Genomic DNA, 219,238 nt, shown 5'->3' with positions numbered 1-219,238 from the left:
CAATAAAATGGACACACTATGTGAAGTTTTAATTTCACCATGTGAAAAACACCTACAGAAATTCACATTGCATAAACATACCTGCAATTTGAATCAGAAAAAGCAGCATATCTTGATACAAAATATAAAATTTAATTATAAAAATAATATTACTTGTCCTCCACTAGTGTTCATTGCACTTTTCTCTGTTTCACAGAAATCTTGCCTTGATTTCAGAAAAAAATACATTTTTCATATCAACCATGTCAGCTTTGATCTTGGTATATCTTGATCTTGGTATCTGCACAGCAAGCTGTCAGTATGGGATTGACTATTGTTGTAAAACTGCTTTTGCAACAAAGCAATTATATATGCCAAGAAGCTGTGTTTTTAAAAGGTCTAAATAAGGCTGTAGAACATTTCTGAGTTCTGAAGCAAGCCTTTCTGATGGGAAACATGTTGAGACATAATTATACTTTCTTCTGAAAGGTGGTTTTAAGAAGCAGTTAACACCCTACCCTGAAGTATGCACATTTTGCTATCATTTTGAGTAGTGAATTAATATTTATAATGACGTATCAGCAGTAAAGGGATTTTTACTGGTACTAAAGAATGCTTTCATATGTGCATCGAGATAGTCTATAAATTTTTTTTACTTCTTTAAATCATCCTTAATTACATTTGGTGGTATATGCTCTTTCCTCTGTAAAATTATAGTTCATACCTGCTTCAGGACCTCTCCAGAAAGACCAAAAGACCCCTACCAAAACCTAGAAAAGGAGGCAAATATCACAAAGATTCATTCTTTGGACTTTTGCAGGCCTGTGTAGAGAGTCCTACATAGAGAAGGCTCTGGCTATTTTTAAGCATTGGGTTAGTCAGTTAATTTATCTAATAGAGTAATGAAAGGCCCTGGAAGATACGGGGATTTTTTACAACTAGGACCTGCTACAGTTCCACAGGGACTGCTCTGGTGATGTACTATCTGTGGGGAAGGATTCCTAGCATCATATAGACTAAATAATTTTTTTTGATGGCTATGGTAAAAGAGTATATTTTTCTTTTGGGGGGAATGCAGAGGTTTCAGATCTGCCATATTTCTGTTGATATTGATTTAAATGGGAGCCAGAGCAATGCTGGATGATGTAATGAGAACTGCTAGTCACTTCCTTTGTAAAACCCAATCCTGAATTCTTTACCTATGCCAGTCTCATTCAGCTCTATCTTGAAATGCTGATTTGCCAGCTTTGTTTCAGAAATGTTAGCTACAGTACACAACACTCAAAGTTTCCTCTGAAAATCTAAAAAAAAATCAGGTAATATGGTGTTAGCTAGATCAAAACAGCAAATGACATTTCAGAGATGGGAACAAGGAAACTGGTGTGTTCACAGATGTGAATGAGATGGCTGATGTTCTCACCAAAAATGCATGATCTGCTAAATGAAACCATCTTTATGAACATTTTCGGCAGTGTGATTGATTTTATACTTTTGCATGAGACTGTGAAGGTACAGAGAGCCAATAATGAGTTAAAAGAAATTGATCAGAGATGATCTCTAGCAATATGATGTGCTTCTGCTGCCATGTAATTATTTTGGGTCCTCATTGGTATTGGTACTCAAATGCAATTGGATTTTTGCAAAAAAAAAAAGGTGTAAAAGAGTGAGTACCAGGCCATTTCTTAGACTGGCAGCAGAACGAGACAAGAAGTGATATTTTTGTAATTCTGGGAGACTCAAGATTACTTACAAAATAATTGAGAAATACACATGTCAAGGAGCAAACAACATCATTAGAGTTAACTCCACACTCCGAGACAGTAAGTAGACCAAAGTCACCCAGTCTTCCTTTAAGAAATGCCAGATTTTTTATTTGTCACTTGATTCTTTCACCCTGTGCATATACATTTCAGTATTACTACATGCTGAAATTCATTATTCTTGTGTGATCTCCTGCCTTCCTTGGGCTGCAGTGTGGTTGGTTGCCCATGGGGGTAGGAAGAAACATACTGGTACAGTCACAGATCTTGGGAGGTTATGCTTTGTAATACAGACCCCATTTAAAAAGTATTTTTTTACATAACAGATACAATCCAGCCTTTTTTTTACTAATACTCCCAAGGATGTGTTAGCAACGCATCCTCAGTATGTGAGAATTCATGAGAATAGGCTCAGTGGTAATGGGAAACAGCTGCTGGAACACGGACCCCAGGCCCTGGGTGACTTCTCTCGAGATTTATGTCAAAAAATCCTCCACTTGCAGTACAAAGGGAAGAAACATTTCCTGTAAGGGTGAACTAGGTGAACCAGCAGATATTCTAAAATAGCAACCTCTGTGCTGTTCAGTGGTGCATAAAGCACTGTAATGTGAAAAATATTACTGTTTCATTGAAGAGAGTATTTTTTGTGTCGAATAAGGTTGGGGTTCATCAAGCTTCTTTCTGCCAGAGAAGAGGGGTGGATTAAGGTGAGCTTTGTCCTCTGCTAAGATAGCTGCTTTGTTGAAACTTGTAGGAAGGTAGTATCTCATAGATCCTTTCTGTTTTGTTATCTTTTGGTTGAAATTATTAATGGATTCAAATATTGTTGGGAGACTCCCAGGTAGGCACACAAATATACATGCTCAGTAACAGTAGAAACGCAGTGCCTTGGGAAACTGAGCCAAAAATGACTTCCAGTAGAAATTGCATGAGAGCTGCACAAACTGTATGGGAGTTTAGCCAAAACCTCATTAGCAATAGGATCTTATCTATGCTGATCTTGAAGTCTGGTTCCTAAGGGTAGGGAAACTACAGAAGAACAACAGTGAGGGAACTTAACATTACAGCATTATTCACCTTTATTGAGTAAAGTCAGCCAAATTACTCCAACCTATTGGTGGGAAGAGATTGTGTTTCTTTTCTACTCCCTAATTTCTAGCTCCAGATGGCAACATACCTGGCTAACCCATAAACAGACTCATTTTGCCATCCTATGCCACTAATAACCAGTGGCTTGCCCTTGCTGCCAAGCTATTGCTCTCAGGTGAGAAATGTTTTCTTCTGCTTTTTACTCTAGAAGTAGTTGTACCTACAGTTAGTGGCTCTTGCCTCTGTATGTGGTGGGGTTATTAGTCCCCACTGCCAAACTTTGCACCTAGAGCTGGCAGCTGTTTCCTGACTCAAGGTGGTGGCTTCCAGCTCTTGATGCAGATAGGCCTTGGTGTATGCTGCTCAAAATGGGCTGCAGGGCTGGGATTTGGATTGGCGGCATCTATTCAACACCTCCTGGGGCAGAAGGGTAGACACTCCTATTTTGGAACGTGCTGTTCTTAAGGACTTTTGCATTTGCATCTTGTTTTGTTAATGGCTTTTACTCTGCTCCATTCTTTTGTCTTTTTTTTTTGCTTGGAGCTGCACAATATAACTGCTTTTACTCCATGTGCCTATCATCTGTGCCAGAAGTATCTGGCTGAACCAGAAATTAGAAAAATATGTGTATGCAGATGTTAGGGGCCTACAAGAAAAAAATGCTGAAGACCAATAAAGGTGATCTTTGCCCTTGTAATCAAAAAGAAAGGATCCTTTTTTTTTTTAATCTAAAGTCTTCTTTTCATGTCGTGTTGGATGTTGGGTCTTCCAAAATGTTCAGTGCAGCTGTAAGGAGAGAGGTTGTATCGTCTCTTCACCACTGGATCAGCTGGGCTTAATTACTAACCTGTGGTCTGTCCGTGAATATCTTTGGCAAATCAGGTAATGCAAAAACATGAGTCACTGACAGTTGTCATGTTTTACACTGCAAATCTGCAGGATGTATTACTTTCTTTGAATTAATTTTTGTGTATAACCACAAAGCAGGCAAATTCAATGACTCATGGACTTACTCTGTAAAGTCTCGTGCCAGTTCAAAGAATTCAAAACCATTTAATGGGATAGGTGTTCGGAATGGAGAGCACATATAGTCCTACTGCTGTCTCCCTCCTGGGGCTATTTCTTGCAGTTAAAGTTCAGTTTGCAAGGCTTCCTTGTGTTCTCTGTATTCTTTATTTTACAATACCAAAATAATATTGTTAGTTTCCACTGAAATATTCTTGATATAAACACTACTTAACTATGACTAAAGACTTAATCAAACTGTCCCATGTGGAACTCTTGTTTAAAAATTATTTGGAGTTTTTTCAGGGAGGGGATAGGCATACATAGCCTTTTCAAAAGAGCCATTTGCCTGAATTAATATTTGTCCTGAGTCACCTCAAGTTGTACTCAGTGGCTGATTATCTTGTAAAGCTGTGCAACTCCTTAGTAGACTGGAGGCTAAAGATTGTAGCAGCAGAGAGAAGACACCTGAGGAGACCACCATTGTGCTCCGTTGAACCCGGGATGAGACTGGGACTTTGGAGCCCACATAAAACCTGATAGTTTCAAAGACCCCCTTATATCAGCAATGACAAATGCCTGGTTTGCAGCCTTACAACTTTTGTAGTGAGTAAATTAAACCTATTCCCTTTCTTGTTTGGTGATTCTATGATTCCAGACTCTTTCTGGAGAAGCCTGCTGCACAAAGGGAAGGGGCAGCAGGCCCTGGTCTGTGAGAAGGTTCAGGTCTTTCACAACATGACAAACCATAACATGTAGGAGGGTTTCATTTATTATTATGTTCTGATTGAAGAGATTTCAGTGTCAGTTGGCAATAAAGTCATCAGCTGACGTTACTGCCAGGCAGTGAGGAACTACTGAAGGAGATTTCCACATCACTTTGTTTGCATCCTGATGAGTGTTTCTTTCTGTACCAGCTTCCATTGATAGTATCACCTCTGTACCTACATAGACTCTGTTGGCTTGTATATCTTGACTCTCCTAAAAGTATGAAACACTTGCAATATGAAAAAACCCAACTGATAATAGTTTCAATAAAATGCTGTTAGGCAGCATAGCGTCAGCGCTCTTAAGAAACTATTGGCAACAGAGAAGGGAAATGGATTTAACATCGATAGGAGATGACTGACCTATTGCTTCTCAGTTGCATGGATGTTGCTAGCCCTTTGCCTGTGGCTCCTTGGCTGGAGTTGTATCAGGCAATAGGCAGCCAGGTAAGAAGAGGCAACTCCTCAGGAGTGCACCCAGTGTTGCCGGTGTGCCGTAAGACTCAGCTGCGTCTCCTGGTCCTCAGCGGAATAAAGAAATCTGAAGGAAACTCTGTGCAGAAATTTCCTCAGATCTGTTCCCAGAATTCTACCAACTTTTGGGAGAAAGTTGCAATTACCAGCCACAGGAAACCTGGGAATTAAGAAAAATCTTGGCCTGGGATATCCCTCAGAGTTGCTTCAAAGAATGAACACGCGTTTGTTTTCTCCTTTTTAATAAAAAAATACGTATGGCACAATTGTTCTCATAAGTATCAACTTTGCTACTTTGTGGAAATAACAAAATTCCATTGAGATCAAATCAGCTGATTCCTTGCTTGGAAACTCAGTGGGACTTCTATCTGCTATCCTTTCTTTCTTTTGAAGATCTCTGCCTCTGAAAATGTGATTCGACTTCTCTTTGAGTGACACTTCTCAAACACGCTATGGAAATACTTCCCAGTATAACTATTAAGTTTGAAGTGAAGCACGGTGCAATAGTTATAATCCTTTACACTGTAATTTCTTCAAATTTCTCTACACTCTAAATGGTGAAAGATAGTGACATAGATACTACTAGTAGTTTGACTGTGTTGTTTGGAAGCATGCTGCTGTGAGCTGCCAATATGTGATAAGAAATACAGTGAAACAAATTTTTACTCCACTAACAAAAGTTATGTTTGGTACAGAAAGGTCATGGGTGATGCATAAACTTTGTAAAAAACAAGGTAGAGCAATTTTTCTCAAGATGCTCCTTAAGAGCTGATCTGTACTATTCTGATCTAAATGTTGTGAGCCTGGATTTGTGTTGGGTTGTTGTTTTTTTTTAAAAGCTTAAATCTAGAAGTGTTCCACAGCTGAGTATCTTACATTGAACATGGAACATTATAGCTACTGCAGTTCTTCAGAGTTAATGAAATTGAGAAGGAAAAGAAACAAGTCTATGTGAGTCTGTGGTAACATTGTTGCATAAATTAGTGGACATAATACAGCCAGTAAACAACATTGAAAAGAATAAACATGATGGGAAAGACCATTCTGGACCACTTGTCTATCAGGTTAACATCTGTCAAATCAGGGATTTTGACTTTGATCTGGGATGCCCTCCTTCGTAAATGTCCTTTTTTATGGAGCCTGTGCCTGTCCAGAGCACTCCTGTTGTAGAGGTCTCTGCTGGAAGTGGCTCTTCTGTACTGCAGGTTGGCACTGTCGTACGTGTACGTGGTGGCTCGGGGGTCACGGAGGCTCATGGACACATCTGTACTGCCAACGTCATTTCGTATTTCAAGTGGTCTGAGAAGCATGTTTCCATGGGCATCAACCTGTGTCAAGGAAGGAATGTGGATTAGACAAGTTCCTCAGCCAGCCCAAGGTGTTTCCCAGATGGACCTTGTAGCTCTAGTGTCGAGGTGCTCCTGGGGCTGCAATGACAGTCATGGCTGCTACAGCATTCACAAAAGTGAAAAGATACTGATTACATTTTCCTGACTCGTGTGAAATTAGCTATTAAATATCTGAGCACCTTCCATCCTCACTCAGCTTCTTGGTCTTGTAGTTCAGTTAGTTGTTGCATCCTCTGTGAAGTAAGACTTTTGTAATTTTCTTTTACTTGGATCATGGCCTTTATGAAATACTGTTTTTTAAAGTCTGTAGACTGGGCACCTGAAGCTTTCACATACTTGAGGTGAAAAGAAAATGTTGCTGTCTCTGCCCATTTTAAACAGTTTTTGACTGTTTTAGTGCTGCAGATTAGTTTCTAAAAGTTTTGTAACAATGGGTTCATCATATGAAGAGCATGTAGATACATGCATATTTTATCAGTTATTGTAAAATACTCATGATGAGAATTGCTTTTGGGCAATTACTGTATTACAGGGATGTAAATCATAGCATACTTAACTTGTTCATGTGCATATAGAATAACCCATTTTATTCAATGAAACCTTACATTCAGTTGCATTTTTATGTATTGGTATCAGAAGCAGTTGTTTCAAATATGTTTGTCACTTTATTTGTGCTATTAGTCAGAGCACTGTTTTAAGTACCTAAGCAAAGAACTGAAAACTGCAACCAGTATGGACATGTCTGGCACAAACAACTATGTGTATATATAAAATATTTTTCGTATCATTTTCTTTCTTATGTATGAATGTAATTAACCATGAATTGCTGCGTTGCTACAAAGTGTTTTCCTTTTCACAAATCTTTAGTTTTCTACATGTTTGTAGTAAAACCCCTTTTGAAAAGTTTTTGTAGTGTTTCCAGGCTGACTTCTGACTTCTCCATAAAGACTTACTATATGTTTCAAATTCACAGATATTTAAACATTCACTGTAGCTCATATGAGGGAAATATACATCAGAACAGAGGCCTCGTAAATGAAACTTCAAGGTCTTCACCTCGAGGCTTGAATATTAATGTTGTTTTTGATAAACTGTGGTATTTGACCTATCTCAAATTTATAACAAACTAGACCATGTCTGTGGATACCTTTATATCAGGGAATAAGATATTAATTATAGACAATACCTAGTCTTGTGAAGCACTATTGATATGCAATGCTTTGTTTACATTCTGAGCTTTACATTTTTAGTATGACATAGCAGAGCTAGGAAAGGATATTATAATCTACAGCAGATTTGAAGTATGTGCAAGAAAAGATTCCAAGCAAAACACACAGGGAAAACCAGGCTCTGTGGGTTGCTGCAAAGGAAAGCTGGGACCACAGAAAGTTTCAGTTCCACCTGGCAATGCAGAAGATGTTCCTTCCCATCACCAGGAGAAATCTTTACACCATAACTGCTGGCATATTTGCACTGTGCCAGACTAAGCACTTAATAACTGATAGCAAAGCAGTGAAGGGACTATTCATGCAAAAACCACACAAGAGAACTGAGGGGTAAAAAAAGTCTTCTAAGTGAAGTAATAAGTCATCACAGATACAAAATGCACTAGTCAGGTTAGGAAATGGATTCTGTATGTGCTGAAACAAGCATTTCAGTGGAACAACCCCAGTTTCTACCGTAGTTTTGGTGGGAAAAGTTCACATATTCTAGGTTAGAAAGGCCAGCTTGTCACAAATCAGCATGGCATTTCAAAAGTTTCCTTGAGATATGGGCTACCCAGTTCACACTTTTTAGGTCAATTCCTCAAATCTAAGAAGGAGGATTTAAGCTAGGGTTTCCTACTCTCCAGAGGACTGCCATAACTATAGGACTATTCCTTTACTCTGAAGATTCTGACATTATTTTTGTGGAAAAAACCAGTGATCTCAGAGTTTGTCTCTGTGAAAAGAATTTGGTTTTAATTCTCAGAAGATAGGTCAATCTTTTCTTTCCAGTTTTATGAAACAGCTCTTTCAGCTGTCTTTGATTACATAATCTAATATGTAAGATAATTGAGTTTAGTGTTATAATAATAGTAACAGTAATGCAAGCATCATTAAGCAGTTATTAAGACTTTTCTTTTGGGACGACAACTCATAACTGCCTGCACTCTGAAGTGATTCACAGGGATCTTTCTTAAACTAATATGCTCTGACAATTTATTTTGAGCCAAGCAGTGTCTGAATTCCTGCTCTAAGTGTTCTGAATGAACCTGTTATTTTAAAAACAAATTTAATTTAAACCATTTTAGGCAAGATTATTTGCATGTCATGAAGCAAGTTGGTCTTGGAATTGCAGGCTTTGCAATTCAGAACAAAGAGCCTTACACTGATCTTGACTAAATTAGCTCATGGAAGTATAAAAGATGTTCTTATGTACCTGGTAAAATTGCTCTGTGCAATTTCCCACATCATTACAACCCTTTCAGTATATTTTGAAGTTCACTCCAAAGAATTAAAACTTGTGCAGCTGATCTGCTGCTGAGCCAACAACTGTGGTGAAATTGTTCTCCTCAGATGCACTTGGTTCATTACAATCTAATTGTAATACTAACCCACACCTCCATCCATGGTATGACCACCCCGCCTGGGCATGTGCTCCGTATTTTATTGCCTCTATCTTTAAGAGTGAAGCAAGACAATTTTACACCAATCAGTAACAAAGGTACATATGACTAGAGTCACTGAAGTTCCACCTAAATGTAAAGAAATAGGATACAAATAAGTTGAGAATGGGGAAATGTTAGGGAAGACTTCATTGTAACTACTGGCATTGATCGGTGGGTTGAATCTGTCTTCTACCCCATAGGGAAGCCTATTGGGTAAGAATCACTCTATGTGTGCTGAATCCTTTCATTGGGGATTAGCATTTTTCTGTGTATTGCTTTAAATATGTTTTTGCAGTCAGATACTATCACTGCCAATCCTTGAACCTTAACCTGTCACCATTTTTTATTAATGAACAGTGATATTCCATAAGCTGTTAGTGTGAGTCCTTCACAGGTGGTGGCAGTTGCCGGCAGTGGGTGACATACTCAAATAAAGAGGAAGACCCACTAAAGGGTCATAAACTGGGAAGACCTGCTGAGGGGTCTCCCTTAGGCTGTCCCTGACTAAGTCAGTCAAACCACCCTCTGATCCAGCAGGACAGTTCAGTGAAGGGTCCCCCTAACAGGACACTGACAGACTGGTCTTGGCTTTCCTGGGGCGTTGACAAACAAGTCGAACACTAAGGGTTGAGTAAATGTCCCCACGCTAAGGGTCAATGAAACCTCCTTTTTTCATGTGACACTTAGAAAATTAGTTGCCTGCTCAGGATCATCGAATGATATTGTATGTGTAAAATAGTTAAAGTAACAAAAAGAAAACAACCCACAACAACAGTCCTGTATTGACCACATAAAGAGTAGTCAGACAGCTCTAGGGGAAGTGCATGTTAGCATTCCTTGACAGAGAATGGGTCTCAAATGCTTAGTGCTGTCTGGAATGAATTTTTACCTATTTTTTTTTTTTTTTACCTTAACTGTTGGGAGATAAAAGGTAAGAACTTCTGTTTTCTCTCAATACAAACCCATTGTTTCTTCCTCTTAAGATGAAAGACTCAGGGCCATGTTATTCATACAAGCTATCTTATTGGAACAAATGCTGTAGTGTTAGCACAATCTGATCTGCAAAGAAACAGCTTATGCTCAGCAGGGCTGTTCTAATTCACAAGGAGGTTTACTTGAAGGTTAAGATAGTTGCGTGGTTATGTGCTTCCCTTCTTTTTCTCCTTCCAGTAGCCACTGTATTGGAAAATTGTATGTTTTCCTTGGAGCCTGTGGCTGGTCTCTGGCTTTCTATCCCAAGTGTTTAGTGTTTCACAGAACAGTTGAAAGGAACGTGTGATGCTGTGCAGAACTGGGGAGACAATCTATCACTTGCCTTGTGTTGTCATTTATTTACCTTTTGATGGCTCAGCTCCTTTCCAACTCACATTATGATTGCATTCTAACTTTTTCTCATACTTAAGAGGTATCTTCTGTGTAATTACTATTCACACTGTAATTGTCTGAGGGAACAAGCAATTGTATGCATGGACAATCTCAATATTTTTTTGCTGGGTGGTTTGTCCTATATATCCATAATTATGCCGGTGTCAGTGACATTTAGCTTTGACAAATGAACAAGGAGATATAAACAGTCTTTATGCTTTATTCAGAGAAACAGAAAGATTGTTTACTACAAATTAATATTTTTAATATTAAAAATAAAAATGGCCTAAATTGTGCAACTGGAGAGACTTCACTTCCACCTTCTTCAGTCTGTAGAGCAAGGAACAGCCACCTAAGAAACAGCAGTTCAGTTTCATTTTTCATCTGGTCTTCTCTATACTGTTAATATCATATCGTGGTCAATTGCTGAGTGTTGCTCACACATCTAAAGCTTGTGTAATCTGGTGAAGGAATTTGAACTCTTTTAGTCTTTGGAGTTGTATGTCACATAGGAACAATCGATATCTTCACCTGGCACAAAGAGATGAAGCACTGTTACATATTTTCTAATAGTTACTAGTCCCTGTATGGATAAGTGGTGTGGGTCAAGAGTAAAAGGGAAAAAATATCCTATAGCTATACATACTTACAGCTGTACTTCTTTTATGCTAAAAAGACCCCTTTCCCCTGCTCTGGTGCAGGCACCATAATACCAGTGAAAACTCTCAAAACATGATGGAGGGGGGCTGGGAGTGTTTTCACTGGAGGGCACATAACCTCACTGTGTCCCACTGCTCCGGTCATTGCACTCTTCCTGCCAAAGACAGAAATACAACTGTTTGGCATCAGCATTTCTCTGATGAGTAAAATTAATGTTCACAATGTACCACATCAATATATGGGATACAAAATTCACTGATACCCATTCACATGTGTGTGTTTATGTATATGTGTATATGTATGTATTTAAGATCTCAAACCTGTACTGTACAAGCAGAAAGCAGTCTATTCACTGAAAGTACTCTCAGTTTCAGAATGAGATTGCTGTCTGAAGCGTGAGTACTTACAAATCCTGGTACAAAGCATGTATGACTTCCTTTTTCTATCGGAAAAATGCTGGTGTATGCATGTGGTGCTTTAAAAACTTTCCATCCCATTCTGAGTACCATTCTCAGTGTAATCTTTGCTGCACAACATTTAGACAAAAGCTTTTAGGTATGAGTTATGGCATTTTTTTAGTTAAACAAACTCTCCAAATATGTAGGAAAATAACTTACCTGCACTCTTATCCTTTACTCAGTTCAGTGCATGGGGGCACATGTAGCCAAGGCTGACCTCTGAAGAAGTCTTGATTTCCTCTTTGTCATGAATCCTTGCTGTGCTGCTTCTCACCTAGGCTGGGTTATCTCAGGAGCTGTTGAGATAGCTGGTCAGAGTGTGGGTTGTGTTGTTTTTTTCCCTTCCTTATTTTCCATAGAAATGGATAGACAGTGTCTGTGCACAACAATCCATACTAGGGTGGCTTATCTCCTCTGCTCTGTGGAAGACAGTACTTTTTGGGGTCTTGGAGACTGCTGATTGCCTGAACTGAATTTGTGCCCTCACTGTAATAAAGCATCGCCTACACAATGGGACAGAAGGCAAATGTAAGTAAGAACTTTTAATGGACTCGTGAGTTCACTGATACTGAGAATCTGATGGCTTTGTTAATGATGCATAGCTGTAGTGGTGGGACACCAGACACACAGCTCTAGAATCAGCTATCACAGAGTTTCTGAAATGCACTTCCTGATGTGTATGTGACACTAACCATCTATCAAGATAAAGTCTTACTTGTTAGGGTTTTATGTGTCAGTCTCATTCTTCAAACTGAACAGAGGGCTCGAATACAATTTTGTCCAAACGTTATCACCTCAGGCTGTAACAGTACAGAAGTTTACAGGACAGCATAGGCAAGTCCTCATTAATACTTGGATGTAATATATTATAAGTAAAGCAGAGGAAAGAAGAAAATTTTTGGCTCATTACAATATGTATTTCCCCCTGAGTCAGACTGGGCCAAATATACCTGAGGCTTCAAAGGGTTTATTTCCAAAAAACTGGGAAAAAGTGAAATTGGTTTATAGACGTTTACAAGCGCTCAGTGATGTATTGCAAAATTAAACTTGTCCTCATTAAAAATACGTCCATAGTATTACTTCCTGAAGTTTTTCTGGCTTGTTGTTTTTAAGAGGGGATAGTTGTGTTGTGCTTGAATTTAGCTGAGGGAAAAATCCTGACATCTGTGAAAGCTGTTAAAACCTAGCAGCAGCATTCTTGTGTTCCTCAAAGCTCAGTGCTACAGGCTTCATTCAGGGCTCACTGAAGCAACAGAGCCTATCTTTGCTTTTCATTTTTGGTGAAGTTTCTGTGTGTAAAGAGGAACTTTATTATAAACATTTCTTCTATACCACCTTCTAAAGCAAAAAACCATACAGTTGAAGTGATAAATATTTAACTTCCTTGTACCCCTTGTATTTCTTCTCTGCTGCAAAAAAATGTGTCCTGAATATTAATTTGCATTTTCTGTATTTTCTTACTCTTCTTCTCTGCTGCAAAAAATGTGCCCTGAATATTAATTTGCATTTTCTGTATTTTCTTACTCTGTTTTCAGTTGAAGATGGAACAGACCATATGTTGCTGTAATCTCCTTAAAAAACAATTTTTCTCTAGGCAATCTTAAATGCTTTTGCATGCTTTCCACCTGTATTTATCTCTACCATCATATACATGAACCTTGTCACAGTAAAAATAATGTCTGAAAAGACAGCTTGAACATTTTACCTGGACTCTATTTGTTTCCAGTTTGCTCTTCTTGCCTGTAGCATGTCCTGCCCTGCCTGCTGTCTTTTTCTGATGTTGAGGTCCTTTCCCAAAGAAGATGTAGTTTACAAAGGCATATTCCAGCAAGGCCAGGAACACAAACACAAAGCATCCCATCAGGTAAATATCTATTGCCTTGACATAGGGAATCTTCGGCAAGGTCTCCCTGAGGTGGGTGCTGATGGTGGTCATGGTCAGCACAGTCGTGATTCCTGCGAAAGGAAGAAATAGACATTGACTAATAAGACAAGGAAGGAGATTTGAGCACAAAAGGCATAATGGCAGCATTGCAGTTCTCATGCAGATGGATTAATTATGTGATCAGATTCTTAGCAGCCTAGGGAACGCGTTTTGCAGAACTGGAAAGGAAGATATCCTTGCAAGGCTGCTGAGAGCACCTTCCTTGGCTTTTCCTGCAATGGAGGGTGAATGAAATATTACCTTCAGTAACCCAAGCTGTGTTGGAACATCTTGCTTTAATTTTTGCAAAAACTGTGCTAGGGAATGTGGTATTAGCTCACCTGGATAGCAAAGAGTTGATTGCTGTTCTTTCTATGTGAGAAAATGCTTCTCACTTTATTTACAGCAGTAGCTCTTCTTGACCCCATAGGGTGATTTGCATTGCTGTGGGGATCTGGAATAAGAATCTAGCTTTTGATTGAAAATGGAGGGTTGAAAGGAGAAAGGGAAGCCTTTTGATAAAGTGATGGTCTTTGATGAAGTGATACGTATGCTTTTGCCAAAACAACTTTTCCTATTAACTAGGTGCTTGCAAGTAAAGCATTTCCATCTCATTGTGTTATCCACTGCTGGATGTTTTTTTTCTCATATGTGTTTTTCTTTTAGCTGGATGAAATTACTTTTTAGTCTGGTTTAATCACAGGTCATTAATGCACGTAGATAATAGCTCTAAGCACAGATGTAACAACTTTAATTTGCAGAGTGGTGAGACAAAATAGAAGTGGGACAAACTGGCTTTCTGGAAATAGAGTTGAAAAACATATATGCCTTAAAGCACAGGTAGTGGCAGAAGATCTTCATTCTTATGGAAAGTTGTAGGAAGGAACATGGTACGGGAAAGAACCAACTCTGTAGGTAAAACAGACTGATTTGGTGTAAGCTGGCATATTTCCACTGATGTCAGTAGGATCTTGTGTATTTATTCCAGTCACAGATCTGGCCTGAGAGGACACTTTCTAACATCAACAGGGATTGTTCATGAAGCACAGTGTAGATACCCTTAGATGTCTGAATTAGACTTTTACGCTCCACTTTGGAAGCAAAATACTTTTGGTCTGATCCAAAGACCATTATGACAACTGGAAGTCAGTCAGGATCCCAACCTATGTGCGGAGCAAGGGCTTCAGATGTAGGCAAGGTCACACCTGCCCGCCTTCCTGACAACCAAGGCCCCATGCTGCCTGTGTAAGATCCCAATTAATGATGCTTCAACCATCAGTATGGATTTAGTGCCACTGTTTTCAAAGGCAGCAAGTGTCTATGTAGTTCAGTCATTTTGAGAAGAAGTTACCTAGAGCAACTCTGGCTGCAGAGGCATCGTAATTGATCCAAAAAGATACCCACGACAGAATTGTAATCAGTGTGGAAGGCATATAGGTTTGCAAAATGAAGTATCCAATATTTCTTTTAAGCCGGAAGCTAAGTGATAATCGAGGATATGCTCCTGAAAGAAAGAAATCATATAATGACTAATGCCAAACAAAAGGAAGGCACTGATATTTCTGGGCTGCAGGAAGGGGGGACAATTTTTTTTTAACTTGCCAGTGCTTACCTGTTGTAAATTCCACTCTCTTTGATACCATCTTGTAATCCACAATAGAAAATTGTGGGAGCTCGATGTTATTAACTCCTGTTACTGCTGACTCTCCTCCATTCCAGTAAAATTCAATATCATCAGTAGTGTATCCATCTGAAACAGAGGCACAATTTGATTATTGACTTTTCTTTTTGTTTTATTACTTTGCTTAAATAGTTGCAGTTCAAGTGGAAGGAGCTGTGGTTAATCAGGAATTCAGCCTTCTGTTGTGTGACATTCCTGTTATACAGAAGCCTCCTCTATACCCTGAGGAAGCTTCTAGATGTAGAGGAAGAGAAGACAGAAAACAAGGGCAGAATTCATGATTAAAATTTGTTTTTTAGCTAGCTCTAATACAACTACTTTTCATTCAGGCTTGAGTTGCTCAGCTGCCAGCAGACAGATACATCATCAGCAAAACTTTTAAACTCTCTTTGGAGGAGCTCTGACAGTAAAACCAGTTCAGTTCCCAGCTTTTCATTTGATTTCCTATGCAGGATGTGCCAAAATAGAGGGTTGGGAGCCAGTGGAGGCAAAGATGATTCCAGAAGAATTAAGGTGCCTGTAGTATTACCTGACAATGTCTGTCAGAGCTGTAGGTAATCCTTTGATATTCATGAAGCATTTTATATTTTAATTAGACCATGCCATCTTTGATCTTCTGTTATCACAGAAATATTTCTTTTTTACTCCAAACTAGCACCTTTCTTCTGTTTCCTTTTAACAGTGAGTTGATTATTTATAAGTTAATTAAAAATTAATTTGCCATCCTATCACGGGAAATGTTAACATTATTGTTACAATTTTCAGAAATATTTTGATTGAACTCAGAAGTGACTGAGTTAAAAAAAAAAATCTTGCAATTGACAACATTTTTGAACTAATATTTAAACTGGTTTCACTTTATTGCATTTTTCTACTTTCCCCAGATATCTACCAAAGGAGAGAACATCTCATCTATTTTTAAATGTTTCCTTCAGGTGTTAGATTTAATCAGGCTTAAATCATATAACACAGATCAAATAAAACATGTGAATTCAGAGCTTTAGAAAACTTGACAGTACTTTTGCCAGTTGAACCACCCGTAGCATCAGAAGCCTCCACAGAGATAGGAACCTATCCTTTCAAATGCACAAGTAATGCAATATCTAGCTAAGGAAATGAGTCTTGAGATGTCTTTTCCTATGATGGTGCCTAGTAATAGCCTCATCCCTGGAAGGCTGACCACATGCAGAATAGATCCGTGTTTCCCTGGTGAAAAGCAGAGAATGACTTGCCGCCAGGCTCCAGAGATTGCTTGGAAAGTCTGCAGCTATTGAACAGCTATCTTTTGATGCAAACACAGTGATGGGCTGAACAGTGTTAAATGTTCACGTTTTATTTCTGAACTGCTCAGTGCCATGGTGTTCTATCTGAATTGCTCTGAAAACCACACTAACCTATGTAATATGGATTGCTGCTTTAAGCTTAAAACTGTGTCTTCCATTATTCATGCTATTTTTATTTTTTTCAAATGAACCACCCCAGGGCTGTGACACAGAGCTCTGCATGGCTGGTTTTCATTCCTTTACACTGCAAAAGGTCAAGGTAGCTGCTTGGTAGTAGGACTTCAGTAGCTTCTTTAAAGGCTTTGCACACAAACCACAGGGCTGACAGGAGCCACATGCAGGGTGTGATATAGAATGATTGAAAGTGAATGAAGACTGCTAAGACTGTTTAAAAGACCAAGACTGAGATTGGCAGGGGAGTGTTAACTACATTTTCTTGCAAATCTGTATTATAAAAACTTTCTCTTGAATGATTTCTCTTCTCAGAAAAGGTGGTGCAAAACAGACGGCATTGGAACTGTCATCTCATAATGAAAGGGTATTGATTATGAGTAGACTTGGTACCACACAGGCATCCTCTACATGAGGTGATACTCATCCTTCGTCTTTAGGGGACAGAATAGAAAACAAAAGGGTTATCACTACCTAGATGTTGAGCAGGTACTTGCTGCAAAGTCACAGGTGAAAGTTTAGATGTGAGAATCCTGAATTCTCCTTCAGGGTTTGGAGGAAAACCATGAAAATGATTCTTCTGTTCTGCGCTGTCATCACCTGTTGACCTTTTCATATCCTGACCTCCAATTCTGCTCTGATTGTGCTGCTTCCTTGGACAGTGAAGGCTGGGACCCAGGGCAGAGAGAGGAGTTACCTCCAGCCCTCAGGAGCTCCTGACTTTTCTTGCAGCCTCTTAAGGCAGCTGCAAACAGCCTCTCTGCAGTTTCTCTGATGTTTTGACGAAAGAGGGAATAGCTTGGCACCTTATTGTGGCTGAAATTCTCTTCCCTGAAGGTGAATTATTAGTGATTTAGTTGTTAAAACCCACAATGGTGCCAAATAAACACCTAGGATATCAAAAGGCAGATTTCAAAATGAAAACAGGCACAACCTCCTACAAAAAGATTGCACCACGTTATTGATACACTGTGTGGTGATGTTGGATCTTTGCTGTCAGAGACTGAAATATTACAGTCTATGACTTAAACATTTTCTTAAAGGACTTTTAAAACTGTATTACAAAAGCTGTAAAGAAGACCACTGCACCCTGAATGGAGCCCTGACTGAGACCTTACACTGCTTGCTGATGAAGATAAACCAACAACTCAGGGCTGGGGACATTCACGGAGCACAGGCTTAACACTTCCAAGGTCCCAGGGCTATCAGCTGCCAGGCTTGAATAGACCCCCTACACCAAGGGGTGGAGGGAGGAGAGGCTTTGGGTATCTGGGAAAAGCCTCTGGTCAGAGGGGCAGTGACTGCCCATCCTCCACTGTGCAGAGGAGCCCAGCTGAGGGGTCCTCACCGGGGAGATGTGGGGGAAGCTTATCCACAGCAGAAGGGGTGACATGGCCCATCACAGGGGCCCTCCAAAGGGGTCCCCAGACCCTGCCCCAGAGCACCAGAGATGATGCAAAAGACCCTCAGTGTTGCAAGGGACAGTGTGAAGCCAGCCCCTGCAAGGGAGACACGTGGGCGTTCCCACCTGGCCCACAGCATGTATTAATCCACGGGATTCTGCACTTTTGGGCATGTGGTGGCGTGGTGTGGCAGCGGGGTGTGGCGGCGGGGTGTGGCAGCGGGGTGTGGCAGCGTGGCCACGGCGGCGATGGGGGACCCTCACCACCAGCAGAGCAGATGGAGGGGAGCAACGAGCTGTTGTTGGGACCCTTGGATGGGTGATGTGCTTCCACCTAACCCCTGTCACCCCTCCCTGCTCCCCCAAGGCACCCCCTCCCCCCCCCCCCCCCCCCCCCCCCCACTTCTTTCTTCCATTTCTTTCTCTCTTTCTTTTCTCTTCCCTTCTTTTTGCCTCTTTTACTATTAAATAAAATACAGCAATTTTTTGGCATCAACATCTAACCTTGTTTGGTTTTAATCTTGTTTCTGGGAATATTTTGAACCTTCTAAGTTCTTTCCAGTTTGTGCTCAGAGACTTAGCTTGCTTTGCTTTCCTGGGTTTAAACTGGATCGTAACATTTGCAAAAGGAAATTACGTGAGTTTTGTAATGTAAACAAACGTGCTTTTCCCTAGTCTTGTTTTCTATGACTTTGGCTACTAAATGAAAAGTAGAACTAGTTTGTTATAAAGTCAACTGACCAAAAGCAAGAACCATGCATGTAAGGTATCAGCTGGTGACAAGCTGCCACTGCTGACAGGCCATGTTTTTAATCTCTACAGATTTAAAAGAGACTTCCAAATACAGAAAAAAATGGGTCTGATGTGAGCTACTACTTTTTCAAAATATAATGATTTCTTTCTTGAGTTTAAAGCTTCCTTAAAGCTGACGGAAATGATGAGAAAGGGATAGTGATGTTTTTCACTCAGGAGCATTCACATGTTTTAGCTCTCTTTTAGAAAAGTAATTGAGCATCTTGCTGTGGTTTTAGGTAAGGTGAACTTCAATACATTCATTTTTTCCTTGGCAGTCATTGTAATATCTCTGCTAGACACTTACAAGGTGTAAATTCTCCCTGGGCAGTCCATTCCCTGATGCAATAGGATTGTTGCTGTGTGAAGCCCTTTCCTTATGTGCTTTGCACACTGTTCTAGGTGTGTGAGAGGCATTGCTTGCTTTCATGGCTGACAATGGCCCACAGGTGCAGGAATTGGAGGCCCTCATGTTTCATAGGCCTTGACATGGCTTTTTCTAGCAAACTTGGGAGGAAGACAGTTGCCTGCAGGTTAAAGACAGGAATAGGTCTGAAGTTAGCAGAAGACAGATTGCTCCTTCTCCTTTTTTCAAGGGGACAGTGGCTTTAAGTGAGGAGCTGTAGTGATGTAAATTAAGAAACCTTCAAGTGTGGAGCAGTACTGACTTCTGGCTAGCAGGCAATGAAAAACCCTTATTTTGGGCAGGAAATGCCTTAGCCTTCAAAATGGAAGAAAAGCTATTTCAGTGATAGGAAAAGTGGGTCTTGCCAGTACAGTGGCAAGTGTTAATGCTAGTTTGTTCACTGAACTTACCTGTACTGCCCAGGTATTCCCTCGGCAGCTCTTTTCCCATGTAATCCTTTTCCCTCTGCGTACATATCCATGTCACCAATTCAAATGCATACCTCTGCTTTTGTGACAGAGAGCGCAGCACTCGCAACTGGACCCGGATGTCCGAACACAAATTTCATAAAAGTCAGATATCGCGGGCCTGCAGTATTTCAGTGATGTTGACATGGCTGTCACAGGGTGGGCGCGACGTGAACGGGGGAACCCGGGGCTGCTCCGGCAGCGCGTCCCAGGGCCGCGTGGGGACGCCCGCGCTCCGCGGCGGGGCCGGCGCGGGGGATGCGCGGGGGATGCGCGGGGAGCCGAGCGCGTCTGCTCCGTGCTTCTGGAGGGAGCATGGCCTCGTTTCTGGGCTGACATTCCTAGCAGTCTAGCTCGCTTAATCAAACAGTTTTCCCAGGAATTCTGAGTGTGGTTCTGTTGACCTAAATAATAAGTGACCGCTAAAATTTTACTTATTTATTTGTTGTATAATTAATAATGGTCCCTGAAAAATATTTGCTCTATTTAAGCCGTTTTTTGCTTGCTAGATTCTTTTCCATCTTCAAAACCACTACAAAACACATTTAATTGCCCAGCTCGAGATATAAAACTTCCTAGAAGATATTGTCTAGAAATGAAAATACAGCGCTTAATGTGCCAACACTTATTTCTTTTTACTTCTAGAGCAGCAAGCTGAGAGTTCAAATGAGAACACTTGGTCAGAAGCACGACAGATCTAAAAAGTAACTATATACACACACGGCAAGAAATAAGTTATGTATAAATCTTGCTGTTCACAGAAAAAATATTTTAGAAATGTTGCTGACATTGTGATATAGCCAAGTTTAACAGTGTATGGGATGTCACCCGGCTGTTTTATTTTACATTGCAGCACTTATCAAATTCCTCTGGGATAAATGAGGATCTGTGTTACATTCACAAATACAAGTCATGGTTCCACTATCATTAGCAATTCAACAGAGATGTCCAAACAGAATCCCTTTTTCCTTCTGATTCTCCAGGGCAGGTAGCTCTGAAGCACCCAGCAGCCGGGTCTCTTCCTTTGGATCTAAATAGGGCTTTTCAAAAGACTACATTAATTCCATGTGCACAAATTAGTTGGCCTTGGGTAAGGACATGAGGCTGGACCCCAACCCTCTTCCATTACTCCCAGATTGTGCCTTTTGTAACAACTTAGTCTTTGTTGCTAAAAATGCTGTATTTTTTTTGTTATTATTCCTATGATTATATTCAAACAGGAAGATAATGCATTTCTTCCACACACCACCAAGGCAGTCTGTACAGTGGTAAATGTATTGTACTATTCCAACTTAAATCTGACATGAATGGTGCACCACACATTTGAAGACGTGTTTTGGAAATCAATGTAACTACTTAACATTAAGGTGCTAGAACTGCTTGAAAAGTCTCCCTGCCACCTGTGTTTGAGTGTGTGTTTGCATCTGTACTGAGAAATGTTTTCTGTTTTCACTGGGGATATGTGTTAGAATTTAGCCTTAGCAACAATGGTCCAAATGAAAACTTGGTTAGACTGCTGGAGTACTAAACATTGTCAGTTATTTAAGAAGGCTTCTCAAATAAAAATAAATTTTATGTATGGGGCAATGTCCCAGTTGGAGACATAACTTCCTATTCATTAGAAGCAGAAAATAAATGTTATTACAGCATAGTCACTCTTGCAAGATCCTAATGTAGTTCAAAGAGTGAATTATGACCTTGCCTTCATTTGCAAGTACCTTTAATACTGGATCATTGTTACTTGTTATCATTTTTTGCCAATGAGACTGATACAAACCTGAAAGTCCTTTGGGAGAGAAATTGTTTGGTTTTGCTTAATATCTGTTTAATGGCTAACACAGCAGGACTTCTCTGTATCACTGTGCCCCAACAGAGGAAATGAAGGATTCTGCATAAGTAGTCAAACTTGTATTGAAAATACCTTACTAGTGAATTTGGCTCCTTCTACTGGATTATGCCAGTGATGGCAAAGGACCTAAAAGCCTAAAATAAATATAATGCAACGCACAATCAGAAATACACATTAGTATGTTTTAGCTAGTACAGCTTTCATGTGCAAGAGCTCCTCCTGTAAGGCATGCTGGAATTTTATTTTGTGTCCTGTTCACTAGTAAGAATTTAATTCTCATTAGCGATTAAAAAAAAAAAAACAAACCAAACTAAGGGATTATTAGGAAAAGGAAGCAAATGCAAAATTCTTTGTTTATGTTTCCATATACATTCCAATTCATGTTGTGCTATTTTGTGCAGTTTCCTTTCTTTGCCTGAAATAGCAATCTTAAGTTGGCTAGAAAGAAGGGCCATGAACATGATGAAGGACACACTTGATTCCAGTGAAGAAAGGACCTACCTGAGTCACGATTCTTTAGCCTGGAGGTAAGGTGGCTGATGAAAAAAAAACTCTGTAAGATCCTAAGTTAGCACGGTGAGCTTGAAGGGCACATGATTATTTACAGACCGTCAGACTTTCAGATGAAGAAAGCAGCAAATCATATGCCTAGTGGCTAGTTTGAAAGAAATAAAGGGAAATACAGCATGCAGATAAACTGCAGAACTCACTGTTTTCACTCAGGACACAAGCGTCCTGAGTTTATGCTTGTTCAAAACCTGCCAGAGAAGGACAATAAAAATCTATTTGGGTTGTTAAATACAATGATACTATTTCTGACTGGATGTAGCAAACTTCAGAGCGCTTACTGCAGGTGTTTACTGAGGAAATATCAGCACGTGTCCTATGCTCTGTTCTAGCTTCATTGATATGTTCTGCTGGCCACTCTCAGAGACAAGATGGGCAAGATGGACATTTATCTAAGACAGTACAACAGTTAGGGGTCTGACATGTTCCAATGCAGCCTGATTTACCCATCTCATTTCTTTCACCTTTACAACACTTTTCTTTCATCACTGGAGTGATGCTTTTTATCCTGGTGTTAAGAACCTCTGACTCTACACATCTCCGTGTAATTCCTGTAAATCAAACTGTGATTAAAAAGCATTGCTCATGCCCACACATTTTGTGTAGTAATAAGAAACCTGCCCATAGTAGCTCAGAGGCTAAAATGTCGTTGAAAACTCTGAAGTTCATTATATGCAAATGTTTAGTGCGCAGTGCCAGTGATTCAAATTTGGACTTGAATAATTTTGATGGCCTATTGTCTAAAATTTTCCACCAATAATGTATTGGTTTTTAAAATTTTTTTTAGAAAGCAGATGAGAAGTATGTGTTTGTGACTGGTGTCCTCTTGTGCAGCTCAGATACTTGTGTAATTGTACATGTAATATGTACAGGTGCACAACTGCTGTCAACAGGTCAGCCCTGATACACACATCATATGTCAGTTTCCACAGACTTTTAGCAAGTTTCTTGTAAGCTAGTTTGAGTGGCTCTGAAGCATGAAGGTTTAAAATGGCACTTTAGTTACTTTGGTAGTTACATCTGCTGAGGATCATTTTGTTTAATCGCTTCCACACTTCTCAGTCCTTTGCCTGGATCCTCTTCTTTTGTGGGGTTGAAACTACCGAAGTTCTGAAGTCACACTGTTGTGTTCTTGTCTAAAAACTAGTCAACAGTGATTAGAGCAGAAGCTATGCATGAAGAGGTTAGCCTAAACAGTCTCCTTGCCTTGTGTGCCATTTCACTTGCTGGTAGTACCAGACTGTCCTTGAGAGCTTGGAGTTAGGAAGAGAGGGTTTCTTTCTTTCCAGTAGCAAGTGTCAGAAATCCCAGCCATCTTATCTTTCTTTCATTCTGAGATGCCTTTTTCCTGAATCTGTTTTGATCTTTCTCCTTCTCCCTTTCCTATTCTTCTTCTGAATGGACACTCTACTGGTTCCCAGCTGTATCTCAACTTCCAGAAAGGTGAATCAAAACTCCTGACCTCTTCTGGAGAGGTTTGCTTGCTTTTTTTCCCTCTTTCATTTTTTTCTTCTAACCTTTATTCCCCTCTGGTTTGATAAGGAGGAAGAAGAAATCCATTTTCTGGAGAAGGAAAATGCAGACCACACATTGTTTCTACTCTAGTCCTGGCAGCACAGGCTGGGAGTGCTAGACTCAGGATGAAAGACCTCAACATGTTGATGGAGACCTGCTCTCTCCGGAAAGTCCCATGTTGCAGTCCTTCCCCTTGTTTGCTAACTCAAAGGACTTCCACACCTCCACATGAACCTGACTAAGGTAACTTGCTTGCAGTGCTGTTAGGAGCACATTTTATGTAGAATTTATAAATCCAATGCAAATCTCTTTTCACCCCCACCAGTTTCTTCCTTCCTCTTTCTTTCTCATTTGAGCTGCTGTACAATAGATGACTCTCATAGTCTGAGCCATAATCCTGGAAGGTTTTTTTTGACTTGAGTTGCTTTACAAAGTTAAAAAGGGAACAAAACTATTTATAAGCACATTATGTAAACATTAGCAACAGAGGTCCAGCTGCTTAGCATTCAATTAATTTAGTTCAGTCAATATTGCATGGTACACAGTTTTGTCTGCTCATATTGTAAACACATCTTGCCCTTGAGCACTTATTTCATTTGACTAATTAAGATCTACTTCTAAGTGCTCTCATTTTGTTGCCAGGCAGACTCGCCCAATTTTAGATACAGCTGTTGTACTTGGTGAAAAAGGCATTTGAAATCCACGTCCATCTGGTTGGTTCTCCAGTTTGTCAGGCCAAAACCTGCTCTTCTTTAAGGCAGCAGGGTCTCTGCTTTCCACAGGACTCAGACTGGAGATGAATCACGACACTGTATTTTTATTGCTTATGCCAGCGTGTCTTATACAAGTATACATATTTCTGTGCAATATTATGCTCCCATCTGAGACAATGAAAACTCTTTTAAAATTTTAATTACTTAATTCAGGTGCATACAGTTTTTCAGAGAGGTAAATGTGGAGGTAAGTACAAGTCCACTGTACTCTGGCTTTTTATATAAATAGTGAGAATGAAGTTTTCATGGTGGTCTGCCCTTTCTTTTCTGATTTTCCTCCCCAGTGGGGAAAGAGGGGAGTGAGTGAGTGGCTGTTTCTACTTAGTTGTCAGCATGGTCTCACTTACTATTCTGACTGTATAAGTAGCTGAATTTTCAATTCATGAACAGTTGTAGAAAGATTTAAAGTTACACTGAGCTACATTAAAATTTTCATTCTGACAAAATTAAGAGTAATTCAGAGGAATTTGGCAATGCACATGCATTGTACATGTACTCTACATTTTCTGTGTGCATATTTTGCCAAAAAAATTACACATTACTGAATTCATGTATTGTGCTGAGAAAAATTTCTTGCCTGAAAAATACCATGTTCCCTTGGGCAAAAACAGGCTGAGTTCAGAGAGGAGTGCAGTCCTGCACCAAGGAGATAACAAGGCGTCTGAGGTACTGCTATGATTGCCATTTTTTCTTAAGAGTAGGGGGTTTCTGTGGCTAAAAGCATAGGCTAAAGTCAAGGAACAGGCTTTTTGGGTGGTTAATGTACAACCTCTGCTTAGTATCTGCAGTTTTGTGTGGAGGGAAGCAGACATGCAGCACACACTGATTAATGGACTAATGTAAGGTCTAATGGAGGGGCAGGTGCTCCATGGAGGCAGAAGGTCCCAGGTCTTAAAATCAAGAGATTCTGAATGGTTTCCTGTCTGCCTAATCTTGTTGACACATATTCCTGGCCAGAGTAAGTGTGCGAAATATTTAAATTACAGGTTCTGTTGCTTTGACCCTAAATATGAATACAAGTAAGGCAGTCATGGTCTGTGTGTTTTTGATTAGAAATGGTAGAAGTTTAAATAGCAGGGTTTTTTCCCTCAGGAAGAACTCTCCATAGGTAATTTAGTGGTCACAGAGAAACAGAATCACAGAAGCATAGAAAGGTTTGAGTTGGAAGGAACTCAGTTCTAACCCTCCTGTCATGGGCAGGGAAACCTTTCACTAGACCAGGTTGCTCAGAGCCCCATCCAGCCTGGCCTTGAATGCTTCCAGGGATGGGGCATCCACAACATCTCTGGGCAACCTGTTCCAGTGCCTCACCACTCTCCCAGTAAAGAATTTGTTCCTAATATCTAATCTAAACCTGCTCTCTTTCAATTTGAAGCCATTACCACTTGTTCTGTCACTACATGCCCATGTAAAGAGTTCATCTCCAGCTCTCTTGCTGGCCCCCTTTAGGAGATTTGAGGCATTGTGTTTTGTTATTTGTATTACTGCAGTGTCAAGAAGCCATAGATATAGATCATGGCAGAGACAGGATGGGCACTCAGAAGATAATTTCTCAAGATTTATAATACCTGTAAATATAGATGCATTGGGGGCAAGGCTTCATTTTCACAAATTGAAGCAAATCCATGAGTACCAGAATCTTCCAGTTTGTTCTGGGTTTTTTTGCTTTTATACAACAATTTACACCTTGGCAGAAGACAACAAAATATATAAACTATACTTATGGCTGTAATATTCTAGGACAACTGTATTGTCTCAAATCACAGTATACCAGCTCTTCCAAGATTGTTATATTACCAGGTGGAAAGATTATTTTTCCTTCAGCTCTGACTGCAGAAATACAGACTCATCTAAGAGCACAGCTGCTTCTGGACAAGTCAGCCCCTCCTCTACATGAATCCTAATTTTTTTTTAAAGCAACCTAAGCTTTTTCTTTTGCTGCTCCCCTGGCCTGAGGGGTCTCAGTGGCTGAAGACTGAGACTTGATGAGGCTGTGCTGGGAAGTGACTCAGCTCCAGCTTTCCAGTCCTCTGTGGTCACCAGGGGATACCCTGGGTCACCTATTGGTACCTCTCAGGTTACTGAGATGACACTAAATGAGAAGAGCAGTTGGTGAAAATAACTCTGCATTCCTCTGTGTGCAATAGAAAAGTGCTTAAGATATACCAGGCTTTGCTAATTTCATGTGCTCATATACTGGAATTGTTGAATGTCAAATATTTGCTATTAAAATCTCTGCATCCATATAAAGACAAGCTATACATCTTTTTGAAAATAAAAAGGGAAGCTCATATAGACTAAACTATCAGCATCTGAGTAACTTGTAAATTTGTGTGCAGTGTAAAAATACATTGTGAAAGTAACATAACTGATTTATAGTCTGCTGGGGAAAGAAATATTTCCAAAGTGTGGAAACAGAGCAGTCACTGTGGCTTAACACCAGTGTGCTGTGAAGAATGAATTATTTTAGCTCAGTGGCTGACTTAAAAGATGAGTGGTAAGGAATGACACAAACTGAGCCAAAAATACATTTTAAATTTTGATGTGAAAAAAAGGAAACATGCAGTCCTACTTGGCTAATTTCTCAGTTTCAATATCAACAAGCTACTTGTGAATCTGCCTCTCAGAGTATCTAAAAAACAACTTGCTCAGCTTCACAGCTCTGTGCTAGTCTTTCTGTTCCTGTGATGTTTAAATCTGCTGCTATGGATGTTCATGCTGTAACTTTAAAACCTCTCTTGTTTTGCTGCCAGCATGTTCTTTGCAGCTCGGAAGAATGGCATGTCAGAAGTTAATGTGGATCTACAGATTGCTGTGTGTGTGCAGAGTCTCCATGGGCGATCCTTCTGAGAGTGTATTTGCAATGATACGAGCTCAGTGTGTGTATTCTGCATAGGGTATATGGAATAACCTAGGATCTGTTATCTGTGTGCCTCAAGAAATCATAAAGTGACTTTCAAATTGCAAAATGTCTTGGCCCAGAGAGCAGTCACTCTGCTATCCCAGTGGGCAGTATATGGGATAACCTTGGCAGCCTTTTGTGCTGATCTCCATTCCTGCTCTTGCTGGGGTGTTTCGTATGGTACCGTCTTGTTTGTTTTATGAGTGTGCTATGATAAAGTGTGCTATTCTGTGTCCTGCTGTTGCCTATTCTTTTGTTAGGCTTTGTGGGAGCTTGAATATGGCATTTGATCCAGGGGCAGAGTCTGTGTGAAGCAAGGTGTTTTGTGCATGTCATAGTGCAGGCAGCAATGGGAGTACAGCAGGCATGGATGGAGAACCACCTGCACACTGGTGAATTGTGAATGCTGTGAATGGGATGACATGCTAAGAACATCCTATCACTTATACCTGGCATATTAAGTGAAGATGGGCAGGCAGGAACCCTTCTGACTTTTCATTCAGATAGTATGCAGAAAGATGCACTGTTTGAATGATCTGAGTTTTTGAACCTCTCTCTCTCTCTTATTTGTCCACCAAGTTTGAAAGGAATTTAAAGCTGAGTATGTATTTTAGAACAGTTAAAGGAATTGGCCAGAAGCAGAAGAGAGTTTTTATTCCCAGTGCTATGCTGTAACAACCAGAGACAAGTCAAAGTGGAGAAAATGAGGGCTTTTTTACCCAGGGTTTACAGGGCCCATGGGAAGCAACACATTCCAGAGAACAGGTTAATGGCTGACAGGTCTCATGTGAGAGCAGGGGCAGTCTGGCAGGAGGGTGAGTGAGAGAAGCTCTTCATTTACAGATATGGCAAAACCTAAGCAACTGGTATGGAGGGCTGCACTCTTTAAGAACATCGGACGTGGAAGCTCTTAAAAAGGCACTGGGTTCATCATCCTTCCAGACTTTTTTTTATTGGGAAGGAGCCTTGCAACCAGCTTTTAGAATACTCTGAGCAACAAGCTCCTTTGAGAAGGGAGAACTTACGCTTTCTGTAGAAGTAATTTGATATGCTTGGTGAGAAGCAGGATGAGACCAGATGCCCTTTTAGTGGTTTTGGATACTTTAGGGAAAATACATAAGTGGATCCAGCTCAAAGCTCTTGCTGCCTCAGGTACCAGAACAGCAATATTCATTAGTGAATTTTTATTGCCAGGCATGAATAAATTGCTAGATATCTTGTGCCTGCAGACAGGCAAAGGAAAAGCTGTATGGGAAAGCTTGGATTTAAGACAGGTTTTTCATCTCTAAAAAAATATCCCTATTTGTTTGAGATGTAGGTTCTTACATCCTTGGTAGCTCAAATGCAGTCATACCCTGGATCAATGCAATCTTGTCTCAAGCAGAGAGCTGTGTTAAATCTGTTCAAATCTCATTCTGTCAGATAGCTCTGTGCCAACAAAGGTGATAAGGAATGTTTAGGTATGAACTCAGTTGTTTTTTTTCTGGTGACAAACTATGTAGAGGTTCAAGTGGAGTATTTTATTGATTTATTGTAATATCACTCTAAGTTGGCTGCACTTTCATAGAAGCATTACAGATATTTAGTGTTAGATCTATTTCTATATGAAGAAGGGACAGCCATAAAAACTGGAATCGAAACAGAATTGCCATTTTTTGTACTGTATCCAGCTGAATAAATCTTCCTCTTTTCCCTAAGAATCTCTGTTCAGGTTTCTGAGGGCTTGTTCAGTTCACCCATACAACTGGTTTCTAAGGGTGCTGCTGACAAGGCTAATGCATGGTTCAGTGTTGCTGTGTTGATCCCTGAATCATGCTGCAGCATTAACTGTTGTCATAGAGACACAGATTTTTGAGTCCAAAGGGACAGTTTTGATAATCAGCTCAGACCTGTTGTAAAACATATAGTAGCTTGCCAATAAGTAAATAATTTTGCCAAACTGGAGCACGGCTGGGAACTCCCGCTCCTGTGACAGTGAAACACATTTCACTGAAGTTTGTGAGATGCTGTAAGTAAAACCCCAAATGGGGATTTAATTTATTGTCAGAGTGATGCTGTCGGCACAAATTTTTTTCAGATGAGTGAAAGCCAGGTGCAAACTTAGTCCACAAGATCCTGCTGTTACTGTGAAACTGGCAGCCTCAGAGGGACAAAGAGTATTAGAGTAATAACAGTATTCTGTCTTACCCTCCAGGCAGTGCAGTGAGGTCAGCTCTTGTACTTGTAAAGAAGAGTGCTAGAGTGGGGCAGCTTTATGCAGTCAGAAGTCTCTGACAGACAATTTATGGGTGATATAATTGTAGCATTTTGATGCTACTGTCCCTGGTTGTTTGCATCCTCCTTCTGCTTTCTCCTTTATCAGTGTGTCTGCACCCATGCCACTCCACAGCCTGTTGTGGCTGCTGCCAGGGACAGTGGACTTGTGCCAAGGCACCGGGTTCAGAACCGCCGTAGCAGTTGTAGCCCTTGCCAAAGGCTACCTGATACAGCAGAACTAGCAGCTGGGGGATTTAACATCTTAAATTGCCAAGCTGACATCCATCAGAGCCCATGTGAGAGTGCCAAGCAGTCTGTGTAACCTCCAGCCAAGTATTAAGTCTCCTCTTTCCCAGTATATGCTAATCTGTGAGAAATGGATTGTTACAGATCCCAGCTCCGCTGATGAAGCAGTTCCAGTTATAAAATCCCTTGATTCTGTACACAGAAGTTTCCAGTGGCCATCATGGTATTAGACACTGGAACAGGTGTAAAATGTCTGATATGGTCTCCCCATCTTCCACTGCAGAATTTGGAATAAGGTGAACGGGTTGGGTAAAGCTGTGAAAAATGCATGTGAAGGAACATGTGCAGCCAAAATGCTCTCCTCCTAAATGTATACATTTCTCTCATTGTCAGCCATGCATACACAGCTTCTGCAGGCCTGTAAGATAGCTTCAGGAAAGCTGGAAATGCAATTTTTTAAATGAAAATAATCTGCTGGCTCAATATAGGCATGCATTATCCATGCCTTTGCTGTGCTGCTGGAGAGGTTTGATAATAGTGCAGTGTTTGATTCCTTGTGCTCTTTTCCATTCCTGTGTCACACAGCTGTTAAGCTGCTATTTGCAATGCCTGAAATTACTCACTGTTAAGTGTTATTAAGGAACAATTCTTATCACTTTAGATTTTCAGGGATGGTCTTTGGCTAATTACCACAGCATCCCTATGAGGTGAAATGGCTTCCTGCTCACAAGAAGTGTGATGTTCATCTATTCTTTGATAAATTAATCTGTGGGACTTCCTGTTCCTCTGGAACATGCTCCTTCTGCAGCAGGAGTAAGTCACCCTTGAAAACACATGGGAACTCAAAAGACATCCAGGTTGTGTGTGCTTCAGCATTGGTGCTCTGTGGCACTGCTGCACAGCTGTTGTGGATGCACTGGGAAGCACTCAGCTTTTGGAGGGGAAAATGTGTCTCTAGCTTGCTTATTTTAGAAATTGGGAAGCACCCTGGGACTTGCTGGGAAGCCACCTGCCTGCCAACGTTTAGGAATGAAGGAAATCCTGCAGCTCTCACATACAACAGTACTGCTCTGGAAGCTGATGCCACATGGGTTAAACCATATAACAGTGCACAGTAAAAAAAATAAACAAAACCACTTCCCAGTGCTTTGAAAATTGTTTGACAGTGCACATACTCACAGTATCTGTCTAGTGGTGAGAAATGCTGCTTGCTATTGCACAGACTTGCTTAGTGATTTACAGACTAGCTTAGTGATTACAGCACCACCTTCCCTTTTATTTAGGCAACAGTTCTGTCCTGGGATTTATTTAATTCCTGTCTGTCCCAAAATTGATGTGGATAAGGCTTTCTATCAAAGGGATATTTTTTTAACCAAAAAAATGCTAGCAGTTTTATTTTCATCCTAGCTTTGTGAACATTTGTATACTGGCACAATAAAAACAGAAGAGAAGCACAATAGCTGATGGGTGATGCAGGAGCTGGAAGGAGATCTTGAGGGTGGGAGTCTTATAAATTGGTTCTGTCATGGAAGCAAATGCCACATGCCTAATATACATGGCATGAGCAGAGAAGCCGTGGTCATGGTTATCACCTCTGTATTCACCCTTTTCCATTTTTCCCCCTCATTATTTCAAGGGGGTTAGTGGGTACTACTAAATGCAGAGTACTCTTCAGAACTCTGTTCTTCCAAGTATGATCAGTAATTTTCAAGAGTTTTAGACATGCAGATGAGAAGAACTGTGGTAGAATAGAAGGTACATTTTAGGTGGAGAATTGTCAGACACCACTGACACATCAGCTCCCTGTGGGCTTCCAGTTGCAGGTAAGCACATCTGTGCTTTTGGAAAATAATTCAGTTGTTAGTAGAACTGACCTAAATACTCATGAGAAGTAATTCACTCTCCAATTTTGACCTGTTGCAAATTGTGATCAGCTCAACAAGTCTTAATGTATCAACATATGTATCTCTGGAGATATGAATTATTTATACAAGTGTTCAAAAGGTCTGAAAAGCAATTTTCTTTTGGGCACGTGTGACTGGCCACATAAGTGTCATGGTATTCTCTCATCCCTGATTGTGTTAGCATTTTAATTACTTATTCCATCTGATGCTAATTTTGATTCTTGGTGAGGTCTCAGTAGTAGTACTAACTCCATTCTCACTGATCATTTATCCCTACAAAGCTTCATTTATGTGAAAGCTTGTGAAAAAGAGGTATAAACCAGTAAAATGTTCCATTAAGCCAGTAAATAGTTTCATTATTTGGGCTGCTAGCTGATAAATGCTAATGTACTTTCATCATCTTCAGTCATGACTGAGCTGGGGACTACAAATCAACTACCTCCCAACAAATAGACTAAGGTATGAGTTCAATATGAAGGCAATGTCAGTATCGTCAACCATTTCAGATGCAGTGGTATTGTATTTATATCCATTTCCTCTGCTAATCAGGTAGCAAAGTGACTGAAGAGAAGCATTATGCACTTTATTTTGAAAATCAAGATATGACTCATTCTCCAAAAGCATCCATTACATGCCTTAGTAAGTTCAAGCCAGAAGATGAGCCAAGCAGCAGCAAGCAACATCAAGAAAACTGTGTTGTGCCAAAAAAAGGCAGGGGACTGCAAAGCCCAAGTATGGGATGACAACCATGCATCTTAACAAGCAACTTCTTAGGTCCTGTAAAGTGGTGGACTATGATGTTGCAGCGGGGATTACTGGTACATGTATAAGACAGCGAGGCCTGTGGAAAAGAATAGGGACTGATTCCTGATAGAAGTTTCAGAGATGTTTATTCTCCAGCCACATGGCCGGGGGACTGCCGAAGAACTGTTGCAATCACGGGAACACCAAACAACCAATGGGGAACGGGATTTACCAGGGAGCAGGGAAACCCCATGTCTCCCCCCCAGGGTCCCCCTCCCCCTGGACCCCATGCCAGGGGGGAGGAACCCCAGCACTATGACACTTGGACCAAGTTTTGAACTAGCAGAAAGTGACTGGGGAGATCAGCAGCATGATGGGAAACACTGGAAAGGGAAGCTACACGGCCAGCATAATAAAGATTCTTTCCAAAAACCTTCACAGGCACTTCTCTAAAAGCCACCATCATAAAATATATAGAGATGGTGTTAATAACAAAAATTTGTAAGTGCACACCTTGTACCCATGCTCATGGAAGATGATAACAAAACTCTCATTAACCTTGGTGCTGAAGGATCAAGTTGTTTCTTTTTATAACTTCCAAAAGATTTGGTAACAGCAATTGATCAGTCCCGCCCCCGCCACGTGGGATGGATGTCAATCCTCATGTTAGAGATGAATGTGCTGAGATGAAGTAATTAATCCAGGTTCAGCAGTGATTAGGCACTGAAGATGGACAGTGCTTGATTGCTGTCCTCTGAATTAATCTTCAAAAAATGCTCTCCTCCCTTCCTTGACAAGAGATTTTGAAAGACATCTTATAAGCTTGGATCAACCAATATTGTGAATGAAACACATTTTGGCTTAAGTATTACAGAAATACATTTAGTCTGTTCAGTGTGCAAGCTCACAGAATACACAGTATTTGAACAACTTGTTCCTGTTTTGCCTAACCTGAGAATATAATTCAATTCTCAGCTGTCATTTGGCCAACCCCTTCCCTCCAGTAACTTACAACTTTCAATTTCTAGTGTGCAGTTTTGTTCATCCAGAGGATATCTGCGTAGATCCATCATGCAGGCAGCTGTTGTTGTGATCCTGTAAGAGGAGGGTGAAAAGAATAATGAGACTTGAAACCACATTTTACTTGTCTGAGACGGCAAGATTTTCTATAATGGGCTTTCTGTTTGTTTAAATACAGAATGGTATGCACATGGATTCCTGGCACGCAGTCTTCATACAGCTTTTAAACATGATTAATTTATGCCGCACAGTATAATGGTTACACCATAAAGCGTAAGACCATATGCTGAATATTGTGGAGAAGGATTTTGACTCAAAAGTTTATGTGTAAAAGTGTACAGTGTTTTGAAGAACATTCAGTGAGATTTCTACTTGGACATCTTATTTTTAATGTTGTTAATTCAGACATCTTCAAATGGTTTAGCCAATTGTTTTATTTATAACTCATACTGCTGATATCTTTCTTTTTCCACTTCGTTGTCAGTTACTGCTGTTTTAATTTTGTCTGATAGGTGTGTGCATTTTCATCCATGCTGTGGAATACCTGGTAATACCTTATCCATTATTTTTATGGTTTCATAATCAGTTTATCATTAGCTATGATAATTGCACATCACCTCTTAAAAATGGCATGAGGCAATCAAACACTAGTGAAATATAACATCGTACGGTGGCTACTTCATGAACATTGAGAGTAACTAAGATTGCCGGCTGGGTGTTTCAGATCCTTACTTCTCCTAGAGGGCACATGAGTTGATATTTGGTCCCTAAAAGTATTCTCCATAGCCTAACACCTTTTACAAGGCAGTTCCTCTCCTTTTGTTAGACCATAAATCACAAGAGCATCTGAGAAAATACTTGCTGATAAGCCTGTGACTGTGTGGGAGGAAGGTTAAATGACTTCATGAGGATAGGGGTCAAATTTTAGCTTCTTTTAAAGGTCCCTTTGAGAAAGACAATTAGATCAGTCTTTTCAAACTCACAAAAGTGAGTTATCACCTTCATTTGCTTTATTTATTTATTGGTGATAGATGGGTTCTTAAATGCTTATAAAACTTTTGAAGTTGAAGTTGTTGAAGCAAACTTAGCTTGTAATTTTACTGGTGTCTCTCTCCTTCTCTCTCCAATGACTTCTACCAGAGAAAGGCAGATGACCTCTTTTCTTGATCTGGATTTGGTCTTGTTGTTCCAGTTCCATGTTAATGAATACCAGAGGAACACATCTGGAGATTTTACTTTTGATGTGCTGAAAGTCAAGCACACTTACATGCTCTATTGGGGGGATAATCCTTGCTGTCACTGAACTGACAGAATTTAAAAGGGGAAAAAATGCCACATGCTTCATTACTGTGACATGCTTCAAAATTTCCTAAGTCTACAAAATCCATCTGTCATATCTAGTATAAGGAACTTCTAGCAAGGGCTGTAATGAGAACCAGTCCATGAAACTACTCTGGAAAACTGTGTAAAATACCATGAAAGTGATACATTTATACTTTTCTTCAGGCTGATTTTGTCACATTAAACAGAAATGCATGTGTCTGAACAGGCATTTCTGATAAAAATTCGTTTGCCGTAGAGAAGGTCTTCATCAGTGGTAGGACCTCCTTTAGATTAGCCATGTACCCACTATACCTTACTGAGAGGCATTGAGAAGACATGCAGTACTCCTTTGTCAGACACCTGCTTAATAATGCTTAAGATCACACATAATGATACACTAACATTAGTCACAGTTAAATGCTTTTTAATGAAGGTTTCATAGGGAAATGTTTTGTTCCCAATTAATAAACTGGCCTTTATGGTAATACAGCTCACCCCTATCAACCGGAGCGTTTTCTAAACCACTGTGGTAACACTCCCCCTGCCACCTACTCAGGCTGCTCTGTGATCTCAGGAACTCCCACTAGCCTTGGCTTTTGAGCAATGAGTTGAGTGGCGAAGCTTACCTTGACCGTGCCAGAAATTCTTGCATGGCTAAGGTGGGCATGGCACTGTCTGTACCAGGGACTTCTGTTGCCTCCCCAAGGAGGGGAACAAGAGATAATCAGTCATCCTCTGACAGTCTTGGAACATTATTTACCTGAATTGTAGCCTGAATGGAACAGTACCATTGTTACTGACCCTTTTAAGAACTCCAGTAATTACCAGCTTGGATTACAGCCGGGATAGAAATTCATGACTAAAGCCACGCATTTTGTGACCCTCTAAGCATCTGTTCTAAGAGAGGCCCTTTGAGCTCTTCTGGACTGCAGTGGATGCACTCCTCTCTTACAGGGACACCTCTCAGAGCTTTCCTATATTTGCGGAACCATCACTGAAAACTCAAGGTGGGACCTGCATTGACACCCCCACTCCCTCCTCAAGGCTCTAGCCTCACCCACAGAGAAATAACAAGGCATCTAACATTAGTATTTCATTGGATTTGAGGGTAATTTTTAACAGGTATATCTTTGCAAATTTATATAGACACAGCCATTGTGTCTGTACATGTTTGAGTGTGTGAAGTGACTGAAATACACTATAGCAAGTATAGCATGAATGTTGACATCTTGGATCTACAATTAAGGCGCTGTTGTAGCTGTAATAAATTCTACTGAATCCTTTTATAGATAGAAAATTAGTTATGTTAAATTAGTTATTAAATGCTGCTAAATCCTTTAGACTAAACTGTATGGGACTGACATTGTAGTCCTAGACTCTCAGAAGTTTAGCAAGCAAGAAGGCTCTCTCTGAACCTCATGGCTCAACAGGAATCATGCACCCTCTTCTGCACCCTTACACTTTTGTCTGCCTGGTCTCTGTGTATATCATTCTAAACTGATTCTAATCTGATTTTCATTAGTATGCTTCATCTATGTAGAAAGTAACAGAGTAAACCTTTCCAGAGCACTTTGTGAAGCTGTACTTCCACAAATTTATATTAAACCTGCTTTTGCTAATATATTTGACAGCGATTTTTTGAGTAATCTTAACCACCCATTTGTGATAATCAGTTTGAGTGGCCAATTATTCCTTATGGCAGGGTATCTGTACTACTGACTTCTGCAGTTTTGCATATTTTATGTAAGTTACATTAGCAACAGCAATTAGCTATTCTTTATATCATCAATGCAAATTGATAGTGCAGTAGTAAATAATGTGATTGTTTATATCTGAAATTAAATATTCTATGTAATTTTTTTTCCTGACATGGTAATTCTGACAACTGTATTGTCTTCTCCACCAGCCTGCCAACACAATATGGTCCCTCCTAAAGCTGGAGGTGCTTAAAATTTATTGGGAATCTTAGGCTTCCTTGAAAATAGCTACTTGTAATTGCAGGAGTGCTTCAGGATTTAGCAACCCTCATTACCTGTAGTTCATAAATCTGCCTTTCAAGCATGTTTCTCACTCTTGATAGAGCTCAGCTGTGTAAAATTGCTAATGGCATTATGCTCTGGATAACCACAAAACTTATTTAAGCAGATAAATTAAACCCAGATGTAATCATAGTAATTGCTGTCTTAATGAAAAAAAAAAACCAAATATTTTATTATAAATAGAATAAAATCCCAGACCTGCTAGTGATTGCACTCTCTCTGGGTGGAGAGAGTAACTGATGGCTTGCACATGCACCAGAAGCTTAAAAATAAAGACATTCAAATGCAGAATACATGGGTGTAATGGCAGGAAGGGAAATGCAATACTCTGAAGATAGGGCAAAGCTGCAATAAATCTGTGTTCAAGAGGATTAGACCTGTAAGTTCCTTGGCACAAGCAGTTTGTGGCAGTGGCAGAATATCAGGAGGCTCTGTAAATGTTTAAGTGGAGGATTAATCCTATACTTGAAGCAGAACTATTTATATCTCAAAGTAGGATATGTTTCTACCAGACTTTCCATTCTTAAAATACATTTTAAGTTCAGGTGTTGGGGTTAACTTCTTTTGTTTGTACAGTGTATTTTATTCTACTCTCCTTACATTCTTTAGGTTCATTTGGATAAAAATGCTAAAAATGGCATTATGCAAAGAAGACAAGCAGTTAGGTGGAGGTATATCATTATGCTACTTAATTTCACTCATGTCAGTACTCAGACATTCTGAGATGGAATGAAGTCTGAACTGCCAACAAGCAAGCTAAATAGTATTTGCATAAAAGCAAAATTAACTGATTTATTTTTTTAAAATTTTGGCTTGGGGTTCAAGTTATTTGATCCATGGCTTAGCTTTTACTTTGATGCCTTACTCTCCGAATATCATATTCTTACTGTATAGTCAAGATATTTTTTGCTAAAAATAAAATTCTATGAAAAAAAACCCACTGATGCCCATTATTTGCAAAACTGACTTCCTTAAGTAGTACTGTCAGAGATTTCCCTGCAGAGCAGCAGGTTTTGTAGGAACAAATAGGAAAGCTTAATATTTTGAGTTAAATCATCAATGAGCAGTTAAAGTAAGTTCAGAAGGAATACAGGAATTGGATTTATAGTTCCGTACTTAGATAATTTCCTCAACATGCTCAAAAAGCGGATCCTTAATTCTTGGACAAGAAATAAACACAATATTTAAGTCACCAATAACAACTAGATGTGAAGATGATCAGAGCTAAACAATGCAAATTCTATTGTGCAATGTTTCCTTCATTTGGAGGGCAGGTATCAAATTTTAATATGTTTGTTCTTTTTCTGTCAGTCAACAGAGCATAAATTATAAATGTACATGAAGATATGAACCGGGATGGACTAATTTTTTTTCCTTAAAAGCTAAATAAAAACTTCAAATCAAATAAAGAATAACCATGCTTCTCTTAACCACTGTAGTGCTAGGGCTCTAGTACATGCTGGAAGTAGACTTTCATATTCCAGGTATAAAATTGCTTTTATTAAATCAGTGTTAATTTAACTTCAGTGGTATCAGGGAGCCTAGTCCCCTAGCAACATCAGAACCCAGATCCGTATCCCTGGTGTAATTGTTCTAATTTTTCTGAAACCTGGAAGAATCTTGATGTTGAAGATTTAGTGGGATGTTTTGTAAGGAGAGTTATTCAAGGAATAAAGGAAGGCAGAAAAAAATGTACATTTATTCTTCAAATTTCTTCTCTGTCCAGGCCATTAGTAAAAGGTTTACAGTTAAGATACCTGCTGATACCATAAATTTCCAAGCACAGCCTGAGTGTTTGACCCTGGGAGAAATGTCATCTCTGCACCTGAAAACATGCCCAACTTCTAGTGCCTGGAACAGCCTACTTGCAGGGTGTACATTGAGCATCAGCATTACTGGTTTGGTATTGGGTATTTTATATAATGTAGTGTGCTCTTGGGAGATCTGTGTTCAGCAGTCTGTGTGTTGCTTGTGTGGTCAAGTTCCATTAAAGTCTATTAAATTCTTTAAAAAAAGAAGTTATGAGTACTAGTAAAATTGGCAAGGGCCAAAAGGTGATTAAATAATAATGCTTTCACAGATCTCATTAGAAGCGTAGAGAAAATTTGCAATATTGGGTCCTGAGCAATATTGGGTCCTAAGCCAAAATTTGCAATATTGGGTCATGAGTTTTAGATATGAGTACATGATCATGTGGAATTTTTGTTTTTTTTTAATTAGAAAACTATTATAGTTTAGCTAATTTTACCAGTAGGACATATATTTGTGACTCCAGGGTGACGAGTTGTCAACTGCTAGGTCACTGCTGTAGACTGCATACTTTGAGATAACACTCAAGTTTATAAGGAAAGCTTTTGTATGGATTTAGGTTAGCAAGTACAACACACACTTCCTTTTAATCTTGCTCAGAGAAATCATAGAGTTGAATAATCATGACAAAATAAAAAGGACCTTGAGGAAGATGTGTAAAGAGAAATACACAGCTCAAAGAGGTAAAGCTGTACACAGCTGAGAACAAGGTCTAGTAGGGGGGGGGCCCAACAACCTTTATAATATTGGGTAAAGCAACCTGTTCTACTTAAGTTGCACAAAGATGGGGCAAGGAAAAATGGGTCAGACTATGGACTGTCTGTTGTATTTTATCAATACCCTGAACTTGTCAGTGTTTGCTTGATTTGCCTCTCCATCTTTGTTTTTTGTTGAGAAAAAAAAATTGATTAAAATTCAAAAAGAGGTGAAAATGCTTTTAAAATATGGAAATCCTGTGGTGTGCCTTTCTGAAAACAATGTATATATATCTATATATATATGTATGCATATGTTTATGTATGTGTGTAAATAAAGATGCTATGTATATTTTGGATTAAGCAGAGGGATGTGGATATAACACACTGCAGATAAATATTAGGTCAATTATTTCTCACAAGACTTTATTAGAACTTTATTGTGATTATTTTAGGCAGAAGTGCCCAGCCAGCCAGTGGTACTACAGTGACTGGTCACCATAACCTACTGTGCCTCTGGTCATGCACTGGCCGACCTTCCTTCAATGCAATAACCAAGTGTGTCTCCAGAAGCCATCTCTTCCACTGCTTGAGGACAGTGGCAGTGGGGAAAGGTGTCTCAGGGATAGCCTGCATGTTCTGGCTACAGTTCCCACTGGCCTGCAATGCTATATAGCCTCCTCCACCCCTGACATCAAGTTTCTTTCCTCCCAGTCTGTCCTTTTAGTTGCCAACATCAAACCTTGAATGAAATGCGAGCAGCTCAGCAATAATGTTGGTTGCCTCGGGTATCAAGGTCTTGAGCTAGTATGCTGCAGCCAGAAAAGGACACATGGTGAAATTTTGCAATGTCTTTCAAGGGCTGAAACATTGCTTTTAAGATAAAAAGAGCTGCAGTGGTCAGCAACAACCCCCCACACTCCGCCGCAAAAAAACCAAACAAACAAACCCACAGCAAACTATTGAAAAAAACTAGAAGAAGAAATAATTAATAGTAGCACTGACTAGTGCTGTAGCCCAGTAATGGTCATGGACCTGTGCTGAGACCTGGAGGAGTCATTCTGAGTTTGTCTATCCTTGTGTAGCTAGTAACACTCCTGAGAGTGAATAGACTTGTCAAATGTAGAGGAGGAATATTTGGTTTTCTCTGAGGTGTAAATACAAATGTCTGTTTTCAAGCAAAAGACAGGCATGAAAAGTTAATCTGCAGGGTGTCAAATCAATCAACTGCATTGGCTTGAAATAAGAATGTTAAAAAAAAGAACAACTTGATGAAAACATGACTGTTCCTATTGCTCTTTCCACTCACATATGTTCTTCTCCCCAAAAGCTACTGAGTTGTCTGTCTGGGCTGCTGTGTTGTCCTGTAGGTCCCTTGAGACACTCCTTATCCCGTTCCTATTTCCCCCTGGTCATACCAATTTAACAGCTGTCAAGACAAATGAGGCAGAATTTGCCTGAATTGATTGTTCTTGAATCAGTTCACCAGCTGGGCTCACTGTTGGGCCCTAAAGATGGTTTAAATGGCACCATCTCTGAAGAGAGTAATGATGGTGAAGAACAGATGAAGGCAGTGCTCCCACACAGTGAATTTTGTCACGTTATTCCCATGTCAGTGGGAATATTCACCACCAGTGAATTGCCATGGTCAGCTCATTGCTGGTAAGCTGCCTGAGCTTTGTCTCAGACAGAAGTCCTGGAAGAGTCAAAACTCTATTCTTAAACAATGTTCCCTGTCTATCTCAGCAGCAGAGCCTAATCCTGTGGTATACATTCAGTCTCGGGCAGGGGCAAGCCACTGAGCACAGTGACTGTGTCTTTATATGCCCAAACAGTTACAGGGTCTGATGCAGGGTGTGTTGATTGGAATAAGCACGTGCCCAGTCTTGCTGTTGAGGTCACTTCAATTAGTATTGAGGTTGCTTCAATTAGTATTCTTTAACATAACCCAGGCATTACTTTATCACATCTGTTTTGTGCCTACAAAGCTATGCAATGGTCAAATGCTCTTCTGCTAGACTGAACTGACTGTGAATTTGAAATCTGTTATCCATTTGCTGTTTATTCTCTCCCCCCCCCCCCCCCCCCCCCCGTTGTATTTACTTCCTTTGCTGTTTTTTTGTTGTTGTTTTGTTCCTTTGTTTGTTTGAATGATGAAGGGTTATTTTCTGGAAAAGGTCACTGCTGATCTTCCTTTAAGTATTCCAGGTTCAGCAATCTCTTGTGGCACTTGAAGTTTGTGGGTTTTGTGATGAAGGCATTCAGATGCAGCACTTTGCAATAATGGTGTTGTGATCCATAGGACAATACAGCAGCCTAAGAACTGCCTGCAGCAAGTGATGTCCTCAGGCAGAATTCTCTGTCCCTTACTCTGATGGGATATAAGCTAATGGTATCATTCTCACCTTTAACCTCTCTTCTGAATGCAAATAGATGTTATCAGGTGTGTTAAACAGGTGTCGCTTAATGCTTATGGGAACACTATACTTTTGTATTTTATGTCCCGCCTGGCAGTTGTTTAAAAAGGTGTGCCCCTGGAGCCGTAGATCACTTTTCTTTTTTCTATATTTTTTTTTTTCACAGAAAACACTGACTTCTACAGTCAGTGCAAAGTAGGAGTGTCTCAAAGGTTATATAATTTTCAATTAGAGTGCGGTGTGCATGAAAATATTTTGAAGAAGGGGACATCACATTTCAGTCGCCTTGGCAGATTTACCTTGGTACTCATAGTAATTGTCAGTAAATTAATCATCATTATTTTGCTTAAACTCTTGATGAATAGTCTGACTTTCAGCTGCCAGGACTCTGCCTCAGAGAATAGCTACATAGTTACACAGTTAAATAGTTACATGGTACAATCACAAAGTAGGGATGGGGTGAGGAAATTACCCGGAATGCAGACAAACTGACTTGCTGGCTTCTGCTTTTCCCGAGGGGAGAGTCTGAAGCTCCAGCGTAGCGGTGGCCATAGGAGGCAATGGGAAAGGGAGAGCTCATACGTGGAGGAGATGACAAGAGAGGTGGCGAGAGAAAAGGTCTGGGAGAAAACATGTTGCTCTGACTGAATTAGAACCTTCTAAAATCAAAATCTTGAGGCAGATATGTACTTTTTAAAGATAAGGTAAGACCTTTATTCTGTTCTGATGTAGTGCATCAGAATTAATTCAGAGTAGAGTAAAGATGAACGGTGGAAGAATAAAGATGCTTGTAAATATCAAGAAATAATAATTTAAAAAATCACTAAAATTTTACAGAGTAACCTTATAAATATTAAAAAAACCCCTCTGTATTGATGCTTGTAAGCCAAATTTCAGTGCAATGAGAATTTTTACTGCACAGCTATAAACCCATGAAAATAAATTTTATAATATAAATCCCAAGAGGACTATAACCATAGCATGGCAAACAAGATACTTCAATAAAAAGTGCCTTAGAGTTGGAGCTGAAATTTACTGCAAATAGTAATTTAGTCTGACAGTGCAAGTATGTTGCAAGATAAAAAGAAAAAGAGTGAGCCAGAAGTGCTTAGCATAAAGGAAGGTCCAAGAGAAAAAAAAAGTCAGGTAAATGGTTTTCAATCTGGTTTGAATTAAAAAAAAAATAAAGGTGATAAATCTGTAACTCTTTCAATGTCTCTATGCAAACCTTCTAAAAGTGACAAAGTGAAAGACAGGTGCAGATAATATCCACTGACCGGAACACCCTGCTCAGCAGAGAACAGAGGTCCGCTAGATGGCAGCAGTGATGCTAGTGTCATTTGGTATCTTCACGTTTTGAGTTGTTGTTTTTTACTTCAAAATAAAACAAAATTAGACACCAACATACTTATTGTGTGTGAAAGAAAGACATGAATATGTTCAGTTGTCCCCCCTTCTTTGGCAGAAGCAGAAACTAGGCAACATCCTCAACACGCAGCCTAGTTTGGAAGGCTTCAAGATGTGCTTGGTCAAAACAGGGACCAGACATATTCCTGCGGTTTTTTTGGTTGGTTGGTTGGTTTTGGTTATCTTTTTTCTTTGTTTGGTTTTGGTTTTTTGGGGGTTTTTTGTTTGTTTGTTTGTTTTGTTTTGGGCTTTTTTTGTGGAAACAGATGCCTGATCAGGCTAAGCATCTGTTTGAGACGTGAACTGCTAGGACTTTTGCTGATGGTAGGTGAGCCCTGCTTCATTTTTTAGCTATACAGAAAAGAAAATTAGTAACTAATGAATTGCAGAAAATTTTGACTCAAGATTTTTAGGGCTTTATGTTGAATATCACTTGAAACTACACTCCTTGCTCCTAGGAGAGCACACCAGACAGGGAAGGGGAAGGCAGCATTTTCTATAGGGGTCCTGTAGAGAAGAGAAAGAAAAGTAAGAAGCAGAAAGAACCCTGAGGCAAAGGAAAAAGGGCTTCGACTTGAATCTGTAGTTATTTATATGGCTATGCTTTTTTACAATGAGCTCACCTATGAAATCTATAAATGACATGTATCAGCTAGGAAAGAGTGCATTAGAAGCAGTAAATGGCATTTTATGGTATGACACTGCTTTGTTTGTAACTGACTAAGACCTAATACTCATTAAAATATGCTTTTGTCACTTAGAGAGTTCCTAGATTATCAAGCCTTTGCAGACCCTCAGGCAATTCTTAATACAACGTGTGATTGATTTCTGAGGGTTTTCCTCAGGTCTTTGATATTCACTATTTACCCATGTTCTCCCATCCTGTCCAGACAGTAAGTACGCCTCAGTTGTTCCAGATAGGTAGCTGAATATGAAAACTAACAATTCCAGCCAACAAAGCAGGCAGTGCAATTATGTCTGGATACATATAACAGAGGAAACTTGTGTGCATCTGAAGGAGCTGAGCTGCTGCAGTTAATCCACCACGTGTGGTGACTTAATTCCTTTGGAGAACTGAAAGTGAAATGAAAATCTTGCACTAGGACTTCAGTTAGAGAATTTTAGGTCTTGCCAAAATATTGATTCTGCAGGCAGTATAAAGTGTGAACAAAGATATTAGATTGCTTTTTTTGCACACCTTTGACTTCAGAGGAATGATTATGTGATTTTTGTGTAGAAAACTGATTGATGACCATGCCCTGTCAATGGATTGTAATGAGTTTTCATTGTATTTGTCCCAAGCCTGATTGTGTGAATCAGTTTAAAGTATGTATTACTTCAAAGATATTTCTAGTTGTAACATATTATTAATCCTCAGAACTTTTTGAATGAGCATAAATTAACTATAACATTGAAATAAACCTGGGACAGTGGGGCATTTCTGTTACTTTAGTACAGCTTTTTTGTTGTTCTTATGCCATATCTTTCACTGTGAATTGTTCTATTGAGTCAGTTAAACAGTATAGAAATAAAAAATTGTACCCTGACATTCATTTTAATTAGAAAACAGGAGTTCAGATACAGTGGAAAGTGAAGGACCTTTGAGTCATCATTCATACTATTGCAAGTACTGCCTCATGAATTTCTTTCACAGCCTGATCAACGTTTGTCTTGGGAGTAGTAGGGCAAATCAATAAATAGGAATTTTTTGGGGAACCATGTTTTTCTGAGACGTCACACTCTAATTTGAAGCATGGATTGATTTATGGATGGTGTGTACTGCTTTGCCTTTGGAAAATACTGTCCAGTGGCTTACACAGCACTTTTCCCTATTGTTGTTTACTCCTTTCTGGACAACAAGTACATCTCCTTTTTATTTTCTCAGTACTTCTTTTGCTGGCTGAAAAAAATTCTCTGTCCTTGTTAAGCAGATATATTTCCTTTCCCAGATGCAGCAGCACTCACTACATGAAGAGACTCCCATCCTCTCATTTCCTCCTTCCATGGAAACTAAAATCCACTACTGTCTACCAGCAGAGTTACTGATGAGACAACACCTTGAATTGTCTTTGTGAATCTGTTTTTGTCGATTGCAAGTTAAAGTGGGTAAGGTGGTAGCTATTTCAAGTGACTGAAATAGATTAGGAAGTGTTCACCAAATCAACCTTCATTAGCATCCATTAGAGAGCTGTAATGTCTAGTAGGGAAATGGTCATGGTTAACTTGGAGGGGTCTGGGAGAGACCTTCTTAAACCAGCACAGCATCGCTTAGGAGCCACGTAAATATATACACACATATGTGGGCTTCTCTGTGTGAATTATTTAGATGAGCTTGTCCTTTTAACCCAGTTCTTCAGCTGGGCCTGCATAAGATAGAGAAGAGAGTGAGCCCCAGAAAGTGAGTTGCTCATTTGTACTTAGAGCATTCAGTTTCTCCTGACTGCCAACACTGATGAGTCATATGCAGATTTCATTTCATCTGAGTTGCTCACAACTTCGAAAAGAAAATCATTATTTGTGCCAATGAGATATTTTTACCCTAAAATGACTGTTAACTAAAGCAGTATTGGTAACTTTGAATGGGTAGGGGGTGAACATTTTCTAACTGGATGTTTTGAAGGGGGGAATATTTTCACTGTTTTTGTCTTTCAGTAGTGGTAGCTGTTTTACAAGGTGGATAGCAGCTCTGTATACCAAAAAGGTCTTACAGGGAAGAAAAAGATATAAAAATTGTAAGTGGTGCTAGAGTAGAACATGCTTATTTATTCATTTAACTTTATTTATATTTAGAGAGGCAAGAATAACTTACTCCAATGTTGATGCTTTATACTGGTTTATTTGATTTCGGATATTCTTTATATCAAAAATATAATTTCTTTTTTACACAATGATACTTGGTGCTCTTTTATATTCATTGAGTGCTGGGTGCACCAGCGATCCAGCAGACTGATACATAGTTGAGTAGCATGTTGAATGCAGAACATCTGTCACTAATCCTCTGCAACCTGAACATCCCTCAAAAACAGAGCACGCAGACTTGTTATAAACAGTGTGATTTCAGGAATTAAATACATATTGTTTGGGAATTAAAATATATATTTCACAATATAGAGAAATGTATATGTTCTATAGATAATATACATGTTTAAATGCTTTCCCCATGATATCTTGGAAGATGCTTATTTTGTCTGTCTGCTTTTTTCTGCTTTTCTTTTTTTTAAATTTCAATTTCAAAACATGTACATTGGTTTTAAAAGTTTCATGAAAGGATATCCTGGTTCTACTCAGAATCTACTAGGCATTCTAATTTCTTCTTGTGACAGAACATTTTTCAAATGGATGAATACAGGACAGCCAGAAAGGTGGGTCTGTTAAAGTAGGAGAGCAAGTGGTCCAGCTAAGTACTTAAATTAGTTCAGGTAGCCCACTCTGTGCCTTGTTACACAGTACAGTCATACCTTTTAATACTTAGCAACTTACACGGCTGGCAGGTTTTAATATGTGAAATCCAAGAAAAGGTATGAATGGAATCTCTTGGTACTTTTTCACACATTAATTTTTCACGCATTAATTAGAGCTGTTTTTAGAGTACTGTCAGAGAAAGGCTGGCTAAAGAACACTTGGATTTTTCACTAAAATCGTGAAGGTTAGCTGTGTTTGAATGCTGGTGCGAGCACATTGGGGAAGGTTGCACGGAATGGTGAGAAGTGAGAAATGTGGGGATGGCTCTTCTATTGGCTCTTGCAGCTGAGAGGATCAAAGCCTTGATTAAAGAAAGAGAGAAAATGAGCATGTTTTATGTACCAAAGCCATGAGTAGAATGAGGACAAGGCTTGTTTTCCTGAACTCCTTAAGTATCAGGACAGATAATAATGTATTTTTGAGAGTTTCCTGGCTCAGGCTTTGGTGTTAACCTGTATCAGACCTTCTTTTCATCTTTTTTGTCTTGTCTTGAGTAACCTCAGAGCACCAAGCCTGACAAGAGTTCAAGAAGCATTTGGACAGTGCTCTCAGGAACATGGTGTGACTCTTGGGGCTGTCCTGTGCAGGGCCAGGAGCTGGACTTCGGTGATCATTGTGGGTCCCTTCCAACTCTGAATATTCTGTGATTCTGTGATCTTTAATATTCTGCAGGCTCAGACTCTGCAGGCTTTTGTTCTCTCCTAGGAACATGTCTGCATTTGATTCTATAAGCAGTTGACGTGTAATTCCTCACCGTCAGTATCTGCTGTTGTGCTGGGTTTTTTTATCTTTAGCTTTAGGAGCACAGTACAGTAGACTCTTTCTAATGCTACCTTGCCTTTATTTATGCAATGTTCACGAGGACCGAACAAGTAAAAACCTCCTTAGATGACACAGATGCTTTTTACCATAATGTTAAAATACTGAATTTAGACTGAAGCTTATAAAACAAACTCTTCTGCTTATGTTTTCTGAATAGGAGGATTTTCAGATAAGAACAGGTTGTTTATGGTGTTTAATTCTCACTTTGTGTTGTTTCATCATAACTTTTCTGTGTTGCATGGCTTCTTGAGTCCCAAGAGGTAGTTGGGTAATTTTACTTGGGTTTTTTTTGGTTGTGGGTTTTGTTTATGTTTTTGTTTTTGTTTTTGGTTTTTTCCCTCACAGGACAAGAGGGAAATACAGTAAGGCATTGCTACTTGACTACTGTGTCACATTTTCTGTTGAATTTCATAGTTCAGAAGTTTGTCCCTGAACTGTTTTGATGATGTAAGTCATAATAAATTACATAGGCATTCTTTCATCAAGATAAACTAATAAAAATGTAGAAAAGTAGGAAAGACGTGTCAACCTGCAGGGTTTTGTAACTTTCAACCTTCTCCTTTCCATCCTGTATAAATTTTTGCTATCATTCTCATGTCTAGTAGCTAAACACCATATTATTGCTAAGGGTTAGTGTCCAGTGGTTTCACAGAATGATTTCTTTCCCTTCAATGTTTCCTTATGTTTGTATCGAAGGATGGATTTGAAACCTTTAGAGGAGAAGGGTTTAAAAACAGGTTTGGAAATGTTACATTTTCAAGTTCATACATTGCATTTTCTACTGGTTTCATACATGCTTCCTGCATTTAATTTAAAGTTGCTTTGGAAGGGAAAATATTTACATACACATTTTACTTCTTGTTACCTTTACACAAACTAAGTGCATACCTGGCATAGGGAAAAGAACTGCGATAAGTTTTTCCCTTTGATCTCTTGCTATGGCCAGGACTGTCTCTTTGAGTATGCTAACAGCTCTTCAATTTAGCAAATAATTTGCTTATACTGATAAAATTTCCTACAGGTGACTGAGTATAGCAGAAGATTGAGTTATTCCCCATGAAAGCAGAAAGTCTTGAATAGTGCTGTGCAGTGTTCAGGCAGATTTACTTATAATCTTGTGAGCATGCAGGCCTTTGATTTTTTTCAAGAAAATGCTTTGATATTTTCACTGGCATCTTAAACATAAGACTGACATTTTGCCATTAGGAAATAACAGAAAAAATGAATTAAAAATGGAATAAAAGATGACTAGTGAGTGAAAGCTCATACATATATATCAAACAGCCATCACCTCAATGCTCACAAAAACCAGAAACTTCCATCGCCATTGAGAAAACATTTCCAGCTTATAGGGAGACCTACAAAATATCCTCAAAGACTAATCTGGAAACTAAGCTTTATGTCTGTATCATTCACAACCAGAAGAGTGAAATTATATGGGTACAAAATACTTGTGGAAGAGGCTGCAGTTTATAACCCAGGCAGTTCAATCGCACAGAGCTCTGAATGGCCATACCTGACAGAACGGAGGAGGTAGTGACCACAGAATGGGTTGAAATATTTCAGATGAGTTTTTTAGGAAAGAAAATACTGATGATCTGTGAGTTACAAGAATCGTTCTAACATGTACTTAGCCTGAAACCTGTTGGTTTGGTTAGACCTAAAGAGGAGCTTGTGTGCCTGAAAACTTCTCTATATTTTTTCACTTAAATTAAGTGGTGCAATGAAAATAATATTCTTTCATGAAAGACAACAATTTTCTTTGGAACATGTGTCACCATGTGGTCTTGAAATGTCTGAGTTTTTGGGCTTGCCTTTTTTTTTTTTTGGTACATGTGTTAGTCAAAATGAATAAACCCAATTCTGTTTATGTCTTCTTTAATGATAACCACACAGATCATCCATCAGTTTGGATCCCTCCAGACAGCAGATAGGCTGTCCATTTGAATCATTGTCATGAATTCCCACAATAAGGAATATTTCAAAGTATTTTGAGTATTTAAAGTAATACTAAGCATGCATCTGCTATGCAGAGTTCTCCTTTCTAGTGATTTGCTTATGAGAAATTAAATAAGGTTGCATTAATATACCATATATAGCATAATTAAATATTACTGAAACATCTGTGACACAGCTTCAAAACAAAACCCTTGTTTTCTCACAACAGAATCCCAGCAGGGGGCTCCCAGGTAACACAAAAATCTGTAGCAGTCTTAAGATGCATTTGGTGCCCACACTTGGACACTTGGATGATAGCATGTATTTTAAAACTTTCCAGAATTTGAATTAAATTAATCCTTAGAGTAGTCTTTTTTTTTTTTTTTTTTTTTAGCCTTTTACTTAAAGCAGGTTTTAGCTGCTGAACTCTTTTGGCTCATCTTGAAGTGTTTCAGTGGGAATTGTTCTTCCTTGCATCCAAAGGTAGATGGTGAAAAGCTGAAATTTTTCCCTTAGGTCTTTCAAAAATCTGGCTGGTACAGGTCTTGTGCCACTTTAGGCTTAACTCTACCTAATATCCCAGAGAGGTACCTTGGAATCCTTATGTGCTTTAGTAACTCTCTGTAGGTGGGTTAATGTATACCCTGTGTTATCAAATTATATTAAGAGCAGAATTATTAGTCTCACGTAAAGAAATAATTTTAAAAAATGAACTATTTCTGTATCTTTCTAGAATCCTACCAAAAAAATAAAAGTGCTAGTTTTATAGCTTTTTCATTTACTTCTTTCACTGAAAGACTCAACAATTGGAGACCTTGTAACAAGACAAGTAAGCCAGTAGCAAATTGTATTTGAAATTAGGCCAGCTGGGGTCAATGCAATATTTCCTAGGAAATAAGCTGGCAATCTTTTCTCTCCCCTCTTTCTATATGAAAAAAGTCTGACTAGAAATTTGTCAGGAGTATTTCTTCAGAAACATTTATTCAGGTATGGAAATATTTCTTACAGAACAGTTCAGGACTAATAAAATGGAAATTGAGATTATTTTTTAATTGGACTCCAAAGGCGTTTTCTGATGGAAGAAAATAACAGGAAATGGGTTAGACATATTTGAACTAAATCCTTACCAATAAAATCTGTGCAACTTTTTCTTTCTGTCCCTTGACCAGGAGATATTAAAACTAACAAATACAGCATTGAAGATATATGGGTGATTTAACTGGATAACTGTTAGGCCTTTAAAAACCTGCTAAATATTAGCTCTCATTTTACTAAAAAATAGCTAGCCTTAAGCTATATGGTCTGTTGTTTGTAAAAAGGTTCATCAACAAACCTGAGAACAAGTTTGAAACACCTGGTATCTGCTAATAAACCTCAAAATACTAAGTTTACCACACCAGATTTACTTTCCAGGTTCTTGATTTACACAAATATAGTATGAACAAAACTGGAAGTAGATTTATGCTTCCAATATAGCCATTTGATCACACTGTCTCACATAGTTTACAAATCCATCTATCTAAAGACTATGAAAAATGCTGCATTTGCAGTCTCCTGTGACCATGCTCTCAGAGGTTGCTAGAGAGGCTCTCCTAAAAGAGACATCAGCAGCATGCATCAGAGCATCAGAGAGTTACACTACCCAGGCCTGAGAAGTTCCAAGAGCTGAAACTTGCCCAGGTTTCTTCTCCTTGTGCCTTGATACATGGGAGATGTCAGCTTACCCTTGGTGTGTAAGTTATCTTCTCAGACTATAAACTTCTCTGTCTGATGTATACAACTGATAGTAGTATAAGAGGGCATATATATTTCCTCTTGGATGACTGGTGTGTCTCATTGAACTGAGACTATTGGTATGCATGTGGCCTGGAAAAACTTGTCTTTGGCATTTTTTTAGGAATATGACGAACTGGACACTCTGCATATGTGGAAAACATACAGATTTGCAATAAGGAAGCACAAATAATTTGTATGTGTTTTGATTTGGTTTTAATTGTTTTTTTCTAAGAGAAACTAAGTATAATGAGTGTATACTCCTACTGACCTGACTCTAGAAAGCACATGTGTGTTTTTCATTTGTGTGCCTGTGTTTTATTTAGTAGTTTGGGTTTTATTTTGTGTATGTGTTTTCTGTTGCCATTGTATCTGGAACTTTGTTGTTTGCTTTTGTAATGGAATTTCAAGAATTGGAGCCAATGTTTTGTCAGTGGGACATGTTGCTGGTACTGAGGTTGGAGACTGACTGCCATGTTACTCTGACCTGTGGGCAGGTACCTCAGCTAAGGTGAAACCAGCCACTCTGGGGGTAGACAACCCAGGTTGGGGGAGCTGCAGCTGATGTTGCTGCCTGATGATTTACCCAGAGATTGAGGATGGTTCCCTGTCAGCTCAGACTCCTTCGTAGGTCACTCCCACGTACATTTACCTACTATATGTTTTAAGTGCTAAATGATTTTCAAGTTGCTTTGTCCCCACTTTCACTCTTGCTTTAGGCTCTGAGTAACTCCAGGACTTCTGATATTTCTAGATACTTCCTTGGAAGATCATGTCTAATTATATCTGTAATCCAAAACTACATGAATTGTATTTGAAGTACCTACCTCCGGTCTGCTCAGCTTGATTTCCCAGTCTAAGAAAATGAGGTCAGACTGGCAGTTTAAGACGAGGTTGTATTACCAATGCTGTAACAATACTTGGTAATCTTACCTTATTAATGGCTTTATAAATGAAAGCATTTTATTTGTCACATATTTTGCCTCTTAAAATGAGGTAATTTTGTCCTAACAGTTATAACACCATGTATGTTGATGCTACAGCAGAAGTGCCAAATACAGGAATGTACTACTGTATTTTATGGGGTAATTAATTTTATATTTTACATTTTATTATACTCAAGGGCTTGGCTATTATCTAGATCGTGAATTCTCCTGCAGCTACTTTTAAGCCACGCCAATGATATTCGAGAAGAAAGGCTAATCCTCTTTTTAAGTGGAGATATTTATAGAAGAGTAAGGGTTAAAGAGAAAATACCTTTCCTGAAAACATTTTTAATGCATTATTATTTGCATCTTTGCACTGTTCTCAAAATACGGATTTTAATTTATTGTAAAATTACTTATAAACACTGCATTTGATTGCTGTAGTGAATTAAATCAGTGCAGGGATGCTCTTCACACTAATATCCTTAAACACTTCATATGGTACCAGCCAACGTTCTGTGTGCTACAGCACAAAGCAGACATGGCCTGATGGCTCTGGGCTTTGTGAGCAAGGGGATGTCTCTAGGAAGAGCAGCCCCCACAACCTAGCATCATTTATTAATTTTTCCTTTTTCACTTTTACGTCACTAGTAAACAAGCTGCACCAGCATTTGTTCAGGATTTCAGCAGCTTTCCAGGTAGTGTTTATCAGGGAAGTGCTTGTCTCTTTGAGAGAACACTTAAATTAAGACCCCTCCCTCTTTTGTATCTAAGGGCATTCAGTTTGGAGCAGGTCTGGCAAAATATTTTCTATCTCCCCTAGGACTTTAATTAACCTGCCTGATATAATTATTGCACAGAAATGGTACAGATTGATCCCTCATCCCATGCCCCTCTGATTTTTGGCTGAACAACTGTTTCACTGATGTCATGAATCAACATCAATATAAATTAAGTAAGAGTGAGGTCGGTTTTAAGCAGCTAAAAACTTATATTTTGTCCTTCAGTATTAATTGTTCTTAGCATGCTTAAAATGAATAGTAAGTAAGCTAGAAATCTGCAGCAGAGTACAGATTTAATTACTGTCTCTCGAAATTTTTATCATTAGAGGGAACTGCTTTTTATTAAATGGCTTTTTAATGAACTTCAGGACCTGGAAAGCACACATAATGTGGTATGTACCTAATGTATGGTGATAGGAAATATACTAAAATATGTTAACATATTGGGACTCAGCATAGATCTATTTTATGTACCTGTGTATAGCCTTATATAAAAACATACGCTAAATAATCTGTACTGCTAACAATATATTTCAGCTATATAAGTTAAATTGCAGTGGTTTTTAAAATGTTTTTGCCTTTTTCTTTCAAAAATACATGTAAATCTTGTAACTGTATATGTCCATTTGATGTTCCTTGCAAAGTATAAGCAGCAAGAAATGTGTTAAAAATCGAGTATTTCAGGGAAAAGGCAAATATTATGACATTATGCAAACTTAAGCACTAACTTCCAGAGTATGCAGATTAAGTATGTGCAGCTTCAATGGTGTGTATCTAACTGGCCACACTGAAACAGCAGGAGTTACGTGGCTCAGTTGTGAAAAGCTTGTGAGGATTTTCTTTCTGGTTACTCAATTATAAGATATCTCTGCATCTGAGCTTTTGCGGTGTGCAGAGGAGAAAGCTGAGCTAGCAAATACACAAAAGTTCCTATCTCATTTAATGCCTACCCCTTAAAAGCAAGTAAAGAAGGAATTACTTGTAAAAACTTGCCTCTACTGCTATCGAATGAAGTGATTCTTAGACTGTGTATATAAATTTATTTGAAATTCCTCTTGATCAAAAGTATTTCAGTGCTATTCTCGGCCATTAAATTCTTTTTTCACTTGATTTTTGTCTCCCAATATGTTTGAGCCAACCGTAATAGTGTTATTTATACACACTAGAGATAAGCTTTGGTGTGACTGGAGTTCTTTTAAAAGTAAGACGTAGTAAAAAAAAATTGAAGACCACTTTATTTAGAAGTGGGATTTTGATGCAGATCAGGTTGACAGTGAAAGAGTAATAATTTCAAAGTATTGGAAGATATGTGCACTTCTGATATGGGAGAAAAGAAGGACTTGCTCAGATTTAGTAGGCAGAACATAGTCTGTAAAACAGAGGATAAGAAAATAATCCAAAACCTATTTATACCAAGATGGTAAGAGATTATGTGCTGCCTAGAAAATATGTAACCCATACTCTGCAGTGTCTTTCAGCTTTACAATTAAACATTTGTTAAATATTGTCTCATAATTTTTAATTGATATCTCTATAGTATTAATGAGGTTAAATAGTTATTAAAATATGAGTATACTTAAATAGTTGACATATCATTTCAGTAATCTGAATTTGATCTAGAATCCGCTTGAATTAGGTGGTCTTTGAAAAAAGCTTAGTGGGCTTTGCGCTACAAAATGGTTATTTAGTTCTTCAAAGTGCAGTACTTGATAGCTGCAATCAATTACAGCATCTAAAGCTTGTGTTGAAATTCAAGCCTGTGAAGCCAGTGGTGACTCCACCAGACTGCTTATGAACTTCAACTACTGATTACAAGAGCCAACGCTCATATATTTAAAGCTGAGTCCATGTTCAGTACTTGTGTTTCTACTGGGTTTTTTTTATACACTCTCTGTAGAGATCAATTCAACCTGAAGCGTTTCCTCATCTTCCCCAGGTATTAAAAATACTATGTTACAGGGAATAAAAACCAAGATGGGTGAAATTGGAGGAAAAGGTTCTAAATCAAATACAGGGAATTATTTGGTAACTCAGTATATGGAATTTATGAATAGTTGCTCCCCACAGAGTTGTGTGTTTCTGCCACGTCTGCTGTACACTGGGGGTACGAGGGGGGAAGTTTGCTACATGTGCCACTGGAGGGAATTCAGTCCGTGTTCGTCCTCTCCTCAGGGGTGAGGAGAGCACCTCTTAGGGGGATGGACAGCCATTGGATTCACCCTGGCTGTTTCTGAGGCTATTTGTGCTAAAGGAAGAGAGCAAAGCTGTCTCTGAGTTACACCTGGGACTTACCTGGCCTGGTGGCCAGAGAGGACCCTAGCTTTCTTCTTTTTTTTTGAGTTTTCAGCCTTCCTTTTCCATTTGTGCTATTTATTAACTACCAATTAGCCACTTAAATTTATTGAGCCTGCCATCTCCATTTTGTGTTTGATGCTGATTCAAACCTTGATGTTTTGGAAGAAGTACTTCTGGTTTGTACATGGAAGCCCATAAGCAGCTGGAAGTTTTCTATTTACCTGCAGTAGTAAAGGTCTACATAAATGATGCCACATAAGTTTTAGGTGTTGTACTCACTTTTGTCTGAAATTTCCTCAGTTTCATCTGTGTGCTTTCAGTTATATAGTACTACAATGATATCTGTCTCAGGTAATTTTAATCAAATGATGTTAAAGAATTATAAAATACTGTGTTGATTGTTATCTTTCATTTAGCATAATAAGTGTGAGTAAAGTAGTAATGAGATTGCATGGAGTTATTTAAAAGATGTGTAGATATGGCATTTAGGGACATGGTTTAGTGGTAGACATAGCAGTGTGAGGTTAATGGTTGGACTTTATGATCTTAAAGGACCTTTCCAACCTAAACTATTCTATGATTCTGTGATCATCTTGCACCAGCCATGCCATGGCCTTATAATTGGGTTACAGGCCAGGAACAGGAGATGACAATAGGATTGACAGTGACACAGACACTTCAAACAGTCTGCAAGTAGCTAAAAGGACAAAGAAGACAATCTTTCTGCCTCAGGATCAATTTGCCTTGTCCTTTTCCTCCTTTTTTTATCTTTTGAGTTAGAAGAATGCTCCTAGCAAAGCACTGCCTGTGATAAGTGTCTTGCTGACTGCCCAGCAGGCACATATGCTTGTTTAAGGTCTGTTGGGAAGAAAGTTTGCAGCAGGTACAGTGTGATCTGTTGCAGGCTGAACAGGCATCCAAAATGTGCATCTGAACTGCCCCTCCCCCATCCCTACCCCTTTCTAATAGCTGTACATTGAGGAATGTCTTCATTTGCCCATGAATCCTGAAAACTGACTCCCCAAGACTGAAATGTTTTGGGAAGTGGAAGAAATTATGAAAAACTGCTTGACTTATTTTTGCAAAGTTCTTGTATATTTCTAGAGTTTAAAAATATAAAAGGAGTCCCAAATTGCGTCTTGCGAGTCTTAAAATGCTCACTGCTAAATCTCTTTGCATTGATATGTGGAAGAAATACTTTGTAGCATTTTCAAAATGATCATCTAATAAAATACTCCTTTATAATTTGCTCTGTATTTTTTCTGTAGTGAAATAAAGTGTAGCTTTTTATTTCACTATACAGATGACATGGCTTTTTATTATTTAGAATAACTGCAGTCTTTTTTTTTGGTTGGAACTGTTTAGTAACACAAGTAGGACAATCTATTTAGTAGTAAATAGGCTCCTTGCTGCCATGATGGGTTGTCCTCAAAAGGACTCAAGAACTGACTCTTTAAGGAAATCCGTGAAGATGTTTGAAGGAAAGCCAAAACTCCATAGCTTCAAATCATGGCAATGCAAAAGCAATCCACAGACTATGAAAATTTCACTGCAATAAAAGATGTAAACAACTGTCTAGCAAATTTCTTTAGTAACACTCTCAGCTATATTGCCAAAATTGAGGTAGTAAAAAGGCAAGTTTCCACTAAAATTAACTTTCAAGATTATACTAAAAGCTAAACATTCTGCATTTAAATACAGCTTTTCTTGCATTCCACCTCTGGGATATGCTTCCATGGATATTACATGAATAAGGGGTTAGTAAATCCAATGTTAAATGGATCAATTCTCTGATCTTACTGAATTGGTTGGAGGTAGGTCAATTTGTCTGCCAGTGTTTGCATCACAGAAAACTTCATTTGTTTAAAAAATGGTGAAATAAATCCTTATTTTGAAGACAAAGATTATTCTTCCCCTTGTCCTCTTGCAGTTGTAGCAGTGCCTAACAAAGTGGCATCCTCTGCTGCAACAGTATAAAAATGTGTGGTCTCAGTGAAACCAGAAGTTTTAGATGGTCCAAACCAGCTCTTCACATCTTGTCATGATATGCTCAGTCCCCCTGTCTTGAAATTATGTGTCTGAATGTCAGAAGGGAGAGAAATCTGTGTACAGGTGTCGCTGAAGGTACGTTACGCTTCTTAACAACCCTTCTGAAGGATATGCTCCTTCCAATACACCACATGAAATTCTGCTGTTGCTTATTGTGGGGCAATGTCATGATAAAAGAACAGATGTCTCCAAAGCAACAAGGTGTCATTGTTCTGCTAGTCAAAATCTGCGAAGAATTAAGAGGTGGCATAAAATACTAGGAAAGGGTGATTTAAATCAGAGCTTCCATTCCTGACATCATGACGTAAGAATCTGAGTACAGAATTCAGTACAACAAATTATTAATGGTTCCTTAAATATCTCAAAGACACATTACATGTCTAGCATCTTACTTGGGAAAGAGTGGAGAAAGGAGAAGCAAAAGAAGCAATAGTATGTATTAGTTTAAGAATCTAGAGCTTTGGGAGGGATTTCTGGAGAATCTTGCCTGAACAGGCAATAACAGTAATGAGAGACACTGCTAGCACCAGAAGGGTTAGAGCTAATGGGATCCAACCACTTGTTAAAAATGGGGAAGAAAAAAAAATAATCCAGTATTTTACCAGCTGTACTGGTGCCAGGCTGGAACTGTCTCATACACCAGCCCCAGAGTGCTGCAGGTTTGCACATTGACCCAAAGGGATTTTTTTCTTCCTCTTAGGAAGCAGGCGGCTATGTCGCAGAGAATTGTAATAGCTGCTGGTGGGAGTACTTGATAGAAATTGAAGAAACACAGTCTTTAGGTACATATTACACAACAGTGACACTCAACTTCCCTGGCATATTTGAAATGAAATTCAGTGGAAATATTACCATGGAGTTAATTGTGTGTGTAGTTCTTGGGTGAAAGGATGAAAGAGTTACTTGGTTAGTAATGTTACACATTTTTTTACCACTGTGAACAATTAACAGAACTGGCTTTTGAAGCAAGAGACATAACAACAATGCACAATTTTAGATGTCAGAAGGCTTAGGAATATTCTGTGTCTGCACAAGTTTATAGCACACATTGTTCTTTAAACTGTGGGGACATAGCAGCTGAAAGTTACTAGAAAAAATAGCTAAAGGGATGTTGAGTTCATCATAGAAATAATACAATAATGGAGACATACTGTAGTGATAATGCTTTGGTACATGATCTAAAACCAGTCCAGTGTATCATGTGCATGTTTCCCTTGTTTATTCATCTGTAAAGCCAAATGGTTAACCTTGGTTTATTCTTCCCCAGCTCTGTTGAGGCTGAACATTGCATCAATGGCAAATTCCTGTGTATATGGGTGCAAGCAAACAGGTTATTTAGAGCTGTTATGATTGTTCCAATTTCTGTTAAAGAAGCCAGTAAAATTTCATAACTGAGCCTGAACGGAAACATTAACTCTGGACTGAAAATAGAAAAGCTGTTTGGGGAGCAGGAGGCATGAGGGAAAGGAAGCATTTAAATCATCCTTGAGATATGGTTTAAGGCCCTAATTTGTGGGGAATTCGGACTCTGGTTGCAGCATAATTGGTGTTGTCTTTCTTGTTCAAGTCATGCCAGGCGATGCTCTGTCTTCAGCAAGGAAAATGAAACTCGCAGGTCACAACCTGTGTGAGAGGTTTGGTGATACTGTCTCCATGCTCTCTACTACACAGAAGCCAAATCAAGGTAATATACTGCAATGTTTCTTTTCCACTTGTGAGACTAGATTGGAACTGTGCTCAAATTTCTGACAGGCAATGCTGAATTTTACCTAAAAACATTTTCCGCAGTGTTTTCTCATGTTTGTTTCTTAAGAGGCATATATGTCATCTGGAATATGAAAAAATGATGCTTACATGAGCTAAAGGTAACCTACAGGCTGACAGAAGCATATTTATTACCATGAGGAAAGTGACCACTCATAACCAGATGCAAGTTTAGTGCAATAATTGCCATCTGTTGTATGAAATTTTTTTTTTATGTATCTTAACTTCAATTTTTCTCCTGCTCATCTGTTATTTTTGTCTTTGGTTAGATCTTGTGGGATGGGGACACTACATGTGTTTTCACTGGCAACTACAGGCCAAAGTCTGTTCACCAGATGTGTCTAAACAGTTGCCTCGTCCTTGGAGAAAACATGGTGCATCAGCTTGAGCTGTGAAAAAGACTTGACAGCTCAGCATCTCTTTCTGCATGTTGTTGATGATGGCAACACTGTTAAGTGTATATGGGCCCTTCTGGCAATACTTGGCCGTACTGCAGCCTGAGACCCGGCTGCCTTCTCTGGGCTGAGAAGGTGGGGAAGCCCAGAAACCTGGGAGAGTTGGAGGTTGCTCCTGTGGCAGTGTGCATTGAGGGCATGAAGCAGGAGTGAGGGAGGAGAAGGGAATTGCACAGCACCAGACTGCGAGTGGAATATTGAGTGCCCTTCATATTAGTGTGGGATTTTCTGCCTCGTTTTGTTTTGTTGTTTGTTTTGTTTTCCTACACAAGCAGTGAGGTATTGAATGGGGTATTAACTCAAGGAGCTGCAGCTGTTGCAGAACTGCTGCTTAACTATTCAAATGTGAATGGCTATTCCATCATATAAACTAACAACCTTGTTATGCAAAGGTGACCATCTCTGCTGTTGCAATGAAGGTTTGCCTGAGCACCTCTGAGAGAAAGAGCATGGGCTTTATGCTCAGGCAAGGTCACAGCTTCTCAGCTGTGCTGCTGTTTTGTGAATGAAACACGTGGTAGGGCTTGCAGCAGGTTCACCAGATGTGTCACAGCTCCTTTTGCTACTTCTGCAGAAGGCTTTTATTGATACCTGACATATGGCATGTGTGGGGAAGCACATCCATGGCATCATTTCAAGGTGTAGTTTATAGTGTGTATACGACTGCTTGTGAGGGAGTGCTTGGCTCTAACACACATTCTTGCCACTGTGCAAATTCTGGAATATAAATATAGTTAGTTCCTGGCCTTAAAAAAGGAAAAAAGAAAAAAAAAAAGGAGAAATATTTTGAAAATTTGTCAGATCAGACCAAACAGTCCTCTCCTAAAAACTGTCCTGCAGGAGTCAGTTTAATTGAAAGGAATTTTAGGAGGTCTGAAGGCAATGAGGAAGATGTATTCTTCAAATGCTCAAGTTCAGCAGATGATAATGACAGCCTTTGGTCTAACAGCTAATTCCTCATGGGTCCCGCATTTTCTTTTTCACAACTGAAATCTAACTGTACCAGAACAGATCTGGTTGTATTAATATTAAAGTGCCTGTGTGGTTGTTGGTAGCAACTGATGCAATGCCTGGGAATCTGACAAGTTCAAAAGTAAACCCACAACTAGTCAAAATAATAGTTTTTAAAGCATTTTTTGTTTCTTGAGAAGCTTGAACTGATGGGTTGGAAGGCTTTCTTTGCATGGTTAGTGCTGTGTTTTAAAAGGTTATGTTTTTATAGGCTAAGAAGTAATTTTAAAATTCTATTTTCACTAAGCTCTAAGTTATACTTCGCCAAATATTGTTTTCATTTTGAATCACTGCAGCAGTTTGTTTTTTTTTTTAGTTCTATCTTAGGTACAATTTTGAGGTATTTCAGCTAGGTTTTGTGCTTTATGACTTCTTTTCTGATTAATTGAACTATGCTTCCAGGTTTATATTCTCCAAACATTATTTTCACTGTTGAATGATAACAATGATCAAGGGTTGTTTCAGGCAGGCAATATTATTTCCAAGCAAAGCTACGTTAACTTCAAAAATAATACAACAAAGGCCTACTCTGCAGAAATCTCAACATAACAAATAACTTGGCTTAGTTTTAATTTTACAGTTGTGTACCTTGTCATTAGATCGTGCCTGTTCAAACTTTAGGATATATTTTTATCTACAGGGGTGAATGTGGTTTGCACTGTATGAAGAAGCAGTTGTGGTGTGAAGAAGCAGTCATAAACCAAGGCAGGTTAAAGAAAACTTAGGCATACAGATAGTATTTAAATAATTTATATAAATTTACAAATATCTCCTTTGTATTCCCTACCAAATGTTGGTCACGTTTCTTCAAATGACTCCAAATTTTAATTTCCCATTGTCCTAAAGAGCTGCTGGAGAAATTTTAGAAGGAAGGAAGCGTTTGTCTAAGCTGTGATTGATTACCAGGTGAGAACCATAATAAAGATCTTTTTAATAGTTTTCACATACTCAGAAGAGCTGAAAGAAAGAGGCATTTGGCTTTGTTAGCTATGGCTCTAGCTATTAAAGGTAGTGTTGCTGCCATGTGGAAAATCCTTGGGTGTGTTGTGGTTGACTAAATGGAGTATGTGGTGACTCATACAGCGGCCCTGAGAAGGTAGGAAAAAAGGATAGGAAAGTGGCATTGGTTCTACCTGCACTTCTGCCAGCACAGACATAGAGCTGATCAAAACACCCAACATACCGTAGGCCATAGAGGACTGTCCCATCTGGATGGAGTCGAATCATTCGGTTTTTCACTGTCACCCCATGGACAAATGATTTCTTGTCATTTTGGAAATACGTGTCCGGCACCCAGAGCTGGTCAGCCGCTCTGTTGTCCAGAGTCAAGTTCAAAGGTATTCCAGAATAAGAGAGCCTTTTATCCCTCCAGGACTGCTGAAAGTACATGGTCAGTGTGTAGTCCTAGGGAAGAAACAAGAAGGGCTTTTTGTATTTTCATACTGATTAACTGACCAGAAGTTTATTTTTAGATGAGCCTCAGTAACTGAGTATCAGTAGCAATAGGAAATTTAAGGATCATTAAGGCATTGTTGCCATTAGGCATGATCATGGGTCTTGGCTTGTTCATGCTAGTGTCAAACTTGACACTACTCACCAGTGGCAGTGACTGCACCAGGCTTTCAAAATCTCTTGGCCCAGAGGGAATACACAGCACATTTGGGTCTCCAGTCTGTGGATCAAACTTGGTTTCTAATTTTTTTTTTTAATGTGAAATGAGCAGTGTTTAGCTGACCTCAGCCAAACAGCATTGCATAGCACTGAGGATATTCTTCTGATATTCCCTCCCTTCATCTTGAAAGATTCCCCCCACACTTCAGAAAGGCCCAGCCCTCCTCAGAAAGAACAAATACAACCTCAGAACATAAAGGATAACCTCCCATTCCACCTCTGCTGGAACTGCCAGATGTAATGACTTTAGATAGCCAGGCATATCTCGTCTCAGCCTGAGAAATGTGGTGCTTTCTGTCCTTGCCAATTTGCTTTTACCATGTAGAAAATCAACACCTTTTCTTAGCTAGCATGTTATAACTTCAGTGAAATACCATTTATGCAGCCTTGCAGCTTTCAATTTGTCTGAAAAGATATTGTTCTAAAGGCTTATGGTCTGATTTACTCTCTTGTATATGTCTTTCTGGGAAATTGGTGATTTTAAAGGTAATCAATTTTTTTCAAGCGGAAAACCCCATGTACTTTGTAGCTCATGGAGTTCTTAAAAGATGGTTAGAACAGCAGTATGTGGACTATTAGTTTGCTCTTCCTCATTGCCTCCCCCAGCCCTGTTTTCAAGTGACAGGTCACTTTGTCACACATTTTTCATGGTAGAAGGGCATCAAAATCATAGCTATTACTGAAAAAATTGGTCAGGAGTAAGATTTTCTTTTATGTGATAGAAAACCTTACCACTGTCATTGTCACAAATCCTAGCCTGGACTCTAATTTTTGAAGAAACAACATAAAAGCTGTCTGATACAATTTGTGCTCTTCATCTTTAGTGGCTTAAGACTGTATCATTGCCATGAAATCAAAGCAGAATTGTTACCTTTCAAAAAGACTTTCTACCTGAAATGTTGCATCCAACAGAGCTATAAACTACAGGCTTACCAGTGAAAGTTGTTAATAAAAATACTGTTCTTCCTTGCCCTGGGCCTGTAGCTTTGGGTTTTTTTTTTTTTTTTAATGGATGAAATACGATTGATGCTCGGTGGTTATATACAATAGGACAATTACATCCACTGTGAGCACAGACCCCAGATCTACAAGGATTTCATAGATATGCCCTTTTTCAGGCCTACAAGATGGTTGCTACCCACAACAGACACAAGAGATTGTATGCTGAAGGTTTGTTTGTTTTTTGCTGGCCTGAGTCCCTAGGAGGAGGTCAGGACATCTTTGCTTTTCAGACCATGCTGCTCAAGCCTGGATCTACAAAGTAATGCAGCGAGGTATTTGCTGTGCTTTCCTGAGTAGGTGATTTAATTTAAATAGTGGTACAGAGGAGCATGAACACCAAGGGGGCAAGTTTTTGAATGTACAACTTGAATACAGGTGGGTTAGAAGCATCATTGAAGAGAAGTTTGCCCTTAGTTCCTCTTACACATATACAAACACCAGTTGGAAATTGGATGAGAGAAAATGAAAATTAAAAAACAAACCAAAAATGAACCAAACAAGAAAAAACAAAACAACCCCCCTCACTCAACACCACAAATACCCCTAAAGCCCCCACCACTATTCTGGTGCAGCTTCATATGTTGTATCTATTTCCTAACCTGTCCTATTTCAAGCCTCTTTAGGTAAAAAAGCCTTCATAGATGACTGATAAAATTTGAATCCTCAGTGTTGCACCTGGTGTCCTCTACATCTTCTGCCTGATCCAGCAGAGCCTATCCAGTCTGCAGCATAGATGGAACAGAAATTCCAATTCTACATAATTATCTTTTTTTCTTCTTGGTTTTCTTTGTATTTTCACTAGGACTTAAGGCTGGTTTTGTGGAATTGTTATGCTGTCCTACAAAAAAGCAAACAATTGAGAGTGGTGTCTATGTGATGGTTCTCAAAGCTCAACCAAGAGAAAAATAGCCATGGTAAGCTACAAAAGATCCTAAAGGATGTGATCAAGTGAAAGAAAAAGAAATTGTCTCTTGGCTATGACTACTAGAAGTTGAGTTGCTATTTTTAGCATCATAGTCTGTTAAGAAATTTTGTTTCATCCAGCTGTGCTTTATATGAAATACTGCTGTTAGCAACACCACAGTAGAGACAGTGATCCTCTGGTCTGCAATCGTGCTATACTATGGAGAAGTACGTGGCAAGCCAGCAAGTGTTAATGAGGAAAAAAATCTGAGCTTCATCCTAAAGGAATCTCAGTGTGTCTTAACTGAGGAAATTATCTATTTTTTTTTCCATTCCTTAGTACGTGGGGGTATTAATCATTCAATGTTTTAATAAGAAAAATGGTCTGATGTCACAATTGTGAGAGTCCCTGTCATGGTAAGTTCGTATTTTAAAAAGCGTAGTTGAAGATTGTTTTAATGAAAAGCAAATTATATCTGCACTATAATAACCCAAATTTTATAAACTTCCTAATTGTTTTTTAATGGAAAACAGCCTTACCTTTCTTATCTCTCATCAGTGACGTATAAAATGCTGGCAAGTCACATCTTGGAGGTTTTTATATTATTTTTTATATTGTACAGTGGTGCGAGTGAAGTGGGGATTGAATGACTACTTGTCTTCTACCCTGTAAAATTTGCTGGGGATTTTGTGCTTTCAAGCTCTAGAGTATATGAATAATTTCTGAATCTGTCACATCTGTAGTGGTAATTGAATTTTTTAGCTTTTTATGAAAGCTTCCCAAGATCTCAAGCATCAGTCTAGATATGAAAATAAATCACACTGTGTTTAACTTTCATATTTAAGAATTTCTATTCATGAGTTAAAAAAGCAGGGCCCAATGTAAAATTAAAAAAAGAGAATCTGTTTCTGCAGCTAACTGTTCTTTTAAATGATTTGTTTTTAAAAATAATTCACTTTTTATAGAAACACACCGAACATTTTTTTTGCTGAACTGTATTTTCCATAATTAAAAAAATCTGTACTTCTGCTGAAAAATCATGATATTTCAGTAGATTTAATAGTGCCGTTCATGCTTTCCAAAAGTGCCTTCTTTCATTTTCAGAGCATAGTGAACCTTTAGAGTGGTAAATGTTTGAGCACCAATGATAAAGCTGTTTTGATGTGTATCTGGTCTATTTTCCATTTTTTATGTGACAAATTTTGATTTATTAGAATGAGATTTTTTTCTCTTTCTTAGTAATTGTGCAAATTTCTTATTTTTTTGTATCAAACCTGGAATTTGTAAATGTATTTATGCAGATGTGTACTATAACTTATAAGTAAATCTGTATCAGTGCTTTAATAAGGTGGGTTAGGTTGCTAAGACAAATACTTACATGCTAGTCCTAGGTAAGATATGTTCTGTGAAAATGTGAGTAAGAGAAGCTAGTCTATTTTACTCAAAATTGCAAGTTATTTTATAATCTGAATTTAAGCAGCCTCATAGATAAATACTGGCACCAAGCCTCACAGTTCATTTGAGGAATATAAATTTCTATGAAAATGAATGGACCACTGAAGCATATGGTACTTGAAGTTAGATGAACAATTTATACTTCCAGTAAGGAACAGACTGAACAGTTACCATACAATCATAATTCCTTTTTTATTTCTATTTTTTTTTTGTTCCCTATTCTTTTTTTTTTGAGCGATATGTATAGATAACGTAAGGGCAATAATGGTTTTTTTTTCTTTCCTGTTAAGCCTCTGAAGATCTCTGAAACCAGAAGAGATACATTAAAATAGCTGAAGAATTTGGACTTCCTGGTAATTTCTACTCTGTGATTTACCAGTTCAGCACAGTAGAATATAATGTAGAATACATTGCTATATTATAATCTACCCTTCCAGGAGACACAGAACTAGTACTTCACCATGTTTATCAGATGAGTTATGGATTCTGTTGGAATAAAAAAAGAGTTCGTGTGTCTGCTGTACTGGTAGTTGTTTTGTCTTTTACAAATTCCATATTTTAAGGAGAAAATAGGGAATCTTTTAGTGTGCAACGTTTAGCTTGGTGGTCTAGAAGACCTTGTTTTTTTCCTTTTTCCAAGGAGGCCTTAATCTAAGCTCTGTTATTATTTCATGTACTGAAAAGCAGTTTAGCATATTGTGATATATTTAAGTAATAACTGAATATCAAAGCACACTCTGAAAGTCTTAACAGCTAAAAATGAATATTGTGGATGCAGTTATTAGCAAAATTTAGCAAATGAAATAATATTCTGTGAATAGCTATTCTAGGTCAACAACTTGTTAGCTCTATACATGAGTTCGCACATGAAGGCACTGTGCAGCAAAATGAATACATGAAGTGCACCAATTTCATACTTCTAATAGACAGCAGTGTATATTGGTAATTGTGGGATGCACACTGTACACCCAAACAATCTTAAATTTAAATTTTATCCTTGGGAACCATCTACTAATCCAGTATCTGGCAGCCTCACAGAAAATGAGATGAAATTCAGATACATTATACATTATAACTTAATCAAGACAAACATAACTGAAATTGCAATTTAAAATTAAATATGGAGTGATAATCAGAATATTAATATTGACTGCAATAATGCTATAAATGTAGAAAGCAATAAATGTAAATCCTGCTGTGACCGAAAGCTCTTATTAATTGGGAAAGAGTATCTTCCATGTTTATCTGATACAAGAATAGGAAGGGCAGAGTTTTGAAAGAATGGTGAATGCTAGATTTGGAAATCGTAAAAAGTCATACTCATTCCTATGATGCAAGCATGCTAAAGCATCAGAAGCAGCTGTTAGCTGTTCAGCAAGTTAGCTGCCCCACCTTGGAACCCCAAGGCAAGATCTATATCCTCACCTGCAAAAGAGCTGTTTTATGGTAAGAGGATACAAGTGGTGATGTGGGGTTTTGGGTGTGGAATTTTGGGTTTATGTTTGGAATTTGTGCGTGTGCTTTGTGTTGGGGTTTTTTGCTTGTTTCTTTGAGGGGTGTTTTTGGTTCTCCCCCACCTCCTGCCTGACCCTGGTGCTCAATTCCCAATACATGCACAGAAATTAGGGGAAAAAATTTTAGCTGAAATTAAGGAGGAAGAATATACTGGCCCTACTCATGTTCTTTTCTAAGAATGTCAGGGGAGCTGCACCTCTTTATTAAGTCTGCAGTCCAGCTAAGCAAGGAAGCCAGGGAATTAGAGAGCACAGTACCGAACCAGTTGTGTTTGCCTTCCTTTCTAAGGACATAGTTTAGTGTTCCTGTTGTTGTTTTCAGTGAAGACTGATGAAGCATTTATTACCCAGTTCTTCTCTTCTATCCAAAGTAGTGAGAAGAGGGGAGAAGGAGCATGTACTCAAATTATTCAGTATTCACTGGCCTGGTTCACAGGAGGCCATGGTTCTTGCGAACTACACTTCTGACAGGGAAAATGGAACAGAAAGCTACACTGACTCCAGGACAATAGGATAAAAGCCTTCTATTTTCCATACAGAAGCTGTTTGGTGTTTTTTAATTTTCACACAGCAAACTTCAGTTTTGCAGAAATCATGTTTTCCATCAGAAAATTACAAAGCATTTGTAGATGTGAGACTTCCATAGGAGAAAAAGTTGCACGAGGTCTTGTTAGGCCAAGTGCCAGGTCCTATGCTTTGGCCAAACAGCCCCAGGCAGTGCTACAGGCTGGGGACAGAGTGGTTGGAAAGTGGCCCATCAGAAAAGGACTTGGGAGTGCTGGCTAGCAGCAGCTGAACACGAGCCAGCTGTGCCTAGGTGGCCAAGAAGGCCAATGGCATCCTGGCCTGTATCTGTAGATACAAAAATGCTGCTAGCAAGGATTTTCTTGCTATTTTCTAAGTCCGTGAGAGACTTTTCTCTCTCACAGAAGAGGTAGCAGAGCATGTAAACAACCAAGCCACCTGCAACCTTGGAAAGTCTTGTTTATGGTAGAAAAATATTTTGACAATGGATGCTTCAGGATTTTAGCCAATCACCCCAACGGTTGGCTGACCCTTTGTCCAATTAGACTATGAAGAAAAAGGCTATAAAAGAGTTTGTAAAATAATTAAATAAATCAATTTGCTGCACCATTCCTGCCTACTGGATCTTCTCTCCTCCTCCTCCCTATGGCTGCGGGACACAGTGATATACCCTAGTGCCCAGGCCTGCGGTAATATGTATCAGCAATAGTGTGGCCAGCAGGACCAGGGCAGTCATCATCCCCCCCTGTGCTCGGCACTGGTGAGGCTGCACCTAAAGTGCTGTGCTCAGTTTTAAGCCCCTCACTACAAGAAAGACATTGAGGTGCTGGAGTGAGTCCAGGGAAGGGCAATGGAGCTGGTGAAGGGTCTGGAGCGTAAGTCATATGAGGAGCAGCTGAGGGAGCTGGGGCTGTTTAATCTGGGGAAAAGGAGCCTTCGTGGGACCTTATCTCTCTCTACAACTACCAGAAAGGAAGTTGTCAGTCTTTTCCCCCAGGCAACCAGCAACATGGAAAGAAGAAAGGGCCTCAAGCTGTACCAGGGAGGTTCAAGTTGGACATCAGGAGGAATTTCTTTACAGAAAAGGTTGTTAAACATTGCACAGTGAGGTGGTGGGGTCACCATCCCTGGAGGTGTTCAAGAAGCAACCAGATATGGCACTTAGTGCTTTGATCTAGTTGACAAGGTGGTGATTAGTCAAAGGTTGGACTTGATGATCTCAGAGGTCTTTTCCAACCAAAATGATTCTGTGATTTTTAAATTTTGTTTGATCCAGTTGGTAGTTCCAGTTGCTAGTAAAGTGCCTTGCATTTCTGTTGTTCAAATGTGCTGATAATTCTTCAGGAAAGTATTTCATAAAACTTGTTGGCATTTATAACTTCACAATTATGTACGTGGCATCACAGTTGTGTCTTACAGAAAGAAGCAAAGATCTAGCAGGAATCCATACAGTTGATACATACATAATGATGATGCTCTTTATTGCTCAAAGCACAGCCAAGAACAAGATCAGAATCATAATAATGTTGGAAGTGGAGGCATTACTGTACTGGGATCCAGTATTACTCCTTGCAGTCAAAGCAGAAGTCCCATGAAATGCAATGGGATAAGAACTGCATCCAATGTCTTCAATCATTACTGGAAAAGCAAAGCAAAAAGCAAAACATTTCTCAGTTGCAACAATAAACTATATATTTTGTTGCACTTTCTTCAGTGTTTTAGTAATAATACTTAGCAGAAGCAGTAATAAATGCTTCTGACATTTAAATAGGTTTATATGACAGTTGTGTTCCATTGTTTTTGTATTATTTAACATAGAGGAGGGTAAAATCCCAATTTTATATTGTGTGTTCTGCTTTTCCTCTTGGAGACGAGTAAGGACTTCTATACTTTAAAACAATAACCCAGTGCCTTGCCCTTTGCTGCTTTTTTTCCCCTCTTATTTGAACATTGCTAACCTGAAAGGCTTGAATGTGCCATTCGCTCTTTTTATAGGAAGAAGAGCAATGATGTTACTAAATACTAATATGGAACATTTTGATTAGAAATGGATTTGCCAAAATTTAGCAGGACAGTAAGGTAGCAGGCAAGGTAGGCTTACAGCTGTGTTACTGTTACCCTCACTGCATGCTGGAAGCTCCTTTGAGAAAGGTGGAAAACTACTATACCATTCTCAGCTGCACTTCAAACTGCCAGCTGCATAACCTACTGTCTGCGATAGCAGTGAGATACACCACTGTAACACTTTTCACAGTTCACATTTAACACCATCTGCCTCAAGTGGCTATGTTAATTGCCAACAAAAGAATCAGATCATGTCCGTGGTAGGATTCCTATTCCTGGAAAGATCAATGAACTGCTTTTAGTACCTGTAGGAAACAAGCAATGGTATCTATTCTCACGATATTTGACTTTGCTTTTGAAGCTTCTAGTCTTTTTTTTGTATGGAGGGTTATGCTGTCATAAAGATGCATGAGGGGAGGGGTGGAGAACAGGAAAAATATGGCACAGGAGATATATACACTTACGTAAAGTGTCAATGTAATGAATGCTGGAGTAAAGAAATAAAAGTGTAGTGGCATATACAGTAACTATATTTAATGTGTTCATGTATTTTTACAGGCGGCAAATAACAGTGTCCTTCATACTTTGGCTCCAGTGAGGGCACCTGGCGTTTCAGAAAGAACAACTGAAGAGAAAGCAAAGGAAAAGAGAAGGTTCTTACTGCCAAGTAGCTCATAGACCAACATAAGTTAATAAAAGCCTACATACATCTTTTAAGACCAAATGTAGACAGCAGTAAGAGAAAAACATGTTTTCTCTCAAACATTTCTCTCTGTGACACAGCTAAAAACAAGTCTTTGCTAAAACCCCCCAAACAAACCCAAGTGGTCCAGGTGGCCTGTTGCAGTGGGGATCCTGCAACACGCATATATCAAACCAGGAGTCCCGTGGAAAGGAAATATATATGGACAGACAGATTCTTGCTAGATGTTTCAGAGAGATGTTTATTTCTCCAGCCGCATGGCCGGGGCTCAGCGGAGGAACTGTTCCAGTCACGGGACCAAGGGTCCTTCTGCCCGCGCAGGGAACACAAACCAACCAATGGGAACGAGGCTGAGCAGGGGCAGGGAAACCCCGTGTCTGTGCCTTCAGGGCCCCTCTCCCAGGGCTACACGGCAGGGGAGGGACCCCAACACCTCACCCGTTTTATTTTAATAAAAGGAGAATGAAAACAACTGGATAAACATAACAAGAACAGTTTCAAAACAAAACAAGCCACCCTCCTGAGTCTTTAAATGTCCAAACAGATTCTCTGGAACATCTTAGGGCTGACAGAAGGGAGACAGAACTCTCTGAGCATGCTTTGTGGGGAAACTGAGGCAGGAGAGGGTTTAACTTCTTCCCTCCCCCTTTTCATCCCCCACTCGGCATTGGAAAGGGATTTTTGGGGAAACAACTGGCAAAAGCATGGTTTTGTGAGGGAAACCATGGATGAAAAAACGGATTGGGAATACACTGGGGGTAATAGGACATAGGGTAAAAGGGAAAGGTGGGATTAGGAAAGGGAAACTGTAGGGGGGGCTTACAATGGAGATATTGTCTAACATGACTACGATTTTTTGCATATATACTGCCTTTTACAGAAACACCATCAGGCCCAGTGACCTGCGATGCTTGTAACCCTTTTCTCCCTAGTACAATATTAAATTCCACCACCTCTCCATCTCCCAAGCTTGGGATGCATTTTTCAGGGTTATTCTTTTTAATAGCAGTTCTATGCACGAATATGTCTTGCTGGTTGTCACACCTTGTTATAAAACCATAATTTTGCTTAACATTATACCATTTTACTATCCCTAAGGTCTTAGTTACTATGATCTTTTTCCGAGTGGCTGCTGTTTTTTGTCTCGCTGCGTCTTTGCTCTCTCCTTCGGTCGCTCCCGTGTTGGAATTGTCGGGGCTGCTGGTGCCTGCGCGCTCTTCCCGGGGTCGCGTTCGGGGCTGCGCGGGCCGGGCCGGGCCGCGCCGCTCAGTTCTCCGCGCGTCGCCTCCTCTGGTCGCAGCTTCGCTGCCGCTGCCTGGCGCTGCATCCACGTCTCGGCCGGGCCCCCGAGCGATGACCCCCCCGCGCCCTGCTCCAGCGTGCATCTCGGCTGGGCGCGGCTCCGTTCCACCGCCATCGCCGCCAGCCGCCGCCCGCGCAGCGCCCCTCTCGGTCGGGCGTTCACGGGGCTCGCTCCACCATGCGCTGCACAGGACCGGGCGGGCACTGCCGGGTCCCGCCGCGCCTCGCTCCGCCGCCGACACTGCGGCTCGCGTGGCTCCGCCCGCACGCGGGAACTGCCTCGCTGCTGCTCGCAGAGCGCTCGGTGCACGTGGCCTGGGCCGCACGGTCCCTGCGCCAGGCTTCCCTTCGCCAGGACACAGCTGACATTGCTCAACAGTCTCGGTAACTAAATAATATTCACGAAAATATTCTTCCATCGGCATATATTTTGACTCCAGTATTAACTGTGTCCAAACGGTTTTCCAAAAGCCCTTGGTATGAATTAAATCCCAAGAAACATAGAAAAAGTTCTTAAACAACCATGCCAGGAAGTGTTTCAGTTCTTTCTGAGCTTGAATCAAGCTAAAATTTACAAATCGTTGTTCAAGAATCATTTTAAGTTTAAGATAAATGTCCATATGCGGCTCTGAGAGCCAAGAGTCTTCCCACGGTTCCTCCATAGTTTAGATACGGAATAGCAAAGCAAAACCAAGAAGAGGAATCCAAAGTTTCCAGGGTTTACTCACACAAATCAGTCGCTTAGGGATCGGGGATCGTTCTGCTCTCAAATCTCCACCATTTGTTGCAGTGGGGATCCTGCAACACGCATATATCAAACCAGGAGTCCCGTGGAAAGGAAATATATATGGACAGACAGATTCTTGCTAGATGTTTCAGAGAGATGTTTATTTCTCCAGCCGCATGGCCGGGGCTCAGCGGAGGAACTGTTCCAGTCACGGGACCAAGGGTCCTTCTGCCCGCGCAGGGAACACAAACCAACCAATGGGAACGAGGCTGAGCAGGGACAGGGAAGCCCCGTGTCTGTGCCCTCAGGGCCCCTCTCCCAGGGCTACATGGCAGGGGAGGGACCCCAACAGTGGCCCATACCTGTCTGCCTGTGTCTGAGGACTCCAGTTAATGCTCAAGACCAAGTACTGACAACTAAAATGGAAAGTTATTCTAGGTATTATATGCTGCTTTATGCTGAAGTCCAGAATATTTCAGCATCCTTCTCCTCTGAGTTTTACAAAAACTTGTCTGTTCATGTGCAGGCATGAAAGGGAATGGTGGAATGACATTTGAGGACTGTGACCTTGTGCTCAGGAAGTGCTGTCCTCATCCTCTCTGCAAACAGGGGGAGAAAGCACTCCAAGGAAAAGACATTTCAAGCTTTAACTGACATTCCAAAATATTTCATTGAGCTTGGAGATGAAGCACCAATACACAGGAATAGGACTGGGCACTTGGGTGAAAACTGTACTTCCCATGTTTTTGTGTGGACTATATGGAGAGAGCTCCTTACTGGCTGGAGGACTGACTCATGAGTTGGGCATAGGTCAGTTCTGAGGGTTTATCACATGGAATGTGATGTGAGGACTAAAGCAAACTAAGCAAAGTTAGTTGGGAGGGTGCAACACTTTCAACTTCCCATTAAGGAAAAACATTGTGGAAGAGTGAAGAAATAATTAAACCCCACTTCCCTTGCTACCTATAAGCAAGATAATTGGAAAGCAGCCTGTTTTCTAATAATGGTGTTGCTGAAGCACTTGATTATTTTTTTCCTTTGTAATTTCCATCTAGCTCAGCAGGGGTGAACTATGAGACCATTACAAAGTGCACTGAATGTCTAAGGAGGATGACACAGTGCTAAGAGCTCAGAGGAATTCCTTGTGGTGTCAGTGCACAGTGCTGCAGGCGAAGCTGAACTGATTGCAGTCTCAGGAGCAGATGGGAGAGGTTTGTTGACTTTTGTCTTGAACCCTATTGTATAAGTGCTAACAGTACCAGAAATCTTATAGGAACTGGTCACAAAGTTAAAGAAAGCACACGAAAGTGAATATCTGCAGTGTAAAAATGAATTGGAGTCACACAACGAACTAGCTGATCATGTGAAGTAAAATTTATTATTAATTCTGTGTTGTGCAGGGCCTTATCTTAAGCCCAACTTAAAAGTAAGAAATCAGAAGTAAAGACAGCCAACCATACCTAGACCCTTTGGCTCCAGAAGATGCTTAACAATTTAGGAGGAAAGATACATATATCTTAATATGAGGTTGGGCTAACTTTATAAGAACAGCAACTGGCTTTTTCTTTTTAATGCCTTAATGTATATATAAAATTTATTTTTTATCCATTTAGGAGCAGGAGTTATTTCTATTTCTATAGGTCTGGTGATTGAAATCTATTTAATTCCTCCTGCCTGGTTCTCAGCTGTCATTCTACTGTATCAATTTTCTTTAGTTTTGAGCAAAGCAGATGGAGGTCAAATGACATGCGATGAGTCAATGGCTCTACCTGGAATAGAAACAGTAATTACATAGCTGCTGCCAGATCTTTAGACATGTGTATACCTTACTGGGGTTTTTTCGGTGTGTGAAGGTATTTTTGTTTTTTTTTTTTGATAGGTTGGTTGCTTTGTAGCTTTGTATATAACTACTACTTTTTTTTTTTTTTCTAATTGCTCAGGACAACTTTGTTTCATTGTTCATTAGGCTTATGATTGAATAGTGACCATTGAATACAATGGTCATGATTATGATGACTTACATGGCCAGAGATATTTTTCCTGTATATTTTTGGCACCCTGACTGCTTTACAGAATTCTAACCCATAAATGATAGATCAGGCTGATACTCACATTTTGTGCTGCACTTAGAAACCAGGGATAGAGGCACATCATGACATTTCTCCTTTATAATGACAGTCAAAGTGGAGATATTTTGTGCTTGGAGTGGGTAACACTAAGGGTGTTAGTGACGCTGTCATAGTACTAGAAGACTACTGACATGCTGGTTGCAAAATCCTCTGGGAATTTCTAGTCCAATCTTCTGCTGGAAGCAGGACTGCCACCAACCCTGTCTAAGGCTGAGATACTGCTTTCTCTAGCAAATCTTGAAGACCCTCTAGAATGGGAATTCCACAACATCTGTGTTGCAGTGGTTGAGTCCTCTCCAGGAATGACCAAGGAGCCACAGAGCCCCAAAACAGTGGAGGTCTGCTGGTGGGCAGGCTCAGAGGTCTAAGACCACCCCCTTTTAAATCCATGTTCTAGACAGTTCTCCTTTACTTAATACCCCACTGGTTCCTGGTACCCTTGTTCCACCCCTCGCCGTCCCCAGTCACTGTCCTGTCACCCCACGTCCTCTCAACCCCCTGGCCCCCAGGTGATAGGTCTCTGATGTTCTGCCCACGCCCGGTGCCGCTCCGGATAAAACCCTGGATCCTTCAGTGTTCTGTGTTCTTTGTCCCTGGGTCCCCTCGAGCAGGGACCCCAATAAACCCCTCAGAACTCAATACAAAGGACCCCTCCTGCCTCTCTGTCCCTGGCGACGCTGCAGGAGCTATCAGGCTCTGTGGGTGTGAGTGGCTGTGAGTATCCACCAGCTCTGGTGTGTCACAGTGTGTGCGAGCGTGTTTGCGCAGCACCTCCAGAGCTGCTCCGACAGGGACGCGATCGGGACGGACGCAACGCTCTTTCAGCCCCCCCACTCGCATCGTGTCCCATCTGTATGCACACTCTGCCAGTGCTGCACTACCTTTTTGGTGAGAAATCTTTCCTGACATCTACTCTGACCTTCCCTATGTGCAATTAGTAGCTGCTGCCCTTCATTATTTCATCTGCCATTACTGAGAGTGGTTTTACTGCAATCCTCCTTCCAGGAAACTGAAGGCTGCCATGAGGTTTGCATTTGGCTTTTGTCCTTGCCAACCAAAGCAAGTCAAGTTCCCATGTCTCTCCTGATAGGTTATGGGCTCAAGGCCCTGGCCACACTGAAAGCTCTTCACTGGATCTTTTTCAGTTTCTCAGTATCAGGAAAGAAATGGGAGACACTGTTTTAAGTGCAGCCTTACCATTACAGAATACGGCAGGGTAATAATTCCCCTCTGCGCTGCCCACACCCCTGCCAGTGTCACTTAGTATACAGTTTACATGATGACAATGCCCTTTGTGGCTTGTATTCACCTGCTACTTAATCCATCAGTTTCCCATCTGCTGAATTCTGAGTTTCCTGGCTGGACCCAGAGACGGGTATAGTGTTTGTTGGTTTTCATATCACCAGAGACCTCCCTGAGGACACACATTTTTCACAAGGGCAGGCAGAAGTTTCGAAATTATTATCAGTGAACTCTTAATTACCTTTTGACCCATGTTGTATGCCTCTTCTTTTTACAGTTCATGTAACTAGAGAAGCCTTTCTTGTTGCCCTGTCTCTTTTTACTGTCAGGTCCAACTAGGATTTGAAGCAATATTTTTATGGTTCACAGAATTAAAGACTCAGGTTTAAAGGATCTCATTAAGATTTAGAGAGAATTTGAGACATGAAAGTCAGAGGAAGCCTTAGCTGTTCTCCTGAAATCCAGGGCTGTGATCCTGCTTTTTGTCGTTTTTTTCTCCTCTCAGATTCCTGAAGTTTACCATCTGAGAGTCATTGCAGCTAAGGCTGCCTCTGACTTTCTTATCTCAGACAAATTTTTCTTCTTGTAACTACAAGGTCTAGCAGATCATGTTCTCCTGTTAGCTTCTTAGTTACCAGGAAGTTGTCATCAGTGCATTCAAGAAGTCTTCTAGATTACCAGAGCCCTCCTCTATCATCCTTCGGGCAGATACAGCAGTGGTTTGTCTCCCACAAGGAACAGGACCTGTGCATGTGAGACTTCTTCCAGTTGTTGGAAGAAAGTCTCATCTGCATTTTCTTCCTGGTCACGAAATCTATAGTACATACCCACTACAAGGCCAAACAATGTTTGGCTGCTAATCTTGATCCATAAACTGTTGTTTGGCTTCTGATCCACCCTAAGGCAGAGCTCCAAGTATTCCAGCTGTTTTCTCACATAGAGGGCATCTCTATTTCCTCTCTTTTCCAGCCAGTTGAACAGTAATTCTTGTTTCTGGTTTCCTTGCCAGTTCTGTTGCCTTGTTTCCTCCTCCTGTATGCTCCCTTCTGTGTTTTAGTTCATGGAGGGGCTTCTGTCTTAGCCTGGCAGTTCTGCTGGTGAAATTCTGGCCCTCTTGCATGACATGGTGGATTGTTTCTGTTTTTTTTTTTTTTTTTTAAATTCAGCCTCATCTCTTTCTGCTCGATGGCTGCTTGCTGGGGAATTTTACGTAGCAATTACCCAAATAAGCCAAATTCTACTGCCCTGATGTCCTGAGTCCTAACTCCGCAGCTCACTGTCTCAGCTATCCTCCAGATACTGAATTCTGTCATCTTGGGGTCACTGCAAACCAAACATGCTGTAAATACCTGCTTTTCATCTGGGATGTTTTTACAAAAGGCAGCTCGTGGAAAAGCTCTTCATGCGATTTCTCATGAGCTGCATAATTTAAATATCATTAAGCTGCTTCCATGATAATCTAACATCATAGTCAATGGGTTTACAACACTGATGCAGACCTTCTACGGAAAATTTGCTTTTGGCTTTTGCAGGGAATCAGTTTGCCTTTAAATGCATGTATTGTTGACACCATATCTTTAGAGCAGAATGCAGAGTATTTTTAGAGTGTTGATAGAAAAGGACTTTTTGTTTTATTTTTATTTTACTAACAGCATATTCGAATGGATTACTAATGGCGTTGGCCAATTTAATATGATTAATCTGATTAAAACCCTACAATCCAGTGCTGTTGCCAGTCTCATGGGAACCAACATTGCAAAATATTGTATAGTATGTGTAGACATTGTAGGAGAAGAAAATAAAACCAAGCAAGAGCAAATAACTCATCTGTCAGTTGGAAAGCATCTGATTAATACTCTTGAGTACTGATTAGGATATGGAGGTGCAGGCTCTCTTTCCTGCAAAATATGTAACTAGGGAGAACATGAGATTAGCAATTATTTGAAGAAGCGAGTAGCTTAGTGCAGAAAATTGGGATTGGTGCCAATATACTGAAAATCTGGGAAAGTGTCTTTATGCAAATAACTTTATAAATAAAGTAAACCTCAAAATCAGTTTTATTTAATGCTTGGGACAGTAAAACCGCTCTCTGAGACTGAAGTTTCAGAAGGATTTCACCTCAGTGAAGCTCCAGACAGCTGCTACTTCCGTCCCTTCCTGTGTGACTGCACACATTTGAATAACTACTTAGGACATGGAAGGAATCCAGGTTAGAGATGAACTTTTGTCATTACTATTTTTGCATGGTGTTTTTCATGTAAGTAAATTCCTTGATCCTGTCTGCACCACCAATGGCTACCCAAGCATTGGTTCTGGGGCAGGAAAGGACAAATGAGAGTGAAGGAGGAAGGCAAAGCAGCTTTGCAGAGCAGCTCCCAGCAGCTGTGATACTACAGTTCTGGAGTGGGATTTACAGTCCCAAGAATGAGGCAGGAAAAACTACAGGACTTGTGAAAGATCCCAGAACACATGCACCACTGTTCTCAGTCAAGGCAATTTTCATGCTTTCTAGTCAGAGGAGGCCACGGTGAACCAGAATGAGTTAGCAGTGTGGTGCCAGGCAGGAGGCTACAGCAGAAGCTGGGTTTAGTAGCTATGTACAGCTGTTCTACAGCGTCAAGTCAGAGTGACAGAAGCAGCTCAGATCTATTGCCAGGATTGCACCAATCCTTCTTAAATGACTGTGACACCCAAGCATCTAGTGGGTTGGCATCTAGTAGCCTATCTGTGCTCTTATATTTGCTATGTAAGTTTGTTAGTGTTTTCACAGTATTAAAATACCATAGGAGCTCAGCAGCCAGTGAACTATTTCAGAATTACCTTGTCTTTGTCTGCTCATTTATTAACTTGGGGAAAAAACAATTAGCATCCACAACATTTGAAAAAGAAACAAAGAAAGCCACTCTTGACTCTTCAGCTTTCCTTGGTTTGCTACAGCCCGCTACAGAATACTGAGGTGCTGTTGTGAAGCTTGTCCACCATGGTGACCTCTGAGAGGGGCAGATGGAGCCTTGCCGGCAGAAGCATGGAGTTGATTTGTTGAGTTCTTGTCTGGTTTTTTTTTTTTTTTTAACCTGTCGTGCTTCTGAAATATTCATTTTTTTGTCCATCTTGAAAGGACAGCAGAAGTACATGTAGCACTTCTCTTGCACATAGCTTCACTTCCCTTGGTGCTTTTTGGAGACAGCTGTGTCACACTATGAAGAATAAAGTTAAAATGTCTAAAAAGACATTCATGCGTGATGATCACTGGTGCAGATGGTGTAAGTCTGGTGTATCCTGGTGTCCTGAATTTATTGCAACTCATATGATATATGCTAGAGGGACGATTGAGGACTGAGGGATCTTAAATCCATGGGCTGTTGGCCAAGCAATGTTTTCTTCTGAAGCTTTAATTTCTGGAGTTATTGTAGAGCCTTAACTGTGTCAACTGAAAGTCCTCATGAATATTTTTCCATTTAGAAACAAGCAAACAGCTTTTTGTTACTGCTGAGTTTTCACCATTTTGCAAATTAGACAATTTCAATCCAAGAGAGGAATGGAAATTCAGTGTGTTTTCAGGAGTGAAACAGGCATTTCAAATTGTTCCTATGCATTTATTCCTCCTCCTACAAATATGACTGCTTTTCTGTTTCTTTTTCTTAATGCTTCCACTGTGTAGTAAGACTAATTTTCCACTAAAATAGACTTGTATTCAGCCAGAGAAGCTCTACATGCAGCTGGCCAAACTGTGAAGCCTAGGTCTGTGACACTATCACTCAAAACTGAAATGTAGTATTTTCTCACCTACAGCCTTTTGTCGGACTGGTTTAACTCCTTGCACAACTAATCATAGATGCTATTATCAGAGTAGTATGAAGTGTAGAGGTCCAGAAGGCTTGGCTTTTCTGAAGACAGTGCTGATAAATGAGGTGTTTATGGACACAAGTGGAAACCAATGTCAATGAAACAGCACTCCTGTAGAGAAGTAAATTATGGGGCAGACGTAACTTTTTTCCTCTTGCCACCCACAAAAAGAGTCTGTGGCAAGAAGGGGATGATAGTGAGAAACTGAACAGCAGGAACTCCTGGGACAGGAAATCAGTTGTTTGGAAGTTTTGGTGCATGGCAGAGGTGACCAAGTCATGCCACTGTTCATGGTATGAGGAACAATGCAGATGATGGGAAGGTTTTTCTTCATGTGGTATTGGCGGTGAGTCTTGCTAATCTTCAATATGATAAAATAGCTCTGGGTGGTGACTTCTAATGTGACTTAAGGCCTTCATGGGCAATGAGACAAGTGAAGCTACAGCACAAAGTAGGATGCAGCAACATGCCATGCAGAAAGAAAATCTTTGAAGCAATATGGCAAGTGCCTTCAGTTAAAGCTCCTGATGATACCGTATAGGTGAAGTCAAATGTGGGCTTAGTAAAATGGACCTTTTCCATATTTTGCCTGTTATTTGCCTTACTTAATCACATAAACCTTGATTAAATAGTTACAGAACCAGTGGGTTTGCATCAGTAGACACTGAATGCTTAGAGATAAACATGCCGGCTAGTCACAGGTCTCTCCAGACGGCTATGTTTTATCTGAATGGATTTGTAGTTTTTCACTTATTTATAGCAGGAATGGCTTTTAGATCTGTTAGAGTGTAGTAATAAATTTACTGAACTACAAAATGATTTATCCTTCTGCTCGCTTTCTTCTAATTACAACATCTTAAGGTATCTCAGGACAGTATGAACATCTGTTCCCTGAAGATCAACTCTTCTCAGACAATAATTATAGAGCTAGTGAACAGAGTGGAGAATGGAGTTTAAGAAACAACAAGGGTCAGCTCTGCCTTTATTTGCTCTCACCTTAGTACATTCCTTTCACTAGACTAACTTTCTAACATACCCTACAGCAAACTTTTCAGATGCAATACTCCATTTTCTTTGGAAAAGGATAGAAAGTCAGATAGTGGCACTGGGACTCAAACACCTTGCTCTAACAGTTGGTGTTAGCAAATTATCAGAAGCAGATAGTCCTGCCTCCTCTTTCCACCTACTCTGAACCCTAAAGCACAATACTAGAAACAAATCTCCAGCATTCACCAGTGTTGTCATGGGGAGATCTCCTATAATTTCTCATAATTTGAGTGAAATAGATTACGCTTCCAGTATGCTTTTCAGTTTGCTATTTTTAGTGATAGAAGTGACACCTAATTTGCGCTTGTTAAAACAGGCTTACGAAAGTGTGTCGTAAATAAATCTTGGGAGGAATATAAATTAGCATGGTTCAGGGTAAAATAGCTTCCCATTTGTGGGTCAGAATGAAAATAATGTTGGGGGGACATTGCTCCACTTGTGTTGGAGGATTCTTGTACTTTTTTATATAGTATTGGATGTTGCCTACAGTGGAGACAGGACTTTAAATGGACACCAGTCTTAGACAGTATGACAGCCCTCTTGTTCTAAGACAGACAGATGAATGTTAACTCTTGGGTCTCTCCTAGATTAAAGATGTGATAAAACAGACAAACAAATGTTGGTATATTGAGCAGTGAAATAGCTGCAGATGAGTTAGAGCTTTGTGGCTTCTGCAAGAAACATGTATATAGGTAATGTAATCCTACTGAGAATGTGTAGAAGACAGGATGGGAGAATAGCTTGGTTTTGGCTGTAGCAAAATGAAATTCAGTAGGCTTAATAGGTATTGTACGTGGTCTGCTGCAGTGGTAGCTGCCACATGACATGCATAATATTCTTATGTCTCAGCTCCAGGGGAGCAACTAAGACAGCTTAGTCCCTGCCCAGCACTTGTTTTTTTTATCATCTATCCTCTCCTGTATCACCAACCTGATGTTTGGGAAAAGCCTTTTTGTGATGGGCATATATCTGTTATATTAGCGTTCTGTGTACTGTGAGAACAGTATTTCTCCCTTTTTGTATTTACAGGAAGAATTCTTGTTCCTTAATCCTGATTTCAGTCAGTTTTTAGTTGTATTCCTTCTACAAATTCTGTCTGTAAAGACCGCTTGTCATAGAGATATCTATTTCCTACAGTATCAATGTAGATTCAGCAGTAGGTGTCAGTTCAATATTGGGTGAACTGTTTAAATCTCTCCCCAAGCCTTTTCCTTCTTCATTTCATGGCGACTCAAAGTCTAGCAACTGAAAGGTAATCGCTATGGTTACAGCATCCAGTTCTAGCAACAAATCCAAGATTTAAGTTTTAACGCTTGTAGCGAAATATATATATGTGAGACACCCACGGACATTTGGGATCGTGTCTGCAAGTGTTAAAACAGACGCTGACAGTTTGATATAATTCCATTGCAATGCTTTGCTTGCAAGACGGTGGTCTGCTATTATAAGCAGATTGCTTACATAAGAGGTGAAAGAATACTTACTAGTTTAAAATGCAGCTCAAAGCAATATTGGGTTTTTAAACTCAGAAATCTAAGATTTAATCACTGCCTGGTTTGAAGTCTGTGTCAACACTGTCATCCAAAAGAAAGATTGAAACCTGGATCCTTCCCAGCTGCAAATATTACCAAGACATCACTCTGAGCCATTTTTAGGCATTACGAGAGCTATGGACATTATGAAGCACCAGAGTTTTACAATCCTACAGCAGATGACTTTATGGCCCAGGTGGTTGATATTTCATATGCTGATGTCCCTCACCCCAATTAGTAACTAATTTCAATCCATCTGTTTACAGATGGCAGAAAATCGCTGATCTACCACAGTTCTCTCTAATAGAGAGGTATCCATCCATAAGCCAAACTAACAACCCAAGACCAGAATCGCCCAGGGAGATTTGTTGAGATGACATCACTGCCTGAGTACTGTTAGTTCAGTACTAGTGGCTCTTCTCAGAGACAAGTCTAATGGGAAAATCTAGACAAATAATGCTTTTAAACTGGCAAATGTCTCTTTTGATTGCGGCTCAGGCATAGGAATGAATCTAGGTAAGAATGTCTAATCTGGACCATTCTGTACTTCAGTTAATACAGGATTGTGCTTTATGCCTAATGGATGGGAAAAAAGTGTAGAGTTCCCTGAGAGCTGAACTTCTAACATGACTGCTAACTAGTGTAGGTCAAGAGATTCTACATCCCAAATCATGACAACGTGGGTTTTGTTATTGAATTCTCAGAATGGCACTACTTGCTAATCTCAAAGGGCTCATTATCCTATCACTTTTCATAATATCTAACAGTATATTTGCTCATTCTGAAGAAAAGAAGACTTTGGGATGACATGATTGCAGCCTTCAGTACCTGGAGAGAACCTACAAGGAAGATGAAGAGAGGCTTTTTATAATGACATGTAGTGACAGGGCAAGGGGGAATGGGTTCAAACTGAAAGACAGTTAACTTTAGATTAGGTATTATGAAAATATACCTAATCTGTATCGAGGCTGGTGAGGCACTGGAACAGGTTGCCCAGAGAGGCTGTGGATGCCCCATCTCTGGCAGTGTTCAAGGCAGGGCTGGATGGGGCTTTGAGCAACATGTACTAGTAAAAGGTGCTCCCACCCAGTTCAGGGGTGTTGGAACTAGGTGGTCTTTGAAGCCCCTTCCAATCCAAGCTATTCTATGGTTTTATGACTTATTCTCTAATACATTTTCATAATCAAGGGCAAAACTAATTAGAATTTTAAATCAAATCTTTAAGCAAATCCCATACAGTTGTAAATAGCACACTGTATTTTTTCATTTGATATATGACTTTTTCAACTTTATGATACTGGTTTTTGAGTCTCTGAGGAAACTGAAATCTTATATAATGCTTAACTGCACGTAACTTTTATATTTAGTGACTCATCTTAATTGTGGTTTATTTTTGTCCTGAATCTATTAAATATAATATTAGATGTAGAATATTCTCCAGCATGTCTTTGATCTTTATACCTAAGTCAACTGTATCACAACCAGCTAGTACATATTTACCATGGGATTTCTTTGTTTGTTTGTTTTGGTATATGAATTAGGATGTGGCAGCTGGTGCTGGTCTCACTTGACTTTTCGATTGAGGATGTTTAAAAGGATGCATTGTTTCAGATTAAGTTTCATTTGTATCTGAGCTCTCAGATTAACTGATAACTCCTTTTACCCCGGAGTTTTTTTGTTTTGTTTTGCTTAGAGGAATCTCAAGAAATATGTAAATTGTGTGGGTTTTTTTTTTTTTGTTTGGTTGTTGTTTTAACACCATAAGGGACAAAATTAGAAACAGCTGGTGATGAAATAAAATGCAACATATGCTTAGCAATTGTAGATCAGCGTCAATTCTTGTTTATTGTGACTGGCTCCCTAGATAAAAGAAATCTGGTGGACCTTAGCTATCTAAAGTTCAGTAAAACATCTTTGATTACATGATGCAAATGGAAGAAGATGGGAATTAGAACAAAAGAAGTGTCATGGTTTAACCCCAGCTGGCAACTAAGCACTCCACAGCCACTTGCTTACTCTCCCACCCCTCCCAGCAGGATGGGGGCAAGAGAACTGAAAGGGTAAAAGTGAGAAAACCCATGGGTTGAGATAAGAACAGTTGAATAATATAAATTAAATAGTATCAGTAATAAAATCATACTGAAAATCAAAATCACAAAGAGAGGGAGAGAAGGGGAGAGATAAAACCCAAGGAAGACAAGTGATGAAAATGAAAGCAATTGCTCAGCACTAGTTGGCCATTGCTCAGCCAGGGTCTAGTGGCACCCCGGCCACTTCTGCCCTAGTTTACTGGTCAGCATGGCAGCATACGGGTATGGAATATCCCTTGGGCCAGTTGGGGTCAGCTGTCCTGGCTGTGCTGCCTCCCAACTCCTCGTGCATCCCCAGCCTCCTCACTGGCGGTGTGGTATGAGGAGCAGAGGCAGCCCTGCCTCTCTGTAATCACTGCTCAACAGTAACGAGAACATCCCCGGGTGCTCAGCAGTGTAGCCAGCACAAACCCAAAACACAGTGCCATACGGTGCAACTGTGAAGAGAATTAACTCTACTCCAGCCAAACCCAGAAAAACGAGCAGAATGCTTAAGATTCTGGATAAAAGGGGCTGTGCCAGTACTGTATGGTGAACACAGAAGTAACATGCCAAGGGAGACTACAGGTGGACATACTTAAATGATGAGAATACTCAAACAATGAGATTTGGGACTAATTTTTATTTTCTCTTATATTTTTTCTGCCACTAGAAAAATCAAAATGTATCAATGAAATTTGCAGCTGATATTAAAATAAGGAGCCACTGTTAACATCAGAGAGTATCAGAATATCAAAATGATCGTTTTGAATGCTGGGGTAGTACAAGTGGGATTATATTCAATACTGAAAAGTTACTGAGACCGATTATAAGGATTTCTTTTATGGGATGAGATTGGGGAATGGGATGATAAAAAAGATGAAACAGATGAATACTTATCTATCTGTCACTTGAGCACCAGGGAATAGCAGCATCAGAAGGAAGCATGAGGTATTTGGGGTTTGCTGTTTGGGGGGGTTGGCTTTTTTTTTTAGGTCAGCAGAGAAATGGAAAATGAAAAGAATTTTGGATCACCCAGAAGTAAATACTTAATGAGAGTTCCTCTAAAATGTTTTTAATCAAATGACACCTCTTATTTGTTTTGTTCTGCTTTTTTTAAACTACTTTATTAAATAATTAAGTATAGATGAATATACTATAAAAATATAATCATAAAAATCAATACATCAGGCTGTTGACACTGTATCTTTTAACACTGGAGAGGTCAAAAGACTTCATAAATTGTGAAAACAACTAAAGAATAACTAAAAAAAAATTATTTCTGTTCTGAAAGCCCTCCCTGAAGTTCCACTTAAATGATTCAAAGCATGTGGGTGTTCAGCCTCTTTCTAAGGTACACCTACCAGTTTTTATATGAATTCCAGAATCACACAAGTTGGAGGGAAGCTCCAGAAAACCTCCTCCAGCTCACAGCATATCCAATAAGATCAGGCTTCTTGGGGTCTCATGCACTTGAGCTTTGAGTATCTTCAAGGATGGAAACTGCACAACCTCCCTGGTCAACCCGTTCTTGTGTTTCATCATTCTAGAAGAGAAAATCTCCATTCTTTTCTTCAGCCAGAATTTCTCACATTCCAATTTTGCCCCTTGTCTCTCATCTAATCCCTATGACGTGTGTAAGTTAAACACAAGATACCTCACATACTGAACTAAAAATTTCATTAGAGCTGATTATGATAATAAATGATATTGAATGATGACACTGACTTTTAAATTCTTCTTATATATTCCTGTATATGTTTTAACATTTATTTTTGAACAGGAAATTTCTCATTGTTTAAAAGCATGTTAAAGTAGAATTTCATGCGACAACATAATATATGGTTAAAAGTTTCAACTGTATTGTAATTATTTGTAAAGTAATTTTTGCACCACTGAGTTTATATTCGAAATTCTGGCTGAAATGCTTAGTTTTAAACATGTACACAAGAAAATCAAGTAGATCAAAGGACTTCTGTAATTTGCTAAATCTTCACTTACAGGTGAAGGAAAAGTTCTCACAGACGTGTGTTGGGTTGATGATCTTAAACCTTCAACTGGTGGGGAAAGTCTGTCTCCCATTCAGGTGTAGGTAATCCAGGAAATTACTTCCATCCACATATGATATTTTCTGAGGTAATCTCCTGCATTATTTTACCCTGTAATATTCCAGTAATAGCACCTGTATGCATCTATGTTATTTTTCTTTTTAAGTGTTTTGGAAAAATACTGGGAATTAATTTTTTTTAGCCACGAAATGCCATCATGTCTCAGCAGAAAAATGACAGAACTGGAGCTCATGAACAATTAATCTAGATCATTTTACTGTGATTGAATTCTTATTAATAAAGAACAAAATAATAGTGAGAGCTTTGAGTCACTCTGAGTAACAGCTATTAAAAGTCAGATGTGTTTTACTTTCTTTTAGATTCTTGCTGAATTCCCAAAGAAACATGAAGAAAACTGAGGGATGAGGAGGAAAGGAAAGAAAAGCAACTTTTGTAGTATACTTTTACTAAAGGAATGTTGGGAATCAAATTCTGTATTTGCATGCTTATAGAGATGCACAGGTGCTTTCCAAATACATCAAGCATTTTCTTTAGCTGGTGTTTGCAAATAATATTTCTTTTTGGCCATTGTATATTGTATAGAGGAATAAGAGTGTAGCTCAAATACTAAGTCTATAGGAATGCTTCAGTGCGTATCTCGGCATAAAAACTGGCTTCCAGCTAAGCCTTTTGTAATCATCTGCAAGCTTAGATAGAGGAAGATCTGACATTTGATTTTAGAATACTAGTTCATTTCCCTTTCTTTTCTCTAAGGTATATCATATTTCTTTAATAAAAAAGAAACATCTCTCTAACAGAAGACACTGATATTACGATAAAGGAGCATAATAGAAGCCATAAGGACTGAGACAGTGTTTGCATTAATTTCTCATCTTTTTTCAAATATTATTTAATATCAATTTTTACTTTGATGTGGCTGTTTCGTGTGGCTATGAAAAGTAAGATACTTCCAATTCAAGCCACAGTGCTCCTGGCTCTCTTCATCCCCTGAGCATATGCTGTAAAGCCACTGAGGAATCAAAAGACAACTGGAGCCTGTACAAATTCTGAACACAATGCATCCTACTTTTTGAATTTGTCTGTAAACACTGCTTTGGTTAGGTCAACAGATAGCCTGGCTGTTGCCCAGGCTTACAGATGTTCTTCAATCAGACTGCAAAGAAAGGCTAGAGAGGGGTGTGGTGGTTAAGGCAATACATCATTTGTATGGGGACAAAGAGAAAGCAAAATTGCCAGCGGAGATGCTGGGACAGAGGAAGACAGTATTGCAGAAAAAAGGAAGATCTTATTTCAGTCCTGGGAAAATCTGGAAGAAGAAATTACAGGAGAAAGTCAGAAGCTTTACTGTAAATTTATCAAGGTGTTAGCGTCATACAGTAATTGTTTCTGAGCCTCTTGATTTTTATACACTGTTAGTTTAAAATACTGAACTGCTCTGTTAGAACTTCTCGAGCTCCTATATATACTTCAGAGATGTACGAACACACAATTTGATCACCTGAACTTTGACACTAGTTTTCTCATGTACTTTCTGTAACTTTTTGATTGCAGTGTCCTCTCAGCAAGAATATTCAGCCTTGATTTAGAAGAAACCTTTTGACTGCTTCCATTCAATCATAAGTTACTGAGCACGCCATTCCTTCGTTTTCTCAGCTGAATTTAGAGGCAGTGGGACCTGGGTCCAAGTCCTTTTCTTGAAAGGAGTTAGTATTTCTGATGGGTAAGAATGTATATATATTTATGATCTTAGCCACACCCAGCACAATGGGGCTAGAGATCTAACACACTCTATGAAGGTTTGTAACATATATTCCAAACTGAGAAGACATAGGTAATAACAGCCACCAGCAAACCCAGAAAATTATAAAGTAACATGGGATTCACAGAGCTCCCTAAGCAATGAAAAGCAGCACACCAGCTTTCCACAGAAAAAATGGTAGGGGTAGGTGTGGATTGCCTTTGAAAATCAATGCTCTTTTCTGACAAAAGCATTAATTTATAACAGCCGGTAGTATCAGCTGTAGGCAACCTCCCTGATCTCATAAAGACAACTCTTACATTTCACAGATGCTTAAATCTAAATCTAAATTTGATGCCAGTCTGGAGAAATGCTTTAATGAAAGAAACCTAAAATCCTTCCTTTAGCTGCTGCTTTCCACTGTGAGTGGCCACGTGTAATTTTTTCTCCTACAATGATGAGATAATTTTGAAAATGCTTGTTGAGAGATACAAAATAGGTAGATTTTTTTGGGGACATTAACAGAGAATTCAACACTAAATTCTGCGATTATACACGCTAGCCACTTGAACATTCTTGTGAGTTTTCTTTAAGTGCTTCTATTTCTCTAGCAAGTTAATTAAGCATTTAATTTCTATTTCTGTTCATACATACCAAACTTTCAAACCCCTACTTTGCAACTTTGCAATAATGATCCCATCAAGAAAATCTGTAATATTACAAAGTGAAAGAAGCAAAATTTTCTGAACGTTTTGTTCACAAGAACTTGCATGTTAACGAGCACAGACTTATGTCTGACAAGGACCTTTAACGGAAATAGAAGAATCATATTAAATTCTTTTGATGTCTGTTTTGCTGTATTTCTGGTAAATTAGAAAGTCTGTGCATACCGCTTTGACTATTCTGATAACCTGAATTTTGAAGCAATTGGCCTGAATTTCTGCAATTCTTTCAGTTTTTGTTATTTGCTTATTGTGTACCACATAATTGGTTTTCATTTCTTCGTAAAACCAATGTCTTTTATGTAACGAAGTTCACTTGTGAACGGACTAGTTTTGAACATACTAGAGCAATATGCCCATTATCTTGCAGGGGAAAGTTTGTAATTACCTTCGCTCATGGGAATGTGTTTACAAAGACAGTATTTAGAGGGGCCTTGTTTTGGAGTAAAATGGTGTTTCACACCCTGCAACAGCCAACCATATCAGTTCCACCACAGTTCATGATTTTAACCTAAAACCTAAAATACTTGAAATACTAAAAATATGCCTTTTTATGAGTGCATCACACATAAAGAAAAAGAGAATTCTCAACATTTTCTCAGTACACTAAAAAACGTACTTGCCAGAGCCATTCATGCAATGATGAGTATCAGAATTATTCGAAGATTTAAAAAAATCTTTTTTGATCCTAAGATTTTTGTCTGAGTTCCTTTTCTTTCATTTTTGCTTCCAAATTCCTCTCTTATAGGATAGTCCATTTTTCCATTTTAGCCTTTTACTATGTGAACATAAAAATACTCCTTTATCATAGGTATAATTGTTTACTGATTACAGAAAAGACTAGTACGAAAGGCTATGTCAAGTCCATTTACAGAATTTGTTTTGTAATGGATTTGATATAAGGTGTTTTAGAAAATGAAGGAAGAAGAAATGATGGGTCAAGCTCAATTAATTTTGAAATGAATCCATAAGAAACACGATCTTTTTCCATAGAGGAGAAAGGCATATTATTTCCTGTTTAAAGCATCACTGATCATGAAAACTCACAGATCACCTCGCCAAAGGATTTCTCTTCCCCAGCAGTGACACAAGGCTGGACCTTTAAAGTATGAGGCTTACTTCAACATATTTTTCTTAGTTTCCTAACGTTATGATCTACTTTTCAGCTCATTCTAGCTAGCCTGTCTGCTTTGTTTCTTTTTTTCCCCTCTCTAACTAAAGTCTAAAGCCCACAATCTGTTAGATGTTTTAAAGCTCAACTTTCTTATATGAGTCTCATACTTTTCACAGAAGTTGGAAGATGCTGCATGAAAAGGGTGCCTGTAGCAGTTTTCTTCCACTTGCACATGAATCTACAACACACTATTTAAGAATTTAAGAGAATGAGGTTTCTGTCATATGTTCCTAACTCACTTTTCTTCACTGTATTCAACATATTTCAGCAGTCAGTGTTAGCTTTAGTGGATATTTAATTTATTTAGTGGATATCTAGCATAATTTCTCTTGAATATGAAAATAGAAAATACTTTGTTAGTTTTGCCATAAGTCAACTTAATGTGATGTATGCTCAGACAGCTAGTCCTTCCTGCTTCTTATGACTTCCTAATTCCAGCATTACCTTAATGGGAAAATTATGTGTATGTATAATGGAGTCCACAACCTGGCCCACAGGTGACTACCAGGCAACACTGAAGGAACAAATACTAATCTCCAGAGCTCTAATGGGCAGGGGCCGGAAATTTTGCCTTCTTGTGTCTTATTACTGGTTCAACCTATGTCGAGCAGATGTTCTCTGCTATACCCTCATTAGACCTGGTATATCAGTCATCCCAGCCAGAGGACCTATTCAAACAGCCAGTGGCTTTCATTTAGCCAAATCCTTAAATTTCCTTTGGGAGGAAGCCCAGGTGAACTGTGGAAATAATGGATCAGCACGACCTCTTTGGAGAATGAGCTGGTGGCAAAGTCCGTTTGTGGTCTGGAAAGCAGGGTGAGAACAACAGGGTGCCCATGACCCTCAGGCAGGTCTGTGCAACTCTGCTGCTTACAGTGGATACACCAGGACACCTGTGATCTGTTGGAAGGTGTCATACATGAAATCCCTAATTAGCTTGGTCTTTGCATGTTAAGTGCTTTAATAAGTTAATTTTGAGTTAAATATGTTTTAATTGAATGTTAAAATTAACCATCAGCCCAGGTACAGAAATCAAGTTCTGTTATTAATGTTTTCACTTGTTCAAAGCAGTTTATTTACACCAGTCCCAGTTAAAATCCCCCAGTTAAAAGTTTCCCACTTAAAAATCCCTTTTCAAACTTTAAGCCACTTGTACACTATAAGAGTTATTTTCCCCATGTTCATTGTATACTTTTACAAATGTTTTAAGATGTATTAGATGTATTTTAATATTTTTTTAAGGGTTTCTACTTCGCACCTTAGACCCTGGACCAACTCCAAAACCCCAGTTTCTAACAGCCAACAGCTATTTTTAGCCCCATCGCTGTTATTCTGCAGGCAAGCTCCTCGGCAACCTGAATCTTAATGAGGGCATGTTACCACCCTTGCTTCAGCTGATACTACCCCCTGACAATGACGAGCTATTGGTAGACAGAGATGATCTGTCAAAGGGAAAGTACCAATCACTTTGGACCAAAGGGGTGGGCTGTGGGCGGACTGGGGCGGAGCAAAGGCACTATAAAACAACGAGGCAAGCTTCAGAGCAGTGTGGAGATTACTGCAGATTGGTTGTGGTGGATGCTAGTGCTGGGTATTATCAGCCTTACTCCTATTAAGAAGCCTTTAATAATAATTTTTCCTTAACTTTTGGATTAGCTAAAGGTCAGCCCAGCACTGCAAGTTCTTCCACCAGACGTCCAGTGCTGTGTAAGCCTGAAGATCTATAATCCCTGCGCTCCTAGGGCATACCTCCTGAGCCACTAGGATCCCAAATTTTTATATTTTTCTAATTTTTGTAATTTTTCAATTTTTCTGTTTTTAATAAATTAATTTTTCTAAGGCGTGCTGTAGGGTTACTTTGTGAAAAGTCCTCGGTACAGGGGCATGACCCAAGGCTGTTTTTCTAGCCTTCTAGATCACCTCAAAGCATGTTTCCTCCTAATCATGGTGAGGGCAGTGGATTCAGGCTTGGAGTTAATTTTTGTGTGTAGACTTGAGTATTTCCACGTTTCAAACAACAGAGGATAGGAAAACATACTTATATTTGATGAACACCATAAATAATGGAAGCAGATGATTTGAACTGAACAGTTTTGTGGTTTTCCTGGAGGAAGTGAATCACTGCTTTTATGTTTTTTAGGTTCTCCTATGGCATTTGAGGAGTCCCAAAGTCATCTGTGTTTTGCAGTATTTCAGAGCTTTTGGTAAGGGTTCTAACTTTTGTTTAGCAACACCCAAATTAGTTGGTAACTAACATTTTCTTTTGGTTTATGACTGGACTTTGTCTTAAATAATAGTGATGTTTAAAATAAAGAAGCAAATGTTGGCCATTTGTTTTCTTGTGCTTTTCCTGTTTTGTCATGTCCCACATTTATTTTTCCTCTGCTGCCATTTCTAGCCAGATTCAATTAATAAAAACATGCCCAAGACATCTATCTCTACATCATGTTTTTTTCACTTAGTCTTGCTGAGTTTATATCAAGCTATTTCTTGGTGTGCTCCCTCAGGGATTTCTTGGTCAGCTGTCTGAGAGTCACAGAAACTGTATGGGAATTTCTTCTTCACTTTGATCCTAACAAATGTTAGGTGCTGGGAGAGAAATGCTTTCTGAAACTCAGGGACAGGAATACACACTTCTCCTAGAAGTTCAGAACATTAAAACCATCTTGTGTTGACACTAGTCAATACAGAAGTAGATGTCATTTAAATTTTTTTAATGTTAAAGCCTAAGAGTATAATTACACTTGCCACAGTGAACTGTTCTTTCATGTTCAGTACTTACCAGCTTGCCTTATTGTTTTTAGTTTGCATTTAATTATCATCAGCCTCTGATGTCGCTAGGACAAACTGTCTCTCCAACTACATGGCAGGAGAGTTCTGTGTTTTAATGTTTTCCTGTCTCATATATCTTCAGCAACCCACCAAGGAAAGACCATTTTTGTTCACTTGTTTGTCCACCGTGTAAATGGACCACAATTAGTCTGATTAAAATCCTGCGTCTGTGTAGGTGAGGGAAAGAGGCTTGAATTAGGAAAGAGTTATGTAGCCATCTGAGATGCATTATCCATGTACACAGACAAGTAAAAAGAAGCTCTGTTTGAGAATAATGCTTATTACCACATCTGTATGAGATTCATCAAATTAGCACTACATGTAGGTTCTGGTCCGAGGACTAGTATGGAAGGAGAAAGTAAGTTATAATATGGACAAGATCTGGAAAGATGTTTTGTGCCTTCTTTCCTTCCACATGCCTGCAGCAGTGACAGGTACTGGTCCTTTGTGGGAAACCAAGATGTAGGAGAATCAGAACCTTGTGTTAGCACAGAGTTCACTTCATTGTGAGTGCACACGTCACTTCATGAACACGTGCCTCCCAGAAGGAAAATCAGACGTGTCAAGTACTTCATTACTGAGGTTTCAATGAGTGTTAATTGATTTAGGGCCTGTTTCTCTTAACTAAGTGTTGGGTTAACTAAGTCCTGTGCTGACTAAACTCTGAGTAGTTTCTCCTTGAAAGTATAAACTTCAATCCTTGAATAAACAAGTACACAACAAAGGAGTTTAAAAAGGATGATCTTTAGAACCAGGTCACAAAGTCTGAAGGACTACATGGTGCTGTAAGACTTTTACAAAAGCCATATATAAAATAGGTCACCTGTCCTGCTGAAGTGGTTGCAGATGTTGAAACAACTGCTCTGTAAATGAATTCTGCTCTGTGCTAAAGAGCTACCCACAGAGATTTGAGTCAAAACCTTGTGATAAACATCTTCAAAATGGGTTCATAAATATTGTGCTATGCAAGTGGGAAAATAATTTTAAAAAAAGAAAACTAGACACAAGAATTAAATTGGCACACATGTGAATGAATGCTATTAATTTGTCTGTTTTACAGAATATGACGTTGTAAGTCCTTTGATTAGCATTTTAGTTTAGACTGCCAGCCCCGTTATACTAAGGATATTATTTCTTTCTCCAGAGGACAGCTTTCTGAGCAAAACCTCCTTGGGCAATCACTTTGGGAATATGACATGTGATGCTAACAGTCCTTTTTGGGACAAACTCTTCAAGGCTTCTGTAGTTTGGAAAGGGAAAAGTCAAAAAACAATCCCTGAAGAATGTCCTGATTGAGATTTTTTTTCTTTAAGTGTCTTTTCTTTTACATACTACGGCGCTTTATGCCAACTTTTACCAAGGTGTCAACTATTTCTGCCTTAATTCCCATGACTATTAATAGGTCTTAAGTTACATTCTACAACTATACCCAGGACTTCAAAAGCCAGGCACAAACCCCAGATATGTGCCACATGCTGAAATACATCCAAAGAGCAGGTCTGTGGGTTCTAGCAGTTTTTAAAAAATCAGACCACTTATCTGAAGATGTAACTAAGAAGAATTTGGAAACAAGGAGAAATGAAAATCATTCTAGCCCTAGAATGCTGTTGGAATTTTAAAAATACGGTTTATTGGCAGCTATATCCACCATGCCATGCTTTATTGTTCTAATTTATATGTGCTATTTAGCCGATATTTACTACTTTACCTATTTACAACATTCAGTGGCTTGTTTTATAAGCCATTGTAAAGCTAGACATAGTATAGATTTATTGCTGCTAAAATATGTCATGATAATGCTCCAATCTACTGTACAACTGACAGGTAAGGCTGATTAATCCATCATCCTCTACCATAACTAGTTTCAGAAATTTATTATTTTTATTTTTTAATGACCTTCCTAAGTCATCTCTGTGTGGTGTCTTCAGACGCTGAAAATACAGACTTTCAAGCCATATGCTAAACTTGGAAGGAAGTAGAAAAATAAGAGCTTAACAGACTATTCAAAACATGTCCCAATTCACAATTAACAAACAATTCTGAATGTCTTCTTGCAAATTAGTAAGCTGCTAGTATTAAGTAATGTAAACTTAACAGCATTTGTGCAAGAATGATTGTGGTGAGTTTGCACTGAGTATTTTTTTTGTTTTTTCATGGTCCCCAACTTCTCTGTGCCTTAGCTCACTCACCTGTAAAATAATACATCTTGGCTATTTCACAGGGATGTTCTGAGACTTAATTGATTACACTCATTAAAGGACTGTAGCACTTTTACCTTTCACTACAGGAGTAATTTGAAAAGCAGAAAGGAATAGGAATGAAAAATAAATCACTAAAATGTTTCCTCTGCTGCTAACTTTGCAAGACTTGTTTAAAGTGGGAATGCGTAGGCTTTGGGAACCGGAGACAAAACAAAAGACAGCATAGTGTCTTCAGCCTAGAAAGAGGGTCTGGAACTCAGCTACTGAAGGCATCCTGTTAACCTACCACCTACTATGATTATAGCAGCTGAATCCTTTGGAAAGCTATAGCTCTGGCACTAGAAATAGTGTCTTTTTACTGAGTATATTTTTTGAGACCTTTTTTTGATTCAGAACCAAGGCAAAGTGTATTTGTCATTGCCTGGGGAACTGCAAGCACGTGCCTCCTCTGAAGGCTTTTAGTACAGTTCTGCTTGAAATTTTGGTAGGCTTGCAATCCCAAGCGATTTTTTGAATGCTTAGGAGGGAAATTGCTTTTCATCCTTTCAAGTAGTTTGGATATAGCAGCTACTCTCAACTCAATTAGTATTTATTACTTGAAACACTCCCTGCAGCTACACTACAGGAGAAAATTAACATTTGGTTAAGAAATTTGCAATTCCTTGATACAGAGAGAAATATATGTATCTATACACACACACACACACACACACACACACACACACACACACATACACATATATATACACATATTTGAAGAAATGTAAATTCCTGCCTCTGGGGAGGAACAACAACATTCACTGGTATATACTGGTGGACACTCACCTGGAAAGCAACCCGAACATGAGCCAGAAACGTGCCCTTGTTGCAAAGAAGGTTAATGTTACCTCAGGCTGTGTTTGTCAGACATGTTGCCAGCAGGTCAGTGAAGGTGATCATTCATTCCCCTCCACGCAGCCCTGGCAAGACCAAAGCTGGATACTGTGTCCACTTCTGGGTTCCTTAGAACAACACACACATGGAACTACTGGAGAAAGTTCAGTTAGAGGGCCAAAAAGGCATTTAAGGGACAGGAGCACCTCTCCTATGAGGAAAGGCTGTGCGAGGTGGGACTGTTTAGCCCGGAGAAGAGAAGGCTCAGGGGCAATTACACTCATGTCTATAAATGCCTGAAGGGAGTGTGCAAAGAGAACAGAGCCAGGCTATTTCCAGTGGAGCCCAGTGACAGGACAATAGTGAGCAGGCACAAACTGACACACACGAAGTTTCTCCTGAATTTCAGGAAACACGGTTTTCACTGTGAGGGGTGACGGAGCACTGGTAGAGGTTACCAAGAGAGGTCATGGAGTCTCATCTCTTGGAGAGATTCAAAAGGTATCGGGGAATGATCCTGCACAACACACTTAGAGTGGCCCTGCTTGAGCAGAGGGGTTGGACCAGATTACCTCTAGGGGGGCCTTCCAACCTCAAAAATTCTGTGATTTTTATTAATGTAGAGTTTATTGATAAGCTTGCAGTTCTTAGATGGTTTAAATTGTGGATGTTTATGCAGCCACAATGTCTACTGAGGAGAATTTGGCTTTTCTGACTAATGCAATCACCCTTCACCAATACATGTTTGTTCAGTAGATGGAAATGTTTACTGAGATCACCCAAAAGGTGAATTAGACTCAAATGGGTTTATCTAAGCTGTAGTGCTCCACACATTCTGCTAGCCCATTGCATGCTGCATTAGCTGCTTTCTGCCTTATTACTCTATGAAGTTCTAAATGTTTTGTGAGAGAATTGGCTTTCCACATCTGATACCTCTGCTGCTGCAATTAGTGTTAATGGATGAACTAACAACCAGTTTTAAAGAGAGGGGATAAAGTAGAAACATCTCATGAACAGTAATGTACCTTTTCACTTCCTGTCACAGCAAGCTAGGAAGTGAGAAGTACAGGCAAATGAACAAGAATGCAATGTGCTCTGGGGACTTTGAGCTGACATATGGTATTAACAGGTATCTATTACAAGCAAGGTAATTTTTCAGGCATCCATTCTTTAGAAAAAAATGGAAAATTTTGTAAACCTTTTTTTGCAAGTGTTTTGTTTGTTTAACTTCTCAGTGAAATTTCTGGGTACCTGACTTGTCTCCTGCTTCCCACTTTTGCACTTTACGAACACTTTAGCTCAAAAGTTCTACGGCAGAGACATTCACTGAAGGGGCACACTGGGCATGTGGTGAACTCAACTACCTAAAACAGTTCCTGGAGTCCCAGATGTTTTGCTTTGACCTCTGTATGTAATTTCTGTGGCTCAGGCAGAATGACGGTAATCTGCATTGTCATTTTGTTTCTGATGTTGATGTAGGCTGAAAATGATGTTGTTGTGCCATACAACACAGGCAGTTAAAAAACAAGCATTCATGTACATGTCAAGGAAGCCTTTAGGTGATCCATTCTGAAGTGGATCTGATATAGAGACAAGCAGCTCCCAACAGAAGTATGATATGAACTAAACTCACTCCTCCTGAAAGGGAGCTTAATTATAATTTTCTATTTACTGTAAAATTGTAGACATCAGATTTATTTCAAACCAGTTTGAAAATAATGAAATCACTGGATTTTTTTTCACGTGGAATACATTCATACACACTGCACCTGTTTCATATTGTGTTGTTTTTATGGTGCTTTCTAGCAAGGTAAATGGGTAAAGATCTGTGGCAGTGAAGAACTGTACTGACTAGTTTGGCATTGAAATGACTACAAGGAAGAATAAATCTAGTGCTAATCAGGTAACAAATATCAAAATGATGTTCCTTAATCATTTGTTATGTTATGAAGAGGGATGTTTTGAGAAGCCAGTAGCAGTCACTGAAGAAGATTTTAATGTCTAACATTTAGCCAACAGTAAGAAATTAGGGATTTAGGATTTGAGATGTCTGCAAAATTAATTACAAAAGAAAAAGGGGGACTTGGATAGTACAGTGTGCAGCTGTGATAAGTGAAATCTCTGGTTACAAACAAATTATTTCAAGACTGGTGTTCCAAATAGCTCACAGCTGAACCTAACCCAAGACTGGAAGCTGATGGCAGACCATGTAATACACTAATGAAAAAAAGAGCACTACAGCAGCAGAGAGAATCAGAGGAAATCTACAGCTGTGATACGTGTAAGAGAAGTCTCTGTTTTCTTTGAACTCTTCCTTTTGTGTCCAATACTACTCCTACCAAAGCTTCAGATTAAAAAAAGAAATCTGTTGAGTTTTTTGCAACAGAAGCTTTTGTAGGTAGAAGGAACAGATTCAAACATACACAGGGGACAGGAGATTTCTAAACTATGTAACAACAGCTTTTAAAATATGCTGTGTTTCCTCAAGGAGGTAAAGGTGTGTTTGGTGTGCCTGTAGGCAGCTGACCAAGGTGCTGCACACGGGAATGGGGGAATGTGTTGCAGGTGAAGGCATGTGCGACTGGTTATGAAAGATGCAACATCTAAGGAAGCAACATTTAGTAAGTTGAAAACTCAGGTGTACTGTGAAGACCGGGAAAGATGCCAGGGAAAAGAGACTATTTCTGAAAGTATTATGTGCTGGGAAAGATGCTGAAATTAGCTTCACTGTGCACTCAAAAGGGAAGTTGCAGGGGGTAAGGGGCTGAAATCAGCACCAACATCTATTTTGTGCCTGAAGAAGTTGAACGTAACAAAAATTTCAAGGAAAATTTTATGGTTTGTTAGTGGTCAGATGTGCCGTTGCCTTTTACTTCATATACTAAGTGCCTGTGTTACGAAGAAATTTTAATGAACTTGGTCCCCAAACAGCTAACACCACTGGCAGTAGGATTTGATGAATTATTCAAGGAGGATAATCCTGGCAGAGTCGTGAGGCTCTGCCTTCAGAGGCACACTCTGTATCCTGGGTGGAGGAGGGCTGCTGCCAAGGGTGTACTGTACAGCTTAGCCTGAAGTCACGGCACCTAATGACTGTGAAGCTTTAATCTCGGTGAAAAAGCAATTCCTGGCCTACTTGGGAAGAGTGTCTATAAAACAAGCGAGGGAGGTTTCAGATGCACTTCAATTGTGGCACTTGTTGGAAAGGGTGTAAGGCAACCTTAAAAACTCTTGTTCGCCTTTAGAGAGTCTTTAACATGGAGCCATTACTTCTAGATAGTACAGAGAATGCTTACGGCAATACACTAAAATAAGAAATCCAGCAGAAGAATATGATGATTACTTCCAAAAAGCTGTTTTTGAGAATATTTGGCTTCTGGCTGAACAGAATTTATTAAGCTAATAACTCTTCTCCTGACTGGAACTGATCGAAACTGCCAGAAGCAGGACACCACTGTTGGGCAGTTTGGGATCACTTGAAGCATCAGTTGGAGTTACAGCTCCTGCTATAATGGATCTGACCAAAGATACATGGCCTCTGAAAGCTTTCTGCATAGTAACCTGAGTTCGTTTCTTTCCCCTGGGCTCTTGCAGCCAGGTTTTCATGCCTTTTGCCTGCACTGCTGGGGGGTAAAGCATCACAGTGAATAGATGGGGCAGCTAAGCTGTTCCTTTAGAGGCCTTGTGCTCACCTTGGACCCGAGGCCCCAGGGAACTGCTGTACCAGCTCACTCTCAGATAGTGACTTCTTAGCTTTCAATTTCTAACTCAGGATGACAATGATCTATAATGTATTGCTAACTCCCTTTTTAAAAAACAACAGAAAGGACAAAATGCCACAATGAAATGAAACAAGGGAATGGCTAAGCCATATTAACATGCTTGGAAAAAAACAAAGCCCGAGCAAAGCCATTGTCAGTGTCAGAGATCCTTGGCTGTCACATTCAATCATACAAATGCCAGTGATGTTATGTCTGCAGCAGATTGTGTTTTATTATTTACAATGGGCTGTGGGGAACTTGCCTTTTAGTTGATTTGTTTTGGTGCTACCATCTTTGCTCCCCTAGGCTGTTTCAGGTCTTCTGAGAGTCCTGGTGCAGAGCTAGTCTTTTCTCAAGATGTCCTTAAACTTCAAAAGTTACTTTTCTGTATCTGTTGCTGGAACACTTTTTTTTTAATTGACACCATACTGAATGTATACTTTGAATGCAATACTGTATGTCATATATTCTCTTAATAAAATCAGGCAGAGGGGGGAGCTTTCTAATGTAAAATTTCCTTACTGATCTTTCAGGAAGAGTGAGCAAGCATTCAGGACCAGGCAGTAATTTCCCAGAATTATGAAGAGCTGTGTTTGGTGTAAGAGTGTTGAATTAGGCAGACTTTTAGAAGGTTGGCAAAGGAAACATTTTATAAATTAGAGAAATCATCTCAGATCTACCTTTAATTTAAAAATCTGTATACACACAAATTTTGAGCAGGGACAAGAGGATGCAGCAGAGCATCATGAGAACAGATGATCAGCACTCGGCAGTTGTGAGGACAAGACACCGTTACCTAGCAACTTCTCAGAGCTGTCTTTTATAAATCCATCCTGTCATGGATGTCGTGTATACACCACAGTTGGTCTCCACAGATTTTGCACTACTTAGTACTGTAAAATATATCTTCTGAGCAGTAGCATCCTTGGCAGGTATTAAATCATGCCAGTCCAGGTTGTTCTTGCCCTACCTGCTCCCACAGCAAGGCGAGGGCTGTGGATTTGTTTTTTTCATAAGTTACCATAAGTTGCTTGAGTTCAGAGATGGGGCAGCATTTGTGGGAGCTGTTGCTCAACCTCCTTCCTTCTTTCTTGTACAGATAGAGACAGAATGGAGAATGATCTGTGTTGATTTCCATGCTTGTAAGTTGCCCTCCATCTTTTGCAACAGACTATGATCTGCAATTTTTTCTTTCTGAGGTAAAGAACCCTAACTCTGGCTCAGAATAAGTGGAGATATTCTCAATTTTGACAAGTGCTCCTTTCCTATACCTCTATACATTCTCAGACAGATGATTTGATTCTGGATAGACATTTTGGATGTTACAGGATTACAGATAGTCAGCGAGACTGATTTAAGGCCTTAACTTTTCTTTCTAATCTTTGCTTACTAATTGCATTTATTTTGAGATAATGCAAGTACACCATTGTTTCCAATGGCATTTGGAGCTGGAATTTGGAAATTCCAATCTTTGTTTAATGTTTTACTCTTTGCAGTATTTTGAGGTGTATGCTGTAATACTGTAAAAAGGGAGTTGGACACATTACCCTAAATATTACACAGAAAAAATACTGTACTGATTCCTGGATTACCCTTTTAAATTACTTTCCATTGTTTATTATAAGCAGAGGGAGTGCAGCAATTCTTGCTTCAGTAAGTAGTTATCTCCAATTTGATGTGTTATGAGCTGGACTATTTCTCTTGGATTCCGTTACAGTACAAGTAGTTCAACAAGCCAAGCTTTCTCTACAGCTCCTAGAAGCTGACACACATCACATCTCAAAAAAAAAAAGATTATATTAAAGAATAATTTCATGTTTTGAAGTGACCAAATGCAGTAGTAAAATATTGTAGCTTATGACTTCCTCATGGTAACTTTAAGTGACTTGATATTAACTTGTAAACTATCAGAGACACTGAGAGGACTGAGTTCCCATTCTGGCTTTGTGAGTTTTCAGCATTCTTTCTATGGGAGAAAATGTCACTGGAAGTTGTCACTATCTCTAAGAATGCTGTAAAGAAATTATAAGATACAAGCCTGTCACAACAGTGGTGAATTCAGCCTTAAACATGTTATTGACAAAGAATTGTTGGTTGGGTTTTTTTTCAGATTTCTGTCTGTAATAGAAAAAGCAGTGACTAACGACAGAAAAGATTCTGCTCTGTCTTTTCCTTTACTTATCTTGTCTTTGTGTCAAGATACTGATAAACTCAAAAAATAGCCTGAAAAAAGTGTGATGTGATTCAGTTAAAGACACATTCAGGTTCTGTACTCAACAGGAATACTGTTTACAGTATCCCTGTCCTGTATATATACAGTGTATATATACAGGACAGGGAGCAAGAAGCAGCTCTGAGCAAAATGATCTGTAGCTTACAACATGAATGTGGACTAATCGCAAGCTGTTGCAGAAGGAAAAGTGGGATATGCTCTAGCGGGATGTGTAAAGAGAAGGACAACCTGCAACATCTTGTATTTAACACTACAGAGAAGACATGTAGGGGTTAAGATAGATCAGTCTCCAAATATAAAAAAGGCTACTGCTGACTTGACTAATGTTGCTGACTTTTTGACCTGCTAAGTCAAGACAGCATGGGCTTAGAATGCAACAAGTAGATGTCATTAGGCAAGGGGAAGACTTTCTAATACTGAGGTTATGTTTTACATCAGTTACTTCAGGATGTTACAGGGAATCGGTCACTGTCAGTTTCTACTAACCGCATGTGTTGTGCAGGTACTACTATAGCACCACTAACACTTACTTGCAACATTCGAAGAAATGGACTGTGTGACCTTCTCAGGCTTCTCTGGGATTATGCCAATATGTACAACTGCATTATTTCATTATCAGTATTTGGTCAGAGGCAGGATGAAAGGCAATATAGTTTTGAAGTACGTGAATTTATTTTACAATTACTCAAATACCTATTCGTGCCAATTCCTACCATCCCAGTAGCAAATGTCAGTAACATCTAAAGAGTCCTAAATACATACAGAGTGATCTCTATGATATAAATTATCCTGTTCACAGAGCTGCACGTCATCCTCATCTGCAGTCTTGTTTTTGAGGTTCCCTACAGCCCCCAAAACCTTTATTCTCTTCTATTACCTCTCCTCTATTACCAGCTGTGGAAAACTTCCTACAGGCAACTTCTTCAACCCCCTCTACCATGACACACAGTCTTTCAATCTGACTATGACAGGTGGTAAGTTGTAATAAGGACCACCCTTTCTCAATTGTGTACTCAGGACAGTGGGAACTGGAGAAGAAAAATATCTGCTCTTTCATACCAGCTGCATTCCTATGTGCTTTTTTTTTGGCTCACATGTTTCCTTTATCAAAGTATTAAGACTTGTAACTGATAAAGTCTTTTGAGTCAGAGCTTCCACCTACTGTTTGATTAACATCTTGCACATGGGTTTTCCCTCTGTAAAGATGTCTGTGTCTCTCTTTGGTACTTGCCTTCTTGCCCTTCACTGGCTCAGAGTGCCTAAGGCAGTAGATCAGCTTAGTAAGTGGAATGATTTCAGGTCAAACCCTTGGCAAGACATATGAGTAGAGTACTCATTCTGGAAATGGCTCTAAGCAGCAGAGCTTGATTATTTGATTAGTGCCTGATTTCCAGTTAAGCATTTAATAAATCTTATCCATTATGGTATGCTATGCACAATATGTAGCATATGAAAGTGGACATCTGTTAAGACACCCGCTGTGCTGTTCAGCATATTGGCCAGCCAGCCAGAGTGCAAGTGAAGCAAGCTGCCAAGCCCTGTGTGAGCATGGGGCATCACAGGGAGAAAAAAACAGGGCATGGTAGAAAAGAAATGGTAGAGGGGTAGTAGCAATGATGGAAAAGAAAGGAAGTGTTTTAGGACCTAGGGGAGGAGGCTGCAGCCGCTGCTTATCAGGTCAAACACAGGGATTGAACCTACTTGTTTCAAGTTGATTACTCAGCATTTCCCATCTGATTTTTTTTTTTTTTTTTACTGCATTATATTTCAGCTCCACATGAAGACAGAGGCTGGAGCCAAGATAAAAATTTTGCAGCCAGTTAGTTGCTGAGCAAAGTGAACTGAGCACAAGCTAAGGGTTAGATCACAGCATAAGACCACCTCAGGGAAGCTGCTCTCATTCAGAGATTAATTAATTGGAAATGCTGCTTTTGGCCCCGTGAACTACACTGGAAGACGGTAAAAATTTTAAAAAGTGTTTCAAAACTAGTCACTGAGCAACCAGAGGGTCTTGACAGGAAAAGGAGCAAAACCTGTCAGAAGGATGGACTTAAAGATTTTTTGAATACTCTTACTCCTAGCAAAATCCATGATGAAGTACTTGGTAACATGAAAGAAAACAAGCTTAGAAAAAATGGTGTGCTTCTAACAAGGAACTTCCCCTATTTTCTAGCAAAGTCATTCATTATCAAGCTATTTTAAAGAAACTCCTTGTGGTAACACATCTGCACACAGTCTATTTGGTCCAGGTAGGAACTGAACTCAGGGAACCTAGCTTTTTCAAGCAAAAAATGAACATACCTCCCTGTTTTGAAGGTTTATCAACAAAAATCTAAGTGCTGCTGATTGCAACATTAACACTTAAACTAGTACAGAGGGCAGTAAGGTGCAGCATTTTTTCCTATCAAATGTAACAATTAGTATAGTACTTTTTATGTTTTTATGTTTATGACAGACCTTTATTTTTACAGAAAATTACATAGTTTCTGCCTTTTTATAATTTGTGTGCTATTGTGAGTCTCTTAACTGCCACCATGCCTTCAAATTTCAGCCCCATAAGACTTGAATGATGAAGTTTTCTTCAGCTGAAAGTAATTTTAATTTGAAATGCACACAGAAAAACAGTATCTTATTTTTTAACTCATCAGTGCAAGTCTGATGGCATCAGATGCCCCTAAGACCTAGTGCTTCTATGACTTAATTACACAAATTATGTCTACAAATTAAGACTGACAACATCTGAAATTAGTGTCATTTGTTTCATCTTCCCTTGACTCTATTTCCATGCTTGAGAAGTTGAGTGCATAGACAGGAGAAGTATTACTGTGCTCCTGTTCATTCCCTGGCTGCACCGTTGGGACCAAAAGGACTCGAAGCCATGGCATGAAATGCCTCCTCCCAGCACAGGGGAGGGTCTGGGCACACCAAGGCTGTGGTTGTAAGAAGGACTGCATGTAAGAAGGAGGCATGAAATTAGCTGCAATAAACAACATCATTCATTTCCAGGAGGCTTTAATTGCTTTATACTCTTATGTAACTGGGACCACTGACTGTGTGGGTGGGTGTGTGTTTAAATGCACATCGGTGTGTTTCTGTCATGCCATTTCCAGATGGTAAATATGGAACTGGAGAGTATCTCCAAACAGAGCTTTGTTATAGCCACTCACTCTGCTTCATACTGGGAATGGAGAAAAATGTCTAATAACATTTACGACTGATTCAATTACCCTGGCTTATTGACATATTTTATTGTTGATTCTTGATTTAATTTTTCCCCCTGCTCACTATCTCACCTAAATTGTCCCCCTCATTTAATAAATATTTTTTCTCTTTACTTGAAGTGTCATTTCACTTAACAGAAGAAGAATTTTTCACCACACCTTTGACAGACACTTTATGCATCTTAAAATGACAATGAATTGATCGATAACTTGTTGGGCAGACATTTCTTTCTCTTATGACAGTAAAAATGAGCTTAGATTATGATTTGGACCAGATTCCTAACACCTATGGGGCTGTGCTCTGACCTGAAAATTTCTACCTTGGTGGAACACAAACAAGGCTTACAGTGAGCAGATTAGTTTATACATTTTAGGCCTTCATAATTTCTCTTCAATAATCTGAAAAGGTTTTTTCAGGTTGTCATAGGTTAGCAAGCATAGTCTTGGAAGTGATGTTCTTCTTACAGCTTTCTCTATGACCTGACAGAACCTATCAGCTGGCCAGTTTGAATATGGATAATTCTTTATGCCACTTAAAGTTGTGACCGCCTCTGTGATTCACACTTAAGAATAGACAAACTCCCCCCCACAGCTCTCTCTTCTTTCCAGTGCTGGGACAGGTGGCTGCAGGCCCCGTGTGGGGGCCAGCAGGCCCGGCCAGGCCCTGCTTGGGCCAGGCTGGGCTGGGCCACGGCCATCCTGGAGCCGATGGGCCCTGTTCCAGCCGTGGAACCCCCCCCACTGCCTTGCCGTGGGCAGCGGGAGCGGCTCGGCTCTCCCCACTCTCCACTGCGATAAGCCACATTCCAGCTGCAAGGCCGAGGTGAGATTAATGCTTTTCTTGCTGTGAAGAGCTGAAAACCTGAGGGAAGAGAAAGAGGAGATGCTTAAAGCTGAAAGTCTGTTGTGAAGCTATGATATATCAGAGTATCCCGTTGTAATTTCATGAAGATATGGGGTGTGGAGTGTTCAACTTGTACTTGTGAGCAAAAGCACCTGCGCTGAGATAGGCAGATGCTGACGCAGCTGTAATTTCATGAGAAGTTTGAACAGGGAGAGATGGAAGCGATGAGGACTTTTGCTCCAAACGGGAAAGGAGAAAACCTCAGTTCCTAGAGATGCTCCCAGAGATAGTCCTAAAGATGAAGATGAGGAAGACCCTTTGCTCCCAGGGAAGGAGAAGGGCTTCTGTTCTTAGAGATGAAATGCTCCCAGAGATGGGTGACGAGAACTTTTGTTTCTGAATGGCTCAACCTTAAAATTGTACCCCAAAAACCTTCAAGAGTGGACCCTCGAAAGCAATTGTGGGAAAAGCTGCAAGTCAGGGGAAGGGACTCACATCGCGAGCAGAGAGACCCCTCTTCCTAAATGGACTGAAAAAGGTATTTGGAAGTGGGCGGCTGTCTCGTTGTGATAATGTTTTCATAGCATGAGCAAGAGAGACTCCTCTTCCTAAATGGACTGAACAAGGTTATTATGGAAGTGGTAAACAGACTGAACATCTCAAGGGTTGTCTTTTTACATTGTCAGTGGGAGGAGGGAGGAAGGTGGGGGGAGGAGAAGAGTTCTGAAGGTGTGGTATGATTTTTTTTTCTTCTTTTAGGTCTGTTAATAAACTACTTTATATTCTTTCAAGTTTGGTGCCTGCTTTGCATTTCTCCTAATTCTTATCTCACAGAGGATAAACAGTAATGAGTCGTTTGGACCAAACCACTACACTAAATTGGTGTTTCCACCTGGTTAAAACCCAACCTGCTACAAGGTAGCAGAAAAAATGAGAGAACTGATGTAAAAAATAAAGCTATTTTTAAATCATTAACACCTGCAGCAAATTCTCTATTCGAATCCAAGCCTAACCCTCTAGATAGATGCTGCCTTACTGGAATTGCAGATGGAAGGATCGGTTCAGGCTCTAGGTTCTTCCGCAAATTTCTCTTTTGGAAACTGAAGTAACTCTGCTAGGATGAATCTGAGAGTGTTCTTGTTCCCTCAGAGTTAACCCTTACACTAGCCAGAAACAGTGAGTGAGAAGACCTGGGGTTAGAGGATACGCTATATGGAAATTCAAGTGTAGGAAACTTAAGCTTATTTGATATGCAAGTGCTCCTTGTTCCTTACGGATTCAGCGCAGTGAAATCATGTCTTACAAACTGCGGAGGACATGTACAATGATAGCAAACAGATTCTCCTTGTGGCAAAGCATGCTGTGTCAGGATCTGCAGTCTTCTGTTGTGAAAAGTACACGGAAGATGCAGCATGAGCTGGTTAGTATCCACCCATATACTCAGTGGGTTGCAGGTTTCGTATCAGTACAAACACAAATAAATTTACTGCCTTGAGGATAAGATAAAATAACTCACTAATTCAGACAAAATTCAGTTTCACAGCCACAAGCGTGTGGCTCTGTCAGGCAGCATCTACCTGCGTGGGTTGAAAGCAAAGGCTGAACGAGCTTCCTTTTCTGACACTTGTGTCTGTTTGTGTATTCAGTTACATCTAAAGCAGCTGCTTTCCCTGCCAGTGCTGGGCTCATGTACCCACACTGTGCCCTGCTGTCTAGAGGAATGTGAAGAGAAGGTTGCCAACTGCCTCTCCCTCCTACCAAAGCAGCTTTAGCTGTGGAGCCTTTCCCTTCAGTGGCAACATGGGCAAGCACAGCAGAACCAGGGGTGCATTGAAAGAGGAAACTGCATTCAGGGATGCTTGGGGAGAGGGCACTCGAATCAGTTGTTTTGGGAAGAGGGCCTGAACCTGGAGCAGAGTTGGGGTCACTGCTGCGAGAACTACAGGATTTCCCTCCTGTGCTTACCCTTACAAATTTCCTGTGTCCAGCAGTTGATTAGTTTAGGTAAACACTTATTTTGCTTGAGCCTTTGCCATCACTAACCACAGCTCTCAGAGCTCTGTTTTAACCTGTTCTGTCTGGGAACCACAAGCCAATAAGGAATAACTGTTATGTTCCCATATATTGCACGAGCTGGGAATCATTTTGTGATGCAGTGGAACTACTGACTTCCTGCCTTCCACTCTTTTTTAGCACGTGCAGTCACAAAGGAGCAGGATGCTGCATGTGCTCTGGTCTGCACTTCCCAGTACAACCACTCATGCAGAGCTGTCGAGTGTATTTCAGTTACAATTACCCACACCATGTATTTTGATGATGAATTTGCTACAAGACCAGAGAAAGGTAACAAATTATTTATGACTAGACAGATTCCTGTTTATAACTCTTATGGCTACTGCTGTATTGCTGCTAGATTTTAATACCTTTGAGAAGGGACTTCATATTAAGAAATTTGTCATCTGAAAAATAAAGCCTGTCTGCACATTTGGTACAGAGGGACTTCAAATATCCAGATTATCTTCTAAGCAGGCTTCTTTTATCTTTCTAGGGGGGTCTTACTTCACTATAAAAAATACTGAGAAATATACTGTTTCTCTTAATAAAAATTATCTTTATGATTTAGAGATAATTTGTTATTCTTACCTCTGCTGAAAATGTGGTCATGCAAATGTGTACTGAAAATTTGTAATACAGGTTCTTGCATAGAACTACATAGATTTCTAGACCGGGGAAGAAGCCCCCCTTGACAGGGGAGTATGTCCAGTCCTTATTCCCTGCCAAGGACCTGAAAAGAACATTTTAATTGTGAGTTTTCATACATTCCTATTTTGTAAGTTTACTGCTTAACTCCTGGGGAAAGAGAATTCTCACCAGAACTGCACATGCGAACATTTTAATCTAGTATTAGTGTGGTTTTAATATTAGGCATTTATGGAGGCAGGGCAGGACCTCAGATACACTACACCTCATGTCTTCTTGCTTCAAAACATGCAACTACTTCTACAGGAGCAACTTAGCACTGCACCAGGATAACTTTGTTCAGATCATTCCTCAAGGAGGCATGGAATCAGTTACTCTAGAACACAGAAACTGTGTTTTGCACAACTGCTCAAGCCCAAAGGGAGCCAAGTGAAAAGACAACAGTGCTGTACCTTCCTCCTCTGGGAAGAACATCTGGTTTGCATGGCCACACCATGAGCATTCAGTTAGGAAAACAACTTCTGTCTGGCTAAGTTAGGCTGAGTGAGCTGACCCTATGCTTTAATTTTGTGCATGTGAGTCTTTTGCTTCAATTCTTGGTACAGGCAACCTAAACCGCTTCTGACCCATGTCTGTACTGAAAGAGAAATGATACAGCTGTATTTCTGGATGCCAAGGTCAGATTAATAATCCCTGCTGAGTCTGGACTAATTATTTTGGGCACAGTGCTGCAAGACTGGCTTCCCTGCTTTCAGACTAAAACCAGTATCTTCATTTTGCCCTGCACGATGTGAAAATACAAGCCTGGAAAGGGATTAGCTTGATGATCATCTTGTACACTCCATCACAGGGTGACCCATCACTGTCCTGGACACCTCACATTCTCCAGGTATGCTGCAGAGTCGTTAATTCAAGGTGCCACTATAGGAGAAAGTTTCACGAAGGATGTCTGGACTTCAGATGGCTCTCTTGAAAGCTGTTTATTGCATAGGCGAAGTTACAGCATTTCAGGGAGTGGGTATCCAGAGCCAGCCCTACAGCTGCCAGCTCCAGCTGTAGGCATACCTGAAGCCCCTTTCTGTTCAAGTTACAAAGCATTTTATACTTTTCTTTGCAGAGTATCTTAACACATAACAACCAATAAGCACCATACACAACACCTTTACATTTGCCTATAGCCTATCATAGCTACTACCATCACCGTATTATAGTCATTATTATCCAATCACAAGAGTAAGCAAGTTACAATTTAAGCTTACAGTGGAAAATTCTTAGACCTTTCTTCTTGCTACACCAACATTTCTTGTTTGCCTGCGATATCTCTCTTTTTGGTAAAGACATGTTTTCTATTGACTTATGCTCTTCTTGAGACTCATTTACTTGGTGAAAAACATGTCTTTGTTTGTAGTCACATACCTTTGTCCTGCTCCTAAAAATCTCCTTGCAACTCATCTCCAACCTTCACCTTCTCAGTTACTCAGCGATCACTGTTTCAGCAAAACATCCTTTATTCTATATCAAAACTTGCTTTCATTTCTACCTCATCCCCAGCTTCTACATTCACAGACCTTTCTGCCAAGCCTACATACCTTATCAAACTTTCATCCTCCCCAACATGCCACCCCACCTACTGAATTGCACCACTACAGGCCTGACACAAAGTGCTGCTATTGAGATTTGTGCTCATGAAACAAAGAGTGGAAAGAGCAGGGAACAATGCTCTAAATTTAGTCTGTTTAGAATACCACACCACTGAGTATTCCCATCTATTTTCAAAGCTGCAATAAAGCGGCATGGCAATACTAGTAAATGTCATTAGTTCTTTGAATTAAAAGAATTACTTCCAGCCAACAATAAGAGATTAGAGCAATTCTCGTCTACTACATTAGTCATTCTTGGCAGTGTGAACATAATGAATCTGAGGAGTTTACAATACAACCATCCAACTAAAACTTGGAATATAAATTCTCAGCCTCTAATCACTTCCTTTTTGTCTCTCTTTAGTCAAGGCAGTATGATTTTTTTTTTTCAGTCAGAGTGTCATAAAGTTTCTGTTTGAAGTTTTTATTGGTTTTCAAAAATGTAGTTGATTGGTTAATGTGATTTTTTTTTTTAATAATCCTTCTTTTTTCAACACAGGTAATTTTTAAGCTTTAAGAAATTTACCTGAAACCACTTTTTTTTCAATTAATAGACTATAAATTTTCATTACCCAAATATATTGTCATACCGTCTTAACTGGGCTACGAATATTAAAGTACTGCCCTTGTTCTATTTTATTTAGAAACCTTTTCAGGAAAAGAGTATCTCAAGCATAGCAAGTGTGTTCTTTTTTCTCCCTAGTGTTTAGTTCATAGCTGTATTGATAAAAACAGCATCATAAAATAGCATCAGCATTATCTAAGCCTTTGACATGCTACAGAAGCCAGTATTTTGTTACTATAGTTCTTAAACCTGACAATGATTTCTCCGTCATTGGTACAACCTCCTGGTATAATATAAGTGGAGTTATTCTTGATTTATGTTGGAGAATTAAGTCCTGCTGAGGCTGTTACCACTAGAATGGGATTGGGAATGGGATTGGGAATTTGATTACAGCTCTTTCTATTTCTGAACTGGTCTTTGCTGTTCCTACTCTTTGTCTGGACTACAGTCCAAACACTGAATGAGTGACAGAGCTAAATCTGAAGAGATTTAGAGACTTCAAACAGGTTGAAAAAACAGTGTGCTTTGATTCTTCAAATATTTGTGCTAAATTTTGAATTATTTTTGAACAGTCATACTGAATAGAGAGAAGAGAGCAACTCCTACTTGCTCCGAAGAGATGCTGGTTAGACAGCGAGCGAATATTCTCTGACACGGTTTAACAAATTACTTCAAATGCTCTCTGACACCTTTAACAAATTACTTCAATACCTTTAAAAGGCACCTTTTAATAATCGCATCTTTGGTTATCAAAGGTATTGAAAGATGCTGATGGCTCTAATGTAGAAAAGCATGCCAAAAGATTTGATCTATGTCACAGGTTATGAGAAGATCTGTACAGATATTGAGTAAAACCATTTGTGCTTTTTACCCAATGGCAGATTTACAGACAGCTAGAAAATTCCTCAGATTTGAACACAAAGGAAACACTGAACTTAATGGCTGCACTCTGGAATGATTACTGACAGACAATATCCTGCACAGCAAAGGGGAACCCCCAGTCACAGAGTTTGTTTTATTTATTTATTTTCCTTTATGAGCTATTTGTGTTTGTTTGTACAATACTTCGCCTTGCTGGCAATCTCCAAAGGAACGCCCCTGAAAAACTGAAGTGTTAAATGTTCCTTCTGTTTCTTCTTCACAACTAACCTTCCAATACTACTGTAATGGAGAAGCAGAGTTTTTTGCAAGCTGAACAAAACGAGTGGATGAACCTACTATTTGACCAAGAACAACGTAATGGGGAAAGGAACAAAAAAAATTTACAGCAATGTAGAGACAGGGAAGCCCAGTATTCCTGAAATGTCAAAATTTACAAAAGTGATAAACAACTCTGAATCTCTTTCGTGTCCTTCCCTCCAGTCTTCATCATTATACTATATTCTGTATTTTCAGATATTCTGAACCAAACAGTAGTCTACACTGGGAGAACTTCCCAGAGAAGTTCCCAGAGGAACTAAAAGTAAATGCAAGACAACCCTGTAACTAAGTGCTGTACCAAAAGATCTTGCCCTTCTCCGTCCATGTTGGCCAGCCTCCCCTTGGTTTAATTCAGGAAGGATTTTTACTTGATATTGCTTCCAGTTGTTTTCATTCCAGAATGGATGAATAATGGAAAAGAAAATAAAAAAACAGTTGTCTCTCTGCAGCCCAGCATAGAAACAAATTATATCACTGATTTGACAAACATGTCAGACACACTCAGTGAAAACAAAATTGCTTTTTTTCTTGCTGTTCTATAATCAGTTTACAGATTACAGAAATTTATAGAAAAGACAAAACAGTTAAAGACTTGGGAGACACCATAAAACTCCCCCCCCCCCCTTTTTTTTTTTCTAACATGTGCAAGTCCAGTAGATATAGTTAGTTTAACTCTCAGGCTTATAATCAACAGGACAGAAGAAAATTTTTATGGAAAATGCATTTTTGTAGGCACTTTCTCTCATAAAATAATCCTCTTAACCACTTTTTTTCTCCCAGCTGTTTCAGCAAAAATTAATTCTCAAGTGATTAGGAGCTTGAATTACGAGCATTCAAAGAAACTCCTCCATGATCTGAAAATGCTGAAAGCAAATCAGTCACCTAAGAAAACATAAAAATACAGATGCAGAAATATATCATAGAGAGAAATAAATCCTTCTTTGTGACTCTAATTCTTATGCTGTGAAATTAATTTAGGTAATTCTTATTTTAAAATGAAATCAGAATTATCATAAAATATCATCCAGTATTTTAGTAATAAATCTGATGGATGTTGCTATAACTGGTCATGTTGAAAAGCTCAGACCTTCCGCAGAAGAAAATAATATCGCTACATAAAACAGAACAGCAACTCTACGGCTGATTTAGGAACTGAATCAGGCCATCTAGAATCACAGCCAAGGAACAGCTTTCCTTTCTAGCCCTGGTTGAGGGAAGAACACCACTGCCTTTTACATGATCCCTAACAACTTTATATATGATGTCCTTGATTACTGTCCTGTGCAGTTTCTTGTTACCAGGAAACATTTCTCTGCCTGACTCATAATTTTGACTAAATAAATGTTTAAATAACTGTGGCCAGGCATTCATACCACTTTTAGAAGTTACTTTTTTTTCAAATATCTTATTTTTAAAGGTTGTTTTGCTTGGAGAGTGCAATATACATATAGTTCTCCTGCTGCTGGTCAACTATTGTATTCCAACAGATGCAAGTACTTGTAATGGAAAGCAAGGGAAAGATTAATGGGTTTTGAAGTACTTTTTGCAACAGATTTTTGTACACTGACAATTCGTTAGCAGCAAATGCCAAGTGAAGAGGACTCCAAAGGTTCCTACAGGAAAACCAATAATACCTGTATGAAAACATGGGTAACAGAAAGAAACAATGGCTGCCACAGGTATAGGAAGAATGGTTTATAAAATCTTCAGGATAAAATTTGGATTTCTGCACTGGACTGTGTTTTCATTTACTGTTTTGTTCACCAAGGGAATTAGATATTTTCCATGGAACACTCTAAAGGGAGACAGAAACTGAGTCATAGTATTTTGATTATATAGAAACTGAATCACAGCATTTTGATTACATTTTAAAAATTTTGTATCTGTGTGTAGAAACAGTAGGAAAGCTAAATTTCACAACACTGCTTAATATCATGCTCAGTTGTTGATACTGTCTGGTTTACAAAACACTTTCTGGAGCAAGGAGGCTACAGAGTAGAGCCAGGAATTTGTTTCAGTTCCAAATATAATAACATCTGTTCACAATCATGGTAGAGCACTACAGGATTGATTGTCATCTTTGTGAAGATTTCTGTGAATTTTGCTTTTGCTCGGTCTATTTAGCAGTGAGGAGTAAAGAGACGCTTTAGATTATTCCATTCCATTTTCCAGTGTTAATGCCAAGTCCCTAGCATAACCTAGGCCTTTTGTGGACCTTTATGTTAATGATAATCACTAAATAAATAAAGGAATTTAGGAAGCATTTTTCAAGACAGTGTTTTCCCCACCGTACTTCTGCCCAAATCCTCCTACTCAAATCCCTAGTTATGCAGCTACCTGTACAAACACCTCTAGCACTGGTTATTGAAACACCAGTTCTGGTTTTTTGTCATTTGAGCTACAGCAAGGAATGAGGACAAGAGATGGGAGCCATGGGACAGCAGAATGTGGAGAGCTCTCTTTTAAAGGGAAATTTTCTTGGCCAGCTTTTCCCATCCAGCTAAATACAGACAGCAAAACATTTCAGAAAATAAAATTAAATTTAAAAAATTAAATTAAAAAGATAAAGTTAAATTACATTTTGTATTTCTCTTTAGATTATATTATGCTTGCAGATATCTAGATAGGAAAGATTTAATCTGTTAACAGAGACGGACAAAAAACCAATTGTTTTGTATTTAATTTTTAACATGTAGTCTCTTCTGAGAGATTTTATTGCTCAGAAACCATATTTTACTTTAATGAAAAATGTAATTATTTAAAAAATTTAAAAAAAAATTTGATTGTACTATGATAAATACAATACACCATCTAGTATTTGTATTTCAGTCTGGCATGCTCTAGGTACATCATTATCATATAATTACATGTTTTCTGCTGATCCTTTCTGAAATGCATTTCGCTCATCCTCTGATACACTTTTATCACTTGACTCTGTGAACTCAACTTGTCAATAAGACTGTTTGGGCATATCACGACTACAAAGAAACTGAGAAATTGCCCGTGTCTGCTATCAAGGTATTATATCACTCCCTGCTAAGGTGAGAAACATATTCTTGCCTGATGCTTATAATCCACTTCAGGGAAACACACTGCCCACCCTCACCAAACTCAGAAACATGCTGGAAAGAAGATGGTTTTGGTTTCTTTCTAAGCACTGTTCTTGACCTGGGTCTAAGGTATGCCTTGCTGTCTGGACTGAAGGCACACACACTATTTGCTTGCTTCCAGTGCCATTTTAAAATGTCAGTGTTCTCCCTGAAACCAGTTAAAGCATGGAATGCCATCTGAACAACTCTGAAAGTGCAGGCTAATTTCAGCAAGTCCGTAAGTAAACTCCAGCTGGGTATCTTCCTAGAAGATACCAGAAGTCCCCCTTCACATCTGCCATGCAGATATTCTGTTTGCTCACCTTCATGACAATGAATCAGACACCCTGTGAACTTTCAGCTTGACTGCCCTGTTGTGCATATCTTATGTGTCAGATGACACTGAATATGAAAAAAAAGCATTTGGTGATAGCCTACTGCTGCATATTCAGTGGAAAAGCCAACCCTTAGAAAATGAGCTGGATTGTTGACTCTAAAAAAATGTGTTTACTTATCTTATTGCACCATATTTTCACTCAGCCTTGCATGAAAATTCATTCTTGGCACTGACGTGGAAAGCAATATAGAAGTTGCCCATCTACTAGGATTCATAGTGTGGAAAATATACTCTCTCCAGGAATTTGATTGTTTCAGGTCTGTAATAATGCCCAGGCTGAGTGGTCAAAGCCTTTTATCTACATCCTTATCTCAAAGATGTTGGTTCCAAACTTACTTCAGTCAAGAGTACCTAGGAACTCTTTGAGAAATAATCTATGCCAGCAAAGTATCTTGAACCTGCTTACTCCCAGCTCTTTTCACAAACAAATTAATATATATCATTTTCCAGGATGATAACCAGGAAGTTGAGCAAATGCAGGAAGTCAGGTATTAAAATAAACAGGATGCAGGTACATTCAGGTAAGATTGCTTAGTTGTAAGAACAGGCATGAAAACAGAATTAATAAAATATTATTGATAGTATAAAAAACCAGTAGAGGTGTGCTGTAAGGAACAAAAATTACAGGAAAATTAGGAGATTTGGGAATAATACACGGCATTGCAATTACTTTCCATCCAACATCTGAAAAATGCTTTGTTCTGGAATGCATACATATGCAGAAGTTGGCTTTTGAAAATACAGTTTGTCTGCTTGTCCTCTTTCTTTCATCTGAATATGATTCATTCATTTCAGACTAGTTACTGCCAACTTACAATAGTGTTGGTGAGCAAGGGTTCTGATCCAACATCAATGTGTAGTGAAAAGTGTGTCTCCGAAATGGACTACTCCTATGATGTGTAATGGCTTTACACATCAGTTGTTAAGTTTTCTCAGTGATGTCTGAAAATACACCTAGGAAGCAGGAACATAGTGAAGCATGCACCTGCAGCCTACCCAAGGCAGATCCTTACACAGGCTGGTACTTGCAATGGCGTATGATGTGCTGTTTTATTAACTTGAAAGTAAGTAAAATGGCCATTGATTTTAAAGGTACTGTATCAGAGAAAAACTTGAGGAAAAAAAAAGCACTGTGGAATGTAAAACCAAGGAGACAAAATGACTCCTTTCCTTTCATGAAAGGAGCAGATACTGGGATATGTGATACAAAAGTAATCAAATGAATGGATGAGAAATAATGTCTTGGAGTCTAGGGGAACCCCCTGACTGAGATAGGGAAGGACTGCTCAACTGTGTTCTGATTTTAGCTTCTGGAGTCTTTCAGACTGGCTTGGAGTAAGAACAGTAAATACACAGTGAAGGGCAGGATTCTCCTCACTCAGTGGATGGAGTAGGTAAGATAACTTCCCTCATTTCACAATTAACACTCTTAACAAATGTATCAGGTTTTGACATGGATCTAAATATCTTGTCATTTTTAGGTCCTGTTATTCATTCAGTATCTTTAAGCAGCTATAACACTCAGTTATTGGGACTTCTTGTCAAGTGCATGAAAATTTCCAGTTGGCACACACCAGCCACATTACCTTATACCGCCTTTGATTGGTCTTTCTCAGAGAGACATGGCCAAAAGAATGAGTCCAAGAAGCAATTTTATGCACCAAACCACACTAATATCCATACAGTTTTTAGATGTCTTTAAATTACTTGTGCAACTGGTTTGGTAATGTGGTAATGCTTGAATCATGAGACTAAGAACTGCTGAGCAAAAAAAGTGCTCCTTCCTTTGAATTTAAGGAGTAACATATTATGAAGGAGGGGAAAAAAAAAATCTTTGTCAAGGTCTTCATACTGCCTAACTTTAGCCCCCTAACCTTGAAGAAATATCAGCACAGACTTTGTATGATAGGATTAATAGAGAGAGAGATTAGGATACTTCAAACAAATTGTTTAGAGGAGGGAGGAAAACTTTCCTCTTTGTCACTTCAAGCAACCTGCATTACCCCTCTGGTGAACAGACTGATAACGACTGAAGATATTTGGCACTACTGCACTCAATTCTCATTACAGCATATCAGTAGCAGTGCTTTGTAATTGAAGTAACTGACCTCCTCATCTACCCAGGAACTGAGTATCCACCTTCTTGTACCCCTCAGGGATGGCTGACTTTAAATGTGTTCCTCCCAGCGTAAGACACGACTTACCAAGAGGCCAAAGGGCTGAAACTGCAATGCAGGGTTGCTACAGACAGAGCTTTTGTCCAAGGGCGCATTGGGCCTGGCACTGACAGAACACCCAGTGAAGTAAGTGTCCACTCTAGTAACAAGAATGGCAGGCTTGGGAAGACCATTTTCATTTATCAGCCACACACTTTGCATGAGGGCTATTGTTTGTTAGGGTGCACTAAAACTCTTCCACAAACACCTAAAGAAAAATATATTTCCCACAGAGGGGAATTTCTGCTTATGCTAACTACCCTGGTAAGAGTGTGAACTGAAAAGCAGATTTGTGCCAGTCTTTATTGTTTCTCCTCCCCACACGCCAGCCTTGCAGTATCTTGCAAAAGACAGTATGATCACAAAGGGATAAAAGTGAAAATCTGCCACCTCTTTAATGATTAGCAAAGCTTTCTGCTTTTTCATGTTGTTATCATGTTCCAAAAACTGGGAGAATACTGTTCTGAAATTCAGTAAGGTTAAATAGCCTTACTAACAGAAAAATCATGCAAGTTGCTTACCTGTTCTGTTAATCACAAGAAACAGGCATTTAGTGGCATCAAACACTAAACAGAAAGAAAGAGAAAGCTTCATATTTTGATGTCTGATTCTTCTGACAAGTGACTATCATTACTGTCTTCTCCTGTGAAACCACCTGCCAACAATATATTCTTAAATATTAGAGTGAATATGTAAGCTAAATAAATAATGAATACATGAAGATTTCCCAAGCCAGAATCGTATGTGCTTTGAAAGCTAATGCTGACAAAGTAGGCATGATGCTGTGTGGTATTCAGAAACTTCTCTTTATTCTTACATTCACACTACGTTCATCTGGAAACCTACCATATTGGGCAAAGTCTACTGTGATGACTGAAGCTAAATTCACAGTTGCCTCTTGATATATCACAATATGTCATTCAGCAATACCACTGAGGAAAATGCAATTACTATGCAACATTTTGTGCTTTCTTGGGATTTCTCACTAGGTAAGTAAGAAATAAATTCCTGCCAGGAGTGCAGGAGTATTCTTGCAGAGATGTAGGAACAGACCAGCTGGGTCATAACCCACGATGCTGTGTTGAAATTACAGGTCACGGGATATATTCTTTTTTAGCTGCAGGCTGTAAACCTTTTCTTTCCACCTGAGTGTGCAGAAACTTGCTCACTGTCCAAATGAACGCTCATGCAATGCATTTAATTCCCGTAATACCCTTGTAAGGTAGAAATCTTAACAGAGAAGCAACTGAGGGCCAGAGAAATTGAAACAAACCAACCAGTCAAAAAAATCCATGTAAGGACAGAAATTTACACTTTGGTTCCACTTAACATCTCTCCCCTGAGACTCTTTCCTTCCATAAAGCAAACACCATATAACCCCTGTAGGCACTGATCTCCTGCTGAACACAAGAGTGAAATCTAAGACACTCCAGGCCTCCAAAACACTTTATGAGCATGACCCAGACACCTGAATCACTGCCTTTTCCTTTGGAAAAAGTACCTCCACTCACAGCTTTGTTCTGCCACTACAATGACTGTTGTGGAAGGAGGAAGGAAGGCATTAACACCCACAGGAGGAAGAGGCGTTAACATCCACACACTTCCCCAGTTTCAGTACAAAATTCAAAGCTCCTACTCTGGATCTATTTTTGATTTATTTTAAAGTCAAATATACAAATAAAATCAAAGGAAATTGATTGCTACCTACAAAGAACAGAAGAGAGTCCCACTTGTGACTTTTAAAACGTGCATGCCATTCTGATAATGTGGTTGTGGGTGTGAGTAAGAAAAAAGATGATGCATAGGTAGATGTTCATGTTCATTTTGTTTCCAGTGGAGCTGGCTCAGCTCCAGTGGAAACAAAGAAGACTGAGGTCTCAGATTACTGTCAGAAAGACTGACAGCTTCTTATAAGAACGTTTAAATTATACCATCACAGAATGGTTATGGCTGGAAGGGACAAGATCATCTAGTTCCAACCCCCCTGCTATGGACAGGGACAGCTTTCACTAGACCAGGTTTCTCACAGCTACATCCAACCCGGCATCAAATGCTTCCAGGGATGGGGCATCCACAACTTCTCTGGGCAACCTGTACCAGGGCCTCACCACCCTCACAGTAAGAAATCTCTTCCTAATATCTAATCTAAACCTACTCTCTTTTTGTTTAAAGCCATTAATCATTGTTCTGTCACTACATGCCCTTGTAAAAAGTCCTCCTCCATCTTTTTTGTAGGCTGCTTTAGGGACTGCAAGGCTGCAATTAGGTCACCCTGGAGTCTTCTCCTGGGGTCGAACAAACCCAATTCTCTCACCCTTTCCTCACAAGAGAGCTGCTCCATCCCTCTCATCATCTTGGTGTCCTCTTCTGGACTTGCTCCAGCAGGTCCATGTCCTTCCCGTGCTGGGACCCCAGAGGTGGATGCAGGGTTCCAGGTGGGGTCTCACCAGAGCAGAGCAGAGGGGCAGAATCCCCTCCCTGGCCCTGCTGCCCACGGTGCTCTGGATGCAGCCCAGGACACGTTTGGCTTTCTGGGCTGTGAGTGCACATGGCTGGGTCATGTCCAGCCTCTCACTCACCGGCACCCCTAAGTCCTCCTTGGCAGGGCTGCTTTGGATCTGTTCATCCCCCAGCCTGTGTTGATACTGGGGGTTGCTCCAACCTCTAATTTAAACACTAGGCTAAGATGCATGAATATAGCAGCAGAAAATTGTAAAAAAGCTGCAAGGAAAACCAAGCAGTCTGCAAGCCAAGACTCTGCAATGACAGAGAATATATTCCTGTAAGGGTAACAGACTTCTTCTTTTTCTCACTTGCTCATTTTAATTCTTTTTTGCATTTTGCTTCTCAGAGGCATCATCATAAAAATTAAGCATTTAAAAAAGTTTTTTCTTGATGTCTGTGTGTATTCAGAACAGTGTATTTTGTCTTGAATTTACAAATGTTACAGGCAGAATTTTTCCAAGAAAATGCAGTTACTGCAGGAAAGTATAATCATCTTGAATAAGGTTGGTTTGATTCATTACTGATGCATCTTCATTGATTTCAGAGGAACCTAATCAAAGAACAAGGTGAGCCAAGCACTTCAGTGCTCCACATACTCCAGAGGAGGCCTTTGGAGCTGATATTCAGTGGAAGAACAGCTAATAAATGGGAAGAATCTTTTCTCCTACCAAGATGTCAAATATATTTTTCTTCCGTAGAATTTCTACAAAAGATGACTCAAGTATTTAAACCAAAGTGTATTAGTTCAAAATTGTGTTTGGCTTACTGTTGCATAAAGTTTGTCCAGCTTCTTGCTCCAGAGTTCCTGGATATTGCAATGTGTTGTAATGATCACTTCTGTTTACTGGAAGTCACATGGAATACTGACTTCCCATTTTTTTTGGCTAAAAATTGCAAAATTATCCATACTAATGAATTTAATAGATTTGTAATGTTTTAAGTACAGAGCTCCATATTTTTTAATTCCTTTCCATAAGACTGTGCTGAATTCTTCATTACTGTAATCACTTGGATGAGAAAAAACCAGCACAACAATTGCTTTATTTCAAGTTCCTTCTAGCCCCACAAACATCCTTGGGAAAAGAAACCAAATATGTAATTCATAAAAAATGTTGACTGCACTGTAAAAGGTTATATATAGTACTATAAAAAATAATCTAAACCACGGTATTGCTGTTTCAAATCTGTTGAAAAGAATTAGCCATCTGTCATGACAGCAGCTTGACCCGATGGGCCCTGCAGAGCAGCAGTGAGATCAGCGGGGTCCTGCTGAGCCAGCAGTCCTCTCCTGCCGAGTCAGGCCCTGATGCTATTCCCTGGCACAACAGGTTGTCCCCAGCAGCGCCTCTTCCACTTACTTGTTCTCTATGATCTGGAGCACCACTGTTGCCTGGATTTCCAAACAGAAGCTGTGCAAAAGTCACTGAAACCATCAGGTTCCACAATAAACCCAGGTAATAAGCTTGCCTGAGTAATAGGTCAGAATCATCTGCCTATTATTATTTAACTTATTTTTTTTTCAAGTGTTTGTTTCCAATAAGATAGTGGCTTAACAGCTACCCTGCTGTGGGAGGAGGGCGGGAATAAGCATGACTTTTACTTCAAGAGAAGAAGTGACTTGTAAACAAATTGGGGGGGAAAAAAAAAGGAAGTTACTTTTCTCTTTCCTTCTGGGAAAGGAAACCTACTTTTAAACTGGACACCTTAATGAGCAGTGTTCCTGGATGGACCTTTGTTTTGTGTTACCTTCTGAGAGAAGAAGGCAGTTCAGGAGATGAGCTCTCATTTTAAATGCTTCTGGCTTCTGCAGATGTGAAATGAAAACACCTGAGGGCACTGAGAGCACTGCTGGCTGTTCTGCTACTCTTTGCCAGTGCTGCACTCACTCCTAATAATGAGTTGAAGAATTAATATTAATACCCTTTAAAAAGTAATTCTCAGGATATATTTAATGTCTGTTCTTTGACTAACTGGAGTGCTTACAGCTACTTTGAAGACACTAAAAGATGATAAATTCAAATCCATTGTGTTTCCTAGTGGACAGTATAACAATATTGTACACACGTCACACTGCAAAATGTCCAGAGACCAAGGGTGACAGTGCAGTATCACATCATTCATGAGAATACTTTTGACTCCTCTTGTGTCTCCTCTTACCTATTCCTCTTCTAAGGGGTTAGAGCAGTATTACTTTAAAAACATCCCTGTTCCAGTGAGAAATTGAGGAGAACAAACCCAGAGAACTACACTGGTCGGACATGGGCCATATCTCCCTATTTTGTCTCTGGCAGTGGTATTTCCCTGGTGTGATCTAAAAGGCAGAACTGTGAAAACTGCATTTAGAATTACAGGGTTCTGGGAAGGGAAAAAGGAAAGATTCACGTTATGGTAAATTTTCAGCACTGTAGGGATGAAATGGCCATTGGGATAAGACACTCCCAAAACAGGAAGAATTTTTAGCTTCATATTTGGAATTGGTTCACTGAATTGATCCAATGTAGAAATTTCCAAAGATCAACTTTCCCTGATAGACCATGTCACATTGGTGAGAAGAGTCAAGACAATGGCTGTAAGTGGTTAGTACTTCGTTATGTTTTGTCATTATATTTTCCTGATATGTGCTACTCCTTCTCATCATCTGCTCTGTACTTAACTCTGAGTTTCTACTAGGAATAACTAAAAAGAAAGAATGTATTATCTGGAATGTAAATAATCTTTAATGTATCAAAAATTCACACCCTTAGTGTGCTTCTGAAAAAGAAACTCATTTCTCTTGACAGTGGGAACTGAAAAGATCTATATTCAGAATTCATTTCCAATTGACACCAAAATGACAGTGTATTTGCTTCCTATTAGTTTAGGAATACATGGAGCATTGAACAAGTTGTGAAGACTGTCAAGCATTACAGATTTCACTCCCAGCATGTAACTGATGTTCTGAAACTTTTTTCCCCCCCAGTTGGTCCTGGTGCAGTAGCTAAAACAAACTCAGAATTTACAGGTGGATGTCAATCTCATGCTTTGTTCCCTCCATAGGAAACCAGTGACAAAGCTGCACTGCCTGTGAAATGCACTAATACAAATGAAGCCTCCGAACCTCCTCCATTTCTCTCCTTGACCAGTGGTATTATTTTGATCAGTTACTGGCTTACAAATAAACCACTGGTTAAAGAAAGGATAAATCATAATGGAAGAACACAGGATAGGAGGGTATCATTCCAGGCTTCGTTATTCTCTCATGCTGTTGAAGAGCAACAACACAGAAAATTGGAAATAAATAAAGGTTTACAAATTATATAAACTGGAGAGCTGAACTGCTCCTGCAAGCTGCTGAGTAAACTGCTGAGCTGGTGGAGCTAGTATGTACTTCATTTTAGTGGTATAAGAAATTTTATCTGTGAGCATATTCATTGAAAACATGGGACTATCAGCATCTAGTCCACCTGGATGGGACAGGAGTCCTTGGTGCACTGCAATAATGAGTACTTACAGAAGCTCCTGAGATACAGAAGCACGAACATATCTACCTGCCACTCATGTTACTTCAGTTACACTTAGGAGGCTCTTCAGGTTAAAAATATGCTGGGAAATTAACTGCACTCCTCTTTTAATATGATTAAGATCCTGCATAATATTTAGACACCGTTTATCTGTTTCAACAGTTTTAATTTTGCTAACTCTTCAGTTCTTTCTACAAGCAATTAAAAAAGACATGACTGAAATTCTTCCATCTCAGTCAAATGGATTGATGAGTTCTAATGGAGAACATTTATTCCAACTTTTAATTAAGTTTGGCAGTCTGAAATCATTAATCTTTGCTTTGAAACTATGTACTGTAATGTGAGCATTTAAAACCATACAAGCCAATCTTGTTATAAGGTGGATGTCTGAGTGATAATGCAGCTTTCTAGAAGCTACCTTTGAATCTTTTAAATTACCTTTCTGTTACATCATCTTTCCTTGGTTCGTGACATGAACCATTAAGGATTTGCCCCAGCAGAGGATGCAACCAACCTCAGTGTTACACTGCTTTGGCCAAAAGCAACCTTTTAATCCTGAAAGGTTACTGTAAAAGTTGATAGGCAAGAAATCTGGTCTACATATTCCATCCCACGTAAATCTTAATACAAAGTTACTGCTTAAAGAATCAAACACACCGCATTACCTGGTGTTATTCTGCTGGATTATCCAGTGACTCTTACGACCAATTTCCTTGTGAACATATTTGCAGTAGTTTAGCCTTTGGGGTGGAAATAATTTCATTCTAATATGTTTTTTGGAGCACTACCACAGTTACAGGCATTTTTTAACATGAGAGAATTCTACAAGGATGATAGTGCATACCTTGAGATCCTGTGTTCTCTTTCTAGAAGAAAATAAGGAGTCTCAAAGAGCATTAAAGTATAAAATCTTCAGGTAGCCATCTTGGACGTTTTCACCACCTGCCAGAAGACCTTATAGTTGTTTTTTCAGCCTTTACTGATGCTTTGAAGTACAGCACACTTAAGATGGATGGGAGATGAGAAACCATAGAGAATTCTCCCAAGCAGCTGCTGTTCGGAATACCGTGATCAACAAAACACATCAGCTGCGGATACTTCTAAATGAAGGCAATCTCTGGCTTTGATTTAACAGTTTCAGCTGTTGTCAGAGTACTCGGCATCCTATGAACACAAACAGGTCTTTCTGGTAACAGCTACTGAGGTTGTTACTGTTCCTCCACTGAGGTTCCTCCATCTGACAGTACGAGTGTTCCCTCTCTTGGTTGCACAGCTTCAGCTCCAGGTCTGTATTGAGCTGCAGTTGGTAGATGATTATTATGGCCTAGAGGAGGTATGGAACTTTTCAGACAATAGAGTACAAAGTAAAGCTGATTAAAAAAAAAAAGACTAAGTTCTGCAGACATTTGAAATGTATGCTTTGAATTTCCTTATGAAGAAAAATGCTTAGTTTGGAACATTCTGATATTCTCTTTCAGAAGTCAGATGTAAAATCCAAAATCAGAAGTAAAAGGGAAATGCAGTTGTGGAAAACGTGAAAGCTTTTCATTAAGCACTTACCCTGTCCTGTGCACAAGAAGAGAAACATGAAATTTAATTTTATGGATTTCTTTTTCTTTTTTTTGAAAGAAGTTAATTTTGGGGAATGGGTCTCCTGGTGTTAATCGTTGACTATTTGGGACTGTGAATGTTTCAAAAGGTTTTTACCACTGAACTGTGGGACTTGTGCACATTAACAGATCAGCTGGATGTTTCCAGCAGTCACAGCACAGCCATGTTGTTTGATGCAGGTGCACAAACAGGCAGGGCTGGGGAAATCCTTTCATCTTCCCTTCCATACAACTAAAAAGCCTATCTCTTTGCAGGCATACCCCTTATTTAGTGAAATCCTACATACCTTGAACTGGGTGCTAAAACTTCCACTACAAAAGGGCAGAGTGTCACCCCTCTAATTTCACAGGCACCACTGTGATACGATTGATTAACCGTAGATTGTGGGAGTCAGGAGAGTTGCACTTGTGGGGAACCGTGAGTTTAACATTAGACAAAAAAAATATGTATTTTCTAAAGGGCATTCATAGCTAGTTTGTTTAAGCCTTGAAATCAGAAGAGTACTGTGCCTGTCAGCCTAAAAAGAAAATCTGGACTACAGTTTATATCAGCCCTGAAGCTGGCCTCAAGTTTGTTCGACATTTGAAAAATTAAGATGCATCTGATTTCTGGATCATATGAAGCAACATTTACATTACTGCTTTACAATTTTTGCCTATTCATCAATTTTTTTGAAGGAATGCTTATTCTTGTCAAATGAAAAACAATCCAAGAAAACATCCACTAAGAGTGACACAGTCGTTTAACCTCAAGCTGCCCATTTCTACATTCATTCCATGTTTCACTCTTTATAATATAATTACTCCTGTTTGGAATAGGCAGTGATGAAATGATCTGGCCTTTATGTATTATTACTTGATTAGTTTTTCTGTATTTGCTGAAAAAAAAAAATCGGTTACTGAACATTCCTATTAAAGTGCTTTTGCATGTCCTCCATGCTCTTTAGGATAGTTGCCATATAACAAAAAAGTATTTCTCCTTTCTTCTTCTGCACTACAGCTAAGTAAATTTTCATTAATAACTATTAAGCTTTATGACTTTTCAGAAAAAAAAAAATCAGTTTAATCTGTATGAATATCTTCAGGTAAATATATTTAGACCAAGGACCATTTATTATCATTTGTGTTGCCACACTGGCTGGGGCTAAAGGAATTTTTGACGTTTTAGTTCTATATGAACAAGACTTGTGATTACAAAAAATGGGACTTGGCTGCTCTGATGCAGAGAGCCAATTTGGTTCCCCAGGATTTATTTCTGATGTCGAGATTCACAACAGCCGCCATGCTAAATTCTCAGATACTTAATCAAGACAGGAAGGAGGAATAAGATGCGTGAAACTCTGGCTATGTTAGTAAATACAGCTTAAGTCTTTCTCAATCTGCAGTACACACACATACATAATATATACATACATTTTTATGCAGTTGGCTTTTTAAATTATCAACTTTACCAAAAGGATACAAAAAGTGAGTGGTTTAAGCTAAATTAAATTCTTTCTGGGGCAAAAAGATGTTACCCAGCAGGTTGGGATGTTGACAGCATAAAAGATATACAAATTCTCAGCAAGATTTGTGGCTTATTTGGGAGATCACATAAATATAAAAGGCTTGAATACAAGTTTAGAGAAGCTAAAGAATAATACGTTCTTTCCATGTTTTCTTTAACTTCTTTTTGCTGGGACATGAAACCTTCAGTCTGCAATCACAGAAACTACATCATCAGTGTGAAATCAGTATGGTAGGTCAGGAATAGTGTTCCAAATATAAAATAGAGGTCTTTTTTCTTTTTTTTTTTTTTTTCCTCTTTGGTGTCTTTTTTAACTACTCTATAAAAGGTTCTTTATCATATGCACTGTTTTTTTTAAACTTTAGGACATGTACATGACATCTTTTGCCTACTATAAAGGTTTGACCACCTTTTTTTCAGTAAGGAACACATTTTAGAGAAAATGACATCATACATCATGATTTTTTTGAGAGTCCAGCTACTCCTCTCGATTGTTTCCTAGTAGACAGAGCAATACATTATTTGTTTGTTTGCCCTGAAGCATGACACTAATTACTGCCAATCATTCTACCCATGTTTATTCTTGATATACAAGCAGCACCTTCTGCTAACCACATAAAGGCATCAGAGTAAACCAGACATCACAGCAGCTTAACAATCTAGTAATAGCATGGTTCTTAATGAACTCTATATTTATGTAAACTTCTATTATACTTAAGGAACTCTGTCATGAATGAAAGTTAGCTGAATGGTCATTAACTGAGACAAGGAGAAGGGTCACCTTGTACCTTTGTAAGGGAATGCTTGCAGTTGCTGTAGCAAGGCTGTGAAAATCAGATGGAAAACTAAACTAAAACTTATATATCACAGTATATTAGGGAGAAAGCATGGTTAGAACTGGGCAGTGCTCACTAGGATGTTTATATTCTACTTCTCCTGCTTGTTTGATGCATGACAAGCTCTTCAGTTGCAAAAATCAACATAAGACAACATCTCTGATGTCAAATGGGAGAGTCGTAAGAATAGATGCTTCAATTAATTATTCCTTAGAAGTTAATATGGCAGCTCACCACAGTATTATTGAACTACCAAGCAGCTATAAAACAATGCTATTTAATGAGCTGAGGAGATGAGGACTGAGTGCTAACAGAGAAAAACCAGAACAGAGAAAAACAAGACTGTGTAAGTCTTGGTTCATTAACTGAGTATAGTATTTCACAATAGTCTAGTAGATTAGAACAAGCCACTATGACCAGCCAAGCTGCTTGAACAGACACTTACTGGTGCTCACAGAATTCAAAATAATTCTATTGCCTATATCTGTGGCAGGGCATATCAACCCTCTCCCCACCACAGGTGGCCAGTGCAGACAGGAGAGATAACCCAGGCAGGCAAGGCCCAACAAGTATCATCTCCTGGCACCAAAAGGTCTGCCATCTTAACAGATGTGGGAAGAGATAAAACATAGGTGACCAAAAGGCCTGTTTTTACACTATAAAAGTACTACAGTTTATTACAGAGGCAGAAGTCTCCTACACACACCCTGAGAAGCCTTCTACCCAGATGCCCTGAAGGCATGCAAGACTTCTGCCCAGAGCCTGGACACAGATTCTGTGGTTACTTTCCTAGGAATTGACGGAAAGGATTTCCATATGTACTCCATCAGGAACTGGATGGTAAGAATCACTGGATCGTAAGTTATATTATTTCCTCACTAGCTGTAAAATAAATAGGTACCTTTAATCCTGTGTGTATAATACTATTTGCCTCTTTTTGTCTTAATCCTGTGTAGTAATAGTCTGTCTTAAGTCTTATGCCTGTTAGTTTTGTGTCTATTAAATAAATAATTCATTCTATACTAGATAGAATCAGCCATTATTAAAGAACTTACAAATGAGAGTGGGTCTTGAGGTGCTGGCCACCCCAACAATGTGACTGCCTACTGCCAGAGGCCTGGGCAAAAGGCAGGGACTTACTTAAACCCACATCATCCATTCATAACAATATTTCAACTTTTTACCCAAGAACTAGATTTACTTGGACATACAAATCAGCCTGTTGACATGGCAGACAGTCTACAGCCACGACCATATCTCAGCCAGCACACCAAAGGAGAACACCTCCTTCACTGCCTTTCTCTCTCTATACATATATATAATTTTTACTCTCATTTATACATTTATACTGGAACACAAAATTTAACTCTGTGGCCACCATGACTGGGGATATGTGTCTCCGTCACTCTGGATATAAGGCTTCATGTTCCTGTGGAAAGCCAAGAGATAAGACAACTCCCTCCAATAGAGATAGGGTGAGACTGACTGAACTCTGGGGGATCCAACCAGACCCTCTTGCCAGGAGGACTTCACATAATGAGAGTGTTGCTCTCCCGGCTACTATCCCAGTTTCCTTCAGCAACAAAACTGCCCTATAGCTGAAGGATGCTATAAATAACGATCTTCTGAAAAACATTTCTGGCTCTGAAGCCACAGAACAGTAGCTCTTTTTTTAAGAAATCTAAAAGACACAGTTTAAAAGAAGATGAATGACTTGCATATGACTGCATCAAGCATCTCAAGGCTGTGATTTCTCAGAAATAAAAAAAAAGTACTAGAACAAAATATTATTTTACTAGGTAAAAAAACCTTTTCTTAAGCCAAGATATCGACTCCCTTGTTTTTGCAATGATGGATGAAATTACTGATCATTGTCCAAAACCAGGCAGACAGTCTCTAGCAACACAGAACACTCTAGATACAGGTATGTACAGGTAGTACTTGTGATATGGGAAAGCCATCTCAAACTGATTCAGAATGTTTTGCCTTCAGGAATGGACTATGGCTACAGCTACAACTGGTTGCTTCCTTCTGCTGTGAGATGTGGCATTTTATGAAATGAAAACATTTTCTTACTTTTTGACCAGCTTTAGTCAAGCTGCCCCCCTACACACAGAGATTATTCAAAGAATCCATCTTGCATATAACTTTTCTTTCCCAGAGGCTGTGCAAGTGTTAGAATGGAGAAGAAAGTTTTGACAGGTACAGGATGCAACTAAGAAATGCTGTGAGCTGGTGCAATGCAATTAATGCCCTGTGAGATTGCCATTGGAAACTGTCACATCCACTCCCCTACAGATTAACAGTATTTCAGATGTTGAGACTTTACAAGGTAAATTCTGGACTTTTCAGAAAAGGTATTTTGGTGTTTGCTCTGTTCAGCTTTTTCCGGGTGAAATTCCATTACAGGGTAGTAGAAATAGTTTGGAATTGGAGTAGATTTGTTCTTTGACTATTTTGATAAGGTCTATGTTCTGTTTACTCTGCCCTATCTGTGTGGTCTGTACCATGTTCCTCCCTAAAAGTACAACACAGCAATAGGAACACCAGGAGCTGAAACTTGCAAAATGTTTTTGTGTGGCATTAGCAGTCTGTAGAGCTTGGTATGCTACACACAACCTGACAAATTTTGTTTCCTCCCCACTCTACCATGCATATTCATAAGCAAATATAACAGTTACACAGAAACAGAAGCTGTGATATATATATAAAAAAAAAATGGAAAAAAACTAAGTATGAAAACAAAACAAAAAAAAATCTATGAAGAGATTGTTTTAATGACTGCTATTAACTAATATACCAACAAAGAAATCCCCACTCTTGGGTAAATTACTTTGAATGGGCAAATATCACCTAGTGAAATAAACTGCTAATCAGGATGGAAATGTAAGGTTCCTAAGCTTCTTTTAACTAAAAAGGTGTTCCCCTATGTACAGAAAGCATCTTAGATTCATGCGAAATCAAACATAAGCAAGTGAGAGCAAAATGCCCATGACACTGACTAATTCAACATGATTTTGTGTAACGTTCAAACTTGCAACTGATTTATTGTTTTCTTCTGGGAAAAAGCTGTCAAATGAGGCAGGCACTGAAGAGTCACATTTTTGCTCTTTAAGCCTGCTTGTCTATTAGCATTCCTTCCTGCAGGAGAAATGAAATCAAATGCAGTATGTTTCACACCTGTAGCTACGAGACTTCTGATTTTGATAGCTGGAAACATCCTTATGTACTTATTCTACAGTGTTTTTCTCCTTCTACAAGAAAGAGAGCGTTTTCTAGAACTCCTTTTTCTCTTTACACCTTTTGCTCAAGGCTACTAGTGTGCAAAATGAACTAACTCTTTAAATAACTTAAAATGAAAACATGCACATCTGGCCATCTGCTGCTACAGCTCAAGAAACTCCAGCGTTTCCGACAGCAGCTGCTGACTACGCAAAGGGCAAACCAGAGCAAGCGAGACCCAGAACCTCAAACCTGCAGCAGGTGCTCTGACCAAGGCAGGGAGCTCTTCCTAAGTGCCACCGCAGGCATGCCAACACCATCTTAAAAACGCAAATAACTTTTCCTAGCAACTGCGACGTGCTCGGTTATTTCGTGGCGATCGCTGCGGCTCGGTACGCGCACCCCCGCGCAGCCGGGCTCCCGGCAGGTTGCAGCGCGGGCCTCGGGGCTCCGGCAGCCCCCGCACGGGCAGGGAGGCGCTGGGGCTCCACCGCCCCGGCCCGAGGCTCACTCACCATGTTTACCTCCGAGACCACGTCGATGCTGGCGATCTCTATCCGCATGCCCACATCCACGGGCGGACCTGCGGAGGGAGCGGGAGGCGGCGTTAGCGGACCTCGGGGAGCCGGGGCGCGGGTCGGGGCCGCGGGCGCCTTACCTCCGAAGTCGGGGCGGAGGCGGATGTCGTAGCCTTGGAGCAGCCTGTCCACAGTCTCCTTCACGTAGGACATGTTGCTGGGCCCGTCGGCGCTACGGGAAGAAGCACAAGCGGGTTAGGGAGGCGGCCGGGCGATCCCGCGCCCGCCTCCCTCCCTCCGTCCGCACCCGGCGGCGCTCACCTGCGCGCCGCGCACGCCACGGCCAGCGCCAGCGGCAGCAGCAGCGCCCACGGGCCGGTCCGCCTCGCCGCCGCCCCCATCCCGGCCGCCGCCTCACGGGGGACGAGCCGCGAACTGGAACTTGGTGCTGAGCGGCGAGGAGAAACAATTCCCGAGAGCGAGACGCATGCGCGCAGCGGAGCGCCGCGGCCCCGGGGCGCCCCTCTGCCCGCCCCGGCCGCCCGGGCCCGGCGGGACCGCGCCCCGGGGCGCCGAGGGCGCGGGGGGCCGAGGGCGCGGCGCCGCAACAGGTGCCTCGGGAGCGCTGAGGGCGGCGGGGCCTCGCGGGTGGCGGGGCACAGCGGGACCCAGAGCCCCGGGCTGCCGTGGGGAAGGGGCTGCCACCGCCGGGCGCGCCCCCCGCCGCTGGAGCGCCGGCTTCCCGGCAAGAGACGGTGAATAATTGCTGAGGGCGCTTCGCTTATCCCCTCGATGGAATGTTAGCCATAAAGTGAAAGGGGAATGGCAAATCCGAGAGAAATGGCACGTTTTGGCGCAGGTAGCGTTTTGCCCAGCGGCGGAGGCTCGAGGAGGCGGCCGTCCCGCGGAGCGCTCGGCGCTCCCGCAGCCGGCTGGCGGCGGAGGCTGCCCCGCAGCAGTGCCCGCAGTGCCCCGCGCGGGAGGTCGCCGCTGAATTTTAGTTGCAATTTTTTAACCAATGTAATTGATCTTGCGTTTATAACGCGATTTTCTTTTTTTAAAACACTCTCGGAATGGATGCTCTAACGTAACCTGACCTCTCTTGAGCATTATTACACAGTGACTGATCGGAGCCCTGTGTGCAGTTTATGGCTTTGCCGGTGCCGCTCGCTTTCACTGCACCGTAGCGCAGCAGAAATAACATTTATCCCTTTCAGGTTCAACGCATCTCAACTGTGCGCAGCATAGTCCTGCGTGCGGTGCCCTTGGGATACGTATTGGATGCTTTTGAGGCTACTACAGCGTCAAGCGCACTTGTTTCTGAGAAGTGGCAGACTTTTGGTGATGGTTTTTGTAGCTGAAATATGCCATGATATTTGAAAATTTGATGGAATATTGATAGTTTGTGACCCACATTCTAGTCGTAATTTTGAGCATTTTTTGGAACAATTTTTTGAATAATGCATTTTTCTATGAAAATTTGTCACTCTTGGAGAAGGAGCACATGCTTCCTGAGAGATGGGAGTCTTTCATCTCACATCTGCTCTCTCCAACCATACCAGTAGAAGTTTATGAAAATAATTATTTTATTGATTCTTTGTAACAGTATTTAATAAATATTTTCAATTTTCTTTGACAAGTTTTATATATTTTTCTTTTCCTCCTAGTTCAGTAATTAGCTGCTGAAAAATGTGACCTCCCAGCTCAACTTGAGAGTACTTTAGCATTGCTGTTTGGAAAGAGTTTTGTTCAATTATAATTGGTATGGCTTGGGTAGAGTGCTTAAAAAAAAAAAAAAACCCAAAACAACCCGCCTATAGACATCTATCAAAAAGTATCTTTTTAGGGTTGTATCACACACAGCCATAATAAAGTTACCTGGTTCTTCTAAAGCACTGAATTAGGATTTACCATGGAATTGTATAGTCCCTTTTACTTCTTGATGGTATGCAGCATTATATTTAGCTTTGTCATAAGCCATGTGAAAGTCAGATATGCCTGTATTTAAGGGCGACCACTGCTCTCCATGGCTTACCAAAATCTGTCTTAAGGTGTAAGTACAGGGGTTTATTCTGTTAGAATTCTTAATCTGCTGTACATTTCAGGGCAGCTTTAGTGCAGACAAGCTGTAGTCTGGACCTTGGACTGAATGCCCCTTAATGGTTGAACTGTTTCAGGTGAATTTCTGATCTTATCCTCTCGTCTGAGAAGGCATGAGCAAAGCCTGTCCTTCAGGTGTCCTGCAATCAGGGATGTCTCAGCCCAGCAAGTATATTTCCAGGGAGGATGAGGTTGTTCTTGGCATGCTGATTCCTCTCAGAGCTCTCCCAACCAAGCTGTCCTGGCTTCCAGAGACCAGCCTTGAGCTTCCTCCACTGAACAGCCCAAAAATAAGACCCAAACTGTTGAAATTCAATGCCATTTTGTACAGCTTGATTACTGGGGATATCTGGGTTCTAGACTTGGGTCTTGAAACAACTGCAAATATCCTGCAGTATGGAAACAATACTGGAAAGATCCTTCAGTAACGAGGACTTGGGAACAAAGAGATTTATATGGTACTTTTAATAACTGTACAAAGGAGGAGCTGCATGGTGTTACACTGCCACAGCAGAGGGGTTGAGAAGGATTTTTTTTGCCCCATCATGAAGATGATAGAAACATGTCTGGGACCCATTTTCCATTGCTTTCAGGACTGAAAAAGGTAAATTATCAGCAGGACTTCCACTCTCACATGTGTTACTAGCTGAAGTAGTCAATGAGTAAGAATTTGAAGTTCTGCTCTTTTGCGGATGTTCTGTTTCTAGGACAATATAGTATGCTTTTCCAGGCCACCAATGTGGAAGAATTTTGACGTAATTTTGATAAAAACACTCCATGTGACATAGTTCTTGCTTCAGGATCTCTTTAACAACCCCTTACACCAAGAACAAGTGACATCCAAAAGGAATGCCTGTGGGGAACAGGCTAACTCTCATAGCCCAGGTATTATCACTGTTGTTTACAAACATTTTCTAAAAGCTTATACAGGTGATGAGACATCTGGTGATCTGATTTTGGCATGTGCTTCAAATGGCAGCTGCTTCTGCAGTCAATAAATTTGATTCAAAACATAGTAGTGTGTCTTTCCATCCATTCCAATGGGCTTTGCTCAATCACTCAGGCTGAGTGAAACCTGATGGGTACTCAACATGGCTTTTGGGCATCTTGGAATTTGCTGAGCACCCCGGAATGTAGGCACCTAAGTAGATGGCTAATTTGCAGTTTTGGAAATCAGGCTGCTTAGTGCCCAAAGTTCTAGGAGCTTAATCTGGAGAGTTTTGCCACTAGTTTTCAATATTTTTAATTATCTCTCACCTCTGAGATATGCAGTTGTAAATCTGTGGTTTTTAATAAGACTGGAGATAACACAGCTCCTATACCAAGACAAGTGCACATCCTCTGCATGAAGTGTCTACCTTGACAGAAACCATTAAATATTTCTACTGCTACTGCCTTTCCTGTCCACTCTGCCAGTGAAATGAGCTCCCGTGGTAGAGCTGCCGCTCTGACCCATGTGTGCTATTTAGTGACACCAGCAGCGTGCTGAGGTGGGATGCAGCCAGCTTACAGCCTGTAGGAGCTGTAACCCCGTTGTACCAAACCCAGATTGATTTTCAAACACCTGTGGTGGCTTCAGTTTCTGCTCTTACAGTCTTATGGGTTTTTTCTCATACTTGTTGTTCAATAAGTTTTCTTGAAACCATTGCTAATGATTGTGCCAAATTCCTTTCCCAATCATTTCTGTTCTGGGTTTAGTATATAGAGGGTCTATGAGACAGACATACAGCTTGTAAATAAGATTTTAAAAATACATTTTCTGGCCTGTGTTAGAGACGGCAGACCTTTTGAGTGGGGAATAGCTTTATATTTGTTAAACACACGTAAGCACTAATAAACTAAACCAATGGAAATTTACTAATTCTAAAATATTAACCATGACTTTTTTTCATATTCTGAGGCATGTCAAATGCTTACTAGAAGCAATATAAATAATATAATCATAAGTCATGATCAGAAACTATCCTGGGCCAAATGCATGTTCATTTTTTTACTTTATGTTTATTTACTTTTTATATTTGAACTTTCAGGAGGGAATATTTTTTCTTACACAAATGAACGTTGCCAGTTTATTAAATACCTTTTTTGCACTGGTCATTTTAATTTGGCATCAGAAAGTGCACACCATACAGAGATAATGTCCTGCTTAGATAATGTTGGCTAGTAAAAAAAGTGAAAGATGACTGAAAAAACCAGAAATTCTTTCTGTGTCCCACTGGATAAGATCTGTAGGCAGGAAGACCACAAGTTTTAAAGAAACAAAGCGAAAAACTGCAAAAATGATGACTATGCAATCTCTCTCTAGTGGTATTTTGTGCCTTCTTACATGTAGAATGAAAGTGGGTGTCTCCGTGCTTCTGCTCAAAACAGAAAAGGGGAGCTGTGTCCCTCATACTGTAGTCTTTGTATGTGAATGTTATGACTGAGAATGTTAATATTTGTGATACTGACATTTGAAAAACTGCAAATAGGGACTTGCAGACTGGCGATACTCCTAATCTGTGTCCACCTGGGACTGCTGTGTGGATTTTTCATGCTACATACACAGCTAAAAGAAAAATGAGAATTAGGATGGGTACGTATTTTTTTTTTTTACTTGGCACTGAGCAGGTGACATTTTGCAGGAATTATACCAATAACATATATTCAAAATTTTAGATCAAATTTTTTAACAATTAAGCTGAATGGTTTGAAAACTATGAAGTGGAACCTTGGAACTGTGGAATGACTACCTGTGCAGGTAAAAAACAAACCTTGTTCATATTTATGCATAAAGATGCATGTAACGAAATAGGTTACTTATTTCACCTGCTTAGTGATAGCGCTATTGCTGTTTTATACCTACAGTAATCCCTTGAGTCAAATAGAGCTTGTGAGCCATCTTCTCAAATGACAGAGAACTGCAAGCTGGAAGTACTTTTAGTGTGCCTTGGGGGTTTCAGGGCAGCAGCAAAGCTGCGCGAACAATCGAGAAGAGCTGAGAACTGACATGCTGAACTTGTGCTTTATCCTGGGTAAGAGTAGGGGCTTACTGAGAGACCCAAAGGATTTTGTCTGGTAATTTCTATAGCCAGAATAATTGAGTGAGTCTTTAATCATGTCAGATAAACATCTGTACCACTCATTTGAAACCCCTTTTTAGATTTCCCAGCCTTGTGTCTAGACCACCATCCAACATCCATTCTTAACTTCACAGAATTTGCTTCCTCTCAGGATGTGCATGCCCAGCACTGCATCCCTAATGACAGAAAACCCTACAGCAGTACATTTTCTTCACCCTCCTTCCTCACTACCTATGGGAAACAACCTTGCTGCCCTTCCAAATCGTTCATCCCATGTGCAAGAGATTCAGAAGCTCCTTCTGCCTCTCATGCTGGCTCAAGAGAAGTAGTAGGGGCTAAAGAATGAGGTCTTTGTGCCAGTTGCTATAGAGATTATCAAAAAAGACAATCTTAGCTTCAGAGAGCAAACCATTCAGGATCAGTTAGGAAGACGAGCCACAGGTGTTCAGACAGACATGAAGAAGGTGAAGGCAGCAGTTAGTCTGTATGCATTTGTATAGTTGACTGCAAGGAGCCAGTCATCTTAAATGTTGTTGGAAAAAGGAAGGCAGTTGATGGCAGCCCCACAGAAGCTGGTTTTAAGGAGGTATTTAGAGAAAAGAGATATATGAAGTATGATACTGTTTTGATTTCTCTTAAAAGGTACTTCAGATGCATCCTTTTGTACAGCTCCTAAAATTTGAGGTTTGTGAGTAGTGGCAGTATGTCAGAAGCAGGACATAAAGAGTTTTATCCTGTAGAAATTGAGCACATGTATACCTTTTGATTACAAGCAGCTCCCTTGATTTTAAGAAGCTGATGCACACTGTGGCAAGATGCTTACACATTTGTAGGATTGAGAACTTTTGCTTCTATGCTGTTTAGGCCTTCTCCTGTCTTGATTTGTACAGGGTTTTTTTAGCCTAAGAAATGAAACACTGTTAGTGGAATAGCTCAGAAATTATTTTTCTGATAAATGGATTAATTTTACCCAGCTTTGCCTTTTGATTGTTTTCTGAAACAGCTCACTGCAAATCCCTATTTAAATTACCAGGTTTTATGAGTAGTATTCTCATACTCGCAAGTATTTTACCACACAGAGCCACTAGAATGCAATGTGTCTCTTTGTCCCATTTCAGTGATGTGATGCACTCACTGCACACACTTGTGAATGTGAGTCATGTAAATAAGAGCCTAGCTTGTTTGCAATAAGGAGATAGAATGGCTGAATTTAGTCACATATTCAACTTCTCTGGAGGTATCTTCCATAAGTGTATAGCTCAGAGAGTTCCTTTCTCAGGAGGAACAAAGTAAAAACTGGATCAAAATGAAATTTTCTTTGAGAAAATATACATTTTTGCATTATATACTCTCAAGAAATTTTGAATTAAAAGATACTCCTGAGCAACCAGGTCTATCTTTGAGGTTAGTGCATCTCAGAGCAGAAACTGAGCTTGGCTCTGCAGTTGAGCAGGAGGTAGCCTACACAACTTCTCCTTCCAATTTCAAATATTTTGTGATCTTGTGGATCTAAACAGTGGTAACATTGCTTTTTGCCTCTACTTCTGGTTTACAATTCTTCCATAGAAACTGTAGTTTCAGTTCCTTTTTATTCTCTAGTAGCCTCTGCTTATTTTGTGTGTTATATTGTTGAGAAGATTGAAGATCCTAGCTAGTTTTCCCTCAAAACTAGTTTTACATTAGAAGTGTTGGGGTTTTGACTTAAATATGATTTGTGATGGAAACTGGTGCTGAACACAGGCCTTTTCTATTGGCCACCACTTCCAGTTTTAGAATTAAATCTACCCAAAATCATTCTTAGTGGACTGAAGAACCAGACTCCAAATCACATACTCCTCACACAGCCGAGTTCAGTAAGAAAGGAAACAGACATTTTGGTTGAGATTTTATAGTAATTGTTTTTTAAGAGGTTGTGCCTATATATGGTAAAACCCTAAAAAGTAAAAGCTAGAACAGAGCCAAGAATGACCATCAAAAATAGAAACAGTTCTTTATCTTGCTGTTGCACCTGCCTCATGAAAGGCAGGCATTTTATATTTCTACTCATTATCAAGGTTGTCTGCTGCTTCCAAAGATGGAAGTGACAATAAGAAAAATGTGCATTGTATTTCAAGAGTATGTTTACAAAATATGTTACCTCTCACATTTAAGAGTGAGTTTTATGGAAAGAGCAAAATATAACAATAAAACCTGCCAGACTGAAAACTTACAGGCTGTTTTCTTTGATGATGGCCAAGTCCCCTGGAATTCTGTTGTCAATTTACAGCCATGAAAATGACAGCATTAGGTATCACCATGCAAAGTCATACCTACGCTAGGAGAAAACAAAGTGGGCATGATTTTAACAAATGCAATAGTCCTACACAACAGCTGCTTGCACACTCCTTTCTTGTCTCAGGAGCACATTTGAAGAGCGAGATAGATGCTTCTGGCTTGCTGAAATAAAGAGCACATGCAAATCTCTTCTGCTGGGAGTCACTTTGTCATCAGGGAAGTGTAAGACAACAAGTAATTTTACTTATCTCTTTAACTGATGTAGGGGTGCACGTCTAAAATTCATGATTTATATATGTTGTGTGGGCTGGCAGCAGTCACTGGAAGCAGTCCATAAACTGAGAAATGGATTGCGCCCTGTCATTTTTGCTGCTTTTAGCTAGTTGAAAAAGAACCTTAAAATAAAGGCTAAAGTAAGTGCTAAGTTAAGAATTTGAAGAAAAAAGAAGTTGAACACGAAGACAGAGAACTGGTAAAGATGTTCCTCAGCCAGATCACAGAACTGGGACGCTATTAGTTTTTTTAGCCCCTGTTTGTATCTCTTCCCACTGCAGTGGAGGGCACAGGGGCACAAGGATGCTCCCATGCATAACTGCACTGAGAAGAAGTGTTCAGGAGGGATGGTTCAACAGCATGGGGTATTGCTTCATTCACTGTTCATACATTTTGGAAAAGACTGAACTCTTTATGGTTGCCAAATTCCTTTTCACCCCCCTTTGAGAAAGCAAAATGTTGCCTGCCTGTAGTCAGATAGGGAACTGAAGAATTAGAAAATTTAAGAGGATAAAAACAACAATAATGAGGCTATAATAAAACAAAGTATTTTAAATAAAGAGAAAAACACAGCACTACAGTAAATTAGGAACTCAGAATGAAAAATGCTATCTTGTTCTGATCCAGAATCACCAATGTGAGTGGCAGGGTTTTTGTTTACTTCAGTGAGTTTTGGAACAGGACCTAAATGACCTTAGTATCTAAATCATACATAAGTCAGGGTAGATTTTTACTTCTTCATTTTGGGTAGGGAAAAGATCATGTATTGCTTTGGGTTAATAAGAGAGCAAAGGCACCTTATCCATCCTCTTAAAACCATTCATCTTGTGAAGTCTGCCTCCTGGAATTTTGTATTTGCTTCTGTTAAATATTCAGCTTCCTTTTTGTCCCTTGGATTTTCCACCCACTCATTTTCACCATCAGCAGTGGAAATCTTCATTTCTCATGTCTAAGTGGGCTAAGAGATGAGGGAGGTGATGGTAGAGGCCTGCTCATGAAGATAGGGTATTTCTCAGATAGTATTAATCTCATGTACTCTGATATCTGTGTCCAACAGAGAAGTATTTAGAAAGCTGATTATGTATTAAACATCTGAAATGAGACACAAAGTTGACAAAACATCTAAACTACTAAGGACATGAGTATTGGTTAAATACTGACCTGTTTGATAATAATACTTAGTATTTCTATACTTTACATTTTTAAATCACTGTGTACATTTGAACTAATTAATGCCTTCAAGTATCCCTGCAATATATGGAAGTCTTTTCCAAAATTTAAAGAACAGGAAATTCAGACGTGGAGGTCTGGAGATCAAAATTCTAAATGCAGATTTGGCTATTTGACCTCCTCAAGGTCTGTGTCAGTCTTATGTATAAATTGATGCACATAGAATGAGCTACAGTTGTTAGAAGATTTGGTCTAAATGACTTATCCAAGGTCACAGAAATCAGTGGCAGAGCTGGGAAAGGATCTGAAGAGTGCATCTTTCAAGGTAAAAAACAACTGAGGTATAAAACTATTTCTGTTTTTAAGTGCATTATGCCCTGTGAATTTTATAATAATGAATTTTTTTTCATGCTGTTTTTGAAAAATTCAATCTAGTACATAAGACATGAAATGCTGCAGCTGCACTGGATCAACCCCATGGTGTACACAAACTAGCACACTCTGTGTTTGTGTCCAGGAGTTGATATTTGTACTGTTGAAACTACTTAGAGTGGACTTGTCACTGCACATCAATTATCTGTTGATTCACACATTTAGGTAAAAGCAAAAGGGTATTGCACTTTGTCAATTATTGTACTTCTTTCACTCTGTAAAAGAGCAGACTATCCTCCCTTCATAAGAAATACTCCAGGAAGATTGAAGGGTGAGGATATCCTCAGAGACCCTGGACCTACCTGGTCTAACTTCAAGGCTGGCTGTGCTTTGAGCAGTTTGGACCAACGACTTCTAAAAGTCACTTCCAAGCTGAACCTCACTGCAATTTCCCTTCAGTGGAATCATTGTGTGGCAAGGGGAAGAGGTAGAGACTATACACTGGATAGATACAGAGACTATTCACTGTGCAAGAGATGAGCTGCTCCTCATATACCTGTAGAATGGAATTAGCTTCTGCCACTGAGGACAGGGGGCCCCCTGCTAGGCTACTGCTGTAAAATACCTCTCTGGGTGAGTAATGAAGATCTGGGAGCTAGTTATGGAAAGTGGCTAACAAATACCTTATCTTGTAAAATGATCTCAGCTGCCATTGCTGCCAGTGGGAAGGAACAGCACACAACACTTCCCAAGCAGTTCTCAGCTCCTTGCAAATGATACTCAGGTACACCTCAAATTACTTGAGAGAAGTACTTCTTAGTTTTTTCTCTTTTCTACCTGCTCATCTTTACAGTGGTTTTTTTGCCTGATGCCTTCGTATTGATTCCTATAACACAAAAACAGCCCCCCTTGTGCTGCCCACTGCTGCTACAGCGCCCTTTCCTTTCTGAGGATATGAAATTTTTCCTCAGTAACTTTGAGATGTGAGTAATGCCACTCCATGCAACAACCACCAGATGGTAACGAAGAGCAGACTAGTTGTGTGTCTTTTGTAGATTTAGTGTATTACCACAGTGACAAATTTTGCTTTTACAAGCAGAGCTTATAGGTCTAAACTCCAATTTGTTCAGCTGTTTACCTCTGGGCCAGTCTGCTTGGCAGCTCTATTTGCATAAACCCCCCCAATCATTCTGTTTGCTTTTATACTAAAATATGTGAAAGGGAGTATTCTCTACCTAATGCACAAATGCTGATATTAATATTTAGTTCAAAAATGTTCTCATTCTAAGGAAGGTTTTGACTATATTTGTGTACCACTATATGAGCTATCTCTTGCAAGAAGGTAGATGCAGAACACCTTTAAGTGACTGTATTCCTTGCTTCTTCTGCTGCCATTACATTTCTCCAAGTGTCATGAAGGATGTGCCTCTTTCAAGGTAGAAAGGAAAGTCTCTGTTGCTGTGTGTGCTTGGCATCAGCAAAGTGAGCAGTGTTGAGAAGTGAACCAAACCAAAGCAAAGTTCTTAGCTGAACATCATTGTCAGTGAAGAGGTGGTGTTTAGCACAGCTCACCAACCCCACAGCATGGCAACGTCAGGGAAGAGCAGCATAAACAGAGCCTCTTAAATACTGCTAGCCCCAGACTACTGAAAACCAGAAATCAGCTCCACAGGGCTCATGAGATTCAGAAGTCTAAGTTTTACGTATCTGCCTGCAGGATTTTGGGTTCTTTATTAAGTACCTTGTAAACCATCTAGGTCAAATTTTCAGGTTTTTCCTGGCATTGTACAATCCAGAGACTTTGCAACTCTCTCCTTTCTTCCTTTTAAAGAAAAATGAGGCTCCTCCTCCTTTTGTGTAAGCCAAGCACCAGGAAGGCAGGAAGAAAATCACTAGAGCTGTTGCTAATGGCTTCACTGTGAGTCAAGGGCCAGACCTGTAGCTTCCATGGAATATTTAAGTCATTCCCCAGGTATCTGCCCATGACTCATATACTTCTGGGATTAGTAGACATTCAATGACTGGGAATAATGAAGCCTTCCAGGAAGGCAGTTTGTTGGTGCATCTTCTCTCTTGTACCATCTGGGAGCAGTTGCCAGCAACAGGATGCAGCTGTCTTAAAACCAGTAGGCAGAGCAGCAGGGTCTGCCTGAAAGCAGGAATCTGAAGGAGACTGCAAGTGGAAGCATCCAGCCTTCCTCCCTTCTCCTTCTGAGCTATGGCAGCCCCCACAAACTCCCCCTGCCTCAGCCCCCTGCCCCTCTCTGCCCTGCCTGTCACTTCTGAATGCTGCAAAAAGTTTGCAACTGTTGCTCGTGGCAACCAAAATTTTTGACGCATTTTGCATTTGTGGGAGCCCTGACAGGGTAGGGCAGAATACAGGGCAGTGGCTTCTCAGATTCCTCCCCACAACCCTGGCTGCCATGTCCTTCACCTCGATGAAAGAGAGACATATTTGTATTGGTTTTAGTAAAATCTGCATGCCCCCCTGCATGAAGAGGTTTTTCTTTTCTTATTTTTCCAGGGATGCCCATTTTAGAGATAGAAAGCCGGAGATCTGCTTGATTCCCCACTTTGCCACTGAAGATGTGACTGTGACTTGTTCTGATGGCCCTAGCTGCAGATGTGACATGGGTCAGTGACATGCCAAATTATGTGAGTGTGCCAGGAAAGTATTAGGGTCAGATGAGAAAGAAGAGATGAAGGCACATGAATCCTCCAGTGCTTTCTTGGTGACGACACTTTTTGCCCCAAATTGCAGTTCCTGCAGTGAGTGCTTCCACAAACACATTTCCATTGCAGTGTGTAGAGTAGAGGTCCCGTTAAATATGAAGCTCACAGTTTACCTCCTTAAACATCCATGTGTCAATCACTAGAATCCATATAAATCTTCTTGCAATCAGTAATAGCAATATATGCATGTGTGTGTATATATATATATATATATATATTTGGTATTCAAAGGATTTTTTAGTCTTATTCCAAGGAATCAAGGACATGTGTGTTAAAATACCCATGGTACTGTAGAGCAGTCTTGTAAATACCATATGTCAGAGGAAAAAATACACAGCTAAATGCATGTCGGCATCAGCTCCTGCAGTATCGTAGGAGTTCTGGCCATGGAAGTGAAGCAAAGCTGGGCCAGCTGAACGTTCAGTTTTACATAGAGCTTATGCTGTGCTCTGAAAAGACAGATGAGGAGGTGACTGGAAAACTGACCTGGGACGCGGCAGACTGGAATGAAGCTTCAGTTCTGCTGCAAATTTCTTATATGGGAAGTAGTTACATTTCATAAATGGTGTTGCATTGCCACTTAAGCTTTTTGTATCTCTACTCCCCGCAAAACAGTAATAATAGTACTGTCTTGTATCCAGTCCTTACTTAGTCTTGTTTATCTAGACTGTAAATTCTTTAGAGAGGGAAGTGCATAGGTAAAAACTTTGTGATCAGATACTGAAATAAGAACCTGGAATTAAAACTTCTAGAACTACATCAGGAAAGGGAACTACAGGGAAAACTGGAACTTGAAGAAGAGCCAGAAAGAGCTTATGCATCTCTCTTACTGTTCCCAGAGCAGAACTTAAGTTTCAATCAATAGGCCCCAAATCCACATTCCTTAAACATAAGTACATCACTAGAGGTGCAGTCAAGGCCCACAGTGTCCTGGTATCCCCACTGATTGAAAACTCTTCCCTGAACAGGTAGCACAGATTTTCCCTGAACTCCAGGTCAAAGTTTTGATAAAGTCAAAACATGTAGGTTTCCATGATCTCTTTAATCAGTGTGAATGTTGGAGAAGAAAGGAATGAAAGACACTTTTGTTAGTACAGTAAAGGTATCCATATCTTTTCTTGGTCATCTACCAAAAATGGGATTGGAGTATGCATTTTCCAAAGAATGGATACTCAACCCCTGATTTTTTAAAAAGGATGTATGTGAAGACAAGTTGTTTGTTCAAGAATGTAAGATACTCTATTGATATGGAGAGAAACTAAAAAATCCAAGAAATCAATGACTTAGCTATTTAGATAAAGAAACATTGAGATGCTTGGCAGTGATCCCAGTTTTATCTTCTCTTTTCTAAGGGTTAGAGGTTTTAAGCTATGCAACATGTAGCTGGGCATTAAAGATTTTCACAGTCTTTTCGATAGTAGCTTGCCTGTCTTCATGGATTTGATGCCAAAAATAAATCAGGTAAAAATCATCGGCATAATTAAATCTGCTAGGGGAAAGGATGGAACCTATAATTTACCTATATAACCTGTAGTGTTGGTAGAGCCTATAGTTTACAAAAGGTAAAAAAAAAAAAAGCCAAACCAAAAAAATACGAACCCGTAAAGGTTAGATAATGACTAACACATGAAAAGAACTGACTTCCTTTTTCTTTACACTTAATCTGATGGTAAAGTAGAAATGGGAAGAGTGATGAGAACATTTTCTGCTTCTCTGTGTTGTGACAAATAAAAAATGATTAAGCTATACTTGAAGATCCATAGCTTTGGATAAACCTGCTTTTGAGGCTTGGCCAGAATGTCTGTTTCATCAAAAATCATTAGTAGCATACATCAGCATAGGGACAGTAAAAAAAAAAAAATCTATTTAAGAAATTCAAGTGCTTTCTGAGCATATGGAGCCTGGCAAAAATAGTCTTCTTCTTACAATAGTCCCCGATGGGTGAGATTTCTTCAGAGAAATCTTGGAAGAATTGGTGGTAAAAGCTGGAGAAGCTGGGAAAAAGCTGAATTCAGTCAACACTTTTGGGGACCTTCAATCCAGCCTGTGACCACTAAAACCTTCTTGGAGTCATCAAGTTCTTTTAGGGAGATGATATAACCCAGATATTCTGTGAAGAGATCAAAGACCATTTGAAGCAGTGCTTTTCAAAACAGCATACATCTGCTGGTGACAAAGAAGCACCTCCAGAGTTTCTGTGTGTCTATGCTACAAATATGTTGCCAAAAACCCCCTAGAATAGCTCTTAAGTTGTAATTCAGAAAACATTGAAATTAAGCAGGGCAATGCATATATCAGAAGTAATAAACAAATAGAGGTGCTATATGTGGCTTACAGGACTGTTTACTGTTATTTTGGATTGCTTTATGTTTCTTTCAAGTCTAGTTTTGTAAAAGCTTCATCAATCTACAAATGATACCATTTTTCAGACATCAAGGTCAACAGTCTGGTTTTAGCATTAATCTTATGGATTTCTTGATAGTAATTGCTGGATTTAAGGGAGGTATTAACCACTGATACATTTGAGTAGTGCTAGAATTAATTTTCTAGATTTAGAGAAAGTGAATTTTCATTTAGTTTTAGCACCTATAGGGAGTAAATGCACTCACATGGCATCTGAATATTACATCCATACAACCTGAGGCAGGCTTGGTATGACAGGAGGGCACTCTGTCTACATTTTGTTAGAAAAAACAACATGGGCATCTTTTTAGAAGCCAGGAGTATTTCTTGCCCTTGCATGGCACATCCACAAAACTTGTAACCTGATTTTACCTTTACTGAATGTTACTTCAGTTACTTTACTGAAGTACCTGTACTGAACAGACAAAAAGTATCAATAATATTGGTCTTTGTTCTAAAGAACTTGGAAACCATTCAAAGACCAGCTCAGTTCCTAGATTTGATGAAAGGGGGAGGTTTTTTGATTTCTAGCTGTAGCAGAACTACTGACTCCAGGCATGGATTTGAGAGGGGTTGTGCAATAGCATTTCTCATGACAGGTGGTGAGATCATTACTGGTGAATACCACTCGACTTTTCTATTTCAGTTAACACAGGTGTCTATACATATCCAGAAGGTATTAAAACAATCTAAACCCAAGGGTGTCCCCAGCTCTGCCTGGGTGTTTGTTTTCTTCCTCAGCAGCAGCAATAAATGACCGTGCCATAGAGCCATGTTTTGAGGCATCCTTATATAAGATAATCTCACTAGGAGATATTTTCAAGATTCTGCAATAAGGGATTACTTTTTACTGCAATAGAGAAAAAATAAGACACTCTCTTTAGTGGAGGCCTATTCTAAGTATCCCCCTGGCATAGTCCATGCTAGAGCAGAAGAACGGTCCAGAGAAACAAATCACAACACTTTATAGAAGATCCCAAGTGGCTGATTAACCCAGAGAAACTTATCTGATTCTGGTGAAATTAGACTTCTGAAGAGCTGTGCATTCATCCTTTTGTTGTTCCTGATCAGATTGCTAATGGAGCCAGAGCAGTGGACTCTGGCTGTCGTGCTGGTTTTCACCTGTGTGTGGAGTTAAACAGGCTGCTCCCAGAGCCTCATCACAAGAGCTGAAGTGACCTTGGCGTGACATCCTACCGTCTGCATTGTCCAGGTTTGTAAAAACTGCACAGAGCATGTGTGCTGTCCATAGGCAGGCTGCCCCACTCGGTGAGGTTTTGGCAGCACATTTGTCATTCCACTAAGGCAGTCAGATCAGGATCCTGTCAAGCAGTTAGGAGATGAGGATCCTTGTTAAAATCTCAGGAAGCAGACTAGTAATCTGCAGAGGCCTAAATAGGGCTTTTAAAATTGGAAGCAGAACTGACTGCCTAGACAGAGTTTTTTGAAAGATAAACAGCGTCAGCAGGCTAAATGGATTTGAAGCACAGCTTTAATTGTTTTTCAAACGAATCAGCAAAGGGCACCCTTGCTGGAACAAGCTCTGAAGTACAATCAGGAAGATTTCAAGTGTACAGTAGTTTTGAAGATAATCAGGCATTTCAGTGCTAAAAGATACTGTAGTAAGTAATGAATAAAGACTTTTTTAATGTCAACATTGACAGTACTGTAGTCTTGGAGTCAATTACAATACCTGCCCTATGTGCATGATGAATTTCACCATCCTCATTAAAATTGACATGCACATTGATTTTCAAACCTCAACAATTGTCTCTGCAGCACACTTGATCAGAAGACCAAGTTGTTCATTGCTAATACTTACTGTGTGTGGAACACCCCCCATTCTCCTCCTTTCCCCCTGTCCTCCTCTCTCCACCCAACCATCCCAATAGCCTGTGACAGTCTAACAACACCTCTGAGTGGATTTTACTGTAATTCTTCAGAATCCCTTGGACCTTGCATAATGGAAAAATTTTGGGTCACCAAATCATGTTTCCTAATTATAGGAATGATAAGAAAAGAAAAAAGAAAATCCCACCAGATATAACGTGAAACGATTCCCTTATTCTGGCATTTTTTGCGTTTAGAAACCTGGGATAACCCACTCGCTTCCATCTGTTTTGGGTGCGCTCTGTTTTAACCTTGAAGTCAAAGCTTTCCTTCACCTCCTCTTCTTGCCTCTCTCCTGCCAGCTCCTCTCCTACTGGAGCGGAGAGACCCTCCTGGTCTCAAATCCTCCTCGCTGGGGAATTAATCGCCCTCGCCCGCCCCCGCTCTCGGTTTTGTTCCCCTCGTGGGGAGCACAGGCGATCGGGACGAGCGAAGGCTCCGCCACCGCGGTCACCCCCGCGACGCCCCCAGCCTCCCTTTCCGAACTGCCAGCCCACCTCCGCACCGCCGCCGGTGGCAGCGGCGGCCGCCGGCCGGGCCGGGAGGGGAGCGCGGGGCGGAGCGCGGGGCCGCGGGCGGGGCGGGGCGGGGGCGGGAGCGGGGGGAGCGGCGGGGACCGGCGCCTGTTGCCCCGAGAGAGTTAACGGTGCGGGGAAACTCGCTCGCCGCTCCTCCGCCCGTGCTGGGCGCTTGGCAACCGGGGCGCCGCGCATGTGGGACCGCCGGGCGCCGCCGCCCCCCGGCCGGGCCCCGCGTCCCCCTCCCCGCCCCGGACAAGGCGTTTAACGTGCCCAGGCGTGAAGTATGGCATGCAAAGATGGTTTCTGCCAAGGAGCCAGCCATCGCCATGTCCTCGGGTCTCTCCATCGCCCTCCTGCACTGCCTTTGCCTGGCGACCTGGTGAGTACCCCGGCGGCGGCGCCGGGGGCCCCGGGCGGCCGGTCCGCTGCCGCTGCTCCCCGCGGGCTCCCGGCGGCTCCGCTCACCCGCTCCCTCTTTGCCTCGCAGTCTCACCGGGCCGCCAGGGCAGATCAAAAAAGAAGAGAAATTGTGGCCGGAGAATTTCACCAGCATCCTGAACAGCCTCCTGGATGGCTATGACAACCGGCTGCGACCGGGATTTGGGGGTACGGTGGCGGCGCGGTGCCGGCGGCGGGCGGGGGGTCGCTGGGCACGGGCAGGGGACGCAGCGCTCAGCGCTCGGACCGACCAGTTACTGACCGTAACCGTGGGGGTGTGTCCCCACTCCCTGCTCCGGGGTCCGAGCCCTCCGAAAAGGGCCGGCAGCGAGGCAGTGCCTGGCCCGAAAGCCCGGGGGGTGCTGCGCAGTCCCGGCCGTGGGGGCCCCGCTGGGGCGGTCCCGGGCTCAGCCCCCGCTTTGCTGCTCTGCCCACATCCCGGGCTCAGGCTGCTGCGCTGAAGGAAAAACAAGCCCTGAAGCCGGTGTGCGTCGGCTTGATGGGGATGGAGGGACCTGTATAACACCCAGATTCTTCTCGTTGTTGGCAGTTTTTGACCCGTAAATGCCGCGATCGGGTCCTAATAGAAACAAGTATACTTTTACCAGCCTAGGAGGTTAGGACTGATGGATTGTCCCACTAGTTAGGGAAAATAAGAGCTCAGGTGCCTGAGCACACCAGTTCTTTACCACAGTTGCTGAAATTCCAGCTTTGATTTAGAAGTAGTAGACTTCATTGCTGTATAGGAATTAGATGTGGCGGAGTTTCAAATTTGCCTTCACCTGTTCTCTGCGTGTGGGGGTTTTGGGCCTCGTCCTTTCCTTAGGCTGTTAAGATGCAGTTTTGTGATGCTGAAGAAGCAGCCAGACTTGCTGTTCTTTATGATTTTGATGTTTTTGTGTAGGGACTTGGAATGAAAAATCATTAAGATGCAGGCAAAATAAAAGTTTATTTTGTAATCTGGAACGAAGATATTAAAAATGCAAATTTGAAAGTAAAAGTAATATAAAAAATATTTATAAATAAATGCTACAGCCCTTTTTATGATGCTCAAAGCTGTAACGAGGTTTTTATAGGCTGCTTCCAATACAGGATTGAATGAGATCCTTGCGTAGGTTTATGTTGCGAAATACTTTCTTCCTCCTCTGAAAGTACCTTCTCCATACATGTGATCCATCCACACTGACATGTATGCCAGCACATTCCCCACACGCCATATGCAGTGCTCACATGCATGATCGTGATTGTTATAAAGGACAACACCTGGCACCATGGACCACTCTTATTATTTTCAGTGTATGGAATAAATGAGGTCTTCTTAAGTTAGCTTACACATTAAGTGAGAAGGAAGCTAAATTTATTAACACCCGGAGGAGTCATTGGGAACTGATAGCCTTTTGCAATTTAGTCTTTGCAGAGAGGTTACAGACACTTCTGCACGCGTACAAGAGATGTGCTAAGTTTGGCATCGTTTTAGGTTGAATGCCAACTAATTAGTCATCTAGCAAAGATGCTTTATGAGCATTATCAGATTTCCAAAATTAAACAACTACTAAATATGTAATATATGTTGATTTTTATTTTAATACGGTTGTCCTTTGCAGGATGTTTTGCAAGAGTAGATATTTTTCCCCTGTAAGTGTGGCAGACTTTCAGAAAAATGCAGTCAAGGAGAAAAAGTTCATTGTATCTTCTTGAACTTTCATATTGGCAATATTGAAGTAAATGAGAGAGAGAGGAAAAAACTCTCAGATTTCAGCCTGGGGAAAACACTTCTGGGTCAATATTTCACAAAATGGATATTATTTTGCTTCTTCCTTCCTCATAACCATGTCTATGGTTTATGTTTAAACCACTCATCTCTGAATTTTGAACTTTTAAGTAAAACATGAGGAAAAAATGTTTTGTTTTTAAAAATTATGCTTTCCTCGCTAGCTTCTTACAGCAAAAATTACCTACACCTGATTTGAGAAGAAAAACTTTGGATAAAAAAAAAATCAAACAACAAAACCAACCAAAGAAAGAAATTTCTGTAATTGATCAGATTTCACTTTTTGACGTTGCTCAGAGTAATAACTACAGACTATTTATTGAAATATAGAATATCAACACCAACTTTTACCTATATTTTGGTTTTTTTTTTTCTGATAAATCTTTATGACGAATGGGATTTGTATCTTAAAAGTGGGTCACTCGCTAGTTTATACCATTGCAAACAAAATGTCAGAGGGGATGGGAATATTTAGAGATGGAAAGCATAGTGTGTTTTGGTAACGTTAAAGCTACATCCCTTCCTGATGAACAGCGGAATACTTATTTTTGTTTTCTTCTAGAAGCTGATTCACCATCTAGTTTTCACATGGCCTGAAATGAAATGAAGGTTTTATTTTAAGAACAAAAGGCCTCACAGAGGACTAACTGATTTTAAACTTCAAATTGATGAAAATGTTTCTAATTCTGGCACAAATTATGTTTAAAATCAGGCTTGGGGAGGTAGCCAAATTCTGAATTTTACTGGCATATTCCAGAGTTACCACAAATAAAAATACATGAAGATAATTCACATGCAGAGTGAAGTAGAAAATATTTGATTTTGGAAATTTCCTACAACTGGATCAAAAGTCTCCATACTATCGTTAATTTACACAATTTTTGGTAGTTATGAAGGAGAAGTTAAACCCTCATCATGCTTACAAATGTGGATATGGTCTCCCAGGAGAGTTGTGAACCCCAGGAGAGTATGTGGAAGCTTCTCTTGGTGGTGCTTGTGCAGGAGCATGGCATATGTTGAGGGTTAATAGCAGAATGAAGTTCCCCATGTCATTGGATTGACACCTTGCATTATAAAATCACTTTATTAAATGAATTTTATAAACTATAAAAGTTGCTTTCACCTTACTAGGCACTGTGAGGCTTGGTAGTGTGATAAACAAAACCAGAAGAGTTTATTAAAAAGGTTAGTAGAGACCATTTATGTGAAAGTTCCCGTTAAGTTGGGGCAGGGGGGAAAGTCTAAAGAGCGAAGCAAAGAAATGTCACCTAGAAATTGAATGAAGTAAAGCAGGATGGGCAGTTTCATGTATGAAAGGAAAAAAAAACCTGCAGCTGCTGTCAGGAAGACTTTAAATGCATAAGCGTTTTGAATTTGAGTAGATGGAAGGTATTTAGGGACTAATGAGTAAAGTAATGCTGTATGATGTTTGAAAATAGTGTGATGGAAATGAAGTTAGTTCATTCCCTACACTGTATGCTCTGTTTTAACATATCCTGAATTTCAGCATGCAGTTTATAATCCAAGTGGGTTTCCTGGTCAAAACCACTCTATAAACACAGTGTTTTTCCAGAGGCTGCTTGTAGTGTCATTAATTAAAATCATCATCTGCTGGAAAACTTCAAAAGTACTACCTTAGTACTATTTTGATTCAGCCGTAAAAGTCTGAAGTAAAACCCTGTCTCCAGTTTTCATCTGATTTAAAAAATTTTGTGTATTACATGAAGAAAAATGATAGAAAGCTGTATTTTCTCTGAAAATCACCTTATTACTTTTCTGGTGATTAGTTTCAAAGTGACAGTAGAAGCCCAAAGTCTTTGAAAGGAGCATTATTCACTTGAAGTAAAAGGCCTATGTCTGATTTGCCATTTGAAACCCTTGCATGGTTTCAGACTTCACCTGAGCAACTCTTGATGTTAGCGAGGGCCTGCAAGGGCTGATTCAAACCTGTATTGGATGGTAACTTTAAAAAGTGTAATTGTGTCTTTGAAATTTTCATGATACAGTAACTAATCACACTTAAACCTGGACTTACGGATGTAGGAAGGAATAAGAAGACTGAAGCTGGTGAGGGTGACAGCACTGTGTGCTGCCATGTATCTGCTAATTTCAATGAGCTGTGCCTTTCAGAGAACATCTAATCTCTGGTGTCTTGCTCTTAATGGCCAATTGTATGGCCAGACTGAAGAAAGAAAAGTGGTGTATGACTTGCCTCCTGCCCAAGGTTCTTAGGTTGACTGTTGAAACCCCCTGACCACAAGCTGCTGGCATCGCCCACAGCCCGTTACTGGCGTGTGGTCGTGTGGTTGCCATCATTTGGTGACAGCTGGAGCCCTCTCCCTTCCTGAGTTCTGTTCATTTGTGTCAGGTGGAATCTGGCATAAGTTTTGAATCTCACTATCAACTACTGGTGTTAGCTCTGTGGCTTTCTCTTTGGAAATTGCCACATACACTGCTGACTCCTGAACAGAAGGAACAGGACTGTGTCCATTCATTTCCCTTTTTCTCTTCTTCCTCCTTTTGTATTCTTTCTAATGATCTTGTAACTGGGGAAGTGCAGCTGAGTACTTGGTGGAAATAAATATGCTGGCCATTGTCTCCCTGAGGAAGGGTAGGAGAAGGATTCTCTGCCCCATCTAGTCTGTGTGTTCAGCTGATGAACAGCATTTCTGAAGAGTTTCATTTCCTGTCTATGCAGGACTTTAGTCAGAAAATAAACACAGAATACATTTGAAGAGCAAAGGCAATTTTCTGTTTTTAGAGAAAACAAAAATATCTACATGATTATTTGCTCTTACTAGGAACTCAAGCGTACCTTAAAGGTTCCATTACTCAGCATAATAGATATTATAATTTGTCTTTACTATTTAGATTGCAAATGAACTTGAAGTGAGCACTGGAAAGTGAAGCAGGTAATTTTTTTTTCCGGCAGTTGTCCATTCTTTCTCAGCTGGTGAGAGTTGATGACTCAAAGCTTAACAGGATATGGTGTTAGATACCTGTAGGTGACAGATTTGAATTTGGCCTGTTAGTAATGCTTGAAGTCATTACCATCTGTCTGTTGTTCAGTGATCTGTATAAAATTAGCTGATATTCTTAGTCCAGTTCTTAGTAGACAGGTGTCCACATCATGAAAACTGGCACTGGTATCAGGCTTATTGGCTGTCTCAGCAGAGATGATTTGCTGATAAATAGGCAAAGAAACAGTAATCTCCTAATTTCTGAGGTATACTTTTCCCTTTTCAGGTTCAGACATGCTGATGGATGAACATACATAGAGGCAAAGGTTATTGTGTGGTGCTGTGTTTGTTGCATTGTCTTTTGGTAGAGAATGTAGCCCAAGTGCTTGAATCCTGCATTAATTTTTTAAAAATGCCCTACCTAGTTCTGGCTTCTGGACAGAATTCTTACATATAGCAGGTGTCCTTAGCTGTTCTTTCTGATAGAATGAAACAAGAGAACATGTTTCATATGCTGGGTTTTTTTTTTTCTTTTTTTCCCTCACTTAAAAAATGTCAACCCTATTCAGGCAGCAAGAATTTGGAAAGAGCACCAAATCTTTCACATGTAGTTATATTTAAAAGAAATCTGTAGCAACTACTTTTTTTTTTTTTTTATAATGTAGCCGTAGGAACTGATGTAATAGGATTTTATGTGGTTTATATATTATATCCAGGGATTGAGCTCATAATAGCAGCAATAACTGCACAGCATTTAAATTGTACTTTGTTTGTTGAAACTGTTGTACAGACTTGTTTGTTAATGTTTCTGATTAGTTGTGGGACCCTTGATGGCAAAATTTGCAATATACAGAAAGCCTGTGCAGGATTTGAGTGTTTACATACAGCGGAGATCTCTGCAGTGACAGTTGCCTATGGAGACGCAGGGATAATGGAGCCCGAAGTCTTTCACTGGGAGCTGTGCTGCAGTTCAACCCATATGTTGACATAAAATGCATGGGAGAGCTCTCTTATGTTCCTCTTCCCAGGACTAGGGCCTGGCATCACTTCTTCAGCCCACATGTAACATCTATAACACTGAACTATTCTGGCTTTTTGCAGGGGTTGCTTTTAATCCTGCCTGAGCTTCTTTAAAGTATATTATCTTGCAAGCAGTGATTCAGACTTAACTGTTCCCACTGCAGTGTGTAGGACTCTCCTCCTATTTCATTGACATAAAAATACACACCAGTATGATATAAATAGTTCTTCAGCATTCCTGAAGATTTATGGTGGATAGATACTTTGTGAAGATCCATTGAGGGGTAAACCCGAATGGTCATATTTAAAGTTAATTGGCCTTCTTACAACTCACTGCATTTTATTGCCAGTAATAGAGCGTTAAGGATTCTAATAGGATCTTCTGCTTGCAGAGCCTGAGTTGATTAAGTGGTGCAACACATTCGTTTTGGAGGGCTGCTTAAATCACCAGTAAAAGTAGGTTAGGTGACTACAGATCACCTCCTCGTTGACAGGAATTCCCACGATTAATAATAGTTTAAAAAAGAAGCAGCAGCATGACTCACTATTTATACCCCCGCTATTGTTACCAACTGGAGTTATGTTTTCTCCTAGAACAAGAACAAGAGATAGGTATTGGTGTCGCCATAGATACTCCTGGGTTGGCATTAAGTACTGGGATGTGCTGGAAAATCCAAGATTTGTCATTTCACAACTGTTAAGGCCAATGTAGGTGGAAGATGTGGAGTATGAAAGGGCTGCAATTGGAGAGAAAGCATTAAGGAGATAATCAACTTCACTCTCTTTGCTCATACCAGACACTGAACTGTTTGACCAAGGTTTTGGCTGCAAAGCAAGGATTTGTATGTCCGTACTAGCTGGATAACTGTTATGATATCTAAAGTATTTCTAGATCCGCATTCATCTGCCATTTTCTAGTTCAATAAGATGTGATTTTTACATCTGTTTTGTCACTCTTCTGCCATCAATGTTGGACTAGCATCTAGAAGTAGACACTATTTTGTGGCCTCATAATTGTTGGAGAGTTCCTACTTCCTTCATTCTCATGGCTCATACTAATAAATATTTGAAAACAGAATAGCAGTTCCTGGAGAGTGAACTCAAACATAGTTTTATGTTTGTTTTCTTGTGCTGCTGCTATAGTATTTCTAATAGCATTAAGTTGTAGACTTGCTGATTTGGAGATTAGCTTCTTGATCTTAGCTTACCCCTTCTTTCTGAGAAACTCCAAAAAACAAAGTTGCAGAAGCCTCTGAATGGCTATTGTCCATGAAGCTGTAATGATTTAATAAAACAAAAGAAATCAATGTCTGAGGTAAAGCAGCTCATGCCTGTGGGAAAAATCTGTCCCTTTGCTCAATTTGGTATGATTGTAAAATTACAGTGTTCTGTGAGCTAAAGAAAAGAATATAGCATCAGAGGAAAAACATTTAAAGGTTTGGGGTTTATTTAGGGACTATTCCTATTTAGTTTCTTAGAACTAACAAGTAAAGCAGTTCCTGAACAGAATTCAGGGACTTGTCTCTGTTACTCAATAATAAGGGAATACTGAATATTGGCCTCTGTTCCTGAAAGGGATTCTTGCAGGAACTGAGTGCAATATTCAGTATTCTCTTACTATTGAATAACAAAGACTAATTCCTGTATTTTCCTTACTAAAGCTATGTGGGAAAATGATTTTTTCATTTCTGTAGAACTGATTTCAGAAATATTTCAAGTTCAAATGAAATAAATATTTATATATTTAAACCAACCCTTGATAAACTGTAATAGTGTGTTTATGGGAGATCAGTTGTAATTGAATCTCTTCTATTCCTACATACAAGTATGACTGGGCTTTTCTCTCCTGTCTTCTAGCACTGTAGATAAATGTCTTCACTTCTAATCTCTTGGAGCTCTTCTCTCCAGAAAATAATATCTTCAAGAAATGTCATTGGACTATGTTGTCAGTTAAATGAGTGATCTAAACACTCACGGATTTCCTTGACCGACGAACACTTTGTTATTTGTAGAAAAGGGAGCAGCTTCCATTTGACATGTTTAGAGAGCAACCCATTGCAAAACAAATGACATGGTCTGAAAGTGTGTTATCTGGAACTTGGGAGTTGCTTCTTAAAACCTTTTCGAGACAAACATGCAAACTATGCAACTTTCCAGGGACCTCTGAGCTACCAACTGTTGTACAGTGGAATTTCTTTAGAATTATTTTGAAAAAATGCCCGTCTGTGGAACTTAGCTTCCAGTAAAGTAATCTTTTTGACATTTAGCGGAAAAATTCTTAGCTATTCTTCTCTAAATAATTTGCAGATTCTGTAGTAAAATAATTTTACATGGTTTTCTTTCACTTTTTTTTCACAGCTTGAGACTCATTCTAGATGTCATAAGTTCAGGTTCCCTGTTTTCCCATTGCTTACTTACTTTTTTATCTTTACCATTTGATTCAAAGTGACATTTGCGAAGAATGATTTTTTTTAAATTTTTTTTTTCTTTTCAAGTGGGGCATATTCTTCTGCTGCTAACTCTGTTGAGTCTTTCCTCCTTTCAGTTTTGGATTGCAAATACTATGATAAAGCCTGAATTATCAGACTTGAGCCTCTTATCCTCTTTAGTAATTTGAGTTGTAGGGGTTTAGAAGCTGGTTGTGAATTTGTAGATCATGCATGTTTTTTCAAACAGATACTGTTTGGTAAGACCGTCAGTAGATTTTTAAAAAATTTATGATGTGAGTTAATTACCTGAATTAAACTGTTAGCTAATGCTTTGATGACAGAGTCATCGTAATTATCAGCTGATAATTATTAGCAACTTTCTAGCCCTTTACATTAGGAAGAGACCTAAATCCCAGTGAAATTAGTGCATGTATTCTTTGGTTTAAGAGGAAGTGTAGAGTGTGCTGTAGAGTGGTTGCCCATCTAAAATTTCAAGGTAGTAAAGGAAATTATACATTAAAATGAAACTGTTTTCTCTGGTGGTTGATTTGCTGTGCACAGCTGTGTGAGTGCAAAACCTCCACTCAGTGCACTGTTTTTAACAGTGTCCTGAGTATCATTAGTTCTTTCAAGACAGGCTTTGTAGCAGAATGCGGATCTTGGTTCAAACCTTCAAAAATGCTTAGACCTCCAACTTTTATTTTGGATATTAGTATTAAAGCACTTAAGTACATCTCAGGATATGGATTCAGTTCTTGATCCTGCAATACTAAATTGCTCAGTGCATGGCATGCTAATGTCTGTAGTCCAGTTATTACCAGTAGGTCCAAATATTACTAATAAACGCTTTGAGGAATGGGGTTTTCTTAGATTCAGTGCTTGCTGTTAAGTAGAATGGTGTTTTTAGTGAGCCGTTTAATTTTTTGGCATCAGTTTTCTTAGCTGTTGAGTCAACATTGGTTTTCTGAATGGGGATTTGCATGGAAATGCTGCTTTTGATTAACTTACGTGGTAAAGGTAATTGAGCAGTGCTTCTTATTTGAGACTTATCTGAATTGACCTCTGTTTGCGTTTTGCTCTTGCTCATCCACAGAACCCTGAAAGCTGTAACTGTTCACACGCCAGGATCATTTATGGGAATTGTTGACCTGCAAAATTCAAATTTTCTTGCTCACTTCCTTTTCATACATTAGGTCCTGTTACTGAAGTCAAAACAGATATATATGTCACCAGTTTTGGACCTGTTTCTGATGTAGAAATGGTATGTATTTCTGGGATTAAAATGCCATTTCCTGGTTCTGAGAAACCATTAGCTGCAGTAGGAGTGGATGCTTCATCTGTACTGTTCTGTCAATCATGCAAATTAGGCAAGATTAGTAACAGCTTAATTTACAGGTTATAATTAGATACATCAGGCCTGATTCTGGTCACACTTTCAGTGGGTTTTGGCTGGCTTAAGAAATTCACTTCATAGGATTTAAAACAGATTTTCACAGCACAGAGGCAGAATCCGGCCTTGCAGGGAGTGTCTAAGTCACTCTGTTGTGTGGAAAATGTGCAATATCTTTGAAATTGCTTTTCGTTTCTGAAACTTGTGTTATTCTCAGGTGAATAATAATGGCATCACTTCACAAATACTTGTTGATGTTTTCATTTCAGATGAATGCCCTTTGCTGATCTTTGTGCTTCTTTAAGCATCACTTTCAGCAAATGTTTGTCTGATAAGAGTTTTCATAAGTATCTGCAGAAGTTAAACGTATGCGTGACATGCATGAAATAGTAACAGAGGAGAAATATTACATTTGCATGTTCTGTTATTTGTGCCTGAATGGCTTTTGCTTTCAAGGTCAAATCCAGCAAAACTCTCATCAACTTCTAAAATACAGTGATATACCCTTAAATCATACAGCAGTTGATCTTTTTATAACATATTCAAGAAATCCCATGGAAATAACACCAGCCATATGTGCTGAACTGAAATTCTTCATGGAAAAAGCCATTTCAGGGTAGTAATTGTCTTCCCATATAGCGCCATAGTTCACTTTATGGTGCACCTGATTTACTTCTATTATGTGGAAAGGTATGTGATAGCAAGGTATTTTTATAAAGGCTACATTCGTGACAGCAGTCTCACGTTGAAAAGCCCCTTCATTGGTTATCGTGTGCAGTATTATGCTTATCAGAGTGACAAGGGCTACAAGAATGTGGTGCCAAGGAAATCTAGTGATATGTGCCTCAAATCAATGAGGGCTGCATGACCTCTCTCAGGTTTCATTTTCATGGGAAGTTATTAGTTATATTGGAGCAGGCAAAAGTGAGAACATGGACTGAAGACAGGTGAGGAACTTTACAGCAGATATTTCCCCTTTCTTCATTAGGGATTTTTTAGGAGGCTATTTAGCAATACAGGAATTGTTTCTGGAATACTCTCTAGTTAATATATACATTAGTGACCCAATGTAATCTGAATGTGGCTGCACTTTAAAACTTGCTGCAACAGTGAAGTGTGATTTGGTCTCAGTACAGGGGATGATCAGAATGTCTTTTTAGTTGCTTTTGTACCCATTTCCATTTTGTAATGAAAATGGTTGAAATCTTATATTACAAAATCTGTCATGTAGAAGCTAATAACAGAAACTGCTACTTATGAGCTATGAAGTCACCAGCAAGAAATGACACTAGAGGAGACACTTTTCATGGATTAACCGTAAACCACAGTGGAGGATACAGTCATGGAAAAGAAGACAGATATAATCCTAAGATGCATTGCACTAGTAGACATGCCTCCTTGCCAATGCAAATAGATACAGCCTTACAAGTAATTTAAATGGAAACATTATGCAGAAGAATTTGAAATTAAGTCAGAAAACTTAACAACAAAATCAAAACTGTAAGTTAGAAAGGACTTAAAGCTTCCCATGTGACCTTTTTCAATGTCACACGATAGTTTATTTTGTGAAATACTTTAGCTTCCCAAAATGAGAAATGCATTCTTTCATCCGTTCATTCACATATGATTTCTTATGATGTGCCTGTGTCTGCAGTTCTGCAGTTGTTTGCATGTTTTCTTTGGAACATCTGAGTGGCTTTTCTGAGAAAGTTAATGGGATAGTTACATACTTTAAAAAATATATATGTATATATGCAAATCTCTATATAATTTATTATCCGTGTTTTGTGGGCATGGCAAAGGACTTACTTCACTTTTCTCAGTTAAAAGCTTACTTTCCTTGAGACGAAGTTAAGTTTGCTTTTCTAACTTTTAAATGGAACTAATTATTTGTCCTGGTATTTTCAATTTAGCTAGCAGCAGCCAATCTATGGATGTATTTCCTTTAAAAACCTGTTGACAATTCTTGTCAGAGAACATTTTGTTTCCAGTTATATGCTTGACTTCAAATTCTGTTGCTTGCTTCCTGCAACCTAATTAGGTTAATTATTCCTAAATGATTAAATGTGTAGCAGTATTGTTTACTAATGTAAGAAATTAAGCTATTAAGAAGCAGACAAGACACTTTAATTGGTGGAAAGATGTTTGTGTAGTGGACTTAGGATTTTCTTTTCTAATGGTTTCTTTGGTCCTGAGGGATTTCTTCTTTTACAGGAAACACACATGCAAATGTGATCTTTGTTTTTCTGCAATTTAATACAGGAATATACAATGGATGTCTTCTTTCGTCAGACATGGGTAGATAAAAGATTAAAATATGATGGCCCTATTGAAATTTTAAGACTAAACAACTTGATGGTTTCGAAGGTATGGACTCCTGACACTTTCTTCAGGAATGGGAAAAAGTCTGTTGCACATAATATGACAGCCCCAAATAAACTCTTCAGAATAATGAGAAATGGCACCATCCTGTACACAATGAGGTATCTAATGTGTTTGTTTGACTTCTTACAATTACTGTATGCAAAAGTTGTACTGCCTAGACAAAATGGCAACCAGAGACTATTTAATTTGTTCCATTATAGGCTTACAATAAGTGCAGAGTGTCCCATGAGATTAGTGGATTTTCCCATGGATGGTCATGCTTGTCCTCTCAAATTTGGGAGTTGTAAGTTGCAATTATGAAATTTCTTGTAACTACAGAATTTAAATAGTAGACGTAAATTTTGAGCAATTACTAGACTTTCTGAATATATACAGATATGTCTTGATATGCAATCCCTATGCAGACAAAACTCCTGTTAAGTTCCTTGGGACTTCCATTTAGGACCGCAAAAATTAAACCCAGAGAACTAAAAAGCAGGTGGTGATTCAGCTGTTACGTTAAACCCCACTATTCTGGATACGTGGTTGCTTGAAATACATAGTTTTTCTTGGTTCTTGGGGAGGAATTGGATACTCAGTGAAGTGAGAGATTCTCTAGAGAAGACAAACTTGGCTTAAACCAGCAAGGTAAAAGACACCTGGGGCAGCAGGTTAGCTGACTTTCTCTACAGGTAGTGGAAGCACATTGGCATCTTAAGAAAGAGGTGTAGGTTATGTGCAGAGATGTAACCTGTAGTTGTAATTGTTGTTCTGCTGGCCTGTAAGAGGAGTCTGCATGGCAAGTTCAGACTAGATAACTTTTTAACTGGTGAGAAGAATCTTAGTGCAGATGACTCTCCTTTTCTGCTTTGAAGTCAGATGTAGATTTTTGAAAAATGTACAAACCTTGGATAGAAGGAACAGTTTGGGACATCTGCATAACAAACAAGAGAGGGTAGTTGTGTTTCCCTGATGTGAATCCAAAGCAGAGACCTCTGAGACCCCTGGAGATGATTGGTGCACTCCATTAACTATCTTGTCATTCTTTTAAGCCTTCTTGGTCACTGACTTCTCTGCTTTAGACCCTCTGATGGCTGGACATTAATCTGTTTTCCTTGACCCCAGAGCTCTGAAGTCAGAAATGGCTGGAGAACCCTCAGAGATTTTCCATAGCATAAATTTAGCTTATACAGGTGGGTAGTCAACCTGAACAGGGGTATTAAAGACACTGCTCTGATATGATTTTTCATCCCTGCCACAGTGAGACTGGAGACCAGGTGCGGCAAGATTTGTCTTTGGTATCAGCTGTATGATAGGGCTGCTTTGATAGTGGGGGCTCATCCACAGTCATAGCTCTTCAGACAGAATCACCAGTCAGCAGGAATTGTGCTGAACCCTAGTCTGATACTTCCCACAGCGAAACTTGAAATAACATGTAGCCATTTCAAATGTAAGACTGATTTGATTCAATTTTAACAGGAGTTTGGACTGTGTAGGGATTGAATGCTAGCCCTAAGATATGTCTTTTGCATTAAATGTAAAATGTTTCTTTGTGTGTGCTTATTTTGGGGCTGTTGTGAATTTTTTACTGACCTCTGGTTTCTGGCAAATATTTTAAACAGAAGTTTAAAATATTGTAGTTTTTAGTGCAGTCATTCTTTTCTATAAAGAAATGTGCATCCAATCTTCAAATATATCCTCCCAAATATATCCTCCCTCCTCTTTTTTTTCAGATTAGTATATTTTAACAGTAAAATTTCAGTTAGAAATTGCTAAAATAAAGACAAACTTTGCATGCCCAGTAAGGGCTGATCCAGAAGGGATTTGTGTTTAGTCTTCACATTCATATGTGAAGTGAATTTATGTGTGACACTTGACATATTTATTATGATCTTATTTATTCTACTCCGAGGGTGGCTTTTTGGGGGTAACTTAACATGAAGGGTATCTTCTGAAATTGTTCATGTGTGTTTTACTGTTTGGTTTCAGTAGGTTTGGCTTGGCTTCTTAGTAAGGCATGAGAAAAAGTTTTCTATTTATGCAAACTGATGCTGTGTTGTAGATGCTTATCCAAAGAGTGAAATGATTTATACCTGGACAAAAGGACCTGAGAAGTCAGTGGAAGTTCCTGAGGAGTCTTCCAGTTTAGTTCAGTATGACCTGCTTGGGCATACAGTATCCTCTGAAACTATTAAATCTATTACAGGTAGGAATCTCATCAGTAAAAATCAACTTGAGGTAAAACTAACCTGTAACATTGCCCAAAACTTTTTTCCTTTTTCTTCCTGTAAGTTATTCTACAGAATGTCATAGGGTATGTGTTAAGGGCTGATAGTGTAAATCTGAATTAGGTTTCTGTCCTTGAGATTTACATTTGCAGATTCATTACAGTAGATTGCGACAGTCTTTCAGAAAGCTGGAATGAGATCATTACTCCAAGGGACAAAATGAGCATTTAATCACTGCTTAAAATGCAGTTTGAAGAGTCAAGAGGATGCCTGGGTGAGGAAGTAATTTCTCAGCACTGTCTCCACGTTATGTGCAAAAGACTTCCTTTGTTTGGGAGTGCAAACAGCCCAGGATAGAAGAACAGCATACAGAATGGGTCATTAAAATCATAAAAACCCTCTAGTCAGATAAGGGTAGGCACAAATACATCAGTCACAATAGATACTTCTGCTGATTTGTGCTGTAAGAAATAAGGCAAATGGCAACTACAGGCATCCAAAATGAGTGAAGTATCACTGATGAGCAGTGTGGTGATAAACAAGCATATTCCCAAAATATTTTTAAAATTTGGAATAATTTTCTAAGCATCAGCAGGTTTGGGTGTTGTGAGATAGTCAAAATGAAACTAACAAAGCAAATATATTTGATGTATTTCTCTGTGGATGTTTTTACTCATAGATAAAATGGCATTTTGCAATTCACTAGAAATTTACTTTTCAGCATCTAGATTATTATGAGTTAACAAAAAAATGTCCTTGCTGTCCCTAAAGGCTCATTCTGTAGTGCTTTATTTAGACAGTTTATTGAGTTTATGGTAAAACTGCTTTTTTGGTCTGTTTGCTTAATATGAATGATGACATTTTAGATAAATTTAGAGTATTTTTAATCCTTCTCAATGATTTTTGCATTTGTTTCATTATCATAGCAGGGCTGACTTATAAACCTAGCAAAAAGCTGAGATGCTTGCATAACGTTTGATGCGTATCATTGTTCTTATTGTTTTATTCAGCAGGTAGGTACCACAATGTTATGGATACTATGGTAGGTAGATAATTTGTGTCTTGGGATTCTCTTCTTCAACAGCTGTCAAAAAGATTTTTAAAACCATGTCTATACTGTAAATTGTAATCCAGTATTAGCTGTATTATAGTATTTTTGATATCAGCTCCTGGATGGCACTGTAAGGACCTGCTGTTTCTAGGATTGTTTAAAAAAACCTTTCATTCATTCTTGTTCTAAAGAAGATATCTTTGTGTACATGTTAAGTAATATGAATAACATCACCTTAAACAATCCTAGTTGAGAGTCTGAAACATTTATTCTGCAACACAGATTTCATACACAGAGAAATATTTTCTTTTTTTTTAGGTGAATATATTGTTATGACAGTTTATTTCCACCTCAGACGGAAAATGGGTTATTTTATGATTCAGACCTATATCCCATGCATTATGACCGTGATCCTCTCTCAAGTTTCATTTTGGATAAATAAGGAATCTGTTCCTGCTAGAACTGTATTTGGTAATTATTTCTTTTTTTACTTTTTCTTGTACTTGCTCTTTTAATAGCTCTCACTAGAATAGGGCTTTTTAGTTCCTTGGGGTATGCTCCATGCTGTTGCAGAAATAAGGGAATAATTTAAATTCACAGGAAATTTTCCTATTGATGTATGAAGAATGTTGTTATATGAATCCTTGGACTCTGAAGAGAAACTTGGAATATATAATCTGAAAGGTGGCCTTGTCACCTGTAGCAAATGACTGCTCAGCTCTAGGGATTCTACCTGCTTGAGGGAGCAAACTGGAAAGATCTTGCTCTGAGTAATACACTCAAGTCCTTAGTCTACATGCAGTCCAGGTTTATCTTCCAGTGGACAGTAGTGTAAGTACTTGAACTCACACTTTATAGAATACTTGTAAAATAAATTGATTTGGAGTGTGAGATTTTCAAATGTCTTGTTATGAGGTATCTGTGTCATCAGTGGAAGCTTGCTATGAGTAAGGCTTAGATTCTGTTACTGTAATTTCATATTTAGTGCTCTTCTTTCCTTTCTGCCATTGCCATCATGAGAATGGATTACAAAAGCAAAATGATCACAAGATATTAAAATTGCCCTCATCAAAATGCAGCTTGAATGAGATGCTACAGTGAAAATAACAGAAAATCTTCTGTGGAAGACAAAGTGTAGGAATCTAAATGGAAATACGTTTCCTAACAAAGAAATAGGATAAAAACATTTTAAAAGCAGCATTTATAGAACAATGTCTTGACTTCATAATGCACTGTAGTCTAAAGAAGGAAGAGAATGTTCTACTAAAAGTGTTTCTACAGACTGATAGATGCTGTCAAGAGTGATAGGAATTAATGTTTTTTAGTGATGGCCCATTCAAACATGTAACTGGAGTCAAAACACTGTATCACAAGTGAGACAAGGTTGATGTTTATAGGGAGAAATAACCTGTAAACCTATTAAGAACCCCACTAACTTTCAACTCAATTGTTACATTAGACAAACTGGTATATCACTTCATATGCCTTTGCAGTGGTGTTAAATAATGGTACTTTTTTGAATGGAGTATTGCTATAAACTGGAAATATAGAATTTGTATTTACAGAGCAAATGAGTTTTTTCATACAGAATATGGAGCAATAAATGTAATATGTGTAATTTCATGTATGTGAAGCTAAAAAAAAAATAGTTTGGGCATCCACTAACTTACAGATAACTCACTAAAATGCATTTGATAGCAACTTACTGAAAATATGGCAGCAAGTGTCTTCCTAGTTTTGAGACAAATTATGACAGGGGCCCTGTTTTCCAAAGGTTTATTTTTAAAAGAGAAAAAGAGATAGGCAAGAGATAGGAAAGAAGCCATAATACTGCTCTGGTACCAGCTTTCTAGAGGAACTGTCAGAAGAGGCTAACCAAAAGATCGTTCCGTTGGACACTGCAGGATTAGGGAGAACTTGGCAAAGGTAACATGAAGGACTAAGGGACATCGGTCCATGATTTCTGCAGTCAGAGCTTCAGACACCTGAAATCTGGTGATTGTGGGAGAGTGGAAAGACAGCATTATTTTTAGAACAACTTTTAACCATATAAAAATATATTAATAGTATTTGAATATAAAAATTAATGTTAAAACTTAATGTCTATGTGCATCCTAAGTCAGAAGCTTGTCAATATTTAGCTTTGGATAAATACAGTGTATGTGCAAATACAATATTTTTACCAGAAGTTAATTCCCGACCCTGTAAATCCCTATGACATATATGGGCAGTTGTACTGGCAGCTCCAAGTCTTCCAGAAGAATGATTTAATAGGGAAAAATCTGATAAAGAGTGTCAGTAAACTATAATATTGTCACAGCCTCCCGTCTCATCCTTGTTTTTGCTTACTGTTTGGTCATTTATTTCACTTTATCATATTTTTACATTTATTAAACAAGTGCTTTTAGAAACAATTCAGACAAACTTTTGGCTTGAAGTGGATGAAGATCCGCTCAGGTCCTTAGAAAGGATAGGGCTAAACAGGGATGCGTCTCCTCCAGGGGAAAAAACAAACTCAAACAACTTTTCATAATTTATTCTTTTTCTAGGACTTAAACATTTTCAGTGGTGTGGTTTTCAACACCGTCCCACTGAAGAAGGTTTTGTGAGCTTGCATCTGTATTTTTTATCCTCTTGAAAACTCTGAGATATCCTTTGAGCTCTCATGACCTGGCTATTACTCTTTTTTTCATTTTTCTTCTTTAGTGGGAAGGATTGATTTCATGGTGACCAGTTCTCTGTATGGCAATGTGTAGGTGAAGCTTTTTTTAATCATATTACCTTGATGGAATGCCATCATTTAGCAAACAGGGATGTGGGGAATCTGTTGAAAAACATATCCTTAATGAGCTTAAATTCTTCTGAGCTAAGAATTGCATCTTGAATTAGAATGGGTACAGTGTTCTTTTCATAAGAGTAAAAACATGTCTATTTGTAGTCACTCATCCTTGAGGTTATCATGCTAGGATTTATGCAGTGTTCACTACATTCTTGGGGTTTTACTTTTGTATGATATGGGATGTTTTTTTTGATGAAAACAGAGAAAAAAAGACCTCATTCATTTGTTTTAATACAGCATGTATTTGCATTTGAAGTACTACCATGAAGTGGCCGTATTTTGAGTTCAGTGTTCATGCTTGCACACTTTTTAATTAAAGTTGTTCTTTCAGAAGATGAAATTCTAATTAAATTTCATTGGCTGTAAAAAAAGGTGATATTTTCTTAACTAACAGAGTTTTTAACATAATATTCTTCCTTAGCACCAAAACAATTTGTCATGATTTAATGGCTCCTGGATTACGAGTGTGATCAGAGGCACAGATGCAGGGTAATAGGTGGCATTCAGAACCCTTTACAGGAAAAGTCATGTTTTTGTTGCCATCTGAGGAGTATTCCCCAATTTAACAACTTAAATTTTATTCAAATGTTTAGAAAATAACTTGTAAAAAATTCTACTGAACTTCATGTGAAAAAAAAATGAAACAAAGGCTTCTGCGTTTTCTTCATGTGAACTTCAGGTGATCTGCTGAAGCCATGGCTTCCTGTGCCTCCTTTAAAAAGTGGTTAACTGTGGGCTTGGCTGCTCATGGATATGTGACGGTTGCCATGACTTAGATCTAATGCAGTGTTCACAAGCAGCAGAGAAAGACTCACAAGTGATTTAAAATTCTTTGTTTGAAACTGCATGCCAGTTCTTGCTTTGTTTTACTTTGATTCAACAGTTCTTTGGCTTTATTTTTTTTGAAGGAATAACCACAGTGTTGACAATGACGACACTGAGCATCAGTGCAAGACATTCACTGCCAAAAGTATCCTATGCTACTGCCATGGACTGGTTCATAGCGGTTTGCTTTGCCTTTGTGTTCTCTGCTCTTATTGAGTTTGCTGCTGTCAACTATTTTACTAACATTCAAATGGAAAAAGCCAAAAGGAAGACGGTAAAGTCCCTTCTTGAATTTCCAGTTGCTCCAGTACAAAGAAAAAGAAGTACAGAAGAGACATTCATGGTACGTTTTCAGCTTACACATTTTCTGTGTTTTTGGTAGTGTTTCTTGGTAAAAATTGGCCTTTAGCTTCTTCCCAGGTTCCCTTTGAGCTAATGATGCAGTGTACATCAGCTTAATGGAAGGCCAATACTACACTATATTCAATTATAAAAACCTGTAAAACATGATTCAGTTCTTATTTGCATTACTGAATAAACACAGGGGAGAGGTGGTTATGATGTCCATCCATACCTGCAGTCTCTTCTATGTTTATTTGTGTTTTGGTGAAGGTCAGTTAGGATGGGTACCTTGAGGAAACTTCATTTCCTTTTGCACTTTGATTCTGTATGGACTGATTATTAGGCCAAGATACTGCAGATTGTAAGGGCAGCATGTTATCTTATGTAGCTAATGTCTTTAATGAATTAAAATATGTTAAAGCATTGCAGTTGTACCTTGGAGCACTTCCCTAAACATCACAGTTCTCCTTGCATTGGATGTATTGCCTATCAAGAGCTTTCTTTCTTTATCAGTTACAATTTCAGGAATTTTTGAAGAATGCTGGATGGAAACTTTTTGCCTACTATAGATATCATTTTCATGTAATTTTTGTATCTTTGCACAGTAGTTCACCTCAATTCCTGATAAGTTTTTGGGGCTCTGTTTAACAAAATGCTTTCTTGCTTTCCTAGTGCTTTGGATTAAGTGTGACTTGTGTGGGAGCTGTTTTAGTGTGTGGACTAGTTAATAAGAGCTTGATCTCATTTCCAGTAGAGTTCACTGGTGATTACCCCTTCCTCCCTTTTCCCATTCCCAATAAGTGGTGCTTACTCTCTGCTACATCTATTCACGAGGCACACAGCTAACAGAGTCATTGCAGCACCTGTCCCAGCCGTGCAGTAGGCCAGTACTTCCCAGCCATGACTGACTCTTGGCAACACCACTCAAGAAGTGAGACGCTGACTGCAGCATTGTAATTGACTTACTCTTCCTGTCAGGCTGACTTTGTAATTTCCTTTGGCTGAGCCAGGATTTCAGAAGTGCTGTTTTAGACTAACTCTTGTTAATTTTGTCTTCTGTCTCTTTTAACATCTCGTTTGTCTCCTTCCCTATTCATCTTCTCATTTTTGCCTTCCCACTCCTTCCATTTTCTATTGCTGCTCAGCTGCTGTCCACCCACTTCCATTTTTCTTCCTCTTCTTTGCTCTCCTACTGTAGATACTGTTTTCAATCTCCTGGCTATGTTGTTCTGTTAGCTCCCATTTCTGCTTAAAAGGATAGATGTGCTCCTGAAGGGTTTGTTATTTGTCACTCCATTGGCTGCTGGCAAGAGACAGGAACTAAGAAATATGTTTATAGTAGCACGTAGTTCACCTTGTACACAGAGGTATTAGTGCTATGAGCTTATGCTAAGCTTCTTGACTGTGCAGCATGAAGTTTAGTAGAGTATCTTGGTTGCTCCTGAGGAGTGTTAGTAAATACTGCTTTTGGTGGTTGGTTTTATTTGCATGCATAGGAAAATAAATCACATAAGAACAGTTTAATCCTGGGTTTATTTATAAGATTTTATTTAAAACAATAGGAAAAACCAGTAGTTTTCTCAGGAAGGCGAATAAAACTGTTATTCTCATGGAGGCTTAAGAAAACTCTTTTGATTCATGGACTGAATTGCTTTAAGTTAGTAGTGTATAATGCTTAGCCATTTATACATATTTTGGAGAAATTTCTCTTTTCTCTTTTTCTTTCTGTTGTTGTTATTATTATTATTACTATTATTATTTTAAAAACAGCAGCAACATACACAGCTTCACCCAACCTGAAAGATAGATAAAATGAGATGTGAACAGTTCTATTCCACTGCTTAATTAATACTGCCGTGATAAATGTGGTAACGTTCTCACAGATTGGAAGATTTTAAAAGCACTCAAGGGAGCAATCTACTCAAGGGGTTACACATTAATGTTATGATTATGTAAGTGAGTGATAGTGTTGATTTTACCTTGAACAGTTATTTTTTTTCACGGCTTTCTCCCTAATTATGCTTATACTAAGACTTGAGACTGCTCTTCCAAGACAGCCGTACAAGATGAGCCCACAGCTACTGTTACAAAGGCTTAACTACCATGCAATCCTTTCTATGACTGGAGGATTACTTCTGGTCTCCTGCTGTGCAGAACAGAAGCTAGGATTACTTCTCTGATTCTCTAGAACCTAACATAGATGCTACACTCTGCTTTCCAACCTGACATGTAAAATACTCCTTGCTATATTTTTCTTATAAGGACTAATCTAGAATTTTCTTTATTTCTTATTATTATGTATTATATTATCTTTTATTATTATTATATTATTTCTTTATTCCTTATTATGAATCTGATTTTTTGTTCTGCACATATACTGTCTAGTCAGTGCTGATTTACTAGAGATAATGAAATCTCAGATTCCTTGGTACTGAGATTGGTGGTGAGTTTGTGGTGCACAAAGAATGCAGGACAGTAGCTGGGCTGCAGCATGTCATCTGTAAGCAGTGTTTCTTAATGTAAATCTACATATTTTTTCTCCATAGATAAATGATAGGCTTGATTTCTTGACCCAGTTAGTGTTTAAAAAAATTTCTGTACTATACTGGCACTATTGTGATAGAAATTCTGTTGATAGCAGTACAATTGCCAGAGCTCAAGGAAAAGTTGTGTTTTAAACTTGAAACTTTTTTCAAACAGACTTTGCCTATAATACTAAATTTGCTAGTCTCCCAAAATTAAAGATTTTCACTTAGCCCAGGGAGGAAGTGTCTGCTAATTGGGAAAGAAGATGACTGAACACAGTTCTTTCTGTTGTATATCTCACCATTTGCAACCTGATTGGATCTTCTACTAATTGGCGGGGGGAAATCTCTGTGTTAAGCCTATTAGACCTATACTTTAGCCTGCCTTGGAGTGGCTTACAGGTGTGTCTGCCTGCTTTTTTTGCAAGTGGGGTGCCATCTGTATAGGTCCCCTGAAAAATTACAGAACAATTGAGGTTGTTAAGGAAAAAAAATACGGTGATATTATACTTTTAAATAAGGGTTTTATGAGCTGTTGATTCTGCATTATTAACTGGATGGTTTCATGCATTTGACCTTTTTTTTCCCTCAAGTAACATGGGGGGATTGTCCTTGAAGGATTCTGTGAGGGAGCAAGTTGGGTTATGAAACTTGATTAGCTATGGAACATGAAGATTTTTCTATCTGATAATATTAGAAATTAGGCATAATAATAGTAAACTTCGGTAAAATAAAGATAAATTGCACATTATTAGAAGTCCTTTTTTTGACAGGAAACCCACAGAAATAAAGTGGGTTTTCTGTATTGAATCAGTTCATATAATATTACTCATGCTAATTAGAATTTTTAGTGGTGGGTTATTTTTCTCTTCTCAGTCAAAACCACTTTTTTTAATTGTCTTGGATCAAAGGCAACTCCTATCATTTATCATTATGATCAAATGATTTGGATATATTATTTCACATTATATATTTCTTCACTAGAACCAATAAATCTTTACTGTAGCCAATGTGGGCTATCTGCTTTTCTAAGTTATTCTCTTATGTAGTTATATTTACTTTTTTGCAGCTAGATGATGGGTGTGACTGATGCATACACTGATTAAAGTAAGCATTAAATGCAGTTCAGAGGCTAGCTAAGTAGTCTGAACTGTGTCAGTTCCAACAAAAAATCATGGCATCAAGCTAATTTACTGGGCTGAGGGTGGCAAGAGCAAGCCTCCAATAGCTGCAGATGCAGTGCATGTTCCTTTATCACTTGATTTGACTTTAGCCATGATAATCTTCAATATTTTTTAATACTCCTTCCCCTCCCTACCCCATTTCAACTCTTCTTGATGTCTTTAACTTCTTGATACAAAGTTAATGTGTTTCAATAAGGAGTGCAGGTCTGCAGTAGACATCCCAGGAGTAGGATCCAAGCTTTTTTGAGGTCTCCCTTGAGTTTACAAGGGACTTGGACAGACTTTCTATCAGGCACAGCAGGATAGCACTGAAATATGTCTAAGCCAAGAGAGGTAGGTTACACCATGGTTACCTGTGATTTCCTTGTTTTGGGAGCAAGTTAAAATGCTTTCTGGTTAGAGGGAATGAACCTATCCCTAAATGTTCTGAACTACTTTCTTTAGTATAAGCAGAAATGTTGCTGCAAGTCAATGTGTGATGGAAATGAATGATTTATAGTTTGTTACTGGACTCCTGAGTCTATTTTTATGCTTCTGTACTATTTCCTTTTTACTGTGTTCCTATGAAGTTTATTTTTAAAGACCTACCCAGTTTTGGAAATGAAGAATGCTAGTGAAAAGTAGTCTTCAAAAAATAGACTCCTAAACACTGGTAACATGAGCTTCAACCTCAGCTGTTTGTTAAAAGGGTGCAAAACTTGGGAAAAATCAGGTCAGACTCAAAAAAGCCCTTTTGAATGGAATTATTTCTTCAAACTCAGTCACAAGTAGCTTGTAACTGTCGATTTTCTTCCTCTTTTCTGAAGACAGTTACATGTCATCTTGTCTTCAGCAAGCCCTGTAGCATCTAATGGGGGAGCTCGGCGGTCAAGCTCTTCACTGCCATGTAGGCACACACTCCTCTCCTTGCTTGGGTGGTATGTGACTGGCATCCACCTCGCAAGTTTACAAGAAATGTTGTCATGTGGACAACACGCTGCTTTTGTGTGATTCAGATGTATTTTCTCTTGTATGAAATACTTGTCTTGTATGGACACAGCTCAAATTATATGATGGGGATGGGAGAGGAGTGGAGATCCTCTGGCAGCCCTTGGTGAACAGACATCTAGAGCAGTTAATCTGGCTGATGGCCAGCTCTGTTCCCCAGACTCCTGACTTACAGAACAAAGATTGGGCCTGATAAATTGTTCTGATGGGCTGCATACAATCTTGAGGCTATAGGTACGATACTTCTTTTTTTAGTGTGTGTGCCATTTTTTTGTTGTTGTTCTTAATCCCTGAAGTTGATTAATGATGAGATGTCAGCAGATAAACTCTTGTCTAAGGTCTAGATTTGAAGTGAAACAAAAAATTTTAGCATCTGGATGAAAACTTCTGTTTGAATATATAGACTATTCTGTAATAGAGAGGTACAAAAAATGTACCAGGCCTAGAGTAGTACCACTTCGTTACTTTGCTCCATCTTTGGAGTAGTAGAATAATAGCTTCCTTTGTCCCGACAAATAGTGAAGTGGAGTTAAACCCTGCTCCCTCATATGTGAAAGGAAGTATCTGATGAGCAGCTCAGTCTTGATGGCAGTACTTGGGCCACAGCTCTGGTTACTAGACTCCTTATGGGGATGCATAGCCCATCTCCTTTGTATGACTTAAACAGTCCTGCAGTTAGAACACCATTTCAGTTTTTAAATGTAATGACCAGTTTTTTCTGCTTCACTACTTCTCCACTGCCTAGGGTGTTACGGTTTGGGTTTTTTTAGGGCAGTGGCATTTAAAACTCAGATCCTAATGAAGGACGTCAGGATCAAGAAATGCATAGAGTTCATCTAAATATAAGGACAGGACCATACAAATGGAGGCTGCTGTGCCATGTGAATAATTTCTTTGACATGTAAACAGTTTTCTGCTGCTCTAATTTCATTAGTCAACATTTTTGTTGTTGATGATTTACAATCAAGATATGCTAGCATCAGGTTTAAGTAGGATGAGAGTGGATGCAGGTCATAAACAACTGGCACATTTTGTACTAAATGCTATTTGAAAGGTAGAACAGATTGATCGCCTGGGAGAAGGCTGCACTGACTTAGTGGGAAATTTGAATGTTTGGATACCTGAAGATACAATAGATCCAAACCAGTTCATAAGATATTTTGTTAGCTGTGATGCTCAGGTTAAATGTTTTGTGGGGCTTTTTTAGCTTCCTTGATTTTATTTGCCTTTTTGTTGTTTTGTTGCTTTATATTTTGGGGTTTTTAAAGGTTTTTTTGTGTTTTTTTGTGTTTTTTTTGTTCGGGGCCTTTTTGTTGTTTGTTTTGGTTGTGGGGTTTTATTTTTGGGGTTATCTAGTGTGTTGTTTGGGGTTTTTTTGGGTTTTTTTGCTTGTTTTTGGTTGGTTGGTTTATTTTGGTTCTTTTTTTTTTAGTTTTATTTTTTACTTGGTTACTTAGACAGTCCTACTGATCAACTGGCACTATACCTAATGTATAAAGTGAAATATGTGCTCAAGCAATATGATTTGGGCATAAATGTGAGGCATAAAGATTAAATTTTTAAAAAAAAATATTTCACATAATATGTCTTTTTCAATAGCACAAATTAAAATGCTATATTAAAAAATTTTGTCTCTCTTCAACAACCTAATGTTACTCTACCTTTAACATGGTTGGTTGTGGAATGAATTTAACTGTAAGTAGAAACATTTCTCTACTGCAAAGTGAGCAAAGTAATTAATGGAAGTAGGCAATGTAGTATGGGATTTGTGCCTAGATTCTGACCCAACTTAACTGTGATGTAAACTCCAGTGAATTCCAGAATTCAGTTATAATGAAGGTAAAAAAATGGCAGGGTGTTTGATCAAATCGCTGTTGCAATTTAAAGGTGTGCAATGAGTTATTTTCTTATTTTCTTTCTTATTGCAACACCTGGCTGATAAAAAATCCTTCTGGCATGCTATCTCCTCCAAGCCTTACTAGAAAATGTTATCATTGATCATTCTTCAATTTTCTGTAAGTATTAGAATGAACTGTCACAAAGTAGGCAGGGAAATATGAAGGATATACTTGGCTGTTACTCATTTGATGCTAAAATGCCTGACAGTGTTTACTGTAAGTAGTGGAACACTTTATTTAAATAGTATTAGGATAAGACATCTCTTTTGGGAACCAAAGCATAATGCTGTTATTTTAAAAAATACGACATCCCATTGTTTTTAATTCCAAAAATATATGTGAATGCCTTTCTCTGTCATTGTGATGATCTACTAGAAAAAAAAAGACTACTATGCTCCAAAAAAACCATGTTCCTTATGTTTTTTTTCATTAGCATATACAATGCATGTTTCTGTTTAATAATAAAAAGTTATTTTCATGCCAATACCAGTTGCAGGCATTCATATAGGTCTTACATTGATATAATGGCAGTTTCCTCCCTTTTTTTGATCTTTTTTTTGTAGCGGGAAATGTTACGTAGTCAAAAAATATGTGGTAGTATTTCAGAAACACTGAGTCAGGGCAATTCTTTATGGTGACAAGGGTAAAATTTTGAGATTGTTCAGCATCAACCCTTACACTGCAAATTGTTGGGGAGTTTATAGTTTTCCCTGCGATGCTTAGTATTAAGTGATATCTTTGAACACAAGACTCTTCATATTTTCTGCTTAAACCTTTTAATGTGTTTATATTTAAATTTTAGTTTTGTTTCCCAAAGTTTTCAATACTGGTGCGTCCAATGACACCAAATTGCATTTGGGGTTCACAGCTGTGTGTGAGATTTCTGGCTGGCTTTACTTTTATACTGGGAAAATTGGAATCAGAAGAAATAAGCTTTGAGCGGCTTGGGAAGATCTACAGGGCAATGAGTGTTCCAGGCATTTTCAGCAAACTACTAAAGCAAATTTAACTACAGCTTTAAGGTCAATGAAAATTGAAAGATCCAGAAAATAGCAAAGGTCTTTGGTTCCTAATCAGCCATTCTTCTTCCTTTCAGAGATGTTACACAAATAACCACCACAGTTCATTAGGACATGATTTAGGCTAATAGATTTATTCCCCACCACAGTTATGTTTTCAGTTCTTTTATTTTTGTCGTAGTATATTTATATAGCTTTAAGAATTTTAATATATAAAGCTTTAAGAATTGTGCACACCAGTGCTTAAGAACCATATACATGCATACTTACATTTAATACATATACATGCATATATATGTTTGCATGTATAAGGCTTTTAGGCAGCATACAGATGGATGTGTTTATTTGGCAGAAATTTGGCATCCATTTATTAAAAAAAGTTTCTTGTAATTTATGTTTCTTTAATAACCTCAAATTTACTTTTCATCTACTTAGTGCACTTTTAGGCACGTCTAGTGGTAGAACATAGAATGGAGTGCTCTTCTTACCTCTTTTCCCCTCCCATTACATGATTCAGATTGCAAAATGAGCAAAGTGGATAGTGGACTGGCTCTTAAAACTTATCTCCCCTTTGTTTTTCCTTTCCAAATAATTTGCACTGCTCTCTGCACTGCTAGAGCTATGACATAGAATTCATTGTGTTTTGTGGCAGGTGGAGCTTTTACTTGGTCATATTCCAGGGCTCTGTAAGGCAACCCAAAATCTCTAGTATTATTGCAGTAAAATTCTGATTGACTGGCTCTACAACACAGTAGTAAACTGGGGTAGATTTCTCCTCCAAGTTTTGCTTTTGCTCGCAGCAGGTCAATATGGTGACTCAGTGGGATCTGGGACAAGCAGCATTATTTACACTGATGACAACATGCTGCTTTCCCTGATAAATGTCAAATAGTGTGGATTTGGCAGGTTATATACAATGTCCTCCCAGAAGAACAGACTGTTTTCTTAGGAAGGATTGGTAAGGATAAAAACCACTATGGTAGATTTTAATAGGAAAATATTACTAAATTATCATACAAACAATTTCGTTGTTGCAGCTAAACAGTAAGTAATGTCAGACTTTTGGTTGCTTTAAGCCTTCCAATTTTTCATGAATTTTTGTTTGGATTAATTGAGTTCTCCCAGTTTGGGAAGCCCATGCTGTCATATAACACATTACTGACTCTCCTAAGTATTAATTTACCGGTGTCTCATGGAAGTTTTAGTAGTGCTGTCATGAAAGACTCTAATTGTATTCTTGGAAAATTAACAGAAAAGCATAAAGATGTTTATTGACTGTTCACTTTTAATTTCATTCTACTAACACCTCATTGTTACATGCCTGATTATTTTAATGAACAATTAAAATTCTTTGCCGTTTTAAAACTGCTTTGACTGTGTTGCCCTTTTCAGGAAATCTTTTTTTTTTTTTTGACTGATTGGTTTTGTGTTCGGGTTTTATTTTTTTAAGTATGCAAAATGGTTATTAGACACCTGAAGGGCTTAATTACTAAATTTCCCTGGGTGGGCATGTGCATTACTGACTTGCTGCTTCTTAAGTGTTTGCCATGCATCTTAGGTGTATACCTACCCTGTTTCAATTCAGTGGCCAGCATGCCTATAAGATACAGCCTCCCGCAAATCCCACATGGGAATCTGAGCAGACTTGAGTCCTGCCTTTTCAATATTGGAGGATTAGATTAGTAGCCAGACTGCTAGGTAGTCCTTGGCATGTTAAGTTCCTATTGAAGCTGCTCTTGTTATGTTAAATAATTTATATGGGGCCAGGGAGAAGGAGAGGAATTGATTATGGAGCCAGCTTGACTGTGCATGCATTGTGATGGGAGGGCAAGATTGAAGTGTGGAGAATGCAACATGTATAACAAGGAAGGATGACCACTTGTCCTAGAATATCCAGTGGCTTGGTGGGGAAATGCTTGAGATGTGAAAAGCCTGTGTTGATATCCCTGTGAAAGTCAGGGCAGATTTGAGAAGTGGTCTATTACCAAACCCATGTACCCATCCTGGTTGCTGGGTTACAGTAGAGGATGACAGAGTCTTTTTGTGAGTGTCTTTTTGCAGTGTGACTTAGCTGTCTCACCTCAGGAAGGAGCTCAGAGCTGGAAGCGCTGGATGCAGTTGGGTGGCTCCTTCTGCAAAGGCATGAAATCTAGGCTGTGATCCTACCCGGGGCATTTCTCTCCAGCTTTGACAGCTGCTTGCTAGATGTCAGTGTGTTAGCTCTCTCTCCCACTAGCACTGGTACCAGATGGTGGTGTTGTGACTTGTAAATTCTGTTGTGCATTTATCCCTGGGAAAGAGAAGCTACTGCTTTAAATATTGTACTACCTCAGTCCCAGAGAGAGGTACCATTTTAGTGATATCCTGTGGCAAAGATCTGTTGTGAACTAGAAAATGTATTGATCTGCAGCAGTGAACTCTCCACTTGAGTAAACAAACAGTGCAAAAGCAGCCCTGGAATCTTGCACAGTGACGCTGTGAAGCTCTGTCATAGGGTGAGGCTGATGCAGGTCTTCAGAAGTGTCTGTATATCCAACCCCACAACTGCTGAGCTGTTTTCCAAAGAGTGCTGAGGCAGATTAGAAGAATACATCTGAATTGTATTGCCAATATATGGTTCTAGTTTTAATGTGTGCCTATTTTTCAGGAGTTGATGATGGCTGTGCTTCCTAGTGATCAGAGGGCCTAAGAAGGGGATTTTCCATGCGGAGTACTACTGATACTCTGTTAGCTCAGGCAGTAAGAGCTGCTTATTTTAGTTTCACATCTCAAAAGGATGTGTCCATCATAAAAACTATGAAGAAATTTAAAATTGCAGAGACTGATATAAAGCTGCTCTGTAGAGCACTAACAGGCTATAGGAAGATGCTCTTGAGTTGCGTGAAACAGCTGACTGTACAGTGCTATACCAACACAAGAATTTCTCACAGCTTGCAGTGTTCTCACTGCTTTTGTTTTTAAATACAGTCCTAAGGATTAAGTTCCCTGAGTCCCTGCTAATCACTTTTACCATTGCTGCATTCTTCCCAGGACTTGGCTTGTGACTTTTAAATTATGTTCTTGTTTGTTTTACATATTCTAGGTTGGCCTTATCATAGGAAATATGTGGCGTGGTTGTTACCAGCTCTCTTTGTTCTATAACAAGATGACTAAGTTTGTCAGTTCAGTACTGCATATTGCTGTGCTGATGATCCCCTTCCCTTGAACCTCAGCTCAGCTGCTGCACGCTACTTCAGTTCATGCTAAATTTGCAATCTTGACTTCATTGAAGTGCAAAATTGCCTTGCTTGTCAAAAACTGGTAATACATACAAAACAATCCAGTACTTTATTTTTTTTGGCTCAAGTTGAGGCTTACATAGACTTAGAAATAGTTTCAGAATTTCCACATTATGTGAGCAGCTGTTTATGGTGTACAAACCATGTTAAATATTGAAGAGTGTCGATCGACTCATATTTGTGCATCATTTTAGTACTGTAGTAAACAGCAGTATCCATCAAAGTTGAGCTTAAATAGAAAAGCAAATGATGTATGAGTTGATTTTTGGCAATAGATTTATTGTAGGGGTTTTTTTGTTTGTTCTATACATTCTGTCATAGGAGCTGACCATCAGACTTACTCCACAAATCTGCCACAGTAATTAAAAATAAATTGTATAGATTTATCCTGACCTATGCTAACAGCATCTTTCATTGTCTTATTCATGGTTAATTGCATGTGAATCCACTGGTCAAGGGAAGGATACAGCATTAATTACCGCATTTTACACACACTTTTAAGAAGGCTGGTTTAGATGTCCTGTCCTCATTCCAAGTGAAATGGACTTTCTGTTCTAGTACTAGCAAAAGGGCATCTTGCATCAGGACATTATATATAGGAAGAATTTGTACTCAGTGGTTCTTTCCCTAATTTAGTTCTTTTAAAGATAAAACCCATGAGAAATAGCAGTGATACTTAAAATTAAAGCAAAATCTCTATGCCTTTTAAAGCAGTAAATACTTCAAAGGCTTTTGGCATAGTGCATGCTATGTGACAAAATTTGTCTGCCTGAACCTGAACCTATCCTACAGCCTCCTTCCTCCTCAGTGAAGTATGCTTATGCATAGGATGGGAGTTTTCTAAACCTCTTTCACTGAGAACATTTTTGGTTTTCTTTTCTTTTTTTAGTTGTATTTACTAATGAATTATTCATTTCACTGGAAAGGAGGAGTGATTGTCATAGTTGTATTTACTAAAGAATTATTCAGTTGGCTAGAAAGGAGGAGTGATTATCAATCTCTCCTGAAAAAGACTGTATTCCACGTTTTCCCATATTTGGTCAATTCCTTGGCTTTACTATACTCACCTATCTACCTCTGGCATGATCAAAGTTTTGGTGATAAATATTTCAACTCCCATCGAGGCTGGAATTTAGTTTTCACTGTTGCCAATCTTGGCTGTTAAAAATAAAATAGGCATTAGAGTACCCCAGCCAACCACAGAGCTTTAGCCAATGAAGGTGTCTTACAATTAGGACAATGTATATATTCTTAGATTATTATCAGAGCCCTTGAGAACTTTGTTTCTGCATGGACAGGAATCATGTGTTCAAATCACTCAAAATTTTGAAACTCATCCATAGTGTTTCTGCCAGTAAAGGTTCAGAGCCTGAATTCTCCTGACAGGACAATAGCAAGAAGGTTTCCTCTTGAAGGAGGATATATCAGAGCAAAGTACTTACAACTTTGGTTTGGTGGTGGTTATGATAAGAGTTTCTGGTTTGTGTGGAATTGGTTGGACCAACTGGTTGGACCTGTCAGATGGATAGGCTATTTCAAAGGAAGGGTGAGGCATCATTTATGTAAGTAGAATTTGGTTTTTTTGTAGAAAGGCAGTCTTTATCAGACCTGTTAAGCCTGGCTCTGCATCGTGTAATAGACTGGATGTTATGGTATTTTCCAGGCTCCCATTTTGCATTCCTGAGCTACACAATTTTAATGTCTCCCAAAAGTCTTACTGAAATGTCTCCAGAAAATCAGAATCTTTCTCAGTCTAGAGTGAGAATGTAAAAAATGTGCACTCGGCATTTCCTGTGGAGCCCCGTCTGGACTAGCACAGCAGTCCTGTTGGCTCAGGACAATTGAGTGGTTTCCTGACTTGCCCTCATAAAAGAATCATTACTTGGATAATCCCTGCCTTTCTTGGCTTGCATTTTCATTTGTCTTTTGTTTGATCTTCATGTTATATTTCTTGTTTTTGTGCCTGTGATGGGTTGACCCTGGCTGAACACCAGTGCCCACCAAAGTTGCTTTATTGCTCCTCTCCTAAACTGCACAGGGTAGAGAAAATAAAATGTTCACGGGTCAAGATAAGGACAGGGAGAGATCACTTGCCAATTACCATCATGGGCAAAACAGACTCAACTCGGGGAAAATTAGTTTAATTTATTACTAGTCAAAGCAGAGTAGGGTAATGAGAAAATAAAACTAAATCTTAAAACATCTTCCCTGCAGCCTTCTTCCTGTGCTTAATTTTACTCCTGAATTAATATCTTCTGCCCTACAGTGGTTCAGGGGGATGGGAAATGGTAGTTACAGTCAGTTTATTACAAGTCACCTCTGCCACTCTTTCTTCCTCAGGGAGAAGAGTCTTCACACTCGTGCTCCAGTGTGAGGTCCCTCCTGGGGGAGACAGTCCTCCTTGAACTTTTCCAGTGTGAGTCCTTCCCAGGCTCTGCAGTTCTTCATGAGCTGCTGCAGTGTGGGTCCCTTCCATGGAGTGCGGTCCTGCAAAAACAGGCTGCTCCACACTCCAGCATGGAGGACCTCCATGGGCTGCAGGTGTATGTTTGTCAGACACTGGGGAAGTTTCTGGCAGCTTCTCGCAGAAGCCACCCCTGTGGTCCCTCTGCCATGCAAACCTTGCCATGCAAACCTAATCAGTGCTTCCAAATTAAAAGGCAGTAGGTTTGTGTTTCTTGCTGTTGTTTTAAAAAAGGTTAAGTGAAATAATTTTGGGAGGTAGCAAGTGCTTTGCATACGTTTATACTTTTGTTTGTCAGATTATCATTGTTGTATTATCCTTTTACTAGGGGTATATACCATAGCTGAAATGTCTGTGAAATGCTTTCTTAATACAAACTGAATGTTGTATTGTACTGTGTTTTACAACAGAATTTGGTTCATTAAGGCTCACCACAGAATCAGACTTGTTCGATATTTTTATTAGTGAGCTTGGCACTAATCTTCAGATGATGTAGAGTCGTGAGATAGCTTCTGTACAGAGGAGAAATAGACTAATGTAGAAAGAAGTGAGTTATCTTTGTTACTTTGAACAGAGAAATATGTCAGGGCCCTATGTATACAACCAGTAATAAGAATTTTTGCTAGAAACTTTTCAACTGGACAGCTCAACAAGGAGGGATACCTGAGTGCTTCGAATGAGGAGAATGAGCTATTGTCATGATATTACTTTGAGTAAAACAAGTGCAAAGAAAGGATAAATGGGGGTCATGATGGTCAATGTTCTGGTGAGGCCACCCTGGCAAGGAGTGTGCATTGTGCTCAGCTTTGATGGGGTGTGGACCTGGTGCTCCATGGAGCATGCTTGTTTCAGTACATTTCAAGAACAAGGTTCAACTCAAGAACACAAATCCAAACTATTACAATGACATTGTGCAAGAACAACTGATTTTCTGTGATACTTCGTCTGTGGAGCTTGTTAGAAGTGCCACTTCTGATTTCTATGCTCTGAGTGACTGGAAGGTGGTTCCCAGAGAATTAAAAAAAATGTGCCCATATTTTTGGTGCTTGTTATGCTGTGTTATTTTGTGATCTTACAATGTTATCTGTTTGAGCTTTATGTGTACATTTATGTGTATGTTATGAGAAAACTGGGTTTCTCTCTAAACTTGAAGTTTCTGAAGTATTGGAAGTTTTCTGTGTCAGTAACAAAAAGGCGAATGCCCAGTAGGCTTTTACACAGATACACATTTTGACTATTTGAAAAAGTATAGATAATTTTATTCCAGGTTAGAGACTATAATGGAAAATAAGTAGTAAATCCAATAGCAACAGGTCTGGTTGGGTCGTTCAGATGACAGTTGAAGTGGGAGAAGATAAGGTATTGTGCAAATATATTGATGGAAACAAGTTCCTACAAAAGAAATGGAGATGACTGGAATGTGAGGAGCCTGACTGTTACCTGTCTCTCTTTTACCTGTGTCTGTAGTGGATGGTGCACAAAAGGGAAGTATACTGAGATGGTTGCTGAAAACATGTGACAGTACAAGTGAGCAAGAACATAGAATGGTGTCTCTGTAAATTAATTGCACTTAATTTATTGTTTTGCTCTTTGGACCATTCTTTATGGTTGGACATGGAGTGACTGAAGATGTGGTAATTCTGTTCTCCAGCAGCAGCACTTCTAAGCCACTTGTCTAATGTAGGCAGAGAACAGGAAGGAAGCGAGACATGTCTTAATTCCAGTGCAGATCTACTTTGCACCCCCTGTCCCAGCCTGTGGATTTTTGCTCCCCAGGCACTGCTTGAGAGCTTTGCAGTGGGTGACTCATACTTGAGCAAAGCCAGGTTGTCCAAGGATCCACATGAAGAAGATAAAACTCACCTCCTCTCATTGACTAGTGCCAGCTTCTTGAGAGCACAGAGCTGTTGTTTTGGGCAGTGAACATTAATGACTTCCATCTGCTTAGCTTTGCAAGCCTTCAAGTGACGTGCAGCACTCCATCAGATATTACCAAGTCTCTAGTAAGTGTACCCCTGTCCTGATTGTACATTATCACTTCAATTTCGCAGTCTTGAAAACAGCTTTACTCTTCCTGGGTCATTGACAACCCTAGTGTGAAAGTATCCTAACTGCACACCCGTGTGTACTTCTGCACTTCCCAAAAAATGACTCGGGCTTCTCTATCAAACAGTAAAATTAGTGTTTTTTTCAGGAATATCCGGTCTCTTCTGGTGTTTCTTTCAGTCCTCTGCTTCTTTGGATTGCAGATGCAGAAGAGTAAATAACGGGGATTGACATGCTTCTATGCAGGAAGGAAAGCTGAAATTTAAGAGGGATTCTTTGGTATATCAACTGTGAGCTGGAAAATACATCAGCCATGAACAGGCATAAAGCTGTGACAGTTTCAGATAAATTCAGGCCAAGAGTATTGCCAGTGACAGATTTGTACTGCAATTAACAGGATTAGGGACCAGCATTCTGGCCATGATGGAAATACTATCAAGTGATTTGGTTTTTTTTTTTTAATTATTTTTTTAGATTTCTTTTCAGCTTCAGTTTCTCTGTTTTCTTGAGCAGAACAGTGAAGCACAACTGATGTAGTAGACAGACACAGTGTCACTCTTGTCACTACTCAAGGTGCTACTAGTACTTGAATAACACTTAACCTGCTCTCTGTTACTGCTCTGTCACTTGGCTGGAGAGAACCGCTGTTGGACGAAGGAGAGAAGACATCGCTGCCTGCTTTCTCTCCCTTTGATTTGTGCTGTGAGCTTTGGCAGGGTTCTCTGGAAAGGCTGGAGGGAAGGGGAGCCAAAGGCACACTTGGTATGGTACAGGGCAATGCTTGGGAATGGTATCATCAGAGGGGCATAAAACATAGGATTTTTAATATATAACAAGTGGTTGTTTGGGCCTGTCTGTATTTAGACCTGTGTACCCTAACTGTCCTCAAGTCTTTGTCTTCTGGAAAGCAGTTAGTTTCTTAATTAAAAAATATTCACATATTATATCTAAAGTATTATATGTTTTACATCATGTTTAGGTGCAGGACTGAAGGTCAGAATTCCTTAGGTACTTTTCCAGAAGGAAGTTCAGGAGATGTTAGTCTTCCTCTTAAGTGCAGAGGAGAAAGGCAGAGGCCGAGTCACGCTCCCAAAAGTCAGTAGAATATTAAACTCTGATGTATTTCCTATTCCTGTCCTTCCTTATCTGTATTTCAGTTTCTCATGCAGCCTAATAAGTACTATTTGGTTGAAGAATATCTTTCAGAAAGACATCCAGACTTGCCTGAAGACACCAAGAGATGGAGAATTCACCACTCTCTTAATGAATGGAGAGGAGTAGTTGGTGAAAGACTAATTTATTCCCTGGTTCAATTGTGCCTGGGGAATTTATTGCCTATGGTTGATGTGAAAAAGCACTGGCTTTATTTCTGAAAGAGCAGCAATGGGGTAACTTGGTTTGGTAAATACTTGCATTTTAACAGCCTCTTCTGTAGAAGACTAGAGTTCCTAGTATATGGTAGTTATTTTTCTGGGGATATAAAGCATAAATAAACCTTCATGGCTGGTAAGTTGCATCTAGAATGTTTTTATATGATCAGAGAAATAGGTAGACATCAGAGAATCTTGTTTTGAGCTTGAGCCTGGAAAAAGCTGTCACTCTAACCTGAGAATCCTTAGCTTCATGGTATTCAGTTTGTATAGGTACTGCATCACATGGGGCGTGATGCATTTAGATGTCTTCACTCTGGTATTCCAGCCACAGGTAAAAGGAACTCATTTGTCACTTTATATGCTATTAAATCTATTTTCATGAGTTTTCGGTATCTTTGTGCTTCAGGATCAAGTTACTGGTTATATTTGTGAGTATTGCTCCGATAGTGCGTGATTATAGTTTCCACTGCTTTTTTCTGAGTGTTTATTTGAAGAATGACTAGCATTTTTTTGTAACTTTGCAGAGTACAGATGCCAATTCAAATGTGAGGAAAAGAACGAATGCCACAGTACAGTCTGAAGCTGATGGTGGGAGCCGAATTGACACAAGGCACAGCTCTGTCCAGCCTCCCTCTGTAGCTCAGGGGTCTTCTGACATTGCACCCCACTCCCTTTCTGCATCAAGTCCCAACCCTTTCACACGAATCAATGCATCGGAGACATTATCTTCTGCAAGAGCTACCCCTCCAGCTCCTCCTTCTACCCCCATTTTAACTGGATTTGTATCCCAGCATGCCACAGCTGGATCCCCTTCCATTCAGCACTTGCTTGGATCTAGACTGGAGCAGATTCAGACCACCACACCTAACACTTTAGGAGCATCTGCAAAGCCATCTGCTGTCACACCACCTCCTCCCCCTGCCTCCCACTCTGGCACGAGTAAGATAGACAAATATGCACGCATTTTATTTCCTGTTACCTTCGGAGCATTTAACATGGTCTACTGGGTGGTGTATCTATCCAAGGACACCATGGAAAAATCAGAAAGTCTAATGTAGTTTTGCTGCTATGTAGTAGTTCCTAAATTATACTCACATTTGATGCAGAGTTTCTTCTTTTGAAACTATTTAAAAAGGTCAGTAATTCTTACTTATAAAAGCTGTATGCTACTTTCCCATTCTAAAGGCTGGAGTTATTGGGGATAATTAGTTAACTCTTAGCAGAGTATTGGGTAACAGTAATGGGTCTTCCTCCATTCAGCCAGCAATGAACCAACACTCGCTTGAGACAAACTACTCTGGCTGCGCAGAACTTGCTTTTGGGAGGAACATGCACCTGAAAAAAATCAGAGGTAGAGGTGCACAGCTGTGCAGTGGAACACATCTGACTGCTAGGAATATGGATGTTGGCTATTACAAATCCCTGAGGCACCCAGCACTGCTGTCTGGACACAGCACTGCATTCTCTGAGTGCGAGGTCTATGTCCTGAATATTTTGACAGTGCTTGCTGGGGAAGGACTTTCCCTGCTAGTTTAAAATTGGCAGAATGGGGGGAAGAAAATGAACAGTGGCAAAAGAAAAGAGTCCAGCCTGGGAGAGTGCAACTCCGGGAAAGTTATGCAAAGGAGTTGTAGAGCTCCGTATATTTTTACTAAGCATTATTTTGCATTGTAACATGGGAAATTCTCACACCAAACTAAGAATGAGTGAACCTTGTAAAATCTGAAATCTGATGTAATTCTCAAAATTGGATTTTCTTGTTTGGTAAGGTGATCTTAAATGGGCGATTCTTCTTTGACCTTGCTGACCAGCTTGAGTGGATTTACTCCTAAATTACATCAATTGTAGTAGATGAGGACCAGATCCACAATGTTCAACTTTTTATTTGAATTCTTTGCTTTTTCTTTGGATGCTTTGAGGTTTGGGTTTTGGTTTGTTTTTGGGTTGTTTCCCCCATACTTTTCAGTTGCACTCCTGATTTCCTTTAAACACATATTCCATTGCCCCCACCCCATGCTCCTTACGTAATGTTTGTGTCAAGTTAAATTTTTAACGTAGTCTTGAAAGTGGCTTCAAAATTAAGCAAAAAAAGCCTCATTTCCTGTGCATGGATGAGTGTGGCTAGGGCACGTCACTGAGTGAATGAAAGACACCCTTTTTGAGAAGGATGGCTGATTCCCTAGGTGGATCCCGGGCTAAAAAACTTAATTTACAATCCATTTGTTTACTTTAAACTGTGGCATAGATAGGTGCTTTTCATACCAAATTGCAGTATGCAAGCGGGCAGCATTATTAAAGAATTGAATAGTTAAACCTGATAGAAATCCTAATCGTAAATGTTATTTTCACTAGAAAAGGTAGAAAACATATTGCCAATAAGTACAAGAAATGTTTGTACAGATCCATCTGGCTCAGCAAATGGTTAGCGTTTCTGTGCAGGTGACAAGTGAAAATCAAAGGCCAGATTCTCAGCTATGATCTGGCTGTGCCTTTAAAGGGTCTGGACTAATCCTTAGCTTCAGTTGATTAGCTTCAGCAGATTGGTAGCCTGTTGTCAAAGTCTTATGCTGCAGGGCAGATCAGGTGAGTGTTGAGTGGTTCTGTGCCCAGATAATGATCAAGGGACTGGTGGAGACCACAAGCTGGTGGGGTAGTGGATGGCATGTGTGAGACTGCCCTAGACTATGCTGGGACAAGAGTCAGGGTAAAAAGACCCCATAATGGTGAGACTACAACCGTGCCTCTGTCTCTCCAAGCCTTTTAGCCAGCTCATGGCTGAGAATCTGACCTTTAGCTTACGGGACCTGGGAGATGGCAAGAGATACTACAGCGTGTAGTATGGATCCCTTAGTGCTCTTGCATGTGTAATACTGGACTGTAGATGATAGAATGCAGTGGGAATGTCTTACCTAACCTTATTATAGTGTAGTGATATAAACAGTTGCCTTAGTCTTTCTTTTACTTAAGGGATGCTCTCAAAAGGCCAGGTATGGTTCTTTCCTTTTTCATCTTTTACATCTAGAAGATGCCTGAGATTCCAACACTCCTTAGAAAACCATTATGTGGCATATCACAGAACTGGAAGTGGAGCACCCATACAAGATGTCTTAACTGCAGTAGTTTGTATCTTTGGATGTACTGCTCGTTGCTGTAGCTGTTTCCTCTCTAATTAGGTCACATTGTTACAAGTTGTTAGAATAGAAGATAGTATGCAAGAGATTGATTATTTATTTGGTTAAGCCAGAAGTAACAAAGCTTAACCTCTGGGAATTACTGATTATGGTTGCACAAATGATAAAATACTTCTAGCATGAAGAAAGGTGACCTTCTGTGTATAGAACCTAGTATTTGTACCAGAAGTTACTGAAATTACTCTTTGCTTTCCTCTGTGATGAAAACCAAGGATGTTTTCTCACAGGCAGAGCTTTAAACGATTCATTAGAAACAGCTGTCTGTTCCTTCCACCCATCCCTGTGTACTGATTTTATAATCAGCTTTTTCTAGTTCACTGTTCGGTGGTATCAACACTAGTTCAGGCAAAGACTGATCTAAATGTGCTGCTTGAATTCACTTGTACTTTCTGTTTCATTTTAAAGGCTTATAAGGAGGAAAAAGGCTTGCAAAAATTAATAGATTCCAAATATTTATTTCTATGCTTCCATTTTGGGAGAAATTTTTAGTGATACCTCAGAAAAAGTTACCTATTTTAAATCTGCCAGTGTATTTCTGAAGAACTTTCCAACACTTCCATGCCTACATTCAAAATGAGATACATTAAAAAAAAAATCATTATGAGTCTAGGATTAATTTATTGAACTGTACTACATTTTTATGTTGCAGCATATGAATAAATTGCCATAATTACCTTTCCAAAGTACATGTGGACAATGTAAATAGGAATTTATTGTTAACAGTTGTTCTTCATTATTTTTAATCTCCCTGAATGATCAGAAACAATAAAACAATAAAAAGCCTGCAATATACTCAGTGACACCAGAACTCGGAAGCACAAAAGGAGGAATATGCTAAATATAGTGGCCCAAATGTTCAAAACTGCTAACTAAAATCTTAAGGGAGATCATTGCAGGTGTCATTTCAATGACCAAATAGCTTATTAGAAATGAGCTTCAGTGAGATGAACTCTACAGGAGCTCTTCTTTTTAGTTTCTCATTCTTTTTTTCCCATTGGCTTTGTTGAACAATCTTTCTTTGACAGTATCATAGTGATTTAAAACTAACCAAACTCTTCAGATAAGTTCACATCTATCAACAGGAAAGGAAACTGGATATAATGACAAAAATCTTTACAAGGAAACAGAGATAGCTCTCCCCTGATATTTCCTTGGAGACATTGTTACCAGTAGTAAAACTCCCAGATTGCAGTGATGCAGCCCTGACCACTAATGCAGTCATTTGAGAAAACAGTTAAAAACATGGTTCAGGAAGATTGCCTTCACAGGAGCTGAAGTGTGGTTTGTAGTCAATTGAGAGCCCACTATTAACAGGTTTCACTGCAATTGTGAAAATAAGGAAGCTGAGAAAGGTGGCAAACTTACTCAGCCCTTCACGGTGACGTGAGCTCTTAGAGCTCAACAGAAGTACTGGAATCTGTTTTTCCTCCTGTAAAATGGACTTCTCTCCATCAAATGGATGTTGGTAGTACATTTCTTCTCCCATGTGTGTATGAAGGGGAAAAAAGTAGACTTTTAAAACTGTTTATTTATCCACTCTACATTACTCTTCGATCAGGCAGGTAAACTGAACAATAACTGAATGAAAGAGGTAAATAGTTCAATAAGGAATGTGATTAGAGCTCTTCTGTTAACAGGAGCTAAGAGTTATTGATTACAGGGTGTTCAAGTGGAGCCTTTGGCATCTCATCATCTTCGTCATTCAGAATGGACCTTACGAAAAAAAAGGGGAAAGCAAGTAAGTGTATTTAATAGGATTTAACCAGTATTTCCACAAAAACCTGGATGAACTCAGCTTTTTGATATGCCCAGAATTCTGTGTTCTTCCACTGTATTGTGTACCTCCTGTATGTCATTTGGCCTCAGTGTACCTTAATGCTGTAGTACACTGTCTGTATGCCATGTGAGAACGTCAGGGTATGCAGTGTGTATTTATCCAATTTATCCAAAGCCTAACTTCCTATATTCTTTGTGCTATTAGAAGTGAAGGGAAGGCCAGAATGGAAGAAATGTCACACAGGCTTTGTTAGAGACACACACTGGCCATCTGGGACATTTTCCCATAGATACTACAGATTTCCTAGCAGGGTGTTTTTCAGTGTGCTATAGCACACTGTATGTCCAAATCCCAAAAGCTTCCAAGAGGTCTGTTTGGAAAGAAGAGTAGATCATGGACTTTGCACACTTTCCATAACTTTTGCTTGACTTAGAATATTAAGGAGGAAAGAAATTTTGGTGAGTTTTACCTTGTCTTCCAGAGACTTGCCAATAGGGCTTGGCCTCACTAAAATAGAAAAGGTTTGTGTGGCTAGCACTGTTATGAAGTGCAATACAGACAGCTGACAAAAATTCAGCCTTGGTTTTATTTAATTCTAGTACTGAATAACAGATTAGGAAAAAAAGCAGCTGTAGTGTTGAGAAGCCTAGGTTTAGTATAACATCTGCTGATGATCTCGATCAAGCCAAGGATGATCAAAGTTGTAGAAGTCTTACAGAACTGTAGGGCTGTGCAGCAGTAAGTTTGCAGCAGGTCAGTGCTAAGTGGGCAGAATAGGAGATGCTCCCCTTCATACTCTGACAGGAGTAAAGCAATATTGCATAAGCAGTACAGCTCCTCCATTTATATTTGGTAGAACAAAACTGTATAAACAAAATTTCATATTCAGTGGAAATCTGAGGGGCAAATATCATTATGGAGGTCAGTATTAACCACCAGACAACAACCCGAAAAATCTCGGGAAAAAAATCCAGGAAAAAATTTAAATTAATTTAAATGACAGTAGCATCTTTTAAAATTATTTATTTATATATATATTGTTTTGTATTTCTTTCTCTGTGGGCTTCCGAGGTAAGTTTACATTGTTGTAAGGACCTGTACTGGTATCCACTGACACCAATATGTGTTTTTCGTTTACTTCAGTGCACTTTAAATGGGAAGTTTACTGGAAGGAATAATGTGCCATTTTGAAAGAGTCTGATATGCGTTAATTTGTGCAATCTTCCTTTGTAGACCTCTCCTCAGAGTCAAGATGTAGCTATTTTGGAGAATGTGAGTGTGGTGAGAGTTTCAGCATGTTCTGAGTAAATCAGACTCTGAAAGTAAATTTTTGCCACATCCCAAGCAAGTGAGAGTAGTGCGAAGTACAGAGCACCCTGTAAAGATCTCTCTTTGCTAATGTTATGTTCTGTGTTAACTGGAGGGAATGAAAAATGCAATTATTGTAAAATTGATAGCATTTGCAAAACACACTTTGTTTTCACATGAGTTAGAAATGTGATAGTTACTTATTTCAGAATTGAACAGTACTGTCTTCTAGTCCATAACTTACTGCATCTAGATGTATCTTTTAGACTTTCTTATGCTTTTTGTATTATTCCACTGGAAAGGGTTTCAAAGAAAACCAGTTAATATCCATTGCAGTTGACTATATTTTTTGGTCATAATTCTGTTTTCATTTTCTTGTGCAAGAGGAATTGAGAGCATGATGGCTTCTTCAAAACAAAAATAACAGCAGCAAAAAAAAAGCCTTGGAGATTCCCTTTTTTAGAAAACCATCCAAACTCCCATCAATTTTTGAATGGTTTAAAAAAAAAAAATAGTGTAGTTTTAACATTTAAAAATACTAATGCTGTTGCAGCCTGTATACATATATACATTTATCTCTTGAAAAAATATCAGTTCCCTGAATTTTAAGGAGGAAAACTCAAGATGCACTTGCTAATAGTTCTGTATTGAAAGAGTACCCTTCTGGATGAAAACACCATGTAAGGTAGGTTTTTTTGTTTTTTATTTTTACTACTGTCTTCATATAACTATTTTCAAGAAAAAGATCTGGAGGAAAAGTATGGTATTACTGAATTAATCTTCAGCTAGCATGAAGATCTGGGTTATTTCCTGCTGGTCATCTTGCTGTTGTGTCAACATTTGCTTAGTTTTTTGTGAGTGCTGTATCCAGGTTGCTGTTAACTGACATAGTAATCTTTGGATGATCTGATGACATAAAGAAACACTTAAGGAAGTCATTGTTTGTGAATATGTTTTCATCCTTGGAAAAAACTTAACTGGAATTTGGTAGAAGAAGCAGATGACATTATGAAGCACTCAGCTGTACTTCTGAGCTCAATGAATTGAAAAATTTAGTTGAGTACTGCTTTGTCTTGCATCATCATCTTGTGCTGATGGCTCATCTCCATGCTAAGTAAAACTGCTACAAGGACGGAGGACCCAGCAGTAAAGAGCGTGTACAAGTATTTCTTCAAAGTTATTTTGAAATATGAGATGGCTAACCTTATTACTGACAGTAACGTCACACTATGCTTTATATTTGCAAGCTTGAAAATCTCCTTTTCTGTTAGAATGGACCAGGTTGTCAATGAACTTTTCATAAATCATAAATAGGTGATTCTGTATGTGTATGTATTTAATTTTTTATTAATTTGTGGCAACATTCTCTTATCACCAGATGAGTGGTGGAGATTTGAGGTGTTTCAGATAACTAGAGTTCTTGAGCAATTACTTTTAAATATTTGTTTCATAGGTAATTGACTTTGCAAATCAATACCAGCAGTGCTTTCATGGTGAAAATTAACCCACTTGTGAAAAGTCCTGGCCGTGAGTACTCAACCCTTATTTGAAGGGCTGATGAAGCACATTGGGCAGGGCAGCACTCAGGGTATGTTTATTTTGAGAGGCTTCTGAATTGGAGCTGGCTTATATCCTGCCATCTTCTGAAGCAATCTGCACCAGAGAGACTACAGAGCAGAATTGATGGGGTTTTTGTGGCCTTTTGTTAAGACTCCATCATAAAACTGTATTACTGCTGGATGTAGTGCTCTCACCTTCTTCTCTATTGTCTTGCTTTGTGTGTGGCAAATATTTCAGTGCTTGTGGGGGAGCAGTCCAAAATAACTTGTCTAGCTAAAGCCCCGAGTTTGTCTTGTTTCCTTTTGGCTGGTTAGTAGCAGTGGGATCTGTCTGATCTGGCTCCCCTCTTAGTGCTGGTCCAAAGGAGGGGGTGAGGACCCTGGATTGGTGCTTTGAGCTGGGTTAAAGCTGGTGTGAAACCACAGTCTGAGGATTCTCATCTTAACCTCCACTGTCATTAAAACAGAGGTGCTCTCAGGCTTTCTCAAACCTCCGGTACCCCTTGTGGTCATTTTTCCTCCACAAAGGTGATTTTGTGAATTGTATCAATGACAAATCATGGACTAAAAAAACCCCAAAACAAAAAAAAACAGGCCAGAATTTTTGAAAGAGCCAAAATCAATGAAGTTCTTCGAAGAGAGAGAAAAGGAAGAGAAGGGAAAACATGAGGATAGATGAAAAATTTAATTACTTGCTACCAAGCAGTTATTTTAAGATATGTCCTGTTAGAGGTACTAGAACTGCATCTGGCAGGAAACAGCCTAGAAATAATTATTTCTTCATTACAAGTATAATGAGAAAGTAATAAAGAAAAGTGTCTCATGTCCTATTATAAACATTTGTGTTCCACTGTAGCTGTTTTCAAAAATGGTACTTTCATTCTCAGCCAGGAAGAGTTAGGAGACAGAATGGGAAGGGGAAAAGAATGAGTTTTATTAAGTATTACTGTTTCCCTATGTTTTAGAACATTTCTCAACCAAAAATGTAAACAGTAACATTTAAAAAAAAAATCTTTCTGGGACTCCATATATTTCATTTTCAGTAATGAAGCACTTAAAAATATTTAGCATTTAACTTGCTTTATGTTTAAGAGATTAAATACAGGGAATGCTGTCTCCGATTTAATTCAGTTATCAGAGGGGATGTGGGTGAAGAAAAAGCTTTCGTTACAGTAACAACAAGTTTTTTTAAAGTATCATGCTTTCCTGCTGAATCTGAAGACTTCCTTCTTGTACCCAAATTCATGGGAGCTGTTTAGTGCTGAGCATTTCTGATAATCAGTGCTAATAATCAGTGCTAATAATCAGTGCTAATAATCAGACAGTGCTACAGCTTGTGGGCTGCAGATGCATTTAAAGTTTCCATGTCTGAAAATGTCCGTCCACAACTTGGCACTTGCACAGCGTGGATCCCACAAAAGGCAAAGGTGTGTGTGTAGCCCACTGTGGGTGCATGAGAGCTGTTGTGTTGCTCGTGTGGGAGAAGATGGGAGTCTGTGGTCAGAAACAGAGGGTAAGGAGACTGTGACTGCCTCTTTCAGAGGCTGAGCAGAGCTTATATTGGATTAAGCCACTTATGAAAATGCCCCCTAAACTCTTTTCCAAGTAGGCGGCTTAGGAACAAGCTGAGTGCAATGTGGAATTCAACTCCAACTGCAAATCCTGCATGAGGATCAGCACAGTTAATCTCTCCTAAGGTTTCTGATGCTGTGGCTAGAAGACTGAAAAGGTGTGAGGTAGCTCCTGCTGCCAGCTGGAATGCCTTCATGTTGCTGTGCATCCAAGCTGTCCTGTAGTGCAACAGGGTCTTTGGAATAGTGGGGGTGGGATGGAAAATACTTCTTTGGAGTACAAAATAGGGCAGAATGAAAATCTTCCTTCAGATCAGCACTGCTCATCTGCACTGTAACAGTGCAGAACATCCCAAAGGAGCACCAAGGTGCAGTGTTGTCTTCTCCTTGCATATCTGCTAAATGCTTTGAAATGGAGAGTGGTGGGAATGACAAGCACAGGTCTGGTAATGGAACAGAACATGCTTAGTGCTGCTGCCTGGTATGTACCCACAGTTTCTTGCCAGCAGCTTGCGGACCTTCCCAGTGAGGCAGAACAGCATCGCTGACTTTTTCATAGGTATAATTATTATGCCCCTACCATCTCTCCTGTAACTTAAACATTGGAAAGGGAGGGTTTCTCTTTGATGCTCTATTTTGTTGCATAATTATGAAGAAGAAAATCAAGCTGAATTCTTTTCATTTTTTTAACTTACTTTTTTTTTTTAAAGAGGTTTCCTCACCTGCACGCATAGAAATCATAAGCTCCATTGCAAACTTCAGGAAGGTAGGAAACACTTCTAAGCAAAGTTCTCTCTATGATTATCTCACAAAGATAGCTTTCATTTTCAAATAAAATCTCTAATTTGGAGAATATTTAGTAAAAACTTCTAAAATTTTAAATACAAAAGTATTTTCTGTGTGCTGAAAATGTGAATTTTATTTGTAGACATTTCACTTAAGAAGGTAAGGCAAAACAAATGTATGTGGGTTTTCTGTTAAGCTGAAACAGAAAGATGCTTAGCTATGGGATATTCAGTAGCCATTTCATAAATACATTAATTGTATTTTTTTTTTTTTTCCTTTGGAGAATGTGGAGACGATGCATAAACAGAAGGTGGGAAAATTCTGTGGAGAGGTTTTAAAATGCTACTTCTCACTTCCTCTCTGGATATCATATGCATAAATATAGTGAAATCGGATAAGAAAAGGTGTGTGAGTTAAAAACACATTCTTTGATCCTCACACTCCCAGTTGATCTTACTAAGTACGCAGTTAAGCAGCTTCCCTGTGTACTTCCAAGTTTTCTTTCTGCTATGCCGTGGGTGAACTGTGGAAGACCTAGGAATTTTTAGGTTCAGTTCATTAGTCCAAGTCAGGAGGGCACTCAGTGCTGGCCTTGCTGAGTTAGGAGTATGTTTTTATAGGGGTAAATTTTGTCCTGATGGAGCAATCTGTTCAGCAGGAGAAGGTATCCCACTTCTGGAAAAGAGCAGCTGAGGCATTTTGCTGAGGTAAGGTGTAAGAGTTGAATTAGGCTTAAGGGGTGCTCATTAGCTGTATTAAACTCCCCAAGTGAAAAATCTAAACCCACTCTTTGGCATGTTCTGCTACTTTTGCACTGTTTACTGTTCTGGTTTGTTCAAGATATGTCCCTGACTTTTCTTCCTTGCCTTGTGGCCGAGGTGGGGAGCAGCAGTTTCTGGGATGGTGTGGGATTCACATGCCTTCCCTTTAGCCACGGACTCTCTACGCATCCCATCTCCATCACCGGGTACTCAGCAGAATCTGGGCAGGGAGAGGGTGTGCATCCATGCCAGTGGCAGATAAGCCCCAGCAGTCAAGCAGCACGGCACAGTGTGAGTAGGGTTGGAGTCCTAAAGTATGGTGTGTGAGGACTTTTGCGTGGGTTTCAAGATCCAGTGCTAGTGCAGTGGCATAAACCAACTTTGATTGCTTGAAATACAGTTGTAGAACAGACAAAAGATTTTCAGGTTTCTAAATTCTCTGGGTGACTGCTAGCACTGCCAGCCTGCTTGTGCTGTGTGCTGCATCTCTAGCAAGCATACAGAGCAGTGACAGTATGTTAAAAGCCCGTCTGCAGGCACTGCATTTACTTGCTGGTAGTAAGTAAATAAGGCCCCTAGAAGTTGCCTTGGTTGCTCTTTCTCCTCACTTTTACCTACTACCCTTGCACTCTGCCAGTCCTGCCAGTTCTGATATTCCAAGTTGCTGGGGCACTTTAGTGAGCTGTTAAAATCAGTCCATCTAACAAATGATGAGGAAAATCCTTTCTCTCGCTCTTTCTGCACACAAATTCACAGTTGAGAGGCAGACTGGGAGATATCACCTTCTGCACTAATTCAAAGCTTATGACCCAAGGAACCAACTGAGGAACAACAACAACAACAAATTATATTATATCTTGCGTTGTTTTAAAGCTGAAAAGAAGTAAAAAAAAAAAAGAAGATGGTATTTATTGATGCTCAGTTTACTGTAACCTTTTCTTTTCCTGAGAAGCCCCATCCATTGCAATCAAAACAGCTGGGTTTAGGCTTAGATATTGCAAGGAAGACTGAAAAATAATGAAGCTTTTGGAAGTACTTCTATCTTTGTGTTCTGTAAAAGTAGTGGCATGCAGAAAATATGCACTAAAGCAAGCATAGTAAAAATGCTTTTTAAACACCCACTATAGGAAAGTCCTATCTTCTCTGTCAATAACTTATTACTTCTGAAATATGTGGCTGTCCTAAATGCATGTTGCAAGATTTCCTGTGCCATGCCAAATTCTGATGTTTATCCCTTTGTATTGGCTCATACATGGGGAAGAACTGAAAGGAAATCAAAGCAAGGGAAGCCTTGGGTTGAATTCTTTTACACTATTCTTGGTGCACATTTTAGTTGCATGGAACAATGTGGCTGGGAGGATTTGAAGAATCACAGGTTAACTAAATTATTTGAATGATATGTTCAGTGCTGGTCACCTGACTATACTAACAAACTTAAAAGGTGGTTTGATAGCTGTCAACTTGTTTTGCTATTGTGCAGCTTAACTGTTACCTTCCTGTATTATGAACATCTATGTATTTGGAAAATAAATCCATCTTGCAAGAAAGATTGTGCAAAAAATTGTTCCTATTATACTCCAGTGTATATTGCTGATGTCAAATAAAATACAATTGTGAGAGTTCTTAAACAGTTGTCTTTCTAATTGTGGCCTGAAGCAGGAAGAGGAAGGAATACAGTAAACCTCTTTAATATGGATTCTCCTGCAATTATTGCTGTAACATTGATGCTAGCTAAATGAGTCCATCAACCTGATGTTTTATATATGAACAGATAAAGGGATGGGTTTCATGAGAAATATGATGAATGTTAATCTGTTTTATTATTTATTAAGATGGCACACCAGTCTACTGATTTATCATGGTCATGATGTATCTCACTGTGTCAACAAGATAAAAGCTAAATGAATTACCTTGCCTCTCTCACAGCAGCAGAAACAAATAATACACAGATTAGCAATGCTCACTTTATTATCTAGTTTATTTATTTTTTATTCCTGTGAGGTAATCTAAGAGAACTTCATTCTTGCCTTGCCTGCCAACAAACCATTTGTCAGCTGCTCTAATTCTTTACATGACCTAAAGTGATTTTCTATTATTCTGTGCTTGGGCCTGGCAAAGCTTCCGTACATCAGATGCCATAGACTTTATAAAGACTGTGTTTCAGCAAAGATGAACTATAGCTTGCACCAAATATGTGTAGAGAGGCATGTATGGAGAAATCATTTTAGTAATAGTAGTAGGCCCATGCAAGGCCAGGAGAGGGGCACCCTAATTTCTTTTGCTAAGTGTGGCCAGGACCATCAAATCTTTTTGCAGGCTGAGCTGAAAGCTGTCAGAATGGCTTATAGTGCTGCAAGATGCCGTAATTGCTGCTTGCTTCAGGGACAGATGTTGGTGCCAAGAAATCTGCTATGTTTGACAATCACAGCTAGATCATAGATTTGGGAGACTACAGCCCTTTCTCCTAGCTTCTGTGGCTGTCATTTTTAAGCCTGTAGCACAAATTAGTCATACATGCTGCTGCTGCCACTTAATGTTACATGGCATAATGCTACCTACCCCACTTCTCGCATTTTACTCACGTCACTTGCATTGATTAGATGGGGAATTCTGCTGTTAGGTTATAGATGAGGTCTGTTTAGCATCCAAAGAGAGTTTTCATTGACTTAGTGGATGCTGGGGTCAGGTTTTATGTAACTTAGAACTATGGCTGCTGGTAGTATAAGAGGAATTCAGCCTGCAGGCTGAAATGATCAGGAAAATGACCAGCCCTTTACATGGGCTGGTGAAAAACATGTCCTAAATTAACTTTTCATTCCTCTTGTTGTATTGCATGTGATTAGTGCTTCTTAAGACCACTAAATCCATTTCTGGTAGTTAGGAGCTTGAGACTTCTGTTGTATATGTATATTCATTCTGAGTTTAAGGGAATTGAGCCTTTGTTTTCTGTCTGAATGGTCTTACTGTGGGCCCATGAAATATCTGAGATTGAGCAGGGAATAGGTGCTCTCAATTCCCATTAAAATATTCTACTTTTATATGTATTACTTAGTACTTCTTCTATGAGAAAAAACACAGCTAAGGAGGACTCAGTTGTGGGAGTCAGGTTCTGGATTTTTGCCTACCACTGCCTTCTGCCCTTTTTCCTCCTTCCTTTCTGCAGGGATCAGTCTCAAATTTATATTCTCAAATTTGTATGCAGATGCTCTTTTTTAATGACCCTGGAGAAGACACAATTAAGGATGCTGTTACTTGAATAAAGATCTTGGTCTCAAATGCTGAATATCAGTGTTCACCTACTGAGCAGCCTCTGACCTGATATGTATATAAAGGTAAAACCTACTCAGCCTGTTCAATGGTCTGAGATGGTAAGACTAAAATTGTCTAGAAAACCAGCTAGATGACAGCTCCAGACATAAGTGAAGAAGCACCTGGGAAAAGGTTGGATGTAGCTCATGTGACATTTCACAACTTATTCCAGCAATTGTCATGTCAGGAGGGCAGCCAACACAGGAACAGGGAGACTGGAAGTTGTATTGACTTCAGCACGGCCGAGTGAGCCTGGAGGAGAAATTCAAAGTACAAGGTGAAGGGTAGTCCCAGTGTGAGTGCAGGAAGGAACTGGTAACACCCTGATTGCTATTAGGGGAGGGAAGATGAAGGTGTGAGTCGATGTGATTAAGCCAGCAAAATTTAGAGAAATTATAGATCAAAGGCTTGTTTTTCAGATTTGCTGGAGGGTCTTTAAGAGAAATAGAGTACTTACCTGTATTGCTGAACTGCTTCAATGCTGATGAAAGCCTCTGGGTGGGAATTATGTGTCAGCCCTGACGGATAGTGTAAAAGGAAACTTGCTGGAGACCTAGCAGGTGTGAAGCTGTTGGGGCAAGGTGCCAAAGGCATTCTAGGATGGGCAATGTGTCCAGATGTACTCACTGTATTTATTGCAATTTTGGCTATTTTTCTTAAGTGACTTTTTCTGTTTGTTCTGTGGAGATTTTTACTTTCTCAACTGAGAACTCAAACTACAGGAAATTCATTAAAAATGCATTGAAGTATTTTCTTTTTCAGATGACAAGAAGCTGAGCAAAAAGCTACTCTGAAGTGTCGTTCACAGCATGGGAGAGCCTGCCAAAACAACACAAACAACTTGGGGCTCCCTGGTGTTTTATCTACTGGGGTTTTTTTGGTGTTTGGTTATTTTTTTTTAATGATTTCAGATGGAGTTGTTCTTATATCCTTCCTTTACAAGGCTAATGATTAGAGCACTTGCCCATAAAAGATGTTGAAAGTCTTCTGCTTGTTTTACAACATGTATATAGGCATCAGCTCCCAGCTGACATAAAAAACCTCTGTGTGTAATGTGAAGTAACCGCAGCCAGTGGGCCATTATAGCAAAGGAGAAGACCTGTGGGGTCCCTTGAAGCATAGTAGAAGGTGTTTTGCTTCAGGAGTCTGTCCAGGATCTGAAGTTGACAGAGGTGTGTGATTCTGTTGCTGGTTCAGGAGATAATTTCATACATGTTTTTCACAGTGTTTCTGGACCCCTTGTTTGAGGAGCCTATACATGCAAGAAGCCTTAGCACCAGGTAACGTTGTTCATGGAGTTTGAATAAATGTGTTAGAATGCCTACAGATTTGACCCTGAAGGGAACTGGACTCAGCTGGAGAGGCCTAAATGTTATGTGGGTTGTATGGGCACAATTCCAGCGATAGGAAGACTATTTTTCCCCAGGGACATGACCATCCCTGGAGTTCCACCCCAGCTTTGTGACTACGTGTCATAGTGGTGTTGATATGGGGCCCAAAGAGAGACTTTGTAAGAGTAGAGGTGTCCAGTTGGAAGTTAAATGGGCCTGATTATTTGCATGAGTCTGGGCCTGTCTGAATGGTTTTTGCTACTGCAATATACCAGCCTCTTTTTTTACCATGCATTTGACTTTTATTCCTTTATTTATCTTCCTTAATAACAGTCTTTGCTTTTATTGAAATGAATTACATCTGTCAGTTCAGGCTGGAAGTTGTGCTTGTGTTTTTTCTAAATTTCCAGCTCCTCTAAACAGCATTACATCTGTGTTATGTGATTCATTGCGAGCTATAAAACACAGCAATGCTTTGGAGACACTGTGTAAGCTCTGCTTTGTACGTTGACAGCTGAAGGTCAAGAAGGTGGGATGCCTTAGGAATGCAGAAGCAGATCCCTACCAGATTCCCTGGCCATCACAGGAAAAGAGGTATTTGAGATGTGTTTCCATCCTCTCCATGTGGCTCCAAGCCATGTCTGAGAATTGGCGCAGCTGGAATTATTTTAAGACCTTTTTATTATGTTTTAACTTCATCATATAAGATTGCAATAAACACCACCTTTGGAGAGAAAATGTGATAAATTCTATCCCTGAATTTGAGAAAATATTATAACTGTTGGTGAATGTAGTAACATAAGTAGGATAATTGTTAAGTCTGCTTAATTTCTCTAACTGGAAGCCTCTTCTCCTGTGATTTTAAGAGCCTGGCATCCTATCAGCATCTTGGGCTTTGATAATTTTCACATTCACCTAGATTAGCTAAATATTGTTGCTTCTGAATATATTTAGTTATCAAACTTGTGACCACACATATCACAGCATCTGTCAGATCTTTTTCAATCAGTTCTTACATAATGCGTGTTTTATCTTGCCTTTATTTCCATAAGTTGTTGTCAATAAGCTGCATTCTAAAATATAAGCCTTTAGTCTCCTCTGGGATATGAAAAAAATTACGTGAAAATAAATGGCTGTCAGTTTGATACTGCAAGTGGTGAGAAGAAGTTGGCTTAGTATATTCTGAAATTTGTTAAAAATACATGTGTCTGTATGCTGAGAAAGGTCTGGAAAGAGCTTATCTCTAATGGATTGCTCAGTTCCCTGTCCGAGGTGTCTGTGGGCAAAGCCTGGTAAGGAGGTATATCAAGGTGCTTAAAGCGAGAGCTGAGGGAATGAGCCTGAGCATTCTTTTCTGTCATGCAGCTTGATTTATTGTTACTTTATTCACATGAAAGTCAAATTCATTGAGTAAATTATATAGTGTGAGCATCTCTTACTTCTGTTATCATAGGAGCAGGGTATGCTAAATGGAGCAAATCAACCAAATCAATCCTTAATTCATTGTCATGGATTTTTCCCCAGGAGTATTCATTATGTCCTTGCAAATGCATTGTTGTTGCATTTCCCTGTAACCATTATTTAGGTTTTTTTCACTATTTAGTTAATACATATTACATTAATGTCTTTAAATTTGGATGAAACCACAAGTACTTAATTCAAGTTACAAATAGCTTTGTGTTGTGTTACTAACATTTATTTAAAGAGTTTTCTAGGGAAAGTTGTATAAAATAAATCATTTTGCAAGAGTCATGAAGAAACTCACAAGAGAAGTACAGAAGACATTTTCTACTCTGTGTATGCTGAAACTACTGGAGAGTGAGGTACAGATTCCAACAATACCCAAAGTACAGTGGCACATGGCCACCAGATTTAGTCTCAAATCCTGGGGTTTTGGCCCTTTTCTTTGGTTTTGCTTTGTTTTGTTTTTGTTTAGGCTCTGTCCCTTACACTGTTCCTGTCCTTCTTGGCTATTCAGTTCCTGCTTTTCTTTGTCCAGTGTTCCACCCCATTCTCTCTTTATAACTGATTCCCTCAACTTACCTAATAATTGAATTCAGTGGAACTTGAGGACATGTTCAAGTGCTCTCCTGAAGAAGGATGCTCTACTTAATCAGACTGAAATTATCTGTGAAGTAAATAACATTTATGAAGAGTTTTCTGAGTTATGAATAAATGCAAGGCCAATTTGTTGATGTTAATTTTGTCACAAAGTACTTTATTAATAAATTGTTCAGGCAACTAGATAAACCTCTCAGATACCTGCTGTAAAAGAGAAATAACCCCACTTACATATTCATTTAGAAGTTTTTGCTGGCATCTCCCAGTGCAGTAGCTATACTCTGCAGTCCTGTGCTTGGATGGTGAAACTCTTCACTGTGTGAAAAACTGCTGGGCCCAGAGATGATGGTGAATGATACTACATCCAGCTGGCAGCTGGTTGCTTGCAGTGTTCCCCAGGGATCAGTGTTATGGCCAGTTCTGTTGAATATCTTTAGTGGTGATTTGGATGAGGGGATTGAGAGCATTCTCAGTAAGTTCACAAACAACACCATACTGAGGGGGAGTGTTGGTCTGCTGGAGGGCAGGAAGGCTCTGCAGAGGGATCTGGACAGGCTGGGTCAATGGGCTGAGGCCAACTGTATGAGGTTCAGCAAGGCCAAGTGCTGGATGCAGCACTTGGGTCACACCACCCCAGGCAGGGGTTTGAGTGGCTGGAAAGTTGCTCAGCAGAAAAGGACCAGGAGGTGCTGGTTGACAGCAGCTGAACGTGAGCCAGTGTGTGCCCAGGTGGCCAAGAAAGTCAGTGGCATCCTGGCCTGTATTAGAAGTAGTGTGGCCATGGAAGTTATTGTCCCTGTGTACTCAGCCCTGGTGAGGCCACACCTCAAGTGCTGTGCTCAGTTCTGGGCTCTTCCCTTCAAAAAAGACGCTGAGGTACTGGAGCCAGTCCAGAGACGGGCAATGGAGCTGGTGAAGGGTCTGTAATATAAGGGGTGGCTGAGAGAGCTGGGGTTGTTTAGCCTGGAGGAGGCTCAGGAAGGGACCTCATTTCTCCCTACATCTACCTGACAGGAGGTTGTAGTGAGGTGGGGATTGGTCTTTTTTTTGCCATGTCTCAAATGAAAAGACAAGAGGAAATGATGTTAAGTTGCACTAGGGGAGGTTAAGATTAGATATTAAAAATTTTCTCATTGATAGAGTGGTTGGACATTGAAGTGAGTTCCCCAGGTAGGTGTTGGAGTCACTGTAACTGGAGTTGCTCAAGAGGCAGCTGAATGTGACGCTTGGATTATGGTTTAGCGGTGCTTATGGTGGTGCTGGGTTGAGGGTTGGACTAGATGATCTTGAAGGTCTCTTCCAACCTTGATGATTCTGTGAAAGACAATTTTATTTTATTTTATTTTTTATTTTCTTTCTTCTTGACTATGTCCATGATAGAAGTTAAGCACCTAAACTAGTCTTTGGGGTGGTTTCTGTTTGCATCAGCTAGCCAAGTGGTTTCTGGACATAATTTAGGGGTTCCTGATGGGAGTTTTCTCAGTACATTGATGCCCTCACTGGAGGACAAGAGGAGTAAAGGACATCACTCTGTTCAGTACCAGCTAGCCTAAGCAGAAGGCACAGGTCCTCGGCAAGTTTAACCTAGTAGCATAGGTGCACCAGGCTGCAGCGGGGTGGAGAAGAGTCCTAGTGTTCCTTAAAGGACTGTGGAGGGATGCAGCAAACTGTTTTGTTGGAAGTAGAATTTTTAAATGCAGTTGCAGAGGAATACCCCACAGGTTTATAATAAGCCTAGCTGGAGGTCAAATTTAACTACCATTATTGGCATTGAGTACCATTAATCCCTGTATTTCAAAATGAAATTACACGTATTATTACAATTTGGTCCTTTACAAATGCTTTTCATTGTCTAGGAAATAACCCTAACACAGTCCTTCAGTGTGGGATAAAGCTATTTAACATTTCAGACATCTCAAATGATCTTGCTGGTGCTGTCACATGTGAACTTCACAGCCTCTGACCACATCCAAGCAGTGCTATACCAACAATTCACCTGAGACATCCCACAGCATGTTCCATCCAGACTAAGATATGGTGATGGCTCTGTGAATCATTAACCACATGCCTGACGTGCACATATTCTAGGAAAACTCTGCACTCTTTGTAGTCTTTCAGGTCTGACAGTAAACAGTCCTTCTGAGTCTTGCATGCTGGTGGCTGATTTTGCTGCCTTCTTGCAGATCTTGCAGATCATTTGAGTCCATGTCATTGTCATTAAACATAAAGGAAGCACTGGGGTTCTTTGAAGCTGAAATGTGTCACAGAGCTTACTTTGACCAAGAGAGATGTCATGAAAATGACATTATCATAGATTTTTGCTTTCTTTGGTGTTAAAATTAAGCTTGAGAACAAGAGTGATTGAAAAAGAAATCTTTAAAACACCTAAGTTTACAAGTCAACAAAACAAAGATTTTCAAATTTTCAATGAAAAACTTGGAAATTTTGTCCAGTTCTGATGGAAAAAGACAGATTAATATAGCATCCAAGTAGGGATATGCATGCCCCATTTTAATGCACTTGATCTAATGAAAGAATTTCAAGTGAGGGGTTGCATCAGCTTGCAGACTTGCAAGTGATAGAGAGATAGAGAAATATAGCATTCTAAATGTAAGAAAAGGACGATGATCGAATCAAGGACAAATCTTGTTTTACTTTGCTGGCTCTCTACACAGGTCTGTGACCCTGTACTACAGATGCAATAAGGATATGTACCCTGCTTGCCTTGAAGTGCAAAGGGAGAATGGGAGAATTCAGGTACATAAGAATGATTCCTGACCCAGGTGAAGACCTTGAGGGTAACTCAGTGTTTTCTTTCTCTCTGGCAGGCACTGGGCCTGATTTGCAGTATTAAGCAATAGGATTGTTTAAATCACCATGATCTGGATGTTCTTTATCACCTGTAAATGAATGATTTTTTTAAAAAAAAAAATTTTATTTAAATAGTGTGGTATTGCCACACTGAACCAAAGTTTAGGCAGGTGAGAAGTGACTTTACAGAAGTGTAAGGCTCATATGCTTGGCTGAGACAAAAGCTTGGTAAATGTGGGACTAAACCTGTACAAACAATACATATTTATAGATCAATTGCCACACTTCTGACCTACACAGAACTATTCAATAAAATGACATTGATTCCAGCAACTCTATATTTAAAGACTAATTCCAGAGAAGTATCAGACATGAAACTTAGGAGAAGTTTGATGTTTTGAGGATTTCACCCTATGGGTACATCTAAGGTGTAGGCTACTGCATGTATCAATACCTGCTATTAATAACAGGAGAGAATTGAAGGTAGGAGAAGTTACTGATAAATGTAGAATGGTATTTTGGCTAAATTATGGCACTCTTAGAAAAGGCTGGAAAAGAATTAATCAGCTTTAATGGTGAAGAAATTAGCAATGGAGAAATAGAGTGTCTTGGTAAGTCAAACTTGTAGAGAATTTTTTATAGCAAAATGTTTGTAAGAAAATGTTTAGAACTATGGAACTAATAAAGTTATGAAATTATCAAGAAATGTGATACAATATGAAAAAGTGTGGCCAAAGGAACTACCTCAGCTGGAGCAAATGTTTCCTAGCTTGAACTGAATAGCAAGCATATCTATAACATACTATTGCAGCAGACTGAAAAATATGTTAGATGCCATCTGGAATGTTGCAGTGGTTGCACTTTTTAAAAATTTCCTTCTAACAAGAAGCAATTTTGCAATCTCAGCTGTGGCAGAAATTATCAAGATGAAATGCTTCTTTACCTTTACTTAAATGATACATTATGCAAATTGAAAACAGCAATTTAAGGAAACAATTACATAAAGTGAATAGCTTTTATGATCCTCAAACAGGAAATTGTAAGGGATAAAAAAAGCAAACCCTAAATGCTCTTGACTTCAAGCTAGTACAGGAAAAGAAGCTCCATACCTTTCTTCATTTGAGGAATTTCAATTGCCAGTATAGACAGTCCTTGTAAAACATCCCAGTCGAAGGTCTTTAAGCAGCTAAGAACAAGTAAGTGAAGTAATACATCTGATGAAAACTTGAAATGTGGAGATAGTACCATTAGAGCGATATAGGAGTAGTAAACAATTTACTTGCAGGGCAGAACTGAAAGTAGATTCTTACTCTGACCTAAATTCCTGCATCCCTTCACTTTTATCAGCTTTTATAGGATTCATGGCTCTTTGCTGGTGGTCTCAAACAGCCCAGTGCTTACTGACCCATGCCCATCAGTGAGTGGTTTTTTCTAATAGTTTATTTATGTAAGGCTTAAAAACTGAGAAGATGGTCAATGTCTCTGTGTCTGGGGAAAAACAGAGACATTCATGTGATGACAATATTGTGTCCCACTTCACTAATTCATCCCCACTGTGTATTTCAGTGATTTTAATGATGTGTTTCCATCTTGTTGACTTTATGTGCTTTCTTGATTATCTGCATGTAGAAGATTACCCTTTAGTCTTCTTTATTTTGTTTGGCAACTGAAACTCACAGGTTGACACACAAGCAGTGAGGGATACCTTTGACATTGGGAAAAATCTTCTAGCTGCTGTTGTATTCACACACAGGAGTGCCTATGGGGTTTTTTTGAGTCTTTGTTACTGCTTTTTCTTTTTAAAAACCTGTATCAGAAATGTTTTAATACTGTTGGTCCTGCCTTGAATATGTGTCTGGATTAGCTGATCTCTTATGGTCCATACTTCAAGAAAAATAAGGTGTATTTCCTTTATTCAGGAAAAAATATTGAGAAAGTGTGGTTTTTTAAAGTTATTATTTTGATTCATATTTTTGTGAATATAACTCCTTGTGTTTCTTAAGAGTTTACTTCTTTATTATAAGGTCTTACAAGGTTTATTATATAAGGTCTCCTGCCACAGTCTTTGTCACATAGAGTAATTTGGTGACTGGCAGTTTATCTGCTTAGTTTTTTCTAATCCCATTCAAACTCCTGGTCTATATATTCATTTTTCTTAGGTAAAAATAAAGAGGTTACATTTGTATGTAAAATGATCAAAATATTAATTTAAAAGAAAATAAAAATGTAGTTTTTACAAAAGCTTCTCTTAGACTATGATGTTTTCAGTACTGCTTTTAGTTTTTAACTGTGCTGTAGCTCAGCTGTACCTTGTTGAATTAGTATGTATAATGTAGGGTGAGATCAAAACTGTGTCACCTAGGCAATTCCAGTTATGTCCTATCTTTTATTCTGATGGTGCAGCTAAATGGTCCTGCTCTTCTCTTTTTGCCAGTCCTCCACCTGCACAACTTTCTGAATAAATATTTTGTCAGTGCAGTGGTGGAATGGGCTGTGGTGCAAGGCAGATGTGATGTCAAAGAAGCAAAAGTTGCAGATGAATTAACTGAAGCCATGTGTGACAGTAAAAAGTGGAATATCAATAACATGAATGCTTCAGAATGGGGAACAAGCCTGCACCCTGTTAGCTTAAAAAAGGGTAGCTGTGATGTACTGGAGTCATGGCTGTTAATTACTTGCGGTCATCCCTAAGTGATATCACTGTATATTGGGATAAGGGACAGAAGAGGTTGGGTGCATTAGTGTCATACACTCTTGGAAATATATTTAATTGGTGCAAAAATGTTATATACTTTTAGTTGTGATGTGGTTATTATTTTATACTGTTATTGTTTAGGGTTGTGCTTGTATTTTCTTTATTTAGGGTTAGGTGTTAGATCTTAATTACCAATGAAAGTAGAGTTTACTAGATAGATTGTTATTTGCCTGTAGTCACACATTTTTCTGGCTTCCGTCTGTTTTCTAATATTATAATTTACTGTTGAACATATGGTTGAACATAAATTTGTATCAAGAGCTAGTGTGGTAAGCACTGAAAATGTGAAAAAAGTTCTGATAATACAAAACATCCTGAGATTAAACTGGCATGTGTCAGTTCTCTTCAAATTTTGTGAAAACAAAAGTTGATCTATAATTAAGATGTCCAGTTCTCAGACTAAACTATGAGATACAATGAATGAAGGAAACCTGAGCTGAAGACAGATGGAAATAAGCTCAGAAGCTGATTTGAAGGTGATGTCTGGGGTTTACTTAAGGAAAGAAAGGATCAGGAAATTTGGAATTCAAATATTGTATAAAAGATCTCTGTATCTTTGTAAATTAATAAACCTCTCAAGTTTTTGGGAAGTATTTAGATTGCCTTCAAGCAGCTGAAGAAAGGCTGAAGATTTAAATTAAATGCCTTAGAGATCAGAAAATGAGTAGGTAGGTAAAGAAAATTACAGTCAACCTCAGTTAGACATTCAGAGTTAAAACAAAGGGCCCTTTGCTCAGTAAATAAAGAGGAGATAATGGCATTCATTGCATAAAAATAGTATTAGGATGGAGAAATATTACACAGCAACAATCTAAAAATAATGATAGAGGGTTGTACTGAAATAATATACAAATACATAACTAAAGTCATGAGAATTAAGTATCTGCCCATCTGGGACTAAGATAACAGTTTATTGAATAGGAGAACTTTGATTTCTGAGTCAAAACTTGTGGGTGATGATAATGGAGAAAGCATGAATAAGGATGCTGTGACAGCTTAGTGGAAAAAGAAGCAAGCAAAGTAGCTTCATGCAAAATTAGAGGCAGGTAAAAAATAAAGGAGGCATTTGCAAGAATATTGAAGACACTATTAAAATCAACATATAAATGATAAGACAAATAATGAATTGGTTTGGCTAAAACTAATCAGGTGTTAAAAAGATTAACTAAGTGGACAAGATTAAGAAGGAAAGGAAATGAGAAAATAGGTCCTTTAAGTTTTAAGAAGCTAATGGGTCAGAAAAAAGTAGCTGAGAATTCAGAATCTCTTAAAAAGAAAATAAAGATGTTGAACTCCAGAAAACCCCAGCTCTCAATTAAAATCAGTTTTTTTCCTTTCTGCCTTTCCAAGAGAAAAATTACATAGGATTTAAAAAAAATCAGCAAATGAGAACATGATATTTTTAAATTTTATATAACTTTAGAGGCTGTATTCAATAAAATGTTAGAGAGATATACACTTAGAATTGAATGTGCAGGTATTTTTGCTTGTATATTCACCACTTCTGAGTGAGAAGCTGTGTAATTGCACTAGGATCATGTTGTACCTGCCCTGAAAGCTCTGCACGTTGCAAAGGTGATCTGTTGCTGGAAAGCTTCCCTCTGGCACACATTTCAATGCAAGTAGCATTCACAGAGTGTCTGGTCCTGAGTCAATTATGGACATTATGAAACCTGTTAAAACAGCCTCTGTTCAAGACTTTGGTGGATGAATGACTAATTTGGCATCCTCTTGAGACTTGGGTGGGAGCTCGATGCTGAATTAGGCAGGCTGAAACAGACACGCAGAAGAGTAGAATGTTGTCAGTGAGGATTTTGAGTGTTGTCAAAGGGATTTGAGTACTTTCACAGTTTGGAGGTTGCTGAATGCAATTATATGGGGAAAAATTGGGTTGGGTAAGTCCTGCTGTGGAGCCTGCCTACCTCTTCTATATAACATGTAGCTGTTAGCTCAGATTGGTAGTTTTCAACACATAAAGAGCTGTTAACTTGAGCTTGTAGCATTCATTTAAAAACAACCAACCAATCTGATTCATGGTAAGCTCTTTCAGCACACTTCATTTCATTAGGGAAGGATATCTGGTAAGAGATTTGATAGATCCTGGGGCACTGAGGAACATAATTACTTTAACACCAATGTCTGCCATGTAGCTGTAACCCCAAAGATCCTGTCTCGGTCTTGTTGGGTAAGGTATGCAAGAAGAGATAGACTTTGACCCAAAGACCTTACAAGCTTTTCACTGTTCATTTGTTTTTATGTTTGTTTTATTTAGTTTTTCTACATTCTTCTATAACGTATTTCTCATCCTTTATTTTCAGTCCTGTGCAGAGATTTTCCCCTCTGCAGTGCCAATCCTTTATCTTTCAATGTGTGTCTCTAGTGCTCTCATCAGTCTGTTCACTCACTCATCCCTGTGTCGTTTTCCCCCTTATAGTCTAGTGAGATGTAAGCTGATCACAGAAATCTTTATGTTCCTTTGTTCGAAGCACCTCAGCACAGTTCTTTGTTTCTTCTTTCTGCCTGAAAATTGTGTTCATGGCTTTGTCATCCCAGTCAGTGGGAGTACAAGAACTGGCAACATCCTGGCATCCTTTCTGAGTGCGCGCACTGGATAGTTTTGTTGAATGCTGTTCTGTCACGATGTTCAAAGCACACATCTACTGCAATGCAGCTGTTTGAGCTGTGCCTGCACTTGGTACTATTTTTGTTTGCAGTTCAACACGTTTTCCTAAACCTCTTTTAGTAAACTCAGATACATGCTGCAGGCTGATAGCTGTTCAGAGAAAAGCATAATCCCTAGGAGCTGCCTGCCTTGGCAAGCATGTACATGCTTTTCAGTATGTCAACAGGCAATTATTCTAGCAGTGTTTATTCCCTAAGTTCCCTCAACCCGGCCCAACAATTGAATATATTTTTCATTTACCTTCACTTAAGAAGATCAGATGAATGTCAATAATTGTGAATTTGACATCTGTGGATTTGTGCAGTCTCAGCTCAGATGATTTGGTTATTCAACCTTTTGCACTCTTTCAGAGTTATATTAGAATACTTTTATTTCAGGACTAGGATCATGCAATTGATATTATTCACATGATTAGTACCATATTTTCAAAAGCCAGATATTGACATTCCGGAGAGAGTCTTCATTAGCTTTTTTTTTCCAATTTCCCTGCCCCAGTGCATTCCTGCCTCCGTAAAACAGTTTACCTCCACATCATCAGGAGAAAAGCTAACTCTCTGCTGTTTTTCCCAATCAAGGTAATTTCAGATTATAGGATCTTGCCTTATGCATGCCCAGGGCCTCAGTTGTAGTCATCCTTCATAACTGCAGTTTATTCGGTAATTAACTTTTTACTGTATGGCTCATGCAATGTACAAGTAGTTCAGATCTTTATGTAAAATGGTCTGCTGATTTGAGAATGGCTTAAAATATTTTTCTTTGGGAATTAAAAAAATTTTTTTTATTAAAATAGTGAAAAAAGTGGAAGCTGCTTGTCATGTCTTAGCCAAATTAGAAACATTAGAGATTAGAGTAACCCACCTCTTTCAAAGAATGAGACCTGCTACAATGGATTTTTTCTTCACATCGTGTCTGGAACTCTTTTTCTGAAGAAAAGTAGCTGTTACAGTGCTTAAAATTCTTTGATAGTGTGATCACAAATATATACTGGCATAGAATGATTGCATGTTTGCGATCTGGATTTATTCCCTTCAGCTGTCTGTTAGTGATGGGGGCTATCATTTGAACCTTTGACACCATTTATATTGCATATATAAGTAACTAACTGTAACATCTATTTTGAAATTTACATCTAATATCTGTACTAAGATTTTATTGCTATTTAACCAAGTATTGTAATACTAGTAGAGCTTTCTTTTGGGGGCTTTAGAACATCGTGGGTTTCCCTTCCCTCCCTCCTATTATAGGGACATCTCATCTGAAGCTGATGAGAAATTGTGGGAGCTATGACTTCATCTCAACATGCAGTGCCAAGGCTGTGCTTCATCCTTTTCCTCCACACTAAGTTGTATTTTCTACTTATTACAGCTGTTTCCTCCACTTAGTCCCCTTTGCACAAGGTGCTTTGCTGTGTGTTTTGCCGGGGACCATGTGGGCAGATCCAGATCATGAGAGGGGAAGATGTGAGCAATTCACCAAGTGCAGTGGTCCTTTGACAAACAACACAGGCAGAACATCCTGCTGGCCAACATGAGGAAGCCCAGGTGATGGGAAACAGCTCACAGGTTCAAAAAGTTCTTCGAGAAGGGGAAAATATTGCAGAAAAAAGAGAGATTCAGGGTTTTCATTTTATAAAATCAGAGAATGATAGAATATCCTGAGTTGGAAGGGACCCACAAAGATCACTGAGTCCAACTCCTGGCCCTTCACAGGACAGCCCCAAGAATCACATTATGTGCCTGAGAGCATTGTCCAAAAGATTCTTCCAAGAACCCTCTGGGTGAAGAACCTTTTCCTGATATCTAATGTAAACCTCTCCTGACACAACTTCAGTCCATTCCCTTGCGTCCTGTCACTGGTCACCAGAGAGAAGAGATTGGTGCCTGCCCCTCCACTTCTTCTCCTGAGGCTGTTGAAGAACACAATGAGGTCCTCCCTCAGTCTTTTCTGCTCCAGGCTTAACCTCAGCCTCTCCTCATACGGCTTTCCCTTCTCACCCTTCACCATCTTTGTAGCCCTCCTTTGGACACTTCCTAATAACTTTCTATCTTTTTCATACTATGGCACCCAAAACTTCCCCCAGGACTTGAGGTGAGGCTGCCCCAGTGCAGAGCAGAATGGGACAATCCCCTCCCTTGCCCAGCCAGCGATGCTGTGCCTGATGCCCCCCAGGACATGGTTGGCCCTCCTGGGTGCCAGGGCACTGCTGACTCAGATTCAACTTGCCTGATGCCCCCCAGGACATGGTTGGCCCTCCTGGGTGCCAGGGCACTGCTGACTCAGATTCAACTTGCCATTGATGAGGACCTCCTTTAAGTGGTGCTGCTCTCCAGCATCTCATTCCATAGTCTAGCCATACATCCAGGGTTTCCCCCTTCGCAGGTGCAAAATCCAGCACTTGTCTTTTTTGAGCTTCATGTGGTTGGTTATTATCCATCTCTCTAATGTTAGGGGAGGTTTTTTGGGGTTTTTTTTGAGGGGGAAAGAGGGATGAATACAGCAAAGGGGAATGTTTCTGTTTTAGAGTCTGGAGTGCCCTGTGCTCCCACCTAAAGAAGGGCGAATTGCTTTCTCATGGTGACTTTAACTAAATGGAGTTGACTGGATCCCTTGCTTTTGGTGCAAAGGGAGACAATTGGGGATTTTAAAATTAAAGGAGTTGTGGTACTTACTGAGCTGACTGGAAGGAGGCATGGACACCATATCCCTATGGCCACATCTGTTCTTTCCTTGCAGTTACCACAGGCAACAGACTGGCATTATCCCCTCGGTGGGAAGAAATGTTGAAGAAGGAACAGCGGAGGTAGGACCTGGGCCAGGAGCCTTACATAATCTAAGCCTGAGCACATGGAGAGTCTCTTTGCCAGAAGAATTTCTGCCTAACAACTTTGAGGCAACACCACTGCAACAACAGCATGCCACTTTTGAATGTGGCTATTTCGATAGATCTGACTGTATTGGTAAAGCTCTTGTGTCTCATATATAAGAACACAAACATCTAGTTTGTCTCTTTGTTTTTCCCTTAGTATTCACAGTTTGCTCTGGGCACTTGCAGCATTTAGGAAGAATATCAGTCTGATTTGTTGCCTGCAAGAGAGTCTAATTAAAACAAGAGAGCAGGATGGGAACTGATGACACATAGTGCAGCTGAGCTGCTCCCAAAGCTGAACATGGCAGCTGTGGTTTTCGTCATTTGCAGAGCCTCAGCCAACACGTTGGCCCACAGAGTTAAAATAAATGTCTAATTATGTTGTTTAATTATTTCAGTTCCAAATTCCTGCTTGAAAAGTATTGCAAAAGATGTAAGAGAAGCACTGAGTGTGCCATTATCATGACTGTGGCTTGCCAGTAAGTCAGAAATCACGATGTATTCTCTTAGGTTGCTCACTTCCCTGTGCCTGCGGTCATGCTGCAGAGGAAAGAGTGTGTGTGCTTGAACTAGTCTCCAGTCCTCTCCCCTCCCCTGTCACTTGGCACTGACTCACAGCACTGTTTTTCAACATGATGCTAATTAGCTGCTGAGTAGTGAGATACTGTGAACTCTGAGAGAAAAGACAGAAAAAGACTTCAAAGATGTTTACAATTTTTCAATTTTTTTTTTAAAATTATATTGTGACAGTAATAAAAATATTTCTTAGCACTGCTGCTTGGATCCAGCAAATTCTTGTATGCAGGAAAACATTGCTCCAGGTTATTGAGGGGTGAGGAGGTTATGACTTTCTTCTTTGCTTTCCATTGAGTAGCTATTCAGCGGGCCAAAGAGAGGGAGCAAATGTGGATTGCTGTGTTAAATCTGGCAGCTATAATTGGGCAGGGTGGTACTAGTGTGCCAAGTAGAGGAAAATTGATGCAGCAAGAGAGACTGAGACTCCTGCATCAGAGCAATGTCTTGGGAGGTCCTGTTAACTCTAAGTTCTGTTTGGGGCATTGACATGTTTTCATGCACAGCTTAAGGAAAAGTTCTTGATTGAAGTGATGAGGACCATTAGATTCTTCAGAATCTCTATGGTTTTAGCCCATATTCACAAAATTACTTGCTAGTAAATTGGTTGATACTATCTAGATTAATGGGTCCACTCTCCTTGGACACAGGCTGTCTATCAGTTAAGCTGTTGGTGAACCAAAGTTCATCTAAATTGTCTGTATCCAGAACCCTGGAAATAAAGTGACTTTTCACACATAAATGGTTCCCATTGGTCATGAATGTTTAATTAAATGGTGGCCCACTTCTGCTGTAATGTGTCATTCTTAATTTGCCATTCTTCGAATAGCTTAATAACAGATGAACGTTGAATATATTGTCAAAAAGTAGGGAAAAAAGTCTTTTAGAATGACTTCTATTTTTCATTTGAGTCTACTTGTCTTTTATTTTCCTGATGTTAAAGGTCTTCCTTTCCCCAGTGTGGAAAATGCTGCACAACATGTAACAAATATAGTCAGTGCCCCACTTGCAATTAATTTGCAAGCGATCAAGGAGACCTCTGAACTGCTCAGGGAACACTTTTAGTCAACAGTTTGCATTCATCAGACTCATGACTAACACAAAAATAAGTTGTGACTGTAGGTGATAGACTTGGTTATTTATCTTGAGATCATTGTTTTGTTCTCCCACAAACTGAATTTCGCATTTCTTGTAACTACACCGAAGCCTCTTTGTTTTTACACGGAACTAATGAGAGAGGAAAATGAAAGCTAGAGCTCCAAGAAGTCAAGTCTTTTCTATATCCAATGTTTTGGCTTATTTTGATTGATGAACATTTTGCACTCCAAAGGGATTGACTGTAATAACAGCCATTAATTATTGCAAAGAGAAACTGGCTGAAGAGAAAAAAGATTTGTCTCCAGAGTTTAGTGTCAGTTTGCTGCTGATGTCTCTTCAGCTAAGGGAATATTGGCACTGCGAACAATGACTACACACTGCAGTCAACTAGAAAGCCAACTGATTTCTTAATACTTCTTTTGGAGCATGTGGTCAGTCAGTGATATTCTCCTTTTCCAGTCAAGGTATTCTGATTTTAATTCTGTTTCCTCTCCAAACTGATGCTTTTTGTAATTAGAAAATTACAAAAAGACTTTCTGGAAAGTCTACACAGAAGGAAAAGTAGGTTTAATTTCTTTTGTTCTAGTCTGATCCTGTGAGGAGTTCAAATGTGATGACTGCATAGAAATCTTGGTGCCCATCTGAGAATGGCAGGAATTTAAATGAGAGATTTTTATTTCTCTTAACCTGGAGATAGCATGAATTAGAATTTGATGCACAAACTGGAGCAAAATTAAATTAAGTTTTTTCAGTTGTCTTTGGGTCTCTAAACCTTGCCAGTTCCTTTCCTTGTTTCTCTTTTTGCATGTGCACATCTGAGTAGTATTTTATTCTCATGTGTATTTCAGGATTTATTTGTGTCTATTTGTTTAAACTGTGTGATCCATAAATGTGTAGATTGTTTTTAGCCTTTATCCAGACACCAGCCACAATTCCTTTTTATCTTGACCATTATTTTCATATAATTCAAAGTAAATTGAAAATAGTATTTTATTTTCTGCCCCTTTTAACATTACTCTTCTACAAAAGAAGTGAAAACTGCTCTTATATTTTTTTGGTGAGGTAGAACTAGTTAAGGGATATTAAAATATACCATGATAGCTCCTGCTCACTAAAATCCTTGATCTGATCCCAGGTCATAAGAAGTTGAAGGGGACCAAAATCAATGTTAACTGTACCTTTCCAAACGTGAATTTTCTCCTGAGCATGCAAAGGGACGTCATTAATCAACACACCCCTGCTGGACCTCTGCTGGTGTGACCACATCTTGGTTGGTGAGGATGCACTTTCCTACTTTTGAAGGCTTACATTTACCACTGCCAGCTGCAAAGCAGAAGGACTTTACAGCCAGTGTGAGGCGGGTGTGGTAGGATGTGATGCCACAGTCCACAACTACTGCTCAAAAGACAGGGCGTGTACCAGGTTGCAGCTCATCTCTCTGCTCTATGAAGATGAGTTGCTTATCAGATGCAATGGGCATGAGGTCTCTGGACCTGAGATGTCATTGTGCCATAGGGCCCAGAAAGGCAACCATGATTCCCAATGGCAGCAATCTACTTTCACCCGTGAATGTGTATGCAGGAGGGGACTGCAATTAATATTGCACAGTGTATGCTTTGAAAAAATACTTCATCAAAACTCTGTCAGCTTTAAATTTTTAGGTTGACTATTATCCTGGATTTTCAAGTACTTTGTTAAGTACTGGATATATCCAGGTTCTTGCGATTCTAGAGGAGTGAAACTTTGACAGCATGTCAGTGGGCCATCCTGCGAGCATCAAAAGAGCAACAGGTGAGATTTTCAAGGCAAGTGTATAATTAAGCTAGCAAAAGGGACTATGAAAGCTGTTATGATTAGGATAGCTTTCCACATCACAATCCATGCTTGGAAAATGTTGTGGATCATTTTTTCTTTTGAAAAGGCTGCAGTAAAATGGGAATGCAGGAAGAAAGAAAAAACCAGAATGTAGTATATTCAGACTTTTCTGCTAGACTGTTAGGGCCTGTTATCTTTATATAGCTTTTCTGCTGATAAAATTGACAGAAAATGCCTCTCTTACTTTTCAGTGAAAACTTTACAAGACTGAAGTGGATACATTCTTGCAAGATTTTCTTATCCAGAACATCTCTGGAATTTTCTGGTACTTTAGTGAAATATTTAGGTGTCCCACATTGTTTCTTTTCCAGTTTTCAGTATTCCTCTCATGGGGATGGTCACTGGCTCCCTGACTCATCATGCAATAGAGTTGCTGTATCTCTTTCAACTCTAAGTGCATGTTTACACAGTTAAATCAAGTGCTCTGCAAATTAAATGCTCTACTAAAATCCAGGCAGGAGGCTGCCATTGGTGGATGCAGACTTTTTCCTTCAAATCCGTTGCCCTCTCCAATGAGAAATTGCCACACATTTCCCATCTTCTATGTTTCTTATTCATCCAGAGGTAGTTAGGCCAATCTCAACTTTAGCTTTCAACTTACACTCACATGAGAGGAGCTTTAGATATTTCTAAAGGTTGTAACTTTCTAAACAACACTGCAAAATTTTTGAGTGCTAGTATGGCAGCTGCAAGACATGAGTGGTGTGTCATGAGCTGGGCAACTTCACAGTGGGGGCACCAGTACTTGCTTGGGTCTAGATACAAGAGGGGCTTACTTGCCTATTGGGCTTTGCAGCACCTAACTTGAGTCTCTAAATGAGGAATGACTCTTAAAGAGAGCAACCCTCTCAGATAAAGGATAATTTGGGTATAGCAGCAAACTTTAGAAGTGTTACTACCCTGACTTTTACCTTATTTTAATGGTAGCCAGAATTAAATGCATGAAATTTGGGCAAAATTTGAACATAATTAGTAATATTACCAATATATTTTCTAAATACATGACTGAGTGAAATTCTAGCTAATTATTTTCAGGTTTTTTCCTCATAATTAAATGCCTTTGGATATTTTTACTTAGGAATAGTTTTATTCTTTAATACTCATTAAAAACCATGACCAAGGTGCACAGTGTAGCTTTGAAGAGCCTCGCAAGTTTTCTCTTTCAAGATTCAGAGCATCAAAATGATGATCTGTCTGAAATTATGCATAAGCCTTCTTCAGAATGTTTGCCTTTATGATCTCCTCCTAGTTTGCATTTCTCCAATATTATTTGTTATTTAAAATATAGCTTGCCTTGTTTTATTTAGAAGCTTGAATTTCATGTTACAGTAGCGATAACACACTTCAGGTAATTCATTTCCAGTTGAGCTTCACTCTGCTTGAGTGCTTAAAAAACCATTTGGATTTCTGTCTTGTACCTTTTAATGCCTCCTGCAGTCTGCAATAACCATTCAAGAAATTCACTGCTTGTCATGACCTATTGGTTTAAATTAAAAAACTAAATTTGGAAACTCCACATGCTCTGCTATCAGTTTTTCTAGTGTAAAGCTGTCCTACCATGGGAAATTTCCAATGGAATTCACCATCCCTGAAAAAAATCATCATTAATATAGCAGAAACAGAGTAGAAGAATACTTCGGATGTCATACTTGGTGAAACATAGTGTAAATATAAATGTGAAACCTGCCAAGCCTTCTAAAAAATCCTGACCTCTGCCTTGGGGGATTGAATGCACCATGGAGACCCTGAGGTGGCATGCGACATGGCAGCACCAGGCAGAGATACTCACACAGGTCAGGAGGCACTACAGGAATATCAGCAAAGCAGCACGCCTGTGCCAGCGCAGTTACTGCCTGCATTTCTTCCTGTTTGGAGTGTCCAGCTTGTGCTGCATGATAATCATGTCTCTCGGAGATAGCTCTCGTGGAGGCGTGTCTAATGGCTGTGATGTAAACACAGCAATTCAAGAGCATCCTAAGTCACCACAGCATTTTGCCTTCAGGACAGCCTCCAAATCCCATTTTGCTTGACTAGGCCTACTCATGTGGTACCTAAAGTTCTGGGGAGACTGACAGTAAATGGAGCAAGTTTGCAGCCTTGGAAGGGATGCCAGCCAGAGGAACTTTGGCAGTTTTTAGAAGTGGGAGTGTGTTTAACAAGACCAAGTGCAAGGTCCTGAGCCTGGGTCGGGGCAATCCCAAACAAAAGTACAGGCTGGGTGGAGAATGGATCAAGAGCAGTGCTACGGACGATACTTGGGGTGTTGGACAAGAAACTTGATATGGGCCAGCAGTGTGTGCTTGGACCCCAGAAGGCCAACCATGTCCTCCTGGGCTACAGCCAAAGCAGCATGGCCAGCAGGTT

The 219,238-nt window shown here is 39.4% G+C and overlaps 2 protein-coding genes and 1 long non-coding RNA gene across 11 annotated transcripts; 2 read left to right on the top strand and 1 right to left on the bottom strand.

The window, feature by feature from the left end:
• Positions 1-3,024: 3,024 nt before the first annotated feature.
• GABRB1 (gamma-aminobutyric acid type A receptor subunit beta1) lies at positions 3,025-131,783 on the bottom strand. 9 transcript variants are annotated; one of them, XR_004240106.1, is made up of 10 exons: positions 131,652-131,779; positions 131,471-131,562; positions 131,328-131,395; positions 61,609-61,829; positions 33,451-33,533; positions 15,093-15,230; positions 14,832-14,984; positions 13,262-13,512; positions 11,089-12,059; positions 9,981-10,969 (listed from the first exon to the last, which is right to left on the bottom strand). XR_004240106.1 is itself a non-coding variant. In XM_032108834.1 (9 exons), exons 1-9 carry the CDS (start codon positions 131,729-131,731, stop codon positions 6,055-6,057), a joined length of 1,434 nt encoding a protein of 477 aa, XP_031964725.1. In that variant the 5' UTR covers positions 131,732-131,783; the 3' UTR covers positions 3,025-6,054. The 9 variants fall into 9 exon arrangements, 7 of the variants coding, with proteins under 7 accessions (XP_031964725.1, XP_031964729.1, XP_031964730.1 ...); XR_004240107.1 differs by having other exon boundaries at positions 9,981-11,252; positions 11,716-12,059; XM_032108834.1 differs by lacking the exons at positions 9,981-10,969; positions 11,089-12,059 and adding an exon at positions 3,025-6,402 and having other exon boundaries at positions 131,652-131,783.
• On the top strand, positions 12,007-67,334 carry LOC116443929. The gene is made up of 3 exons (XR_004240108.1): positions 12,007-12,084; positions 63,901-64,012; positions 65,748-67,334. It is a non-coding gene; the product is annotated as an uncharacterized LOC116443929 (long non-coding RNA).
• A 16,441-nt stretch (positions 131,784-148,224) lies between the features above and the next one.
• On the top strand, positions 148,225-193,378 carry GABRA4 (gamma-aminobutyric acid type A receptor subunit alpha4). Its single transcript, XM_032108973.1, has 9 exons — positions 148,225-148,507; positions 148,616-148,734; positions 157,940-158,007; positions 160,399-160,619; positions 160,722-160,804; positions 162,563-162,706; positions 164,098-164,250; positions 167,527-167,786; positions 185,084-193,378. Exons 1-9 carry the CDS (start codon positions 148,425-148,427, stop codon positions 185,615-185,617), a joined length of 1,665 nt encoding a protein of 554 aa, XP_031964864.1. The 5' UTR covers positions 148,225-148,424; the 3' UTR covers positions 185,618-193,378.
• The last annotated feature ends 25,860 nt before the right edge of the window (positions 193,379-219,238 follow it).

Source organism: Corvus moneduloides, chromosome 5, assembly GCF_009650955.1.
Source record: "Corvus moneduloides isolate bCorMon1 chromosome 5, bCorMon1.pri, whole genome shotgun sequence".
NCBI classification, from domain to species: domain Eukaryota; kingdom Metazoa; phylum Chordata; class Aves; order Passeriformes; family Corvidae; genus Corvus; species Corvus moneduloides.
Note: the sequence above shows the minus strand (reverse complement) of the source record. Positions and strands in the feature narration are given on the sequence as shown.

Bases quoted from the DNA above. Each gene is read 5' to 3' on its own strand.
- GABRB1 (XM_032108834.1), bottom strand. From the start codon at position 131,731: ATGGGGGCGGCGGCGAGGCGGACCGGCCCGTGGGCGCTGCTGCTGCCG. The intron at 33,534-61,608 runs GTATGTTGGGTG...CTCCTCTTACAG, and splicing joins ACAGTCCTCTATGGCCTACG to GATCACAACAACAGCTGCCT. The intron at 14,985-15,092 runs GTAAGCACTGGC...TCTTTCTTTCAG, and splicing joins GAGAGTGGAATTTACAACAG to GAGCATATCCTCGATTATCA.
- GABRA4 (XM_032108973.1), top strand. From the start codon at position 148,425: ATGGTTTCTGCCAAGGAGCCAGCCATCGCCATGTCCTCGGGTCTCTCC. The intron at 158,008-160,398 runs GTATGTATTTCT...AATTTAATACAG, and splicing joins CTGTTTCTGATGTAGAAATG to GAATATACAATGGATGTCTT. The intron at 160,805-162,562 runs GTAAGTTGCAAT...GCTGTGTTGTAG, and splicing joins TCCTCTCAAATTTGGGAGTT to ATGCTTATCCAAAGAGTGAA.